The following is a 288,358-nucleotide window of genomic DNA, read 5'->3' as shown; positions in this document are numbered from 1 at the left end:
AAGTCACCCACAAAGCTTCTCCTTCCTCCCACAGAGTTACTGAGCTTCAAGCATTCACGCACGCTCAGCTAGATCACCCAAGCTCTAATACCAGTTGAGAGTGCTCTCAATGGAAGCAAGAACGGAAGAGGGAGAGAGAGAAACAGAGAGCCACACAAGTTTTGGTGGGTGCATAACCACCCTAATCTTCTTTTTCATTCATTTATATATGTGTTTGAGTATTGTACGTAACCTGGGTAAAGGCACAGTGACCTTTAACCCCCACATTTACGTGGCAATGTTTTCTTTCCATGTGGCAAAGAAACCAAGTCCCAAGTCTTATTATTCATGAGTGAATTCATCTCTAATTGCATAGCATACTCCTACTTGCTCTGATCCTCGTACATATCATAGCCTCCTTGTAGTAAGAAGGGTGCCTGCAATCAATAAGCATTACATAGTCTGCCCCTGGAACAAATCTCTTAGGCGGTCTAGACACTCTAGCTGATCTTCTCAAGGGCATTTCAGCTTGTTGTCCCACCTACATATCAGCCAAATTTGGCTCATCATTGCCACCAATAGATGATTCATCATCTGTCCTTGATTGTGTACCTATGGGAGTACTTGGGGGGCACCATTTCCTGCACATTTGGTGCATGGACGACTTGTTGTCTATCAACATATGTAGGTTGATTCACACCTGGAAAGTAATTCTTCTCATTTCCACATCCCTCATGGGTGTCTTATGCAACTTCTTCTCATTAAAGAACACATCATGGATTTGTATAATCTTCTTTGCTTCTAGATCCTAGAGATGATAGCCCATCTAAGTAGACTAGATATGAAGAGAATGTCATTGTCAACTATCATTAGTGATGACTGCATTGATCTCCTCGATCTTCACTTTTCCTTTGTCCTCCCTGGGACTCTCTTCCTTCTTATTTACACCCCAATTTGCATTCTTTTTCTTATCCTTTTGCTCCCTTTTCAGCTTGTAGCAATCCTTTTTCATGTGGAATTTCTTGCTACCATAGTGGAAACACTCAATGTTTTGAGTCTTGGATTTGCTACAAGACTTCCCTCTTTCTTGACACTTCCCCCTGAACTGTGGTTTGCCCCTTTGCACATTTAAGGCTGCATCCTACTTGTTGCCATCCATAGACTTCCGTCTAATCTCCTCAGCCAACAAGCTACCCACAACATCATTCTAAAGCTGGCTGAAAATAATATTGAATTAAATCAAGTGAAAAGCAATGGAGACCCCTTCCTTCATCTGCAGTTCAAACCACCTCTTCATGAGGTAACCTTTGTTAGAGGAAGTTTCCTTCTCATAAGTGGCACATAATTTCTTTTGTAAATCTTTCCTAGTCTGCTCATTTAATATTATGAAATAAACTGACTCTGTAAGATGAAGTCTAACAGTAGACTTTGCTAATACATCCAACTCATTCTGATCATCCTCACACATAGTTGCACGCTTAGCTGGCAATCCCTACCAAGGGTTTAATCTGCTTCTTTTGAATAAGCACATCCATTATCTTTTCTTTCTACAAAGAAAAGTTTGTCCCATTAGACTTTTTAATGCTGAAAATCTCCTTTTCTGACATGGAAGAGGATGCCATGATGCAAATAAAGAAAAATCCCAAATGCTAGTACCGATAAGAGTGAAATCATAGCAAACTCTAGGTGCACCCAAATGTTTATGCCAAAATGGTATCACCAAACCTCAAAGGCTCAAAGCATCAAAAGGCATCTAACTCATGTGCATTACTATGCACCCATATAAGCAAATTTGGCCCAAAAGAAAATGTCAACCTGCAATGATAAAACAATGGCAAACCCAATGCCAACAATAAGAGCCAAATTCCTCAAGCATAAACAATATCCAATGGCATAAGCATCAATAATGTCTTGTCCAAGAGAGCATAGCACTATCAGTGCATCAATGGCAATATGTCAAAGTTGTCCCTCAGCGTAAAATAGCATCTGTGTGCTAAATGTCCATCAATAAAGCATCCCACAAGGCAATCTAGGCATATCAATGCATCCAACAAGGATTGCAATGCATCCAAATGACCTATAAAGCATCCATTGCAACCTAATGCAAACCACAAATGAGTGCACATGGGTCAAACTGTAAGCAGAGTGATTTGCATAAGGTATATCCAAGAAACCATGGCCCCACGGCAATGGTCACTAGTGAAAATAGAGTTTGAGATGCCTTAAAACATGGGTGTCACTGCATAATCGAACTCAGTACAATAAAATCTGCAATATCTCTCTGCTATGAAAACTTCAAAGTCCCAGTCCATGAATGGAAAACGGGGAGTCAACACTTGCAATTGACCTGTAATAAAAAAATCAAAGGTTTGAACTGGATTTTTAAGAGAGAAATAGACGATTCGACATCTCACAGAGATGGAACTTATCCAAACTCCATGGAATCATGCAAGAGCTGATAGGTAGGGGTCTTTAGGCCTCCGAAATGCAATGGAACAAATGGTTTTAGAAACTGTGGTCCCAATCACCGGGTCTAACACACGGACCAAAAAACGTTTTTGCAAACAAATCTGTTTGTAAACACCACCAGAGTGTGAATGATGAGCAACACAAAAGTTTTAGGAATTCCTGAGTCCACTAAAATTAACAGATCTGTGATTCAAACTTGAGTTCCAACACACGGGTAGAAAAACGTTGAAGCAAAGACAGTGAGTCAGAAATCCAATGAAATGATTCCCAATTCAAGAATGAAGGGGTTTTCGAACTCCCAAAGTGCAATGGACACCAAAAGCAGGAAATTGTTGCCTCTACAGGTCATTCTCGACTCTCAGTTGTTGAAAGGAACTAGGGAATCATCAAAAAACGTTTTTCCCTCCAAAACCACCCGTAGGCTTAGCAAAAACCCACTCAGAGAACTTTCCAAAGGTTTCTGCAAGGTCTTTGCATACTAGGATGCAAGTAAAGTCACCCAATGGAGCTTCTCCTTCATCTCACAGAGCTATAGCAGTAGAGTTTGGGCTCTAGGCACACACCCGGGCTCAACTAACAGAAGCGAAATGGAAGAGGGTGAGAGAGAGGGTGAGCCAGAAGAGAGCCACACAAGTTTTGGTGGGTGCAGAACACCCTAATCTTCTATGTCATCCATATATATGTGTGTTTGAGTATTGTACATAATTGGGGTTAAGGTACACTGGCCTTTAAGCCCCACAAAGGGTCATGAAGAGGGTAATTGAAAATTATCCTCTTAAGATGCAAAGGGTCATCAATGCACATTTTGCATCATAGATGTGTGACAAATTGGCAAGGCCTTAGTGTGGCCACCCTTCACACGTGCTTTTCTTTGTAGTGTTCATGAAGGCATGTTGGTGAAGGCAACATCATAATGTATATTTTTGTAACATGTCATTTCCTAAGTCATAGATAAAGTAGTAGTGTTTGCCTAGTAAAGCTATCTAGGAGGAGAGAGTATTGACTATCCAGGAAATTCATGGTAGAAAGCTAAGTTATGAAACTCCACCCAATATGACAAAGAAAAGAAAAGGTCCTTGATGAAGGGCACTCAAAGTAAGATGATCTCCGAAAGTTAAAAAAGAGGCAAGATATAGAATAGATCCAGCAACCTGGAGCTCAAAATGTGAACTATGGCATGGCTAAATATTTGTTGAATATGAGTTAGGGTTGAGTACATTGCTAAATATGGTTGAATAGAGAGTAGGCTTAATACATTGATAAATATTCTAGAATAATGCATGGTGCTGCTGAATATTGTCAAATATATTTAGTATTATTGAATATTGTTTAATATAGAGTATCTTATGGAGAGAGCAACATGGAAGATGATGACTCACCTAAATCAATGACCGAGCACCCAAATCAAAGTGCACATGGGGGAGGCTTGTTGGGGGCGGGGGGGCGGGGGAGGGGGGGGGCAATAGTAGCATGGAGAAGGGGAAGAGTAGGTTACATGAGCATGGAGCAAAAAGTGGTACCAAATCATAGTACACACTTGGAGTGGAAAGCAACAAAATCATAAAGAACGAGGGAATGATGAGGAAAAGGACTTTAAAGAAGAGTTACAATTGGTACTATAGTTGGGATTTAGTATAAGGCATGAAATTTCAAAGGCTAGTATGGGGGATGCAAAGTTTTGGATAAAATTGGTGGTGATGGTTTTCCTCCTCGAACCATACACACCACCAAATTGGGCTTCTTGGTGGTCCCCACACAAGTCCTACGAGGCCTAACATCTTAGAAAAAACCAAATAGCATGCCAACAGGTTTGATGCTATGGATTATGAAATGTAGACAACTTTCAAATTCCCTATGGCCCCATTCATTGCAAGGAAGTGCATGGAAAAGAAAGCAATGCACAATTTGGATTTATTCAAAGGCCGATGTACATGTATTGATTGAAAATTAAATTCCATTTTAGGGTGAATTAATCACCAAAAATCAATATTTTAATACCACCATGCACAATTTGAGGTCTATTTTTTCAAATCTTTCTAGTTGCAAACAAAACTTAATAAAGTTATGGTGTGTCCTTGAATGTACACATGCGATTCAATTGCCATATTGCACACCACCTAAACCATGCGAAATGTTATTAATGGGTTGTTACTTTAGTAATGGAAAAGCACACATAATGGGCTATCTATTTTGTTAATGAGAAAGCTCAAGTAATTCAATTTTTGCTTGCATGTATATGAAGAACAAATTTTGCAATGGTTTAATGATCTTACAATGAAATTTTGGTCTCATATTCAAGTTTTGAATGTGTACATTAGTTGATACTGATAACTTGCTCGATCCATAACTTGTATTATGTAACAAAATTTGACAAGCTTCCTATGCAATAAACTCCTTGAAACTCACAAAAGATGGCTATACCCAATTATGCTTTGGCCCAAATATAACATCATTTAATTTAGACATTGTTAATGTGCATCTGTTAAGAGAGCATGTGATATGCAATAGTTTAAAAACCATTTTGGCCCAAATATAACATCATTCAATCTTAAAATTTTAATGGTGTGAAATACATTCAATTGTTAAATAGAACATAATAAAACATGTCGAGACCAAATCGCAAGCATAATCTAAGCCAACAAAAATGCGATATTTTCCCAAATCCATATGTTTGATCTTTATTTTCTAAGGAAATACATGTGGATTTAATGAGGGACTATAAGGTGTGATGCACTCAGAATAGAAAAGAATAGTGCAAAGTACACATCTTGGACAAGACCGTGCTTAATGGCACGTTACATTCGAAAGGGGACATACTTGATCACGATGGTACATTAGTAGTTATTGACAACAAAAACAAGTAAGCCATCTTGCCCTAAATTGTTGATAATTTAGTGTATGATTTGGAACCAGTTTGCACTTTAGTTTCACACATTACATGTTATTCATGTCATTGATGCCATAATAGCCATTATCATGCATCATTACACCCACCTATGAGTGCATGTATTGGTACATCGTTTACAACACATACAACGATATCTTGGTCATTTGGTATCAGATTTTAGTGGAGTCTTCACTGTCACATTCAGGACATCATATGCCACGCTTTAAATCTATTGTTGCTATGTTTGGCATATTTGGACAAAAGCATGACTGATGCAATAATTTTGACAGTTTGTGCAACATATTGGTCTACATTTTTTAGTTGTTTTCACCAGCCTCTTTTGTTCAGTGCAAAGAGCATTCTTTGACATGGGTGTCCTCTTACGTGTATTGAAAAGGGCGCACACAGAAGACAACTTCTCACTGTGTCCACATAACAGATCTTTATTTGCATCAATGGATGTGTCTCATGACACCCAATTCTCCTAGGACATACCCTTCCACCCTCGAGAGAGAGCAGTTAGCTTTGCTTATATATTTTTGCTTCAGGGATGCCTCATCTCCCCACCAAAATGAATGCACATTACCACCAATGTCGGTCCACCAACTCTGTCCGCACTTCCTCCATACTTGTTCTTTCACTGTAATTGCCTCAACCTTCTTCTCTTCCTCGTGCATATGAGCATCTGCATAGATGCTAGACATCAAAACATAAGCTGCAGCATCCTTTTCATCCAATTGCACTGCATGTTCAAATGCCAGTCTTCCAAGAGCCACATTACCCCACTTTCGACAAGCACCCAAGACCGCAAGCCACACCACAATATTAGGATGAAAAGGCATCTTCTTCACCAGTGCTAGTGCCTCCTCTAATCGGCCTGCACGGCTGAGGAGATCGATCATGCCAGCGTGGTGCTCAATATTTGGAATGATACCATAATCTTTGCTCATCGCCTCAAAGTACAGTTGGCCCTTATCCACTAGGCCCATGTGACTGCAAACAGTAAGCAAAATAGAGAATGTGACCCCATCTGGCTTCACCCGTTCTCCTCTCATTCTCTCAAGCATATGGAAAACAATTTCACTTTCCCCTAGCTGGGCGTATCCTGCCATTAGTGCAGTCCACGAGACCACACCTCGAATTGGCAGCTTGCCAAACACTTCCCATGCTTCTACAATTGCGGCACATTGGGCATACACATCCACCAAGGTGCTGCCAACAAAAGGATCTCTTTCCAGCCCATTTCTGGCAATTTCGGCATGTATTTCTCGGCCCTTGCTTATGGCTCCTATGCTGCCACAAGCTTTCAAGCTGCAAACAAATGTGGCAGCATCTGGAGAGAGACCCTCCAGTTGCATATGTTTGAAACAGTTTAATGCATCCTCAGCAAGCCCATGCTCAGCATATCCTGCCAGTAGTGCAGTCCACGAGACCTTGTTTCGAAGTGGCAGCTTGTCAAACGCTTCCCGTGCTTCTGCAAGCGAGCCACATTTCGCATACATATCCACCAAGGTATTGCTAGTAGCAAGGTCTCTTTCCAATCCGTTTTTGGCAATCTCGGCATGTATTTCTCGGCCCTTGTTTATGGCTCCTATGCTGCCACAAGCTTTTAGGCTGCAAACAAATGTAACAGCATTTGGAGAGAGACCCTCTAGTTGCATCTTTTCGAGACAGTTCAGTGCCTCCTCACCAAGTCCATGCTCGGCATAACCTGCCATTAGTGCGTTCCACGAGACCTCGTCTCGAACTGGTAGCTTGTCAAACACTTCCCGTGCTTCTGCAAGCGATCCACATTTCGCATACATATCCACCAAGGTGTTGCCAGCAAAAGGATTTCTTTCCAACCCCTTTTTGGCAATATCTGCATGTATTGCTCGGCCCTTGTCTATGGCTCCTATGCTTCCACAAGCTTTCAAGCTGCAAACAAATGTGACAGCATCTGGAGAGAGACCGTCCAGCTGCATCTGTTCCAGACAGTTCAGCACTTCCTCACCAAGCCCATGCTCGGCATATCCTGCCATTAGTGCATTCCATGAGACCTCGTTTCGAACTGGTAGCTTGCCAAATGCATCTTGTGCATCTGCAAGCAAGCCACATTTGGCATACAGATCCACCAAGGTGCTACCAATAAAAAGACCTTTTTCCAGCCCCTTTGTGGCAATCTCAGCATGTATTTCTCGTCCTCTTTCTGCATCTTTCAGCCTAGAACAGGCCTTCAGTACGGCCACAAAGGTATAATCATTAGGATGTACAGAGTCCTCTTGCATTTTCTGGTAGAGGTTGAGGGCGTGTTGTGATTGCCCACATTCAGTATAACCCAAAATGAGAGAAGTCCAAGAATATACATTTCGATAAATCAATTTGTTAAAAACCTGCTGAGCATCGTCCATGCTTCCAACTTGGACCAACATTGGGACAAGGTAGTTCCCGAGAGAGCCATGGTCTTCCAGCCCATTTTTTTTCAAGTAGGCATACAAGCGCTTGGTACTCGCTAGAGTTTTCAATGTTCTGCATTTATGCAATATGCATGTAAGATTTTGAACTGAAGGCAGCTGGGGCAGCTGTTCCATAGACACGAGTGCCTCCTCTAAGTCGAGCATTTCGGAGCGCTTGTTCTTGTGATTTAGATGCATTTACCTTCATGACGCCAACCATGCCATATTCCCCCACCAAGCCACTGTGGTGGGCCTGACCAGTGGATGCGTGGGTCTTTTCCTCGAGCCTGTCTTCACCCCAGCCTAGATTGTCCCAGCCGTCGATCCATAGTGACTCCCTGGTAATCTTATGTCTGAGTCTCGAGATATTGGGTTTGTCTCTTGTTAAGAGAGTGCCCACCTTTACCTGTGCGAATCATTCAGTTCGGACTACTTACTTTGCACTCACACCAACTGGAAGGGATCCGTGACGTATTTCTTCCATAAACACTACATTCCTGCGAAGCATGACAGTAACGAAAACCAAGTGCGGGGAAAAAAAACTAATCGGTAACGGTCTCCTTACCCGATTATATAACTAAATTACCCATGTAAGGCCGGTGGAAAAAAACATAGCTGCGACCGGTGCCACAAATGGCAGTGAATGAATATTCCTCCACCATTCAGAGAGTGAGGACTTGATTGCCCGGGGATCTTTCCCCTCTTCCTGTGTGTATGTATGTACTGATAATTGGAAACGGAAGGCATTCCAGGACAGATTCCGATCTCTTGGCCGAAATGCCTCATTCCGGCTTGTTCCTCCACGTGGAGGGCCAGAGCGACGTGGCATGGTATGCCGATGATATGGCAGACATAATCGCCACATGGTGCAATATGACAAGCGGCTTGCTCCACTTGGGGGCGTGGGACTCCAGGCTCTAGAGCAACTATTGAGCGGCGTGCTCGATTCTACAAGGCTTGGCCTCCAGGAGTCTTCACATCTTCACTCCGCGAGGGATTCCCTGGTTGTATAGTCTTCCCACATGGCTATTAGCCCCATTCCCAGAGATTCCCTAGGTAGTGAGCTGGGTTTCTTTGGAACAGGCCGGTTTTTCTTTCGGCCTTTTCTTGGTTTTTTCCATACTCAGCACCTTCGGGGCTACTGTTTTGTATGAAGTCTTTCAAGCATTAATAGAAGGTTCCTTTCTTTACCAAAAAAAAAAGATTTCGGCTAGAATTTGGGGGTGCATCAAATGGAGGCATTTAGGAGGGCTTGATTCCCATTACGAAAGGGATCGGGTCGCGCTGGGTGATTAAATCTCAGCCGAGCTCACACATCTACATGCTCAGAGCTTCTTGTGTCTTTCGTTGACCTCACCCATCTAGGGTCCCTCATCGAGGGGCACATTGCTTCGGTAGGCAAGTGCCCTACTGTCTGAGCTATCGCTGCACCTCAACTGGATATTGTTTATTTAGGGCGGTTTCACACCGCAGACAACTAAATTATGAAAATTGTATGTCCGCCCCTACAAACAACCTTATTAAGCGTCCGTCCGCCATTGGTTTCACAGGCCGACTCTCGTCATGCAAAGTTTTATTATAACCAATATATGCCCGATCGTCCATCTGGTACAGCTGACACCGGAGGGACCCGAGTTCAATTCTTGATTGGCTCAAATCTAGTAGACATACTCTTGGGCGGTCGCCTGAATTTTATCCTTAGCCTGTCTGTGACTAAGCATCCATGTCATTTTGTTTATCACGGTGGGTGGACGAGTGTGAAAGTCTCTTCTTTTTTATGCCACTTTCGATTGGAGCATGTGCATTCTTGGGCAGATGTGTGTGAAACGTACCTTACAACTTAGGCCAATTCACAAACGTTTGCACATCCTCTGATCAAGCTCAAAATTACCCGAGGTCAGCGGTCCCTTATCCCCAGTTGCACATAGCTAGGAGAACGGAGCCTACCCTGCAAAAGCTCATGATGTTGAATACTATAGGGACAAACAAAGGCATTTCCACAAGCTGAAATGTTTAGAACTCGACATTTGGGCATGGTTCGATTTACACAGTGGACATGTTTAGAATAATAATGATTTCCATTGGCCAAGTTCTAGGTATTGTGCCCACTATTTCACATGTCCACAGCTTGGGCGGCCTTTCTAAGGCATCCACAATTAAAGAAGGCCTATTAAATATTGCCATGTGGAATATTGCACCTTTTTCAACAAATGTTTGGATGAATTTGAATCTTGAACACTCAAAATGAGTAACTACCACTACTCATGACCTCCTTTCAAAGTGTTACCTTCTATGCCAACAAGTTATAGCAACTAAGAGCTTTGTACTATGAGATGATGGTTGGTCTAAAACCCCAAATATTGAGTAGTTGAATTCCATGGATTTGCATCGAGGACGACATACGACACGATGTGCCTTACCATTGAAGAACGGTTCAGCACGTTACCATGCTCATCCGAGATTTCATTAATGTTTTCATGTTTGCGCTAATGTGTCATAGTGTCAACCAAGAAAAATAATCAAAAAATCAGATAAATTTACCGTCGATACATTTCACATTATCGATGGTAATGAGATAAAAATTGATGATAATAGGATTCTACCCGTGGGCTATTCAATTGTTATCATCGATAATTGTATCAAGTTTCTTGCTGATAAAAGGCTTGCAAGAGCCACAAGCACTCTTTTTTTGGCAAGCTTATAATCCATATCTCTTTTCACCTAACATATTGGGGTAAGTTGGACCACAATTGTGTCGTGAGAGGACAATGGTGAGGGGGAGAGTGTTCATTGTGGTTGTGGAAAATTATAAGCCATATCTCCTGCACCTAGCATGTTAGGGTAAGGTCAAGCACAATTGAGTCATAGGGTGAGGGAGAGAGTGTTCATTGTGGTTGTGAAAGATTATAATCCATATCTCCTGCATCTAGTATGTTAGGCTAAGATGGACCAGAATTGAGTCATAGGGTAAGAGAGAAAGTGGTCATTGTGGTTGCAGAGGTGGTCGACTGTTCCAATATCTTGCATATTTAGTAAGGGTTTACTATAGCTGCAAGCCAATGAATGCGATGGGGATTTTGGGATGAGAGTGAGGTAATGAGATTGCCAAGAAGTTATTTTTGCTTTTTAATTGGATCTTAATCCTAGTGCAACTTGCATGCACCCTACTTAATATTTATGTGAGGTGCCAATAGTGATATGTGTCTAGGCTTCTAGGCTTTTTGTTGGAAAATCTAAAGTATGAAGATGAGAAATAGACATGTAGATATTGAAAGTTCACTAGAATAGGTTGGGTGAAGGATGGAAACATATAATCATCTTTGTGTAGTCCAACAAAACCGTATACAATGATGGTGAAAACTCATAGCACAAAGTGGGCACAAGATTCTACCTAACAAATAAGACATAAGAATGGATCATAACTACCCATTGGTCCACTGGAATAGGTTGGTGTGAAGGATGGAAACATATGATCATCTTTACATGCTCTGATTGTGCCTCTTGCAATGCATCTCTTTGATCCATGCACTTTTGCCTTAAGTGTGAATTCATGTTGTTCAAGCTTCTTAACTCTTTGTGTATAGCTATGATAGCGTTCTATGCCTCTTCATCTATAATTGCACTTTGCAAGCATTAGATCTTCTTAAAATGATCTTTGTTTTCATCATGAAGCTTCTCCACTTGCTTTCTCTCAGCTCCCACCAATGCAGGCTAAGAGAATTTCTTGTTTCACTACAAAAATTGTTTGAGGCTTCAAGGGTTTGTTGCTATATACCCATAATCCCTTTAAAAAGTGGAAAAACAACACCTTTGTGAATTACAAAGGCATGTCCCTGTGGTGAGGATCTTTGTCATGTACATCAATGTGTATGTAACATGCTCAAGCTTGGGTCTCTAGGTTTTGACAATGATTGGCTTCCATCTACCATGCTTCTCAATGGTCTATGAACCTAATGCCAAGGGTCTTTTCCTTATTTGTCTCCACCATGTGTCATATTATTTTGTTTGGCTTCCTGCTATACTAGATTGTGCTAGTGGCTAGATGAATAGCACCTTGTCCTTGGACACCAATTTCTTGATGACCTTCCAATGACTTTCCAATGCATTCTAGTAGGATATTGATGACCTTCCAAGTCCTTGATGAGATTCCAATGAATACCCTGAGGATTAACCAACTGTTGTAAGGTTTATTAGGGATAGGGTTTGGCAAACATTGTGGACATGCAAGATTTGATAACATGGATGAATTACAATATTATTCTTCTCTTCTTCTTGAGCCTCCTCTCATGTAAATAGTCTCATGTAAGTGGTCTCTTGCTTGCTCTTCTGGCTCCATTGTCATGGGGGACTTGTCTCCTTCTGACACTTGTGTGAAGGTAGGCATTGGTTGTTAGTGTATCTGTGGTCACAAAGTATAGATTATAGGCAAACTATTCAGCTACATGCATAAATTCAAGCACATGGAAAAATTTAATCTCAATACAAGAGCATGTAACATGTCACATTTCACAATCAAGAAAATCTCAATGCATGTCACATTTCAAACGATAAAAAGTAACATGATAATGCTACATGACATCATGCAACATGATGATGCCATGATGCATGATGATGCCACATGATGCAATATATGTAGCATGATATGATGCATGATGATGCTATATGATAGGATGAAACAACACGATGCCATATGCTGCAATACGATATGGTGCATGACAATGCTACATGACATGATGCAATAAGTTGATAGTCAATTAGACTCAAGAGGCTTTAAAATGAGACTCAAATTTTGATTTTATCACATCATTGTTACAAAATGTATGTACAAAGGATTTATCTTGTATTTAAAAGAATTTACTTGTACACTAAAACTTCCATAGCTAGTAAATGACATACTATCTTGCAAGCTTTTGTGCAAGGTTCATCTCTTTAAGGGGCTACATAGGCAACTCCCCACAACATCCCACCACCTTGAGTTCTCATGAGATGTCTTCAGATGTCAGTGCCTCCAATGGGTTTTCCACCATCATAGTATCACCATTGTGTAGTACAATGGACTTGATAAGTGAATCCTCAAGCATGTGAACATTGCCCTTGAAATATTTATGAGTATCAAAGAAAAATTGTGCCATTTTGCTAATAATTCAACCAATGGCAAACATATTGGATTGTGGATTGTGTCTTATAGTGTAAAATACCATAACTTTAGATCAAGCTAGTGTTCTTTAGGGTCTTGCTTGCACTTGAGAACCTTTAGGGTCTTTAGGTCTTGCTTACATTTGAGAATCTTCCTTGCCCAATTCTCATTAGTCATGTCCTATACCCAACTTAGTTTCTAGCTCCTTTGAATATCTTGTGCCATTCCCAAATTATGATTCCAACTTGACATCAAATGGTGCACATTGGCACAAATGAAAATTTGTTTCTCTATACCATGTTTCCAAATTCCTTTTTCCTCATCTCAAATCCTTCCTTCAATAGAGCATCAATATAACACCTGAAGGACCTTCATCAAACCACATTTCCAAATGCCTTTTTCCTCATCTCAACTCCTCCCTTTAGTAGAGCATCAATATAACACCTAAAGGACCTTCATCAAATAGCATGAGGAAAGGCTCCTACCATTGAAAGATGGTGTGATGGTCCAAATGGGATCCTCTTGGGTCACGCTAATAACCTAGATGAGGACAAGGTGTGCTAACTACATGGCTCCAACCATTAGTGCTTTTGGTCTACAAGTTTGATTATGCCCTTGTACAACTTGCTAGCATACCATTAATGTTATAATAGGCTAGGTTAGCCTATGAGAGACATGATGGATAGTCCCATATGTTCTATATCAAATCTTTTCACCAACATGGATCTATTTCTCTATGATGAATGTCACAGAAGTCACATTCCTTATGTGACTAGCTAATCGCTATAGCTTTTACGCTTCACCTCCCTATACCTTACCTTTTAAGGCAACATTTCCTCCTTCCTTATCTTGCTCATCTCACTCTTCTGACATCCCAAACATTAATGTTTAGTTCTCCTCCCAACTCTCAATCATGGGGTTCTTCTTATTAGACCATAGGACTCTACATTTATGCAAAACCCATATTATATCCCATGTTGCATCTCTGAGGCACTAACATCATTGGCAAATGATGGTCTTGCAACACATGATTCCCCAAGTCGCTAGCATAACTTTGACTTGACATCATATTGTAGGAAAATTATGCATGCATGAGTTTGAAAATTGCATGGATTGTTTCCATATGGCAACAAAAGTCTCTTTCAAGAGATTCCAAGCACCTGCATGTAAGGAGTAGTCCCATAATAGGGTGGGCTTAAAATAAGAGAGGAAAAGTACCTCTCAAGTCTAAATCATCTACAATGGCCCAAAGGGAATGCTAAATAAGTAAGGTGGTACAACTACCATCTATAATAGTACCATGATCACCAGTTCTAGGCTCATTACTATTCCTTACTGGTTTTACAAGCGGTACTTATGGCTTTTTTTGGAAGTAATGGCCCTTCTACTGGTAGTAATTGCACATTCACCATTGGTACCGATTTCACCACCAGTAGTTATGGTATTTTACCACTAGTAGTTATGGTTTTTGTTAGCAATACTGGCCCTTCTGTTGATGGTAAGTGCACATTTAGCAATAGCAAATTTATCATATATCAATGGTATTGTGCATACTACCAATGATACAGTACCAATTTCCAATTTTTAATACTAGGAAATTGTTTTCCGTACTATGCTCATCATTGTATGAAAATGATGTTCACAAACATAAACCATGCAAACAATGCATGTGATTACATGAATATGCAATCCTTGATGGTCATTCCATGCAAAGGAACCATTAATGTTAATAAAACAAGTCATAGGCATGGCTTTATCCACTTCATATCCCAACCAAATTTTATGCATTACTAACTTCAAAGGCCCTTTGTCACTTTTTTGCATAGTCAATAGGATTGATCATCATGCAAAATTGCAATGGTAGGACCTGGTGTCTCCTTCCATTTATAGTTTTCTTTTTCTATTATCAATTTCCTACTGGTAGGTTGGTCCAGGCAAAGAAGTTGATGTCGATTGTATGCAAATAAGAATGGTAGTATATGGGGCTTTTTAAATTAGGGGCTTGGTAAAAGACTCCTAAATTCCAGGTTTTCATCTTGTATGCATATAGATTTTAAATCCTTTTGAAATAATCTCTACCCAGTGGCATTAAGGTAGCCTTGTAGCTATCTAGTCATCCTAGGAGCTAATCTTGCCTCGATGTCTTCTACCTTCTAGAATCCATGGCAATAGCCTACTTAGTAATGTTAATCCCAAGTCTAACCCATATTTTATTCCAAAAATACTTTCCTTTGTATTAAAAGGATATACCTCTAAGAACGTTTGGACTTCATATTAAAGTGCTTTGTAACACTTCTCTTTAATACTCATTAATCTTAGATCATCTTAAAGAAAACTCAAGGAGACTATCAAGTGGTGAAAAAACATCATGTACATAAAGCATTACAAGGCTTAGGTTCATTTCTAATACCAAACCACATGATTTGTATATGTCCCAATGCTTGGGGTGAAAGTTACCTTTAATTAAGTATCATTGGAAATCGCCATTGGATTGTGCACAACATCTAAAAGTCAATATAGACCTTGACTAGTTAATGATACAAAATTTTGGTCAATAAATGGTATTAGAATCATTGACAAAGAAGCTCGAGACACTATGGAGAGGGATTTTCCCAAGTAGTAAAGCAGCACATTTGGGAATAGTGCCATTGTTGCAAGGCATAACTCCATGCAATATCTTTAGTTGTTGTAGAACGAGAACCTTCTTAACAAATCAGAGAGATATGAATTACAAGACTCGATCCATGAGGTGGTTGGAAGAAATGAATCTTTGGAAAGATCTATCTATTTCCATGTTAAATGGTCCTTGGAGAAAGTATGTAGGATAGATTGCCTTTTCTAGATAACCAAGTAGTGGTTCACTTTGCATGAGTGTGAAGGGATATGCAGTACATGTAAATTGCATGGGGGCAAGGGGGAAACACACAACTTACAGAAACTAGATATGATCTTGTTTGAAGTCTTGTTCAATGGCCAAATTGCCATGGGGCACATCAAATAGAGTAAGATAGGGCCATCTTACCCTAGGGTCACCATAGTGCCATGTTGCAATACAACCACATGGTAGATAAGCTTATCCATAGGCCATATGGTAGGCTTTCCATGTCATCAACTTATCCATATTATTACATCATCAATGGCCACATTTGTTCTAGACCTATAGCCAATACTCCAATCATCAACAAATGCCATGTCATCATCCATGTCAATAGTGACACGTTAGCAACCACTACATCAACATGCACAGTCAGTACACCACATTATCAGTGACTTGTCTCCATGCCATGTTAGCATGCAACTTCATCAATGCCACTTAAGCACAAATTACCACATAGGCACATTTCTCATTTATATAAGCATCATGTAAATACACAGAAATCCCTATGCTTAAGAAGGCTAACAACACTATGATCAATTCCAAGGAGGATAACATTAAAGAATGAATTCCAAACCTTGATCTCTTGTTTTCTTATACCAGATGATGAGGTCCAGAGGGCTAGAGATTTCTACCAGGTTGTGAGAAAGAAATTTGATATGGTTTTTCTTGAGAGACCTCCAATTGTAGCAAATGCTCTAGGGTGGTTGCATAAAAGCCAAGTCAAGGAAGGAAAACTTAAAGGCATAGAACTAATTTTTGGCAAATAGCTAATATGCCAACAGTTTGTTGATGATACAACCATTACACCTAGAAACATAGTTTAGAATGTTGAATGCACCATGAAACGTCTGGATATCTTTTGTAAGGCATCTGGTTCCAAGATTAATCACTCAAAGACTGGATATGCTACTCTCAAAGGGGGCCAACATGAAATTTTAAAAGAACTGGGATGCCATACTGTTTTCATACTGCTTGGGATTTCCATGGGATTTGACATATCTATGAAACAAAGATGGGATTGGTTTATGGAGAGATTTCAAATAAAGCGGATTTCAAGCCAATATTATTGGTAGAAGCTTGGTGCTCAACCATTGCATTTACTCTATCTCCATTTTCTACTTATCTTGTTGGTCCCCCTTTAAAGTTGATGCATTTGGTGGTTGTACTTGTGGATGTTAACACATCATCAGTCACACCTAAGTCAGGCACACCTACACACACCATGTGTTCACACACTCACAACCATAGACCTTAGGACCCTTGGTAAGATCCCACTACATCAATTTGTCCTTCATTCCCTCCCACAAATTGATGACCTCATCCCTTGGCAGTAGTACATGGGATGCTCCATGGCTTGCCCACCATCATGTGGCAAACACACATGGCCCCAACCTGTGACTCACTCCTAGGACTCTTGGTTTACAACTAGGAGATAGACAATGACTATGCATGGGAATACCCTTAGATCTAGCAAGGTAAAACATAAGACTAACAATCATTTGAGGGGGACATCCCAAGGCAAAGAACCCTTATTGAGCACACACACAAACAAAATCTACTTTGAAGATGTGGGGAAATTCCCCCCTTTGATGGCATATCTTGTCCTTGCACATCATACTATTGTATTTGCCACTCATTGTAGGCTATTATGGCCATCATGGTCACATGGCATCATGACTTTGTGACTTCTCTAGTTTGTGTTGTTGTGTTTGATGTTCGAAGCATGTTTATACTCTTGTTGTGTTGCACAATTTATGCATTGCTCTTGTCTATTGTTGCTTGCATTGTTGCATCGGTTTGAAATTGCTTGGTATGTCTGTGTCATTGCTTGCAATTTTTTGGTGGCATTGAGTTGTCTAGCTTGATTGTCGATTGTCTCTTGAACTTTTCTTGTTGTTCAAGTCTCAAGTGACTACTCCTTGGTGGACACTACTAGCTTTGCCACCTATCTCTAGCCCCTAATAGCCCATCAAATATGTTATCTATCTAGAGCTAATTAGTGTTACTAGTAGAACTAGAGCTAGAGCTAATTAGTGTTACTAGTAGAACTAGTGCTAGTTCTAGTGCCCGTGCTATTGAGAGTTCACGCTCAACATCATGTGATCATGTGTGGATAGCACCATCACGTGATCATATGTGCATAGCACTAACCTTATAGAGTGCTATAAAGGAAAGGGTTAGATCCCCTAACCCTAACCCTAAAAGGGTTTTTATGTATTCTATTTTTTCAACTAAATCTAGTGTGCAGTTAGTCATTTGTGGTGTGCTCTCGAGCTGTGCCCTCTCTCCTCATCTCCACTCTTCTCCTCTCCTCTCTTCATATTTTGTCATGGTATCAAAGCATGGTTTAGCCTTCTGTGGAGGCACCATCTTTGCGAGAGTGTGAGAAAGTGATTGAGAGATTAAGATCGAGTTTTCTCTTCCGTGAGAGAAAATTCCCGTTCATTTTGGAAGAAATTCCATCCATTTCCATTCATTGAAAGTTCATTTCATTCTAGTTGAGTGAGAGAGAGATTCCTTGTGAGTTCTCTTATCAAGAGAAATAGGGACAGTGTGAAAGACAGTATATAGAGTGTAAGAGGTAGTCTGTACATCAACTGAGGAAGAGAGTATAGTATTTGTGAGAGCTTCATTTGATCCCTCCATGTCCATCTTCAACACAACAAGCAGCTCCTCACTCGTTGCATAAGCTACCTCCAAGATAAGCTACAACGTCAACGGGGCTCCTTTTATCTACAACGTCAACTGAGCCTCACTGCGCATGCAACAGTCTTCAAGCTCCCACTCTCATCGCCAATGACCTCAAACTCTCCAAGCAACCTCTCCAAGCAGAGTCCCACTACAAGATGGCTCCTCACACTGATGACAGGTGATTCAGCTCCAACAACAATTCCTTCGAATAAGGCATGCCAGCAAATTTGCAGCCAGCTTCAACTTCAACCAATGCATCAACGAGTGCTAGACCTCCAACACTCATCGCCTCATAGTCGCCTCCTCACTGCAATAGATGACTTACCACACAAGGCAGCCCGTATCTACATCCAACAATGACCGGCTTCAGTGTAAGCACATTGCCAAAGCCCTCTCCAATGAAGCGCTCGCTCCTTCTGTAGCCGCTCCGTCAGCGGCTCCTATGCAACGTAGCTCCATCTGCAACCTAGTTCTTTCTCTCAGGTGATGCCAAGCTTCAGCAAATGGATACTAGCGACCCGCCTATGTTCTACAAAGAACAAGCCCACGCTCCGTCGATCTACATCGCCCAGCCACTTCTAAGGCTCCAAGCTCCAAAGAATCAGCACTCAATACTTCTTCTTCCATTCCAAACAAGACTGCAACAGGAGCTCCCTTTCCAGCATAGCGCCATCCGCCAAAGCCCGTGCGGCTAGTCCACCAATGTGCTTGGCCTCTCTCCAAGCCAGCAACTCACGTGCCAAGCATCTCCAAGTCCTCCGCCAATGACAGCCTCTACATGACAGAATTCTCAGAGACAAAGTGACAGAATCTTCGGAAGATTCTGATTCTCCTTAGAGCAACATGTGGCAAGAACCTTATCCCCGGGTGACCTCACACCCTTGGGCTTGGTCATGAAGATGCCACATCATCATCTTATCTGGTTAAGTTAACTCGGGTACCGTAACCCTGGTTAGAGAGTGGATAAGGTTGGTTAACTTAACCATAAGTCAAGTTTACCATGGGTCAATGAACCATGGTTAAGCTACCTTAACTCAATCCTTATCTACCTCCTCAGTAGTGCCACCTCAGCTGTCCAGTCAGCACTGACCTCTGCCGGCACACACAGTGCTTCACAGTCACTTCATGTGACCACTCCTACCACCTCAGCATAGGGCTTCATAGGCACACCTCTTGCTAGGCACAGTGCCACATCATCACTGCATGTGACACAGTGACACATCATCATTGAGCACCCTTTACACTCCTTTCGCCCCTCCACCTAGATCAAGTCATATCTCTTGATCCAGGAAGAATTTGAGGGCGCTCCAAAAAGGAATGTCGCTCGTTTTTTTGTGCTCTATGTGCTCGTCACATCATGCACACATTTTGATGCAAGTTACACTCACATTTGAGCCTTGCTGACAAAACCACTTCCTTCACCCACATTTGCCTCTACATCGATGCATCTGACCCAGCACTTAAAAAGAACAAAAGAAAAGGAATTATTTGCTATTCTATCATCGATCGATGGTTGGTTTAGATCTAGATCAGAGTAGACTAGATCGCCATAGAGGGGACGCTTTGAATTTCTCCAAGTTGCCAATCTAAGCCATGCCCGAAATTCCCGACTAGTACCTACTCGGAGTCAATCCATATGCTCACATACGGTTTCACATCATTACATTACCTGAAACCTTACGTTCATCAGTTCAGTGAGCAGACTTCAGAGTTTAGAGGCATTGCAGATTGATTCAGTGGGCAGAAAGCACTTGATTTCACACACACATGCCACCATTGTAAAGCCTATTTGGCTATCTCACGGCATCGTGCACATTATTTCAGCCTTGTAAAGCCAAGATCTTGGCTATTCTCGACATCATTGCCACAAGCCTTGTAATATAGATCAGATTTTATATACTACAGTTCTATCTTCACTGATGGTTTAGAGATTTTACTTGGCATATTTAGTGTATTTGCAGTTGATTCATACAAAGATTTTCAAGACACTTTTTTGAGTACATTTCTTGCACCATGTCGACTAGCAACCTCAATCTGGAGGCATCTGCTAAGTTAGACAACTTCAATTATGGTACATGGAAATACCGAATGGAGACCATTCTTGTGCTTCAAAACAAATGGGAGTATGTCGATGGGACTACACCTAGACCATTGGCTAATCCAGCTACCGGTAGCTCTACTCCATCTATTGTTACAACACCAGCAATAGAATCTACATTAGGATCTACATCTACACAAACAATTTCTACATCGGTAGCAGATCCTGCCATTGCCCGAGCTCAAGCAGAATGGGATAAGAAAGACAAGTATGCCTATCACTTGATCAAGTAGACTGTGCAAGATGTCATGCTAGGACAACTCAACACAGTCAAGACATCAAAAGAAGCATGGGATATGTTTGCAGCTCTCTAGAGTCCAAGAACACATCCAGGATTCTCACCTTGAGAAACGAGATCAACCAGAGTTTCTACAATAGCAGTGAAACCGTTCATGCTTATGTACTCTGTATTAAAGACTACAACAATCAACTTGTTGCAGTAAGAGAGACTATGAACCCCACAAAAATGGTTGAAGTCATTCTGAATGGACTAGGAGAGGGACACGAGAATCTAGTCCAGAGTATTGCCATCCAATGGCAAATTTCGACACTAGAAGAACTTCAGTCAGTCCTACTTGGTGAAGAACTCAGGACTTAGGCCATTCAAGCACGTAAAGGTCATTCTAATGATCAGGCATTCACAACTTCATATAGAAGCAGAGGCAAAGGCAAAAACAGAGGTAGATCATATTAGACTAGTGGTCATCGTCATCAGCAACAAAATCAAAGTCAGAATCAGCATCAGCATCAGCATCATCCTCAAAAAAATTAGAATCACCAAAGAGAAAATCATTCCAATCGAGGAAGATTTCAAGGATGAGGGAATGCATCCACCAATGTGTCAAACATTCAGTGCAACTACTGTCACAAGTTTGGACACTATGAAAGAGATTGCCACAAGAAGCAATATGACCAAGGCAATCAATCGAGGGAATTTTTGAGGTAGAGGAAATCATCGTGGTGGACATTCTAGTCATAGTCATATTGCAAATGAACATGGAAATATGTTTCTTGCAAGTGAGGAATTGCATCAGACTGATACAATGCACCTAGACACTGATTTCAATCCCAAAGAGGATTATAGTTATCAAGTCGATCAAGTGGAACAGGATCCTTGGTACATTGACAGCGGTGCATCATCTCATATGATAAATCATAAGGAATGGTTCACAGAGATGAAACCATTAGAAGGACAAAAAATGTCATCTACACAGCAGACAATACACCGAATCCAGTTCAAGGGACAGGTGTTATCCCTATGAACAATTTCACTGGTACAAAAGGATTAGTCAAAGATGTGCTCTATGTTTTGAAGCTCAGCATTAGGGAAAAAGGGAACTCATTTTGGGGCCCTGTAAGAAATTCACTATTTTTTGATTTATTTCTCTCCTAAAAGACCTCAAAAATAGTAAAATACGGAAACGTGGCTCAGATTTGTCAGTAAGGACTACAGAACTGTCAATTCAAAAAGGAATAAGATAATCTTTTGTCTGACTAACACGATTTTGTATTAAATATCCTCTTAGATTTTTTTTTGTTTACCAAAGATTCCGCATCTCTTTGGCCGACGTGTGCAGGTCTTTCATTAAGAGTCCATCACTGAACTTAGTGATTGCAAGTTTTCAAAATATTCACATGGATACTGCCACACTTCCATGATTCATGTTACAAAACGACTATGAGATTGAAAAACAAACTTCGCAACCTAAGGAGCACAAAAAATGGCCGATACTAGTGAGTCACTATCTGAGAAGAAGCGATTACACCATCTTCACATCGACTTGGAAGAACAATATGCTCCAGCACAAAAAAGACAAAAGGATACGGTGCTTAATGCTCAACAGCGGGAAAATATGAGAAGAGAAGGGCTTCAACATATTGACTTATGGTGCGACGGAAGCATATATCCAAAATGTCAAGTAAAAAACTCTACACCTCCATTTGTCAATCCCACCACATTACTGAGGTTTGCCGGCGATGGACAAAATGGACTTCTTGGTTATATTTCAGCGCAGTCTGCATTTGCGGAAACGTATAAAATGATGTACCTACAAGAAAAGGGGGCCAAGATGGAGGAGATAGCCATTCGTGCAAAATTGGAGCAGCAGTTGCAGAATGAAATCGAGGAGCATTCAAAGAGTAAAAAAGAATTGACAAGAGCAAGAAAGAAGAGAACCGTGCTTGGAGACAGACAACGTAGCAGGAAGATTAAAAACATTGCAAATTTGAAGGCTGGGACTGGTGGATGCAAGCGACGAATTCAGGAAGCAAGGTTAGATTGAAATTTATCATTTTGTATACTCAAAAAGGCTCTCTTCCAGACTATATCTATTTCGTTGATTGTCGCAAAATAAGAATGGAGGTGCTGAATAATATAGTCATATTGTGTTGTTATTATAGGAAATTATTGGAGCCTGCAAAAGAAAATATGGACCCGAACCTTCTTCCTGTTAAACAAATGTAAGGATTGCTTTCTTGCGGTGTAGCAAAAGGTTTGATTGAGGAAAAAAAATACAAAACAGTCAAACGCAATGTTGTAGAGGACTTTGTATCCAATAATCAAGTTGATGGCACTATAATCCAAGAGGCTCTTGATGTTAGTGGAGTTAGCAGGAAGGGATATAGTTCGATTTTCCATGCGATATCCTCAACTTTGAAAGATCAAAGGATTAAACGAGTTTTACTGCCAAATCCAGCAACCGTGTGGAGGATAAGAGGTCATTTGAATGAAAGTATAGATGAATTTATTGGGCAATATATCCATATTGAAGAAATATTTCATGGTGTTAAAGGAACCACTGTGTATGATCCTTGGAACAATATATTTTTAGATCTGCAACAACTTCAAAAAAGAATGGTCGAGTTTTATGGAATAACATTTGAGGAGTGCAAAGGCATTTTGAAATTTGTTATCAAACTGGATGAGTGTGAGGTTGTAAAGGAAAAGAAAATGGAAAGAGTTACTATTACATTGATGAATGGAGCGATTGATACATCATTGACTGAAGCGAGTTCGAAGTATTTTAGTGTGCAGTCAGAGAAACACATATGGTGGTTAGGCTCGTTCCAGGTATGATCATGGGTTGTTTTATACTTGATTTTGGTCATTGTTTTCAAATCTGATATAGTAATACTTTTGTTTTCTATAATCTCACAGGTGAAGACCGAAGACCATGAAACACTAGATTGGGTGTTTCATCACACGGAAATACCAACAATAATCAAAAGACAAGTGTAAACTAGCCATGGGAACCATCACAAAAATAATTATTGAGGGGGGTAGTCCACACCCTTGTAAATGAAAGAGAATTATCATAGAAAATTGGGACAAATTGTGCGTGGGGGATATTCCACAACCATAATGAGATGCAATGAGGGCATAGTCATCGCCATCATGAGCTAACTTAATTAAAAGAGTTAAATGGGGGGTACTCCACATTTTTCTTTCAAGGAACCAAAATTATTTTAAGAAAGTGAAAAAAACAATTTAGCTCAAAAGAAATAAGCCTTATGTAACTAAATAAGAAAACAGGTTAGACAAACAACTCGAAAAGGAAATCTTAGAATTTATTAAAATTACTAGTAATGCAATAAGACTTTACTCTTTGGCCTATTTAATGTTTTTTTCTTTTTATTTTGTAAGAAAATAAGAAACAAATCTTTGCATAGATCATTTCATGTTACAAAATTTCTATAAAGGAAATAAATTATTTACTTATTGTAAGTATTTAATGGACACATTAAAATATGAAAGAAAAAAGTGATATACTAAAACAAAAGTAAAAGAGCCTAGAGAAAAAATTAAAAGAAAAAGTACTATAAAGCAAAATTGGGGTACTACCATATAAGAGTGCCTATATATATGTAAAAGGAAGGCATCTAAGATCATTCTCAAAGCATCAAACATAAAACAAATGACTGAAAGAGACTAATCCACACAATTTCAATTGCTAAAAGACTAAAAGAGACTAATCCACACAATTTAAATTGCTAAAAGAGTGCAAATGAAGGAGTTTTTTTGTTTTTAAAGAAACTAAAAGAAAGAGGGGGACAGTCGAGACAACTAAGCAAAGGTAAGACAGTCAACCATAAGGTTGACTAGGCAAAAGGCAACAAACACAAAGGGAACACGTCTAGTACGTGGCATGCAGCTACGTATCAACGAGACAAAAATCGTGGAGCAAGGGAAGAGAACGGAGAAGCCGCCATGAATTGAGAAGCACAAATCCGATCAAAGGTAGGGCAGCCGAGTAGACAAGCCAAGCACAGACCAAGTAGAGGTCAAGAAGGAGGGCCACCGATAGTATAGACGCTAGGAAAGACCGCTAGAAAAGAAGCGGAGACACAGGGAAGAAAGTGTGACAGAGGTTGGCTAGTGTAAGGTGCGCCATGAGACAAAAAGCCGAAAAGAAATAAAAGAGGTAATCGCGACAAGAAAGAAGAGGGACGAACACGACAAGAGATCACAACAAGAGAGAAAATGTAAGACAAGTGGAGAGAAAGGGAAGAGCAAGAAGATAATGAGGGGAGCTAACAACTGCGGGCAATCAGTGAAGAGCACTAAGAGTAAAGGAGCGGCCAGTCTGCGGGCAAACGGTGAAGAGCACTAAGAGTAAAGGAGCATGCACTATCACGGAAGAGCTCCTGCTATCCCAGCAAATCAAAAGCGCAGTCGCCAAAGAAGACGTTGCAAACACTACGGCACGCCATACACTTTTTGGCAAAGTTTACTGTTAGTCTGTTATTTCAAAGCACATAATGCACAAGGCATCGATCAAGTTCGAAATGGAGCTGAATCTACTACTGATCCAGACTCCGCAAATCAAAAGTCAAGCTAGAAACTCATAAGCAATGAACTGAAACCGTTAAGAAAATTGAAGTTGCGAAATCACAAGGCAGTGTGCAAACCGAAAGTTGCAGAATAAAGGAGAACCACCTTTACATGCAAGTCCAGCCAATTCAAAGGGAACCAGGCGGATGATACACACGAGCCTCCCATAGGAAAATCTGAGGTCACGTAGTCACAGTTGCCGAAAATCGGTTTGCAAAGGTTGCCATGCAATGGAATAATAGTCGGAAGCAGGTGATCCAAGCAAGAGAGCAAGAAGATCCATTGGCAATCCGCGCAAGGAACACGCCATCACAATTCGTCGACAAGAAGGTGCAAGTGCCAAGCAAGGGCAACGAGCGAAGAAGAAGCCACTACGGGACATATGAGAAGGACTGAGTGTAGAGGGTGGCCAAGAGGATCGCTTGGTTGCTGGCACCCTCACCCTTGGTTGCATGTTCCAGACCTTACTTCAAATCCCTTAGCCTCTGCAAGCAAATAGCTAAGTAAGGAGAAGATAACATTGTGCAAGAGAGGTAGTGCATAACGCCATGCCTAGTAATGACGGGTCAGTAGTGGGGGTAGGTCGGAATGGATAGGGTTAGGGGCTTAGCACATGGGAAGAAATAGGATGGGAATGGGAAAAGGTGGTTCCAAGTGGTCCCATGCATATTTCTATCCTATTCCCATCCCACCATGTGCTAACAAAAAAAGAACTAGGGATGGGTTTAGGAGGAAGAGGACACATGGCATCATTTCATGTGTTTAAGAGGTGGGGACCTTGTGGGGACATGTCATCCTTCCATGTTTTTGAATCCCTAAAAAAGGGGAACCCATTCTGGCTCCCAGGCTCTAGAGGCCATGGTCCAGGATGGGAGAAAAAGTGGCTACTCCCATTTTAAATCCATCCTAGACCACTTGGTGTAGGATGGGAGTAATGATGACAAAAATATTCCCATCCTAAACCCATGCTAGCCCCATCCATGTGCTAAGGCCCTTAGGTGGCATGAGAAAAGGGTTATGTTAAGGGTTGGAGTTGCAAGGGGTTGGTTGATTTAACAAAGATAAAGGGGTTATTTGTGATTAAGTACATAGTAGCTTATTAAGTAGGAACATTTTAAATACTATATAAAAGGTTAAAGCATAAATGAGGGGAGGGATTGTTTTAATTATAATATAAAGGGTGAAAGCATAAAAAATCTTTCAATCCTAGTCGATGCTAGGGAAAGTGGTTAGGGAAATTAAGTAAGCCTATATGTAAAGGATTTAGGGGTTTAGGGGGGTCATGTAAAAACAAGAAAGCAAATTAATAAATATACAATAGAAAGTATTCCTAATTGTAAACCATTTAGAAGGCATCATTTAGAAGGTATGTAAGATGACGAGGTGGAGTATATTTATTACTAAGGGGTGTTATTTATATAAATAAATATACTACTAATAATTAGGAAGAGATGCTTTAATGTATAAATGTTCATTAAAGGGTCAGCGGGATTAGAGTAGAATCTAAATCATTACTATATATAAAAAGAGGGGGGGGGATATTTTATAGTGGAATCTAAGAGAGTGTGAAGAGTATAACCTTTGGTGTGGGGTATTTAAGCTTAACTCTCTGAACAATTAATGTGAAAGTGGGGATATATGTATGTGTATGTGTATGTGGGTGTGAAGGTATAGAAAATGTGTGTGTGTGTGTGTGTGTGTGTGCATGCACGTGCGTGCATGTGTGTGTGTGTGTGTGTGTGTGCACGTGTGTGTTTAGATTTTATAATCCCATCAGTAAATGAACCATACAATTAACTCAATCATTTGGATAATAATAAAAAGCTGCATATAATAAATGGATTGAAATTTTTAAACATAACTTTGACTTGAGTAACAGGATTGGTAATAGAATTTTTCTTTATATTGAGGTTGCAAATTTGAGCAAAGAAAAAGTACAAACGTGTCGAATCCATCAGGTAGTCTAAGCTTTGAGGTTAGGGTCCAGTTACCTGCCACCATCCAAGAAAAACTAGGAGTTAGAACATTATAGTCTCAATTGGGTAGATAGGTAATGCCTGTATTCCATGGCATGTTATTGCTTTACCTAGGAACATAGACAACCATCTAGATTCACAAGTAAATTTTTGAAAATACCATGCCATAAGTACAATTAGTGTCACAGATCTAGCATAAAAGGAATACATCCACGACTAAAGTGTGTGAGACAATAAGAGGGGTAGTCCTGACCCTTACAAGAAAATAATCAAATGAGGGGTAATCCACACCCTTAGGTTAGTCCATCTTAACATTTAAAATGGATGAAAAAACAAAGAGGAAAAAGAACTAAATGACTAAGTTTAAATCCAAATGGATGTGAGGGAGATAAAAGTGTTAGGTATAGTCAATTAAGAACTAAAAGAGAAATAATTTACATATACATTACCAAACTTATATGACAAAAGAAACTAATTAACTGATCATAACTTTCAAAAAAATTGAATGAACTCCTAAGAAGTAATAAGTTAACCAAAAAGGGGGTTAGATAAAGCTTTTTTTTTAAAATCAAGCAAATAAACAAATAGATTTAACTAGAAGTCAATGTTAACAAAAAAAGCGTTGATGCAATAAAACCAAAAGGAAGCAATTAAATTGTTTTAGTAAGAGATTACATAAAGAGTTAAAGCATGTACGTAACCTAAATAGAAAACTTTAAAAGAAATTAACTAGGAAATCATAAAGGAAAGTTTTTAAAGAGCACCTTAAAGGTTTTTTTTCAAATAAATAACTAAAAGCTTTATTATCTACATATATAAGCTTTAAAAAATGTGAACACTATATATATATCATATATATATCAAGAGGAACAACGATTTCATAAATAGGAGGAAAAGGTCTAAATCACTTTCTCTCTCTTTTTTAACACTTGGGGGTTAACATGCCATTAAAATTCAACACATTAGTAGAAATATAAAATAAGCTACAGCCATAGAACCATGTAGATATAGCAAGTTAAATAACATTATATATATATATATATATGTTACATGAGAAAATTTTTTGTTAAAGTTTCTATGAATGAGGAGCAATATTTCATGAACTTTCAAACATGTAAACCTTTGTAATATGGTAAAGACATAAATGGAAAAAAACATAATTGATTATGAAATAAGGAAAAGTCCGGAAACAACCAATGGATAATAAGCTAAAACAAGGCAGTCAACCATAAGGCTGACTAATACAAGGACTTTAAAAAGGTTAACTATTTTTTTAAAAACTTTATTTTGCACTAACAAAATGTGTTTTGCATGGACAGACTCACAAGAAAACCGTAAGCAAGAAAAGAGGTCTAATGAGAGCTTGCTTGTCCACTCTGCACACGGCTAGTAGAGCAGCAACGACTGTGACCCCAGCCACAACCACTTGTGAAGAAACAACAAGAAAATGCGCAAGAGAGACAGGGTGACTGGTAGAAACGTAAGTGCAAGTACGTTGCAAAGGACCGTAGCTAGAGCCGAGGAGAAAATGCAACTTTAAATCCCGTCCACGCTTGTATAGTTTCCGATTGAACAGAGATAGAGCGGGGAGGACAAGCTCCATTGAAGAGCTGGCCACACATACACACATTGCGTGGACAAGGTCGTGAGGCAACTGAGAAGCAATGAACTCTGTGAGTAAAAAAGGTCGTAAGCCAACTGAGAAGGACAATTGAGAAGGACGAGTAGTATTGCATCAGCGGAGAAGGACGAGTAGTATTGCCATGCAGTACCAAAACAAAAGAACCGACAACGTTGTGTTGGAGAGGAGAGAAGTTGTGGAGAAACGTGAGCGGCATCTGAGAAGTACCATGGGGGGTTCCGCTGAGGCGTGAGCAGGCAAAACTGCAACTCTTACTAAACAGCAGTGTTGCAAGGTCTTGGGTGGTCCTTAGCAATAGAGGCGAATAAGAAAAAAGGCTGGCGATCGAACAAAAAGGTTGGCGGAGCGTAGAGCTAGAGGTAGGTGATGAAGCAATAGCCAAAGAGAGTCTAGGACAAGAGGACGATCAGTGGTGGAAACGAGGAAGGTAGTCGAGCTGTGCGAAGTCAAGTGATGCTCAAGGGCAGGAAAGGAAGGTGCAAGGAAGCTTAAGGAGAAGAAGATAGGCGAATAGTCATAGTACAAGAAGACCCTTAAGCAAGAAAAAAACATAAGGGTTGGCAGTTTTTTGGTTGCGGGAGGTTGGGTTTATTTAGGAACTTTGAAAGCTTAATTTGGGAAAATTGATTGGGAGGTTAGGTTACGAGGACGTGGGTAAGGATGCAGGGTAAGTGTGTGTGTGTGTGGGAGTGTAAGGAGACACACACAACTAAGGGGGGGAGGGAGTTTGGCTACTATAGGAGTAGTCAGTTAATAGGGGGGAATGAGAAAAGTGGAGGGAAAAAGAAAGCAAATGGAGAAAATGATAAAGTGTGTGTGAGTTTAAAAACCAAAAAATAAAAATTGAAGGAAATGAAAAAGTTTAAAATTGCGTATGCATGGGGGAAAAAATCTATATCTTCAAAGAGAAAATTGTAATGGAGAATGGGGAAGTAAGGATGTGTATCAGTGTGTGTGTGGGGGGGGGAAGACAAGCTAGGGCAATTTGTTTGGGCAACATGAGTGTGCATTTATAAGATAAGGCCGGAAGTGAGTGTGTGTGTGTATGTGCACCTGCACATGTGTGTGTGCGTGCGTGCGTGTGTGTTTGTAAACATGGTATTCATTTGAAACCTTACACTATTTTATTTTCCGTTATTCATAAATGTGGTATAGTTGATTGATATTATTCTAGGGAACTAGCTCATTGTGTAAGTTTATCCACATTAGTTTGGTTATGCTAGATTGATTGAGTTACAACTTTTTATGTTAGAGTATGTTTTTCTTGATCAAGGTCCAAGTAACGTAAGTTTTTAAGTTGCAGATGGAATTAGTTGACGAGCATGTGATTTTTCTCCACATTTAAAAAAATTTATTGGCTTTGGAATCATGCTCATCATTAGATCACAAGCTATGGATTTTTTAAAGGAAGAGGAGCATAGCTCAACTAAAAGGAGTGAAGACAATGTTAAAAAAAAAAAAGAAAAGGAGTGTGGACAATGCAAATAGAAATAAAAGAAATGCATAAAATGCATAGGTTAAGAAACGAAATGCATAGGGGAAATAGGTTAAATAAAAGAAATGCGTAGGTTAGATATGCTAAATAAAAGAAATACATAGGTTAAGTATGTTAAATAAAAGATATGCACAGGCTAAATAAAATAAATATTTTAAATGAAAGAAAAGGATAGGCTAAATGCTTGATCGATATTACTTTAGTTGTGTGAGTGACTTTTCTCCACATTAAAAAAAAATGCCAGCTTTGGAATCATGCTCATTAGAGCATTAGATCACAAGCATAGGTTAGATAAAAGGAGAGCATAGATGGAAGAAAAGGGAAAAGGAGCGACATAGATTAAATAGGTGGAAGAAAAGGAGCGGCATAGATTAAATAGGTTAGATAGGTTATACCTAGGTTGAATAGGTTAGATAGATCAAGTTAAATTTTAAAAATAAATAAATGCAAAAGGTCAAAATAATGAAATGCACACGTAAAAATTTAAAGAACCCTAGTTACTCTACCTTCTTCTCCTTCGAGCTTTGCCCTACTATTGCATTCTTCTATGTTCCACCAATGGAGAATGGCAGTGGTGCCATTCTCTAAAACACCATTCTTCTAGTCCCATCTGATCAATGTATAGGGTAGATTATGGGGAGAAATTCAACTTTGAGTATGCCATTCTCCAACATTGTGTCAATCTCCATGTGAGTTTATGGAGATTATGGCCTTGGATTTCTTCTTAGACTCTCCTATGTAGTGATCATATGGCACAAGTGCGAATATACATGTGAGTTTGTGGAGATTGCCACTAGTGGAGAATGCCAATCTCATGTGGCAACATAGAAAATAGCACTGTGAACCCTGAACCTCCATGTAGATTGGCACTTGTGCCATTCTCCTCGTCCCAATATGATCATTGGAATGCCGCTACCCTATGATCATGTGATAACTACACATTGGTGGACTTGCAAGAAATGTGAAATCTATCTTTGAAATTCCATTCTCTCAGTGATATCTAATCAATATATAGGGCAAAATATAGCCAAAATGTGAAATTCAGCTTTTAAATGGCATTCTCCCACTGCTATAGTGGCACAAAATATATAAGGTAGATTATGGCAAGATACTCATCTTTCAGATGCCAATCTCCAAGTATAGAGTAAATTCATCTTTGAAATATATAGGGTAGATTAGGGAAACTCAACTTTCCTCCTATCTAGTGATCATAGTCTCCCCTGTGTAGTGATCATATGGCTTTGTGTCAATCTCCATGTGACTCTATGGAGAATGGCAGTGGTGCCAATCTCATACTAAGACCTCAAAAATGGCACTAAGAATCCTAAGCTCACATGTGCATTGGCACTTGTCATTATCCTACTGACAATAAAATCACAGGAATTCCAATCTACATGTGAGTGTGCAGATTGCCACCAATGGAGAATGGCAATGATGCCAATCTCATGCATGGACCTAGAAAATGGCACTGAGAACCCTAAACTCACATGTAGGTTGGAACCTAGTGCCATTTTCCTATGATCACTGGAATACCCCTCCTAGAATATTAGGGTAAACATTTCTTCCAGTGGAGAATGGCAGTGGTGCCAATCTCTTATTGGGCCCTAGAAAATGGCACCAAGAAGTCTAAACTCACATGTGCATTTCTATGTTCCACCAGTGGAGAATGGCAGTGGCTCCATTCTCTAAAACACCATTCTTCTAGTCCCATTTGATCAATGTATAGGGTAGATTATGGAAAGAAATTCAACTTTGAGTATGCCATTCTCCAACATTGTGTCAATCTCCATGTGAGTTTATGGAGATTGTGGCCTTGTATTTCTTCTTAGACTCTCCTATGTAGTGACCATATGGCACAACTGCCAATCTACATGTGAGTTTGTGGAGATTGCCACCAGTGGAGAATGCCAATCTCATGCTAGAACTTGGAAAATAGCAGTGTGAACCCTAAACTTAGATGTAGATTGGCACCTGTGCCATTCTCCTAGTGCCAATATGATCACCGGAATGCCATCACCCTATTGTCATGTGATCACTACACATTGGTGGACTTGCAAGAAATGTGAAATTTAGCTTTTAAATGCCATTCTCCCACTGCTATAGTGGCACAAAATGTATAGGGTAGATTATGGCAAGATACACACCTTTTAGATGCTAGTCTCCAGTATAGAGTAAATTCATCTTTGAAATATATAGAGTAGATTAGGGAATTTCAACTTTCCTCCTATGTAGTGATCATAGTCTCTCCTCTGTAGTGATCATATGGCTTTGTGTCAATCTCCATGTCACTTTGTGGAGAATGCCACCAATGGAGAATGGCAATGGTGCCAATCTCATACCAAGACCTGAAAAATGGCACTAAGAATCCTAAACTCACAAGTGCATTGGCACTTGTGCCATTATCCTACTAATAATAAAATCAGTGGAATGCCAACCTAATGTGAGTTTGTGTAGTTTGCCACCAGTGGAGAATGACAATGATGCCAATCTCATGCAGGGACCTAGAAAATGGCTCTGAGAAACCCAAACTCACATGTAGATTGGCACCTAGTGCGAGTCTCCTATGATCATTGGAATACCCCTCCTAGAATATTAGGGCAAACATTTCTACTAGTGGAGAATGGTAGTGGTGCCAATCTCTTATTGGGCCCTAGAAAATGGCACTAAGAATCCTAAATGAGAATGGCACTGAGAACCCTAAATGAAAATGGCACTTGTGCCATTCTCCTACTGCCAATATAATCATTGGAATGCCACTCCCGTGTATAGTCTGAATCTATGTACCCAAGCACATGCATCTCTCCTCTGCCAAAGTAGATGCACATCTCCTTGGTACCCTTCATGTACCTTATAATGCACTTAACTACCTCCCAATGCCTCTTTCCTAAATTAGCCATATACTGGGCTAACAACTCGCACTGCAAATGTAATGTCTAGTCTAGTAGCTATCATAGCATACATAAGACTCCCACCCACTGATGCATAAGGAGCCTTGGCCATCATGGCCCTCTCCTCATCTGATTTGGGACTATCTGCCTATTGGCCCAGTTTCACATATGGAGGAAATGGAGAACTTAATGTCTTCCCATGCTCCATATTGAAATGCTGCAACACTTTTGTAACATACTCCTTCTGTGAAATCCAAAGAAGATTTCTACCCCGGTCACACGTGATGCCCATACCAAGAATATGACTTGGAAGTCCCAAATCCTTCATGTCAAAGGCCTCATACAACTTGTACTTCAATGCATCTAGCTCATAAGTGTTCTTGCTAGCGAATAGCATATCATCCACATAAAGTGCCAGGAGTATCAAGATATTATCCTTAGCCCTTTTATTGTAGAGTCAGTGATCGATATCACTTTTTTTGAAACCTTGGGACCGAATGAAAACATCAATATCACTTCTCTAAGTGTTTGCTTAAGACCATAAAGACTCTTTTCCAACTTGCAAACCAAATGTTCTTTGCCCTTTCCTTCAAGCCTTCCAGCTATACCATGTAAATTTCCTCATGTTGATCCCCATGCAAGAAAGTTGTCTTGACATCTATCTACATAAGCTCCATATCCTCTACTACGACAAGTCCAAGTATGCATCTAAGTGTGGTCATCTTCACAACCAGAGAGAAGATCTCATCAAATCTTCTCTTGCTTGAACCCTTTAGCCAACCAAACATGACTTATACTTAGCCACATCATCACCTGTGACCTTCATCTTGTACACCCATTTACATGGCAATGCTTTCTTTCCCATGTGGCAAAGAAACCAAGTCCCAAGTCTTATTCTTCATGAGTGAACTCATCTCTGATTGCATAGCATACTCCCACTTGCACTGATCCTCATGCATCATAGCCTCTCTATAGCAAGAAGTCTCCCTGCAATCAATAAGCATCATATAGCCTACCCCTGGAATAAATCTATCAGGTGGTCTAGATATTCTAGTTGATCTTATCAAGGGAATTTCAGCCTTTTGTACCCAACCACATTTGGCTCATCATTTCCACCAATAGATGATCCGTCATCTACCCTTGATTGTGTACCTCTAGGAGTACTTGGTGGTAGTGGGCACCATTTCCTGCACATTCGGTGCATGGATAGCTTGTTGTCTATCAACATATGTAGGTGGATTCACATCCTGGAAAGTAATTCTTCTCATTTCCATATCCCTTATGGGTGTCTTATGCATCTTCTTCTCATTAAAGAACACATAATGGATTCATAAGATCTTCTTTGCTTATAGATCCCAGAGATGATAGCCCATCTCTCCACTTTCACCATAACCTAAAAAGATGCATTTCCTAGACTTAGGATCTAGCTTCTTGTGAAGCTCTTTTGGCACATGTGCATATGCCTGACACCCAAATATACGCAAATGAGAGTAAGAAGGTTTCTTGCCACTCCATGCCTCTTCAAGAATACCACCATCCAAACTCTTACTAGGTGATCTATTGATCACACGCACTGCATGAAGGGGCAAATTGATGTGTGTATGTGTGTGCCTATGGGCTTGGAGTCCTATGCAAGGAGTGTGTTAGTGTAGGTGTGCTAGAAGGTTCTAGTGACTCATCAGTTAGGTGTATCAGGTTGGTGTGATGAGTGAGTGATCGTAGGCGGTGACTGATTGAGATAATCATGGAGATGATTGTGGATCTGGGATCTACCTACATGGAGGTAGTTGCCTATATATGTAACCACTCTTGGAATAAAGCTTTACATTGTGTGCCTCATTGCTTCCTCATGTATTCACACGTGGTATCAGAGCTTGGTTAGAATCTGAGTGACTAGAATGAGATTCCAAGTAGATTCTATCTTCTTCCCAAATGCTTCCTTTCTCTGTGCCTTCTACCTTGAACTTGGGAAGCTTAGTTCTCTCCATCCGTGCAATGATTTGAGAAACCCCTTCAACCAGACCTTTCTCACTCCTGGGTGACCTATTTGATCTGTGGGATTGAAGAAATTCGTCGACATGTCTTGCCTCTCTATCTGTTCTGTGCCATTTTTGCAATGTTGCTTATCTTAGTCACTTACCTTGCAATTCCTTTGAGCCAAGCTTTCCTACAACTAGAGCTACCCTATGTAGAGATTTGGAGTAATTTGGTCTAGAGATGAGGGAGTACATAGCAAAAAACCAGTCGAGACTTTTGAGAAGATAGAGTTTCGTCAAGTGATGAAGATGTTGTTGCCCCAGGGGCTATAATGCACCATTTTAGCTGTGGTTTGTTCTGATCCTTCCTTGCATATAGATCTATGATTTTACAGCAAAATCCCCTAGCTTGGTGACACTTGAAGTGAGGTATCAAGCCTCCAAAGTTTCCATGTACTCTGCAAGCATTTCTAGTGTATTTTTTGGAATTTTTTGATGCTACACTAAATGCTTGAGGAGTAAACATTCAATTCAGAGATTATTCTTTGAAGTTTTAGTTCAAAGTGGGCCCTTTCAGTTCAAAGAATGTTCTTCCAAGTTCAGTTGGTGTTAATCTCTTGATAACGTGCCAACTTAAAGTTCTCAAAGCTCTTTAAATGTCAAGAAGACTATAAAGACAAAGTACAAGGTGAAGAAGACTCCAGTTAAGAGGTTGTGGGAGAAGCCAACTGGTTATGAATATGCCAAACAATTACGATTTTCAGAATTCTTATTTTGGAATTTGCATCTATGTGGTCAAGGTGAATTTTTTGTTCAGAAAGATTGAGCTTTTGTAAAGGGATTAGACACTGCCATTAATTTGGTAAGACCTTCCCAAAATGGCTTTCAAAATGAAAATAGATAAGTTCGAAGGAGAGGGGTCCCACACTTGGCAAACAAAATTGAAGTTTATTCTCATGAAAAAGGGAATATGGAAGGTGGCCATAATTGCTCTTAGTTTGAGTGATCCCTTTATTGATCACATTGATGGATATGAGACTGCTCGTACTGCATGGACTCATCTTGAGCATGTTTTTGGAGCACAGGGAAGATGCTCTAAGTTTAGCTTGCTTATCAAGTTCTTTGACTTCAAATTGGATAAAGGGGAGCCCATCTCTTCACATCTAAATTCAATGAAGAGCATTTTGACACAGTTATCTGGCATCAAGTTGAATCTTGATGAAGATATTGTAATTGCTATCTTACTTAGAAGTCTCACTAAAGAATATGGCACTATTGTAACCACATTCACTAATATTCTAGAGATAAGTCTGGTAGAAATTGAAGCATCACTCTTGGAAGAGGAGAGAAAGATCAAACAAAGAAGTGATTACAAAGAAGGGGCATATTTGGCCAAAAGCAACTTCAAGGGAAAGAGCAAAATGAAATGTAACTTTTGTGGCAAACTTGGATACGTTGAAAAGGAATGTTATGCCAAGAAGAGATGTTCAGCCAATCTTGTTGAGGAAGCAGAAGAAGAAGAACCTGAGAATATCAAAGCTTTCACTGCTTAAAACACCCAAGTCAATTCTGACAAGGGTGAGGATCCATATGTTTTCTAAGTTATGTGTGTGTGAGGTCAATCATGGTTCTCTGCCATAAATAGTCCATCCTTAAATGATTCTTAGTCTTTTGATATTTTTCCTTGTTGGACTCATTGGACTTTACATACATAGTCATTGTCTATCTCTCAGTTGTAAACTAAGAATCCTAAGAGTGAGTCACAGGTTGGGGCCATGTCTATTGCCACATGATGGGGTGGGCAAGCCATGGAGCATCCCATGTACTAGTACTAAGGGATGAGGTCATCAATTTGTGGGGGGGAATGAAGGGGCAAATTGATGTGTATATGTGTGTGCCTATGGGCTTGGAGTCCTATGCAAGGAGTGTATGAGTGCAGGTTTGCTAGAAGGTTCTAGTGACTCATCAGTTAGGTGTGTCAGGTTGGTGTGATGAGTGAGTGATCATAGGAGGTGACTGATTGAAATAATCATGGAGATGATTGTGGATCTAGGATCTACATACATGGAGGCAGTTGCCTATATATGTAGCCACTCTTGGAATAAAGCTTTACATTGTGGGCCTCATTACTTCCTCATGTATTCACACTGCAGTCTTTAATGCCTTATCCCAAAAGCCACCAGAAATACTTGCATTGAAAAGCATACATTGCTACCTTTACTAAATGGTGTGGTTCATTTATTCAACAACTGGATTTTGCTCTGAAGTATGAGGGGACATGAGCTCCCTCCTGATTCCCACATGTATCATAGAAATGGTGAATATCATGAGAGAGAGAGATACTCTCCACCATTGTCACAGTCTGTAGGAATTTAAGCATTCTATTTGACTGATTTTCAACCAAAGGCAGCCATTTTTGAAATACTTGGAACACATCACTCTTTTGAGCTATAGCATAAGCCCACACTTTCCTAGTAGCACCATCAATGAATGTCACATAGTACTAAGCCCTGCCTGATGACCATCTAGGCATGGGACCACTGCTGGCCAAAAAAGAAATCAAGACAAGAGGCTAGACACTAAGCATGGTGATGCTCAAGGGCCATAGAGGAAAGGAGAACGTGAGGGCAAAACGTTATCATGGGAGGGGAAAAGGGATTAGAAGGGGAGGGAATGAAGAGGGAGACTATGGCACAAGGGGAAAGGGAGAGGGGGAAGAGAAGCATGTACATGATGGGAGGAGGAATGTAAAGATGGAGACATCAAGGGAAGAGGGCCATGCTTTATTTGAAAGAAAGGGAAGGGGGAAATCAAAGTACTAGCTAGGTGGCTTTACAAGAATGAGTGTGTCTCATCAAAGAATAGCCCCCTCCTTTTATAGCCAAGAGAGGGGGTCTCTCCCAATAAATTCATCCTCACGCATGCATGGTGTGTGTGGAAGAGTCTCCCATGTGGGCTAGGCAGATACGCACTCTCAATTGTGTGCGACAACCCTTTGCCTCATTTTTCCACATAAATCAAGCCCCATACCTCAAGTCTATGATACTCCCTTGGTCTCTTCCCAATTTTATAATACATTCAAACCTCTAGGAGGACAAGTGGAGGGTTGGCACAAGGAATCTTGCCACCTCATCCTACTTTTCCAATTATTTAACTTGCACTCTTGGACCTTCTATACCTCCCCCACATGGGCCTATCCTATATGGAGGGAATAACCCAATATAATATCCATCTCCACCTATTTTATATTACTTCTCCCATGGACTTTGGGCCATATCTCACTAAATGCAAGCATGGGACCACCTAGATGGAGGGGTGGTACATGGAGGAACCATGCCACCTTACATTTTATAATATTACTACCATGGATTATGTACATCGCACCTTATGGGTCCTCTTACGTGGAAGGGTGGCACAAGGTCATGCCTTGCCACCTCAACCCTGGGCCCTATGCACACCATATTTTATTATACTATTGCCACACATACAAGCACACATACATATTTATGCCTTTTTCATTGGTCAAATTTATCCATAACAATTTCCCCCGCAAGCAGGGAATGCACAGCATTTCATGCCTGGGAAAAAAACACAAGGAAAAGCTTGAGATCCCTTTTGTTGAACACCTTCCTCTCATGACCAATTCTGTGACAAGTGTAGAAGAAAGCAATGATGTGTGGTATGTTGACTCAAATGCATCAAACCACATGACAGGTCATGCAGAATGGATGCAGGATGCAAGGAAAATGAAAAGACTAGGATTTGTGGAGACTGGTGATGATACTGCAGATCCTATTGTGCAGATTGGTAAAATTCCTTTGTCTATGCAGGATGGGAAAAAGAAATACCTGTCTGATGTATTTCATGTCCCGAATATCACCAAGAACCTGGTTTCTGTTGGTTAAATGGTTGAGCAGGGCTTGCAGGTCAGATTTAATCCTCATGGATGCTTTGTTGAGGATATGAAAAATAAAGGTCGCTTGATAGCAAAAGGAAAGAAGAAGGGCAGGATGTTTACATTGGATGCAGACATGCCTGAATTGAGTGTAGTAATGTTTGCACATGGGACTGGTGTAGTTGTAGATATTGATATCTGGCATAAACGCATTGGTCATGTTAATGTACAGTGACTTAAATCAATGCAAGCCCAAAATATTGTTGTAGGATTGCCTAAATTCAAGGTTGCAAAAATGCATAAGGTATGTGAAGCCTGTCAATTTGGAAAACAGGCAAGGAAACCATTTCCTAAACATGTTCAAGAGAGTAAGAAGCCATTGGAATTAATCCACTCTGATGTGTGGACTACGAAAGCTGCATCTATTGGAGGCTGTCATTATTTTGTCACTTTTATTAATGACTACAGCAGAAAAGTTTAGGTGTATTTTAAGAAAAAGAAAAGTGAAGTGTTTGGGCATTTCAAAGCTTTTAAAGCTATGGTTGAAAAAGAAACAGGCCTATAAATAAAATGCCTAAGGTTAGATGGAGGGGGAGAGTACCTCTCAAATGATTTTGCAAGGTTCTTGCAGGAGCATGGCATAAAGCAGCAATATTCATGCAGTCACACCCCACAGCAAAATGGACTTGCAGAAAGGAAAAAAAGGCATATTGGAGAGGTATCTCGGGCCATGCTAAATGAAAAAGACCTACTAGATTATTATTGGGCTGAAGTAGCTGCTACAACAGTTTACATAATGAATAGGACTCCCACTGTAGCAATACATGGCATGATGCTAGAGGAGATGTATACTGGTAGGAAATCAGATATTTCTCATTTGAAAATTTTTGGTCGCATTGCCTATGTTCATGTGCCAGATGAGTTGAGGTCCAAGTTGGATCCAAAAGATGAGAAGTGCATATTTATTGGTTATTCTCTGTAGCAGAAAGGGTATAGATGCTATAACCCTTCTACTCGTAAGTTTACAGTGAGCGGAGATGTTGTTTTTGATGAGATGAATAGCTGGTATAAACCAGTAAATGTGATTGATGATGTAGATGCACAAAATGATAATGCTACACAGAATTCACTGCAGCAATCACAAAATATTAGTGGACCTGTAGTGTCGTCTAACAATGGTTCACATACTTCACCATGGACAGGCAGATTGAGATCAGGAGAATCTCCTCAAAGCAATGCAGATAGTGGTATGCAAGTATCACGAAAAGGAAAAGAGAAGGTAGATCAGCCCATGTTTAATGTGAATGTAGGTCACTCTTATGTGGATGGTGAATCCAGTGGCTCTGAACAGAGCATTGATGATGAGTTGGGTATTCCTTCTATTGTTACACCTGGAGTAAGGAAGACTAGGGATGTTTTGAGAGCACCTGGAAGTGAGCCTATTTTGCGCAGGTCTACAAAGCTAGTTATCCTGTGGATAGGCTGAAATATGATGGATTTACAGCCATTCACTATGCCTATATGGTCAAAGTGATACAGGAACCAGAACCCACTTCTTTTGAGCAAGCCATGGGAAAAGAAAAATGGGAGAAAGCCATGGATGAAGAAATGGATGCCTTGGAAGCAAATGCTACATGGGAATTGGTGCCTTTGCCTAAAGACAAGAATGCAATTAGCTGTAAGTGGGTTTATAAGGTGAAGCACAATGCAGATGGTTCTGTGTATAGATACAAGGCAAGATTAGTTGTCAAGGGGTATGCACAGACATATGGCATTGATTATGAAAAAACATTCAGTCTGGTTGCAAGGGTGGCAACCGTAAGAGCAGTCATTGCTATGGCTGCATCAAAGGGATGGTCTTTACATCAGATGGATGTCAAGAATGCCTTCTTGCATGGTGATTTGCAAGAAGAGGTCTTTATGGAGTAGCCACCAGGTTATTTCATGCTGTTCATCCTGAGTTTGTTTGCAAGTTGAACAAAGCCTTGTATGGCTTGAAGCAAGCACCTAGAGCATGGTCTGACAAGATAGGACAGTATCTTGTCACTATTGGCTTTCAGATTTCCAAGGCAGATTTCTTACTTGGTGAGAAAAATAGAGAAAGGTATTATGTTGCATGTCATTTATGTTGATGATTTGATCATCACAGGTGATAGTGATGAAGATATCCTTCACGTGAAAATGCTATTGAAGCAAAAGTTTGAGTTGAAGGATTTGGGAAAGCTATGTTATTTCTTGGGCATTGAGGTGATTAGATCACCAAGTGGGATATGGCTCTTGTGTGCAGATGCATAGTAGGAAGTTTGATTTATATGACTATTACCAGGCCAGATTTGTTGAGCTATGCTGTTGGATTGGTAAGTTAGTTTATGCAGGCTCCAAGGAAACCGCATTTGGATGCAGCTAGATGCATACTCAGGTATGTGAAGTCCACATTGCAGTATGGACTATTGTATGAGATTGGGGTTCAGATACAGTTGCATGGATACACTGATGCTGATTGGACTGGTAGTATTTCTAATAAACGATCTACTAGTGGATATGTGTTCTCTTTTGGGAGTGTTGCAGTCACTTGGAGTAGCAAGTAACAACCTACAATTGCCTTGTCGAGCATAGAGGCTAAGTACAGGGGTGCAGCAATGGCTGCATGTGAGGTAGCTTTGTTGCATAAGCTACTTTATGATATGCATCGGTCTATAGATGGCCAGTTGTCATTTATTGTGACAACATGAGCAGTACACACTTGGCAAATAACCCAGTCTATCATGCTAGAACAAATCACATGGAGGTGCATTATCACTATGTGCAGGAGAAGATTTTACTAGGTCTTATTGATCTAGTTTATGTTAGCACAGAGGATCAGGTAGCTAACATATTCATGAAGGCATTGGGCACAGAGAAGCTGTGCAAGTTCAGAGACCTACTTAGTGTGCAAGAATTGGGATTGAGCTCAAGGGGGAGTGTTGAGATATCGAGCTCCACTCGTGATATGTCAGGGTGACCGTTGTGCATTTATGTCACCGACTTATTAGCTACAGATGCAGTTGGTATACCACCCATGAATAATAGTTGGATGATAGCTATCCTTATGTACTCTAGTTTATAGCTCAATTAGTATGCCACCTTAGTTAGCTGAGTTTGGTTTGAGACCCACATATAGGGTTCTTCTATTTCTTTGTACTAGAGTTCTTTTGGCTTTCACAACTAAGAAGAGGAAAATTGTTTTCAGCCTCCACCTTTGTGTGTATTCCCCCATTGTGTATGTGAGAAAGCCATAAGTGAGACTCCTTCCTTCTCTCCCACTATCTTTACACTAGTAACTGATCTGGAAGTCTCCATGAGATGCACTTGAGGAACATTTGGACACTCTGAGTGGTAGTGCCCCTTTGGATTGCAACTGTGACAAACCAACTGGGACTTATCATGTGGAGCAGGAGTAGCCTTACTTTTTAATTCCATCAATTCAATGCGGAGCTCATCAATAATCTTCACAATATCAAGAGTTGGAGGTAATAGGGGTAGGGGATACATATTGCAAAGGAGGGGGAGAAGATGGGGGAGGAAGAGGTTTTGTTAAGATGGATCCACAATGAAACACCTTGACTGTCGTTGCAAAAGGGAAAGGAGGAATGATGACTAAATCACTAGACATTCTATCAAACTTCACTGCAATTGCCTTTGCATGCTCCATGGTCTTCGGGTCCTCCCGCTTTAACTTGAGAAGAAACTCATCAGCTGAACCAGACACCATATGGGTCAACAAACCCCTCATTATCTAGATGCATAGCTACTAGGAAATCCAAGAGCCCAGCTGCTCAATCCACATATCGATGCGCTGTCTCTCCTTCTTCTTGCCTCAACCTCGCTATCATCATATGAACATTCTCGGGCTCCTCTTCTTTGCCAAAATACTTGACCAATGCTGTAGTCAAACAAGGCCAGCTTTCTTGAACTTCATCAGTTCGCCTCTCGTACCACACCTTGGCAAAATCATCGAAGAATGTGGGAAGAACCAACAAGCATCTATCTTCAGTAAGAAAGTTGAGAGAAACACAACAGCGCTTAAAGGCCACAAGATACTCACTTGGATTTTCTTCAACCCATCCACAGAACATAGGAATGTCTGCCATGCTTGGAAAATGGAAAAGAGAGAGGCAAAATGAGGCTTACCTATTGGCAAAGAATGGAAAGGGGAAGCTTGAACTAAAAATTAGGTGAAGATACATACACAAAGCACACATAGGCAGGGTAGGGTGTGATTGGTGTATTGTGAAATACTGTACGGGAAGAATCTTCAGCATAGAATAGCTCATAGACAATCTTGAAAGGACCAATCCTTATTGGTCCAGGCATGACATCACATCCATCTTTACAAGCGAGGGTTAGAGACACGGCATTGCATGAGGTTGTTCATCAAGGCAAACAAGAATGCCATGACAAATGTCAATAGTTGGAGAGCTTGCACATCACCATCAGCTTCTTCCAGTTCTTGTAATTACCATGCTATTTCTTCAAGGGGTGTGCGGTCTGGCATCCTTCTTTTGAGCAATGTCATTGAGGACCTTTGTGATGATCTTGTGAAGTCGATAAACTCGTATTAAATATGCCCAATACTTAGTTTCATGATGACCACAACTTTACATTCCTTACAAATGATCACCCTCATTCATGGCTTGCGGCTTTGTTGGGGCAGTGCTTCCACTCGCTTCATGCGTGATTGAAGTACAAGTTTAATGTGCTAAGAAATCAGCAATTAGATTTTGAGCTCGAGGGATATGCTAAATTTTTACCTCTTCAAATTGATTGCAAAGTTCCAATGCTTGTTGATGTCATGGAACCAAGCCTTTGCTCCACACCTTCCACCTTCCACTAACTTTTGTTCACGCACTAGTTGGGAATCTCCTTGCACCTCAAGTTGCTTGACGTGATGTTCTTGTGCCTTTTGTAGCCCAAAAATGAGTGCCGAGTACTCAGCTTGGTTGCAAGTACTTGCAGGTGCAGACTTGCTATAACAATACTCCTCACCACCTAGTGAAGTGAGCTTCACACCCATGCCAGCAGCCTTGGTCAAAGGTTTGTAAGCTCCATCAAATTGAAGGATCCAAGATGTCATCACACCAAGACTAAAATCCGGACATCCCAAGTTTCCCGGTAGTCCAAGATAGGTAGAAGGAGAGGGTGGGGAGAATTCAATACTTGAGCCAAACGTTTAGCACCAAATAAACTTGCAATCCTTTATTGATAGTTTATCTTTAGACCAAAAAGAATTACAACTTGAAGCTCAAAATGAGGCACAAAAGGTTGATTAGGTATAAATGGATTCCTTGGTTGAAACATTACCAACCATAGTCGAGCCCTAGAAGTCTTTTTAGTGAGATTGAGAATAAACCATTCAAGATGAGCCTATCCACAGGAATTAATAAGCAGATGCACCAAATCTCCCCCCAAGCTTGGGGAGCATCCCACCCTTTGAAGAAGGACACCCTATAATTACCTCCAAAGTAGCAAGTAGCTCGATCATCGCACAATGAGTAGGATTGAAATCAAAGTCCTGCCAGCGTATCACTAGTTCTTCACCTTGAATCATCTAGGGTGTATCATCCCACCTGTCATCTCCTTGAGCAATGCACTATACAATTTTTTGTTGAAGATCGACATGAAGATCAAGAAAGAGATCTCACCCATTGGTAGCCATAAGGCACGAAGGACTAGGCACGAAATCCTTAAACTTGTCGAGAAGTGACATAAATATCCACCCTCCTCGTGTGGCGTGTGTCCATGAAGTGACCTTGAAAAAGTTTAGAATCTATGATCTAGTAGGAGATATGAGTAGAGCACATGAAGTGAAGTACTTTTTCTTTTTACAGCATGTGAAAACTCCCCACGATTAGAGAGTTACAGCTCCCGAGATTTAAATATATAAGCAAAAATCATAACATTTTCATCACTTCTTATCTGCTAGCCCAATGATAAGTCTCCCTTTTGTGAAGGGGGAGATCTTGGGTTCAAATCCCACTCTTTAATAAAAAGAGAGGAGAGGAGAGGAGAAGGAGAAGAGAAAGAGAAAGAGAAGAACAAGAAGAGCAGAGGGGGGGGTGTAGGATCTGTTACAATTTTGCAAAAAAAAAAATCCATGACCAAAAAACGTAGGAGCCTAGAAAAGCATCGCGATCTATCCAGGATGCACGCAGGTGTACACGGTAGACACGTGAGTGCATGCACAAGAACTCACAGGGAGCATAGATGTTATAGTTCTATAGAGCAGAAGATTTGCCAACCAGAATACATGTAGCAACCATGAGCACAAAGCAGGCTGACTGGAAGTGCAGAAGCAGGGAGGTTTTGCAACCGTAGAGACAAGGAAGGCACATAGTTTGGAGGTGCAAAAGTAGAGAACTATGCACAGAAGAGGCCACAGAGCCGCACCTAGTCGTAGGAGTAGCAGATTTTACACCACTAGCCTTAGAGATTTCGATCCTAGTAGCCACACCATTTTTGTTAGCTGGAAAAGAAATCAGGAGAAGAGGCTAGACACTAAGCATGGCGATGCTCAAGGGCCATAGAGGAAAGGAGAATGTGAGGGCAAAACGTTATCATGGGAGGGGAAAAGAGATTAGAAGGGGAGGGAATGAAGAGGGAGACTATGGCACAAGGGGAAAGGGAGAGAAGGAAGAGAAGCATGTACATGATGGGAGGAGGAATGTAAAGATGGAAACATCAAGGGAAGAGGGCCATGCTTTGTTTGAAAGGAAGGGAAGGGGGAAATCAAAGTACTAGCTAGGTGGCTTTACAAGAATGAGTGTGTCTCATCAAGGAATAGCCCCCTCCTTTTATAGCCAAGAGAGGGGGTCTCTCCCAATAAATGCATCCTCCCACATGCACGGTGTGTGTGGAAGAGTCTCCCATGTGGGCTAGGCGGTTACGCACTCTCAATTGTGTGCGACAACCCTTTGCCTCATTTTTCCACATAAATCAAGCCCCATATCTCAAGTCTATGATACTCCCTTGGTCTCTTTCCAATTTTATAATACGTTCAAATCTCTAGGAGGATAAGTGGAGGGTTGGCACAAGGAATCTTGCCACCTCATCCTACTTTCCCATTATTTAACTTGCACTCTTGGACCTTCTATATCTCCCCCACATGGGCCTATCCTATATGGAAGGAATAATCTAATATAATATCCATCTCCACCTATTTTATATTACTTCTCCCATGGACTTTAGGCCATATCTCACTAAATGCAAGCATGGGACCGCCTAGGTTGAGGGGTGGCACATGGAGGAACCATGCCACCTTACATTTTATAATATTACTACCATGGATTATGTACATCACACCTTATGGGTCCTCTTATGTGGAAGGGTGGCACATGGTCATGCCCTGCCACCTCAACCCTGGGCCCTATGCACACCATATTTTATTATACTATTGCCACACATACAAGCACACATACATATTTATGCCTTTTTCATTGGTCAAATTTATTCATAACACCACATACATCTGAATGCACCCAATCAAGATTTTCAAACTCTTTATTTTCCCTTCTTTTATGGGCTGATTTAGTTTGTTTCCCATAGAGACAATGCTCACAAAATTCAAAGTAAAAAAAAATCAAATGCAGTACATAACCCAAATAGCATAAAAGTTTTATTCTATTCTAGCTCATGTGCCCCAAGCACTGGTAATGCCACAGAGAAGTACTTGGCTACTCGATTAGTTCAATAATATGATCAAGCACCCTTGATACATGTAAGGGATCTAATGTCCCACACTTGACACCCCTTGCCAAAACCAAGAAAATGTTAACCTCTAATAACAAAACAATGGAAAACCCAATGCCAATAAGAGCCAAATGCCTTAAGCATAAACACCATCGATGGTCATAAGGATCAATAATGTCTCATCCAAGAGAGCATAGAACTATCAATGCATCAATTGCAATGTGTCAAAGTTATCCCTCAGCATAGAATACCATCTGTGTGCTAAATGTCCATTAATAAAGCATCCCACAAGGACATTTTGGCCTATAGTGCATCCAACAAGGATCACAATGCATCCAAATGGCCTGTAAAGCATCCAATGCAACCCAATGCAAACCAAAAATGAGCAAACATGGCTCATACTACAACCAAAGTGATCTGCATAAGGTATGCCCCAAAAATCATGGCCCCATGGTAATGGCCGCTACTGAAAATAGGACCTGAGATGCCTCAAAACATGGGCATCACTACATAATCAAAGAAAATAGGACTTGAGATGCCTCAAAACATGGGCATCACTGCATAATTAGACTCAATAAAGGAAATCTATAAATATCTTTCTACTACTCCAAAATCCCAACCGATGAATGGAAAATGGGGAGTCAACCCTTCCAATGACCTGTAATCAAAAAATCAAAGGTTTGAACCTTTGAATGGATTTGTGATAGAGAAACAAACGGTTCAGCATCTCAAAGAGATGGAACTTCTCTAGATCTCCATGGGATCGTGCAAGAGCTAGCAGGTAGAGATTTTTGGCCTCTGGAATGCAATGGAGTAGATGGTTTTGAAAACTGTGGTCCCAATCACCTAGTCTAACACACAAACCAAAAAATATTTTTGCAAACAAAACTATTTGTAAATACCACTAGAGTGTGAATGATGAGTAGCACATAATTTTTAGACCTCCTAAGTTCATCGGAACTAATAGATCTGTGAATGGTTGCTTCAAACTCGAGTTCCAACACACTAGTAGAAAAACGTTGAAGCGAGACAATGAGTCAAAAATCCAATGAAATGATCCCAAATTCAAGAATGAAGGGTTTTCATACTCCCAAGTGGAATGGACACCAAAAGCAAGAAATGGTTTGCAAGTCATTATGGACTCTCGGTTAATCGAAAGGAATAGGGGAATCATTAAAAAATGTATTTTTTGCTCCAAAACTACTCAGAGAAGTTTCCAAAGGTTTCTACAAGATCTTTGCACACTAGGATGCAGGTAAAGTCACCCAACAGAGCTTTTTCTTCATCCCACAAAGCTGCAGCTAGTAGACTTTAGGCTCCAGGCATAGCTAGAGCATCGGCACTCTGATACGAGTTGAGAGAGCTTAACAATGGAAGTGGAATGGATGAGAGAGAGAGGGAGAGCCAGAAGAGAGAGCCACACAAGTTTTAGTGGGTTCAGAACACCCCAATCTTCTATATCATCCATATATATGTGTGTTTGAGTATTGTACATATTTGGGTTTAAGGCACAATGGTCTCTGACCCCACAAACGGACCTCTTTTCCTTTCTTCTTTGCCCTTCACCACTTCTTCCTTTTACATCCCCTTCATGATGCAGCTATTGCAAAGTTTCCTCCATTGTCTTTCTCACTCTCAGCCATTTGCATTGTTAAGCATATACTAGCGATTATACTTGCTATAAGCTCCCTTTCAGCTATAAGGTTTTGAGGAGGTGCCCGTAAGTTTCAAATTTTCCTACACATATTTTTCCAGTTTGGTTCCCTTTCATGCAAAATCCAAACATTTGCATACTATTGTCTTTTGCTTTGAGCCCTTTGTACATATAACTCAAGCTACTTCATCTACACAACATCGGGCATGGTCTACAATCTATTACATTTCCCTCTCACGTTCCATTCACATGACTATTCTTAGCATCTTGCTAGTCACATGTTGTTTGATGTCTTCTCCACATCATTTCTCCAGCTTTGCATCTTGCTGAAGCCCTTTGTTTCTTTCATCTTTATGTTTTCTTGAGTTCCACAGTGCCTTCTTACAACTTTGGAGCTTGGAGTGCATCCCCAAGGTGAAAAATAATGCCCACAGACTATGGTATCCCACGTAATGCTTTTGACCAGGCTATGCATTTCCAACTCTTGAAACTTGAGAGTGAACATAATCGTTCGACAAGTGAACTTGCAAAAGAGGAGACATGAATGGCAAACATAATCGTTCAACGAGTAGATCAAAAGAGACATGTTGGATTTGAAAAGTTGTAAAGGCTACGATGGAAGAGTATAGGTTCAAAAGCAGAGGAAGATTCAAGATGAGCAGTAAGTAGTAATTTCTAAGCCTATCATACATTGTCTTTCGCAAATATTACACAAACTATAATATATATTAGCGCTAGCATGAAATGCCCACAAGGGGACGTAAGTAGGTTTCCAAGGCCATGGATCTTGCATTATCGGTAAAAAGAAGGTGAAAAGTGGAGAGGAGCCATGGAAAACCTATGAACAGACATTCCCTTAGCTCTCACAACTCCATCCTTCAACTAGACTACACTGCTAAGTGGAAGCACTGGGGGGAAGAAGCTGATTGTTAAGAGTGAAGGATGTGAGAGGCTATTTGCAACAATGTTGATGAATTTATAATGCACAAGAGCTAGAGAGGAGGTTTTATGGGAGTTCAGCATGAGGTTGATTGCCATTGATAGGCTAGGTTATGGCCAAAGCGATCCGCATCCTTCTCAAACGTTTTGTTCAACTTGCAAGGACATTGAGGCTCTGGCCGATGTGCTTCATCTCGGTAAGAGGTTTTGGATGCATGGTGGATGCATCGCTATTTGATGGGTGGTGTCTTTTTTTGGGTAGCAGCCCGTTACATTCCAGACCGGATTGCAAGCATAGCTATGTGGTCTCCTCTTAGCAATCTATGGTGGAAGGTAAATTTCTCTGCTGGAACTTCTCAGGAATGCTTGATGTGGAAGCAACTTCATTGTCAAAATAAGTTTTTGATATCTGTGTGTCTATGAAATATGGTCTCCCATTGGTAATATTTCTTCCCTTTAGCCTAATTTCATTAATTCCTAAAGTAATACATGACATGGAAGTCTACCACTCGGTCTTCAATCTCGTTGAAGACTTCAATCTCGTTGAAGAGTGAAGTGATCTCTGAGGGTTTTGGCCAGTTCAACAGGATATTCCAAATGAGGAGCACAAAGCAATGCTCTCAAGCTACATCCAGTGACATTAGCGAGCTGATTAGGGAAGAGCCGATTAGTAACTAGGCTACAATGCTACACACTGTGGAAAACCTATTGACATTAGCGAGCCGATTAAGGTCAGTAGACAAGTTTCATGGGAGGGAAGTGACAACATTAGTGAGGGTCAAGCTGATGCTATTGGTGAGGTTTGTAAATAGAATTTCTACAAGGAATTTTGGATGTTTTTATGGTTGAATTAGGAAACCAATTACGAGGAATAAATTGTGAGTAAGTAATGCTCTATTTGTAACAATCGATTTTTTTTGTCTTTGCAACCTACAGTGATCTGCATCAAAAGCATGAAATTTGTACCAATTTTGCTATCCTATCGCTTGCACTAAAAAGTCAAGATGAAATGTGGATTCTAAGTTAGGAGAAAAAATAGCAACAAGAGGGGCTTTGTTGAGGAATGTGCAGCCAAGTATATGCTGGGGAGGGAAAGAGGGAGGGGCCGGCCAAGGCAACTGCTACATCACAAGGAGAGGAAGATAAAGGATGCAGGTAGCAAAGAAAAGATCCTGCTTAAGGATTTAAGGATGTAGTTGAAAGACATTGTAAATTTGCACCCTCCTCATCATTTCCTTTATTCGCCTCAGATTGTTGGTCTGATAGCCATTGTAGTAGCATATAAGGTATTGCTTACCAACTCACAACACTATCGCACTTGCTCCATGAGGTAGGACTTTTCATGGAGGAAGTGGTCTTGCAACTGCGTAGGCTCTAGCCTTTAACAATGGCATGGGCAGACAATTGCAAGCTCTTCTTTAAGACCACAAGTGACATTGGTAGTAGTAGTGCCATTAGTGAGCTATTCAAGTGAGGCAAGCAAGGTCATACCTAGCGATGCATTTGGCAGTGAGGTGTGGTATGGTTGAATTGTTATGGTTGCTAATAAATATCAATGTTGTTAAGATGAACATGAAGCTTCAGCCAGTTTCTCCTTACCAAGGTTGTGTTGATTGTGCTATGACCACCATACAAGCTTCCACTTTCATAGACAAGGCCCCTTAGCCATCATCCTCTTTCTCACAACTTACCTCTTCTCCAATGTCTCTCTCTCCTCTTGCTACTTCAGCTAGCTACTTCCTTATGCTACTATTTTTGCTTCCTCTTTTAGCTACTGCTATGGGGGATGGAGCTATGGTAGTGTAGTTGGAGCAATGGAGATCGTGGTGGAAAATGCAAGCTATAGGGGGAGGAGCTACATGTATTCTAATTGTGGGGTGTAATATTGAGCAATGGTGATGGAAAAAAAAAAATGTAGGAATTTGGAGATGGAGATGGGAATTGCAAAGGTAAAAAGAAAGAAGCAAGAGGGAGCTATGCCAAGGCAATTCTGGAAAGGTAAGAAGAAAAGAAGAAGAGAAGGAAGCTATGGTGATGCAAAAGCTTGCAATGAAAGAGATAATCCTTAATCACCTTTGAGAAAGAATTCATAACGATGAGGGTGAATAGGTACAGACATTCCTAAGATGAAGTAGGCCACAGATCCACATTGCAAGTTGCTCTAACTAGATTCTTGAAGAGAGAACTCAATTTGGATGCATGAACATCAAAGATTTAGTGAACTGCAATGAAACATATATAGAAAGAGCAGCAGTGTTTCTCTTATTCTAGCAAAAAATAGATGGTATAACATAAGAACATGGGGAGAAAGTATGTAATGCACAATTAGATCATAGTAGTATGTACACATAGAGTTGACACATGTAAGCATGTGCATGCATACATGTGCAAGCACACACATGTACATACATAAATACGCATACACACATATAGACACACATGCACAGATTGATGTCACCTGCACTCAAAATTACACATGCACATGCTCAAGTGGCTATATACACATGCATGCACACATGTGTATGTGTGTGCATATTTGGGCACATGTGGAGGTGTTTTTATCTACGAAAGCATATACATACATGTAGGTTGACTCTCTAGGCATGTGTGAGTGTCTCTATGTGTGTGTGTTTGTGTTTATGTCCGTCAGTAAACACACAAGATCTCCACAAGCTCCACACACATGTACATATAAATGCATACACATTCATAAGCATAGACTACATGCACACATAGATAGAGATGTACACACTCAAATATGCCCAAAGAATCAAAACACATGTAGATGTGTGTAGACACACCATGACCCATGTGTACAAATAGGCAAACACGTAGATGTACATGTGTATACACATAGGCATACACATGCACATGATCATACATACACTTGAGCATGTGCACACATCTATGATATACAAGCATATATATGTGTGTGCATACACACATATACAAATGCATATAGCCACAATGCACACACCCACGTGCATACACACACACACACACACACACACACACACACACACACAACATCATTGTTTGCTTGGGTGTAGCCATTTTTGGTAAGGTTTAGGGACTTTTTTGTATATGGGTATCTTTCATGACCCATAACTTATGCATTGCTCAATGGAATTCGAGAAACTTTGCCTTCAAGTTATAGTACAATTCCAAACTTGAACATGAGACCAACAAATTATGGAATAAGGATCTGGAACGAGACTGTCAAAGCATTACAAGTGCTATATTGCATGTGAAGCATGCATCCTGAATACTATAGAATATAGCAATTTATTCAAAAACATCAAAATTTTGTTACGCAACCAAGTAATCACTCTAAAGTACACACATAGGAGCTTCTCCTCAACCCAAGAACACACCTAAATGATATCATTATGCATGGGTTAATGGGCCTCCAATGTTGTGCTAAAGTGATGCATACCCATTTGAGGGCATGCTCCATAACTTTCTTTTGATTTGTTGAAAACCGAAAGGATTGAAATTTTGGAATCCAAACTATTGGAACTAGTGCATGGTGGTCTTAAAACATTGATAGTTGTTGGTATTGGTATCTAGATTCACCCTAAAATAGAAGAAGTTGAAAAAGTGCAATTTGTGCATGTGCAATTTATTCTACACATACATGCAACCAAGTAATCATTCTAAAGCACACTACGTGAGCTTCTCCTCAACCCATGGACACACCTAAATGATATCATTATGCATGGGTTAATGGGCCTCCAATGTTGTGCTAAAGTGATGCATACCCATTTGAGGGCACGCTCCATAACTTTCTTTTGATTTGTTGAAAACCAGAACGGATTGAAAATTTGGAATCCAAACTATTGGAACTAGTGCATGTGGTCTTAAAACATTGATAGTTGTTGGTATTGATATCTAGATTCACCCTAAAATAGAAAATTTTGAAAAAATGCAATTTGTGCATGTGCAAAGGTATTTTAATAAATCCAACACTATTTACAATTTTGAATTATTTCTTTTTCCATGCACTTGCTTGCTATATGGCTCATAAGCATGCCAAAGGTCATTGCATTTAATAATACACAGCATCAAACCCGATAGCATGCCCTTTGGCCTATTTGTGTTTTGAAGCATTTTAGGCCACATTGCACTTGTTTAGGATATCCAAGTCTAATGATGTGTATCGCTGGAGGGGGAAAAACCGATGGTTGAAATTTTGCTACTCCCATGAATTTTGAATTTTCATATGTCCGCCCATCAAATCTTGGAAGATTAAGTACTTGCAACCTATCCCTGCCCTGCAAATGCCATGCAACCCACACGCACCTTGACATGACCTTGCGTAGACTTTGGTTTGCCATTGTCTTCTTTCAAGTAAGTTGTCTTCTATTCTTTGCTTGCCTCACCAGCTAGCTTCTCTAGATCTATTCTGACTAATCGTGGCCATGGCATCAATGGCAACATGCAGCTCGCCATGGCTTGCGAGAGAAGCAAATAGAGGCTGTGAGACAGGAAATCTGAAAAGCCAGGTCAAGGCACAAGGAACAGAGTGCGTGTCGAGAAAAGCATTGGCACGGTATCGAATCGGCAATGGAAGACACTTTTGCAACTTTGCGAAGGGAGAAACAATGAGAAGAAAGAAGACTCCTTGCAGAGTAGCAGCAAGAAGCGGTTGCAAATGCACGCATTTGATCATTGCCATCAGAGTGAAGAACACGAACTGTGGTATCATGATTGGTGGGAGCATTCGAGGCAGCAACATCAGGCCATTTAGGTGATTACCAGTCTCGAGTCTTCACAAGCTTTAGCATGCATCCTAAAGTTCGTAGAGTAACAACCCTACCAACATCTCGTGAGATGCATGCCCAAGAGGTGATGCTCTCTAACCTGAGAAATGGCCTACAGAAAGTGAAAGGGATGCACAGCTTAGATCAACTAGCTGTAAAGAGGGCAACATTAGCTATGTTGGTGTCCCCAATCCGAGAAGTCTGTGGGCTTCATTAGAACATAAGAAAAGGAGAGACAGCCTAAGTGTGGAAGTCATTGCTATAGTGATGACATTTTGGCACGAAAATACGAGTTTCTCCAAATAGAAAGGACATCTGTAAGAAGCGGACGAGACACAAGGTGTTTGAGGAGCACATCATACACATGCTAGATACAATGTAGGTCATTAAACCAGCCCGGTGGTTGTTTGTGATTGAGCTTTGGGATAGTTTACTTGTTTCATTTCTTAAACTAGACTTGGACTAAATGTGATTGTCCTAAACCAACCCAGTGGTTGGAACATCATGCAACCGTAGTTAGGCTGGTTCGGCTCAATTGCCAGTTATGTGATTTTCTTGAACTAGCGTGGTTGAATAGACATTAGTTGTTGTCTAGCCCAGTGGCATGGTTGAGCATTTTGCAATATATTGTTATTTTACTAAACCAGCCCGATGGTTGGAACATCATGCAACAGTGGCTACTTCAGCTCAATCACTAGTTATGTGATTGTCCTGAACTAGCGTGGTTGAACATACATTAGTTATTGACCAGTCTGGTGGTTGAAATTATTGTGTTTCTTAGTACTTAAATTCGTCAAATTTAATTTCCTGCTATTCGAGTCATATACCACTGTTAAACTGTGGAACTCAGAAATGAAAAGCAATATATTGTTATTTTCTAATGGTGAAATTCAAAAATGAAAAGTATACTTGTTATTGTCTAATATGTGAAGTAGATCGTTAGGCTAAGCCATCCCGGTGGTCGAAACTATGATAGTGTCCTAAACTATCCCGATGGTTGAAATTGTGACTGTCCTAAACGTGTCCTAAACTAGCCCAGTGGTTGACTGTCCTAAACCATCCTGATGATTGAAATTGTGATTGTCCTAAACCAGTGCAGTGGTTGAAATTTGTTTTGCTTCATTATATACTTTAATTAGACAGTGTTTTTTATTCTTTTAGTAGTAGCAAAAAGGGGGATCATTGTTTTGTTGTTCCCGCATGTTGGGTCAACAAGCAGACAGAGTTGTATCTCAAGTTTGTGGATCAGAATCCGGGCATTTCAATTGCACAGAGGAGATTTGAGCATTGTAAGCCCTGTTTCATTAGGAAACTCAAAGGCATGAATGTTTATTGTTGCAAAACACACATAGACTTTGACTTGGCCCGATAAGCTATGAATGACTTGAGATTTTGTCGTGTTGGAGCATTGTTCCATGGGGATCAATGCCCATGCCTCCCCAATGAATGCACATTCTGTAGGATCCTTATCATGTGTTGCAAGGGAGGGCAGGTTTTGTAGCCTGAGTTCTCTGTGGGAGCCAGTGGTTTGGGAGAGCATGAGTGGCACAGGATTGAATGCGATAACTTATCCTACACTACTGCCATGCTATCCTTACACTACTGCCGTGCTATCCTAAAATTTGTTGCACAGTGCTATACTAAAATGGTGCCCAAGTTTAGACTGTTTATCGTTTCGTTAACCGTCAGATTTCATCCCATGCTTGCTTTTAGTATATCCCAACAACCACCATGCTAGTTTCCCATAATGAATGCATTCATCTTGTAATAATAGAAGCAAACCACCACGCTAGTGGCTGTTCATATTCTAATGCAACCAACCACCGCACTTACTTACACTAGTATCGTGCTATCCTTAAATTTGTTGCATAGTGCTAGTGCCCTTTAGACTGGTTATAGTTAACCGTCAGATTTTAACCACCGAGCTACTTCAAACATTTAAGTACTGAGATGGAAGCATGTTGATACAAAATCAGGTATTATGAGCACCATGAGAATATCCACAAGTTCAAGAGATTTTTATTATTTTAAAACACGACATTTTGCTTTTTCAAGGAAATTCTAGACTCCCAACTATCTTATCAACCTCTCTATAGCAAGAATCTCCCAGCTCTTGAGGCCAGTCTGCTACACAATGGTAGACCTCTTCACACACTCAGATTACACACTGCTTACTTGACTCTGCCAACTTATACACCCACAGTAACTCATCCTTTTGCTGGGGGTTCTCTCCATCCTGGTCTTTGCGGTCTATACATATTCGTGTCTCTATCATGTCCTGCCAAAAGAAACCTACATCATGAACTTGACAAGTACCTTAAAGGAGCAGGAACAACAATAGCCAAGGAAATTAATATTCACCATTTGTGCCAACTCCAAGTAATAAACCCACCACCAAAGCATGTCCTCCTTGCAACTATTTTACTTCTTCTTCTCCGGGTCTGTTTCTACGAGGATTTCATCCAACATCGTTTTTAGATAGAACAAAAGCATTCCAAAGTCTTTTGGGTATGCCATAGATTCATAGTAGGTGGATCAATGTACAGAGTTTGGATCGGTGTACAAAGTTTTAGGGCTAGATTTCATAATGGGTTCTTAGTTGTGTCTGCACTGCACTTAAATAGGGAGAGAGTTCATTGAGCCCCACCTTCTCATTCTTCAGTCTCATATTAGCCGTCTAATCTAAATCTTTCATCTCACATTAGTTGTCTAATCGAACTCTTTTGGCTCACATTAGTTGTCTAATCGAAATCTTTCGTCTCACATTAGTTCACTAATTGAAATCTCACATTAGTGATCTAATCACAATCTTTCATCTCACAGTACTTGTGAAATCGAAATCTTTTGTCTCATTATTGTCACCACACTGGCGTGGATCAAAGGACACTATCTAGTCACATAGTTCATTAAACACTGCCCAAGTAAACTCTAGAGAAGATTAACAATTCAATAGATTACACAGATTACATAGATTACAATCTCAAAGACTCCTTTACTTCAAATTACATCTCAAGGACTCCTTGTTGAGCTCCGTGATTATAGGCTCGACCCTCCTTGCTCCTTTCCATAATGGGGCCGGTTCCTTCCTGTAGGGGCCTGGCCCTTCCCTTCATGCCACTTCCTCTTTCCTTGATTTTGATCTTCCTGGTTGCAAGCTTGGCCCTTCTTGCGCCTTTCCTGAAGGGGGCTAGTTCCTCTCTTCAAGCTCCTTTTCCTCACAGTCAGGTTCGATCTTGGCCTTCTTCAATTTGAGCTCCTTGTCTTTAAGATCTTTTGCCCAAATGGCAAATTGAGCTGTATCATCTACTTTCTCGTCGTAGATAGCTATAGCAGGCACATTTGATCTATCCATGACCTAGGCAATGGCAAATTGCATTCTCTATAGCTAGATTTTGTATGCACAAACACTCTAAAGCAAAAAACGTGCATAGGGTGGTAGCCTGTAGGCCATCGGATACAGTAGTCATCTATGATGGGGGTATGGCAGACCATGTATTTCGAACCCTACTACATAGCAGGATAGGCATCCGATTTAGCTATTGCGACCGTCAATACCACAATCTTGCTCTGTACATGACGAAGTTGCTTCTTAATTCCTTCCTCCCTCATCGTAAGGCTACAGATGTTCTCCTTCATCTCCTCCACTTTTTGCTCTTTGTGCAACAACTTCATTTGAATCCCTCAGCATCTGTTGAACCTACATAAATTGCCGAAAAACATCTTCATGGGCGGTTTCCAAAACTTCCATTCTAGTTTGGAAATCTCGCAGGACGATGGACTGCTTTTCATAACTATTGAAAGCCACGGCAAGCTTGTGCAAGCCTCTATCATGATCTTCTTGCATGGTCTTGTGGCTTGCTCTTTGGACTTCCAACAGTGTTTCAAAAAAACAACCCTCATCGTGGTTGTTGCAAATTGCTCCACCGCGGTGGCTAGAACTTGCTCCACCATGGTGGCTGAAACTTGCTCCACTTTAGCTGCTCTCTACATCCTTCCTAGCCTAGGGAGTTGCCTCGTTGTCTTCTCCACCCCGGCTCTCTCTGCCCCATCCTTCTTGGCCTTGAAGCTCTCTCACAGTTCCTGCATCACCTTTTTGGTTTAAGCATTCTCCCTTTTCAGCTCCTCCATCATCTGGTCTTTTTCAATGTTCAATGCGTTCTGCATGTTGTAGAGTTGTTTGTAAAGAAACTCCTTTTTGGCTCTCTGATCTTCTAGGTCCTTTCGCATCTTTTCTAGCTCCTTGTCTGCCAGAGGCTTGAGTTTGCAGTCCAATTGCAAGGGAGAAAGAAATGGTAGAGAGGGATAGAAGATGAAGCAGTGAAGGAAATGGAATAATCGAGGCTTGAGATTGCAAGGGAGAACGAAACATTCGAGAGGGATAGAAGAGGATACGGTTAAGGTAATGGAATAGTGGTTGTAGCCCAACTACACTGTCAAGGTGAGAGCCACCGCAGTTGTTGTAGCCCTACTATTGTCAAGGTGAGAGCCATCACGGTGGTTGGCCCAAATTTTGAATAATTCAAGGCGGCAATACTAACTTGCATGGTAATGAATGATTAGAGGTGGTGGCATCTAAGATTTCTAGCCATGTCTGTGGTGGTGGCTAAGACGGCTGGCAGTTAATTACTAGCTACCACAGTGGCTCGCAATTATTCAGCTTCCAATTACCATCATTGGGCTTGCATGCATGATTACTATGAGTGTAGTAAATTATGGTAATGAGGGATTAGAGGTGATTTGGCTTCATGATTTACTTTTGTGGGAATTACTGCCCGATGGTGGTGGCTGCCATCAGCCACGTTTGTCGTGGCTATGATTCCACCATACAACCGCTCACCCACCACCGCGCTTTAGCATGCATGATCACTACGAGTGCAGTAAAAATTACCATTCACCAGGCTCGCATGCTCAGTAGAGAACTAGAGTGCATGGTAATGAGTGATTAGACATGGTAATGAGAATTACTGCTTGGTGGTGGTGGCTCTCATCAGCCACGTCTATCATAGCTATGATTCCACCATGCCACCACTCACCCACCACCGCACTTTAGCATGCATGATCACTACAAGTGCAGTAAAATTACCAGTCATCGGGCTCACATGCTCAGTAGAGAACTAGAGTGCATGGTAACGAGTGATTAAACATGGTAATGAGTGATTAGATATGGTATTGAGTGATTATTGCCTGGTGGTGGTGGCTCTCATCAACCATGTCTGTCATGGCTAAGATTCCATCGGGCTCGCAGTTAATTACCACCCACAGGAGTGGCACTACATGGCATCTTCTTCATGATTACCAGCCCGTCTAGGGGATTCCACCATGGTGGCCTGCAATTAATATGGATGGAATCTCGGGCTCCCAGCCACCGCAGTGGCTCGAACTTTATAATATATATAAGATTTGTGGCATTTGGCATTTTACTATGTTGCTCTGATCCCCGCCCATGCTCTGCTACTTTGCTCCACACCCCTCCTCTAGCTCTTTTTTGCCCCTGCTCTACTTTGCTCCATGCTCCTTCCTCCAATTCTCGTCACTACATCTACTCTCCTGCTCATCTGTTGCTCACCCACTCATCTTCGGCATGCCTGGTACCTTCTCCCTCAATGCTCTATGATCCCAATAATATCTGCCTTCTCATATAAGATGATTGTGTTGCACTCACCTAGGGTAGAAATGCTAGTACTAGTGGAGACCCTTCATTCCTACAAGTGATTCCCCACACATCTGAATGTCATCACCTTAGATTACATGCCCACAGAGGGACTCTTTATGGCTGTGCTGTATGGGTTCCCCCTCGATGTCGACGAAGGCCTCGATATTTTCAGAATAGAGTATTCACGACTTGTTATGGGGGCCGTAATCTGAGTCTTGGCAATGTGCATGGTCTTTGGCCTCTCCATCATATCCTCCTTTGGCTCCCTAAAAATTTTTAATGCAACAAGCTAGACTGGCAGAAAACTGAGTTGTACAAATTCCCTCTTGCTCAGATGAGGCCTTCAACAATGGCTAGATGTACTTTTATATTTATATTTGAATGGTTATGGCCACTACCTGTAATCTTTTGGCCTTTAAGGCTCTCAGCAATTGCCGAGTTTTTATAAATGTAAGATCCTTTATCCAATTTTTACTCGGTATAAGTTGATAATTTTTATATAACTTGTTATTAGACGTAGACGTAAATTGTCATCTCTTTTGCTCAATTTTCACTCGATAAATTGTACTTTTGCCCTCATTTATATTTATTGCAACAAGGACTAAAATACCATGAAAGAAGGACTACAATTTCCTTAGTTTATGACCAAAATAGCATTAAAATAACTCCAACGACCCCACGGTTGTGGTTGCATGGAGATACATCTAAAAAAATACAATTAAACTTTCAGAAAATGCAATTAACGATATGGCCCTTGAGGGGTCCCCTCTAGGAGCAAGGGCCATATCGACATGCATTATACAATATCCAAGATGCCACTAGACAGAAATGGCATGTCAATATGGCCCTTGCCCCTAAAGGGGACCCCTCAAGGGCCATATCATCAATTGCATTTTGCTTGGTTGTAGAACGGAATACATTTTCGTTGGTATGCAAATATATAACTCCAAGAACCAGCGCAGTGGATTTCATAGATCTCCTTCTATTTGCCAGCATGCTGGTTGTCATAGACCTCCTCCTATAATATGTAAAAATAGGTAACGGAGCTATAACTCCAAGAACTAGCGCGGTGGTCTCTCTAAGATAATCTTGAATTCTGGGCGATGACAGGTGGTCAGGCCAGAGATTGCACTGAGGCGATGCTCAGAATGATAGATTGTATCTTATTATTACGCCAAAAACTATTGTGGTGGTCTCTTCAAGCCAACCTATGATTTGCATGGACTACGGGCAAAGAAGCGGCAAAAGGTTGCATGATGACAGGTGGTCAGAGGCCAGAGACTACACTGAGGTGGTGTTCAAAATAATAGATTGCATCTAATTATTGCAGCAAGAACCAACGCGGTGGTCTCTCCAAGCCAACCTTCAATTTTAATAATCTGCATGGGTGCATGCCTAGTGACAGGTGGCAAAGCTGCAGAGCAAAAGGCTGCGCGGATCAGGTGGCGTAGGCCAGAGACTGTGCTGCACGAAGCAGTGCAGAGATGCCATGTGTCGAGCTATGCAGTGTTCTGAACAAATAGATTGCATCTCATTATTACGTCAGTGCACCTTCATGACGTCGAGAAAATTTTCGACGAGAGCGTGGGTCCACAAGTAATCAAAATCTTGATGTAACCCGTAGAGGTGAGTTTCTTCTATGCCAACCTTTCCTTTATAAATGTATATAGGTCTACTTCAAAACGCCGATACCCATGCTGATTCAAGAATGTACAAGGCCAAGACGTGATGCCATTGATCATGATGATTTGGGGAGGGAACAATCCTACCAGCAATGATGTCATTGATCATGAGGATGAGGTCTTGAGAAGAGGATGAGGATAGGAATCAAGGGAGGGGTTAGGCTCAATGTCACACTCTATGATGAAGGAAGGACATGAGGCCTGAGATTAGCCCAGAGTTATTATTGTTGCTCCTCCAAAGGAAGGATTAAGCGAGAGAATAGACCTGCCAACGATGCCATTGATCCTTCTGACAAGATATCATGGGGAGGAGAGGAGAGGGATTGAGAGAGGGGTTAGTAGGGTCAGGGTCAGTGTGTAGAGGGAGGAGATGAGGACTGAGATTGCCTCAAATTTGTTATTGTTATTGCTCCTCCTGCTACTGTAGGTGGCTACTTTATTATGATACTATTTCTTGTGCCTCTCCTTGCTATTGGTATGGGGGATGGAGCTATGGAAATGTAGTGGAAGTAATGGAGATTGTGGTCACAATTGCAAGCTATAGGGGGAGGAGCTACAGGGTTTCCAATTGTGGGGTGTGATATGGAGCAATGGAGATGGACATGGGAATTGCAAAGGTCCAAAGGCAAGCACAAGATGAGAATTATTTTCATTCATTCATTGGAGAGCAAACCTTACACCTTCAAGTATCTTGAAAGCATGTTGTAGATTAGCATGTGGATAGAGAGAGAGAGAGAGAGAGAGAGAGAGAGAGAGAGAGAGATCTGACGTGACACATGGCGCTCAAAGGGTGGTGTGATTTGGCATCTCTCATTGAGGGTTGGATGTACAGGGCTCTCTTTCACCTTACTGTGCTAGATCAGAGTGGAAAGGGTAAGCACAAGATGAACATTTTTTTTGTTGATTCATTGGAGAGAGTAAACCTTTCACCTTCAAGTGTCATGGAAGCATGGGGTATGTGATCCATTGCTGCCTCTTTTGTTCCATAGCATTTTGATGTGAGTAGAAAGTATGTCTACCATTCCTCAAGCTTAGAAAGGGTAGACAACACCACCTACCAATATATAATCATTTCTTCTCTATACCTCTATCTCTATACCCCTTAGTTTGTGAGGTTGCACTGAAAGGGCAACGCCAGTTTTTATGCGCATGCTTTGCCTCCAGTCAACACATCACACTAGCTGAACCATTGAGTAAACTGAGCATAGAGCCAATCCAAGCAATCACAGAAGCCAGGTGGTCACAACAATGGAGAGGGTCTGGAAATCAAAGACATTTTAAGTACCCACCTTGAGACCCAGAGAAGCGGGTCTCGAACTCGTCGTAGACGGGTCAAGCTACTCATGTTTATAAAAGGGCAATTACCTTCAAATCAAAAGATGTGGGTAAGAGTCAAGTCTTGACATTAGATAACTTACGGTCGCACTTTCTATGTACGAAAATGTTGCTACAGCACCGCATGATCTCTGTCAGAAAAATATCCCGAGAAGATGCGGTCAATGATGAGTTCGAGCAGTTCGTCAGGTTTCAAAGAGCAAGTCTGAATTGGAAATACCTTAGATTTTCACGTCGACGAGAGAATGGTACAAAAACAGACGACTTCAATACGATCGATGCCTGTCAATCATATTCGAGCGTCCCATTTTGGAGGTCACCTACTGATACCTTTAGACGGTCCCCGTATTAATTCTCCAGCATCGGTTAGCCTGCCAGAGTTCTGACCTTGGGAAAAGCTGCACATGAAAATCTGACATGGATGGACCCTAACACAAGAAGATTGCGTGAAGAAGCTGGAGGACACGATCCATGAAAACTATTCCTCATTTCCTTGGTGACAATCGGGAGCTTTGATCTTGCCCCGAGCCCTGCACCCCGATCCTTAACTTCAGATTCAGCAATGAAACGTCGACACAAGATCACCTACCTCCTGTGTCGGTACCGATGATATGAAAAGTTAGCAATTGCTGTTTGGCGGCGTTGCAATGCTGGCGTGCGCCAGAATTGATTCGCTGCAGCCTTCATCTGTTTGAGTTGGCGATACAGATATACGAATCACCGTCGCATTTTCTGTTTTGTAGCTTCATATCTTTACGGTAGGGGTCGAGACATTGAAAATTGGGCATCATGTGCGAAGCTGGCATGCAACGTCGTCCAACCCATAACATTTACTGCTTAGGGCCACGTCTATTGCATTGTCTGCGTATTAAAAAGAGCTGCTGCCCGGAGTATGATGAAGTCGCGGATGCATCATGGCTCGACAAAGCTCTCTCTCTCCTTTACTGGTGATATGCGCGTTTATTGTTGCGCAGGCAGCTGCGAGTACCGAGGAACACAAGATCTCCAGTGTATCCGTGGAGGGAATTGTGTTCTGCGACCAATGTCTGCAGCACAAGATCACGAGGAGCAGCAATTTGCTGAAAGGTATAGAAATGCGTTAAAGTACTGCTGTAGAAGCATGCAATTGTCAGTTCAATGTGGAATGCGGATGAAGTGTTTGCGTAGTGATGAGGCTAAGATGGTTTAAAGCGGTTGCCGCGTGCAGAGTGAGAGTAGTGTAGGCATTGTGGAGCAGGAATTGGTAGTGTAAACTATTGCAGTGTCTTAAATACGTTGGAATTGCATCTTGCGAACTGTAGATGAGATATCAAATGTAGCACAATTTCCCTTCATGGCAAGTCGAACAGATTATATGAACGTAGAAAGCGTAGCTGAAAGCACCCACAAAATTAGGGAGAAGACGCTCGAAATGCAGCGCAGGCATGGGGACGGCGGCGGCGGAATGATATTGCGAGGAGAGAAGTTGGACGAAACGTAGGATAGGAAGATTAACAGCAATGTTCGATATGTGAGCCAAATGTCGAGGTTCTGGGCAACAATGTAGAGTTTTACATGAACGGGTTCGATTTCTGGAGTTGGACTGACATTATTATTTTTGTGATTTGGCGGTTTTCAGGGGCTGAAGTGGCAATCGTGTGCGAAACGGCTGCAGGAGGCGAAAACCAGGTGGTGTTGGCCACAGTGACGGACGAGCGTGGTCATTTCCGGGCCGTTTTGCCCAATACGGTCTTCGACAACCGGGGCGCCATCAAATGCTCAGCCGAGCTGCGCTCCAGCCCCCGCCGCTCCTGCCAACTTCCCGCCGTTCCCCGCCGCTCCTCGCCGGATTTCTCCCCCCTCAAAACCGCCTCCTCCTCCTCCCTCGCGTACAGCGCTGGCTCCCTCAGCTTCCGCCCCAAAACCGCTGGCTTGTTCTGCGCCCAAGCCAGCTACTACAAATCCCCCGTCTTCGAACCGCCCATCTACAAACCGCCCGTCTACAAGCCCCCAACGGAAAAACCGCCCGTCTACAAGCCCCCCATGGAAAAACCGCCCGTCTACAAACCCCCCATGGAAAAACCGCCCGTTTACAAACCCCCTGTCTTCAAACCCCCTGTCTACAAGCCCCCCGTCGAAAAACCGCCCGTCTTTAAACCCCCTGTCTACAAGCCCCCCGTCGAAAAACCGCCCGTCTTTAAGCCCCCTGTCTTCAAACCGCCCGCTGAAAAACCGCCTGTCTATAAACCTCCTTACTCTGAACCCAAGTTCACGTTTCCCAAATTCAAGTTTCCCAAATTCCAACTTCCCAAGTTCAAATTTCCCTCATTTCCCTTTCCGAAAGACAAGTACCCAAAGTATAAGTACCCTCCCAAGCCTTGATTATAGTCCCATTACAACTATTATTTCATAATTTTGGAGTGCTTGTCAATGCTTTGAATACTTATTGCCACATCTAGTTTGATGAAAAACAAGAATTGTCACTACCATGTCTTTATAAAGAGATGTATATATTGTGTATGCAAAGCAATAAGGATTGCTTTATGTAGAAAAATGCATAGTAATTTTCCTCAATCAAATAAAGCTCTATGATTCTCTCTATGGAGCTATCATGAATTCTTCCATAATTTACACACTATACATGTCAAATTCTAATGTGTGACATTTTATTACTGCAATTTTCTTGATATGTTTAATGAGATTATAGTCTCAATTGACAATGCAAATGTAATTACTTATTACATGAAAAAAAAAGATTATAGAAAAAGAGAGAGAGTGGGATATATATATTTATACTAAGCTATGCTATACATAACCCATATATATAATTAAAATTTTATGCATAGTGCATTTAATAAGTAATAATAAAGCACTACTTAAGTATAGATGGAGATATCTTATGTTTGCTCCTGTTCCTCTCCCTAATGAAAGTCTAGGTTCACTGATTGATATGCGACTTCTTTCCATGCGGATGAATGGGATGAGTCAATTTTACGAGCAAAAACCTATGAGCAGGTTTATCCGAGCGTGTTTTTCAAGAGATTTTTAAAAATGTTTTTCTTTAGGAAACATGGTTTTTACACTTTTATTTTCACTGGAACTAGATCCCTTTATCATAAAAATATACAGACTAGTCACTCATTCATTTTTACACAACATAATTTTCTTATTTAGAGACATCCCTTTGTACCCCTGTTATTACCTTAAAAAAGTGTTGATTCCTTTAAGAAACATTCCTCATAATCACTCTCAATGTAATAATACTATGCATATATAATTACTTATTAACACATTTATATCATATGGCAATATCTTTTTAGTGTTTTTATAGCATGAAATTGTGAGACCAATGACTTACTACAGGCACCAATTCGCTATTTGTAGTGGCTAACTCTCTTCGATGCTTCCAATGCTTGCCACTTTATTTTTTCTTCTTAAGCTCCTCCTTGAGAACCTTCATACCTCCTAAACCACCATAGCTCATTCCTCCACTACTCATGCCATCTCCAACTACCGTGACTTCTTTTGATCCTCTTGATAAGAGGCACAAGTGGCCCTAAGCCTCTCATCCTCCTCAATTGTCATTCAAGCCTTGAGCTTTGCTACTATAGGATATTTCTTTGATGACGTTCTTACTTATGTGAACCTTCTTGCCATCTACAATTGGAGAAGTATCTTCATCATCATAAGTGTTCAAGAGTGCTTCATCATTCACTACTCTGAAATGTGCATCTCATGGTAGTTGCACAAATTTTTTTAGCTCGTTTCTACTCAAAAGTGCCTCATTGAGCATCTAGTTCACACATGGGGCTTTGGCAATCATTTCTTTAGGGGCACTGTCGAGTAGGAATATAAAACCATGGTAGGAATCTTGAGGGAGAGCTATAGATAGACAAGCTGGGGTGATGTAGATAGCTAGCAACAATAGTGGAACTTGACATAGTAATTTCACACATAACAATATTTGGTGGGTGTAATCTCCATTCTTTTGTCTTTTACATGCACAATTTTGTATTAGATCATTGAATGTATTACTGCATGATTGTGCAACATGGCATTCTAGACATGGAGCCCTTGCATATGCAAATTATGCTCCATGGGATGGCAGCTGGACATGGAGCCCTTGCATATGCAAATTATGCCCCATGGGATGGCCATAGAGGAAAAAATTTGGAGGGTAGCTGCATGATAAGGCTTTACTACCCTGTGGAGGATCTTAGTTCTAGTTTACCCCAAAAGGAGAAAATTTGGGTCCTCATCTTCTAAGCTAAAGACCCGCCCGCCCTTGTTTATTGTGTTGAAATAAGGAGAAGGAATTTTTCCTTTTTCCAAAAGAGAGCCATTCATCTTGCTATGTTGAGTCACTTTGTTGATATCATCTCTAGCTTTGCTTGCTTGATTTGCATGTAGTCTATCATTCAACTTGCTTGTTGTTGCTATGAGTCATTATTTATGTCATGTTTACCATCTGTACATGTGTTGTCACTTATAGCTAGTCTATTATTGCCCTTGTAGTGGTTTGCTTTATTGTTGTTGTATTCTATGTACTACTTGCTTGCTACTAGTGGTTGTAGCTATCACTATCTCTTCAGTGAGTGCATCCTTTGCCACTCTCATTGCTCTGTTGTTTGCTCATGTAATTGCTTTGAGCCTAAGGACTTTGCTTCTAAGCAACATTGAATATACTTGCTAGGTGTGTCAAGTTGAGCTATGCTTTTTTTTTTTGTGATTTTTTCCATTGTTTATAATCGTCGATAGCACCCTATTTCTTATCACATATCCCTGTTGTTGCTCTTATTGTCTATTTCTTTTGTGATTGACATGCTAGTAGATGCTACTTGTAGCCTTTGGTTAGCTTATTTGACTTTTCTTTTGTACTTTTCTTGAGCCATCTATGTGGAGTCACAGTTGATTTAGTTGTCCGTGTTATAGCCGGACCTATTACTTGCCTTGGCTAATTGCTATCATTCATAGAAAAAAGGTCGTCTTAAATTCAAAAATGAGTGTGACTCTATTGACTACTTGGAATGGCCTCAAATAGGATTCTAAGCAAAGCTAAAAAAGTGTAGCACATCCTTAATCTCTCATTGAACCTTATGAAATCTAAAAATGGACCCTATACAAGCTTTAATAATCTTCCATAAAGAAGAAGACAACTTAAACAATAATATCTTCAACTGTATAAAGATGAACGAAGATCATAAATGAAGTGGAAGAAGAGCTCTACAAGATGAGGTAAATAAAAATGAAGATACCTAAAGAAGGAGTTCCTATACTTTAACACAAGAAGGGGATTACACCTTGATAAGAGCAAGGGATTGCACTATCTCACAATGGACAGAGCATGAGTGGACATGACACCATGTTGGAGGATCAAGGGGAGAGTGTGGAGTGCACAAGGTAGCTAATTGTACACTATGTTGTATTGAACATAAAGATGAATATATACATGGATCACTTAGGGTTAGGGTTTGTCCCTGTGCCCTTATGGTATGGGTGCAATTTACACCATCTTTAACAAGTATCTTAGAGTGTTTTCCCAATAAGTAGACCATGAGTGGATGTGAGAACATGTTGAAGGATCGAGGGGAGATATTGGAGTGCACAAGATAACTAACCGTACACTATGTTGTATTGAACATAAAGATGCATATATACATGAACCACTTAGGATAAGAGTTAGGGTTAGAGTTTATCTCTATACCCTTATAATATGCTGAAATTTATATCATCCTTAACAAGTAGCTTAGAGTATTTTCCTGATAAGTAGGCCATTAGAGCTAAAAGGTCATGGGAATAGTGTATAGTGACTTTGCAGGGTATATTAATAATATGCCACCACTCAGTGTTAGCAAATTCTTTTGTCAAATCTATCCATGATTACACCAAAAAGTATTTGTTTCCTACATGGACAGTGAGCATAAAGCTTATAAGTCACATAGTCTTCCAACTCATAAAAAATTTTAGACCCATGGTGTGGTGCGGTAAGAAGGTAAAGCAATTATCTTTCCATCGTGGTTATGAAGAATTAGATGGAAAATAAAATAACTAGTTAACAATCATAGATGAAAAAATATAGATATCAATAGAATGTGGGATATTTAATGACATGCTACATACGTGAGCAAGAGTACTCAGTGGACTGGGGGATTATCCCCTAAGCAGCTTGCAATTTCTTAACCAAATAATGCATCTCATGGTCAACATGGCCAAGAAGCTACACCTTCTAAGTAAATGCTAAAGTGGGAAAAGAAGTTGGTGGATGAAGCAAAGAACATTATTAAGGACATAAATCTAGAAGACTACTAGAAATCCATAGGTGTTGTGTGGAACAAGTCAAAGAACCCATTAACTTCTCAGAGGTACTAGAATCAAAGAGATGAGTTTGTGCACTGGAAGACAAATATAATGGCATTATGAAAAATTAGGCTTGGGAGTCATTAGGGGAGAAATGGGGTCTCAAAAGGGCCTCGTAAGGAATGGATTATGCCTAATGAAAGGGCTATGGTAGGGTCCAAAGGAGTCCTAATTCCTCCTTACCTAGGTGGGTTAAGCCCACAAATGACCCCACCTCTTACACCCCTCTTACACCTAGGTGGGAGCCACCATATTCCAATTTTGAATTGCCTCCCTCCTCTCTCCTCCGTCCCTCCTCCTCCTCCTCCTCCTCCTCCTTCTCTTCCCTCCCCCCTCCCTCCTCCTCCACTCCTACTCCTCATCCCCCTCCCTCCTACTCCACATATGCTCACACTTGTTGCTAGTCCTCCCTCCTTCCCTCCTCTTCCATGCCTATTGATCCTTCCCCCTTCCCTCCTCCTTCATGCCTTTTGCTAGTCCTTCCCCCTCCATCCCTCCTCCTATTCATCTATTGGTCCTCCCTCCTCCATCCCTCCTCATAGTCACCTATTCCTCCTCCTCCTCCCTCCTGCATGCTACTCCTTCATGCTTTCTTCTCCACACCTACTCCTTCTGCATGCCTACTACTCCACTCCTTTACACTCCTTTACTCATGGTAGTCATTTGAGGATGTATCCTACAAGTATTAGGTTCACTTAGAGTTGGAGGCTCAATATGCAAGCACACGTATTTTCGGATTGAGGGGAGCTTGTAAATATGTGCTATACACTCTTCATTTTCAAAGAAAGAAGGATCTTGACCTTTGCGTAGAAGGAACCTTGTATCCTATACATCCTGCTACCAAAAGATCCCTCATTTTCATACAATGCATGAGCTTGTTTGGTTGTTGGCAATGGATATGTTGGGTTGCGTTGTTATTGCAATGGCTATGCAAGTAAGCAAGGTGCACAGGGCCCAAGCTAAACAACTAGCAATAGCACCATTGTTGCAATGCATAACTCTATAGAGGAGCTTCAAAGGAAAAACAAGGATCATCATGATAAATCCAATGCATTGGACTTGGAGAGACATGAATTAGACTTGGAGAGATAGGAATCGCAAGAATCGCTCTCTAAACTAGCTGAAACCAAAAAAGATTTGGAAAGATCTATATATAGATAAGTTCAATGCACGTGGAGAAGGAACAAGAGAAGGCAGAGAACGAGTGCAAAAGATGAAGGAAACACCTTTGGGATTCAAGGATAAGAAAAGACACTTACTATACATGGATGCATCGGCGCCCCCACTAGTGGTGCTAGAAAGAGGAGAATCTAGGTTGCAAACGGTTGGTTCTCGAGTGTTCCATGAAATTTTACTCTTTTATGCTACATTGTGTGTGCTAATTTTTTCTTGAATTCTTCTTTGGGAAGAATGGATGGGGATGATATTGACTATTCATATGCCCTAGCTAGTTTATTAAAGTCAAGCGATGTCATCAAGATACTAAAGGCCCAAGACACAAACACTTGCATGTGCAAGTTGTTGAAGAGGTGATGAAGGACTTTAAGAACATTGTAGATGAAAGGGGATGCTTGGATCTTGTGATGCTACTAGTCTAAGTCAATTTTCAAGTCTGCTCCTTTGGTACAGTATAATAAGTCTACAATGCCACTACCCACACCTTGGTCTATGAGGTATGCAAAGCGAGAAATAAACCAATGCGCAAGAGAAATGCTTGGAGGGAACCATTACGTAAGGGGCATGATGACTTAGAAGAGTCAAAAGAAATCTAGCTTGCAATCATTTTAGATGAATGCTTTGAACTTTCAACAACGTCTACTTGAATATTGAGAAATTGCAACAAGCAATGGTCAAATTCTATGGCATGAGAGAAGATGGTAAGGGGAAATCCATCACAGCATTGCACTTTACTTAGTTTCATTTACCATATCATGTTTATCCTAATTATTTCTCTCTTTTGTTATACAAAGTGCAATGGCAAGCTCATTTTGTTACCAAAATAGATGAAGCTCAGTTGGTCAAAGAACACAAGCTAGAGAGAGTGAGCATCCGCATTATGAATAAAGCCTTAGCCTTTGTTCAAGGGGGTAAGGAAGTTGAGCAAGGTTCCTCAGTTCAATCTGAGAAAGACATATGTTGGCTTGTAGCATTTGAGACTCCAAAAGAGTGCCATGAGACATTGAAGTGGGTTCTAGAGAGAAAGGAATACCATCAACTATTTAAAGATAAGAGGAAGGGAAAACATTGATAATGGATGGCTCTGGAACATTTTGGGTTGAATGGCATCTTGCTGGTGATTTGAAACCGTCAAGCACTTACATTATTGTGATATAGGGGCAAATGCAATGTCTACATGCCTTTATTGCATGTGTCCTCAACGAAAGTACAAGGCAAGATAACAATGGGACCATGGCATTCTCTCTTATAGCTAAATGCTAAACCCTAATCACGATAATAAGGATCCAAAGTGGGCTCCCATCTTGCCCATCTCACTAGAGAGAGCATATATGTACTTTACATGCATAACTGTGCATAGTTGATAAGATGTTATATTTGCAAGAAACCAACTCGAAGACCAGCCTTGGGGTAGCGAGGTCGATGGAGGACCTGCTCGGTGAGCTCCCTCCCTCTGCCTGCAATGGCCTGTAGGCTGCCCGCGGCTTGTGTGCTCCCCTGTTGCCTGCCCTACCCTCCTTGCCTCCGCCTCGCCCCTCCTCCCTCTTCGCTTTGCCCTACCTCCCCTGCTCCACCTCCGCCCACCTCTGCCCCCCGCTCTGCCCTCCCTCCCCTGCTCCTCCTCCCTCTCCACCTCTGCCATCTACCTCGCTCCACCTCCGCCCCCCCGCCCTGCTCTCTCCCCTGCTTCACCTCCGCCCCCCGCCCGCTGCCTTCCCTGCTGTGCCCCCCCTCCTCCCCCCTCCTTCCACCTCCTCACCTCCCCTCCTTGCCACCTCGCACCTCTCCCCGCCCTCTTGCCCTCTCGCCAGCGTGCCCCCCCTGCCATTCTGCCTCCTCCCACCTTTTTCTCCTCCTCTCCCACCTCTCCCATCTCCTTCCCTTTCTTCATTCCTCGCTCCTTCTCCTCCCGTTGCTCCCTCCTTCCTCCCCTGCCCTCTCCTTCTCTCTCCTTTGCCTCTCTGCTTCGTCCCCTTTTTCATTTGCCTCCTTGCAGTGGGAGCACTCATTTTTGCTACGGTGAAAGAAAATCTTGGTGGTGACCTTTGGTTTGGCCAGAGGGGCTCTATGGCAGCACCCTTGACTCCCACAGCCGTTAAGGTTCTTCTTTTCCTAGCTGACAAGCAACACGTATAGCAGGCAGTCTAGTCCCTCTAGGACAAGGCGCTTGTGGGTAGAATTATGGGCCTCACGCCTACACGGAGACAGGTGCGAGAGTGGATCTAGGCGAGCTTGACATTAGAGGGGCGACCACATCCAGGAGGTCACCATCTATGGACAAGGTGTTTTCCTCATCCAATTGAGCTCCCTTGACACCGCCTCAACACTTGAGTAGAGCCCCATTCTCCTTGGCCCGCACCTTGTCTACCTCTTAGTATCATGAGTTCACAGTGGAGGACATGGATACGACACACCATGTTCCATGGTTTTCAGTTACACTCCGCTTCCTAAGGCTCCCCAAGGAGTATCCAGCCATCCTCTCTTCCATTGGCCAGGCATTTGGCACAGTGCTCGAGTCCCCACCAAAGACGGCCGCCTCCATCCTAGCAGATGATGGAGTCTCTAGGATCAGACTGGTGGTGGAGAGCCTGGAGTCCCTCTCAGAGCTGATCCTTCTTGAGACCCTAGAAGGGGGCACACTTCACCAGAGGATGGAGATCTTTGAGCTACTAGGCCAGTGTCTTCGTTGCAGACAGATGGGTCACCTCGTCAGAGATTACCCTCGTGGCCACCCTCGTGCACCTCCCCCCCTTCCTCCATAGAGTAGGTAGAGTCAGCAGGCCCAAGTTCAGCACCCTCTCAGGCAAGAGTAGTAGGAGTCCCAGACCCATGGGTTACCCCCTTAGAAGGGAACTGGACATAGGTTAAAAAGAAAAAGAAACCAAGCAAGCAGGCGCGCAAACACCACAGATAGAGGGCCAACCGCAGGGACAGGGACAGGGTTTTGATCGAGAGGCCTCGAAAGGGAAATAGCAGGAGTCACCTCCCCTAGCAGTAGAGGCCACTGCCCATCCAATCGATCCTCCAGCATCAGAATTTCAGCCTCCACTCCCACCCTTGTAGCAGTAGAGAGCCCCAGGAGCTCCAAATGCGGCAATGGCAGAAGCCACAGACGCTAGCTTGATGAGGGCAGTGAAGGAGCCGATACAGAGCCTCGACAAGCCTGATCAATAGGGGGCCCATGGTCGCCGTTTTTTCTCCTCCTCCCCCTCCCCCCCCTCCCCCCGCCCCCTTCCCCTCCTCCTCTTCACTTCCCCCTCCCTCCCTAGGGTTCCCCTCACCCCCTCCCCCCCCCTCAGCCCCCCCTTCTAGGGTCACCCTCACTACTTGCCCCCCGCCCCCTGTCCCCCACTTCCCTACCTCTCACTCTCCCACTGTCCCCCTCTTTGCTTCAGTAGCAGCCTCTTCTGCTTCGACACCCCTACCATCAGGGAAGGGAATGACGATGCCCCCTTCTGCTTCCTCAGGGAGTAATCCTGAGGGACGAGGCTCATCTTCCCGGCCAGCAGCTCCCAACTTCTAGCCTGGGCGTCCCTTACCGCGGGACTTCTGGAGGTTAGGACCCTGAAACTATCTAGAGATTTCAGACGCATACCCTTTACCATTGGAGGTCACGCTCATGGTCCTTCAACCTCGAAAGGGGGGTTTGATCGGTGTAGTGGGATCTCAGACACACCTCATTTGGAGATTTCCGTTTGCCTCCACAAGTTTGGAGAAGTGGTCCCCAGAGGTGTTTGACATTATTTTGGGTAATCAGATTATGCTCATGATGGACAAGTGGATGGGACCATAGGGACTAGATCGTTGGTATGCCCATGGCGCGGAGGTGAACTTTCAGTTGAGCTTCACGCGCGAGGAGCTGGTGTGCAGTTTGGCGACACAAGGTATCAGATTGTTGATGGAGGCAAAGGTGGAGCAGGCACACTTATGGCCCCTCCAGACGTGTGCCAAGTTGCTCAGGGTGGAAGCCTCCATGATGAAGTGGGCACAGAAGATCGGTATTGAGCCCTGCAAAATCACACAAGGTAGTCTTTCTAGGACATGCACCCAATCACAAGAGAGCCTTGTTCCCGACTCCCCCATCCTCATGAGCTGGACCATAGTGAGCTGGAATGTACACGGGCTCCACGATCATGTTCGTAATTAGCCACAGTACCTGTTGCTCTGGTAGGAGTTGCTAAGGGCAATGATAGGGTGGGCAGTGAACATCCTTATGATTCAAGAGCACATGTTTTCAGCAGCAGACATCATACGACACCATCACCTTCTCCCAGGGAGAGGTCCAGAGGAGTGGTCTCCCGTAGTAGGACGTAGCAGAGGAGTCTGCATCTCAATCTCATAGACTTTGGGTCCAGAGGTCTATGATCAGGGTGAGCTCGGATGGGCAGTTTGGATGGGAGTTCGAATGAGAGAGATTGGATTCCTAAACGTGTATGCCCCAATGTGTAGACAACACCACCTGGCTTTTTGGAGGAGGTTGTCAGAGTGTCTTCTGGATGTTGATTCCTGCATTGTTGGAGGGGACTTCAACAACCTAGAGTTTGGGGAGGACAACTCCGCCTAGATGCATAGAGGAGTTTGATCGTCACCCCTTATGTGGCACCCAGAGGTCAGAGATCAGGAGGGACGTATGCTTGGGCAACGGACTCACATTGGTTGGGCACAATGGGACAGTGGTCCAGTAGGGTCTTTTGGTCACTGGAGCATGCTACCTATGGAGGTAGAGATGAGGCTTGACGCCCTCGCGCATTTGAGAGGGGTAGGGTAGGCAAGATTGACTTAGCCATTCTTGAGTCCTGGTGATAAGGACTTCACATCTGGAGAGACAGCAAATGGATGGGGTAGTTTTCCCATACTGGTATGCCCTTGAGGATTTTGATGGACCCCGGCTTCTTCCATGTAGGACCTAGAGGCCTACTGCAACCCCTCATTGGGAGTGACCCTAAGATGGATGGGAGTCTTGATAGGATACACTGGAAGATGGTCAGAGTGGTAGGAAAATTGGGGAAGGAGTGGCACATCGATCTTCCCAGTATCTCAGAGCAGGACACCTCTAGATGGCACCTTTGGCTATGGGAAAGTAGACCCGTGAGGGAGGTCCAGTGGGACCTCGAGGAGTGGTTCTAGCTCTCTAGGGGTGGCCTTGCTGAGATGATAGATGAGATGCCTTTCTTTTCCTACACCACACAGATTAGCAGAGACTTCAGATGGACTCGTCGAGATGGACCCCCTCAAGGGAGACCCAGAGAGTGCCCCGGGATCGCTCCAGGTTTTGGACATGGTTGTGGTCCAACCTGTGACCAAGGAAGATTTCTTACTTCTTCTAGCTTGTAGCCCATGGAGGCTTGCCCATCGGCCCGTGGTTGGAGTAGATGCGAGTGGCATTGCTGCTCAGATGGTGTCCTGGAGACTATCCCACATTGCCTATGGAGCTGTCATAGCGTAGTGAGGATCTGGATGAGAGCCCTCAGGATCATGACATGCATGTAAAGCCTTCATAGAGACCACTTGGGGGATGGTGGCTTGGTTGACAAAGGGAGGACACGCATTCCAGATTGATGAGATCTCCCCAACCTACCAGATACAAGGTCAGAGCATTCAGAGGATTGCACTCCACGTGGCAGCCCCCCCTTCCCCTAGGGAAGATAGTGTTTGGGAGGTGGTAGCTAGCATCACAACTTGGAACATTCGGGTGGCTCGTTGCAGTCTCGTGATGAGAGAGCACCCGGTTCCACCCTCGGCTTCCTTGGTTGCCATCTGGTAGGATATCATTTACACTCTATAGTCCGCTTGGGAGTGTGGGACTCCAGGCTCCAAGGAGACTATTGAGAGGCGTGCTCATTTCTGCAAGGCTTGCCCTGCAGGTGTTTTCTACATTTTCACTCCACAAAGGATTCGCTAGTTGTATAGTCCCCCCACTTGGCTATTAGCCCCAGTTCTCAAGATCCCTTAGGCAGTGAGCTGGGCTTCTTTGGAATAGGCCAGGTTTTTTTTTTAAGCCTTTTTTGGTTTTTTCATACTCAACACCTTCCAGGCTGTTGTCTTGTATGAAATATTTCAAGCATTAATAGAAGGTTCCTTTCTTTGAAAAAAAAAGATGTTATATTTGCATCTTGTTTATGCTTGGAATTTGATTTCATAAGAAGAATCCATACTTTGCATTGCAGAAGCTAAGAACTTCCTTTTAGATATGGGATTACATGGAGGGCATGTCAAACTTTATGAGGACAAGAAAATGTCTGGGGCAACACAGAATCTTCTTGCCAAAGTGTCCATGGGTGGAGAAAAGGCAAGGAGATTCTTATCCAATCAAAATCTTGAGAAAGAAAAACATACATTGTCACAAAATACCTTGGGTTGGGCTCCCCTAGTTGATTAGGATCAAGAATTTTGGAGGCTTCTTTATTTGAATTTCCTTCTAGAGAAGAAATATGAATGTCATCTCCCACAAAAGGAACCTATTGCCTATATTTTTTGTGATCCCTTCTTTCAGGAGGTCCTTCACTTCTAGCTCCCTAAACCCATCCTCTATAAGATTATCACAAAAATGGGCAAAGTGCCTTTACAAACTTGGGTTCATCTAGGAATAGATACTTGATGTAATCTATTGGAACCCATCTTTTGAAGACACATCAAGTTGATATGCAAAATTAGTCAAATTCTCTTGCATGTAGTTATGAGATCTATGAAGTCGTCCTTGACTTGCATATATGTGCCTAGGACATCTAAGGTCCTATCAAACAAAAAAAAAAACTATTCCTTGCAATCTGGAAGTGCAATGCATGAGATGAAATCATGGAACACATCTCTTGCTGAATCCATGGAAGATGTTCTCAAACATGAACTAAAGAAGTGAGATAGTTTTGACAGTGGGAATTTCTATGGCTCTCTAAAAGTAAAAGTTAGAATTGAATGTAAAAACGACTGTTACCTCTATATATATCAAAACCCTAAATCATAAATTCCCCAAAAAATTTGAGAAAAATTAAACATGAAAGCACAAGAAATAGACATCCAAATAAATTACACCTCATTTTAAATGTCCTGCATTTCTTGAACAACAACTAGGAAATGGCACAAAAAAATATGTTGTGGTAGTCAAACACATTGTTAACTATCTTCAAAGTTGCAAGAGGAATAAAATTGGCACTTTGCATGCACTCCTCTACACCTCAGTCGATCTTTTCACTATTTGAGGTAGACTTGAAGGAGTATGAGATGCCATCCTTCATGACCAATAGGCGTTCTTGCACATCCTTTAGAATCCATTGTGATGTGACAGACACATTCTTGACATCTCCCTAATCAATATCAATGGATAAATCTAACCCTGTATTGTCTTCATCGTTAGACTCAAAGGAAAGCCACCGGCCATTTGTTTTCTTCTAGAGCCTGTACTAAAAAGTTAAATACAACATTTGGCATGATATATGGTATCTAATAACCCATTGTCCTTACATGCATGACATTGAAACACATCACCCTTTTTTCACCTTACTTGGTTCCCCAATTCATCCCAAGTAAATCTTCAAGAGCATTTTCATCTACACGCTCGTAGCACCACATAGTTTTTGTTCTATGCATATGTATATTCTAAAAACAAGAACAAAAAATGCACAAAGGCATAACAAAGATAACTTTGCCCATTTGGATCCAAACTTGAATTTCATGGCCATGCTCACATCCTTTGCAATCTTGTCCTTGTACAATTGCAATGTCCTCGATTCCTGTCTAGAAGTTGTGGTGGTGCAATGCTTTGTAGATAACCATAGCCCTATCCTTAGCGGTATGTATGTTGCATTATACCCTTACACTTTCTTCTTTTGCAAGGAGGCCAACTTCTCCCTAGCATGTATTTACTTACCTAAATCCTCATGAATCATAGTGAACTTTCCTATGAATGACTCAACTAGTTCCTACTCCTTGAAGTTTGCAGGGATAACCTCTACCATGAATAAGAGCTCTTATAAACCAAACACAAAAAGGCTGATTTATGCTGTTGGGTAGTGGCGGGGGTGGCTACAGATTGGGACAAACTGTTTTGGAAGGGTTTCCTTAATTGGCTTTCCAACCAAAATCTCAACAGCCTTTTAAGCATCGCCCATTCATTGCTTTTATATTGGACCTACTATAATGTCCAAATGGACTCAGTATACTTATTGGTGAAAAAGGTACACAGATAAAAAGGCTTACAGTGTGATGGTATCCTAAATTGATTGAATAATGGAGGCAACCACATGTCTTTTCCCATGGTAGACCTATTGCACCTTCACAAGCCATCCTTTCTTCCCATACTTGAACTTCAAGATTTGGCCCCTCCACTATGTAAGATATCAGCTCTCTTAATCTTGGGAAGCTTATGTGGACCTTTGGCCAATACTTTCATGACTATCTAGTCATTCAAGCTGTAGATGTAAGGGATCCACTCATCTAATATATTTCTGGTGTTATGGAAAATACCAGAGGTCACAACATTGCATGGTCTTGTAGCCATTTCCTCACCATGCTTGCAAAGGTCACAATAATAGGAATGGGACTCCTACACATGGCAGTGTAGCTCAGAGGGAGAGAGCAACTCCAATGGAGACAGAGAAGAGGAGCGAGTGAGCGAGAGAGAGAGAGAGAGAGAGAGAGAGAGAGAGAGAGAGAGAGAGAGAGAGAGAGAGAGAGAGAGAGAGGGAGGGGGGGGGGAGTGGGTAGAAAAGAGAAGCTACTATAGCCAAAATGGAAGAGAGAGAGACAAAGGAGCTATTGTAGCCAAAATGAGCAGACAAGGAGGGGCTAAAGCAAGAGGTGGCAGAGGGCAGTTTGCAAGAGAGGGAAACCTCATATTCGAAAATTGGAGGGAGAAATAGGCTAGACTAGAACAGTGGACCAGAGAAATAGGGACAGACCACCTAGAGAGAGCGGGGGGGGAATCAAAACTCACCCAAAAGGGCCCACCTCTTGAATGCCTTTTGGGACTGATTTGGGGAAGGTGCACAGGGAAGGAGGGTCAAGCATGGGTTAAGGGGGGGGGGGGGAGGATGGTTTGGGTGGTCCTAGTGTAAGGGTAACAACCAATAGGGGCTCTTTGTAGGCCTATCCACACTCCATCTCAACATACCATTGCCCCACACCTTGGAGTGCTCTCATTGGTACACCTTAAATCCCCCCCCTTGAAATTAGGAAACAATAATTGGGGTCTTAATCCACATAAGGTAGATAAATTTCATTGGATGCACAATGCGTTTACCAAGTCAAGAATGATGTTGGGGGAAGTTAGACAACCAAAGGCAAGGTTGATGGCAGAAGGATATTCGTAGCACGAGAGTATTGATAATGAGGGTACTTTTGCACCACTCATAATGATGAAGAAAATCTACCTTATTATCTCTCTTTCATGCAATATTGAGTTATGGGTGCATCAAATGGATGTCATGTCTACACTAATAGAGAGTTGCAAGAGGAGGCATATATTTGATAGCCAAAAGGATTTGTGGAGAGGTTTTCTAAACATGTAGTTTGTGGATTGCAATAATAAAGTACTTTATTATCTCAAGCAAGCCCCACTGGCTTGGTACAACAAGATACAGCACCATTTGAAGAAGCAATAACATGTAATTCAACAAAGAATACTATGCCCTTATCAAAAGTAGAAATTGGACTTTAAGAAATTACTACAAGAGATAAATCCAAACTCAAATGAAGCTATTGTCAAGTACAAGTCTAGATTGATTGCTGATGGATATGCTCAAGAATATAGGAAGAATTATGAAGAGTTGCAAAAATTGCAAAGATGCCTATTATTAGAACCATTTTTCCATTGCTTCTCAATTTTATTGGTCTACCCATCAAATGCATTTTAAAAATGCACTTCTCAGTGGACACCTTTGTCAAAGGCATGAAAACGAGTTTACAACTTGTGAAAATTTATTTATCAACTAAAAAAGTACCACATTCTTGGAAGGAAGCAATTTACAATGATTTTCTTGCAATGGTATTTCAACCATTTGGTTCAAATCCTTCTTTACACATCAAGAAGACAAATAAGCCATTTTTCTTGTTGTGCTTTATGTTGATGGTTTGATCATCACTAGGTCCAATGGATAACTTATTTCATAAGGCAAATGTCATCCAAAAACCTTCTATATACATAAAGGAGACAAGATAATACATCATTTTGTTGTGTGGTATGTTGATGGTTTTTTGTTTTTGAGAAAAGAGTGTTTATATTATATATTGGTCAATCATGTCCAAAAATCTAATCTTAAAAGAAGTATTGCTTATCCAGGGTCTCACATCATGGTAAGTAGCAAAAAGAAAAGAGATCATTCTAAGTCTATAGTAGATGGTTCCTTTGAACTGGCATTCTTCATTGAATGACTTTAGGTGCTCCTGTTCATGATTGCGAATCTCAAAAAAGAATCGTTCCAGGTCACTGTCATAGATCCAGGAGGCCTACTATCCATTCAACAAAAAAATGTTCTACATTAGTAACATTCAAGTTAAGCTAATAATCATTCCTAGAAATCCAAATAAAACACAAGGCATGTGCTTGAACAAGTGCCCAGTGGGAGTGTTTGACTTTTGCTACATCCCCAAAAAGTATGGCTTTCCAATTCACTGGCTCTCCTAGTTGCATGTGCACCATTTTCCATACTTTTCTAGTGGACGGGCATGCCATGAATAGATGGAAGACATCTTCTTGTGACCATGGACAGTGTCGACATTTGTTGTCTCCTTTTCCAATCCTCAGTCCCCTTACGTTGGTCCAAACTGCTTTATGTATGATAAGCCAGAGCAGTGTTGACATCTTCTCGAGGATAGAATTTGACCAAATGTACAAAAATCTCCTCTTCGAGCACTAAGTGGATTCAGAGGTGTTCCATCTAGCATTCAGGATCGGGATCATGTCTCCTATATCCTCAAATGGAGTGGGCACAGGAAGCGAGGGGAAAGGATCCAAGTAAAGACCCTTGTTAGATAGTAAACAAACTCTGAGGAAGTCTTCGTTGCTTAGGATAGCGTTTTTGTGAATTGAAAAGGTCCAAATGGAGTCAAGGCGCATAAAAGAGCCTTTCTCGAAAAACTTGAGATGTGCTTTGATTGAGTCGAGAGCAATCCAAAGAGATTTCCACAAGAGCTTTCCTTTGTAGAACAGGGTTCTGGGCCAAAAATTGTAGATAAAATTGGGTATCTTTTCCACCCCTTGGATCTGACTGATGTACTTGAAGTCCCTTGCTAGAAACATCACCCAATCAAGATTAGGACTTAGGAGAACTTTGATTATCCATGTTGCAGCAAGCTTCGCCACCGCCTTCTTGATGTCCACTACTCCCAGGCCTCCTTCACTCTTAGGTCTAGGGAATAGAAGCTCCATCTAACTTTTGCAATCATGTTTGTGCCACCCCAAAGAAAGGATCTGCACTTGGAGTTCAATTTATCTAGCCCTACTTGACTTGGGTGCCGGCAAGATAAGTTAAAAATAGTAATAGGGTATAGGCAGTGATTAAGAACCATTCGTCTCCCAGCCAATTTGGCCTAAAATTCTCTCCATTTCTTGAGTTTGGAGCTGCATATGTTTAACACCCAATCCCACTGCTCCTTCATGGACATGTTGAAGCCCATGGGAATACCTAACAATCTGAAAACAATGCCTTTAGGAATCACCTGACATCTCAGGCGTTCTAGATCCTCTTGTAACCTTCCACTGAGTGTGCAGTATCATGTTTTGTTGTGGTTGATAAGAGAACCTGATGCTGTACAAACGGTCTCCAAACACTCCATCACTGCACGAATATCTCGAGGGGAGTTCCTAGGTGTGAGATTAGTGTCATCTGCAAATTACTGCATGACAAGCTACTTTTTAGAAGGCAGTTCAATTCCTTTGACCATGCCATCTCATGTTTTGTCGATGAGCAACCAGCCCAAAGCATCAACGATGATAGCAAATAGGAGGGGGGCAATGGGGTAGCCTTGTCTAATAGATCTCTTCAAAGGGAAGGGTGAATACATCTCACCCTTGATGCACACCTTTTGGCTAAGGCATTTGAAAGTAGAATTTTGATAGAAGAAATGAAATTTGGACCAAGTCCCATGTCTCTCATAGATTGGGTTAAGAATTCCCAATCAAGCCTGTCATAGGCTTTATCGAAATCTATTTTGTTAAAGAAAATATTTTGTCCCAACTCCCTAGCATGCTCACAGCCCTCCCAGATGTTGACAATAGCCTCCATGAGGTGCCTTCCTTTAATAAATCCCTTTTGTTTCTGCAAGATCCGTCTGTCCATCTTGTACTGAATCATGGCCAAATCTTTGGTGAAGATTTTATAGCTGTAGATAAGTATGGTAAGAGGTCTCTAATTTTTAATCACATCCTTCCTACCTTCTTTGGGAATCAGTTTGATGATACAACTATTCATATGTTCAGGAAGAGATAAAGTAGATAAACTTTCTTGCCAAACCTCAAGGACTCTAGGGCCAACCCAATCCCAAAAAGATTTGTGAAACTCAATAGGAAGATTGTATTCTCCTGGAGTTTTTCTATCCTTCATGACCAACACAGCTTCCCTGAGTCCCTTCAAAGAGAGAGAAGCCTCCAAACTCTGAAGATCTAGACCAGTGTGTGAGACTACTCCTTATCTTGCAACCTGGCATCTGTTTCTCGCCCATACCACGTCATCATTTGATTGCATAGTGCAACACAGCATGTTCTTAAAATGTTTGCAAATAAATTATTGTTTTTACTATCTGACTGTGCCCATCTTTTTTTACTGACTTCAAGAAAGGAAATTTCCTCAGCAGCACTTTTCTTGCGAATGAACTTGAAAGTTTCTTTGGTTGGTCTATCCAATTCGCCTGCCCACCATCTTCTAGTATACAGTCTAGCTAACAAGTATTTTATGTGTTCAAGTCTTGCTAGCTCATTCTTGACAAGGCGAAGCTCAATCTGTGCTTGAAGATCTCCGCTACATGCCTAGGCCTCCAATTCATCAAATCTCTCTTTGATAGTGTCTAGTCTCTTGTAGCAAACCTTATCTCTCAGTTTTTAAGCCTATTTTAAGACTTCCTGCGTTTCTAGCACATTCCTTAACCCAAAATCTGCAGCTATTTCATCAATGCATATTGGGGCAGAGTCCACAGCTCTCTGACTTTGCTTTGAATAGTTCCTAGCTTGAAAAGACTGGGGTCAGCCTTAAACCAGGACAAGGACCTACTTTCTGAGCCAAAGTCTCAAGTAAGTAGTAGGGGCTTGTGGTCAAAAATTGCAAGAGTAGCGGAAACAATAACTCTGGATTTGGAGGAGATTCTAAGAGAAGTAGGCTCTGTCCAGCCTTGCTTCTCTCCTTAGTTCTCTTATCTTCCTGTTAGACCATGTTAAGTCCCCTACACAATTAATGTCCACCAATTGTAGAGATTCTTTAATATCACTCCATGTTTGGATCTCAGAACCTCTAATCATAGTACCTTTTCCCAACCATCTATCTGATTTGCTTTCTACCATGTTAAAATCTCCAATCATCATCACCTCTTCATCATGGAGACTGGATAGGGACTGCCAAGTTTTACCTCTTTCTCGACATCTTGTGGGGGGCATACACTGACAATATAGAAAAATTGATTCCCCTGAGAAGACATTTCAAAGCGATCCATGTGTTAGACAAGTCAACCACCACATCTAGAATGCTCTGGGAGTAGTGAGACAATATTCCAATAGCACTCCCTCTTCTACCATCATCATGGGATGTGGTATACTAGGTTCTCCTCTTATCAATGCATCTTAGTCTTGTGACTAAAGCATCACCTGTAGTTTTAACCTCTTGTAGGGCTAGAAAAGTAGGGGAAAGCGAATTTTTTCTGAGTCAAGTGGCCAAAATACCTGCCCTGTTGGGATCAATGAGACCACATGTGTTTAGGGGTCAAGAAAGATACGGGTTTACTTACCATGTTTCTTCTACCCCTTTTTGGCCCTGGGGCTTGGGCTACTTGCATGAGCAGAAGGACCTTTAGCTATAGACATCCTTCTCTTACTATGGGCAGCGACTGTTGGTTTTCCTTTGACAACGATATCTTTATCTACTTGAGGTATAAGGGGCTGATATTCCACAGAGTCATCAAAATCCTCAGTCAACATATCATCACTCTTGTTGACTTCATCTTCAAAATCCTTGGCCCATTCCTCTCCCGGTTCGTGCTTGGGAATGAGTTGAAGGTTGGCTTTAGGAAGCAACTCTGACAAAGCCTCAATGCCATTTTTCATGGGGATATCAAGAGCAAGCTTGGATTCAAGCTGAGGGCTTTTGACTTCTTTCGATTTCATCGGACTACCTAGGCACTCAAGAACTTTCGGCTATTTGGGTACCCACTTCTCCTTAGGAACCTGAGGAGGTTCAGTGTTCGCCGCTTTGGGCTTGGTTTTCTTCAAAGGATAATTTTTTATAGTATGATCAGAAAGACCACACAGAAAGTAAGAGTTTTGCACGTTCTTATATAGAACTTATTGTTCCCTAATCACCCCACCCCTGTGATTGAGGATTACTATAGTTTCATGGAGATCTTCTATAAATATAGCTAGACGCACACCTGCGGGTTCCCCCTAAGATCGATGAACTACTCTCTTTCGACGCTTATCAGGAGCATGGTTAATTGGATGTCTTGCAATTGGTTGACATGTGGATTTTTGGGTTATTACTCCCATATACACATGTGAAAACTTCATGTGCCTTGCATAAAAAGAGTGATTGAAGACCCTCTTGAATATCCCAGAACTTTTGGGAGATGAGGAGGTATGCATGGCTAGGAGGCAGGGGATTGGTGGGACCCCTACACTCGATGCTCCTTGTGGCATTTGGTAGCATTTGGTACTCTGCGCCCATGTCTGTTCCAACAATTGTCAAGGCATCTTCACCACTCTTGAACTTTAGAGAAGGAAACCCCATGAAGTTTACCAAGGCTAGCAAACCCCATCAGTAATTTTTCTTCTTGTTCCCAGCCTTCTTGAGCTCAGTGTATATGTGATTTAACCCATGTGAGTATCTCCTACTCATCTTCAACAAGCTAATCACCATCTAAAATCCTATCTCCTTGATGCACAAGTAGTGTAGGAAGGGATTGGCCATATATGATCTCAAACGGTACTAGCTAGACCATTGAGTTATTATAAGCATTGATCTAGTGTAGGAAGGGATTGGCCATATACGATCTCAAATGGTGCTGTGGCTCTACCATTGAGTTATTATAAGCAAACTCTAATAGATTTCAATATCTCATGGACATAACTATGTAACAATTAGATAATAGCTTAAGTAGCTATCTCACTTTGTCCATCACTTACTGGGTGCTATGTAGTGGAAAGTTGCAAGTTCATTCCTAATTTTTTAAATTGATCTTACCAAAAAAGGATTTGGAACTTAGGGTCATTGTCTAATGTAATAGACATAGGTAATCCATGTAATCTAAAGATTTCCCTCATGAATAACTTAGGGATTCCTATAAGTAGTGATGTTCTCACTTTGTCCATTAGTCGTTTAGAGCTTTCTAAAAATGTCTTTGGAGCTTAGGGTCATTTGTGTGATGTAATAGAACTACATAATCCATGTAATCTAAAGATTTGCATAATGAATAACTTAGTAACTTTTATAGGAGTGGTTTTCTTCTTAAATGAAATTAAAAGTGATTAATTACTAAGTGTATCCACAATTGTGATAATTTTATCATTTTATGGCACTGCTTTGGTCACCTTAACACAAAATCCCTAGTAATATGTTTCCATCTTTCACCAAGTATAGGTAATGGTGGTTGAACTAGTCTAGGTGTCTTGATATTGTTGACAATACATGTTGGAGTCTATAAAATGATGTAGATCTTTGATTAGGGCTAGTTTCCTTTGCTAGCATATGTTTGAGCTAGATGAGCTTCTCTCTTAAGTTTTGTATGTCACTCTTTTGTTATGCATGGCATAAGTAACTTTGCTATTTTTTATCCTACTCTTGTTGTAGTTATTATCTAAGTGGTGCCATCTATTGTTGCCAAACATCTTGGAATTCATCCATTAGTTGTACTTGTTCTTGGAAACCTTGGTCTGAATTGAGTGGTGTGTCTATTCCTTTTTGTTCTATTTTTTGAATGTATCAAGAGTTGTCCTTTGAGGATTTTGATAAGAGAGTGCCTTTGATTGTCTTACATTTTTGTTCTCCTTTCTTGAATGTATCGAGAATTATCATTTTTGGGATTTTGACAAGAGAGGCTTTTGATTGTTGTATCTTTATATCTTTCCTTAGAGAATCCTCTGGTGGATGGGCAAGATGAAAATCTTCCATGGATGACATGCATATTTGAGGCTTATCACATAGGATACTTTCTACATGATTTCTATGTAGAAGAACTGTACTTGTGCTTGAATCCCACATCATAGTTTTCCCTGTTGGAGAGAAGAGTGTTAAACTTTTTGGCTATACATTGGATCACATCCTCTTTTTTGCATAACCTTTTGTTAGGTTCGATTTTGTGTTATCAACTGATTGTACATTCACTAGGAATTTTTAAGCACCTTTGTTATCTTATTTGTTTTTGCTTGCTACTTGACCTTCGATTGAGAACATGTAATTGATAGGTGACGGGTGATCTTCTTTGCGATTTAGTGCATTTGATGATTCTATAGGCTTTTTCCCTCCTTTTTCCTATGTGTGTCTGTGGATTCAAAATTGGTTGCACTTGTATCACCCTGGGGCTTGGAAGCCTACATTTCCAATTCTGCCTCATTCCTCAATCATCAATTGATTCTTCAGTCATCATTGCAACACCATAAATAGAGCAACACCATAAATCTCTATTATAGTCTTGCAACTATAACAATCCATTTGGTCTTGAGTTTCTTCATGTAATCCTTTGATAAAAAATAATTCATTGGTGCTTCATTAGTGATAGATATTAGATATCCTTTTGTGGTAGTACCTTTAAGTTTGATGAAATAATCGGTCATGGTATCTCAATTGTTTTGAACTACATTTGGAAATGTCTATTTTTAAATCCCTTTGTATAATATTTCATGATTGCCAAAATTTGCGAATGATACACTCTGGGTGAGATCCAACTTTACTCGATCGGTTATTATAAATTGCAATATAACATTACTGGACCGGTTATTGTTGTTGGATCATGGGCCATGAATTGTGTGTTTGCAAATCCACTTTGAGGTTCCAATCAAATATGTCTCCTATGAGAGTAGGTTTAAATACTCTCCTCCTACCTTAAGGTTTCTCTTGACCTTGTCTGATCAAACAAAGACATGAATTCTTTAGGATTTTCTCTACTTGAGAACATGGGAATGTATGCAAGTGGATCACTGTTCCATGCCAAGTTTCTGTAAGTAGATCCAAATACTCCATTGTATTACTAGTATTACATGTCTATGTATTGGAGGTTGTGATCTAAAATTTGATCCCATACCTATGGGTTCCATTGTGAGCTTTTACACTAGCCAGTTCTGTCTTGTGAGAGAGAGATGAGATATAAGGACTATATTTCCAAGGCTGGTTAATCTTTGATATCTAAAGTAATTATTTGTTAATTTTATTACAATGGATCATCAATATGGTAGAATTGTCAATTGAATGGATAATTAATCTACATAATATGTTTAAACTATTATTTGATGCCCACCAAATTATTTAAATTGAACTTAAAATGATGTTATGGTATTTATTGATGAGGATTCCATGATCTCATCGGATTTTAACATTGAAATTCTCTAATAAACTGCTCTCGCATTCCCTGGAGCTATGATGGTATCAGGAAGACAATGGGTAGGGAACGCCATCAATTAACTTCCTTAGAGAGTATCACTTGCTTGGACGTGTGCTCGGTCTCAAAGACGTGCTGAAATTGAGAGATGTTCTTCAAAATGAGTTCAAAATCTACAACTCTTGAATTATGGCTCTTACAAATTTTTCATCAAGATCCTCATCTATGGGACCCTTTTTGATGGGTCATCTAGTAGCTGAACTACCATGCTTTGAGGCCATATCGTGCTCAAAAATCAAAAAAGATCAAATCTGAATTGACGTCTAAGCTTGGATGAGCCAAAATAAGAGCGGGTCAGTAAGAGAATATAACTAGATTGAGTCACAGTAAAACTTGCTTGAATAACTTATAATGAATCAACACTTAGGGAAAAAATCTTGTAAATAACTTACTTTTTAGGGATAGCAAACAAGGCTAAACCAAATCGTCAAGATTCAAGGGTGTTGTGACCTTGAAATTCACAAATATAGGACAACAATCAAGGAGAACTTCCCCAGCTAAAGCTTGTTGGTTTGCAAGGGTTGCTTGCAAGCCAAGACACATGCCATTTGCACACGATGAGCACGCTGAGTTAGATCGCCATCAAATAGACACCTCTTCCAAGCATCTTGAAATTGAAAAACTCTCTTTCACGCTGAATATCCTATGACTCTTCCAAATGATCATGTCCTTTACTGAAAAAATGCCAATTTGTTAATGTAGTGTTTCCTTTAAGTAGTACTTTGACAAAATTACCCAAAATTTTCAAAATAACAGTAGAAATGTTTCCTTTGAATGGCTATGCCTATTGGTGAAGAATGCAAACAAAAATAATAAGCTATGATGATTTTTTCTTCATAAAGTGTCGAAACTTAGTGCAATGATTGGCATTTAAAATGTGTCCAAAATTAGGTCCAATGTACTCGAACTTTTAAGCGAAGCATGATCTTTTGGCATGTGAATTATTTGGGTGAGCATACACACACACACACACACACTTTTTCCAAGAGGACCATTTTCTTTAAAGAGCGGAGTGGTTCTCCCTATTAGACCAAACTTGGATTTATTCTGCTCTCTTACATGAGCTTGGTTTGGCTCTTTTAGGGTGTTTGTTCTCTCATGCCTTGCAACATGTATTTTTCCTATGAGCTTTGCTCTTATTATTTTCTCCCATACTTAATAGAATCCTTTTTTTGTGGAAACAAAAAAAGAACCTCATTGCAATCTAATTAGTCTAGCAAACTCAATTACCATGAAGATTTTAAATCAAATCCAACCATGTACCATCATAACTTGTGAGCAATACCACTAAGAGGCAAGAGGTTGAGCAAAGTCCTTTCCCGAATATAGATCAAGGGCTTCTTCTTTAGTCCATTGAGTATGGTACAAGGCGTGCTGCCTTATTAGATTGCTTAAAGTTCAAAAGAGACCAATTAGTCTTAGCTTTATCAACTGTAATAGTTGGTCTATAACTTCTTTTATTCATTATTAAGTTGCATAGAACTCCTCGTTACTCTTGAATGTGCAAATTCTCTCTCCTTCCAAATATACTTTTGTTACAATTTTTTTTATTTTTTTTGAACTTGTACCATAACAAATACAAAATATTTGCCATGTGTGGAATAAAGATTGTTGCATATTCATTTACTAAGTACATTCACAACGCTACATACAATAATATTTTGAATCCATAAATCAGCCTCCTTGTAAAGATAAATGATACATTCCTTTGATTTCTAGCTCTTTATTCAACTTTTCCATAATAGTACAAGTTACTAAGGAATGTTGGATATGTAGCTTTCAAGAACATGCATGGAGGATAACTAAGAATGTACTTTAACTTTCAAAAGCCTATAACTGTAAAAGATTTTCACTAACAGAACTTTCAAAGCATTGTTAGGATCATCGATACCATTAAAAACATGTTCTCTCTAATAAAATATTCAACTTCTTCACAACAATTAAGACTACTCTTAAGCAATGGTCATGAGAACTTCTTTGTCACCTCCACCTATAGTAGAAACATACACTATATATAAGAACTTGAATTAAGACATGCATAATGCTTATTAAAAGACATATTGCAAGTATCTTTGTAGGAGGAGGTAGTATCGGTTAGTAATTATCCACATGAAGGTGTTAAGTTATGTGGAAATGTCACCGCATTCTTTTATTGGAGAACAAAATTCTCCAACAATAGCTAAATATTTAAGCTATGAAAAAAATGGAGAGGAGCAATGAATCTAGTGATTAATAGGACATTTACATACCTTTGATGCCTTGCAATGTTCCAACGCGATCTCCAAAACTTGTCTTTCTTGAGAGAGCATATAGACTTCATGCATTAGCTTTGCTCTGTGTAGTTTCATTTTCAAAAGTAACTCTTAGAAGATAAAATATCCTCAAACCTGTGACTAATTTCTACTACTAAGAAAACAAACTCATTTGTCAACGTTATTAAAATGAACTTTAGGCCTGCACAAAAGCGGCTATATGTTGGATTTCAAACTCTCTCTTTTTCCCAACTAAAAGGAGGAATAAAAAGAGTTCGAAGTTCTTAACATTATCATTTTAAGCACACATTAAGACAATCCCCAATGCTCTCACAAAGTAATCATGAGAAAATAGCTTTAGTTTCATTGGTCACCCAAGTATGGTCTTGGTGGATGCATGTCATTCTAACCTCACTATATATAACCCTCACATTAGTAGAAATGGAAAGAACTTACTACTTTCTCACTTGCACAAGTACATATGGATCGCGTAAAATCTCAACTTAATCCAAAACTTGAGTTCCGCAGACTTTCATAGTAATGAGGGCCAAGGATTTGAAAATCCAACCAAGATTGATATGAAGAAATGACTATATTGACTACATGTGAGAATATTAAAATGGCAGCATTACGCACTATAATAATGTTCATTCCAGAGAACAGTTGCATGGCCACCTCCCTTGCTTACTTGCCATGACCCATTTCTCTCCCTTTTAGCACAGGATGGCCCCAAAGCACCAATCAAAGACTACAGCTAAGAAACTACTTGCCAAAAAACCCTACCAGGTCCTCCACCCTTCAATGGATAAAAGAGGCCTATGTAAACCTTACAATCTAAAAAGCATCTCAAGGCGTGAAGAGTTTTCAAGTGACGCTTTGGAAGGAATAGGGTGGATAGGGAGAGTTATTAGAGCTAAGGTAACTCTTTTTGCGTCCATGAACCTCTTCACCTGGTGCTACTTTTCTTAAGAGATGAAAGTCTTCTCTTTCGACAACCATATTTCTATCCCTAAAAATTAGTGCAATAGATTAAGGCCAGTAATTTCAAACTCTTCATACAAGAGAGTTTTTACCTTCCTTATCTTGCTACTCTGATTCCTGTCAGGGTTAGATCATCGATATAGAGAATCACATCATTCTCCTTTCCCCCTCTCAATGGAGGTAAAAGTTTATATACGACAAACTTCGAGAAGAGAACTCTATTAAAAGTAATTGTCAATGCATTGGTACCTTGCTAAGGGAGCCTATTTCAGCCCGTAGAGCACCTTACTTCTGCACACCATGGTTCTCTTGGTCTAAAACTTCCTTCTTGAAGTGTCCATTGAAGAAGACAAACTTCACATCCATCTGGTAGATGGGCTTCTTGTGGTGGGTATCTAGTGTTATCAACGTCCAAATTGTTTCCATCTGGGCCGCAAAGGTTTCATCTTAATCTAGACCTTCAGCCTATGAGTAAGCCTTGGTACTATTGTATTTGACAAGTGTACCATTTGATTTGCACTTGGCTTTGTAGATCCACTTGGCTCCAATCAACTTCCACTTTACTAGCCTTGGTACCTGGTCCCATATGCAGCTCTTTTCAATGGCAACCATCTCAGCTTCCATTGCTTTTTGCCACTCAAGTACATCCTTCACTTCCTCAAAGGTATTTGGCTCATGAATCATATTGATTTGAGCCATCGAGGCGTACTTCAACTCTGGGAGATTCCTAGTTCATTTGTACCCTTCTTTCTCGCTTCAAGGATATCAATCACCAACTTTGGCTCTTCTAGTTTTGAATCTGAGCTTTGGACTCGCTTCTGCTTCTTTTGCTTTGATCTAGGGCATTGCCTCTATTTCCTTTGCTTTGATTGGAGGCACCACTGGACTTGCTTCTGCTTATTTCACTTTGATCAAAGGCGCCGAATGTAATCTGTTCTCTTTGGCAAGAGTCTTCTTCTTTGTCGACTCTAGCTCGTTTGGTTCTGAAATTGAGCTTGCTAGACTTGCTTTTGCTTTTTTTGATTTGATCTAGGGCACTGCCGAGAGTATTGCAGATGCAAAGGCTATCTCCTTGTCGAGATAGGGCTCAATCTCTTGGAAGACCGTGTCCCTACTGACCATCACCTTCGTTGTTTCTTTGCCGTACAATCACTAGGCCTTAGACTAGTCACTGTAGCCAACGAACATGCATTTCTTGCTTCTTGCCTGCAATTTGCTTCTAGTATCTTTGTGGACATGCACCTGTGCATCAAAATCAAAAACTCTTAAATGTCTATTGATGGGGTTCTTACCTGAGTAAGCCTCCAGAGGTGTCTTCCCCACAACTACTTTAGTCATCATCCTTTTAAAGATGTGGAGATCCATATTGCCGGCCTCTGCCAAACCTACTCAGCCACCCCGTGTTACTCGAATGTTCATTCTGTCGTCAACTGCACTTTGATGTCATTCTTGTAGTAAGAATTGAATTCATCTAATGTGAATTCTCTCCTCGATCTTCTCTGAAAGTTTTGAATCTCTTTGTTAATCCTTTCGCCACATTTGCCTTCCCTTAAATTTCTCAAGGTACTGTGAATTGTTAGAAAGAATATATAGACACATCATTCTATTCAAATCATCTGCAAAGGTGAGAAAATATTCAAACCCCGAAAATGATCTTGTAGCCATGGGCCACACATATTTGAATGAACCACCTCCAATAACTTTGTGAACCGACTCGTGTCTTGCATCGGGAATGTGCCCAATGTTGCTTGCCTTCCGTGCAAGTTCTACAAACCTCTTGCTTGTTTACATTTGTGGAAGTCCATCCACCATGCCTGCCTTGCACATCTCCCCCAAAGCAATGTAGCTGATGTGCTCGAATCCCTCATGCCATATCTTGACATCCCAACATCCCCTTGTAGAATCATAGCACTGATTGTGTAGAGTCCTACTTTATCAACTCCTTGAGCGATCACTTTGCCAGTTATCCTAGATGTGATGACCACTTAGTCCTCATCAAAGATGACCCTCATCTTGTTCTTTGCAAGATTGCTGACAGAAAGAAGATTTTTACAAAGATCTGGGGCATATTAGACATTTGATAATACCTTGTCTTCACCCATGGTAGTTGTGAATGGGACGCTCCCAGTGCTTTTGATCAAGCAGCTCCAACTCTCCCACACAGGAACAAATGAACCAGCACTAGCTTTTTCTAGGTTCTTAAACCAATACTTCATCTTTGTCACGTGTTGAGGCTCCGCCATTGGCATACCAATCGTCTCCTCCATCACTACAAGTGATGAGCACCTCTCATTGATTTTAACCACGAAGAGTTCATGAAGACATTGGTGGCTCTCTTCGTTCAACTTACCAGCTTCTATCTTTTTCTGACCCACCTTCCTCTTTCACTAGACTTTGGCAGAGTGCTCTAGCTTCTCATAGGTGAAGCACTTCTTCTTTTTCCTCTTTGAATCCCCTAACTTGTCTTCCTTGGAGTCTCCACCATACTGTGGCTTGCCGTTGATATGCAGAAAACAGTATGGACAAAAGAAGCTAAGATAACACACATGCACCAACCTTTGATTCCAATAAACACAAACAATCACTTAGACACTTTCTTCTTCTTCACAAAATTCCATGTGATATACATACTCAGGAAGGTCCTCCTCATCAACTAGAGTTACCCCTGCCCATTCCTCTTCTTTCACCCACAAAGACCACTTGTACCCAAGAACCTCATTGAACAACACTTCAATCTGAAAACCCTCAAAATACACACCGAGTACTTCTAGGCCAAGCTCCAAAGATAAAATCATCATATACTTTCAGGTTTGTATAAGAGAAAACAAACTGCAGCAGGAACTCGAGGGATCAGCAGTAATGTGGGCTCCAGTTCAAGAGCACGTGCACTAGTATCCAAAGCAAGGATCCTTGACACAGGCACTGAGACAAATCCCCACAAAAAAAACTGACTGAACATAAACCACACAGACTCGGAGAGAACCAAAAGACTACACAACCCAAAATAGATAAACTTAGAACTTAACTTTCCCCCAAAACTCAGAAAACAGCCAGCCTCAGAATTCTATGAACCCACAACCAAAACTCCTAAGCTTCCATCAAGGACAACAGCACGCAACTCTCCCCAAAGCTGCAGTCAACGACTAAAGAGTGAAAGAGACTGGCATAACAGATCGCATCAACCATCTCTGCATTACAAATCCTCTTCCAGCGTTAAGTATTCTTCTCCTGCCCACAGAATACTTCACGTACCCAGCAGTCCTTCAGATGATTTAAACCAGCCCATACATCCTTTGTATCGGCTCACGTGCAAACAACGACCGTCCTGCCTGTGAGGTAACCTTGCTCAGCCAACTACAAACAGATCGCCATCTCTGGGAACCTCCAGCGCAAAGGTCTTCTCAGCATCACCAGGCATATGCTTGGCCAAATCCTTTCTACGGTCAACCTTGAAGCGAATGTGTACCCCGAATTATAGTCAGCCCATGCCTTCAGATTTCATGGAGCTCATGGACATCCGTCGCCCAACCTCTCCTTCAACCACACTAGAGTCCATTTGTGCCAAGCATGCAGTCGGAGATCCACCCCCCCATCACATACATATCCTTCACTCGAAGGGTGCTCCATCTTCCGCTTACGCACAACCTCTCTTCCTCTCTCCCCTCTTTCAGCGTATCATCCAGCCTTCTCCTCAAGGAGCCCTCCCAGTGCAGCGTAGATCCTTCCAGCAAGCATCCCCTCGATCCACTCCACCCGTCAGCCTCTTCTAGATCACGTAGCCACCTTGCATGCAATCCAGAAATGCCAATCTCCTCATCACGTAACACCTCACCATCCAGAAATCTTGAGAAGAGATTCAAGAAATCACGTTCACATGCACACCCTCCTTTCCAAATCAATTTGGCCACCTCAGCTTCATTCAGCCACCTCAACAATAACATTTTACCACTCTCAAAGATTTTCCCCCAAATTCATACACCAAGCATTAAATGCTCATTTTCCAAACCTTAGACGTTGATGCACACATGGTTCTAGTTAGGCATTCAATCACTTGCATGCCACTTCTAATCTCCTTAGATCAAACCAACTCGACTCATGGGAAGTTCACATGACTCAAGACAAAAGGAAAAACACTCATGACATTATAAACATGTGACACAGGACAACATTTCGGAGCACATGGTATCACATCACCACATATACAATGTTGGAAACCATGCTCTGGATAATCCTGGTGCTCCCACATTGCATTTCATCATATCCCACAATCCCTTGGAAAGACATTTACAATCTCAAAAGAATATTTACATCAGTACAAGGCCTTTTGATGAGAGTACCCATTGACTCAAAACCATCACCCACTAGCTATGTGCATACCTATGTGCCTATCCTCAAACATGCAACAAGTGAAAAAACTATTGACATTTTTTGGCATATCATATCAGCTCAACCCACTGGCTGCAAGCATTCATGCTTGACAGCTGAAGCAAAGAGAAACTGAACAGCATCAAGTATATCTTCTTCCGAAACTTCATTGACTGCATTCTTCTTCAATACTATCGGTCCACATGTTGATACTGGCATGATTCTCACAAAATACTTCTTCAGCCGCAAACCATTTACCCTGCTTTGATGTAATCTTCCATCTAAATCACATAGCTGATAAGATCCATTGTCATACTTCCTCACCACACAGTAGGGGCCTTCCCACTTGGTAATAAACTTTGTTTTAAATGGGCTGTCCAGCTTACTGTCATATCTCAAAACAAGATCTCCTTCATAAATCCTCTTATCCTTATACTTCAGAATTGCCCTCTTCACCTTGTGGAGTCGTGCTCTCTAGAGGATGTTCCGGCCACTCTCTTCAGGGCTGCTCATTCCTCGGTCGACTCTCTATGGGAGGTCTTAGCTAGCATTGCAGCATGGCACATTTGGAGAGCCAGATGCACTGAGGCTTTGGAGGGTTCTCAGGTTCACCCTTCTCAAATCTTGGCCAGTACTTGGACAGATACGGTATACACTCTGATGGCCAGTTGGGCGACCATGCAGGGATCATCTCGAGCAGCCTCCTCCAGGACAATTACCTTTCTCAGAGATTGGAGAGACTCTCCCTTCTTTGCTGAAACTTCTACAGGGTTGAGTTGGCATTTTCAGCCTCAGCCTTGGTTTCTTTCTACCTCATTCCTCTGAGGTGTTTTTTATTACATGCTTAGCATGGTGTATTTCCGCACAGAGCTTGCTCTAGCGGGTTTCTTTTTCTCAGCAAAGAAGGGAGAGTCTCTCCAATCTCTGAGAAAAGTAACTCTCCTGGAGGAGGCTGCTCGAGAAGATCCTTGCATGGTCGTGCAAATGGCCATCAGAGTGTGTATCGTATCTGTCCAAGTACTGGCCAAGATCTGAGAAGGGTGAACCTAAGAACTCTCCAAAGCCTCAGTGCATCTAGCTCTCCAAATGTGCCATGCTGCAATGCTAGCTAGGATCTCCCATGGAGAGTCGACCAAGCCCTGAAAAGAGTGGCCGGAACATGCTCTAGAGAGCACGACTCCACAAGGTGTCGTTGGATGTGAAGAGCCCAAGAGGAATCAAGTCTCTCAAAAAATACCTGAGGCCCTGAAAGAGTAAGCCAAGCCACTGATCCCTAGGTCATATAGAAAGATAGGCGAACAAAAGTGCTGAAAAGACTTGCGATCCCCTTCCATATGATTCTCGCCTGTCTGCAATCCCAAAGGCAGTGCAGTATTGTCTCCAGAGCAGAAAGGCAGCGAGGGCAAGAAGAGTCAGCTCCGAACGTGGACCTCCAATGGTTTACTGCTATCCCACCATGAATAGAAAGCCAAAAGAAGAGAGTGATTTTTCTATTCCGGTGGGATTTCCAGAGTCTTTGCCAAAAAAAATTTTGCAAGTCAGCAGGAATCTGAAAGTTCTCCCAATGATGAGCTCTAGTGGGCCTCCAACCCCTACAGCTGAGCTGGAATTTCCTGGTATTACTGACTGTGTAACGAAAGAAGGGGATGCCCTTCTCTTGGTGCCCTTCATCTATCCATTCCCATTCCCCAGGGTCCCACTGCAAAAGCTTAATTGGGACACCTCCATAGAGCCACAGCCTCCATGAGCCAAGGGCGAGGAGAAGCGGGTCAGAATCCAAGTACCACTGTGAAAGAGAGCCATGCTCCATGAAGCCCACTATCCTGACTGGCTGAAACGGTACCTCCAACAAGATATCGTATGTGGATCTGGACAGCCTGCCCCTCGAAGAAACATCAAATACTAAGGCATCCTCATGTGGGTCAAGAAAAGCAATCATTTGTAAAGGAATTCCCAATCTGGAAAATGCCCCCATCCAGGTGGAGCAAGTAATAGGCATGTCATCTGTGTCCACCCAATCCAAGGGCAAGGCTGCATCAATCTGTTGGACTCTCCCTACACTCCCTCTGAGATTAAGAACCATCTGGGCCTGTTGGTCTGCAGGAAGCTTCCTGAAGGCTTTCCATGCTCCCACTGTAGATGCAGGGCCCCTCTCCCATCTTGGCCACTGCATGTAAGGAGAAGCTCCAAGTGGTCTGCCAAGCTCATCCAAAATCATGTCATTCCACATGATAGGCTGCCTTTCAATCTCTTCACGGGTGGATGGGGGAATCCTGCGAAGAGTACTCCTGAAGCTGGCCCATGCTTTCAGGATAGCAACCATAAGAGGGGAAGAAGGAGACCTAAGGTGGGTTGTGGTGAAAACCCATCTAGTACTGTGTGTCCAATCCTCTCCTGAAGTGGGTGTGCGAGACTGTATGCATCTGATAAAAAAATCCTTTCAAGGCTCTTGCCCTGGCATAAGCCCTCTCACAACAAACTTGCAGAGTGAAGCTCTGCACTGTAGATCTGGGTCAATGATATTCAAACCCCCTTCTCTTGTAGGAAGAATCAAGGTCTCCCAAGCCACCCTGGCTGTAACATCAGTTGTGCCATCTAGACCACTCCATAAAAAGTTTCGTACAGGCCTCTTAAGCTGAGTGATACAATCCCTAGAGTGGCACCAACAAGAGCATACAAACCATGCTGTGGCTAGAAGAACCTGGTTAGCCACCACCACCCTGGAGACCAAGTCAAGTTTGGCTGAGCTCCAGAAAAGGAGCTTTCTTCTGATGCTTTCCAACACCGGAGCAAACTGTTGTGAAGGAGAGATGCCCACCCCAACCTCGCAGCCCACATATTTGACGGAGACACCCCTCTGTGCCCAAGTGAAGCCAATATCATTACCCCAATCCGGGGTGTCATCTTCGCAAATCCAAAAATCACTGGATTTATGCCAATTAATGTGTGCACCTGCTGCCGTGCAAAACAAATCTAAGGCTGTCCGGAAGGAAGTGAGTGTCCTAGGGGAGGCATCCAAAAAAACAGCCGTGTCATCTGCCAACTCACTATCCAGGAGCTCTTCTTCCCGGCAGATAGGAAGCCTCAGCCCATAAATATCAGCTTGAGATCTAATGTAGATACTCATAGCTTTTGCCACAAACAGAAAAAGAAACGGGGCAAGAGGACATCCCAGGCTGCCCTCTCCAAAGAATGAATTCCACCCTGTCTGCCTCCCTTTTTGTCTGAAGGCAACTCAACCATGTTGAAGTCGCTACCAATGATCCAAGAATCTGCAATGGGGGCCCAAGAGAGTAACTCGTTCCAAAAGGAGATCCGGTCCCCTCTGATGTTGGGAGCATAAAGATTGAGAAGACCAATCTTACGCCCTCCAATCAAAATAATGATCCATTGAGCTCTAAAAGGGGAGATAATACCATGACCAACAACCAAGGGGAGAATAGAAAGAGAGATCGAAATGCAAGTAACTCCCCTTGTGCCCATAGCAGGCGACCAGAAGGTATGTCCTGAAATGCTTGTGTTCCTGGATAAAAAGGATATCAATAGCACCTCCAGTGATACTTGGATGAAGCTGGTTCCGGATAAGCTGCCTACGGTGACGGTGTGGAACTCCGCCTAGGCCCTGTGTGTTCCAACTGACTATCCTCATCCACGGGAGGATGCTGGATGGAAAAGCTTACCCGACCTGGTAGAGGAGACGAGCTTCCCCTGGGCCGAAACACTCCTACTGAGGGCAGGAAAGTCAATAGGTGAAAGGATCCCCACACCTGCTGAAAGGGAGGCTCTGTCAGAAGGAATCCCAATGACCGGGACCCCTAAGGTGGAGGGCACAAACTCCTCATCATCCATAAAAGTCACCGAATTTGCCAGTGCAAAAAAGAATTCTTGATAAGCAAGTCTGGCCGAGGAGTGCGAAGGAGACCTGCACTCGTGGAAGATGGAGGAGGACCTGCTAGGCCTCTATCAGCAGAACTGGAACTGGGGGTTGAGGAGGTCTGTGGCTGGGGTGAAGAGGAATCAGGAGCCCTCATCTGCGTCTGCACTTTCTCGATTGTCCTGACTGAGGCAGGAACAGTTTGCGGGGAAGAAGTACCTGTAGCTCCCTCGTGGTCAGAAACCAAAGTGACTGGGGCTGGTGGATCTAAAGGCCCCTCCTGATGTGGAACTGTAGTGTCTTGGGCTGCAGCAACATCCACCTCTCGAGTCTGGAAGGCGTCTATCTGAACATGATCAAAAGTCTCCTCCTGAGGTAAGTGAGCCGTTCTGATGGCTCTCCTTCTTGGTATTGGGTGTGCTACGGGCATTGGGTGCCCTGCTACCCCTGGTGGTCCTAGGGTGCGCGAAGCAGGGCGCCCTGTTGCTCTTGGTGGTCCTGGAGTGTGTGGTACAGTGTGCTGGGGAGGTGCAGTCGTGGTAGTACATGAAGGAGCCACACCAGAAGACCTCTTGGGTCTTTTTCTCTTCCTTGGACAATCTCTGGCAAAGTGCCCAAGGGTCCTGTAAATCCTGCACTGGTCCTGTCTACCTGAAATCTCGACTCTCTATTGAAAGAGAGAGCCGTCTGGACGCTGAAGCATAATGTGGTCATCTGAGATGTTAGGGTCAGAGACAATGACCCTAACACGAGGCACCCCATCTGCACTGACTACCTCTGCCGAGAAAGAAGGCATGCCAGGAAGGGAGGGGATCTCAGTGACCACTCCGAATGTGGCTTCGATAGTGGCAAGCAGTCGATGGTATACCTGAGGAAGACCAGGAAATCTAATGAACAGTGATATGACCTGCCTGTCCTCCTCGACCGAATCGAAGCCCAAGGTGTAGGGTAAAAGAAAGATCCTCCTCAAACCCAAATCTAGGGGATTAGCTTTGAGAACAAGGGCTATGGACTCGTGGGAGTCGAAAACCACTTGGAAGAATCCACGTCCCAAAAGTTGAATATCCCTAAGGTGTGGGGCGAGGTCTCCTGGTAACGCCGCCAGCATCCAGTCTCTAGCCTGTATTCTGGAAGGGTGTGACCCAAAGATGCGGGCGAAAAGTGATGTGGAGCCCTCTAATTCCACGTATTTCTTGAGCTGCTGCAACTCGTCTTCTGAAAAAATGATGGTTCTCGCGGCCGGTGGAGGTGGACGGAGATTGGTTGAATGGGGATCCATTTGCCAATCGATGTGAAAAGGCCGATTCCAACACTGAAAAAGCTCTGTCCTTGAAACTACTGCCCAGGGCACCCTGAATGTGGGCGCAGGAAGAAGGAGAAAGAGAGGGGAAGGGAAGGAGAGGATAGATTGAAGGGGGAGACGGAGGTAGGCTGAGGGGGAGGCGTGGGGAGCTGAGTTAGGAAGGAAGGGGGCGGGGAGGGAGAGGGAGGAGATTTTTTTTTTTTTTTAAACTCTCTTTTTTGTTTTTTAAAATTTTTGGGGGGGGTCTCCTTGGGGGGGGGATAGGAGGGAGGGAAAGGGAGGGCGGGGGAGAGGAAGGAGGGGGAGGGGGAGAGGAAAGGAGGGCGGGTTAGGAGGGAGGGAAAGGGAGGGCGGGGGAGAGGAAAGGATGGGGGAGGGGGAGAGCAGCAGGGGGGGAGAGGGAGGGCGAGGGAGGGGGGCAGGGGAGGAGAAGGGGGCGGGGGGGCTGGCGGGGGAGAGGGAGGGCGGAGGAGAAGGGGGCAGCGGGGAGGGGGGCAGCGGGGGGGGGAGAGGGATGACGGGGGAGGGTACAGGGGAGGAGAAGGGGGGCGGGGGGGCTGACGGGTGGGAGAGAGGTAGGTCGGGGAGGGAGAGGTAGGGGCAGCAGGGAGGGAGAGGTAGGGGGCAGTAGGGGGAGGAGAGGGAGGGCGGGGAGGAGGAAGGGGAGAGGGAGGAGGGAGAGCGGGGCTGGCGAGAGGGGAGGGAGAAAGAAAGAAAGAAAGAAATTTTATTAAAGGTCCACGGAAGGCCATACATGGCCTATGGGACACAAAATCATCCGAAAGGAAAATACATCATCAACGATGCGCCAACTAGGTGGCCTCATCGTAATACCGCTAAGATGCCAAAAATGGATACAAAAATCCTAGATACAAAATGAAATGAAATAGAGTACCAAAATTGCCTAGATACAAAATGTAAAATATGAAATATGAGGAACATCGTCTTCCCTAAGGGGTCTGTGATCCAAAGAAATGATGGAAGTCATGGCCATCGACCATGCCTCCTGCCATGAGTGTGAAGATCTGGGCAAGTGTCAAATGGGCTGCTGGCGGTGCCAAGTCTCCATGGAGCAATCTCCTCCGAAAATCTGCCATCATCCTCCGTCGTCTAGAAATAAAGCGACAGGTACGGCCTCTGTGTAAGATCATCCTGCGGTGCTGCCGGATCATGTCATATGTACATCCTCGGGGTGGAACCATCGGTGCTCTCTGGCAAGATGGGCTATCTCTGTGCTCATGGTCCTGCGCCTCGTCCTGCTCCTCATGAATAACCAGGTCTCTGGCAGGGATGCGACGGTGCTCTCTGAGGAATCTCTCTCTGTATCTGGTGATCTCCCTGATGAACAACGCTAAGCAATACTGATCCTCATACTCCATAATCCGAGAGAGAGGTCCAAATCCGTGCCCAAATAAACAGTGAAATCTGCCACGGATCTCATAATATAAAGGGCATCTGCAAACAAAGTGCTTCTCAGTCTCCACCTCCCCCATAGTGCAACAAGGGCATATCCTAGTCTCTCGCCTGGGTCTATGTCCGGTAGCTGTACGACGCATCCTGCCGGCCTCAACGTCTAATCTGTGGGAAGATACCCTGAGCTAGCCCAAGGCAATCTTGAGTGAGTGCGACATATGAACGCCGATATATCCTGGGGATATGATGAAGCCATCCTCTGAAAACCTGAGAAAATGGTCACGATATGTGGCCATCTTCGTAGGAAGCTCCGTGGGATGAACCCAAGTGCGAAACGTGTGTAGCTGCAACAAATCTGCCCTGATAACCTGGCTGAGCTCATGTCGACTGAGAGGGAGGCGAGGGGCATCTATGCTGATAACCTGGCTGAGCTCATGTCGAGTGAGAGGAAGAGCAGCGAAGGGGGGAGAGGGGGGGCAGAGAGGGACAGGGAGAGGGAGAGGGAGAGGGGGCTGGCTGAGAGAGGGAGAGGGGGGGGCAGTAGCTCACGGGGAGGAGCAGCAACTCGTTCCTTTGGCCACAGACAAAGTCTCCTCCTGCGGATTTTTACCCCGACTTCTTCTAGAGAGGTGTAGATCTTGATCTCAGCTAGGAGGTTTTTTTTTTTTTTTTTAAGAAAGAAAAAAAAAAAGAAAAAGAAAAAACCAAAAAAAAAAAGAGAGAGAGAAAAAAGAAAAAAAAAAGAAGAAAAAAAAGAAAAAAAAAAGAGAGAGAGAGAGAAAAAAAAAAGAAAGGTTGTGCTATCTCTGGTTCATGGTGTTTGCTTTTGCATGTAGTGGTAGATGAAGAGTGGAAGCTTGTGATGCTTCCTAAACGAAGAAGATCTTCTTGAGTGTATCCATCATATGGAGTTTTGTGATGAAGATGATCTCAATTGAGTGGGTGTTTGTATTACCGGAGTGTGGGGCCGTTCCTGATCCGTCTATTCGATATCTCCATCTGTGGAAGACAGATTCGTACATTCCGTTGAGTTCTTAGTTGTGTGCTTCTACCTTCTCATATTTCCACCCATCAACGTACAAACTGTCCGTACAGTCTATACTCAGCAGCTTTCCTCTCCATGTACCATCCATACTCGCAGCTGCACCCCGATCCCCGAAAGCTTCCATACAGACGTACGGTCACCAGCCCGCAATCCTTTTCGACGCCTCCTCCCTCTGTGTGAAAATCCCGTCGCCTTTTCTTTTCCTTGGCCTTCTAAGGCCTTCCTTTCCAAAAGGTCCTGCATGGGCATACCCTCGTGGCAGCCCATGCCTTAAGTTGCCCCCTAGGACTTTCATTTGCCCCTAGGCCCCCTCTAGTGGGGCCCCTTTTTTAACACTGCACCAATGACCAACTTCAATCCTAAGGTTCTTTGGGGCCCTCTTGGCCCTAGACCTTTCATTTGCTCCCAAGGAACAATTGGTAGGGGTTCTAGCACATTAAGCAACCCTTGACCTCGCTCCTTGTTTTCCCAGGGTCTTGCCCACATGCAGGCCAACATGCATGGGCCAGAAGTGGCTAGGAGAGGAGGGGAGAGGGGGGGGCTGGGTAGGCAGATAGAGTAGAGGGGGGCGGGGGTAGACATAGAGGGAGAGGGTGCTAGGAAGGGTAGGCGGGGAGGGAAGGGGCGCTAGAGGGACAAGCGGAGAGGGTAGGGGGGCTGGGAGGAGAAGGCGGAGAGGGAGGGCTAGGGAGTGAGGGCGGAGAGGATAGGGGGTAGGCGGAGAGGGAGGGACGGCTAGGGCATTAGGGTGGAGAGGAGAAGGGGTAGGCAGAGAGGGTAGGGCGCTGAGAGAGTTGGTTGAGGGGGTACGGGAAGGAGAGGAGAGGGCTGGCTGAGGCGAGAGGAGAGGGAGGGCTGCAAGGGGGCTGTACGGCTGAGAGGGAGAGAAAGAAAGATCTATTAACGTCCGCAGAAAGCCTCACGGGCTTATGGGACAAAGTGCAAAACATAAATCCTTACATCATCTAGATAAACCAAAGAGGGTCGAGGAGTACATCATCTGGATAAACCAGAGAGGAGAGTTGAGGGAGGAGGGCCAAGAGAAGAGGGCAGCACAGGTCGGCAGGGAGGAGCAGCAGCCCTACTAGCAAGGTCTTGACTAGGAGGCCAGGAAAAATCCATTGCCCCAAGCTTAGCCTTAGATAGCACCACAAATTATTCTCCGCAGATCCTCTTCCAAGGCCACCCCTTCATTCGAGCAGCCCCCCTTCCCCTTCTCTCTTCAATCTTCCTTTGTCGATTGAGGGAAGGATGTGACTTCTTCTTTACCTTTTTTGAATGTAGGGATCTTATTAGGCCTGTTTCAAAGAAACTCTTTCTCTCCTTTGGCACATTACACTGAGGAAGAGTTCATGCCTTCTACATGTGGTGACACGGTTGTTGGTATTCCTCTTGATAAGGTGTCACCTTCCATAGGGGTGGAGGTTGTTTTCCTAGTGGATCCAAACCCCTCCCCTTTCTACACTACTCTAGGAGATCTTCTCAGGAGGAGTTGTTTCAGCCACCGCTAGGTCAAGTAAGGTATTCCATGCGCTAATGAGGATTTATTGCTAGAATATACAGGGCCCTGGTGGCGTACCACATCATCGTCGAAGGCAGCTAATTCATAATTAGCTTCATCCAAGTGTCATTGGGGGTTCTATTGATATTGTTTTTATCCAAGAATACAAGTTGGATGCCAGAGATCATTTGAAAGTTAGGTAAACTGCAATGTCATACCTTTTGGTCGTCGGATTTGGGCCCTAACTGTAGAGTCATGGATTGTTGGAGGAGACTTCAATGTGGTGGAGTTGCCTTCAGAAAAAAAGGGGGGGAGAGAAGGCAGCATTCATTCACTAGAGGGAGCAGCTTGGGATGCCTTTCCCTTTCCAGACCAATGGTAGAGATGCTTGGATAGATGATGCCTTTCACACTCTGCCACATTCACTCCTATTCTCTTGGTCGAACAAGAGGTTGCACATGCCCATCGATGCACGGACAGACACATTTTGTGTTGACGATTAGGCTGGACAGAGGTGGTTCAGTATGCATTGCACCAGGGGTTTCCGCCTCAGACATTTTTTGGTGGTTATGGTGATTAATGAGACTCACTTGAGATGTTGCCTCCCAGTATTAGCATTGTATGCACGGGAGCCCCTCACTGAGGATATGTTTCAGATTTGGGTGTCTCATTTGTAAATGGAGTAGGATCTCCTTTACTTATGGCAACAATTCTTTCTAGTATTAGTGATTTCTATCAGCTGAGATTCTCACACGGGAGATTGGCCTCAGATGGCCACTAGCACCCCTGAACAAGAAAGAGTGGAAAAGAGCCATGAACTCTTGAAATGAGGAGCGCCTTGCTGCAATAAGGGCTCATCAGTAGGTTTCGCTAGATTAGAGAGTAGAGTATGTCTTTCACGATAGAAAGTCATTTTGGATATCGATGGGGGGAAGAGTCAATAAGCCCTTTTCCCCTGTGCATGGCTTAAGACATGGTAGAGAAAGCATTTCTCAGCTTATTGACTCGGACGGGGTTCTTCAGTCTGATCTTGATGCCGTCTTACTCATAGCTACAGATGTCTTATGCATCCCTCCTCTCAATAAATCCAGACACACTTGTCAGATGTAGATTTTGGCAAGATATTCTAGCCTTGGTGAAACCAGATATGAGAGCTTCATTTACTGCACCTTTCACCAATCTGGAATTTAGGAATATGCAATTCTCGCCCTCCCCAGGGCAAGTGCCACCTGCGATTTTTATTGCTTTTTGGGGTATGATTGGGGTCCACATTACCTCAGCCTTGCAGGGTTATTTTGGACTCTTGTATTATGCCTAATTCATTTACAACGAGTCTCATTCATCTTATCCCAAAGAGGGTTGCAAAAAAATGAATTTCTCAATGGAGGCCAATTACTCTCTTGGGCATTTTTAATAAGATTTTGGCCAAAACAATTAGTCTGCACTTCGAGCCCATCCTTCCAGACCCCATCCATGATACACAGATAGGATTCGTTTATAGCTGAAGCATCTTTGATAATGTGGGAGGCTTCACATTAGCCTATGCAAAGTGGCCAAAGGCTTTCCATTCTACTCTTGGATTTCGAGACAGCCTACAACAGAATAGGTTGGGATTTTTGGAGGGTACTCTACGACGCTTTGAATTCTCAGATGCTTCGATTAGAGGGGTTTCTCCTTGTACAGCTCAGCCCACAGCCAAAGGAAACGCCTTTTAAACCTTACTTGTAGTATCAGACGGATCTTGAGTTACGTTGGGCTAGGGCATTGACAAGGATACGATAGCCATTCATCCCCTTCCCTCTCCATCCCTAGTTGTGGCAGCTTTTTCCTAATCCCCCACACGGTAAGCCACTTCACCAATCACCACGTCTATCTCCAATTTTGCCCCTCCCCCACACAGTGTTCCAATCCATCCCTCTGTGTCCAGCACTCCTTCCCTTCTTGAGCCCCCCTTCCAAAAGTCCCACGTGGACAAAGCTTTCCAAAATCTCAAGAAGCATTCCAATGTACCAATACAGTTTTGAAGAATTAAGAATGGAAATGTTCATATTATTCACAGACATTCACTGCAGGGAAAGAAGAATGTTCAACTATTTAATGCACTTTAGTGTTCATCCTAAAGCATCAAGGTAACACGTACAGATTCTTTAGAAGATGTTTGAGTATTAAATGCACTTCAGCATTTCATCCTAAAGCATAAAGGTAGCATGTACCGATTCTTCAGAAGATGATTGTAAGACATCAAGGCTACACCAAAAGCAGCCCAGACATGTAGAACTGTAGGCTTTATGACTTCAGTATAGCTCCTCCAGATTTTCTCTATCTCTAGAGTACTTGGGAACTTCCTTGCAAGCTCAGTTGAATCCTTTGCGATACCAAGAGTATGTTTTGGATTAGATGTCAAAACCATATCCTTCATGCTTTCCTCTGCAGTACTGAAAATCCAATGGCACTAACAGTTACTTCTAATGGATTATGGACAAAAGCCAAGTAAGAAATCTCCGCTGGCATAAAAATGAAAACGCCACCTATTTTTACACAGTCCTCTGAGTCTGAATCCAGTGGTTGTTCGATTGGTTCTAAAGAACATTGTCGCCTATTTATAAGAATTAATCTGGAAAGATGTCCTTGTCCTTCTTTCCAATTTGATGCAATGGAAGCTCCAAGAAGTCCAAGTATTTGCTTGCCTGGAGGATACCATTGCCAACCTAGCTGCTCCTCGTGTATCATTTTGTCAGCCTGTCAACTTCCCATCGATAATTTAAACAAGCAGGCATATGCATGCGATGTTTGTTTGTTTGTACTTTATTCCTACCTTACTCAATTCAAGCATCTTATATTTCTCACAGGACACACGAGCGACTGTTGTGCTTCAAGACACACGGATATGTATGCATGCATACACATGAATACTAGCAGACTGGAACGTTCTTGCAGCTGCATTCTATGTATGGATACACACATGTCATAATACTTGAATTGATGCATTGATGCTTTTCAAGGTCTAAGGATAGGGACCTTTGACAGGTCAGCACTGACTACTAATAGATCACATCTATCATGAATTGTGTTCCATTTCAGCTCAAGCTTGAGACTTGCAATGCTCTTTCAGATACACCTTACAGCTTCAGTGTGATGTCAGACTAAAGATTTCATTCTGTTTTACATTGTGACGTCTTACTCAAAGAGAAATTTTTGAGAAAAAAATCATAGTATCATTTTCTAGTAAGTGACCAAATGCTGGCAGGGGAGCAATGATACCATTTCTGTAGACTTTCTTACCTGAAGAAGCTTGCTAACAAGAACTGCAAGAGACTGGTGATGCATGAAGATGAATTCCCAGTGCTGTCTTTCTTGAGCTGCTTGTAGCTGGTGTTCCTTGCTTTGCAAATCTTGCAGTAGCCTTATGACCTTCTCATAATCACTTGTAAGCTTTCCATTCTGTGAAAAAAAACGCTTTTCATATTCTGCATGCCGCCCCTTAAGAGTACAAAGTGTATCACGCTGTTTGGTGAGCTTCCTCTTTTGTTGACCAGCAGTAACATAATTATCATGGTCTCTCTCAACAAGGACTCCATAGTTATAATCCAATTTCTCTGAGTTGAGTTGATAAGCTGCTTCCATGGATTCCAGATGTTGTTCCAGGGTTTGAATATCAGTTTCAAGCCTAATTTTCAGGAGATTGTAATCTTCAGCATCCTGTGTCCGAATTGTGTCCAACGACTTTGCATAATCCTCCATCTTCTTTGTCAGGCTTTCTTTTATCAAGTTCTCTGTCATCCGTACTTTCTTCATAGAAGCATCTATTTCAGCTTTGTTCCTAGCGGCATAAAATTGTTAATTCATGTAAGAAACATGACTAAAGTAGAAAGTAGCATCCATTTTTTAAGAAAACACAAAATTTCTTTTACAACATAAATATTCATGTCAAAGGGCACAAGCAATCCTTGTAGTGGTACAGCTATCAGACTACATGGACATTCCAGAGCCAGATCATATCCTTGATAGGGACAGGGGTGCCTCACGTCAGATATAACCAACCCTATTGGCTACTGATCTGATGCAAACAAATTCAGGTCGCAATATTTGACAGCAGTGGGAGCCGAATGGATGTCGCTGGCTGAGATGTCAGCTGTTGCCCTATAAGGCCCACTCCTAGTAGCCACAACACAAAGACAAACCAGTTGGACCCTTAGCATCAACTGCGACACACATATTATGGCCATTGACAATGTCAGTCACTCACCAGCTAACCTCAAGAATGATAGATCATCAGCTCATTGTCAAATCAAACGTATTATATGTTGTAAAACCTATTAACATTAAGTGCTCACTGTCATAAGGCCAGTTGCTTATAGGCCTGATCTTACACTCATACCTGAATCCCCATCTCACAGAAACAGGTAATTATAGTCCTTAGAATGGGGAGGAAGTGCAAAAAAGTAATTCCTGACCCATAAGACTATGCCAAGAGGAGAGTACTAATTTAAATGACCCTAGCACAACAACTATGGAAATCAAGAAAGTAGAACACATGGCTTCTGTACATCAAGCAATAATCAACAATTCAATGATCTCTGCAATGCCACCTCAAATCCAAACTCCAATTGACCTGAAAAGATGTCTCAGGAAAATCTGCACTGTCAATGGTGGCCTACTAAGCACCCCGACATTTGTCTCACTGTAGCTTCTCCTAGAGCCTACAATCTCTGATCAAATTTATGACAAATTATCTCTATCTTGTGGATGGTCTCCCTGCACTATACGCCTTCAACAAACACACCAAAATCGTCCAGCTAGCAATGCTAAAAATAATTTAACATAATGAGCCTTCTGCAGAAGGAATGATAGATCTAGTGAAACAGCCTTGTGATCACTGTCACTAAGGGACCGGCATTTGACATTGGGAGGCCATTGATAACAGACCATGTAGCCCTAGGATGAGTGCGAGCCAGAAACACCAACACTGACATAAAGGAAGTATCTCATCCTTTGTAGCTAGGTATCCACTGCTATAGCTGTTGGGTGACCTTGAAAACAAAACTCTCTTGGACAACCTACCAATGTAATAATGGTAGTGTCCTCTTAAACTCTTACTGGAAATACCCTGATTGATCCAAACGGCAAGATTTCATAGTCTGTACTATTGTTTCCGTTGGTGGTGTACTAGAACAAGTGAACTATCTAGCTCGGTGACTTGGCTGACAGTCAGCTCCACTATACAATATCGAATCTCGTTGAGAAAATTAAAGTAAATCAGGAATTGAGTACTTTGTAATTCAAATATTACCACTCTGGATCCACGCCACTTAGATACAAATCACCAAGCCAAATTCTATATCTAAGAAGGAGCAAAGATAGGGAGCAAGTCAAACATATCTATATCAAATATTGGCCTTATGCTTGGACAATCCCTCAAGAGAACAAAAGGCAAAAAAATTCAGCAGAGCACTCAACATTGGGATCCCAAGGATAAAATATAAAACTTTCCAATTACATTTGGTTCTGTTACAATAACAAACAATGGAGGAACATAAACAAAGTATTTCTTAGTTCGTTTGGAATAGAACATAGCACAACTCTAGGAAGCTGACAAAATAGCAATAGGTATCCACCAACCTTATCTTAATGTGGACCTACTTCACTCATGTGGTTGAGCTTGATTGAAATTAACAATAGTAGTTTATTCACTCTCACAAAAAAGACTCAAAATTCCTAGCCATGTTCAAACTTATGCACTGCATGAGCGCTCCAGATCCACAAGTTACTAGAGATACTATAATATACTACCCCTGAGTAGATCTTGATGAGTAGAAGCACTGCTGCTTTCCATGGGTTGCCTCTCATGGGCAATGTCTCATGGGAATCTATTAGTGGTCCAGGTGTATAACCCTGACTATCATGAGGCTGATGAGCATGCTCACTATCAATGTCAACATGAGGATATTCCATCCTCTGCACAAGCAATCCAGGTCCAAGTGTATCAGTATCTTCAGAGACCATGACTTTTCACCAAGATGTCAAAATGAAATGATGTAAAGATGAAAAATGTAGTTCGCAAGTGCTCTACAACTTTGCTTCAGACTGCAGGTTGAAATTCCATTTCTGTCGCAAGATATGGACGCTGCTCAGAAAACGGGTGCTTTCTGGGCAGGAGTGGCTGTAGCTAGGCGGCCATCAGGGCATTTGCTGCCGGCTACTTGCGGAGAGCTGAGCTCCAAATTCCGGCCAGCAAGTCGATGAAGATCACAGGCAGAAAGTCGATGAATATCGTGAAGGTCATCTCCTTCTCCTTCTCCAAGTCAAGGCAGCCAATGTCGGTGGAGAGAATCAATATCTCGGGCAACAGGAGCAGCTCCATGTCTTGATCTTCAAGTCTCCAATGCCGGTGGTGAGGATCTGGTAGAGGAGGAGAAGAGTTCAAGTCTCAAGTGGAAGAGAAGACCTTCCAAGGAGGAGGGAGAGTAGCCTTTCTAGCCTTCCTCACCTAAACTCTTGGAGGTGGCTGTGATACCACGTGAAGAGACATGGCATGGAGGAACGGAATGGAAAATGGAAAGGCAAAGAACTAAATGGAAAGCATAACTGAAATGAAAGAAAAAGAAATGAAAGGATGCAATAACCAATAGAGCTTACATGACCAAGAGAGCTCCAAGTGAGTTGATTGATTTGACATGAGAAAGTGCAATGCCTTTATAGGTTAGGTACTACTCTAGTACTCAATAAACACACACTAAAAAGACACTCTTTGACTCTGGTTTCAACAGAGGCTGCCATCATATCTTTCCCTACGACTCAACCCACACATGCCCCGATTGGAAAGATGCCTCAGAACCCCTGGTATGATGATGAATGTAAAGAGATGAGAGCTCACCTCATAGCGAGCAAGCCCTGGGATACCTAACCTCATCTGAGGCACATCTCATCTCACGTCGGCTGACACGACGTAAGAAGTGAACTTTTCTCACTTGCAGGATTGATGAGGTGGTCGGATCCTTTCAAGGGGGGGGGGGACTCGACTATCAGCTAGGGACTCCTATCAGGGGGAAACGAACCATTCCCATCACGCTCCTTATACGACATCCCAGATCAGATGCCACTAGATATGTCCTCTATGGCCAAACCCACTACTTGTCGCTTGTTCACTGCGCAGAACGTGAGGAATGCCCTCCTCCATCTACATAACCAGAGAGCCACACTAGAACACACTAGAACACACCAAACCTAACTCAACTTGGTTTCATATTCTAACACTGGCAACATTGGGTCGATGGAAAACGCATGCCCGCACAATGTGAGCCATGCTACCATCTGCCAAGTGAAGTCCCTTTGCATCCATTGAGTAGTGGCGAAGTCCCTTTGCATCCATTGAGTATTTGCCAATATCCGAAAAGCCGCAAACTAGATCCTCTGCACTATTGCACGACCCCACAGGCAGTGGGGGATCGTCTCCAGCGCACCCTCTACACAACAAATGCACCTGCCATCGACTCGCATCTGCTCTAGCCAAGGGCCGATGGGCAATCCTCCATGAGCCATCAACTAGAAAAAGTAGGAGATCTTCCGTGGTCTCAGGGTGGTCCAGAGGTGAGGCCAGAAACGTGAGATGACCTCCCTAGGGACATCTTGCTCTACCCAGTGTCTCTCCCTCAACGGGGTCCAAGCTGCCGCCTCTAGCTGAATCCGTCACCCGATGCACATCATGTAAGAGAAGAAAGGCACCTCCTCCACTCTGTTTGACTCTCCTACCCGCGCTGGCCAGAATCTAGATAGTGACCTCTTGGATGTGGCCCCCCTCTACTGCTAAACTCGCCTGTAACCAGTCATGGATCTGGCTCTTGGAAGGGGTGAGCCCTACTATCCGGCCCACTTCTGCTCTGTCCGTGAGGGATTGAATTGCTTTCTTGACCTGTTGCTTGTCCTAGGGAGAAGGAAGAACCTTGATGGCTGGGGGATTCAAAGGTGCATGTGAGCCCTTCTGGCCAAACAGAAGTCGCCACCAAGTTCTCTTTCTTCCAAGTGTCAACAATTAACCCAAAGCTTCAAAAAGAAAGAAAGGAAAAGGCCTCGCTTGAGCTGCAGATGGTTTGACCCTCAGGCTGAGAACTGAACTAAACTTGAGCCACATTCAAGCAGCCCGGGATGCCACTACTTCTCCAGGTTGCTCAAGAAGTGCAATTTGCTCATGTCTTTCTCCCAGGGGCCTCAGAAGGAGCCCACGAGACTCATCCCACGAGACTCATCCCAGCCCCATCACAGGTGGCTGGTGTGCCTAACTGTGGCTGCTCCAAGAAAAGGCAAAAAGGCAAGAAAACAAGGAAGAAAAACTCTCGCAGGGGGGGCGGAGGCTAGCACTGCAGAAAGAAAGGGAGGGGGAGAAGAAAAGAAAATTGCACGGAAGGGCATCGAAGAAAGCGTGCCAGAGGGAGGAGGAGGAAGAGCATGAATGTGCTTGGATTGTCCCATCATGCCCATTCGTAACCTCTGGTTTGATCGGATTGACATTGTTTCTTTTTCCAAGAGCCACTACGAGTCTTCGTCGTATACGTGCTATGCTCAGTGTTCTTTCATTAGCCGCAGCTATGTCCGTCGCTATCGCACCATTCTGACAACAAAGGCAAGGGTGGCATACAGATACTTAGAGAATCTAACAAGTTGAAAGGACTTCCAGTGTGGATTGTAGAAAACTTACAATGGCAAGGCACTAATCAAAGACTTCAAAGCAAAACCAATAGACCCTCAATCTATAACTGATGTATGATCTTTATTTGCTCTCCCTTTTTCTATTTTGATTTCTCAAATGTATTGGTGGAACCAGTTGTAATTAAAACTTTATGTGATTATCAACCTCTTGAGACATAATATAAAACTACTTTTTTTTTCCCAAAAAAAAAAAATAGCCTGCACGCAAGAGGGGGAGAGGATTAGGCAGGCGTGAAAAAGGCGCAGGGGAGGCGGAGTTGGAGCGAAGGTGGCAGAGAAGGCACGGGGAGGCAGAGTAGAGAAGAGACCCGGGGGGGAGGAGAGAGGTATGGGAGGCAAGAAGAGGCGCAGTGAATGGGGGGTGTGATGGCGTGTGGCAGGGGAGGCAAGCGAGGCGCAGCGGGGAGGGGGACAGAGTGACGTGGCGGGAGGCAAAGCGAAGCGCGGGAGGGGGCAGAATGCCGCGACAGGAGGGGGGGTGAAAGTGCACGACGGGGAGGAGAGGAGTAGGGCCGGGAGGGAGCAATGCAAGGAGCAACGAAGGAGAAGGGGAACGAGGAGCTGGGGAGCAGAGAGTAGCTTAGTAGATTGGGATCCCCTAGAGGGAACTCCTCATCAATTTTTTTTTTTTTTCAAGAAAGAGACTTCTATTAAGTAAGAGAAAAAACCCGCGAGAGCAAGCTCAAAGTGGAATACATCGTGAAATCATGAGGATAAATAAAACCCCCTCAGAGTGAGGTGGAAAACAACCAAGGCTGAGACTGAAAGTGCCACCTCAACCCTGTAGTAGTCTCAGAGAAGAAAGGAGAATCCTTCCATTCCCTGAAGAAAGAAGCCCTCCTAGTTGAGGCTGCACGGGAGTGTCCCTGCATACTCGTCCATACGGCCATCAAAGTATGTACGGTGTCTGTCCAGATAATAGCCAATGTGTGCGAGGGATGAACCTGAGTACCCTCCTGTGCATTTGGCTCTCCAGATATGCCAGGATGCTATGCTCGCTAGAATCTCCCAAGAAGTATCCACGGAGGCATGTACAACTGTAAAGGGAAGGTGTGGTACCACATCCAACGAACAGGACTCAATCTGATTACGTCGAACCGAAATGGCCCGAGAGGAGTCAAATCTCTCATAGAATACCTGAGGCCCTGTAAGAGAAAGCCAAGCCACTGAGCCCCATGTCATAAAGAATGGGGAGTGGGCAAAGTGACTGAAAATCCTGGCTACCCCCATCCAAATCATCCTCGCCTGTCTGCAATCCCATAAGCAATGCTGAATAGTCTCCGAAGCAGAGAGGCAACGAGCGCAAGTAGGGTCAGCTCCGAACCTGTATCTCCAAAGGTTCACTGCAATCCCACCATGGATAGATAGCCAAAAGAAGATAGTGATCTTTCTATTCCTGTAGGATTTCCAGAGTCTCCTCCAAAAGCACCTCTGCAGATCCGCAGTGATATCAAATGTCTCCCAATGAGGAGCTTTGGAAGGTCTCCAACCTCTACTACTGAGCTGAAATCTCATGGCATTACTGACCGTGTAACAAAAGAAGGGGATGCTCTTCTCTCAATGCCCTACGTCAATCCACTCCCACTCTCCGGGGTCCCACTGCAAATACATGATGGGAACTCCCCCATAGAGCCAAAGCCTCCAAGACCCGGTGAAGAGTAGCCGAGGGTCTAGGTCTAGGAACCACTCTGAATCTGATCCCTGCACCCAAAGACCTACAACCCTGATAGGCTGAAATGCAGACTCAAGCAAGATGTCCTCTGTGGACTTGAGCAATCTGCCACCATCCAGCATACTAAAAACTAAAGCATTCTCCTATGCATCTCAAAAGGCCAAAACCTAAAGCGGAACACCGCCTCTCGTAAAAGTACTTGCCCAAGTGGAGCAAGTGAGTAACATATCATCTATGTCTACCCAAACCTCCGGAAGGGCTACCTCAATCTGCAAGATCCTCCCTGCACTCCCTCTGAGATGTCCTGTCAACCTTGATTTGGTCTCCTCTGGAAGCCTGCGGAAAGCTTTCCAAGACCCCATAGATGATGCAGGTCCCCTCTCCCACTTGGACCATTGCATGTAGTGTGAGGTACCCAGTGGTCTGCCATGATCATCTAAAATATTGTCATTCCACATGATGGGTTGCCTATCAATCTCTTCATGAGAGGAAGGAGGAATCCTCCGAAGAGTGCTCCTGAAACTGGCCCAAGGTTTCATAATGGCAACCATGAGAGGGGACGAAGGTGATCTGAGGTGTGCTGTGGTGAAGATCCACCTAATACTGCTCATCCAGTCTCCTCCTGAAGAAGGTGTGCACCTCTGTATGCTGCTAATAAGAAAGTCCTTCCACGGTTCCTGCCCTGGCATAAGTCCCCGCACCACCATCTTGCATAGTAAAGCTCTGCACTGTAAATTTGGATCAATAATATTGAGACCCCCTTCCTGTGTAGGGAGGATGAGGGTCTCCCAAGCCACCCTGGCTAAGGCATCTGCTGCGCCATCAAGCTCACTCCAAAGAAAGTTTCTGCTCGGTCTCTTGAGCTGAATGATGCAGTCCCTAGAACGGCACTAGCATGAACAAACAACCAGGCCGTGGCCAACAGGACCTGGTTGACCACCACAACTCTAAAGGCAACATCCAGCTTCCTCCTGATGCTCTCCAACACGGGAGCAAACTGCTGAGTGGAAGAAATATCCAAGCCGACCTAGCAGCTACAATACCTAACAGGCACACCCCTCTGTACCCAAGTGAATCCTATGTCAAGTCCCCAAACTGGAGTTTCCTCATCACTAATCCAAAAGCCATTGGATTTGCGCCAATTTATCTGCGCCCCTGTCGCCAAGCAAAATAAATCCAATGCTGTCCTGAAAGAAGTGAGCGCCCGTGGAGTGGCATCCAAGTAAACTGCTGTGTCATCTGCCAACTCACTGTCAAGTAGCTCCTCTTCCCTTCTGATGGGAAGTCTCAGTCCAAAGATGTCAACTTGAGATCTAGCATAGATACTCATAGCTTCGGCCACGAACAAAAAAAGGAAAGGAGCAAGGGGGCATCCCTGACGGACTGATCTTGAAATCTGAAATCTCTCACCCCTTACCCCACCAATAAGTACCTAGCTGTGGGCTGATCTGTACAAAGAGGAAACACCTCTGATCCAAGCATCAGTAAAGCCAAAACGTAGAAGGGTGCCCGTCATAAGCTTTCTCAAAATCCAAAAGTAGAATGGCTAGATTCTGGCCACTCTGCATGGCCCACTCTGAAGCTTCCCAGAAAGAGAAAATGTTATAAAAAATGCTTCTGCCATGCACAAATCCCGTTTGAGTGTCATGAATAAGATCAAGGAGAAGGGGCTGTAATCGAAGGCTGATTGCCTTGGCCAGAATCTTGTAACAAGTCCCCGGAAGTGTGATAGGCCTCCACTGGGACACTAGATTTTTGTAACCTCCCTTCGCGATAAGGTGGATGAGACCCTCTGTAAGCGACCCAAGCATCTCGCCAGAGTCCCAAATGGCCTGCAGGGCTGAAGTAATGTAGTCTCCAATCATATCCCAAAATGGAATGAAAAAAGAAGGGGTGAGGCCATCCCAACCTGGGCACTTGCCCTTGTGAAGGGCTGAAAGTGCAATCCTAAACTTTGTGTTGGTGAAAGGTGCATCGAGCAAAACATGCATAACTGGATTCACAAACAAAGGGATGCTCTGCCAAATAGTTTGCCTAGCATCCTCTCTATCCTGTGTCTCAGGATCAGCAGTAAGAAGGATGGCATAAAAATCTGAAGCTATGCGTAAGACATCATCAGGCTCTTGTCTGTAAAACCCCATGTGAGTCAATAAGCTGGGATACACTCTATCTACTATGTCTAGGGCCAAGAGTAGAGAAAAAGTATTTATTGACTCTACCACCCATCTGAATCCAGAAGGACTCCCATGCATGAAAGGCATACTCTACTCTCTGATCAAGCAATATCTGGTGATGAGCCCTTGCTGCAGCAAGGCGCTCCTGAATCCAAGCATCCGAAGGCTGTGTCTGTTGTTCCCTCTGCAAAGCTGCAAACTGCTGGCGAACACCAATCTCACGTCTGAGAATATCTCGTCTCCTGGTACAAGCAACTGAGAGGTATAAGTCCCTAATACCAGAAAGGGCAGCAGCTACATGTGATGGATATGGCTGCCCACCCTGGACATGAGAAACCCATATCTGCAGGGCTGTCTTTGTAAGGTCCTCCTCTATGTACAAGGCATCTGGAATCCTGATGCTCGCAGACCAGCCTCTCAAGTAAGGCTCTGAGATAGCTAGCACAATAGGAAAGTGGTCTGAAGTGAAAACCCCAGCAGCAATGCATACTGATCCACCTCTGTCTAGTGCCCAATCATCTACATAGAATCTGTCAATGCGTGCATGAATAGGCATCTACTACCTCCTGTTTGACCAAGAAAATAGGAGGGACTGTGGCTGAATAAGAAAGGCATCGTCCAACCAAGTATCACTTCTGTGGCGGGACTGTGGATGAATAAGAAAGGCATCGTCCCATAGAAGTGAAAAAGGAAGCCATCCCAAGCTGCTCTCTCCAAAGAGTGAAGTCCTCCTTCTCTACCCCCTTTTTTGTCTGATGGTAACTCAACCATGTTAAAGTCACCTCCAATCACCCATGAATCCGCAATGGGGGCCCACGAGAGCAAAATCCTTCCACATAAGGACACGTTCCCCTCTAATGTTGGAGGCATACAGGTTAAGGAAACCAACCTTACACCCTCCAATCAAAAGAATAATCCACTGAGCTCTAGAGGGAATAATGACTCCATGTCCAACAACTAAGGGGAGAACCGACATCGAAACTGAAATAGAAGTGCCCCCCCTAGAGCCCAAGGCAGGCGACCAAAAAGTATGGCCAGAAAGCAACTTGCCTGGCTTGGCACAATCTCTAGAATCCAGTTTGTGCTCTTGTATAAATAAGATATCAATGGAACCCCCAGTAACACCTGGATGAAGCTGATCCCAGATCAGCTGTCTACGGCGGCGATGTGGGATGCCACCTAGGCCCTGTATGTTCCAACTAATAATCCTCATCGACGGGAGGATGTAGAGTGGAACACCTTACCTGACCTAGTGGGAGAAACAAACCCCTCAACAGGGGAAGACCACCTTCTCGAGAAGCGAGGAATGGAACCAATTGGCGGAAAATCAATAGGGGAAAGAGCCCTGCCACCTGAAGAAGAAGCCCTGTCAACAGGAAACCCAATCACTGGCTCACCAAAAGTAGAGGGCACAAACTCCTTCTCTGGGAAATTTGAATCATCTACCAGGGCTGAAAATGAGTTCCTATGAAGCAAGCCAGACACCGGAGTGCGAAGGATCCCTTCTGAGGGATGAGGATCAATAGTATAAACCATCCCCTTCCCCCTATCCAAGGGAGGAAGTGAGGACTGCTCTCGATCCTATGTTTGCCCAGCCGCGGAGACCTCTATTGCCTCAAGGAGAGTGTCTCGCACCGCTGGTTCTAGGAAAGAAGCTGCAACCGGGGAGGAGGTCGAAGCTTCGGTGTCTCGGACTGTGCGAGGTGAGACTAGAGGGACAGCTCGAGGTGAAGCAGAGTCCACTAGTGTACCCTCGTGAACTGAAGGAGGGATCTGCACACGAACCGGAACCCGAACTGAAACCCACTGGAATGCGTCACGTGCCCCTGAGGTAGGTGGAGGTCGAGGAGTAGGTGATGGACCTGTACCACCCCCCTGTCGAGGCCGAGGAGCAGGTGTTGGACCTGTACCACCACCATCCTGAGGAGGACCGCCATGCGGAGGTCGAGGAGCAGGTGCTGGACCTGTACCACCCCTCTGTCGAGGCCGAGGAGAAAGTGCTGGACCTGTACCACCCCCCTGTCGAGGCCGTGGGGCGGTAGCTGTACCAGAGGGCTTCTTGGGCCTTTTCTTCTTCCTGGGGCAATCCGTGGCAAAGTGTCCAATGGTCCTGCATATAATGCACTGGTCCTGTCTGTCTGAAATCTCTACTCTCTGGCGAAAAAAGGAACCATCCGGGCGCTGGATCATAACATGGTCCATCTTGAGGTTAGGATCCTTACAGAGGACCCTAACTCTAGGTACCCCATCAGCCTTGGTTGCCTCTGCTGCAGTCAATGGCAACCTAGGGAGGGGTGGGATCTCAGCAACCGCACCAAAATGCTCCCCAATAACAGAAAGAAGTCGATGGTAAACCTAGGGAAGCCCGGGAAATCTGATTCCTTATCTGCCGCCATTGGGTCGAAACCAATATCAAAGGCATCAAAGAAGATCTTCCTGTGTCCCAGGTGTAAAAACTCAGCTTTGAGCACAATGCTCGCAGCCTCTGGAGTGTCAAAAAGAACTTGGGAAAAACCTCGTCCCAGAAGACGAACATCTAACAATCGTGGAGTGAGGTCTGGGGGGAGAGCCGCAAGCATCCAGTCTCTGGCTTGGGATCTAGAGGGGTGAGACCCGAAGATGCATGCTAGCAACGTGGTAGAGCATTCAATCTCTACATCCTTCTTGAGCTGCTGCAACTCGTCTTTAGAAAAAGTAATAGTTTTCACGGCCGGTGGAGGTGGAGTAGGATTGGCTGACGGAATATCCATCGCCAATCGAGGTGAGGAGGCTGACTCTGACAATTTTGGGGGCTCCTTCCGCTCCAAAAACTGCTACGGGAGAATGAGGAAGGAAAAAGGCGGGGGTAGGGGGGTAGAGAACAGGGATAGGAGGTGAGGAGGGAGTGGGGGTAGGGAGCGAGGAGGGGAGGGGTAGAGGGGAGGGGCTGAGAGGCTGAAGGGGAAGGGGCGGGCTGAGAGGGAGGGAGTGCGCAGGCTAGGGACAGGAGAGGGAGAGGAAGGAGAGGCAGGGAGGTGGCAGGCTGAGAGGAGAGGGAGAGGAGAGGGAGGGAGGGGGCGGCGGCGCAGGCTGAGAAGGAGAGGAGAGGGAGATGAAGGAGAGGCAGGGAGGGGGTGGGCTGAGAGGCAGGGAGGGGGCGGGCTGAGAGGAAGGGAGGGGGTGGCCCAGGCTGAGAGGGAGAGGAGAGGGAGAGGAAGGGGAGGCAGGGAGGGGACCGGCTGAGAGGCAGGGAGGGGGCAGCGGCGCAGGCTGAGAGGGAGAGGAGAGGGAACAGGCTGAAGGGAAGGGGGCGGGCTGAGAGGGAGAGGAGGAGAAGGGAGGGAGGGGCTGAGGGAGGGGGAGGGGGATGGGGGCTGAGGGCAAGGGAGAGAGGGAGGGAGGGGCTGGGGCAGAGGGGGCAGCAAGGGAGCGGGAAGGAGCAGCAGCTCAATTGTTTCGGACAATTTGTCCCTCCTCATCATTTTGGATTCTCATATGCATGGATTAGAGTTGCAAAATATAACATATGTGGGGTGAACATCTCATGCATTTGACTGTGACGCCAGAGACTGTTGTCAAGTGAACCTGGGAATCTGGTGCGTCAAAGTACTCATGCAGGGAAGGCTACACCGTGTGAGGTTGTGTTGCCTCTTTGGGCTACTCAGTTGTGAGATGCTCCCTCAACACCAGTTGCCTAGCATTAATAAATAGCTCCCCTAGTCATTGGGATTGTGTATTTCCATTCCAATTGAGTTGTGTGAGAGATTGCTTCGTTGTCTTCTGGATACCTGCTTTGGTTACCTTTGCATACGCTCCTTCTACATGAGTGCGAATCTGTATTATTGATCCTGTTGGTGTCTCTTCTCATTTGGACGTTATAGCTGGTAATTGTAAAAGATGTCCCAAGTTTGGAAAAGGATGAAGGATGAATGAGAGCAAACCATTTTGAGAGAAGAAGCTTTGACTCCTCATCATTCGTATACACAATTTCCCTTACACTAAACTCTTTGAATTTGTTTTTATTGTCTTCACATTTGGCCAGAAACACCTATATTTTAGGACACGAGCTAGACTAGAGGCAAACATGGAAGATGCCAAGTGCCACTTCTTTAGGATCGATGTGACTGAGAATTGTTGTCCACAGGAAAGAACCCATCTATCTACTAAATGTGATGCATGAGAAGTCAATGCATAGGTATTCATTTTCTGGTAGCCGATCAATGGCGTCAAACTCCATGAGGTCCATCTAAGCAATGTATACTACTCAAAAAAGAGAAGCCAAACCTTATTGTAGATCACCTACCCCAGTAAACTCAAATTACGCAGCCTTCTAACCATATGGTATCTTGTAGTTAGGGATGCCCCTCCATAGCAAGCTGGCGAGCAGCTCTTAGGCCAACTGATGGAATCATGATAGCTATACTAAGAGTTGGACAAGTTGATGACAACGTGATAGCTAGATTAAAAGGTGGAGTCCCTGGTGACGAGGTTGAATGACACTCTTAAGAGTAATCTGCGCCCCTACATATGTAAAAATACCCATCAACCTTCACAAGATCCAAAATGCAAGTCTAGGTCAAGCTCATCATCATTATAAAATTCATCATTGGAATGAAGCCTTGAAATGGTCCAGATGCCCTTAGTAGCCTGGAAGACCTGGCTCCACACAAAGCTGATCCTGAAGTCGAAGCATGCCTTAGTTGGCATGCATCCCCTAGCTGCCTTGCACCTGATTGTGCATCCCTTGGGTGCCCTCATCCTGGCTGAAGTGCAGCCCTTGTGCTTAATGGATTCTCATATCACGTTAGACTGAGTTATGTGTTTTGAGACACTGAAAGAAATTGCTAGAAATTACTCACACATGTATGCTTAAGGATGCAAATGAATCGCTTCCATAATCTGCCTGGTTCAGTGGTTTTGTTTCCTAGCAATCCAATATAAGCCCCATTTACAGGGCCTTAGGTATTCTATGAGAGACTTGACTCCTCTCGGGCCATTTTCGATTCGACGTCATCAGGTTGAGTCCTGTTCTTTGGATGTAATACCATACCTTCCTTTTGCAGCTGTACATGCCTCTGTGGATACCTCTTGGGAGATTCTAGCGAGCATAGCAGTCCGGCATATCTGGAGAGCCAGATGCACTGAGGCATTGGAGGGAACTCATGTTCATCCCTCGCACACATTGGCTGGTATCTGGACAGACACCATACATACCTTGATGGCCGTATGGACAAGTATGTAGGGAGACTCCCATGCAGCCTCAGCTAGGAGGGCTCCTTTCTTCAGGGAATGGAAGGATTCTCCTTCTTCTCTGAGACTCCTACAGGGTTGAGGTGGCACCTTCAGCCTCAGCCTTGGTTGTTTTCCACCTCACTTTGAGGGGGTTTATTTAACCTCATGATTGATTTCATGATGTATTCTGCTTTGAGCTGCTCTCGTGGGTTTTTTCTCTTACTTAATAGAAGTCTCTTTCTTGGAAAAATTTAATATATATATATATATATATATATATAAGCCCCAGAGTGACTCATTGGGGTAGGATTTTCTTTAACAAGAGAAACATTCTAGCATGAGGGTCCACATTAAGCTGCACTCAGCCAAGCTCCTACCCGCTGCTAAGTGATACATATTAGGTGTAGGGCAGTCAGAGGATGCACGACAGCTAGGGGTCGCTTTGGCTTTGAGATCAGCTTGCGAAAAGGAGGCAAGTCTTGTAGGATACTAGAACACCTGGCCCATCTAGTAGGGCTTTTGTGCTCACTTCCAAAGACAATCTTTATAATGAACAAGAGCTTGATGCAGACTTGCATTTTGGATATATTCAAGCAATTAAAATTATGTCTTCTCAATAGCATGAAAACAAAAGTCAACAAGCTACATTCATATAAGGTCTAAGCATTACAAAATCTTTTGAATTGGACCTTTGTATGAATTCCATTTATGGATTACAGCCAAATTATCAGTATTTTCTAGTCAATATTTATCCTATAATTTCTTTATACTGACCTCAGCAGCAACTCTTGCCGTTGCGCTAGAAAATCATTCTCAATTGTGGATAACTCCTGAATATAAGCATTGTGCAAGTCTCTAACTTGCAAGCCCATACTAGCAACAAGTGTATCTACATCCTTTGCTTGTTGACGAAACATTTGATGATAGTCTTCATCAATTGCCTTTATCTCTCCTCGAATCAACTCAACAAGATTTTTTTTGGATCCTAGCATATCTTCACATGCCTATACAATTATAATCACATTTGAGATCATTTTCTTAACTACTGAAGATACAAAGTTTACCATTGCTAATATGCACCCAGCATGCTGACAGTGCTCAAATCAGCTAGAACCTCGACTACATATGAAGATTAATACAAAAAAAGAGGGCTTTTCAAAGATATTTTTTCACACAATCTCAAAGGCATTCTTTGCAAACGTCCACCTTGCACTGTTCAAAGATTTGTTGATTAAGCTCTTGAGGAGCTTTACAAGACAATAACTCCTTCCATTTTTTAGATATTTGCTCAAACGCTTCCTTGCAAGCAACAATTTCTTGTTCTCTTTCAGCTTCTAATTTCTGAGAAACAAAACAAAATATCTTGTGAGTCGTCATTTAGATCATCCAACAATTCTCTATGCTAAATGCAAAAAGTTACAAAAGAATCTAATCTAGAAAACTGTACACCAATGATGACACCATCAATGACAGAAACTAATTCAACTTCAAAACAAAAAAGGCCGTTCTTTTATGACTTTGAAATGTCCAACAAGGGATTTTTTCATTAATGCAATTCGTCATTTTATAATTTGTCTAGAAATTGCACATCATCCCTTTTCTCTATCTCAGAAACTATGGCAAGACCCAGGGCTGAAAATGGACTTCTACAAACGAGAAATCAATCAAATGGACAGGTATGAACTGCAGGACTATCTCGGGGGAGGGAGGACATATCATGGTACAAACGACATTTTATCTGTAAAGTAAGGACCAGAAAGCATGAACTCAAGGTGGAGAAGGGCAATTGGAAAAGACCCAGAAAACCCTTGTATGCAAGACTCTGTAAAATATGTCCCACAACAGAGATCGAAAATGAGGAATAGATGCTCTTCCATTGCCGAGCATACACACACATCAGGAGAAAACACAGCAGCAATGCAACCAGCCTGAGAACCCTCCTGGGGATGCTGGCCCAGCAACTAGGCGCCTACATAAAGGAAGCATAGGACAAATCCTATCATATCCCTTCTCTCAGCCTACCTCGTGTCTACTCAGAGGTGGTCGTCAGAGTCGAGGTGTCACTCTTGATATGAACCACTGGATATAGAGATCATAGAGGCCACACCCCCCACTCCAAGGAAGAGCCGAACCAACAAAAGGCAAAATGAGACATCTTCATATCCGCACCAGCATCGTATCTCATAGTTGATCACATCTCCCCAATGACATAGTTGACCACATCTCTTGCTCTCTCACAAGTTGTGAGTTTCGATTTTAAAGTTGTAGTTCTAGTACTTGAGCGAGCCATTTGTTGGAAATGGAAGAGAGATGAGAGAAGGGAGAAAAAGGAAGCTGAACTGAAATTGCAGCAGTAAGAATGAAGTACAAAGCTAGGGTAATTGGTTGGACCTCAGCCACCAGCAGTCGCCAAGAGTTACACCATGGTAACACCTTGTTCACACCTGGGTCATGCGTGGGCCACACCTTGTTCACACCTTGTTCATATCTTGGTCATGAAGCAGCATGTCAAGGATAGTTAGACCTTGGTCACACCTGGGTCACACCTTGTTCACATCTTGGTCACTCTGGAATGACCTGTCAAGGATGGATAGACCTTGGTCATAGTACTATCAGTACGAGACTGGAGTGGTACATGACTTGGACATGCCTGGAGGAGTAGAGGATTGGGCATGCCAAGCCTGGACCTACCTTGGCCAAAGCTGATCTGACATGTCAAGGATGGATAGACCTTGGTCACAGTACTATCAGTACGAGACTGGAGTGGTACATGACTTGGACATGCCTGGAGGAGTAGAGGATTGGGCATGCCAAGCCTGGACCTACCTTGGCCAAAGCCTGAAGTACAAAGCTAGGGTAGTTGGTCGGACCTCAGCCACAAGCAGTCACCAAGAGTTACACCATGGTAACACCTTCACACCAAGGTCATACGTGGGTCACACCTTGTTCATATCTTGGTCATGAAGCAGCATGTCAAGGATAGTTAGACCTTGGTCACACCTGGGTCACACCTTGTTCACATCCTGGTCACTCTGGAGTGACCTATCAAGGATGGATAGACCTTGGTCACAGTACTATCAGTACGAGACTGGAGTGGTACATGACTTGGACATGCCAAGAGGAGTAGAGGATTGGGCATGCCAAGCCTGGACCTACCTTGGCCAAAGCTGATCTTGTTATGCTCTAGCCGAGATAGCATGACCTCGGAAAGATCGGTGGGCATTTTCTCTTAGATGATCGACTTCTGTAATATTTTATGTGCGTAAATGAAATGGTCAAGAGAAGTAACTGCCAAGGTCCTAGGTGAGGGTGAAATGGCATTGACTAGGTGGTTCTGAGTGCTAAGGCCTAGGTGCACCTAAATGTGCAATAATGCCAAGGGGCAAATGGTTTTAATGTGCCCCAAGAGAGGGGTAAATGGTGCACCAAGTGGAAAGGCTAAAATGATGACATGTGGCAAGGAGAACCATCTAGGGAGTTGAGGGTCTCGTGGATATGCATGAGGAAAACAGGAAACATATTGAATTGAAAAACCTGCGATCTACGAGAGTAGGCTGGGAGGAAATAACAGATGCCATCGCCCGTGATCTGAGTGTGTGTTAGAGAATAGAGATTGTATCAATTGGTATCAGAGCTCAAGGCAAGGGAAGTGTGACGAGTTAGGTGACAGAAGGACAGAATTCTAGGGTGAATCCTAGTGAGTCTAGAGCACAGTCTACACAACAAATGTCACATCACACAGCACCTACTTTGATCAGTAGGATTTCGATATTAGAAGATGCTTTACAGCAGATTATGAACCAGTAGCTTCAAGTGAACGCTGGTCAGAATGAGATCAGGGAGATGGTGCAAGCCTTGTCGGCTAGACCGTCTAGAATTGATAAGGGAAAAGCTCCAGCAGAGCCAGAGCCCACTATACATTCATCAGAGCGCGCGAGGGTCAAAGTGCCTAATATCGCTAATTATAGACCGGAGAAGTACGCTGGTCGGATGACCGAGCACAGTTCTGATGTGATCAAGGTTTGGTTACACAAGTGGAAAGAAGCCTTCGCCATTTATGAAATCATATCTGATCTAAAGAAAATCCGTGAGGCCACTCACCTGTTTATTGAGGCAGCGGATAGATGGTGGATAAAGCAACAGAAGGATCAAGTTGCTCCTACCACCTGGGAAGGGTTTAAAGCTGAATTTAAGAAACACTTTCTCCCACCTGATGAAGAGTCTCGAGCTTGGGATGCTTATAGAAATCTTCGTCAGAGGAGTCTGTCGATGGCTGAGTACACTGACAAATTCAGGGAATGTGTCATGAAATTAACAGGCCCTCTCCCTATGTCGGTTCAGTTAAAAGACTATATCTATGGACTGAACGACAAGATCAAAATGGAAGTTCGGGCTAAATATGTGACTACATTAGATGAATCTATTGCAGTAGCCCTGAACTATGAGGATGCCAGAGGCAAATCCGGTGGATTTGTGCAGGCAGGGACTCAGTATGAGTACCCGAAAAAAGGGGGATTTCAGAGGAAATGGACTTCAAAGACAAGTGTCTCGCAGCCAAGTGGCCAAACCAAGCAGGTGAAGCCGGTTGAGGGACCAGTAAAAACAAGTACCACCATTGGGGTGAAAAGGAAAATAACTCCAATGGCAGCCCGGGCTTGGTCAAAGTCCTCGTTGACCCCTGAACAAAAAGAGAAAGCTAGAAAAGAAGGATTGTGCTTCGGCTGCCTTCAGCGACATCAGTGGAAAGATTATCCACTGAATGAAGACCGTCGCACGGCTAATAGTGGAAATGCAGGAGAGTCCCAAGACGGAACATATGCAGATACAATTGGCGGGACCTTCTCAGAGGTTAGTACCTTGTTTGTTACGTGTGTCTGTTGCTAAGCTAGTGACGAGTGCACCTGATAACATCCTATCTAAGCCCGCAGCAACGGGGTATACAGCCTTTAATGATACGGAGTTAATTAAAATGAAAGGGCAAGTGGCCAATCATGATGTCATTGTGTTGTTTGACTCGGTGTCAACTCACAATGTGATTAACTCCAAACTGGTGAAGAGGCTGAAATTAAAGACAAGTCCATCTGACTATGCGTATACAGTCAGGATGGTAGATGGAAGTTCAACTGAAGTATGGGACCAAAGGGTTACCCAATTGGAGCTTCGGATTCAGGACTATGCTGAGAAGCTTGATTTTGAAATGACCAAGCTTGCTCATGCAGATATAGCCCTGGGTATGGCGTGGCATTCTAGGAAGAATCCAGCCATTGATTGGAAAAAGCATGTATATCAATTCAAGATGAATGATGTGCTTTATGTCTTGCGAGGTGAGAAAGATATACCTCAGGGACCGTTGGTTTCCGTGATGGAAATCCGAAAAGCTCAAGTAGAGTTTTTATTCCTTTGCACAGCATCGGTAGAGCCGGTTGATGATTCTTCGGCTAGCACTGATGTTACGCAAAGTGGTGAGATGGCCAAGTTGGCTAATCTTATAACAGAGGAGTTCTCTGAATGTTTTAGGGATGAACTACCTTATGGGTTACCTCCAGAGCAGAAAGTTCAGCATAAGATTGAGCTGATCCCGGGGGCAGAACCTGTGAATAGACCTCCCTATAGAATGAGTTTTACTGAAGAGGTGGAGGTGCGTAGATAACTGGAAGAATACCTCAAGTTGGGGCAGATTCAACCAAGTTTCTCACCTTTTGCTTCGCCAGTGATATTAAAGAAGAAAAAGGATGATACGTTTCGCCTCTGTATAGATTACAGAGCATTGAATAATATCACTATTAAGCACAGGTATCCGATGGCTCGGATTGATGATTTGCTAGATGCATTACATGGAGCCGTGATTTTCAGCAAGATAGATCTTAAGTGTGGCTACCATCAGATCCGGATTAGAGCCGAGGATGTGCATAAAACCGCTTTCAGAAGCAGGTTTGGTCATTATGAGTTTTTGGTGATGCCCTTCGGACTTACCAATGCTCCAGCGACTTTCGTCATGCTTATGAACGATTTACTACGTCCGTATATCGGAAAGTTCGTAGTACATTTTATTGACGATATCCTGATATTCAGTAAAAGTAACTGAGCATCGTGAACACTTAAGAATAGTGTTCAGTACTTTGAGGAAAGCCAGTCTTTATGTAAATAAAACTGTGTATGGTTAGGCTTGAATATTTAGGGTTCACAATTACTCCACGAGGGGTAGAAATGGATCCGAAGAAAGTGGCTGCAATACTAATTTGGCCAATCCCTCAAAGTCTGGCCACGTTGCGATCATTCTTGGGATTTGTCCAATTTTATAGAAGGCATATCAAAGGATATTCCGGAATAATATCGCCATTGACTGATCTGACCTCAGATAAAGTACCTTTTATTTGGGGACAGAACCAACAAGAAAGTCTTAACACCATAAAACAAGCTGTGGTCACAGGACCGGTGTTAAAAATAGTTGATCCCCAGAAACCGTTGTTCCTAGAAACTGATGCAAGTGGTATTGCGGTAGGAGCAGTTCTCCTTCAAGAGGGAAGGCCAATAGCCTTTGAAAGCAAGAAGCTTTCTCCCTCTCAAAGGAATTGGCCAACTCATGAATTGGAGTTGTATGCTGTTATCCATGCTTTGAAAACATGGAGGCATTATTTGTATGGTTCAGAGTTTTATTTGAATGTGGATCATGATACTCTGAAACATTTTTATAAACAGCCTGACTTGAGGGGCCGCCAAGCTAGGTGGGCAGAGCTCATGCAGGAGTTTAATCTAACGATTCTGTACCGAAGAGGAAAAGACAATAAGGTTGCTGATGCATTGTCTCGCATTATGCACAACCTGAGTTTCACGGTATTAGAGAGTGCTCTAATGACCGAGATTAGAGAAACTCAAAAGGTAGACGAGTTTGTCCAGAGCTTATGGCCTAAGGCTCATGTGTTAAAACTCGGGGAAAATGAAAAGGATGACCTGGCATCCAGAAAATGCCAGACTTATGCAAGATATACCATAAGGGATGGTATGCTAGTTAGAAATGGCAAGGTTGTAGTACCTAGTCAGAATGATCTCAGGCAGAGAGTCATTCGACAATGCCATGATAGCCCGTGTGCGAGACATCCAGGAGTCGAGAAGACATATGATCTCGTGAAGCGAGATTTCTTTTGGCCAAAGATGAAAAAGCATATTCATGAATATGTAACACGGTGTTTTTCGTGTCAGGTAAGCAAGGCCGAGCGGGTGAAGCCACCCGGACTTTTACAGCCCTTGGAGATACCACTAAGTAAGTGGGAGAGCATTTCCATGGACTTTATTGTAGGGCTGCCTACGACACAAGGAGGGTATGATTCTATCCTTGTGGTGGTTGATCGTCTAACCAAGATGGCTCACTTCATTCCGACTAGAGAGTCTGTTAGTGCCCCGCAAGTGGCAAATTTGTTTATTAGACATATATTTCGTCTGCATGGATTGCCTAGATCCATAGTGTCAAACAGAGATGTCAGATTTACCGGTCATTTTTGGATAGCGGTATTCGAGACACTAAGGACTGAGTTGGGAATGAGTAGTGGGGATCATCCTGAGACGGATGGTCAGACGGAGAGAGTCAACCATACTTTAGAGGATATACTGAGGGCATATGTGTCATTGAGGCAACATACATGGGACAAGTGGTTGCCATTGTTGGAGTTTGCCTACAATGATAGAAAACATTCCTCTACCGGGTTCAGTCCGTTTGAGCTGAACTATGGTTATAGACCAGCCAATCCAACTATAGTTGGAGTACCTCAGAAAGTGCCTAGTGCCACGAACTTTATAGTTCAGATGCGGGAGATGCTCACACTTGCGAGAGCTAATATCCGCCAGGCTATGGATAGAGCCAAGGTGTATGCGGATGAAAACCGGTCTATAAGAGTATTTAAGGAAGGAGAAAAAGTTTTTCTCAGAGTTCCTTCGCACTCGAAGTCGTTGACTTCACGAGAGTGTGCTAAGTTATCACCTCGATACTATGGGCTGTGGTTAATTCTAAAGAGAATAGGCAGTGTAGCCTATAAATTAGAATTGCCACAGGGGTGTAAGGTGCACCCGGTTTTTCATGTTTCGCGCTTAAAAAAGTTTTTACATACAGGTGACTCACTAATCGAAGGTGTGGTTTTGTTTCAGGAGATAGAGGATATTGCAAGGCGAAAACCAACAAGAATCCTGGACCGAGGAACAATGCAAATACGAAATCGGAAGATACCCACGGTGTTGGTTGCATGGCATGGTCAGCCTCTATTGGAAGCTACCTGGGAATCCGTATACGAGTTACGGAGAGTGTTCCCAGATTTCATCATCGAGGACGCTGATGCTTGAAGAGGAAAGGAATGTTATGCTCTAGCCGAGATAGCATGACCTCGGAAAGATCGGTGGGCATTTTCTCTTAGATGACCGACTTTTGTAATATTTTATGTGCGTAAATGAAATGGTCAAGAGAAGTAACTGCCAAGGTCCTAGGTGAGGGTGAAATGGCATTGACTAGGTGGTTCTGAGTGCTCAGGCCTAGGTGCACCTAAATGTGCAATAATGCCAGGGGGCAAATGGTTTTAATGTGCCCCAAGAGAGGGGTAAATGGTGCACCAAGTGGAAAGGCTAAAATGATGACATGTGGCAAGGAGAACCATCTAGGGAGTTGAGGGTCTCGTGGATATGCATGAGGAAAACAGGAAACATATTGAATTGAAAAACCTGCGATCTACGAGAGTAGGCTGGGAGGAAATAACAGATGCCATCGCCCGTGATCTGAGTGTGTGTTAGAGAATAGAGATTGTATCAGATCTGCCCTCGGTCATCCACCCAGAGTGAAGTACTGGTGCACTAGACTATAGGAGTAAGAGAGCACAGGTGGTGCACATGGTGTTGCACATGGGAAGCAGTCTAGTAGTTAAGGAGCACAGGTGGTGCACCGCCCCTCGCCACCAACTAGTGTCAAGTGCACATGGAATAGACAGGAGTACACATGGAGTACTTTACTCATTGACTCGGAGGAGGTTGGGGAATTGCAAAAGCCATGAAGGGACGAAGCGGTAGAACAGCTAAGGAGACAGAATGACAACCAATAGGAAGTAGGGAAGGGGATTTCCAACGAGGAAGAGCCGATGAGGGGAAGGTGAAGAGCAAAGGAGAGGGGATAGGGGCATTCCAGCATAGGCGCATTCTGACTTGAGCATAGAGCGTGAGTAGGAGGGAGAGGCTAGAGTCAAGAGCTCGCCTAGTGTTATCTTCTTCGGGGTTGTATCAGTCCTCTAGTGTACCTCTCCTTGGTGCAAGAATCATTCCTCCTAATGAACTATGCTATGCTCTATCGCACATCGGTGACACCATCATCTCGGCGCGTTCCATTGTTGACACCATCATCCGGCACTCGCCCCACGCACCATCCGTGACACCATTGGCATGTCCTGCTTGCTCCTGACACCAGTGGTCCTAGGCCTCCGGTAATAGTTTCAAAAGTGGTAGGACCCCCCCCTCAAGCAATTTATGGCGATCACGGTGGGACCCTACTGGTGTTGAGTAGCACAAGTGAAGTGGTGTTCTAGGGTCCTAGAGAGAGAGGTCTTATGCCGAAGTAGTTCTGACACCTTTTTTTTTTTTTTTGCAAAAAGAGACTTCTATTAAGTATTAACGAAAAACCGTTAGAGCAAGCTCCATACGCGATACATCATGCAATGCACGAAAAGCTCAAGAGCCAAAAAGAAAGGATTGAGGCTGATAGTGCCATCTCAATCCGGTAGAAACCTCCGAGAAAAAGGGAGAACCTCTCCAAACTCGAAGAAATATAGTCCTTCTAGAAGAGGCTGCCCGTGAAGGGCCCTGCATGCTAGCCCATATGGCTATCAAAGTGTGAACTGTGTCAGACCAAATACTTGTGAACACCTGTAATGGGTGTATCTGGGTGCCATCCAAGGCCTCAGTACATCTGGCTCTCCAAATATGCCAAGAGGAAATGCTAGCCAAAATCTCCCAAGAGGTGTCCACTAAAACATGAGAAGCTCTAAAGGGAGTAAGTGGTACATCCTGTAGAGAGTAGGGCTCTATCACCTGCCGGCGGACCAAGAGTGCCCAAGAAGAAGGCTCACCCTCATAAAACACCTGGGGCCCGGTAAGAGATAACCATGCGACCGAGCCCCAAGTCATGAAGAAAGGGGAAGTGTGAAAGATGCTGAGTATCCGAGCAACCCCTTTCCAAACCATCCTCGCCTGACTGCAGTCCCAAAGGCAATGTCGCACTGACTCCTCTGCAGAATGGCATCGAGGACAAGTGGGATCAGCCCCAAATCGTGATCTCCACACCTTCACTGCAATCCCTCCATGAATAGAAAGCCAAAAGAAAAGAGTGATCTTTCTATTTCTGAGGGATTTCCAGAGTCTCCTCCAGAAATTTCTACGCAAGTCTGCGGTGATGAAGAAGCTTTCCCAATGGGGGGCTCTGGAGGGAATCCAACCCCTACTGTTCAGCTGAAACCTCTTGGCATTACCAACCGTGAAACGAAAGAAGGGAATCCCCTTCTCTCGGTGCCCATGATCCATCCATTCCCACTCTCCTGGGTCCCACTGCAAGCACCTGATAGGTGCACCTCCATATAACCACAACCTCCAGGATCCCAAGGCCAAGAGCAGAGGGTCAGGGTCTAAGTACCACTGCAAGCCCGCCGCTCCAAGGTCCACAAAACCAGCAATCCTGATAGGCTGAAAGGCAACCTCAAGAAGAATGCCATCCTTGGATGTAGAAAGTAAACCTCCATCCCCAACATCAAAGACCAGTGCGTCTTCCCCGAGACCTCGGAGAGCGATCACCTGTAAAGGAACTGATGTCCTCGAAAAAGCCCCTATCCAAGTGGTGGAAGTGATAGGCAGCTCAACTGTCCATTCCACCGGGATCGCTGCATCTATCTGCTAAATCCTGCGTGCTACTCCTCTGAGGTGACTCACAGACTGCAGTCTCTGATCCACAGGTAGCCTGATAAAAGATTTCCAAGTGCCCACTGTGTAGGCGGGGCCTCTCTCCCATTTAGACCACTGCATGTAATGGGAAGTGCCCAGTGGTCTGGCATGCTCGTCAAGAATACTATCATTCCAAATGATCGGCTGCCTATCAATCTCTTCGATGGTAAAAGGTGGAATCCTTCGAAGAGTGTTCCTGAAGCTCCCCCAAGCTTTCAGGATGGCAGTCATGAGAGGAGAGGCAGGAGATCTAAGAGGGGCTGATGTGAAGGTCGAGTTTGGCAGAGCTCCAGAAAAGGAGCTTTTTCCTTATACTTTCTAGTACTGGGGCAAACTACTGTGCTGGAGAGAGGTCCAATCCTATCTGGCATCCCAAATACCTGATAGGAACACCCCTCTGAATCCATGAAAAACCAATGTCAACTACCCAGCCTGGAGTGTCCTCATCATTGATCCAAAAGCCAAAGGATTTATGCCAGTTAATGTGTGCCCCTACAGCTGAGCAAAAGATATACAAGGCTGTCCGGAAAGAATCAAGTGATTGCAAGGAGACCTGAATAAAAATAGCAGTGTCATCAGCCAACTCATAGTCAAAAAGCTCTTGCTCCTGTCTCAAGGGCAGTCTCAGCCCAAAAAGCTCAGCCTGAGATCTAAGGAAGATACTCATAGCTTCTGCCACAAAAAGAAAGAGGAAGGGGGCTAAAGGGCATCCCTGACGAACTGATCTGGAAATCTGAAACCTGTCACCCCTTACCCCTCCAATCAAAACCTGGCTGTGGGCTGATCTGTAAAGGGAGGCCACCCCTCTGATCCAAGCATCTGAAAATCCAAACTGTAGAAGAGTGCCCTCAAGAAAACCCCAATCTACTCTGTCATAGGCTTTCTCGAAGTCCAAGAGTAAAACTGCTAGCCTCTGTCCACTCTGCATAGCCCACTCTATGGCTTCCGAAAAGGAAAAGATATTATAAAAAATGCTCCTGCCATGCACAAAGCCTGTCTGAGTATCATGGATGAGATCTGGAAGAAGGGGCTGTAGTCGGATGCTGATCGCCTTGGCAAGGATTTTGTAAAGAGTGCCCAAAAGAGTGATGGGTCTCCAATGGGATACAAAATTTCTGTTGCCACCTTTCGCGATAAGGTGAATGAGTCCCTCGGTCAGTAAGTCAGGCATCTCCCCCGAGTCCCAAATGCCCTGCAGGGCTGAAGTAATATGATCACCTATCATATCCCAAAAGGCTATAAAAAAACAGGGAGTAGGACCATCGAAACCAAGGCACTTGCCCTTATGAAGGGCAGAAAGAGCAGTCTTGAGCTCTGTGTAGGTAAAGCGTGCATCAAGTGAGCATAACATCTCTAGGGTGACCAACACAGGTAAACTCTGCCAAACTTCATCTCTAGCCACCTCTCTGGCCTGTGAGTTCGGATCTGCGGAAAGAAGGGAGGTATAAAAATTTGTCGCTAAGTGCATGACGGTCTCCGGATGGGACTGCAAAATGCCGTCAGAGTCAATAAGCTGCCTGACACTCTCTCTACTATGTCTGGGGCCAAGTGTAGAGAAAAAGTGTTTATTGACTCTCCCTCCCAACCCACTGGGCCCTGGAGGGGGTTATGGTACCGTGTCCAATGACTAGAGGGAGAACAGAGTCTGAAACGGAAATGCATGTACCTCCTCTGGTTCCCAAGGCAGGAAGCCAAAAAGTCTGGCCTGAGAGCAGCTTACCTGACTTGGAGCAATCTGATATCCAGTTTGTTTTCCTGAAGAAAAAGAATGTCTAGGGAACCACCTGAAACACCTGGATGGAGCTGATTCCTGATCAGCTGTTTGCGACGGCGATGAGGGATGCCGCCCAATCCCTGTATATTCTAACTGGCTATCCTCATCAGTGGGAGGAAGTGGGTTGGAATATCTTACCCGACCTAGTGGCGGGAACAGAAGCCTCTACCGGAGCAGACCTCCTACCATACACACGAGGTCCGAGGGGAGGAAAGTCCACAGGTGAGAGAGAGAAGGATCTCTCAATCGGGAAGCCGATAACTGGCTCTTCAAAAGTAGAGGGTACAAAGTCATCATCTGGGAGGCTAGAGAGGTCCTCCAAAGCGGAAAAAGAGTTCCGCTGAGCCAGAGTCTTGGAGAGGGGGTACGAAGGATTCCTACCGAAGCAGGAAGAGAATGTAGAACCCCTTTCCCTCTGTCCAAAGAGGGAGGCACCTGTACTGGATCCTGATCAAAAAGTGGTGCAGACGAGGTGCCAACAACCTGCGCTGCTAAGGAAGGTACAACCTGATCCAAGGGTGGAGTCGAACAAGGCTCCTGAACAGTAGTCTCCTCCTGAGGCTCCAAGGGGGTAGCCTCCAAAGAGGTGGAGTGAACTAGAGTAGAGGGCCTAGCCGCGACCGGAACCCACCGTGGGCCAGAGGTGGCGCGGGGTGCCAAAGATACTCGAGTAGCCCTAGGAGAGGGGGGACCCGTGTCTGAGGTCGTCTCTGTGGAGCGGTATGTCCTGCTCCAGCTCTCTGTCGTAAGCTAGTATGAGCTGGTTGCTTTGTGGGCCTCTTTTTCTTCTTTGAGCAATCTCTGGTGAAGTGCCTCGAGGATGTGCAAATCCTGCACTAGTCCTGCCGACCTGCAACCTCAAATCTCTAGCGGAAGAAAGACCCATCGGGTCGCTGTAGCATGATGTGGTCATCTAAAATATTGGGGTCCTGGACAATGACCCTAACCCTGGGAACCCCGTCCATCCTGACCACCTCAGCAGCCGAAGAGGGCTCGCCAGGGAGAGGGGGGATCTCTGCCACCACACCAAACCTCTTGCCAATAACTGAAAGAAGCCGGTGATAAACTAAGGGAAGACCAGGGAACCTAATGAAAACAGAAACTCCCTGCTTGTCCTCTTCAACTGGGTCAAATCCCAGTTGGAAAGGAAACAAGAAGATCCTCCTGTAGCCTAGAAGTAGAAACCCGGCCTGTAGCAGGTTTCTCGTGATGTCCGAGGAATCTAGGCACACTTAAAAGAAACCCCGTCCCAACAAACGAACATCCTTGAGGTGGGGGGCGAGGTCCTGAGGAAGCGCCGACAGCATCCAATCTCTAGCTTGTAACTTGGAGGGGTGTGAGCCATGAATGCGTGCGAAGAGAGTCATGGAACACTCATGTTCGAAATCCTTTTGCAACTGCTGTAGCTCGTCTTTTGAAAAAGTGATAGTTCTCGCGGCCGATGTGAGCGGAGACGGATTGACTGAATGGCAACCCATTCGTCAATCGAGGTGTGTTGGCCGATTCAAACACAAAAAAATAGAAACTCCGTCCGCTTTCCTGAATCCCAGGAGACCCCTATAGGAGAATAGGGGTAATCCAGAAGAAGGAGAGGGTGATGAAGAAGGGAGGAGAGAAGAGGAGGGAAAGATAGAGAAGAGGAGTGGAGGAGATGCGGAGAAGAGGAGTAGAGGAAAGGGGGAGGAGAGGGGAGGAGAGGCTGCTGCGGGGGGAAAACAGCAGCAGGAGCGGGGGGGGGGAGCAGCAGGCTGCAGCGGGGGGAGAGCAGCAATGGGTGCGGGAGGGGGGGGGAGCAGCAGGCTGCAGCGCAGGGCAGCAGCAGGGGGGGGGGAGGCTGCAGCGCAGGGGGGGGAGGCTGCAGCGCGGGGGAAAGGGCAGTGCGGGGGAGAGGGCAGGCAGTAGGGGCAGCGAGGAGGGAAGGGAGGGGGCAAGCAGCAGGGAGCGGGGAGAGAGGCAGCAGGGAGCGGGGAGAGGAGCAGCAGCAAGGAGCAAGAGGAGGAGCAGGGAGCGGGGCAGCAGCAGCAGCAGGGAGCGGGGAGAGCAGTGAGGAGGGGAACAGGAGGAGCGGGGAGCAGCAGCAATGCTTTGAATGATCAGTTCTGACACTTTTAAAGGAGCTAGTGAGAGAACTTGGAGGTACTTGAGGAGAGTGGAGAAAAGACTCCCAGCAAACCAAACCCAATAGAAGAAGCATTACATGTGACCACGAAGTCCTTAGGGCGAGTACAAAGTGAACCCATTGGAGCAGTAGCCAGAGCAAGTAACTTCATCGACACTCTCATTGACTTGGATGATTCCTGGTGGTACAGATCGGGACTCTAGACAAGAAGTACAAAGTGGAGAGTGGGTGAAAGAGAAAAGTATGAAGGATGAAGGCTCCTCAAGAACTCATCAAGGTCAAGATAGCCCCTCTCCTCTTGCAACGATGTCTTCATCAACAACCACTTCTGCGGGAGTGGTGACTACTTCTGCTCCCGACTTGACATCTACTAGTCAAGCTGCTATCTCATCTGTTATGCATAGGTCGAGGTTTCTAGCAAATCTCACTTCCACATCCATCCCAATTGGGGGTACTTTTGCTCCGGCCATGCCTTTACCTACTATGAATGTTTATCTCCCTTTCTTGTGAGGAAGAGGCTAATGTGATGAGGGGAACAATAGTAGATGAGGATGGACCAAGAGGAGAAGAAGTATGGGAGGGAGATGGTAGAAGACTAGGTACTGGGATGTGTCAATTTTACGAGCAAAAATCAATGAGCAGGTTTATCTGAACGTGTTTTTCAAGAGATTTGAAAAAGTGTATTTCTTTAGAAACAATGGTTTTTACACTTTTATTTTCACTAGAGCTAGATTCCTTTATAATAAAAATATACAGAATTGTCACTCATTCAATTTTACATAAAATAAAATATCTTATTCATAGACATCCTTTGTACCCCTGAGTATTCTACTGTTGTTTCGTTTTGTCATATTGTATTGTATGTAAGCTTGTGGTTCGAAGGACTACATTGAGAGAAACATCCCACATAATCACTCTCAATGTAATAATATTATACAGGTATAATTACTTATTAAACACATTTATATCAATATGACAAGAGCTTTCTAGTGTTTTAATAGCATACATAACAAGGTATTTATGGATATGTTTCTAAAGAAGTTTAAATTACTATAAATAAGTATTAAATTGGGCTTATATATCACTCTTATAAAATACATATAATATTAAATACTATATATACAAGAATTTTAAAAAAATAACCTCATAGATGTGCTCAAATGGGGGTTTTCGATCCATTTGAGTGGTTGAATGTCTATATTTGAACATTGGATGTGAAAGTTATGCCACTTTTAAAAGTGCTGTCCAAGGTGGTTTCGCCAGCAAAACTACCTTGGAAGACCTACTTCAAAGGGGTTTCGCTGGCAAAACTACCTCGATGGCTTGCTTCAATGAGGTTTCGCTAGAGAAACCCTTTCATGAGGCTAGATTGAGAGAGGGTTTTCAATGCCACCCCCTATTAAGTTGTAAGAAGGATCATAAGGGAATTTTCATAGAGAAGTCTACTCTGTTGGAATATGAAGCCAAAGTGAGTCAAAAATGAGTGTACTAGGTGTCTAGGGCGTGTTTTATAGTCTAGTGCGTCATATTGGGAGTTATCCAATATACATTATGGCTTTCTAGAGTCTAGTGTCACACTATATAGTGTTATACTTGTCTTGAGTCTTTTGATATCAGTCAACATCAAGCTATCTACATGTAAGTATTTTGGTTATCATTGCCTAGCACTTGTTCTTTCAATTTCCTTTCCATTTTGCTTTTCATTATGCTTTCCAGATTTCCATTCCGTTCCTAGCTAGCTACTAGATCTCTTCATATGGTATCAGAGCCATGTTCCTAGCCCTGCTCTCTCTTTCTCTTTCCCTTTCCCTTCTAAGAGGTTGAGGTGAGGAAGGCCAATGAAGCTACTCTAACTCCTTCTCCTTGGAAGGCTGCCCTCTTCTCTCCTTCCTTGAGCTCTCTTCTCCACGCCATGATCTGCCACCTCTCTTCTCCTTCCTTCAGCTACATCTTTCTGTGACCTGCGGACGATGTGACACTTTTATCCGGAGCTAGAAGCAGAGTCACAGCTCTATGTCTTCAGCAAAGTTGTAGAGAACCTTGAGTACTACAAATTTCGTTTTTACATCATTGCAATCCGAGTTTCCTGTGAAAAGTTACAGCCCTTGCAAGTGACGAAATTTGTTTCTGCGCGCGAATTTTGTTCTGAAGCTCAATGATTTGATAGCCCAAGCATGATGCAACCAGCTCAACATGGATCTATCCATCCTCTTCATCGTTGAACTCTGCTCCAGCCCGCCATTTGCTCCTTCTGCCCGACATTCTCTTGGAGCTGCTGCCCGCAAGTTCGTGCCCGCATTCTGCCCTGTTTGAGGGGAGGGGTTCCTATCCTTCCGGAGGTGTTACCGGAGGCCAAAGGCCACTGGCGTGAGAAGCATGAGTTTTGCAATGCTCTAATGCAATGGATCGTGCAGAGCGCACTGTGCAGTAGTGTGCGAGTGTCATATGCTATACTACAGTGAACGACGACGTACGAGTGCACTATGCTAAATGACAATCACCGGTGAACTCCACAACATAAGCAAAATAAGAAAATCCTACACTGGTGAACAATCCCCATATCCGGAAGAGACAAGAGAGATGAGAAAGTGACCGAGTTGGCCAATGTACATATTACTGGACGTGTCCCCAGGTCACAAGTCGCAAGTCACAAGAATACACAAGTCGCAAATCACCAGAATACACAGGTCTATCCCCATAGTAGACAAAGGGTACACACAAGTCTCTCCACATTCGCTCCTTGGCGAGCTCGTAGCTCTAGCCTCTATCTCTCCTCACTCTCCTCTCTTTCGCTCCTCTGCCGAATGCCGAATGCCTCCTTTTCTCTCTCCCTTCTCCTTCATCCTCATCCCCCGCCTTGGAGGGTCCCTTCTTCGCTCAAAATCTCCCCTCTTTCTTCCCATTGGTCATCCTCTTATCTCCTTAGCTGTTGAGGATAGCCGTTGCGCCGCTGGCTCTCTTGATGGCTTCGGCGACTTCCTGACTCCCTAACTCGCCAGCCTGATGGTATAAATTCTCCATGTGCAGGTGAGCTGGTTCACCGCACCTCTTGATGGCTTCGGCGACTTTCTGACTCCCTGACTCGCCAGCCCGATGGTGTAAATTCTCCATGTGCAGGTGAGCTGGTTCACCGCACCACTGCACCACTGTATCACTGAACCACTGTGTAATATAAATACTCCTGACTGCTCCATGTGCTAAGCTCACTCTCCATGTGCGCAGCTCTTGATGAGATCACTTTGGACACGGTACTCCTGGTTGACCTGTGTCGACCTGTGGTTGACCTGTGTCGACCTGTGGTTGACCTGTGTCGACCTGTGGTTAACATGTGTCGACCTGTGGTTGACAGCCTCGGACAGTACTCCTGGATGAACCCGTGTGATCGCGTGGCTAACTTGTGTTGACACATGGTCAACATGTGGTCAACAGATGTCGTCATGTGGTCAACGCCTGTCGACAGGTGGTCGTGTGATAAGGTAACAGTTTCCCCCGCCACTATCATTCACCGTCCCGGTGAATAGAAAGGTTGGACGAATCCGTCAAAGAAAAATAAAGATGAACTTACAAACCATGGATATGGTGATGGAGTGGGAAAAGGAAAGAGTACAGACCATGTGGTTGGCCGTGGGAGTAATCCAAGATTTGTATTAAGTGGAGATGTGAAAAATAAACTGCTGTATTACAAGGGGCAGCATGGAAAATTGCAGAAAAAACTGAGTACATCTTGAGGTAAAACACTGATATTTACAGTGAGGGCCAAACAGCTTGGCAAAATCTAACAGTGCAAAAAAAAAAAAAAAAAACCCAAACACCAACAGCCATGTATCAACTCTTCTATGAGATTACAGAGGGTGGTAAAGCTGCAACCTGTTCCTCTGCCTTCTCCTCTTCCGCCTTCGTATTTGGCTCTGTGGCTTTTTGCGCATCCCTTTGCTCTGGCTCAGTCATAGGTATCTGTGGATGGGGTGCTTCCTCCTCACACTCAAGCGTGTCCATCACATTTCTCAGATTTTCATACTTGTCTTTATATCGGTGGTATCGCCGGTAGTAATGATCCTTTTGCTCTTGCAAGGTGGACTGGGAAGTCTGGAGGGTGGCCAACTGCATCCGAAGAGCTGTGAATTCTTCCTCCATGGATGAACGCTTCTTTTCCAATTCAGCCACTCTGGATTCTGATTTTTCTTTGGCAATCTCAGAGGAAGACAAAGACTCTTTTAACTTGGTAATCTCCTGGTGAAATCTGGTCACCTCCGTGGCATGCTGGCTGTGCAAAGTTGCCAGAGCTGCAGCATGTTGGCTGCGTAAAGATGTCATTGCTGCTTCCCATTCCTGCCTGTGATTATGGAGGTGATCCTCAAGGGCAGCCTTCTGAATATTCCAAGCGATGTCACGCTCATGTATTGCTGAGTCCTTCTCTTTCTGCCACCTTTCCTCTTGTTGTCGAAGTGTCACGCTAGTGGCGCACTGCTGGGCTGCCTGAGCTCTCTCGAATTCTAACTTTAAATGTTGTTGTTGAGAGAGGAGCTTATGAGCATAACCTGTGGAATTGAAGACCGCTGTCCCAAGCTGCGTGAAGGTGTCATCCATGATACGCTGAGCAAGATGCAGGGACCTTTTCATCCACGCATACCTGTCGCTGTAATTCACCCTGTCCGCCAAATTAATGACGTCCCCCAATTCCTCAAACATGTCAGGAAGAGCTCCCTCTTCCTCGGTTGACAGGTTTCCTGTAGGTGCCAATTTGTCCAAGTGCACAAAACATGTCGGGGCCCTGGAGATCTTTTTGTTCTGTGCGAGGCAGTCCTGCAAGGGAATGGTAAAGATTTGAGTGAGATCCTCCTCTTCCCCACATACTGGTGAGCGTTTTTTGTGAAGGACAGATAGTAGTTGGCTGTAATCTTCATTCTGTTTTTCCACCAGGGAAATATTTGAAAGAGGTGGGCCCGATGAAGTAGCTATGTAAGCTGTGAACATATCATTCTCATGAAGGGGTGGGTAATCCACAGATTTGGGCAGAATCCCTCCCTCAAATACCTCCTCTGATGCTGAAGTGGCCGATGGAGCATCTCTGCAAGAGGGGCTCCCACTCCCGTCTCTAGTCCTGTCTCTGCCTGGGGAGGCCGAAATGTGAAGTACACCCTGGGATGACATCTCCTGAGAAAGCCCATGGGAGTGGGAGTCGGGTCCCACGCTAAGATTCAGGTCCAATACCTGGTCCAAAACATGGTCAGAGGTCGCCTGAACTGTGGTGATGACTGCATCGATGAAAGTGGTAGGGGGTGAAGACGAAACAGCTGCAGTCCTGCGTAACAATACACCTGTCGAGGAAGTTTCGGGTACAACAGTCGTCGTCACTGGTACAACAGGAGGTGTACCTGGTGCAATCCCTCCCATGGAAAGTCTGGAGATCGCTAGAGAAGCCTGGACAAGTGTGACTGATGGAGAGGCAAGTCCTGGCACGGGCACGACTGATGGAGATACAAGACATGTCACTGATGGTAACCCTGTGGCACCGGTAACAGAATATGCTGAAGAAGCTCCGGTGCAGACTTCCTGAGGTGGCGCTCGCCGAGGTGTCCTCCTGAGCGAAAGAGGAGAAGAGGCAGTCCCGGGGGAAGGAACACTGGAAGTGACAGTGAACGATGTGGAAGAGGGGGTGACAGGAGGGGAGAGAGATGTGGAAGGGAGGCGACCTGTGACAATGGGCAGAGGGTTGGCCTTCCACTGTGATGAAGTAAGAAGGTGAGGTGGGGCCCACAAGTACAGGTATATGTGCCCCGACGCTTGCGAACTGTGTTACGAAAGGCAGAGTAGAAGAGTGAGGTGAAATCATAGGGAGTGACCGAGAGGATGGAGTCTAAGGCAGAATGGATCGCCTTGGTGATGAAGAAGTGGCCTGGGGCAGAGTAGAAGTGTGTGAACAAATATCTCGCTAGAAGCGCCTCGCGGCTGTTTCCCTCGAGAACTTTCTTGCACTCATGTCCTCTGCGATGAGTTTTACAGGTAGACAAGAAGGACAGGAATGTGGGTGAGCCAGTGTGAGGTGGCAAAAAGGGAAGTGTGGGAAGACGGAGATATGTGGATACGAGACTAGGAGTGAACATGTGATGGAAATTCAAGAATCCGAATGTGTCTGTTGCAAAGTCATAAGACTGAATGAACGCAGTACACATTTGGACGTCCACCTGGGGAAGTGTGACATCATCAAACTCCACGAGAGACATGCGGGCTATCTCATCAGGTGACAAGATGCTAGACAGCTTGAGTGTGGGATCGAGGAAAGGTTTGAAAACCACCCGAATGATCGAGGAGGATGAAGCTGGGGGTGGAAGATCACAAGCCGTACTTTGTGGGGCCAAATCACTACCACCGTTACTGTGACCACTGTGCCCACTGGATGCCTTGGATGGTGTTTTGATTATACCTGTGGGGGGCAGATAGTCAGAGCCTCCATGATTTGAATCAGAGGAACTCGAAAAGGGGGATAGCTCCTCATCCGATATGATAGTGATCCTGTCAGAGGGAGGTGAATCTGCAACTGCTCGAGGTCGTTTCGAAGTGCTTTGTGGTGTAGACCCGGCACCCAGGTCATCAGTGGTGCGTTTGCCAAGTGATGCCATGGAAGATGGTCCCGATCCTGTCGTGTGGCCTGCTCGAGCCCGATGGAAGTCAACGAATAAAGTATCGCGGGGTAATCTGGGTTTGTACTTGTGGCGAGAGACACGGGTAGGCATGAACGATGGAGTCGTATGGAGAGGAAAAGAGTACGGAGGGGGTGTCGATGTCGAGGTCTGGAGAGGCAAGGAGGGAGGAGGAGGTGTTGATGTCGAGGTTAAGCCCGGAATCTGCTACGAGAGGATTCCTTAGCAGAGCCACCAGTGCAGGCCCATGCTTCGATGGAGAGGAAAAGAGTGAGGAAGGGGTGTCGGTGGAAAGGGAGAGTAAAAGGACGGATGTAGACTAGGGGGGAGGAGGGGGGCTGGAGCTAGGAGGGGAGGTGATGCAGAGGGTGTAGGGAGGAGAAGGGGGGAGAGTTGCTCCAGAGAGGGGGACGTAGGCAGAGAGAGGGGGCTGCGCAGGAGAGAGGGGGAGGGGCAGGGTGGTGGGTAAAGGGAGAGCGGGGAGGGGCTGTTGTGCAAGAGAGGGGGAGGGGACTGTTGCGCAGGAGAGGGGGAGAGGGGAAAGGTGGGGGGTAAAGGGGAAGAGGAGGGAAAGCCTGTTGCGCAGGAGAGGGGGAGGGGACTGTTGCGCAGGAGAGGGGGAGGAGGGGGCTGTAGCACAGGAGAGGGGGGAAAGGGGGCTGTAGCGCAGGAGAGGGAGAGGGGGCTGTAGTGCAGGAGAGGGGGAGGGGGCTGTAGCGCAGGAGAGGGGGAGGGGGCTGTAACGCAGGAGAGGGAGAGGGGGCTGTAGCGCAGGAGAGGGGGAGGGGGCTGTAGGGCAGGAGAGGGGGAGAGGGCTGTAGCGCAGGAGAGGGGGAGGGGGATATGGCGTAGGAGAGAGGAGAGGGGGCTGTAGTGCAGGAGAGGGGGAGGGGGCTGTAGGGCAGGAGAGGGGGAGAGGGCTGTAGCGCAGGAGAGGGGGAGGGGGATATGGCGTAGGAGAGAGGGAGGGGGATATGGCGTAGGAGAGAGGAGAGGGGACTGTAGTGCAGGAGAGGGGGAGGGGGCTGTAGGGCAGGAGAGGGGGAGAGGGCTGTAGCGCAGGAGAGGGGGAGGGGGATATGGCGTAGGAGAGAGGGAGGGGGATATGGCGTAGGAGAGAGGAGAGGGGACTGTAGTGCAGGAGAGGGGGAGGGGGCTGTAGGGCAGGAGAGGGGGAGAGGGCTGTAGCGCAGGAGAGGGGGAGGGGGATATGGCGTAGGAGAGAGGAGAGGGGACTGTAGTGCAGGAGAGGGGGAGGGGGCTGTAGGGCAGGAGAGGGGGAGAGGGCTGTAGCGCAGGAGAGGGGGAGGGGGATATGGCGTAGGAGAGAGGGAGGGGGATATGGCGTAGGAGAGAGGAGAGGGGACTGTAGTGCAGGAGAGGGGGAGGGGGCTGTAAGGCAGGAGAGGGGGAGAGGGCTGTAGCGCAGGAGAGGGGGAGGGATATATGGCGTAGGAGAGAGGGAGGGGGATATGGCGTAGGAGAGAGGAGAGGGGACTGTAGTGCAGGAGAGGGGGAGGGGGCTGTAGGGCAGGAGAGGGGGAGAGGGCTGTAGCGCAGGAGAGGGGGAGGGGGATATGGCGTAGGAGAGAGGAGAGGGGAAGGAAGGGGGGGTAAAGGGGGAGAGGGGTGTAGCGCAAGAGAGGGGGAGGGGGCTATGGCATAGGAGAGAGGAGAGGGGAAGGGAGGGGGGTAAAGGGGGAGAGGGGTGTAGCGCAGGAGAGGGGGGGAGACTATGGCGTAGGAGAGAGGAGAGGGGCAGGGAGGGGGGTTAAAGGGGGAGAGGGAGGCTATGGCGCAGAAGAGAAGAGGGGGGGAACCAGTGGTGGGTAAAGGGGGAGAGGGGGGGGCTGTGGCGTAGGAGAGAGGAGAGGGGAAGGGAGGGGGATAAAGGGGGAGAGGGGGGGGGCTGTGGCGTAGAAGAGGAGAGGGGAGGACAGGTGGTGGGTAAAGGGGGAGAGGGGGGGGGTTGTGGCGTAGGAGAGAGGAGAGGGGAAGGGAGGGGGGTAAAGGGGGAAAGGGGGGGGCTGTGGCATAGAAGAGGAAAGGGGGGAACAGGTGGTGGGTAAGGGGGAGAGGGGGGGGGGCTGTGGCATAGGAGAGAGGAGCAGGGAAGGGAGGGGGGTAAAGGGGGAGAGGGGGGGGCTGTGGTGTAGAAGAGGAGAGGGGGGGGACAGGTGGTGGGAAAAGGGGGAGAGGGGGGGGGGCTGTGGCGTAGGAGAGAGGAGCAGGGAAGGGAGGGGGGTAAAGGGGGAGAGGGGGGGGCTGTGGCGTAGAAGAGGAGAGGGGGGGGACAGGTGGTGGGAAAAGGGGGAGAGGGGGGGGGGCTGTGGCGTAGGAGAGAGGAGAGGGGAAGGGAGGGGGGTAAAGGGGGAGAGGGGGGGGTTGGTGTGCAGGAGAGGAGGCAGGGGGGGAGGGTGGTGGTAAAGGGGGGAGAGGGGGGGGCTGTTGTGCAGGAGAGGAGGAGGGGGGGGGAGAGTGGTGGGTAAAGGGGGAGAGGGGGGCTGGTGTGCAGGAGAGGAGGGGGGGACGGGTGGTGGTAAAGGGGGAAGAGGGGGGGGCTGTTGTGCAGCAGAGGAGGAGGGGGGGGAGAGTGGTGGTTAAAGGGGGAGAGGGGGGGCTGGTGTGCATGAGAGGAGGAGGGGGGGAAGGGTGGTGGTACAGGGGGAAGAGGGGGGGGCTGTTGTGCAGGAGAGGAGGAGGGGGGGGGAGAGTGGTGGGTAAGGGGGAAGAGGGGGGGGCTGTTGTGCAGGAGAGGAGGAGGGGGGGAAGGGTGGTGGTAAAGGGGGAAGAGGGGGGGGCTGTTGTGCAGGAGAGGAGGAGGGGGGGGAGAGTGGTGGTTAAAGGGGGAGAGGGGGGGCTGGTATGCAGGAGAGGAGGAGGGGGGGAAGGGTAGTGGTAAAGGGGGAAGAGGGGGGGGCTGTTGTGCAGAAGAGGAGGAGGGGGGGGGAGAGTGGTGGGTAAAGGGGGAGAGGGGGGCTGGTGTGCAGGAGAGGAGGAGGGGGGGAAGGGTGGTGGTAAAGGGCGAAGAGGGGGGGACTGTTGTGCAGGAGAGGAGGAGGGGGGGGGAGAGTGGTGGGTAAAGGGGGAGAGGGGGGGCTGTTCAAAGGGTGGAAAGAGAAGGTGTTTGTAAGAGAGAGGTAGGAGTTGGACAGAGGGTGGAAAGAGAAGGTGTTTGTAAGAGAGAGGTAGGGAGTTGGACAGAGGGAGGAAAGAGAAGGTTTTTGTAAGAGAGAGGTAGGAGTTGGACATAGGGTGGAAAGAGAAAGTTTTTGTAAGAGAGAGGTAGGAGTTGGACATAGGGTGGAAAGAGAAGGTTTTTGTAAGAGAGAGGTAGGAGTTGGAGAGAAGGTAGAAGGAGAAGGAGTTTGTAAAACAGGATGAAAGGGGGAGGCCGTAGTAAGAGAGAGAAAGTAACACAGAGTGAAAAAGGGAGGCCGCATTTTAAGGGTGGTCATTTAGAGAGAGATAGTGGCACGGGATGAAAAAAGGTGGTCACACTTAGAGAGAGAAACTGGCTCGGGGTGAAAAATGGAGGGCTTACTTAGAGAGAGAAAGTGACACTCGGGTGGAAAGAGAAGGACCCATTTAGAGAGAAAAATTGGCACCAAGGGGAGAGAGGAGGAGCCATGTAGAGAGAGAAAGTGGCACTAGGGTAGAGAGGAGGACCCTTGTAGAAAGAGAAAGTGGCCCTCACTCAGAGGGAGAAGATGTCACCAGGAAGGAGAAGGATTAGGAGGGTGTTTTCTCATTGATCATGGTACCTCTTGATGCGTGACCCATTCACCGGGGCACGTAGAAGTCTGCCTTCTAAAGTGGCCAAGTAGACTCCGCCACTTGGGATAAGCTTGGCAATGAGAAATGGACTTGTCCAACCACTCACAAACTTAGGTTTGTGTTTGAGAAACTTACTGGAATACAAGAGTACTAAATCTCCGACTTTGAAATTCCTTTTTCTGAGGTTCCGGTCATGCCAAGCTTTTTGTCGCTTCTGCCAAACTTCTTGAGCGAAAACTGCTTCACGTCGATGCTCTGCCAGTGCTTCCAAATCCCACAAGCGTTCCATTGTGCAGGCTTCAAGGTTGTCATTTTTGTCTGGAAGAATCCTGTGAGTGTCAAGATGAAATTCATAAGGCATAACGGCCTCCAGTCCATAGACCAGCTCGAAGGGTGAATACCCAGTACTCGCCTTGTAAGCCGTTCGATAGGCGAATAAAGCAGCTGGAAGTACGTCGTCCCAATCGGTTAGAGAATTTAGGCAAAGTTGATGCACGATCTCGCACATTGTGCGATTTGAGCTCTCAGCTAGACCATTGGCACGTGGGTAATAGGGAGATGAAAATTTGTGAACTATTTGAAGCAGGTGAACTAGTGCAACAATGGTGTCATTTAGGAAGTGAGACCCTCTATCACTTATCAACTCAACAGGACAACCAAACCGAGAGATGATCTGGTCATATAGAAATGTGGCTACTACCTGGGCTGTACAGTTCTTGACTGCCTTGGCTTCGACCCATTTGGTTCCATAGTCGGTGGCAAGCAAAGCCCTCGGCGTGTGGCAGGAGAGATGGGTCCAATGAAATCCAATCCCCAGCGATAGAAGGGAGGCACCGGAGTGAATGGTTTGAGAGGGAGGTACTCACGCCTCGTAGGCTTGGGGCCCGCTCGTTGACATGAATCACATCTGGTCACATGAACATGGCAGTCGCGGAAGAGCTTGGGCCACCAGAACCCTGCTCACATGATCTTACGAGCAGTAGCATCTGAGGCCATATGCCCTCCACCTATGCCAGCATGTGCCTCTTTAAGAATGGATTGTGTCTCATGTGGAAGCACACACCGTCTCAAGATCTGATCCTTCCCAAGCTTGTACAATTGACCTGCAATCAACTTAAAAGGAGCAGCTTGAAGGATCCGTTTGCGTTTCTCTGTTGGAGTTAATCCTGGAGGAAAGCCACCTGTAGACAAGAGGTGTACGATGTTGGCATACCATGGTGGGAAGCAGTCCACCGCAAATAGGCAATCATCAGGTAGTTCTGTTATTCCGAACAAGCCCGCATCGGGTAAGTCATCGGTGATACCACTGGCTGGTTCCCCGGAATGTAACCTAGACAAGTGGTCTGCAGGTTGATGCAGTCTCCCAGCCCTCATTACAATGTCGAATTCAAATTCTTGAAAGAGAAGAATCCATCTGCTTATCCGGCCACCAAGAGTAGGCTTATTCAATAAATACTTAAGAGTTTGATGATCAGTGATGATCACAAACTTGTTGCCCAAGAGGTAGTGACGATACTTGGTCATGGCATAAACCATGCCGAGGCCCTCCCTTTCTGTGGTACTGTAATTGCGTTCTGCTCCATTGAGTTGTCGACTCGCGAAGTAGATGGGCAAATCAATCTTAGTATCCTGGTTAGGTTGAGCCAGTATAGCACCTACTGCCCACCCACTAGCATCCACATGGACATGAAAAATTACATCCCAATCAGGCTGCCTGAGGATGGGGGCCTTCACGAGGCGATGCTTCAGATCATCAAAGGCTAGTTGTTGTGGGGTGGCCCAGACAAACGATCGGTCTTGATGTAGGAGTTCTGTCAGTGCAATAGCAATGTCGGCATAGAAACGTATGAACCTTCGGTAATATCCTACATGCCCTAAGAAGGACTTCACCTCTTTGGGTGTACGAGGGATGGGCAATGAGATGATCACCTCTACCTTTGCGGGACGCTTGATGTATTTTGGGGTCCTCTACCCTAGGTAGTCTCCTAAAATGAAATGTATTGAGTGTTTGGTTTTCATTGAGTCTAAAGGTCCTCTGCCTTGGATAGTCCTCCTAAAAAGATGTATTGGTTTTCCTATTTTTTTGGTGTGTGGCTTCCTAACATGTCCTGTTATGAAGCCAAGGGGGATGTACTGTGGGAGCTGTTTGTATTGGCTTTGATAGGTCTATTTGTTTATCAGGCCTAGCTTGAGAGTTCCAGGATGTTGGTGCATTGTCTCCTAGACCCTGAGTTGGTCATACATCCATGCATGATGAGCCTCTGAGCCATGCTAGATGAGATTTCTATGTTATGCTCACTAGCCTCTGAGCCATGCTCACTTGCCTCTGAGATTGTGTGGGAACCATGTCTAGTTCTAGACCAGCATGCACAATTCTGATGACCGTCACTGTCATGTTCTGTTCTTGCAGTAGTCTCTCACCTTGCCTTCATGGGGGGGTGTTGGAATATGAAGCCAGAGTAAGTCAAAAATGAGTGTACTAGGTGTCTAGGGGGTGTTTTATAGTCTAGTGAGTCCTAGACATGCCACGTGTCATATTGGGAATTATCCCATATACACTATGGCTTTCTAGAGTCTAGTGTCACACACTATAGTGTTGTACTTGTCTTGAGTCTTTTGATATTAGTCAACATCAAGCTATCGACATGTGATTATCATTGCCTAGCACTTGTTCTTTCATTTTCCTTTCCATTTTGCTTTCCTCCAGTGTGGTCAAGGGGCCAGGCGATATCGGTTCTCACAGTGGGATCAGAATCAGAGGGGAGTGTACGGCGATTGCACGTCCCTTCTTCTATATGTACAGTCACTGATCCCATCGTTGCCTCCTCCATCCATGATGGTTCTTCAACACCTGTGACATCCTTAGAGAACCAGCTCGTTCCACTTTCCCTGCCACTCGTGGAGTCTATGGAGGTACTATCCCCCTACAGTGTGCCACTGTCTCAAGCATCTTATGGATTTGATCTTACTTTGGCGTTGGGCCTCCAATCCCCTCTCAGTGTAGCGGTTTCTCCCTCATCGTGACAGCAGGCTCCTTCTCTCTCCCTGGTCAGTTCCTCACCTCCTATAGTTATTCCCCCTTGGCGACACCGGACAAGACCACTTGACGCAGCTGCACCTCGGCCAGGTCCCACTGTTTTTGTGGCTGCTTCCTTGCCCCTTCAAGCTGGTTGTCCTCCTCTCCAGGTGAACGATATGCTAGACCACTACATCGCAGCATCCTCGGTACAATCTTTCTCCATTGATGCACTGTGGCAGTCACAAACTCAAGATTATCACAAACTTCTTTGTGAGCTCAAGCGCACACACTCTCCCATGGATATGGAGGAGGAGGATATCGACCAGGTCGTGACAGTTCCGTTGTGCAACGCCTTACCAACATGATAGAGCGCAATGCCACTCTTGATACATCCCATCAATCCTTGTAGCAACAGCTTTCCTCTCTGCAAGATGAGCTCGCCCTTCTCCAATTGCACCATGATCACTACAGATCGGCATATCATCGATATAAGGGGAAGTATGAGATTTTACGGAATATCATGGAAACGATTGAGGAGCAGTAGGAAGATACACGATCGAGAGGATCTGTAGCTCCATGAGGCTCTCTTGGCATGAGACTTGATTTTCCCTCTGATAAAAAATCTCACACTTTTGTACATAGGAGTTTTTCATTTACTGTTCTCTTGATCTAGCAAGCATTTGCTCCTGGACACGGACGTAGTGGTCTTTTTTTTCCTTCATCGGAGATGTATGTGGTGATATGAGGGTCTTTTTTCTCGGTGATGTACATGGGGACTTATTGTTCTACATAGTAGATGTACCTATATAGCATAGTGTGCTCTTTTAATTTTCATCCATTGTAAGGCCATGAGCATACTCTACATACTCTTTTATTTCAGTTTCTCATTTCCGATGTAAGGCCACGAGCCATTGGGTTATTTTGTTTGGTGCTATGGGGCCACGAGCCCTTGTAATTTTTAAAGGTCACGCCCTTGTACTTCTGCTGTCCCATAGCCTTATACTCTCCTTCACTCATGGGACAGCCTTGTATTCTCCTTCACCCATTCACTGGGACGGTGAATGATAGTGGCGGGGGAATTGTTGTAGAAGCATTCAAGTTCAAGCCATTCCAACCATGTGACAACTATGTCACCATGTCGACCAGGTGACAACTATGTCGGTGAGCTGACAAGGTGACAACTATGTCACCACGTCGACATAGTGACAACTATGTTGGCGAGCTGACAAGGTGACACCTATGTCAACTGGAGATAACGATGGTCACTTGTGTACCACAGCAAGATCCCACGAGTCCACCTAAGCGATCATGTCCGAACTATGTGAATGGTGGTGCAGAGGAGCACCCAAAAGCTACACATGGAGAAGATAAGTGCACACCGACAGGAGTCAGAAAGGCTAAGCGGTGCACAGTGGACCATAGAGAGGTGCACATGGGGTAATTATATCACCAACTAGGAGGAGGCTGGCGAGTCAGGAAGTGGTTGAAGCCATGAATAATCCGAGAGGTGGAGCTGCTAAGAGAGATAGAGCCAAGGAGAAGGGATACGATTCTCAGCTGGAGAAGGGACCCTCCATGCAACAGAGGGGATGAAGGCCTGGGAGAAGGAGGGGACGGGGCATTCCAAGATTATAAGGGGAAACAAGAGAGTGACAAGGAGACTTGAGTCAAGAGCTCGCCAAGTGTATCATTGTGGTGTCCTTCTGGTGTACTTCTCTTCTGCTTTGAATACTGTGCTTCCCTCCATCTATGTTCGCAACTCTAGCTCCCTTCACCCCGTGTATTTCCCTCTTCATCCCCCTTTACTTGGTATAATGCACCTTGCATCATGTCGCTTGAGTTCTCTTGCCTTCACGTTGAAGGATGGCTCTTGTAACTTTGTTCTACTTGGCTTGCATCACCCTTGCACTCGTATCGCTCGCACCCTTGGTGATACCATTGTCCTCGTGCGTTCTGTCATTGTCACCATCATCCAACACTTGCATCACCATTGGCACTTCCCTACTTGCTCCTTGCACTAGTGGCCCTAGGCCTCTGGTAACACTTCCAGATGTGACAGATGCACAAAGCCTTTGGAGGATACTCAGGTTCATCCATCGCACACATTGGCTAGTATCTGGATAGACACCGTACATACTTTGATGGCCGTATGGACGGGTATGCAGGGAGACTCCCATGCAGCCTCAGCTAGGGCTTCTTTCTTTAGGGAATGGAAGGATTCTCCTTTCTTCTCTGAGACTACTACAGGGTTGAGATGGCACTTTCAGCCTCACCCTTGGTTATTTTCCACCTCACTCTGAGGGGGTTTTTTATTTATCCTCATGATTTCATGATGTATTCCGCTTTGAGCTTGCTCTCGCGGGTTTTTTCTCTTACTTAATAGAAGTCTCTTTCTTGAGAAAGTACTCACATGTAGACCAAAGAGCTTGTAGGCTTGATACTTGATTTATTTGACACTAGACAAGTACCACCCTTATATAGAACACACACACATATAAACACCAATGCATATGAGTAAATCCCAATGACATGGGCATCCATAGGACACACTAGACTAGAACTCACACTAGGACTCACCAGAACAAACCAAAACTGACTCATCTTGACTCCATTTCCTAACAGCCCAGCCTGTAGGAGCTACTTGGAGCTGGTTTCTAGTGATGAGGTGCCTCCAAACTTCCTCGAAATGCAACAACAGCCCACGAACTTGTTGAAAACGAGGTTTAGATCAGTCGCCCTAGCTGGAACAGCAGCTTAGAGTGTAGTTTTCACGACGAAGAGCTCCAAGACCAGCAACTTCATCTTCACCAATGGCGACAGCTCCAAGCTTCAAGAGGATAAGGGTGAGATTGGGAGATAGGAAGAGTGGGAAAAGGATAGGTCAGCTCTGACATCACATAAAGGAATGTAGTGGAGTAGGGAGAGGAGGTAGGGTAGGAAGGGAAGAGAGTTATGGAGGACGAAAGAAAAGGAAACAATTAGAAAGAGCATGAAAGTACTCACATGTAGACCAAAGTGCCTGTAGCCTTGATTAGATTGAATGATTTGACAAGTGACAAGTACAAGCCTTTACACGATAGGCACACATACTAGAGTGCACAAATGTATATGGGATGGCTCCCAATATGACACGTGGCACTCACATATAAGACCCTACTAGAACTCCTAGTAGAACACACTAAAACACACTCGACTTCATGTTCTAACAATGTGGTCAATACTTGGTCGACAAGGAGTGACTACTTGAGAGTGTCAAACCATCAAGGCAGATCACATGGCAAGATTTTTTTGGCACAGGTGTTCAAGCACTATGAGATGCCCAAGTCCATAGTAAGTGATCAAGATGAAAAAATGAATAGCTTGTCCTGGAGAGCATTATTTGAAAACATGGAAACAAAATTTGATTTCTCATCTTTTTTTCACCCCCAGTTAGATAGTTGAAGTGAGATTGCCAATGCTATGGGAGAAATACCTTCTGCTCATGGAATTTTCTTACAACAATACCACTCACATGTGCAAAGGGAAAGCCCTATTCGAAGTGATCGATGCATAAGTTGAGGATTAAGGATGAAATATTTTCACCTGATCAGTACATTCAAGGACTAGAAATAGCTTTTTCTTAGCTTTAGACACCAATAGAAAGATCTAGGGAAAGCATAAGAGAATGCAGATAAGAACAGAAGGGAAATCAATCTTCAAGGGGGAGATTGGGTACTTCTCAAGTTTGAGAAAGCACGGGTTAGGAAGATGAAGGGAAAATAAAAGGTGCATCCAAAGCTTTCAACTAGGTAGTATGGACCCTTCCAGGTCACTGAGCCAATCAACAAAGTCACATGTCGACTAGAGCCACTGAGCATTGGAGGATTCACAATGCCTTTCATGTGAGTCCCCTCAAGAAGTATCAAGGAACCAATCTAACAAAACCAGTTATGGAAGAGCCACCAGAGATGGAAGTGATATATGGGATCCTCCAACTAGAATAGATTATGTAGCACACAGAGAAGAAAGGGCTCAGAGGTAAGGATACCTGCAAGTACCTTGTCAAGCTCAAGAACTACTCGACAGTAACGTTTGTTGCATTGGTTAACGTGCATCGAGGGGATGCCCACAAGAAACTAGGAAGTCCAAGAAGTAGAATGCATGCATTCGGTAACCTCTAATACGTAAAACTGTGTTAATATTGCTTTATTTGTTGTAGGACGTTGGAAAGTGCAAAATGTCCCTTGTTTTAGGGGAAAACTATTCCAAGGTGGCTGACCAGCTTTAGGGAGGGGCCACATGAAGCAAATCACAAATTCCAGCTTTTTGGGCATCCTTGTGAAAAACGAAATTCAGCCAGCTTTTACTGGCTGAAAGTTTTTAGGGCTAACCCAAAAATAGCATGGCTTCCTCTATTCTATAAATTGTAAGCTCTTTTTATCAGAATTCGAGTTGTATATGTTCAGGAATCTTCTGATTGAGGTCATATTTTTGTCTACTTGGGTTTCAACAGGTCTTTCTGCTAGATATTTAAGATGTCACGTGGGCATTGACATTCCTCCCACACATCAATTTTGCTCTGGCCGGCTTTGGAGAGTACCATGATGAAACTCCTTTTCAAAGTTCAGCTAGGATGGATCCTGCCTCTCAGATGGTTGTTATCAACCAAGTGTTGTTGGCTACTACTTGGTTTGTTTTCTCTTCTTGGTGTCACTCAAGGGACTGCATTATGCAACTTAAGAGAGGTATCAAGAACTTTCTTTGGAGTAGATTTGATGGACCCACACATTTAGAGCTAGAGTGTCTTAGGGAACTCTGATTCTTCAACCATGGAGGAAGGGCTTAATATCATTTATCCAAATACTCATTGCAGAGCTTTGCTTTGCAAGGTTGTTGTCAAGGAAAACCTGCCAAGTCAGGCGCGATGTAGATTTTTTCCTACGATGCCTTGGGATACAAGGTGGTGAGCTACAAATCTCAAGATGCCTTACCTCTTAAGGCTTCTATTGAGCGCTCATTGGATCTGCAAATCTCAATATGCCTTACCTCTTAAGACTCTATTGTGAGAGCCTGGTGCAGCTTGGGGGTTCCTTTTAGAAGAATTCTCCCTGTTTTGCAAGATGAAATTGATAGGTGTCCTATCATGTAATGAGTATGTCTTGGATGACCTTGGTAGACCTCTAGGTGCTTCAGGTTAATGCATTGATTCAAAGAGAGGTCATGCCTCGTCTATGGGATCTTGGAAAGATTTCAACGACCTCTCTGAAGAACAAAGCACTCCTTTGGTTAATCATAGACTTATCATGTAGGTGGGGTTTTTCCTACACAAGTATTCCTTTCCAGGTCATTGCCCTCATGTGGGACAAAGCTGGGCAGTCCATGGTTCTCACACTGCTATGCAGGTGGCAGATTGGTTAGATCTTTCAACGAGGACATTGTTATGGATGCACATCTCGAGCCAGTCAGAGTAGTAGGCCATGTGGAGCCATGCTTCTATTCTATAAGGTGGTGCATTTGCCCCCATGGACCTCCAATGGTTCACTGCTATCCCACCATGAATAAAAAGCCAAAAGAAGAGAGTGATTTTTCTATTCCGGTGGGATTTCTAGAGCCTCTGCCAAAAAAATCTCTGCAAGTCAGTAGAAATTTGAAAGTTCTCCCAATGAGGAGCTCTGGTAGGCTTCCAACCCCTAGAGCTGAGCTGGAATTTCCTAGCATTACTGACCATGTAACGAAAGAAGGGGATGCCCTTCTCTCGGTGCCCTTCATCTATCCATTCCCATTCCCCAGGGTCCCACTGCAAAAACTTAATTGGGACACCTCCATAGAGCCACAGCCTCCATGAGCCAAGGGTGAGGAGAAGCGGGTCAGGATCCCAGTACCACTGTGAAAGAGAGCCATGCTCCATGAAGCCCACTATCCTGACTGGCTGAAACGGTACCTCCAACAAGATATCGTCTGCGGATCTGGACAACCTGTCCCCTGAAGAAACATCAAATACTAAGGCATCCTCATGTGGGTCAAGAAAAGCAATCACCTGTAAAGGAACTCCCAATCTAAAAAATGCCCCCATCCAGGTGGAGCAAGTAATAGGCATGTCATCTGTGTCACCCAATCCAAGGGCGACGCTGCATCAATCTGCTGGACTCTCCCTGCACTCCCTCTAAGATAAAGAACCATCTGGGCCTGTTGGTCTGCACGCAGCTTCCTGAAGGCTTTCCATGCTCCAACTGTAGATGCAGGACCCCTCTCCCATCTTGGCCACTGCATGTAAGGAGAAGCTCCAAGTGGTCTGCCAAGCTCATCCAAAATCCTATCATTCCACATGATAGGCTGACTTTCAATCTCTTCACGGGTGGATGGGGGAATCCCGTGAAGAGTACTCTGGAAGCTGGCCCATGCTTTCAGGATAGCAACCATAAGAGGGGAAGAGGGAGACCTAAGGTGGGCTGTGGTGAAAACCCATCTAGTACTGTGTGTCCAATCCTCTCCTGAAGTGGGCGTGCAAGACTGTATGCATCTGATTAAAAAATCCTTCCAAGGCTCTTGTCCTGGCATAAGCCCTCTCACAACCAACTTGCAGAGTAAAGCTCTGCACTGTAGATCTGGGTCAATGATATTCAAACCCCCTTCTCTTGTAGGAAGAATCAAGCTCTCCCAAGCCACCTTGGCTGTAACATCAGTTGTGCCATCTAGACCACTCCATAAGAAGTTTCGTACAGGCCTCTTAAGCTGAGTGATACAATCCCTAGAGTGGCACCAACAAGAGCATACAAACCATGCTGTGGTTAGAAGACCTGGTTAACCACCACCACCCTGGAGGCCAAGTCAAGTTTGGTTGAGCTCCAGAAAAGGAGCTTTCTTTTGATGCTTTCTAACACCGGAGCAAACAGTTGTGAGGGAGAGATGCCCACCCCAACCTGGCAACCCAAATATCTGACGGAGAAGCCCCTCTGTACCCAAGTGAAGCCAATATCATTACCCCAATTTCGGGTGTCATCCTCGCACATCCAAAAACCACTGGATTTATGCCAATTAATGTGTGCACCTGCAGCCGTGCAAAACAAATCCAAGGCTGTCCGGAAGGAAGTGAGTGTCCTAGGGGATACACTGCCAAATAACCTCTCTGGCATCATCAATGGCCTGTGTGCCTGGATCTGCAGTAAGAAGGGATGCAAAAAAATCTGAAGCTACACGCATGACAGCATTAGGATCTGACTGTAACACCATGTCTGAGTCAACAAGCTGCGAAACACTATCTCTACTATGTCTGGGCCCGTGAGTAGAGAAAAAGTGTTTGTTGACCCTGCCACCCATCTGAATCCAAAAGGATTCCTGTGCATGAAAGGCATACTCTGCTCTCTGATCCAACAATGTCTGCAAGTGAGCCCTTGCTGCAGCAAGGCACTCCTGAATCCAAGCATCTGTGGACCTCTTCTGCTCCTCCCTCTGAAGCGACGCTAACTGCTGGCGTATACCAATCTCACATCTGAGAATCTCACGTCTCCTAGAATCAGTGACTAAATGATAATAGTCACTAATTTCGGATAAGGCTGCAGCTACCTGAGATGGGTGGAGAGCTCCACCTTGTATGTGAGAAACCCAAATCTATAAAATATGCTCCGTGAGGCTCTCCTCTGCATAAAAAACATCCAGAATCCTGACACTGGCACAACGTCCTCTCCGATGAGGCTCAAGAATCTGCAACACCACTGGAAAATGATCTGAGGTGGAAACCCTAGTAGAAATGCATATAGATCCTCCTTTGTCAAGTGCCCAATCGTTTACATAAAATCTGTCAATCCGTGCATGAATGGCCATGTGTATTCTCCTGTTCGACCACGAGTACAGGAGTGACTGTGGCATAATATGAAAGGCATCATCCAACCAAGTGTCCGTGTCACTGAACTGAAAGAGGAAGGCATCCCAGGCTGCCCTCTCCAAAGAATGAATTCCACCCTGTCTACCTCCCTTTTTGTCTGAAGGCAACTCAACCATGGTGAAGTCGCCACCAATGATCCAAGAATCTACAATGGGCGCCCAAGATAGTAACTCTTTCCAAAAGGAGATCCGCTTCCCTCTGTTGTTGGGAGCATAAAGATTGAGAAGACCAATCTTACGCCCTCCAATCAAAATAATGATCCATTGAGCTCTAGAAGGGGAGATAATACCATGACCAGCAACCAAGGGGAGAATAGAAAGAGAGACCGAAATGCAAGTACCTCCCCTTGTGCCCATAGCAGGTGACCAGAAGGTATGTCCTGAAAGCAGTTTTCCGCACTTACAGCAATCACTGGCATCCAACTTGTGTTCTTGGATAAAAAGGATATCAATAACACCTTGAGTGATGCTTGGATGAAGCTGGTTCCGGATCAGCTGCCTATGGTGACGGTGTGGAACTCCACCTAGGCCCTGTATGTTCCAACTGACTATTCTCATCGACAGGAGGATGCCGGATGGAAAGCCTTACCCGACCTAGTAGAGGATACCAGCTTCCCCTAGGCTGAAACACTCCTGCTGAGGGCAGGAAACTCAACAGGTGAAAGGATCCCCACACCTGCTGAAAGGGAGGCCCTGTCAGAAGGAATCCCAATGATCGGAACCCCTAAGGTGGAGGGCACAAACTCCTCATCATCCATGAAAGTCCCCGAATCTGCCAGTGCCGAAAAAGAATTCCTGATAAGCAAGTTTGGTCGAGGAGTGCGAAGAAGACCTGCACTCGTGGAAGATGGAGGAGAAGGAGCTGCCAGGCCTCTATCACCAGAACTGGAGCTGGGGGTTGAGGAGGCCTGTGGCTGGGGTGATGAGGAATCAGGAGCCCTCATCTGCGCCTGCACTTTCTCGGTTGTCCGGACTGTGGCAGGAACAGTCTGCGGGGAAGAAGTACCTATAGTCCCCTCGTGGTCAGAAACCAAGGGGTCAGAGACCAAAGTGACTGGGGCTAGTGGATCTAAAGGCCCCTCTTGATGGGTAGTGTCTGGAGCTGCAGCAACATCCACCTCTCGAGTCTGGAAGGCGTCTGTCTGAACAGGATCAAAAGTCTCCTCCTGAGATAAGGGAGCTGCTCTGATAGCTCTCCATCGTGGTACTGGGTGTGCTACAGGCATTGGGTGCCCTGCTGCCCTAGGTGGTCTTAGGGTGCGCAAAGCAGGGCGCCCTGTTGCTCTTGGTGGTCCTGGAGTGTGTGGTACAGGGTGCTGGGGAGGTGCAGTCGTGGTAGAACGTGAAGGAGCCGCACTAGAAGACTTCTTGGGTCTTTTTCTCTTCCTTGGGCAGTCTCTAGCAAAGTGCCCAAGGGTCCTGCAAATCCTGCACTGGTCCTGTCTACGTGAAATCTCGACTCTCTGTCGAAAGAGAGAACCGTCTGAACGCTGAAGCATAATGTGGTCATCTGAGATGTTAGGGTCAGAGACAATGACCCTAACATAAGGCACCCCATCTGCACTGACTGCCTCTGCCAAGGAAGAAGGCATGCCAGGAAGGGAGGGGATCTCCGTGACCGCTCCGAATGTGGCTCCAATAGTGGCAAGCAGTTGACGGTAGACCTGAGAAAGACCAGGAAACCTAATGAGCAGTGATGTGACCTGCCTGTCCTCCTCAACCGGATCGAAGCCCAAGGTGTAGGGCAAAAGAAAGATCCTCCTCGAGCCCAAAGCCTGGGGATTAGCTTTGAGAACAAGGGCTATGGACTTGTGGGAGTCGAAAACCACTTGGAAGAATCCACATCCCAAAAGTCGAATATCCTTGAGGTGAGAGGCGAGGTCTCCTGGTAACGCCGCTAGCATCCAGTGTCTAGCCTGTGATCTAGAAGGGTGTGACCCAAAGATGCGGGCGAAAAGTGATGTGGAGCCCTCTAATTCCACATCTTTCTTGAGCTGCTGCAGCTCGTCTTCTAAAAAAATGATGGTTCTCGTGGCCGGTGGAGGTGGACGGAGATTGGCTAAATGGGGATCCATTCACCAATCGATGTGAAAAGGCCGATTCCAACACTAAAAAAGCCCTGTCCGTGAAACTACTGCCCAGGATGCCTTGAACGCGGGTGCAGGAAGAAGGAGAAAGAGAGGGTAGGAGAGAGGGGAAGGGAAGGCAAAGAGAGGGGCAGGAACAAGGAGAAAGAGAGGGGAGACGGAGGTAGGCTGAGGGGGAGGCGTGGGGAGCTGAGAAAGGTAGGAAGGGGGCGGGGAGGGAGGGGGAGGAGGTTTTTTTTTTTTTTTTAATAACTCTTTTTTTTTTCTTTTTTTTGGCGGGGGAGAGGGAGGGCGGAGGAGAAGGGGGCAGTGGGGAGGGGGAGAGCAGCGGGGGGGGAGAGGGAGGGCGAGGGGGGAGCGGGGGAGGAGAAGGGGACGGGGGGGGCTGGTGGGGGAGAGGGAGGGCGGAGAAGAAGGGGGCAGCGGGGAGGGGGGCAGCGGGGGAGGGGAGAGGAGAAAGGGGCAGCGGGGAGGGGGGCAGCGGGGGGGGAGGGCTGGCGAGGGAGAGGGATGACGGGGGAGGGGACGGGGGAGGAGAAGGGGGGCGGGGGGCTGACGGGTGGGGGAGAGGTTGGGCGGGGAGGGAGAGGTAGGGGGTAGCGGGGGGGGGAGAGGGAGGGCGGAGAGGAGGAAGGGGAGAGGGAGGGTGAGGGAGGAGGGAGAGGGGGCTGGCGAGAGGGGAGGGAGAGGAGGAGCAGCGAGGGGGGGAGAGGGGGGGGCAGCGAGGGAGAGGGAGAGGGAGAGGGAGAGGGGGCTGGCTGAGAGAGGGAGAGGGGAGGGCAGTAGCTCACGGGGAGGAGCAGCAGCTCAGAAACTCCAAGAACTGCAAATGTCAAAGGGCACTCTAGAAATTTTCCACATAGCATATCGCATCATGTACTTGACGTTTCTGGGATCTGCTTACATGTTCTTGCTCCTTGTAATTTCTCTTTCAGAAAATGTGAAAATATGGCAAATCTGGATACCTTTCAAGATCAGGACTAACATGTGGCACAGCCTAATGCAGACACTATTTGGCTCACATTTGTAACTCCACCTCCGCTACCTCTACTCCAACTTGGAAGCCAATCAGAGAAGGAATAACCCCCAAGAAATCCCTCGAAAACCTGCTCTGATACCAAGTGTCATGTGCCAGCAATGTGCATAGTATACGGTAGAGAATCATTTGGAGGAATCAGTAAACAGATCAGACATTAAAATATGGTAAAATATAGAAAATACAGCTACAAGGTGTAGCAAGGGCAGCAAACTCCAAGGTCGAGGAATGATGCAGTAATCCATCTAAAATGATAAAGCCTGAAGTTAGAGAGTGCTTGTAACTCACATAAGATGCAGCAATCCATCTAAAATGATAAGCCTGCAGCTAGAGTGCTCGTAACTCTCATGTGATGCAGTAATCCATCTAAAATGATGAAGCCTGAAGCTATAGTGCTTGGAACTCTCATGTGCGAAAGGCACATAAACCAAACAAAGCTACAACTAGATCTAGTGTAAGCCAGATCTAGCTAGAAGAAATTCCAAATGTGATATGAGGGCGAGTGTCCCCTTATATGGTGAAGCATCTCAACTCTTAGGGTCTAAGTGCAGGCATTTTTACATAAGCTCTTAACTAAAATTAAGAGGGTTCACCCATCTCAAGGACAAATGGACCTTTTAGCTTTAATTAAATCTTTACATTTAAAGACCCATTAGGAGATTCATGGGCTCTTATTATCTTAAACTTTGAGCACATGACAGTTAGTTATGGAGGGATGAATTCCTCTAGTGGGGTTGGTATGCTAGCTGCAATCATGTCTTCGGCAGTCATGGAATAGGGGTTAGAGACATTATGTCCACACCTTAGAGGAGATCAGTGATACCCTGAGAAGCCAATGGAATAGATGCATAGCAACTTCCCAAGACACTTAGAAACAAAGAATGGACGTTTCTCTAGGAGTGGGACAGCATAGCACCCTCTAACACTCTTGGCATAAAACAATGCAAATCAAGTACACTTGAAAATAGATTTAAAACTGCAAGTCCACAAAGCTGTTTTAGAGCTCTCCCCAAATTTTACTCAGCCCCAAATAACATTTTAATTTTCTCTTCAAAATTTACTCCAGTCCACAAAGCTGTTCTACCTTTCTCTTGAAAGTTCACTAAAGTCCACTAAGAAGTTTACTACCTTTCGCTTCAGATTTTCATTCGTAACATGTCGGCACTCTCGTTCATGAGATGCAGCTCTCAAAGATTTTCCAGCTGTGATCATTGCACTCTGCATATATTGCCCACACAAAAGTCTTGAATGAGAAAAGGTAGTTTTCTGTACAAGTCAAGAATACAATCATGACCTATTTTTTTCCTTCTCTAAGCAATTAAGAGATGAGTGATATCTATTATCATCATTCAGATTCCATATCTTGGACAGGACACATGTAAGCATAACCTTGAAGTAACAAAATGTTCATAGATGGGTCTCAAGGCAACCTTTTTCAGCATACTTTTTCTCATTCAGATAGAGACTATAACATTATATCAATACAAGAAAATAAATATTTCGATGTATCAGCATCAAAAGCAAAATACATACTTAAAACTATTTTCTATGTACATCCTCAGGTTGGTGACATCTCACTCATATGCAGCATGTTGATTGTCTATATTTAAAGAGGCACTTTAACAGCATCAATTATTTTGTGCTTTTTCGTCGCCTTTCAACCTCATCTTCTGAAAAACACTTGTGATTGCCAAACACGGAAAGGAATCTATACCATACTACAATGAACCTAAAGGAAGGCAAACCTATGGATGAAGATGGGAAGACTGCTTGAAGATCTAGACAGCTTTCTGCAGTCAAGAAGGGGTGAGTGGTAATGTACAGACATCAGCAGCAGCAGGATGATGGAAATATCTGAAATGCAATGTTTGGAAATAATGTGTCTAAAATGTCCATAATTGACCTTGGGACTCTCAACTCTGAGCTCCCAAGCTCTCTCGTGTGTCCACATCTCTCAGTGTGACAACAGTTGGTGTAGTTGCTCTGGCGACAACTATGAAAGATCTATCATGTGTATCACATAGACTTCTCCTGATAGTAGACATGTTTTTTATGAGTGAGTGCTCGTCTTCTTCCAAGAAGAAATTGAGTCACCCACCCCTCTCGTGGGGCGTAATGGTCCAAATACATTGTAATATCAAAGAGGGGTTAATAAGGCCCATGGTGTTTGTCTACATGTGGATTTGACATAAGATAATCACATATACAATGATGTTAAATGTCCAGTCTAGAATATATGTGTTAATTGCCCTCCCTCCCCAATACCTTGGTCCCTTTTAAAAGGCATGGGAGAGAGGCAGCTAGGTGGGGCATTTGCCCACATGGCTTGAGATGTGGCAGTGAGAGAGTGATGACCCTCACATGCCTTTGACAAATGATACCCTTCAGTGCCTTCATCACCTAAGAAAAATTAGACTGCTTGGTAGAGGCTTGTTTCAACAAGAATTTGATGTCTCCAAGGTTGTCACATCTGTCCTCTCTTTTAACCCTCTTCACATTGAGAGAGGGTTCAATGGTGTTAAAGTATCCCTATCAACTCCATCTCAATCTAGTACTCAAGAACCAAAAGTATTCTATCTCGACCCTTCAGTTTTCGAGCCTCCTGAAGTCTACATCAAGCTCATCAAGTACATCAAGGGGTAAATGGGATCTTAGGGAGCTCAATAACTCATCCAAAGGCTTCTACCCCCCCTCACTCTACCATGTTTGGCTCAAGTTTAGAGAGTGGTGCAAGACAAACAACCTCGTTCACCTACTACCCTACAATGCCTCCAGTTCTTGAGGTCCTTCTCCAGACAATCCTTGCAAAGGGCAAGGAGCCTCCCTTGAAGGAGGACACCGGAGTTAATGATGCTATGGCTAGCAATCCCCCTAATGATGTTAATGATGATTGTGAGGGCCCACTGAGGATCCGAGTGATGGTGACATTTTTATACCTCACACACCCTTGAAGTGATCCCATACACTCCAATTCCCTCTATATAGCTACTGAACTTGCCTTCACCAGCTGCTGCTCCTCCCCGTGAGCTACTGCCCCCCCCATTTCCCTCTCTCAGCCAGCCCCCTCTCCCTCTCCCTCTCCCTCACTGCCCCCCCTCTCCCCCCTTCACTGCTCCTCCTCTCCCTCCCCTCTCCCCAGCCCCCTCTCCCTCCTCCCTCACCCTCCCACTCCCCTTCCTCCTCCCCGCCCTCCCTCTCCCCCCCCCGCTGCCCCCTACCTCTCCCTCCCTGCTGCCCCTACCTCTCCCTCCCTGCCCTACCTCTCCCCCACCTGTCAGCCCCCCCGGCCCCCTTCTCCTCCCCCGCCCCCTCCCCCGTCATCCCTCTCCCCCCCCCCTGCTGCCCCCCTCCCTGCTGCCCCCTTCTCCTCCGCCCTCCCTCTCCTCCGCCAGCCCCCCCGCCCCCTTCTCCTCCCTCGCCCTCCCTCTCCGCCCCCCCCGCTGCTCTCCCCCTCCCCCATCCTTTCCTCTCCCCCGCCCTCCCTTTCCCTCCCTCCTCACCCGCCCTCCTTTCCTCTCCCCCTCCCCCTCCTTCCTCTCCCCTGCCCTCCCTTTCCCTCCCTCCTATCCCCCCCCCCCTAGGAGACCCCAAAAAAAAAAAAAGAGGAGTTATAAATAAACAAAAAAACCCTCATCCCTCTCCCTCCCCACCCCCTTCCTTCCTAACTCAGCTCCCCACGCCTCCCCCTCAGCCTACCTCCGTCTCCCCCTTCAGTATATCCTCTCCTTCCCTTCCCCTCTCTTTCTCCTTCTTCCTGCGCCCGCATTCAGGGCGTCCTCGGCAATAGTTTCACGGACGGAGGTTTTTCAGTGTTGGAATCGGCCTTTTCACATCGATTGGCGAATGGATCCCCATTCAGCCAATCTCTGTCCACTTCCACCGGCCGTGAGAACCGTCATTTTTTCAGAAGACGAGTTGCAGCAGCTCAAGAATGTGGAATTAGAGGGCTCCACATCACTTTTCGCCCGCATCTTTGGGTCACACCCTTCCAGAAGAGGCTAGAGACTGGATGCTGGCGACGTTACCAAAAGACCTCGCCCCACACCTCAGGGATATTCGACTTTTGGGACGTGGATGCCTTCGTGACTTCGCCTCCTCTACCAGTGCCCTGAGTGTGAGAATGTGGTCAAGTGTCGAATAATCCCTGCGAAATCCAGCCTGCCCTCTGGCTCTGAGTCCTGTCGTCTCGGCATGGTCATTTATACGGCTTTCCAAAACTGATGCATAGATCTTGGCCATAACGTGGCAATCATGATGGTCCTGTAATTCGACGGCTCCATAGGGTCCCCCGACTTGTGAATAGGAACTATGGTATTGCCTAACCAGGACTGTGGTAGGCCTGTACAAACAGACTCATTGAAGAGACGGGAGAGAACAAAATCTAAGGTATCAATCCCATGGATTACATACTCCGCTTGCAATCCATCATGATCCTTAGCTCTCCTGTTCTTCAATCGGTGGACTGCTGCACGGACACTCTCCGGTGTGAAGAGACTAGATGAAGCTGGCCTAGGGGAGTGGGATAAATCGATATCTGGCTGATCTGGAACATCGTATAGAGCTGAAGTATATGCAGACCAGACACGTGGATCTGTGAGGGGGCTCTGAGACTTCGAGCGGAGGAATTTTCTCCAGAATTCCTTGGAGTCACAGCTGAAAAGCAAGCATCTCAGCTCCTCCTCATTCCGGGCTAGAAATTGGCATTTCTTGCGCCTAACCAACCACTTGTAGTCTCTCTTGGTTTCGGCAAGGAGGGAGACTTCTCCTTGGTCTCAAGGTGAAGTTTCCTGCGGAGTTCCTTACACTCCTCGTCATACCAACCGTTGCAAGGAACAAGACCAACCGGTGGGGGACTAGACGAATGACATGTGGCAGGGAACGACATGTGAGCGGCAGAAACGAGTGAAGTATGTACAAGTTCCCACCGGTCCCGCGTGGATGGTAGAGCATCTAATAAATGAGGACGGAGTAGGCAACTGAGGTTCTGGCTATATACATCATCGAACTGGTGGTCGAAATGAACCTCATAGTAGGGTTGGCGGTCGTGATAACGAGGGGGAGGTGGGTTATGGGAGACATGAGTCAAAGTAAAGTGGATGAGTGCATGGTCGGCAGAGGGCATGAAGGGGCTAACAGTAAGGCTATGGATGGAAGGGACTAAAGTCGGGGGACCTATGATGTAGTCGATAATGCTAGTACCACGCCCAGAAGCAGAAGAGAATGTAGGCATGGAAGACTGTGGCCACCTGGACAAGCCGTTATAAATGACCATACTGTGCGAGGTGAGAGAGAGAGAGAGAGAGTATATGAAATGATTGTATTAAAGTCCTCTTGAGACCCTTTAGTATCTATGGGACTGGTGACCATTATTTTATTTTTTTTTTGCCGAAAAAACAGTGCTGATTATATTACTTCGAAAAAACAAGATACATGGGGTCAGTTTTGCAGCTGACGGGGCTGCGTTCACAAATCGGACGCAGCCCTAAGTGGAAACAAAAAGCTCTCTCTCACGGAGGGATCAGGTGGGTGTGAATAAACAGCCAGAGAGGCGGTGAATAGCGCCACTGAAGGCCCTGAGAAGTATGCTCGAAGAAGAGGCCCTGCGTATCCCAATCTCGAAGGAAACGTCTCCGCTTCTCCCGGCCAGCCCGGGAATCCCCCTGTATCTGGTCCCACTGGCCTCTGAGTGTGTGGATAATCTCACTCCAGATGTCGGCCATGACCTGGGCAGTCGAAAGAGAGGTACCACCGAGGATCTACGCGCAGCGCGAGGTCCAAATGTGCCATTAGACGATGCTATTAATAATCTCCCAGACTGGCTGCCTCTCCTGAGATCCTGTGTCCGCCTCTGCCAAGTGCTACGGGATGCCCTCAAGTGGCCCCCAAGTCCCCTGTGTGATAAGGAACATGGGGTCCTGCGGGCCTGCCTCGAACAACTGATGATAGCCAGGTGTGGTGCTGCACCAGCAGAACGCGCCCCAGGTGATCAAACCTAACTCCGGTGCTGCACGAGTAAGGATCCCGAAGGTCCACCTCCACACGTCCTGGGCGCGAGTGCAGCTCCACAGGTAGTGCTTTGGTGACTCCTCGTCCTCGTGACAAATCTGACAAAGTCCATCCTAACCAATCTGCCACAACCAGCTCCCCACTGGAAGACCCTTGTGGGCGAGTAGCCAAAGGAAGTAGGAAATCTTCCGCGGCCGCCAGCTCTCCCACAAGGCCTTCCAGAAGGCCTGCAAAAATAGCCTGGAGATACCCTGAGCATACCAACTGGGCCGCTGGGTGGGCGGGCTGTTATGCTCTAGCCGAGATAGCATGACCTCGGATAGATCGGTGGGCATTTTCTCTTAGATGGCCAACTTTTGTAATAATTAATGTGCGTAATTAAATGGTCAAGAGAAGTAACTGCCAAGGTCCAAGGTGAGGGCGTAATGGCATTGACTAGATAGTTCTAATAGGGCTAGGGCCTAGGTGCATCTAATATGTAAATTGCCAAGGGGCAATTGTTTTAAAAGGGAACTCCAAGAGAGGGGTGAAAAAGGATGCATCTAAGTAAGGGCCTAAAATGTGACATGTGGCCAGGAACTATCTAGGGAGATTGGGGTCTCAAGGATAAGGATGAGGAATAATCATGAAGAAATACGTAATGAGACGAATCCTATCTGAGAGTTTGGCTGGGTGGATAATCTAGTTGCCATCGCCCGTGACTGAACTAGAAGGAATGAATGATTACTTGGGTTTTAGGAACGGAGAAGAGGAGAGTGTTACACTTGGTATCAGAGCGCAGGAATTTAGAGAGGGTTCGAGGGACAGACGGAATTTATGCTGGCGCTACTCGTGGATTACGGAGGGAGACCTTCGACGAGGATGGTTCGTGACTGACGTCAGTAAGTGAGAGTCGACGGGCAGCGAAAATTTGATCGACGAAAAACGCGCAGCAAAGGGGTTTTCGTTGAGTTTGGGAAACAGGTACTGTAACAGGCTGAAAGGATCGCCCTCGCCGGAGATGCCATCGCCCATCTGCAGTGTTGGTCCTGAGGCTTAGCTCTTGCAAGGGAGAGGGGCGAGTTCCTTGAGCTCCAACTGGATATCGAGAAGTCTGAGCGTAGTGGAGCGCAGGTACGTAGGGGGTCTACGAATTGGCGATTTCGCAGCGTGGTGGTTTGCCGGTCAGTCGGGACTTTTCAAATGGTGGCTGGACCTAGAGGGTCGCCGTGACGACGGAGAGCAGCAGTTTGGAGCGATGGGAAATCAGAGACGTGATTGAGCGACGAACATAATCAGGCGCAGCGTCAGTTTACACCTGACGAAAAGCCCAGGGAGCAATTTTTCCGTTCGCTTCAGTTTATCGTTTTTCGCAGAGTGAAAATTAAAAAAAAAAAAAAACCAGAAAAAGGAGGCAGTATATATTTTCCTTTATATATATATATATATATATATATATATTTTTTTTTTTTTTTAAGGAAGAAGAAAAAAAAAAAAATCCCTTCCAACAAAATGGAACCAGAAGGGCAGAGTTCAAGGTGAATCCTAGTGAGTCTAGAGCTCAATCTACACAACAGATGTCACATCACGCAGCACCTACATTGATTGGTAGGATCTCAATATTAGAGGATGCTTTACAGCAGATTATGAACCAGCAGCTTCAGGTGAATGCTGGTCAAAATGAGATTAGGGAGATGGTGCAAGCCTTGTCGGCTAGACCGTCTAGGATTGACAAGGGCAAAGCTCCAGCAGAGCCAGAGCCCAGTGTACATTCCTTAGAGCGCGCTAGGGTCAAAGTGCCCAATATTGCTAATTATAGACCGGAGAAGTACGCTGGTCGAATGACCGAGCGCAGCTCTGATGTGATCGAGGTTTGGTTGCACAAGTGGGAAGAAGCCTTCGCCATTTGTGAGATTAAATCCGATCTAAAGAAAATCCGCGAGGCCACACACCTGTTTATTGAGGCAGCGGATAGATGGTGGATAAAGCAACAGAAGGATCAAGTTGCTCCAACCACCTGGGAAGGGTTCAAAGCTGAATTCAAGAAACACTTTCTCCCACCTGATGAAGAATCCCGAGCTTGGGATGCTTATAGAAATCTTCGTCAGAGGAGCTTGTCAGTGGCAGAGTACACTGACAAATTTAGGGAATGTGTTATGAAAATAACAGACCCTCTCCCTATGTCGGTTCAGTTAAAAGACTATATTTATGGACTGAACGACAAGATAAAAATGGAAGTTCGGGCTAAATATGTGACTACATTAGATGAATCTATAGCAGTAGCCCTGAACTATGAGGATGCCAGAGGTAGATCTGGTGGATTTGTGCAGGCAGGGACTCAGTATGAGCACCCGAGGAAAGGGGGATTTCAGAGGAAATGGGTTTCAAAGACAAGTGTCTCGCAGCCAAGTGGCCAAACCAAGCAGGTGAAGCCGGTTGAGGGACCAGCAAAAACAAGTACCACCGTTGGAGTGAAAAGGAAAATAACTCCAATGGCGGCCCGGGCTTGGTCAAAGTCCTCATTGACCCCTGAACAAAAAGAGAAAGCTAGGAAAGAAGGATTGTGCTTCGGCTGCCTTCAGCGACATCAGTGGAAGGATTGTCCACTGAACAAAGATCGTCGCACGGCTAATATGATAATATCTGAATGCGACGTAGAAATGCAGGAGAGTCCCAGTGCGGAACATATGCAGATGCAACTAGCGGGACCTTCTCAGAGGTTAGTACCTTGTTTGTTATGTGTATCTGTTGCTAAGTTAGTGACGAGTGCACCTGATAACATCCTATCTAAGCCCGCAGCAACGGGGTATACAGCCTTCAATGATACGGAGCTAATCAAAATGAAAGGGCAAGTGGCCAGTCATGATGTCATTGTGTTGTTTGACTCAGCGTCAACTCACAATGTGATTAACTCCAAGCTCGTGAAGAGGCTGAAATTAAAGACAAGTCCATCCGACTATGCGTACACAGTCAGGATGGCAGACGGAAGTTCAACTGAAGTATGGGACCAAAGGATTACCCAGTTGGAGCTTCGGATTCAGGACTATACTGAGAAGCTTGATTTTGAAATGACCAAGCTTGCTCATGCGGATATAGCCCTGGGAATGGCGTGGCATTCTAGTAAGAATCCAGCCATTGATTGGAAAAAGCACGTATATCAATTCAAGATGAATGATGTGCTTTATGTCTTGCGAGGTGAAAAAGATATACCTCAGGGACCGTTGGTTTCCGTGATGGAAATCAGGAAGGCTCAAGTAGAGTTTTTGTACCTTTGCACCGCATCGGTAGAGCCGGTGGATGAGTCTTCAGCTAGCACTGATGTTACGCAAAGTGGTGAGATGGCCAAGCTGGTTAATCTTATAACAGAGGAGTTCTCTGAATGCTTTAGGGATGAACTACCTTATGGGTTACCTCCAGAGCGGAAAGTTCAGCATAAGATTGAACTGATCCCGGGGGCAGAGCCTGTAAATAGACCTCCCTATAGAATGAGTTTTACTGAAGAAGCAGAGGTGCGTAGGCAACTGGAAGAATACCTCAAGCTGGGGCAGATTCAACCAAGTTTCTCACCTTTTGCTTCACCAGTGATATTAAAGAGGAAAAAGGATGATACGTTTCGTCTCTGTATAGATTACAGAGCATTGAATAATATCACTGTTAAGCACAGGTATCCGATGGCTCGGATTGATGATTTGCTAGATGCATTACATGGAGCCGTGATTTTCAGCAAGATAGATCTTAAGTGCGGCTATCATCAGATCCGGATTAGAGCCGAGGATGTGCATAAAACCGCTTTTAGAAGCAGGTTTGGTCATTATGAGTTTTTGGTAATGCCCTTTGGACTTACCAATGCTCCAGCGACCTTCGTCATGCTTATGAACGATTTACTACGTCCGTATATTGGAAAGTTCGTAGTACATTTCATTGACGATATCTTGATATTCAGTAAGAGTGTTACTGAGCATTGTGAACACTTAAGGATAGTGTTCAGTACTTTGAGGAAAGCCAGTCTTTACGTGAATAAAAAGAAAACTATACTGTGTATGGTTAGGCTTGAGTACTTAGGGTTCATAATTACTCCACAGGGGGTAGAAATGGATCCGAAGAAAGTGGCTGCGATACTAACTTGGCCAATCCCTCAGAGTCTGACCGCGCTGCGATCATTCTTGGGATTTGTCCAGTTTTATAGAAGGCATATCAAAGGATATTCCGAAATAGTATCGCCATTGACTGATCTGACCTCAGATAAAGTACCTTTTATTTGGGGACAGAATCAACAAGAAAGTTTTAACACCATAAAACAAGCTGTGGTCTCAGGACCGGTGTTAAAGATAGTTGATCCCCAGAAACCGTTGTTCCTAGAAACCGATGCAAGTGGCATTGCGGTAGGAGCAGTCCTCCTTCAAGAGGGAAGGCCAGTAGCCTTTGAAAGCAAGAAGCTTTCTCCCTCTCAAAGGAATTGGCCAACTCATGAATTGGAGTTGTATGCAGTTATCCATGCTTTGAAAACATGGAGGCATTATCTGTATGGTTCAGAGTTTTATGTGGATGTGGATCATGATACTCTGAAACATTTTTGTAAACAACCTGACTTGAGGGGCCGCCAAGCTAGGTGGGCAGAGCTCATGCAGGAGTTTAGTCTAACGATTCGGTACCGAAGAGGAAAAGACAATAAGGTGGCTGATGCGTTGTCTCGCATTATGCACAACCTGAGTTTCACGGTATTAGAGAGTGCTCTAATGACCGAGATCAGAGAAACTCAGAAGGTGGACGAGTTTGTCCAGAGCTTATGGCCTAAGGCTCATGTGTTAAAACCCGGGGAAAGTGAAAAGGATGACCTGGCATCCAGAAAAGGCCAAACTTATGCAAGATATACCATAAGGGATGGTATGCTAGTTAGAAATGGCAAGGTTGTAGTACCTGGTCAGAATGATCTCAGGCAGAGAGTCATTCGACAATGCCATGATAGCCCGTGTGCGGGACATCCAGGTGTCGAGAAGACATATGATCTCGTGAAGCGAGATTTCTTTTGGCCAAAGATGAAAAAGCATATTCATGAATATGTGACACGGTGTTTCTCGTGTCAGGTAAGTAAGGCCGAGCGGGTGAAGTCACCCGGACTTTTACAGCCCTTGGAAATACCACTAAGTAAGTGGGAGAGCATTTCCATGGACTTCATTGTAGGGTTACCTGCAACACAAGGTGGGTATAATTCTATCCTTGTGGTGGTTGATCGTCTAACCAAGATGGCTCACTTCATTCAGACTAGAGAGTCTATTAGTGCCCCGCAAGTAGCGGATTTATTTATTAGACATATATTTCGTCTGCATGGATTGCCTAAATCCATAGTGTCAGACAGAGATGTCAGGTTTACCGGTCACTTTTGGACAGCGGTATTCGAGACACTGAGGACTGAGTTAGGAATGAGTAGTGGGGATCATCCTGAGACGGATGGTCAGACGGAGAGAGTCAACCAGACTTTAGAGGATATGCTGAGAGCATATGTGTCATTGAGGCAACATACATGGGACAAGTGGTTACCATTGTTGGAGTTTGCCTACAATGATAGGAAACATTCATCTACTGGGTTCAGTCCGTTTGAACTGAACTATGGTTATCCAATCCGACTATAGTTGGAGTACCTCAGAAAGTGCCTAGTGCCGCGAACTTTGTAGTTCAGATGCGGGAGATGCTAGCACTTGCGAGAGCTAACATCCGCCAGGCTATGGATAGAGCCAAGGTGTATGCGGATGAAAATCGGTCTATAAGAGTATTTGAAGAAGGAGAAAAAGTTTTTCTCAGAATTCCTTCGCACTCGAAGTCGTTGACTTCAGGAGAGTGTGCTAAGTTATCACCTCGATACTGTGGGCCGTGGTTAATTCTGAAAAGAATAGGCAGTGTAGCCTATAAATTAGAATTGCCACAGGGGTGTAAGGTGCACCCGGTTTTTCATGTTTCACGCTTAAAGAAATTTTTGCATACAGGTGACTCACTAATCGAAGGTGTGGTTTTGTTTCAGGAGATAGAGGATACTACAAGACGCAAACCAACAAGGATCCTGGACCGAGGAACAATGCAAATACGAAATCGAAAGATACCCACGGTGTTGGTTGCATGGCATGGTCAGCCTCTATCGGAAGCTACTTGGGAATCCGTGTACCAGTTGCGGAGAGCATTCCCAGATTTCATCATCGAGGACGCTGATGCTTGAAGAGGGAAGGAATGTTATGCTCTAGCCGAGATAGCATGACCTCGGATAGATCGGTGGGCATTTTCTCTTAGATGGCCAACTTTTGTAATAATTAATGTGCGTAATTAAATGGTCAAGAGAAGTAACTGCCAAGGTCCAAGGTGAGGGCGTAATGGCATTGACTAGATAGTTCTAATAGGGCTAGGGCCTAGGTGCATCTAATATGTAAATTGCCAAGGGGCAATTGTTTTAAAAGGGAACTCCAAGAGAGGGGTGAAAAAGGATGCATCTAAGTAAGGGCCTAAAATGTGACATGTGGCCAGGAACTATCTAGGGAGATTGGGGTCTCAAGGATAAGGATGAGGAATGAAATACGTAATGAGACGAATCCTATCTGAGAGTTTGGCTGGGTGGATAATCTAGTTGCCATCGCCCGTGACTGAACTAGAAGGAATGAATGATTACTTGGGTTTTAGGAACGGAGAAGAGGAGAGTGTTACACGGGCGGGCGGCTTTGCATCCTCCCGAGAACTCTCCTGCCCAATGTCGTGCTGCAAGCGAAGAAAGGGGTCGGCCCCTGGCCTGCCACAACCTGTGGCCATCTCCACTCACCTGGGTCCCAATCAAGCTCTGACAGGGCCCGCCCCTCCCAAAGCCAGAGGTGCCATAACTGCAGCTGATCCTGCTCTATACTAGGATCGATCCGCCAAACCTTCCCCACGAGGCCTACGACACGAACCCTCTGCCATGAGAGAAGGGGATCGATGAGCACACCCTCTCTCCTGAGTCGGCCGTCCCCCAAAACCGCAAAGAAGGATACAGAGGTGTCGTCCAGCCGACCTGCAACCACCAGTGGGATGCCACGGGGGGGTGAATTGTCCAAGCCAACGAGCATCACCAGGCATGAGGATCTGAATCTCAGGTGGAACCAACCAACCGGCAGGAATCGCTCCGTCTATCTCTGTGCGTCTCGCCTGAGCTCCACGGACACCTCCAGCTGCGGCTGCTAGAGCAACGGTCTCCAAGTGTCTGTAAGTGTTCCTCCAAACTCGAAGGGACCGGGCTGGCCCCCGCATCCAGCCGTCCCACGGGATATGTGACCTCTCCCCCAGCTGAAGGCCCAAGGTATCTCTGACCTGATCGTTCCAGATGAGCGGCTGGCGGTCAATCTCCTCCTGACTGCTAGGAGGGGACTGAGACGGAGTCGCCTCCAAACCGTGAGAAGGCTATGAATGAGCGGGGAGCGGGGGTGAGTAAGCGGTGCAGAGGTGAAGATCCACCGAAGGAACGGTGGCCACTCTCCACCTCGGCGCGGGACGCAAGAACTGATCCCCTGTTGAAGTAACATCTTCCACGTTTGCCCCCCCGGGGTCAAACCGCGGATAACTAACTTGCCCAGTAGGGCCTGACTCTGAAGCTCAGGATCAATGACCCCCAAGCCACCCTCAGCCTGCAGAAGAATGACTGTCTGCCAGGCTACCCTGGCTATGGTATCTCTGAGACCATCCCCCCAGACCACAGGAAATTCTGGACCATCCTCCTGAGCTGTGCCACGCAGGATCTCGAGAAGCACCAACAAGAGGCTACATACCAGGCCGTGGCCAGGAGAACCTGGTTGACTACAAGAGCACGACTTGCAAGAGAGAGTTTAGCAGTGCTCCAGAAAGCCAGCTTCTGTCGTATGGAATCTAGCACCGAGAGAAACTACTGAGCTGGCGTGATGTCCAGGCCGACTTGAAAGCCGAGATATCTAGCAGTCTGCCCCCGCGGGATCCATCTGAATCCCAAAAACCTCCCCCACTGTGAGTATGCCCCAGGGTTTGTGAGAAAACCAACTGATTTGTTCCAGTTGATTTTCGCACCGACTGCCGAGCAAAAGACCTCTAAGGCCAGCCTCACCCTCTCCAGCATCATCTCATCATCCTGAACATACAGCACTGTGTCATCTGCATACTCCGAGTCCAGGAGCTCCGTGTCCTCCCTGATGGGAAGGCGAACACCCCGCATCCCTGTCGACCTCGCCCGAAGATAGTATGTCATCGCCTCGGCGAAGAAGAGAAACAGGTAAGGAGCGAGGGGGCAACCCTGACGCACTGATCTCTCCAATCGAAATCGCTCTCCCATCCTGTCGCCGATGATGACCCTGCTGGAAGCTGTCCTGTATAACGCTGAGATACCCTGAATCCATCCTACTAGGAATCCAAGTCTCTCCAAAGTACCCTCCAGGAAGGACCAGTCCACTCGATCGTAGGCCTTCTCAAAGTCGAGAAGTAGGATGGCTAAGTGCGACCCGCTGTGCTGAGCCCCACTCCGTCGCCTCTGAGAAGGTGAAGACATTATCCAGTTGACTGCGATCCTGGACAAAGCATGTCTGAGTGTCATGAATGAGGTCAGGAAGTAGTGGCCGAACTCTGGCGCTGATCATCTTGGCAAGGATTTTATAGGCAGTGATGAGGAGAGTGATCGGGCGCCACTGACGGATCTCCTGTCGATCTCCTCCCTTCGGGATGAGGCAAATCAATCCCGAAAAGAGGCTCTCTGGCATATGTCCGCTGCTGAAAATCCTCTGGAGGGCTGCTAGGAGGGGCTGATGGATCTGATCCCAGAAAGAGGTGAAGAAAGCGCGAGAAAGCCCATCCTCGCCAGGGCATTTCTGCCCATCGATGGCCATCAAGGCCTCCTGCATCTCGACAGTGGTGAACGGTGCCATCAATGTCGTCTGCATGCTGGGCTGAACAAGGGCTGGAATGTGCCTCCACACCTCCTCGCGGGAACGTCTAGTACGGGGGGCAAGCTGCTCCTGCTAGAAAAGAGTCCTGTAGAAATCGATAGCCAACCCCAAGACCTCTTCCTGGTCGGTAATGATGTGCCCCTCCGCTGTCCTAAGACTCCGGAGCTGGTCACCTGCTGCCCTCGGGCCATGCGTCCTAAAGAACTCTTTGCTCATCCGGTCGCCCTTCCGAGCCTAGTAGGAGAGGGAGGCGTGATAAGAAAACTCTAAGCGACGCTAGAGAGTCTCCTCAAGAAGGGCTCTGGCTCGAAGGGCATGGATCCGAAGCTCCTCCGGACCCGGAGCTGCCTGCTGGAGTCGTTGAATGGAGGCGAGGTCCCTACAAAGAGCTCTCTCTCTGCCCCACCACTCCTGGCGAACCTGAAGGGTTGCGAGCTGGCAAATCTGGCTGGACTCCTGCAGAGCCTGCGCCACCGACTCTACCAGATCCACGCACTCGCCCCAATCTCTGTCCCAAAGGCTACTGATACTACTGCGCACCTCCTCCCTAGAGAAGATGGAATCAGGAATCCTGCACGAATGGGGAGGAAGGGACTGAGCTGCCGAGTCTAGTGATAAGAGCATTGGCGCGTGGTCGGAGAGTGTCGCCCCTGGCACTACACCCACCTGACCACCTCTGCTGATGGCCCAATCACTGACATAAAATCTGTCCAGTCTCTCCAGGAGTCTGCCCCCTTCCCTGCGGAAGCCCCACGAGAAGTCCAAGCTCCCGCGCCATCGGCGGAAGGACAGGTCTCTCTAGCTGTCCCTACCTCCTATCGCGAAGAGAAAGGAGTCCCAAGCGGACTACTCTGCCTGAGCTATACATGTAAACTCTGGTCCTCTGCCCTGCTGGTCCTCCAAAGTCTCCAGATTGTTGAAGTCACCTCCAACAATCCACGAATCCATGTCTGGGAGAATCTCTGTGAGTGTCCTCCAGAAGGTGGCTCTGCATCGGAGGTCTGTGGGTGCATAGATGTTGAGGATTCCTATTTTGGAGCCCTCCAACTCTAGGCCAACCCAAAGTGCACGGCCTGGGATCAACGTACCATGGCCAAAAACTCCCTGGGCAAACGACTCGCAAACGGAAGTGCAGACACCGCCACTCCTCCCCTGTGCACCAATCGAGGGCTCCCAATAAGTGTGAGAGCGTCCAAGGAGGATCTTCCCGCAGCTACGGGTATGAGCCACTGAAAGCTTATGCTCCTGGAGCAGGAGTATATCCAAGCGACCAATCATTGCTGGTTGAAGTTCCTGTCTCAAGATGAGCTTCCTAGGACCACGGGTGCCCGAAGAATGAAACCCGTTCACGTTCCAGGAGACAATGTGTAAGCTCATGATGAGGACTGGTAGGCTGCGAACAACTGTCTGCTCGCGGCTAAGGTCGATGAAGAGGCTAGTATTTTGGAATGAAGGCGCTGGCGCTTTTGTGAGGGTTTGGAGGGGGAGGCGGGGTCATCCTGCCCGTTCTTTAAAACTTTTAGCAAAGGCGTGAGGCCTTTGGTGCCATGGACAAATGCTTTCTCGAGCCAACTCGAGATCTCTGAGGTAGTCATCCCGTAGAAGGCGCGAAGTTTCTGAGGAGTCCAGGCTCTGACATCCTGGGGGAGGGGCCACGACAGAGGGGGCCTGAGGATCACAATCAATCTGAAACGCTTGGCGGCGCATCGCCACCGTAGGCGCACGTCACCCTCGGACCACTGAGTCTCGAGAAGCTGTCCACCCGACGGGCCTATCCACGAGCAAATCTGAGTGTGCGTCTGCTCTCTGAGAGCCTCCCAGACCGAGTCGTCTGTCCAAATCTCGGTGCCGTCGCTGAGAAAAGTGAAAGCAAAGCTGGGGCCATCCCTCGGGGCCAAGTCTGCGATCTTCCCATCCGCCCCTTTACGGAGCAAGAAGATACTGATGTCGAGGCAAGCTGGGAAGGTCCCGAGGTCGGCCACATCCAAATAATCCCAGGGACCGGACCTGTAGAAGTCGCGAGGAAGCTCTCTCTCCTCGAGCTGAGGCCCGCCAGAGTCTGCAACTGAGGGGGCCGGGCTAGCAGACAAGGAAGACTGCTCCAGGGGTGGTGCAGTCTCGGGGTGCCCTGCCTGGGGTGGGGAAGGGGAAGGAGGCTGAGGGGTAGGCGACTCAGACTCCACGGAAGCGACTAGCAGGGGGGGCGGAGGAGGGGGAGTGGGGGCTGCACGCGGCTGAGGAACCACCGGTGAAGCTGACACTGCGGAAGAGCTGAGAGGGGCGGGGGAGTAGGGATGGGGCTGGGGTTGGGAATGGGGCTGAAGAGGAAGAGGAGGGGCCTGAAGAGGAAGAGGCAGGGGTTGATGCTGCGGGTCGGAAAAAGGGGACTGTGGCTGGGGTAGGGACTGGGGTTGAGTGGAAGGGAGCTGGGGATCGGAGGAGAGGGGGACCTGAGGCTGCGGAGGGCGGGCTACAGACGAAGAAGAAGCTCTCCCAGGACCCTGGGGCAGCTGCCTGTCAGGTCTCTGAGGCACTGTTGCAGGCTGGGTAACCTCTGCCTCCTTGCCTTTGTCAGAAGCCTTCTTATTCTTTCCTCTTTTTCTTCTGACCTCGGTCCAGCCGCCAGCCACCTCTGGACCGGACTCCGGCTGCCTCTGCTCCTCCTGACGTGGCTGCCCGGAGGGAGGGGGAGAGGGCTGCGGGGGGGGCGGGGGGGGCCGAGAGGAGCTGGAGAAGCGTGGACAAGTAGCAGCCAGGTGCCCAAAGCCGTGACACCTCAGGCACTGGCCTGGCTGTCCTGTGACTACCATGCTCTGAGTAATGCTGCCAGCATTTGTAAGGATCTCAATCACTGCAGGGAGGGACGCAGGGTCTGCCACAGCCACACGGACTCTCGGAGCTCCTGCCGCAGCAACCGCGTCGACGAAAGTGTTATGCATCACCCAGCCAAAGTGGGAACCCAGGTCCCTGACTATCGGCCGCAACTCAGCAGCAAGGCCTAGAAAAACTAGCGTCACTGGGTGGCGAGGTATGCGGAAACGAGCATCAAAGTCCGTTGCACTGAATCCTCGGTACCAAGGGACTATCATGATGATCTTTCCATCCACAGATGTGGGGGAACCAGCAATCAGGTTGCTCGTAGCTTTCGCAGTGGAGAGTTTAAGCCAGAAGATGCCCCTTCCCATAAGGGCCACCTCCTCGATGTGGCTGTCCTCTAGCATAAGAGTGGATTGAAGCCAATCCCTGATGGCTGGTCTGGAGGGAGAGTGTCCAATGACTCTGTAATAGACTGAAGTGAGGGAAAAGTCATTGGCAACCTGATGTACGCGAGACGACTGTTGCTCTGTCAAGATCACGCGGTAGGCTTCTGGAGAGGGAGGGTCCGGCTGGGCCTCCGGTTCCGGGCAGGGAGCTGCCATACCGCCAAGACAAACTGCGAGACCTCCGATGAGGAAGAGGATGCCACCAAAAAGGGGGGGGAGTTAGATGAGGGATGGAGCCTGGGTGTGACGGAGGAGGATAAGGCGAGGCGAGGCGAGGCAGGGCGGAAGAAGAGGAGGCGATGGCGGGGTGAGGCAAGGCGGCGGGTATAGGGCGGGGGGGCGAGGCGAGGGCGTGGCGAGGGCGAGGGCGGAGGGCGGAGGTCGAAGGCGAGGGCGGAGGGCGGAAGGTGGAGGGCGGAGGGCGGAGGTCGGAGGCGAGGGCGGAGGTCGAAGGCGAGGGCGAAGGGCAAGGGCGGCGGGCGGGGGCGAAGGGTGGAGGGCGGAGGCGAGGGCGTGGTGGCGAGGGGCGAGGGGCGCATGGGGAGGGGCGCAAGGCACGACGCGAGGGCGAGGGGCGCAAGGCGAGGGCGAGGGGCGAGGGCGAGGGCCAAGGGCGCGAGGCGAGGGCGTAAGGTGAGGCGGAGGAAGGTAGGGAGGTAGAGGCTATGGAGAGGGGGAGGAGGGCTCGCAGGAGCACTGGTGACCATTATTAGACTAAGTAGTGGTTAATTACATCTAGTGAAAGAAATCACTCTAAAGCTTTCTATGTTGTGAGTATTTGCTGGGCTAGTTTGTGTGCTAGCCCGAGGACTTTGCTGCAGTGCTCCAAGACTCATTTTAGGTATCTTCTAAGATTTTGGGCTTGCTGTTCCAGTAGATTTTTCAGGCTACCCGTGCTGCCATTATACTTTTCTCTGATGTGTGCATATGCTCGGCATTTCAAGAGCATGTGTGTTGCTCATCTTCTACTACCCCTGTAGGGCAGATTTTGCATATCCTTTCCTCTCTTGGGACCCATCTGCCCCTCTCAACCTCTTGATCATGTGGTCTTCAATTTGAAACCATAGAATGGCCCATAGTTTGATTTGTTAAACCTGGAGCCAAAAGCTTGAATGGTTGTTTGAATTAGAAGTTTAGTAACATCATAACATTCACTACATACTACATGATTATTATTAAAATCACCTTTATGGCTGCCAAATTATTGAGGCTGCTTGAGAGTTGAGTTGTATTAAAAACTGAATCATTGGTCTTTTTAGCAAGTCCCATCCCTCCTGCATGGCAGAAAACAAGTCATGGCAGAAAACAAGTTTAATCGCATTCACTTGACCATCTCTTTGTTTTGTCAAGCTGGATTTCAATTGGGTATGTGAGAACCTTTTCTTAAGTACATGTTTTGTGCTTGTATGTGCATGTGTGCACGCGGGCGTGCATGTGTATGTGTGTGTGTGTGACCCATCCCCTTTTGATGTATCTTATTCATCTTACAAACACAGAATAGATGACTGGTCTTAAAATCCCTGGGGCCGCATCTTTTTTAGCACAAGCATATGCTGATGATTCCTTCTTTATGCCACAGAATTCTCCCTGGGAAGCTCACATGCTTATGACCACTCTTTCATTGTATGGCTTGGCAGTGGGATTGCATGTCAATTTTGACAAATCTAAATTACTTCCCCTGAAACAATGTGATTGGCATTCCATTCTTTGGCCAAGTCAGGTGGTGCATTCCAAAGATGTAGTCAGGCATTTGGGATATCCCATAGGATGGCATATCACCGGGAAGCAGCGGCTAAAATGGATCTTCCAAAGACTTCAACATAAACTAGAATACTGGAAGATTTCTACTTGGCCTCTTCATGTCAGAATAGTACAGTCAATTGTAATGTCCTATGTCCAGTTCTATTTGTCTTTGCTGCATTGGTCCTCCAGGGATATCTCAGCCTTTATGTCTCAAGCTATGGAGATGTTATGGAGGACAAAAACTGCTATGAAAGCATTGAGACTGATGAAGATGGAAATGGTGTGCTCCCCTAGGATGCATGGTGGACTTAATGTCCTCAATATAAGATATCATGTGCTTGCAAGGAAGGCGACTATGCCACATACTTTTTTCCGCCAACAACAGCCATGGACTTGTATGCTAGCATCCATGTGTGTCAACATGAGGACTTGTGCTTATGGCTCATTGAGTTTGTCCCCGAGCAATTATCAGGAGCCCATTTGACCTTAGAAAGTACTTGTTTCCAGTCAAGTATCAGGGCAGTAGAGAAAGGACAGCCAGGTATCTTCCCTACAAATCTGCCAATGACAACCTCCCAATGATCAGTAGTCCAATGCCCTCCCTAAAGCAGATGTACTAGAGGGTTTCTTACTGTCCCATAGACCTTTTGGTCTCCAGTGGACGTTAATAGACTTTCTTTCTTTTTCTTTGAGTATCGTTATCTCTCTCCCTAGCCTACCCTCTCTCTCTCTCTCTCCCTCTCCACCATGCACCTTCAGATCTTTTGTGAGAAGGGAGGCATAATAATATGAAGCTATGTGCAGTTCGGCACCTGGATCTGTCTGCAAAATCTTGTCTTAGTCAATGAGCTCCAAAACACTCTCTCTACTACTACTACTACTACTTCTAGGGCCAAGAGTAGAAAAGAAGTGTTTATTGACTCCACTCCCCATCTGTGCCCAGAATGACTCCTGGGCATGAAAGATATACTCTGCTCTCCGATCAAGCAATATCTACAAATGAGCCCTTGCTGTAGTAAGGCACTCTTGAATCCAAGCATCAATCAGCCTTTTCTGCTCTTCTCTCTATAGGGCTGCCAACTACTGGCAAATACGTCCTGCTTTCTCTTGAGTAAGCATCTATCTGCACTATGATCATTTGTGACATCATGCTCTATGCACGAATGTTGGTATTTCACACACATTAGTGTAGTAGCTAGCAAAACTTACATGTATGTGACAGTTCTCTCATGCCCAACAACTACTTTCCAACCATATGACGACTATTTCAAAGATTTGAAGGATTTTGTCACATTATAAATAGTCTAAAATATTTAGACTTGTTCATGTATTACCAAACAAGGCATGTATGAAATCAGCAATTGATTTGCAATTTCCACACTCTAAATTATTGTCACATTACATTCTTGTAGTTGCATCGAAAGCAGCCTGAGACGTTTTCTGCCATGTTTGGATCACCAGAAGAGTTCCATAAAGACAGACATGAAAGATGTAAGATCTGCCTTAGTGAACATGATCAATGGCAAGTAAAATTGAATATATGCCACAAGGATGGACTGCACTATTCGAAGATGAATGTGCGAAGGCCAGGTTGCCAGTTTCCAATACTCGAGCTTTTTTCGAAGCTTAGCCAAGAAGCTTAGCCAAAACCCAAAGTGAGTTCCCACCCCAAAGGGTAACCAAGATGACGAACAAACTGAGTGGGTGAAATGATATCCCCGGGCCATAATAGACTATGCCAGTCTTTGGAATGCAAAGGGAGTAGCATAGACTTCTGAAAATTAACATGAAGACCAGCTGCCAAACCATAAACAGAGAGGGCCTGCATCAAGGCACCAAGATCATGGGGCGTATTCTTCAAGGTAAAGAAAGAATCACCAGCATAAGCTTGAGCAACCATGCTGCAATTAGCATCCAATTCCAAGCCATGAAGTGATCCTGTAGCCACAAGATGATCAATATATTGCAGCATAGGATGAGTAGCAATGGCATACAGTAAAGCACTGAGAGGGCATCCCTGGTAGACCGAACAACGAAGAGTCCACTCATTAGAGATATCCCCAGAAATAATGCAAGCTGCATTGCTATCTTTGTAAAGCCAGTAAATAACCTGCTGCATTTTTGGTCCAAACCCCAAAAGCTCGCATAGTTTGCGAGATGAAATCCCATTGAACTGTGTCAAAGGCTTTTGCAATATCTACCTTCAAGAGTAGAACATCCTGCTGTGTGTATTTGGCATATTCAATCCCAATATAAGCATTGGCAATGTTATCTATGATATGGCGATGTGGAACAAAGCCATATTGGGAGGGATGCAACCCATCATGCAAATAACCTTTAATCCGATCAACCACCATTTTGGCAATGATCTTGTAAATGACTGGCATGAGCGTGATTGGCCTCCAATCACCAAGTGAATCACATCGCTGCTTTTTTGGAATCAGCTTGGAAAGACCCTTTTTCCATGACACGGGCATCTGCTGATTTTGCCATGCTGTATTTACCATTTGCAACAAGGTGAATTTAAGAAGATCCCAGAATGCAAGAAAAAATTCAATAGTGAGACCATCCCATCCTAGAGATTTCCATCTGCCACAGGATCTCAGTGCATCAGAAAATTCCCTTTCAGTGAAGGGATGTTCAAGTTCCAAAGCCTGTGAGCATAAGACAGAATTGGATGAATATGCTGCAAAAGAAGTTGACGTGCAGACACGACCCAAGGAGAAAGAGTATCCAGATGCCCAAAATGAGTGGAGAAGTGTTGCACACATGCACACATAAATCAGCAAGCTCTGAACGAGATGTTGACCAAGAACCATGAGGCATCCGGATCCAACAGATATTGGCAGCCTGTCTTTTGTAGTGTAAACTCCTTAAAAATTGCTTGTAAGAGCAGCCTTTATCCAAAAATGTCCGTTGTCGGGATCGAGTTTCCCATTTAGCAAGCTTTTTGCGATCATTGGATTGAAGAGAGAATTGACCCTAACATAAGAGCATGCTTTCCTTTGAAGACAAAGGGCGAAGATGAGCAAGCTCAGTCAAACTCTGACAAGTAAATTTGGCATGCGCTACAGTCTCCCTTGTGGCTTGCATATAGGATTTGCCATAATCTTGAATAATTGCTTGCATCCGAGCAACAAAAGCCTACCAGGCATAATCCAAATCAATGCGTATCTGACGAGAGAAACACTGAATAGCATCAGAGACCAAGGCTTTAAAGTCAACATGCTCCATATAACTATTATTAATCAGCAAATGCCTTCGGCAAGGCAATCTGTCAATGGGAAATTCATGTAAGGAAAGCCTCAACCAAAGAGGAGCATGATCCGAATGTGTGAAAGCATGATCAACCCAAATTTGACAAGTAAAGGCATCACAATGCTGTGGATCATCAATCTGATACCATCTGTCCAAGCATGCCCGATAACAAGATTGAGCATTATGCTGAAAGGTATAACCCGGAAGCATGGGCTGTAATTCCTTCCGGAGATCAACCAGGCGCAATTGAAGCAAAAAATTAGACCATGCCTGTGTTTCAGAAGCCAACATATGAGTGTGGCTTGAGGTGTCGTCACCCGATTGAGGGGCATTATTAAAGTCACCACAAATGAAGGCATGTTGTGGCCATGGATAAGTATGCATGGCAGCCCAGATCAAAGCTCTATCACGAGAAGACTGGGGGGCATAAACCGATGCAAATTCAAAAATTTTCCCCTGAACAAGGCATTGAACAATAATCCATCTACTAGGCGATCATTGAGAGCCACCACAAGTTGAAGGTCGTGCATTACCACGAAAGCCACACCAGAAAAGGAGTGCTCTCCAGCATAGAAGATATCATAACCAGCAAAATGGCCTATTTGACCAGCATACATATGCTGATTATGCTCTTGCAAAGCAACTATATCAGGCTGCAATTGCTTGATATACATCCAGACCAGTTTCCATTTGCGATCATCACACATTCCATGTACATTGAGAGTAACACACTTCAGATGATCAAGCATATTTACAGTTATGGGACAGGTATGTACAGCAACTAACGGGCTGTCTATGTCTGCATTTCCACCTCAATGTCCGGGCCTCTGTCCTGAAATGAAGCATCAGCGTGAGGAGAGGACAAAAGTACAGCAACTTCTTCTTCACGAAACAAGGTCCGATTTGCAGTCACACTAGCGTAGGTCAAGCCAACACCAGAGTTTTCAGCAGGTGTTTTTCCATGAGAGGATGCACCACTCCAAGTCCGAGAAGGCAAAGGTCGCCTAGGGGAGATCACTTTGCGAGGAGTTTACCATCCATCAATCAAAAAATTTTCCCCCTTCCCCTGAGGTGGAGAGGACAAAGGCACAGGAAAAGAAGCATTACCATTTGAGACAGCCGGGGCTTTGTCTGTCTTGAACAGAGAAAAACTATTTGACCCCTTTGTTTTTTACCACAAAAGAGGCATTTGCATTCTTATTCAAAGGCTGAACCATTTCAGCTTGCACTGGCATCCGTGGAGCTCGGGAAGGGCATTGTGAAGCCATGTGCCCAAATTGCTTGCATTCAAAGCAAGCACCTGCAAACATCCCCACTTGAGCTTGTAAAAGGCACTCCCCATGGAAACGTTATTCAGAGTAACCAAATACGAAGCTGGAGTGGGATGATCCGTATCCCACAAAATGCAGAAGCGATTCGAATTTCCATTGGGTCGCGGTAGACATACCACCTTACCGAGGGAAGCTGCAATTTTAGGTAGAAGAGAAGACAAGCATTGAGGAAAATCCACAACTTCTACCCAAACAGGGCAACGATGCCGAATCAATGCCTCATAATCCCGGGTGGGAGACCAGGGTAGAACATGGACCATCTACTGGCCATAGAAGAGAGGAGAGTGCTGCAGCAAAACCTGATCGTGCTCCTCATCAGCCATGATGATCTCAAAAAAGCCCCTTGCTGCATAATGAACTTTTTTGACATAAGAATCATCGAGTCAACCAATTCCCAACATCTGCTGCAGCAGGCATTCGTCTTGGGAAGAAAATTATAATTGCATGCTTTGCATACTCCTTAACTGGATCAAATATATCATCCACTTCCACCATAATGCCAGTGGTGGAAAGTGGATCTTTCCAACCTTTACGGGTGTCTTCAAACCCTTCATGCATAACCTCATAAACAAGCTGAGCCTCAGCAAAGTCATGAAGGGAATCATCTGAATCCATCGCCTATTTTTGTTTCTTGTTGGAAACCGACTTGTCTTTGTGAAAGGTTTTCTCATAGGAATAATCCGCGATTCGAGTTAAGGAAAAGGCTTGGAAGTAGCAATGCTTTACAACGAGGAAAGCACAGTAGCTACAAAGCTGTACGGATTTTTCCTGGCTGTACGGACAAAATCGTACGGATTTTTGGAGAGCATCAGGAGGAAGCTTCTTTTTTGAAGCTCAACAAAGTTGGATCTTGCCTCTAGAGTTGTGGTGGTCAACCAGGTCCTCTTGGCCACGGCCTGGTTTGTTTGTTCATGCTGGTGCCGTTCTAGGAACTGCATCCTTTAGCTCAGAAGACCGATTAGAAACTTTCTTTGGAGTGGGCTTGATGGCACAGCAGATGCCTTAGCCAGGGTGGCTTGGGAGACCCTCATCCTCCCTACACAGAAAGGGGGTCTCAATATTATTGATCCAGATTTACACTGCAAAGCTTTACTGTGCAAGATGGTGGTGCGGGGACTTATGCCAGGGCAGGAACCGTGGAAGGACTTTCCTATTAGCAGCATACGGAGGTGCACACCTTCTTCAGGAGGAGACTGGATGAGCAGTGTTAGGTGGATCTTCACCACAGCACACCTCAGATCACCTTCGTCCCCTCTCATGGTTGCCATTCTGAAAGCTTGGGCCAGTTTCAGAAGCACTCTTCAGAGGATTCCTCCTTCCTCTCGGGAAGAGATTGATAGGAAACCCATCATGTGGAATGACAGTATTTTAGATGATCATGGTAGACCACTGGGTGCCTCGCTCTACATGCAGTGGTCCAAGTGGGAGAGGGGACCTGCATCATCTATGGGGTCTTGGAAAGCTTTCTACAGGCTTCCAGAGGAGACCAGATCAAGGTTGACAGGACATCTCAGAGGAAGTGCAGGGAGGATCTTGCAGATTGAGGCAGCCCTTCCAGAGGTTTGGGTAGACACAGATGATATGCCACTCACTTCCTCCACTTAAGGCGGTGTTCCGCTTCAGGTTTTGGCCTTTCGAGATGCACAGGAGGATGCTTTAGTTTTTAGTGTCCAGGATGGTGGCAGATTGCTCAGGTCCATAGAGGACATCTTGCTTGAGTCTGCTTTTCAGCCTATCAGGGTTGTAGGTCTTTTGGTGCAGGGATCACATTCAGAGTGGTTCCTAGACCAGACCTCCGGCTACTCTGCACCGGGTCTTGGAGACTCTGTCTCTATGGGGGAGTTGCCATCAGGTATTTGCAGTGGGACCCCGGAGAGTGGGAGTGGATTGACGCAGGGCATCGAGAGAAGAGCATCCCCTTCTTTCGTTACACGGTCAGTAATGCCAGAAGACATCAGCTCAGTAGTAGAGGTTGGAGACCTTCCAGAGTTCCTCATTGGAAGACATTTGATATCACTGCGGATCTGCAGAGGTGTTTCTGGAGGAGACTCTAGAAATCCCACAGGAATAGAAAGATCACTATCTTCTTTTGGCTTTCTATCCAGGGTGGGATTGCAGTGAACCTTTGGAGGTCCAAGTTTGGAGCCGACCCAACTTGCCCTCGCTGCTTCGGAGACTATTCAGCATTGCTTATGGGATTGCAGACAGCGAGGATGATTTGGATGGGGGTAGCCAGGATTTTCAGTCACTTTGCCCACTCCCCATTTTTTATGACATGGGGCTCAGTGGCTTGGCTTTCTCTTACAGGGCCTCAAGTATTCTATGAGAGATTTGACTCCTCTCAGGCCATTTCGGTTCGACGTCAACGAACTGAGTCCTGTTCGTTGGATGTGGTACCACACCTCCTTTTTATAGCTGTACATGCCTCTATGGATACTTCTTGGGAGATTCTAGCGAGCATAGCATCCTGGCATATCTGGAGAGCCAGATGCACAGAGGCTTTGGAGGGTACTCAGGTTCATCCCTCGCACACATTGGCTAGTATCTGGACAGACACCGTACATACTTTGATGACCGTATGGATGGGTATGCAGGGAGACTCCCGTGCAGCCTCAGCTAGGAGGGCTTCTTTCTTTTGGGAATGGAAGGATTCTCCTTTCTTCTCTGAGACTACTACAGGGTTGAGGTGGCACTTTCAGCCTCAGCCTTGGTTGTTTTCCATTTCACTCTGAGGGGGTTTTTTATTTATCCTCATGATTTCATGATGTATTCCGCTTTGAGCTTGCTCTCGCAGGTTTTTTCTCTTACTTAATAGAAGTCTCTTTCTTGGGAAAAAAAAAATCGTTCAGATTTTTGACAGTATGAAATTTATTTTTTTCTGACAAGCAAACTATACGGACTTCCCGACTGTACGGACAAAATCGTATGGATTTTTTTGACTGTACGGACAAAATCGTACGGATTTTTGACAGTACGATTTTTTTTTGCCTGATTTTCTGACAGAGCATACGGACACAAAACGGACGTCAAACGGAACCTCGAGGGTGTCAAACTGAGGGAGAAACAAGCAGCTGCAGCGTGGGAGCATGAGGGCTAGCACGGGATCTCTCTCTCTTACACACACACACATGCACGCAAATTACGCTGCTATACACTTTTTTTTTTACATGGGAAGAAATCTTTTATTGCAGTAGAATAATTGCATTCATAGTTACTTCAAAAACGAAGTAGCTACTACTCAACTAAAGATCTCAGTATAAGCTGTATACACATCCTGATCAGTCAAACGAGTCTGAAAGCAATCGTAGAATGATTGTTGCAGAGATTGTTTGAAAAAAAGAAAGGGTGAAAAGAGTGGATCACCAAAGACTCTATGATTTCTATCCATCCATAAAGTCCATAGGGACCAATAGCGCACCCATACAAAAAATAAATCAAAACCCTGTCTCTGTGGATGAAAGCCAAACAACCAGAAAAATCTGCCAAAAGTAACAGTAGGAAATCGCTGTCGAAGCCTCTGTCTGATGAGAGCAATGAGATCGAAAGTATTTGGACAGGACCAAAAGATGTGAAAAACTGATTCAGTAGAGTGCTGGCATCTGTGACAAACAGCTGAAGTAATATGTCTATGTGCGAGTAACTGTCCGGATGGAAAAATGCCAAGGAGAACTCGCCATAGGAAAAGCTGTTGTCGAAGAGGGACTTTGTAATGCCAAAGGAGACGCAGCCTTTTTCTCCACCATTTCATTGGACGATCCATATGCCAAACAGTGTTTGCTCTGTGGGAAATCCAAGGTGGAGGTAATAACACTTTATACAGTGATGACACTGTGATATGTGAGAGCTTCAAAGGACGGGCGTATAAGGAAGGAGAGCGTAAAATCCAATCCTCAAGCCGATTCTGAAGTCCCAAATGAGGTACCGGCAAGTACGGTTGGAGCATTTCTGAAATTTTATGCTATAAAGGACGATAATGAGCTCCCAAGCCGTATTTGTGAGCAGCCATAGAAAAAGATAACATTGTGCCATCATCCTGAAGTACATCTGCCACAGATGAAATGCCTTTGAAGGAGAGAAAATAAGAACGTCAGGGTTCTTGTATGGCCAAAGGAGGGTGGAATACTTTAGACCAAAAAATATTCTCTACCCTCAAAGAGTTTCCCGAGGGAGAGTCCCTGCCATGCCATTCCAAGTGGGATAGAATGTGTTTCCAATCAAGAAGCAGATGAGAGACAAAAGGGCAGCCTTTGATCTTGCCTTGGATAGAGCCAAATAAAAAATCCCACTGAGTAGGTTGCCAATTTCCAAAGGCAGATGTATGAAGATGTAACAAGATGAACACACACACACACACACACACACTCTTTTACAATTTTTTTTGTGGAACACACACACACTTTTTTTTAGTGAATAATTTTATTTCTGTGTGGGAAATCCCAGAAAGAGGTAAAAACCCACCAATAAGTACAAAGGAAAAATCTATAAGTAAACCCTCAGAGCAAAAGTCATGAGGTAGCCAAGTAAAAGTTACAAGATCAAACTGGAGGAGGATCAAGCACAACATCCTCCAGTTTCAGATTGTTGCTTTGTACAAATTGATGCAGTCAACTGCTGCAACTGCTGCACACTGCTAAGCTGCTCCTCTCTCCGTGAGCTTTGCTGCCCCCCCCCTCTCCCCTCTCAGCCAGCCCCTTCTCCCTCTCTCTCACCCTTGCTGCCCCCCTCTCCCTCCCCTCGCCAGTCCCTCTCCGTCTCTCCCTCTCTCCTCGCCAGCCCCCTCTCCCTCCTCCCTCACCCTCCTGCTCCCTTTCCTCCTCTCCGCCTTCCCTCTCCTTCACCCGCCAGGCCCCCCACCCCCCTCCTCCACCCTCGCCCCCTCCGTCCTCCTCCCCTGCTCACCCCCTCCCCCTCCGCCAGCCCCCTCTCCCTCCTCGCCAACCCCTCTCCCCCCTCCCTCACCCTCCCGCTCCCCTCCCTCCTCCCCGCCCTCCCTCTCCTCCACCCGCCAGCCCCCCCACCCCCCTCCTCCACCCCTGTCCCCTCCCTCCTTCTCCCCCGCCCACCCTCTCCCCCTCCGCCAGCCCCCTCTGCCTCCTTGCCATCCCCCTCTCCCTCCTCCCTCACCCTCCCGCTCCCCTTTCTCCCCGCCCTCCCTCTCCTCCACCCACCAGCCCCCCTGCCCCTATCCTCCACCCCCACCCCCTCCCTCCTTCTCCCCCGCCCTCCCTCTCCCCTTACCCTCCTTCCCTCTCCCACCCGCCCCCTCCCCCTGCGCCCCGCCCCCTCCTTTCCTCTTCCCCACCCTCCCTCTCCCTCCCAGCCAGCCTCCCCCCCCCCTCCCTTCCTAACCCACAGCTCCACTCCACCTCCCTCCGCCTCCTCTCCCCCGCCCCCCTCCTCCCCCCCCCCCCTGCTGCCTTCCTGCCTCCTCTCCTCCTCTTCCCCTCTCTCCTACCCTCTCCTGTTCTCCTTCCTCCAGCACCCGTGTTCCAGGGCATCCTAGGTAGCAGATTCATGCATGGAACTTTCACTGTTTGAATCGGACTTTTCACATCGATTGGCGAATAGATCCCCACTCAGCCAATCTACATCCACTTCCAATGGCCGCGAGAACCGTCATTTTTTCAGAAGACGAGCTGCAGCAGCTCAAGAAAGATGTGGAACTAGAGGGCTCCACATCACTTTTTGCCCGCATCTTTGGATCACACCCTTTCAAATTACAAAGACTGGATGCTGGCGGCGTTGCCAGGAGATCTCACCCCACACCTCAGAGATGTTCGACTTTTGGGACGTGGATTCTTCCAAGTGGTTTTCGACTCCCACGAGTCCACAGGCCTTGTTCTCAAAGCTAATCCTTTGGCTTTGGGTTCGAGGAGGATTTTTCTTTTGTCCTACACCTTGGGCTTCAATCCAGTCGAGGAGAACATTCAGGTCACATCACTGTTCATTAGATTTCTTGGTCTTCCTCAGGTCTACCATCGACTTCTTGCTACTATCGGAGCCACATTCGGAGTGGTCACAGAGATCCTCGACAGAGGCAGTCAGAGTGGATGGGGTGCCTCGAGTTAGGGTCATTGTCTCTGACCATAACATCTCAGATGACCACATCATGCTTCAACGCCCAAATGGTTCTCTCTTTCAACAGAGTCGAGATTACAGGTAGACAGGACCAGTGCAGGATTTGCAGGACCCTTGGGCGCTTTGCTAGAGATTTTGCCCAAGGAAGAGAAAAAGACCCAAGAGGTCTTTTGGTGCGGCTCCTTCACGTACTACCCCGACTGCACCTCCCCAGCGCGCTATAACACGCACTCCAAAACCACTAGGAGCAACGGGGCACCCTGTTTCGCGCACCCCAGGACCACTAGGGGCAGCAGGGCGCCCAAAGCCCGCAGCACACCTAGTACCACAATGGAGAGCAATTAGAGCAGCTCCCATACCACAGGAGGAGACCTTTGATCCGGTTCAGACAGACGCCATCCAGACTCCAATGATAGATGTTGCTGCAGCCCAGACACTACAGTTCCACATCAAGAGAGGCCTTTAGATACATCAGTACCAGCCTCAATCACTTTGGTTTCTGATCATGAGGGGGCTACCGATATTCTTCCCCACAGACTGTTCCTGCCACAGTCAGAACGACTGAGGGAATGCGTGCATAGATGAGGACTCCAGATTTCTCTTTAGCCCTGCCACAGGCCTCCTCAGCCCCCAGCTCCAGTTCTACTGATAGAGGCCTGGCAGGTCCTTCTCCTCCATCTTCCACGAGTGTAGGTCTTCTTCGCACTCCTCGGCTAGACTTGCTTCTTAGGAACTCTTTTTCGGCACTGGCAGACTCGGCCACTTTCACAATGACGAGGAGTTTGTGCCCTCCACCTTAGGGGTCCCAGTCATTGGGACTTCTTTTGATAGGGCGTCCCCCTCTGCAGGCGTGGGGATCCTTTCACCTGTTAAGTTTCCTACCCTCAGCAGGAGTGTTTCGGCCCAGGGGAAGCTGGTTTTCTCTACTAGGTCGGGTAAGCCTTTCCACCCAGCATCCTCTTGTCGATGAGGATAGTCAGCTGGAACATACAGGGCCTAGGCGGAGTTCCACACCATCGCCATAGGCAGTTGATCTAGAATCAGCCTCATCTAGGTGTCACTGGAGGTGCTATTGATATCCTTTTTATCTAGGAATACAAGTTGGATGCCAATGATTGCTCAAAGTTTGGCAAACTTCTTTCAGGACATACTTTCTGGTCGCTTGCTATAGGCACAAGGGGAAGTACTTGCATTTCAGTCTCTCCTTCTATTTGACCCTTCGTTGCTGGTCATGGTATTATCTCCCCCTCTAGAGCTCAATGGATCATTATTTTGATTGGAGGACGTAAGATTGGTCTTCTCAATCTATATGCCCCCAACAACAAAGGGGGGCGAGTCTCCTTTTGGAAGGAGTTACTATCTTGGGCCCCCATCGCAGTTTCTTGGATCATTGGTGGCGATTTCAACATGGTTGAGTTACCGTCAGACAAAAAGGGAGGCAGACAGGGTGGAATTTGTAGCGTCCCTTTAGAGGCAAGAGCAGAAGAGGCCCACAGATGCTTGGGTTCAGGAGCGCCTTTCTCCAGCAAGGGCTCATATATGGATATTGTTGGATCAGAGAGCAGAGTATGCCTTTTATGCACGGGAATCCTTTTGGATTTAGATGGGTGGCAGGGTCAACAAACACTTTTTCTCTACTCATGGACCCAGACATAGTAGAGATAGTGTCTCGCGGCTTGTTGACTCAGACAGGGTGTTACAGTCATAAATGCCGTCATGCGTGTAGCTTCAGATTTGTTTGCATCCCTCTTTACTGCAGATTCAAGCACTTAGGCCATAGATGATGCCAGAGAGGTTATTGGCAGTGTATCCCTGTATTGGTGAAGGATGAGATGTATGTTTCTCTTGATGCACCTTTCACCAATGCAGAATTCAAGACTGCATTACTTGCCCTTCACAAGGGCAAGTGCCCAAGTTCGGATGGACGTACCCCTTCTTTTTTTATTACCTTTTGGGGGCAAATTGGTGATCACATTACATCAACCCTGCAGGGCATGTGGGACTCTGGTGACATGCCTGACTCACTTACAAATGATCTCATTCATCTCATCCCAAAGGTGGGTAATATGAATCTAGTGTCACAATGAAGACCCATCACTCTATTGGGCACTTTTAAAAAAGTAAAAGTGATATATTCCATTCAAAACGAATCATACACCAGGTGGGAGAGAAAGTACTCTATCCCTAGCCTCAACAAGGTGGCAAAAAAGCCATGGTGGTGGTCTAAAATGCCACAACATCCCAAAAGGGGTCAAATGAAAAAATAATGAGCAGTCCCATGTCCTCATGAAGGATAAAAGTCTCCCACGAGCTGCCAAAGAGGTGCCTGTACACCGCTCCCACTAACTCCTGAGAGTGAAGATAATCTCCGCCTAAATGGAAGCAAGAATGTCAGCCTCCATGCATAAATGACCCCCAAGGACAAAAGAACATCGCGAACACCATATCCACCATAGGGTAATGCTAGAAATCACCTCCCAGGCTGAACCTGCAGGTGAAGTAGGCCTGGAATCCTGAGCTGGTACTGGTACCAAAAGTAAGTCCTGCGGCTCCATGATGCTAACATCTGTGGGACCCCGTCTCTGGCGACACTGCATGAAGAAACCGTGGTCTCCTGTCTCTGACTCATAGAGGGCAAAGGCTCCAGATCCTCTCCCCCAAAGGGCAGCACCCCATGTCATTAGAAAGAACTCGGATGTAACATATGAGAACAACCTAAAGATACCTATCCATACCACTCTAGAGCTGGGGCAGCTCCATAAACAATGCTTACTAGATTCCTCTGCAAGCTGACCTGCAAGCTGACAACGCATACACAAGGAGGGTCTACCCATCTGCTGAAGCCAAGTACCCACAGGTATACCCCTATGAATAGTGAGCCAAAGAAAGTAGGAGACTTTCCTGGCTCTACTGATGCCCCAAAAGTGAGTCCAGTAGCTCTGCAAGAGCTCTGCAGCAAGTCCCTATGCGTGCCAATGCTGTGAGGCAGATGGTAGGTGATGAGAGTCTCTCTGCTCAAGCATGTAACTTGCCCTCGTCGAGTACTAGAAAAAAGGAAGAAGACGAGCGCCTGCCACCGGAGCAGGCCACGCCCACTCACCTGGGTCCAAGTCGAGCTCCGCAAGAGGTCGCCCCTTAAAAATCCAAAGTCTCCACCTAGGATCCTTTGCAATGGTCAACCTAGACGGATCTGTGACCCATTCCTTACCCAAGCAGCCAATGACCCTGACTCTCTGCCAAAGGAGCTCCTGTCGATCCAGGGGCTGAGTGGGATACAATCTGTGAGAGGAATCCATCTCAAAATAAGTAAACGGTGCCGGTCCTAAACGAACTCCAATGCATAGCCCAGACTCACTAAAACAACTTGACCAAGTAGAGATGGGATGAACATAGTCTGGCTCTGTAAGCATATCGCTTCACCTCTGAGGAATAGCTCTCATGATCAGTAATCTAGTGGCAGTAATCTGTCCAAGTGGCCCGTGTCTATCTCTGATCACCTCCTCTGACATCTCCATGCCTCCCCTAAACCAATCTCCGACTGTCGCAACCCCCTGAGCATGCCATCTGGCCAAAGGAGTCCTAAGTTCTGTACCAAGGGAAGATCCCTGATACCGAACCAGGGGGTTATGATATAGTGGCTGTCGGGAAATTTCCTCTCTGGAGGAGGGAACTGCTCTGATGAGATGTTGTCGAAAATGATCCCATATCTGAATAAGCCTCTTCACTAGTGGTGAGGAAGGCTGAGAATGCTGGTCCATCAGAAAGATCCAACTGACTCTACCTGCCCACTGGCCTACTGCTCTGGGGGTGCACTGGTGAATCCCATGCAGTAGGAACTGCTTCCACGACTGATCTCCTGGAGTCAAACCTCTAGCAAGAAGTTTGACTAAAAGGGCTCTGCTCTGCATCTCAGATCAAGAACTCCAAGTCCTCCCTGCGAGGCGGGTAAAATGATAGTATCCTATGAAACCCTGGCCCTAGTGTCCTCAAAACCATCACCACCACTCCACAGGAAGTTCCGAAGCAATCTCCTCACCTGACGGATCCAGTCAACATGAAAGCACCAACATGACGCAACGTACCACAAAGTCGCTAGTAGAACCTGGTTGAGTACCAGCGCTCTTTCGGCCAAAGAAAGTCTAGCCGTACTCCAGTAGGCTAGCTTTCTCCTTCTCCGGATACTCTCAAGAAGTGGGGCAAACTGTTGCGTCGGGGACACCTCAATGCCAGCCTGGAAGCCTAGATATCTCGTGGAGGTGCCTCTGGGTATCCATACAAAGCCTCTGTCTCCTCCCCATGCTGGTGTATCATGCTGAGCTCCAGTCCAGATGCCTTTTGATTTGTTCCAATTGACAAGTCCCATGAGGCTAGGCAGAACTTGTCAATTGCATCCCCAGCAGTAGCAAGACTATATGCATCTCCTCTGACTGTCAGTGCCGTATCATCAGCAAACTCAGTGTCCAGAAGCTCCTACTCCTGCCAGATAGGTAGATGAAGGCCCAAAGTGCCATGATTGGTAGCCTGCATAAAGTATCCCATAGCCTCCGCTACGAAAAGGAAAAGGTAAGGTGCAAGCGGGCATCCCTGTCATACCGATCTGGATAGCTGAAAAGCCGGTCCTCTGCCTCCACAGACCACCATCCTGCTAGAAGAGTGAGAGTAAAGTGAGGAGACCCATAAAATCCATCTATCACTGAAGCCTAGCCTCCTCATAGTGCCCTCCAAGAAACCCCAGTCCACCTTGTCATAGGCCTTCTCAAAATCAAGAAGGAGAACTGCAATCTCCTGCTGACTCTCCTTTGCCCAGTGAGTGGCCTCCTAAAAAGTGAAGATCCAAGATACTCCTATCTTGGACAATCTTGTCTGAGTAGCTCTGATAATATCTGGCAGCATAGGCTTTAAACGAAGGGCCAAGGTCTTTGCTAGGATCTTATAGGCTGTCCCTAAAAGTGTAATGGGTCTCCAATTACGTAGGATTGTCTTGTCTCCCCCTTTCGGGATGAGACAAATCATACCTGTGCATAAAGCCTCTCCCAAAGATCTTGTATCAAAAGCCTCTAAAAAGGAAGAAAGTAGATGAGGTCCAATCGTATCCTAGAGAGCTCTAAAAAGAAGAGGCGACAGACTCCCCCGGGCATCTGTCTCTGGGCAGCTCATGTAACGCATCTGTGATCTCCATGAGTGATAGCGGGCTATCCAAAACATGACTCATCCTATCTGAGACCATCTGGGGGACATGACTCCAAATCTCATCTCTGGCTCTGATCATCTCCTCGGTGACTGGATCGGCAATGTAAAGAGTGGAATATAAATCAGAAGTGATCTCAACAAGACAATGAGGATCCGTTTGAAGATACCCGGCCTCATCCACAAGTCTGCGAAGGCTGTCCGAAGAGTATCTCTGACCCACTGCCCTGAAGAACTCTCTAGAGCATCTATCCCCCTTCTGGATCTAGAAGGTCTGCTAGGAGTAAAACCTGAACTGGGCTCTCCTGCCCTGAATTCCTCTAGTCTCTCCTGAGCCTCTGAAAGCTGCCCTCTGGTGAAAAGAGAATGAGGAAAGCTCTGAATCAATCTCTGAAGTCTGGATACCTCCGCTCTAGCGTTCCGATCTCTGATTCTGAGCTTTTCCTTCTCCTCTTTTGCCTCAACTGGCAGGCCATGCTGACTCTAGCCAAAGCCCCTTCTACCCACATCAACCAGCCCTAATCCTCAGGAGTGTCCTCTGTCAACCAAGCCTCTCTCAACTATTCCACGAACTCTATGTCCTAAAAAACAAAGTCCGGAACTCTCACAAAGCCTGTGCTCTCCAATCAAGAGGTAGGTAGAATCTGTAATAGAACTGGAGCATGGTCAGATAAAACATAACCCGGGCGGATCCCAATCTGTCCTCCTCTGGCTTGGCCCCAATGGCCAATATAAAACCTATCAAGCCTAGCCAAAGAGAGGGAGCCATGGCAAACCCCAGACCAAGAGAACTAAAGACTATCAGCCAAGTGACGAAAGTCGTCCAATCAAGCTGCATCATGAAGTCCAGCATGCAAAACAAAACTATCCCACTCCACTCTCTCCCTATCAGAAAGTCCACTCTCTGTCTGGCCCGACTTGTCTTCAGAGAATTCAACCATGTTGGAATCTCCTTCGACAATCCAGGTGTCTACCTGAGGAAGGGACTCTCTGAGTTGTCTCCAAAATGCACGTCTGCGGGCTGGATCCGTGGAAGCGTACACATTGAGAACACCAACTGCTGTGCTCTCAATCTGAAGAATAACATAGCAGGCCCTGCTCTCCACTAGTGTACCCTCTTGGGTGATCTCTGGGGCCCACTTGGTTGAAACTAAAATGCAGACTCCACCCCTCCTACCATCCGCTGGGCTCCAATAAGTCCGGCTCTTTCCTCTGAGTAAGGATCTGCATCTGTCAATCCTGTCCTGGGAGAGCTTATGCTCTTGAATAAGTACAATGTCTGGAGGGGACCCTGAGGAGATAAATCGAAGGGAGTCCCTAAGCAACTGCAATCTAGGAACTCCAGATCTATGACCATCTGCATCTGAAATTAATTTGCGGCCGTTCAATCCTCTCACATTCCAAGAAATGATGGACAGCCTAGACATCGGATGGAAGTGATGGGATGCCAGTGGCAGTGGCACAAATGACTCTCTCTAACGGCACTATCCAAAGTCGATCTCTAATCAAGATCCAAATCTGCCCCAACTCATGTAAAATGGCTCCATCCAATGGAATAATACTCTGTTGCAAACTGAGGAGCTGAAAGTCAAACCAACCGGCACTCCTGGGCAAATCGAAGTCTCCCTGAACCTCAAAGAACACAAACAGAAAGGCCCTGCCACCGAAGCCAGGTCGAAGAGTCCTAGGGCAAGAATGAATCTGTGAGCCGATAATACGGTGAACTGATGAGAACTGAGTCATGCTCAAAAGCTGTCTATCAATCTCGCTGTCAAGTAACTCAGCTGACCAGCTTTCGCTCCCCCGAGAACGAAAGCTGCCTGCGGAGAAACGAAGAATGTGCCCCTCTCTGGATAGAGTAACAGATCCCAAGTATTCCTCTACCTCCTCTGACTATCGAAAAAACACCGGGAGAAGTTCCAATCTAGTGAGGGAGTCTGTGGAGACCCCTCGAGCCAAAAAGGACCAAAACTCAACGGGCAGATCTTTGTCAACCATCCTGGGGTCAGGTCTAGGAGTCAGAAGAGCTGAAAAAGGCTGAACCATCCTAACTCTACACCTGGAATAGGTGAGAGGGAGAGGAAGAATCTGCGACGAGGTGCCTGTACGCAAGGGTGACTGAAAATCTCACTCAATCTCATCTGCTAGGATCTCCCAACCCTCACGCCTGTCTGGGTATTGAGCGAAATCTGTGACTGCACTCGCAAAAGATCTGGATAAGCCAGGAGTGAAAAGCTGCGAGGACGAGGCTGTACTGGGAGGGGTGTCTGAGAGGACGCTCCGCATAACAACAAAAGAAGGTACTGTGCCACAGGGAAGAGAGAGAGGTCTCGAGGGAACCTCATACAGGTGCATGAGATCCTGGGACGGGCTCTGGCTCTGACCTGTGTCATGAAATACCTCTCTCTCATTGGACTGCTGTGAAGAGGCATCCATCACCGTGTCCGCAGCCTGAGCAGCCTCCAGCTGGATAACTGTCTATATGAACCTCCGGGGTAGAAGTGTCAAGAGTCATCAAATCCTGAGCTACTGTCTCCTGCACAGTGTGAGGCCCTGCCTGCAGATGGTCCTCTGCATCTCCCCTTTCCGGGGTCTCCTGCACGTGTGTCTCAACTCCCTGAGCTACCATCTCCTGCACAGTGTCAAGACCTGCCTGCGGTTGGTTTTCCGTATCTCCCCTTTCCGGGGTCTCCTGCACGTGTGTCTCAACTCCCTGAGCTACCATCTCCTGCACAGTGTCAAGACCTGCCTACGGATGGTCCTCTGTATCTCCCCTTTCTGGGGTCTCCTGCACATGTGTCTGAACTCTCTGCCAACTGTGAGCTCGTACCTGGGGCTGCTCGTACTGCTGACTCTCCCTCTGTCTCCGTCTCCTCCGAGCTCTCCGTGCTGGAGGCATCTCCAAGTCCTCTGAGTTTAGTAGAGGCTCCCCCAAAAAAGTCTCCTCTCGCTCTGCTGAATGAGTCGAAGTAGGCTCAGAGACCCCTCGAGGCTGCACGTACTGCTGACTCTCCTCTGTCTCCGTCTCCTCCAAGCTCTCCTTGAAATCTGTTCCGCTAGAGGCACCTCCAAATCCTCTGAGTTCACTGGAGGCTCCCCCAAAGGAATCTCCTCTCGCTCTGCTGAATGAGTCGGAGCAGGCTCAGAGACCCCTGGAGGCTGAGCTGTAGGTTTTGGGTCACTCAGAGGATGAGATGTATCCGGAGTCTCTGATCAATGCCGACGACTGGGGCAATCCATAATAAAGTGACCTCTCTTCCGACAGAAAAGACACTGATCAGGAAGACCCTTGTACAAAACCCTCTGCTGCATCTGTACCCCATCTCCAGTGGAGTACGAAATCAAAGTAGGCAAAGGTCGAGGAGGGGGGAAATCTGAAATGAGTCCGACCCTCATAACACCTGTGCCAGTAAGTGACTGAGCATAGGAAAGTCTAGCACCTGAAGAGATGACTGTACCTGCCACACTAGCCATATGCTCCACAGCTCTGCGACAAGAGCTGACCTCATCAGGAAGTCCAGGGAAAAGGATCCAAAAGGATACCTGTCACGGTCCAGGAGAAGTAGAACTGAAGTGCTTCCGCCAAGGCCACAAATGGATGACTCTGCTCTGAAACTGAATCGGTGAGCTCATAAGTGCTCTTTGAGCCTGCTTTGCAGACTAAAGGCCGAAAGAAAAGTACCCTCCGCCAAGCAAACGGAAAACCGTAACTGAGACACCTAAAGAAGCCATGTTGGTGTACACCCAGTCACGTAACTGTTGGCCTCTACCGGGTAGAAAGCCAATGATGTGTGTCGAACGAAAACCCTCCTCTGCTACCTCAATCATCTGCACAATGTCGGGAGGAAAAGAAACTGTGACTTCAATCTCCTCAGGTTCAGCGACGGGAGTGGCATTAGCGTCCTCCATTGTCTCAACTTACGCTGTCCTAAAGGGAGGAGCTACCTCTGCTGAAAATACCCACCAAGAACTCGCAACCAACCACAAGTAAAACCCCAAAGAAACCTGTAAAAAGAATGCTTCGATCTTCAGCCTGCGTGAGAAGCAAACAGGTCGCTCAGTGCTGAAGCAGACAGCTCCACCAATGCGTGGAAACAGTCTAGGATCTCAGCTCCCCGAAACACGAGTCGAACAGTCCTGGAGAGGGCCCTGAAACTGCCTAACCTGAAGCAAGGGAGAGGGCCTAAAAGGTGGCCTGGCATGGCCAGGACAGCAGGCTGAAGATGGAGCACGACCAAGGCAGCAGGGCGCAGGGCCAAGAGGTCTACGCAGCCAAGGCAACAGGGCGCAAGGCTACCTGGGGCCTGCGTGCTGCCAGGGGCCTGCGCGGCCTAGCAGCTAGAGAGCGAGACGCTGCCAGGGGGCCTGCGCGGCCAAACTGATTGGGAGCGGGGCTGCCAGGGAGCCTGCGCGGCCAGGGAGGTAGGGAGCGGGGCTGCCTGGGGGGTCTACCCGACCAGTCTGCTAGGGAGCGGGGCTACCACGGGGGGGCCTGAGCGGCCAGGCGCTAGGGAACAAGGGCTGGGCGATGGCGATGGCGGGCAGCAGCAGCTAGGGAGCTCCTCCAACGATCTCCACAATTCCTAGCAGTTTTTCCTATTGGGGCACTTTTTACAAGATTCTGGCCAAATAGAGAGAAAGTAGGATCACCAAAGACTTTACAATTCCTATATGTCCATAAAGTCCATAGTGTCCAGTAGCCAATCCAAACGAGGGAGAGATGAAACTCCGGTCTGGATGGATTAAACCCAACTAGCCAAAAGAACCTCCCAAACGGAACAGATGGGAATCTCGCTCACAGGCGCTGTCGAAGCAGATCAAAAAACTCACAAGAGCACGGACAATGCCAAAACAAGTGAGGCACAGTCTCCGAAGAAGCAGAACATCTGTGGCAAAGTGCACGAGCAATGTGTCGATGAGCTAATAGCTATCCAAATGGAAACACTCCCAAAAGAACTGACCAAAAGAAAACCTATTGCCGAAGCGGTACTTTATAGGCTCAAAGTTGCTGTAATCTTTTCCTCCACCACTTGGCTGGGCGATGCATTCGCCAAACATAATCACCTCTCTCTGAAACCCAAGGTTGAAGCAAAAGGATTTTATACAATGCAGGTGCAGTAATCTGAGATAGCCTCAAAGGACGAGAAGAGAACCCTGGAGAACTCAAAGTCCAATCTTCCGGCAGGTCCTGGAGTTCCAAAGGAGAAATCGGAAGAAAAGGCGAAAGCATAGAAGTAATTTGTCGCCACAAAGGACGATAATGAGAGCCCAATCCATATGTAGTGGCTGCTAGAGAAAAAGGGGAGCACAGTACCAGCATCATCTATAACATCAGCAACCGAGGTGATGCCTTTAAACGAGACAAAGTAAGAACGCTGAGGTTCCTGTAAAGCCAAGGGAGGCTGAAAGACTTTCGACTTGTGAATGCTTTCAGCTCTCAAAGAATTCCCAAGCAAAGATTGCCGTCCATTCCATTCCAAATGAGAAAGAACATGCATCCAGTCAAGAAGCAAGCGGGAGACAAAAGGGCAACCAGGCAAAGTGCCATCAGTGCAGCCAAAAAAGAAATCCCAATGATGAAGTTGTCAATGACCAAACTCAAAAATACTGATATGAGTGACCAGAGTCCTAATCATAAGAGCCCAAGGCTCATCACCTTGCAGAAATTGCAGCAACATTTTCCCCTGTGGGCAAGAATATGCACATGAATTTCCGTGATGTTCAATCCACCATGCATCTTTGGAGAACAAATGTGATGCATCGAAAGCAGCTTGAGACTTTTTCTGCCATGTTTGGATAGCCAGAAGATTTCCATAAAGACAGACTTGAAAGATGTAAGATCTGCCTTAGTGAACTGGCAAGTAAAATTGAATATATGCCACAAGGATGGACTGCACTATTTGAAGACGAACGTGCAAAGTCCAGGTTGCTAGTTTCCAATACTCAAGCTTTTTCCAAAGCATAGCCAAAACCCAATCAGTTTGTTGTCGGCAAGTGAGTTCCCACCCCAAAGGTTAACCAACATGATGAACAAACTGAGTGGGTGGAATGATATCCCCGGGCCATAATAGACTATGCCAGTCTTTGGAATGCAAAGGGAGCAGCTTAGATTTCTGAAAATTAACATGAAGACCAGCTGCCAAACCATAAACAGAGAGGGCTTGCATCAAGGCACCAAGATCATGGGGCGTATTCTTCGGGGTAAAGAAAGAATCATCAGCATAAGCTTGAGCAACCATGCTGCGATTAACATCCAATTGCAAGGCATGAAGTGCTCCTATAGCCACAAGATGATCCAGCATAGGATGAGTAGCAATGGCATACAGTAAAGCACTGAGAGGGCATGCCTGGCGGACCGAACAACGAAGAGTCCACTCATCAGAGATATCCCCAGAAAGAATGCAAGCTGCATTGCTCTCTCTGTAAAGCTAGTAAATAACCTGCTGCATTTTTTGTCCAAACCCCAAAGCTCGCATAATTTGCGAGATGAAATCCCATTGAACTGTCTCAAAGGCTTTTGCAATATCTACCTGCAAGAGTAGAACATCCTGTTGCATGTAATTGGCATATTCAATCCCAATATAAGCATTAGCAATGTTATCTTTGATATAGCGACGTGCAACAAAGCCATATTTCGAGGGATGCAACCCATCATGCAGATAACCTTTAATCGGATCAACCACCATTTTGGCAATGATCTTGTAAATGACTGGCATGAGCGTGATTGGCCTCCAATCACCAAGTGAATCACATAGCTGCTTTTTTGGAATCTGCTTGAGAAGACCCTTTTTCCATGACACCGGCATTTGCTGATTTTGCCATGCTGTATTTACCATTTGCAGCAAGGTGAATTTAAGAAGATCCTAGAATGCAAGCAAAAATTCAACAGTGAGACCATCCCATCTTGGACATTTCCATTTGCCACAGGATCTTAGTGCATCACACAATTCCCTTTCAATGAAGGAATGTTCAATTTCCAAAGCCTGAGGATCAGACATAATTGGATGAAGATGCTGCAAAAGAAGCTGACGTGCAGACATGACCCGAGAGGAAAGAGTATCGACATGAATTTCCGAATGTGTGAAAGCATGATCAACGCAATTTTGACAAGTAAAGGCATCACAATGCTATGGATCAATCTGATACCATCTGTCCAAGCATGCCCGATAAGAAGATTGAGCATTATGCTGAAAGGTATAGCCTGGAAGCATGGGCTGTAATTCCTTCCAGAGATCAACCACCAGGCGCAATTGAAGCAAAAAATTAGACCATGCCTGTGTTTCAGAAGCCAACATATGAGTGTGGCTTGAGGTGTTGTGACCCGATTGAGAGGCATTATTAAAGTCACCACAAATGAAGGCATGTTGTGGCCATGGATAAGTATGCATGGTAGCCCAGATCAAAGCTCTATCGCGAGAAGATTGGGGGGCATAAACCGATGCAAATTCAAAAATTTTCCCTTGAACAAGGCATTGAACAATAATCCATCTACCATGGCGATCATTGAGAGCCACAACAGGTTGAAGGTCGTGCTTTACCAAAACAGCCACACCAGAAAAGGACTGCTCTCCAACATAGAAGATATCATAACCAGCAAAATGGCCTATTTGACCAACATATATATGCTGATTATGCTCTTGCAAAGCAACTATATCAGGCTGCAATTGCCTGATATACATCGAGAGCAGTTTCCATTTGCAACCATCACACATTCCATGTACATTGAAAGTAACACACTTCAGATGATCAAGCATTTTTACAGTTATGAGGCAGGTATGTACAGCAACCAACGGGCTGTCTACGTTTGAATTTCCACCTCAATGACCGGGCCTCTGCCCTGGAATGAAGCATCAACCTGAGGAGAGGACAAAGTGCAGCAACTTCTTCTTCAGAAAATAAGGTCCGATTTGCAGTCACACTAGCGCAGGTCAAGCCAACACCAGAGTTTTCAGCAGGTGTTTTTCCATGAGAGGATGCACCACTCCAAGTCCGAGGAGGCAAAGGTCGCCTGGGAGAGATCACTTTGCGAGGAGTTGGCCATCCATCAGTCAAAAAAATTTCCCCCCTCCCCTGAGGTGGAGAGGACAAAGACACAGGAAAAGAAGCATTACCATTTGAGACAACCGGGGCTTTGCCTTTGTCTTGAACATAGAGAAACTGTTTGACCCCTTTGTTTTTTACCACAAAAGAGGCATTTGCATTCTTATTCAAAGGCTGAACCATTTCAAGTTGCACTAGCATCCGTGGAGCTCGGGAAGGGCATTGTGAAGCCATGTGCCCAAATTGTTTGCATTCAAAGCAAGCACCTGCAAACAGCCCCCACTTAAGCTTGTAAAAGGCACTCCCCATGGAAACATTATTCAGAGTAACCGAATATGAAGCTGGAGTGGGATGATCCGTATCTCACAAAATGCAGAAGCGATTTGAATTTCCATTGGGTCGCGGTGGACATACCACCTTACCAAGGGAAGCTACAATTTTAGGTAGAAGAGAAGACAAGCATTGAGGAAAATCCACAACTTCTACCCAAACAGGGCAAGGATGCCGAATGAATGCCTGATAATCTCGAGTGGGAGACCAGGGAAAAACATGGACCATCTACTGGCCATAGAAGAGAGGAGAGTGCTCCAGCAAAACCTGACGGTGCTCCTCATCAGCCATGATGATCTCAAAAAAGCCCCTCACTGCATAATGAGCTTTTTTGACATAAGAACCACCCAGGGTTCGAGTCAACCAATTCCCAACATCTGCTGCAGCAGGCATCTGTCTTGGGAAGAAAATTATAATGGCATGCTTTGCATACTCCTTAACTGGATCAAATATATCATCCACTTCCACCATAATGCCTGTGGTGGGAAGTGGATCTTTCCAACCTTTGCGGGTGTCTTCAAACCCTTCATGCATAACCTCATAAACAAGCTGAGCCTCAGCAGAGCCATGAAGGGAATCATCTGAATCCATCACCTGTTTTTGTTTCTTGTTGGAAACCGACTTGTCTTTGTGAAAGGTTTTCTCATAGGAATAATCCGTCATTTGAATCTGGAAGGCTTGGAAGTAGCAAGGCAATACAAAGAGGAAAGCACAGCAGGTACAGCATTGAATCTGGAAGGCTTGGAAGTAGCAAGGCAATACAAAGAGGAAAGCACAGCAGGTACAGCAGCAGCAGCAAAAACTGTATGGACAGTCTGACAGTATGGACAGTACAGCCTAACACACAGTACTGACAACCTGAAAGTACGGCCTAGTAGAAAGTACGGACCTGACAGAAAGTACGGACAGTACAACCTGAACAGAAATATGGGCCTGACAGAAAGTACTGATAGAAAGTACGGGACAGAAGTATGGACAGAAAATACTGACAGAAGTACCTGACAGAAGTACGGGACAGAAAGTACTGACAGAAGTGCCTGACAGAAGTATGGACAGAAAATACCGACAGAAGTATGGACATAAGTACCTGACAGAAAGTACGACAAAAGTACCTGACAGAAAGTGCGGCATGACAGAAAGTACCTGACAGAAGTACCTGTAACCTGACAGAAAGTACGGGACAGAAAGTACCTGACAGGAAGTATGGGACAGAAAGTACCTGACAGAAAGTACAGGACAAAAAGTATCTGACAGAAAGTGCGACCTGACAGAAATTATCTGATAGAAGTGCGACCTAACAGAAAGTACGACCTGACAGAAGTACCTGTCAAAAAGTATGGACAACCTGACAGAAAGTACACACACTCACACACACACACACACCACATTTGCTAGCAGCAGCAACCACTATGGTTTCTCTCAAACTCACACCACACACACACACTTTTTTTTTGGGTGAAATCTTTGATTGATTATATTATATGAGTAGCAACCTCAAAATAAGGTGCTACAATTACTCATGATGCTACATTGTCAGTTTCAAATTCTATGTCCAATTGGTTTTTTGATAGTGCTGCTTCTAAGCACATTACATCCTGAAAAAATCTAGTTCAATCCTTGAGTGATGCACCTGAGGGGGGCATTGTCACGTGTGCAAACACTGCATCTCATCAGACTTGATGTAAGATCTGCCTTAGTGAACATGATCAATGGCAAGTAAAATTGAATATATGCCACAAGGATGGACTGCACTATTCGAAAACGAACGTGCAAAGGCCGGGTTGCCAGTTTCCAATACTCAAGCTTTTTCCGAAGCTTAGCCGAAACCCAACGAGTTTGTTGTCGGCAAGTGAGTTCCCACCCCAAAGGGTAACCAACATGACGAACAAAGTGAGTGGGTGGAATGATATCCCCGGGCCATAATAGACTATGCGAGTCTTTGGAATGCAAAGGGAGTAGCTTAGACTTCTGAAAATTAACATGAAGACCAGCTGCCAAACCATAAACAGAGAGGGCCTGCATCAAGGCACCAAGATCATGGGGCGTATTCTTCAGGGTAAAGAAAGAATCATCAGCATAAGCTTGAGCAGCCATGCTGCGATTAGCATCCAATTCCAAGCCATGAAGTGATCCTTTAGCCACAAGATGATCAATATATTGCAGCATAGGATGAGTAGCAATGGCATACAATAAAGCACTGAGAGGGCATCCTTGGCGGACCGAGCAACGAAGAGTCCACTCAACAGAGATATCCCGAGAAAGAATGCAAGCTGCATTGCTATCTCTATAAAGCCAGTAAATAACCTGCTGCATTTTTTGTCCAAACCCCAAAGCTCGCATAGTTTGCGAGATGAAATCCCATTGAACTGTGTCAAAGGCTTTTGCAATATCTACCTGCAAGAGTAGAACATCCTGTTGCGTGTATTTGGCATATTCAATCCCAATATAAGCATTGGCAATGTTATCTGTGATATGGCGACGTGGAACAAAGCCATATTGGGAGAGATGCAACCCATCATGCAAATAACCTTTAATCCAATCAACCACCATTTTGGCAATGATCTTGTAAATGACTGGCATGAGCGTGATTGGCCTCCAATCACCAAGTGAATCACATAGCTGACGTGCAAACACGACCTGAGGAGAAAGAGTATCCAGATGCCCAAAATGAGTGGAGAAGTGCTGCACACATAAATTAGCAAGCTCTGAACGAGATGTTGACCAAGAACCATCAGGCATCCAGATGCGACATACATATATACATGTATATATGTACATGTAGGCGCACACGCGCACAGACACACACACGCACACATATTTATTTATTTATTTTTGGTGAAAACTTTGAATGCTTTATATTGCAAGGTAGCTATCCCAAAACTAGGAAGCTGAAAAAGTACATCAAGAGAAAATCTCCGTGTAGGACAAATATACATCGTAGTCTATGTAGTGAGTTTGTAGGCAATCAAAGAGCGATTGCTGCAAAGCACGACGAAAGAAAACAGAAGTAGAAAAAATAGGATCACCAAAGACTCTGTGGTTTCTGTCTTTCTAAAGAGTCCAGAATGCCTAGTAGCGAACTCGGGTAAAGAACAACTCAAAATCCGGCCATCAAGGATTGATCCCAAAAAGCTAGAAAAGCTTTCCGAAAGAAGCCTGAGAAAATCTTAGTCGCAATCTTTATTGAAGGATGCCCAAGAAGTCCCGTGTCTCGCGGCAGTGCCAAAAAATATGAGACATAGACTCCCTCAGAACCAAACACTGATGACAAATAGCCAGCGCAGTACGTCTGCATTGATAAAAGCTGGCCATACGGAAAAACCCCCAACAAAACATGCCATAAAAAGACATGTTGTCTAAGAGGGACCTTGGAGTGCCAAATCGGTTCAATATTTTCTTCCACCATTTGACTGGATGATGCAAACACCAAATTTGATTAGCCCTACCTGACGCCCAAGATGGAAATAGCAAAACTTTATATAAAGATGACATTGTAATATGAGACAGGTTCAAAGGATGAATGGACGAGTGTGTTGAAAGAAGGTTGAAGCCTGTCTTGAAGTTCTAAAGGTGGTACTGGCTGAAAAGGCTAAAGCATCCCAGTAATGGCCTGCCATACAAGATGATAATGCTTTCCTAAACCATTTTTTTCAGCAGCCAAAGGAAAGGATAGAAGAGTGCCATCATTATGAATGACATCTGCCATAGAGGAGATCCCTTTTGAATTAAGAAAATATGAGCGTCTAGGCTCCTGCAAAGCCAACACTGGAGAAAAAACCCGTGACCAGTGATTACTCTCAGCTCTCCAAGAGTTACTTTGCAAAGAGTCACAGCCATGCCAAGCCAAATGTAAGAGAACATGTTTCCAATCCAAAAACATTCAAGAAACAACAGAGCAACCTTTGACCTTGCCTTCAATACTGCCCAACAGAAAATCCCATTGTGTAGGTTGCCAATAACCAAAAGTAGGAGTACTAATTTGAAGAAGCAAGAAGCGCATCATAGCAGCCCAAGGGTGATCACCATGTAGAAACTGTAGCATCATTTCCCCCTTATGAACCAGAATGTGCACATGAATATTGAGAATATTCAACCCCCCATTCAATTTTGGTGAACATAACTATTGTACTAGCAAGCGCAAACTTTTCTTGTCATGCTTTGAACGCTAGAAAATTTCCATGATGGTGGACATAAAGGATGTAATATCTCCTTTGGTAAAAAAGACTTGACTTCATAAGGCCCCAAAAATATTTCACTTGACCACACACTGGACACCCTTGCTCTAGAAGTCTGGTACAACCACATTGCATTTCATCATTTCCCAGAAGTCCCTGTAGAAGCTTCTACCATCTATACATCAGTGTAGAGTCCTTTTGGGAGTGTCCAGAACTCAATGCCACCACCAACTAGCTATATACATAGCTCTGCACTCACCCAGCAGCATGCAACAAGTGAAAAGCATTTTTTCCATTTTTTATCCACACATCTCTAGCAACCCCTTCTCTTCTGCTGTGACATTCATGTCCAGCAACTAAAGAAAAACATCAGCAAACCACCTGAATCAAAACAAAGCAAGATTGTACTCTATGCCTCTGCCCTTCTTTTCTGGATCAAAAGGATAACTTTGAACCCTCCACTGCCAAATATGCATAATCCACCATCCCCCTGGATCAAAAGGTATCAACAACACACCAAATTGATGTAGCCACCAGCTCCTTCCAAATATCCACATCCTCACTAAGCCTCCAGGATCCCATAGCTTATCCTGCCAAGACATCACATAACTCCACTGGCTATCAACCATCACACTTGTATCATGAGTCTTGCTCACCTGAGCCACATTTTTTGAGGTTACTACCTCACACATAGATCTCACGGGCACAACCAGCTCATAATCTGTGATTAGGGACTTCTTAACATATCTTATTGTCTCAACCTTTAAGTTGCAAAACTTAACCCATCACATGAATTATCAAGATCACCCAGGAGCAAACAAACATCCTTCCCACTTGAAGAATGCTCAAACTTATCAGCACACTCTTTCTTGTCATTGCCAACCACACATGCAAAATCCACAAGGGTATCCTTAAGTAAGGCATCTAGCTGATCATCAACCACACACTCACTCCCATCCTGTTCAACATGCATACTGGTGTTTACATTCTTTTTCGAAGAGATCAATGCTAACATATCATCCAGTGCATCATCAAGAACACAATTCAGCTCATCCTCTGAATCACCATCCTCTTGTAAACACTAAATCTTAACCTCATCGTACACATCACAGTCCACATGCACACAATCAACACTTACTGGTCCCACCCAAACTAAGTGTTTTAACTGCACGTCTTTTACTTTATCAGTACTAGCCACATCAGCTTCATCACTATCACACATAATTGAGCTCTCATCTTCACTGCTAGTTTCTCCTCTCTCTTCCTCACTTGCTGAACCTAAAACTTCAGTCTCTTCGGTATGCACAATCACAATGTCGACCACAAACTGATTGCATTCAGCCATCATAGGCACATCATCACATAACCCTGGAGCATGATCATCATCTACACACACAGACTTATCCTTAGCTGCCTTTAATGGGCTCTCAACATTTCTGCCATCTATGGCAGCAACCCCTTCTCTTGGGCTCTACTCTGCCACCTCACACAGAATTGGTTGAGCAACACCCTCCTCCATAGCAACTGACAAGCCTCCACTCATAAGTGTAATGATTTCCAGCTCCCCTACATCATCAACTCTATATGCATCCGGTTCCTTCAACAGTGAAGACAACTGACTCTCTTCCTCTGATGAGATGCTCTCTTCCTCTGTCTCACTCAAAAAATCTCTCTTCATCTGTGACTGTCTCCTCAGGTTCCTCTTCCAATTCCAGCCTACAGCTCATCACATAACCTGGTACTCTCCTTGCACCAGTTGAACTTCCTTCTCCTCCATCCATAGCCTCTCTCTTGTTATTTTGACCTCTGCTTCTTCCTACAGTCTCCATCCAATTTAGGCTGAATGTTTTCATCAGCCCCACAGCTTCATGCAAATCCTTTTTCAGGGAATCATCCTGCACAGGAACAGACATCAGGTCTCTCTCTGCATATGCCTTAATCATTTCTGGGCTTCTAATGAGATTCTTAGGCTCCTATTGCATACCAAGCTGCCTCAATCTCTTAACCTTCCATTCTTTCTCCTTGGCCACTCTGACTACATCCTCAAAACTATCAATATTCTTCAGCTCCACCTTCAAACGGAGGGTAGGATCAGCCACAAACCGATCTCTCTTTATCATTTGCGGGAGTACTTCAGGAATCAAAGCCTCACACCATAGACTCCACAGTCTACCAAACACTATCAGATACTGATCCACATCCTGACTTTCCTTTTGCTGAATTTTGCACAACTCCTTCCATACTTCATTCCCACTTCATTAGGGCTCCTGGATTGTGCAAACCGTGCAAGAAAAGCTGCTCTCACCACTGTATACTCCGGACTTTGCTGTTGAGGATGAGTAGTCCTAAAGGTAGCCACTTGAGTCTGCAACCATGCTTTTGCATCTCCCTGCAAGCAATAATTCATGATATGAAACAAAATCTCAGGGGTTGTCCTATCTTTCATACGTGCTGTAAATTCCATCTTTCCAGGAATCTCACTGCATTCTCATATGGCATCCCCCAAAACTCTGAAAAGTCCTCTGCCATCTCTCTCAGCTCTTCAACACTACAACTGACTGCACAACTTCACACTTGTAAATTGAAGTGCACAGTCCTCCATGGAGGCACCAAAACGTGGATGGACAAAAGCAGTAGAGCCCAATCCGCCTTCACAGCCACCCTCATCCACGTTTAAAACAACCGAGCAACACAATCGCAAGGTAAATGGCATTCATTCCACATCCTTGTCTCTACACACATCCGGACACAACTCACACTCTAGCCACATTTTCTCCGGAAGCCTAACAACCTCAAAAAGAAGGAGGAAGGGAATCTCCTCATTGACGAGCTGGCAGGAAGATGGAGGTGACAACTTGCAGGAGGATTCCGGAAGGAGTACGTGGGCACTCGAGAGCATGGACACATGAACAGGAGAGCTCAGGGGATTCTGGGTTTGCAGGGAGTGCTGGAGGTCGGTTGTTCTGTGAGCTCGCAGAGGAGCTCGGTGAGCGCAACCGTAGACTGGGAGGCTGCATGGTTTTGGAGGGAAGCCGAGAATGTACGAAGGAGGAGTCACTGGGGTGAGAGAGGGGCAGTCGTTGCCTTAGCTGGGAGCGGCTGGATTTGATGAGGAGGACGACTGTCCATACTAGAGCTTGGGAGACCTGGCTCGAGGGCTGTTGCTCTTACTGAGAAGATCTTAGAAGAGGATAGAGGGGAGTTTGGTTAAAAAGGCAAAACATGAGCTCGGAGGCGAGTGGACAACAAACCAAGACCAAAGTGCATGAGCTCGAGGAGGTTCTCGTAAGAGGGAAGACCAGGTAGTGGAGGAAGGAGCATTGTGAGCTCGCAGGAGGGCCACGTGAAGAAGAGACTCGTGAGCAAGGGAGGTCAATCGATGCTTTGTGGGAAGTTTAGTTGGAGAGGCATGTATGCAATAAGGAGCAAATGAGGTCGCAACTGCTGGTCAATGAAGAGGGGACTCCAAATGACAGTTGAACAAATATGAAAATCATCAATCTTCTGTGCATCCTGGTTCTTTTGTATGTTCCTGAGCTTGAGCTCAGTTGGTAGGGGCTTGTGTTGGGCTGTGTAGTAGCCACCTCATGCATGCCTTTTTATTAGAGACACATCATCACGTGAAATTCACCACTCTCCATTAAAAAATGCATATACCCTCCAAGGCACATTTTGGACCTTTTGGTCACTCAATTCTCACACATATCAGCATGCACCTTAAGACTTGTATGCACCCATGTACACGCTCATGAAGAGCCCCTTGGCATGGACATCAGAACATATCAAATTCTTGTAACATGCAAGACCATGTTGACTCAGGAAAATGTAAAAAAACCCTTCATGACTTGACTTCATAAGACCCCAAAAACATTTCACTTGACCACACACTGGACACCCTTGCTCTAGAAGTCTGGTACAACCACATTGCATTTCATCATTTCCCAGAAGTCCCTGTAGAAGCTTCTACCATCTGTACATCAGTGTAGAGTCCTTTTGGGAGTGTCCAGAACTCAATGCCACCACCAACTAGCTATATACATAGCTCTGCACTCACCCAGCAACATGCAACAAGTGAAAAATATTTTTTCATTTTTTATCCACACAATGTACGTACGGAAGGTACGGGAGAGACATAATGAAATGGAAATGAAATAGCAAGAGCAATGAACAAAATGAAGTACTCACATATAGACCAAAGAGCTTGTAGGCTTGATACTTGATTGATGTGATCAGTGACAAGTACACCTCTTATATAGAGCACACACACACATATGAGTACCAACGCATATGGGATAACTCCCAATGTGACACGTGGCATCCATAGGACACACCAGACTAAAACTCACACTAGGACTCACTAGAACAAACCAAAACTGACTCAACTTGACTCCATTTCCTAACAAGATCATGATACTCAGGCTAGAAATGATGCTAGACATATTATTTAGCAGACTATTCCCGTCTTAGTGAAACCGGCTATGCGAGTCTCTCTAGATGCACCTTCTACCAACGCAGAGTTAAGGACTGCCCTATTGGCCCTTCACAAGGGCAAGTGCCCAGGTTTAGATGGAATTTTTCATTGCTTATTGGGATATGATTGGGAATCACGTTACCTCAGATCTGCAAGGCATCGCTGTCCGGAAGCCAGCTTAGGTGGGCAGCCCTTTCTCAGCTTTGTTTGCAGGCTATGATGTACCTCTTTCACCTCCAGAAGATAGGCCCAAGGTAGGTCTTACTGCTGCTCCAGGTGATATTGAATGAGGCCAAATGCCTCCTCTTTTATAGGCCCAAGGGGCCCTGAAATGGACCGACCTGGTAGGGCCGACCCCTGTGGTCTGTTTGGGCCGACCAGTCTGCCCCCCCCCAAGTCTGTAAACCGACCTGGTTTGGGGGCTGTTCTACAGACCCGCCTGGCCACGTGGCAGCCCGCCATAGGCCCAGGCCTCTGCCCACCTGCTGGCCCTGTTCCAGCCTTGTTACAGGCTCCATACAAGGCCCAAGGGCCCTGCCATGCAGGCGCCTTTGGCCACTGCAGATCCTGCCCTCTGTCAGGCTTCCAGCAGCCCTGTTCTTCTTCAAATAATCCTCCATACAGCCCTGTACAATGGGGCCGTACCCTGCTGATTTCAGCATGCCCTTCACAGGGCCCTATTGCAGGCCGTATGCCTGCTCATTAGTTCCATCTTGTCAGGCCAGATCCCGGGCTTCATGCCCCCGCCATCTTTCCTGCACATGTAGCAGCCTAATCATGCCTTGGTCTACCTTCCCCATGCTCTCCTCATTTGGGGGCTTACAGATGGGGAAGTGACCATTCCAACACACTTCACCAAGAAAAGCTCTTCTATAACCACCACATTAGCTGCATTCTTTGACTCCTCTGAATCTGAGCTGGCCCCTTTCTTTTTCTGATCTGCCTTCTTTGTGCAATCCTTCGCAAAATGACCCAGCTAATCACAATGTAAGCACTTTTTCTTATGCTTCCTCTTCTTGTTAGTTTCTTCATTTGAAGGGTTTGCTCCATCATCAGACTTGTCCTTCTTGGGCTTGCCTTTGCCAAGCTTACCCTTTGCTCCCATCCTGAGCTATAAGGACTTTGTCATCGGATCCATCGTATTTCTTGCAATGGTACCAGCTCTGCAAATGTGAATGGTGCCACCCTCCGCCCTGCAATGATCACGGTCACGAAACTATTGTAGCTCCTCGGAAGCATGCCAAGCAATAGCCTAACCATCCTAATCGAATCCGTCCTTTGACCAACTGCCACCAGTTGTGAGTCTTCACCACCTTCATCTTGGTGATGTGATCTTATATCGAATCCCTCTCATCGATGCTCATGCCATAGAGCTCCATCTCAAGGTCTAAATCCTTGCTTCATTGTCCCGCTCGTACACGTCCCTCAAAGTGGTCTAGGCCTCGAAGGAAGAGTCCTCCTTTTGTATATGATGAAGTACTGCATTGGCTGTGGTGTACACAATAATGGCTAATGCCTCCGCATCAATCTACCAAGCTCTCACTAAAACAACATCCGCCCGTACAGTCACTACCGGTGCAGTTGTGGCTGGAGTCACTGTGGGTTTTGGCATCAACTCTCTTCCCGTCGTCGCAATCTCCCATGTCTCCCTCAACACTAAATGGCTTCGGATTTTCTCTCAGCACATGCCCTAGGTCTCCCTCCCCCATGCTCTCCTCATTTGGGGGCTTATAGATGGGGAGATGACCTTTCCAACAGAAGTATCGTGGGGGAAATAGCACACCGCAATGAAAATCGGCCGTGCATCTAGCTGAAATCGTATCGTGCATGCTCCTCTCTCTGTACTACCGCTATAAGCGGTCTCAGATCTGATTTGAAGAGAACTGCCACTCCTCTAGAGCCTCTAATCCCGCTGTCTCCCCTCATCACTCTCATGTGAGCCGACTCCCAAGTATATCTTGTCACTGTAGGCAAACCTCTCTCTGGGCTCTCATGCATCTAAGTATAGAAGATCAAGAATCTGTCAGTGTAAGTCTCTGCGAACCATCCTGGGTTGGACCAAAGAATGCCATTGCAATTCCACACTACCATTTTCAGTTTATTTTGTACTCTCATCTCATGATTCACAACATACATGTGTGCAAGCCAGTAAGTAGACAATCCTCCAACAGAGATATGGAACCAACAAAATATATTTCTGTCAAGGACACAATACAAAAGGAGTCCAAAGTCCACCAAATTGTGGTCCTCTGTGCTTACCAAAAGGTTTTGTCCTACTACCTCTGTGACACTTCTAGATCCCTAAGCCTACGTGCTCCTCGTAGAGCTTCTATAGCCTTTAGTCACTGTGCTTTGATCTTACACCTTGCTGCCTTTAATGTCAGCCTAGGTGTGCAGCCCTTTCCTGAGCTATGTCTGCAGTACTCAGCTCCTCTTGGTGGTAATGAAGGGGGGGGAAAGGGCTACTTTAGTGGCCCTTTAGGTGGGAAATGTGGAGGGACTCTATAAGTCTCCATCCACCACTCATTGTGTACTTTTTGATGTGATATCTAATCCTATCTACTCTCCCTCCTCCCTCCTACTTGCAGCCTACACGAGGACTTTAATCTCTCTCTCTCTCTCTCTCTCTCTCTCTCTCTCTTAGATTTTAATAAACATTCTTTCTTTCTTTTCTTTCTCCCTCCATCGATATACATGGGGCAGGCTTCGCACGAGTATCCACACATCATTGATCCCCATCACCTCATATGGGCACGCACTTATTGATATGGGGAGGATGCACGATCTGATCATATTGTCTCCCTCATGGAGGAGGGACCGGTATCCTTGCGGTGGGCTCACTTGTCTCCCCTATGGAGGAGAGACCAGCATATTTGACTATACCATGGGATCCCCTGCCTTCATCTCTTACATCACAGATTTCTCCATTCCCAAAGCTACCCCCTAGAGCTGATCATACCTACCTGTTCTTTAACTTATCCATTCCCCTACCTCAACAGTGCACATCACATCCCAGTTACAATGCTCTTCAGGAGATTCATTTTGACCATTTACTACCCTGCCTATGCTCCCCCGCCTCTCCCATATGATTGAGACCTTGACTACATCCTACGTCTACAGGACAAAGCTGCACTTATCACCCATTCCTTGCATGATTCTTTCTTGCATGCCACTAGATCCACCTGCCCACCACCCATTGGATCAGCCCCCTGCAATAGCTGGTACAATGATGTAAGGCCTTGCGCTGCCATTAGCTCAGATTCAAGACCAAGCATCATCTTTCAAGTGCAACAGACACTACATGGGAATATCGTTACCTCGTGCGTTGGAAGACGACAAACTTTATATATTAGAATGAGGAAGAACGACTAAACATTTGGTTTAGCAACAACTCCAAGGATTATTTGCGGAAGTTTCTTGAGTGGAGGTCAACATACCCTATCACCGACCCGATCATCTGGCACCCCTACGCCTGCATAATGTATGACATTCCTCACCGGACCTCCCATAACTACCATCCCCGCTTCCTGTGCACGCTTACTGCTGCGGTGATATCAAACATGCTACCCTCAAAGCTACATAATGGCCGAGCCAAAGATCATGAAGGGCTTTGTATGGAGTACATTGCACATGATATAAGCACACTAGCCCCGATCTTAGCAAAGCTATTCAATGAAGTGGTTTGCACTGGTTTTCTCCCGCACCTAGACCCTCAACACTATTATTCCAATTCACAAGGCAGGGCATCCCATGAGTTCAGAGAACTATATGACCATCATGATTCGACATGTCATGGCCAAGATTTATGCAACAGCACTTGGCACTCATGTTACCTGAGAGGTAGAGTGTGTGGAACATAGAGAGATGGGGTAGGCAGACTTCCAAGCAAATCATAGCACACTGGACCACCTCTTTACATCGCGGGCTGTCATTGAGGAGGCCCGAGCACGGAAGCAAAGGGTTTATTGTTGCTTTCTTGATTTCCGCAAAGCCTTCGACACGATATCACGAGCTTGACTTTTCATACGCCTACTTGATCTTGGGTACAGTCAGGACATTATTTAGGCAGTCCGAGCACTTTAGAGTGGGTATCAGGTAGAGTCAAGACTGTGACGAGGTGGACAAAGGAGATCATGAACACGATTGGAGTCAAACAAGGTTGTTCGTTGTCACTGACCTTGTTTGGCTTGTACATTGATGAGCTCGAGTCCATCATCATGACTCTAGGAGGTGCAGGTTCTTCTTTAGTTGGCTCCTTGATTCCGATCCTATTATATGCAGATGACGTGTTCCTACTCTCCTCTTCAACTGAGGGTCTCCAACGAAATTTAGATGCGCTCTAGTCTTTTTGCGATACACATGATTTGAAGGTTATGATCTTCAACACATCTCGGGCGGCCGCACACAAAGAGTAGCTTACCTTTGACCAAGATCCAGGAGAGATTGTTGCATCCTACACATACTTGGGTGTCCTCTTTTCAGGTCTGATTTTCACAATGCGACCAGCTATGCATGCTTGTTTGAGCAAGGGGCATGCTGCACTGGGTGGACTCAAGCGTCAATGCTTTCACTCACATTTTCATGATCCCAAAACCAAGTCTCTTTGTTTTGACTCATTGATCCACCCGGCAGGGATGTATGGTAATCCCTTTTGAGGGACAGACTTATCGGAGATAGATTGGTCCGCATAGAGAGACTTCAGGTTGTGCTTCTCGCTCTCATGATCCACAATAAACCATCAGTCCCACATCAGATCATAATTGTAAAGTTTGGGGCCACCCGTCTACAACTTGATACAGTCTTCCAAGTGATCACTTATCTTCATAGGATTAGGGACTTTGGTACCATGAAAACTAGACAACACAGATTGCCATGGCGAACCCTTACTTCATTGAGGCATTGGAGGCAGAGGGGGATTGGAGGAGCTGGTATGCTAGGGCATGTAGATGGCTCATAGGCCTGGGGCTATAGATTAACAAATTGCCACCGTTTCAGTATAGCCTTGAGGCTCCATCCATTCCGCTTACCTGTCAGGAGGTGAACCAAGTCACACAAAGGACCTCTCGCAACTCTACACATGCAGGACTTGGTTGGCACCTATTGAGCTTTTGGTGAAACTAAGCCTCTCCAGAGATCATTGCTTATGGATCTCAGAGGAGGGGTTCATCGAACCGCCAAGCTACACCGAGATTCATCTCCCACATGCACTGAGGATCTCGATCGGGTAATTTCAGGGATCTTAACATAGGCTATGAGTAGAGACAAGCCAAGAAGAGGGCATTCCACATGAGAGACAGATCTGCACTTTATGTGATATGCAGGAGACCGAGGTAGAGAATCACTATGTTTTTATATGCCTTGTATACTACGAGCCCATTTTAGTGGTCCTACCCTTAGGCTTTATTGTATCTAGTTTCTTTCAGTCTCATAGACCCTTTGGTCTTTCATAGACATTAATAAACTTTCTTTCTCTCTTTCTTTATCCCCTTCCCACATTTTTTGCCCCTCCTCCTTCATTCTCTCCCTTCCTCTCCTCAATCCCGCTTTCTCTAATATGTTTCCTACCCCTTTTCTAAATTGGTATTAGAGGTCCGCCAACCCTAGCACCTTTGTCTTCATATTTCCTCGCTCGGACTGTAACATGCCCAAGATCTAGTTGCCTTGCAGCCTGTCCACTCCAAGGAATCATCTCCACACCAATCACATCTGCCTCTCTGTTGATGCACATATAATCGTTGACTTGGGCAGCGGGTAGGTGCACAGAGCTGATGGAGATATGCCTGCAAGTTGTTCTGTCGTCACACACAAGAAATGCATGCCTTTTGAAGAATTGTGGAACCAAGGACTGAGGACGCTTTTGAAGAGGAAGACCACATAAGGAATTAGCCGCCTATCTACGTGAACACAGGGCAGAACAAATTCAACCGCTGCCTATCAAAAAGCATAGTTGCTCCTCTCTGCCTAAATCCCACGCCTAATGTGACGAACAGCCACGCGCCTAATCCGCCACCCCGACCTCCTATCCCAACAGTCCCAAATAGCCTCCTCTCCACAAATAGCGCCCCAATTATGCCCACGCCGCTTGCTCCACATTACACTGTGCTTCGCCGTGCCTCTTGTCGTCCATCACCGTCGTAGCTTGGCCCGTCGCCCACTATGGCTTAGTCTAAACAATTTGGCTCAATTAAGTCATAGGTTAGTTTTCAACTTGGGTTAGTTACAAGTTTGGTTCATGGATTAGGTTAGCATGGGTGTGGTTAGGTTTAGTGAGTTTGGGATTAGGTTAATGAGATACCCACAAGCAAGTACGGTCAGAGGAATTAGGTTTAGTGAGTTTGGGATTAGGTTTGTGTACCCACAAGCGAGTACGAACATAATGCAATAAAAAGAAGCAGCTCAATGAGATAGATAGAAGTGAAAGCTACAGTAATAGCACCTGATGCTGTGTGCAACATACAAGCAATGTCGATGTCAAAGCTTGATGAAGAGGCTTCAAAATGGAGCCCAAATGAGCCCAAACGGGGCTGTAGAAGGCCTTGAAAAGAGGTTGGGGAAAAAATACCTTGTTTTTTGGGGTGCCGAGGACGGGGAAAGGGGGGGGGGGGGGGGGGGGGGTCCCTAGGTCACCTAAGATTGTTAGGACACTATGTGATGAGGCTGCTTAACATGAGCATGTGCCTACCACAATAAGTGCAGCAACTGGTGATACGGAAGTTCCTACAACCACTGGTGGTACAGAAGTTCCTACAATTCAGCCCCTCAACTTGCACAAGCATAGTTCCTTGAAGCATTATCCTCCAAGATCCATGATACATATCTACAGTTGGGGCAGCAAATTAGTGAGCAAATCTCTCAGAGGATTGGCCAACAACAGGGCCAAGTTGCCCCACATGCATTATCTGACAAGGGCAAGCAGCCTATGCCCCAGCATGGGGATCAGTCGGACAGCCAAGATGCATTCTCTACACCACGTGGGGGTTTTATGGCAGATGCCCGATGCTCAGCAGGACTTCAGCCCTTTAGTCAGTCTCAGTTTGAGCAGCTTGCTCCCCAGTATGGGGATTATCGAGGTGTTAAGGACACATTCTCTGCAGCACCAACCCTGTTGTCGAACTTAAGGCCATCCTACAATATTAAAGCTCTCTGCACCCCTGCATATGGAGCAATCTATTTTGGGCTGACCCACTGGTGTGCATTGGATGAGTGTTCCTACGAGCAAAATTAGCCCTTTCACCACACCAGCCAGCATGCCTGGGTTCCCTGTGAGGCCACTTCCAGCCCCTGGTATCTTTGCTAGAGGTCTGTACAGTTCTTCCAAACCCAGCCGTACACAAGGCGCACCTGCTCCGTATTATTCCTTTAAGCTCCCGGGATGTTGTTATGTCTTCCAAAGTCCATATGCTGCTGCTGAATGCCCTGTATAGTCACACACTGACACATGGCAGTTTCGCACTGTCTCACACCTCCAGGAAGCTCCAGATCTGCCATGTAAGTCTCCTTTGTGCTGCCCACACGGCAGCCCATGTGCTACCCATGTGGCAGCCCCATGCTTTCATGTTTTGCTCTATGTATGCTGGCTCATCCCCCCCATGCTCTCCTCGTATGGGGCCTTGATGGGGAGGTGACCATGCGTATTCCAACAGGGCCCAGCTCCCTGGTCTGTAGAAAACCGACTAGTAGGTTCCCTTCTTGAGGCCCTTCCAGACCCTGCCTGGCCACGTGGCATCCAGCCACTAGCTCAAGCAGATCTGCCCCTGCCCTGACCTGTTCCAGGGCCTCCTTCAGGCCCACATGCCTCTCCAAACAGGTGCATTCTTGCTGCATCGGTTTCGCCTCATCCGGAGCCCTTGGAAACCCTTGCTCCAAGTCTGTACAACCTATGCAACAGTCCGTACTGCACCCACTTCAGATCCATAGTGTTCCAAGCTGGAATCTCTGTGCAATCCTGCTCCTGACTGCTCCGTACAGTCCTGCATTGACGCATGGCTGTTTCGCATTGTCTCAGGCCTTCAAGGAGCTCCAAATCTGCCAAGTATGAATCCCTTTGTGCTGCCCACATTGCAGCCCCCATCCGCGCTGCCCATGTGGAAGCCCCATGTGCCTTCTTGTGAATGCTTGAATGCTGCGTTGTCCACGTGGCAGCAACCTAATCCCTAAGTACACCTCCCCCATGCTCTCCTCATATGGGGGCTTACAGATGGGAAGGTGTTCTAGTAGGGTTACAAATAAAACTTTTTACAGGTGAAGCTAAAATTATTCGTGCATTTGTCTATACAAGAAATCACAAAATTTTGTTGGAATTTACGCAAGGATATCTCATCCTCTGAAGAGACCTTGGACCCCTAAACTTTCTTGTACTTCTACTTGAATACTAAAATTTGAGATTCCTTTCTATATGGCTTTTAGTAGGCATGAATCATTAAAGGAAGAAAGTCGAAACTTGGTGCCTTTTAAGAAAAGTTCGAGGGGTGAGCCTATCAGGTATTTGGGCTGCCAGGTCGGCTTGGATATTTCTACCACGCAGCAGTTTGCTCCCGTTTCAGAGAGCATCAGAAGGAAGCTTCTTTTTTGGAGCTCAGCCAAGCTAGATCTTGCCTCTAGAGTTGTGGTGGTCAACCAGGTCCTCTTGGCCACGGCCTGGTTTGTTTGTTCATGCTGGTGCCGTTCTAGGGACTGCATCATTCAACTCAGAAGACCGATCAGAAACTTTCTTTGGAGTGGGCTTGATGGCACAACACATGCCTTAGCTAGGGTGGCTTGGGAGACCCTCATCCTCCCTACACAGGAAGGGGGTCTCAATATTATTGATCCAGATTTACAGTGCAGAGCTTGACTTTGCAAGATGGTGGTGCGGGGACTTATGCCAGGGCAGGAACCGTGGAAGGACTTTCTTATCAGCAGCATATAGAGGTGCACACCTTCTTCAGGAGGAGACTGGATGAGCAGTGTTAGGTGGATCTTCACCACAGCACACCTCAGATCACCTTCGTCCCCTCTCATGGTTGCCATTCTGAAAGCTTGGGCCAGTTTCAGAAGCACTCTACGGAGGATTTCTCCTTCCTCTCGGGAAGAGATTGATAGGCAACCCATCATGTGGAATGACAGTATTTTAGATGATCATGGTAGACCACTGGGTGCCTCACTCTACATGCAGTGGTGCAGGTGGGAGAGGGGACCTGCATCTTCTATGGGGTCTTGGAAAGCTTTCCGCAGGCTTCCAGAGGAGACCAAATCAAGGTTGACAAGACATCTCAGAGGGAGTGCAGGGAGGATCTTGCAGATTGAGGCAGCCCTTCCAGAGGTTTGGGTAGACACAGATGATATGCCACTCACTTCCTCCACTTGGGCAGGTACTTTTTCGAGAGGCGGTGTTCCGCTTCAGGTTTTGGCCTTTCGAGATGCACAGGAGGATGCTTTGGTTTTTAGTGTCCACGATGGTGGCAGATTGCTCAGGTCCATTTGCAGATTTGCCCTTGTGAGGCAGAAGTTGTGTTTTTTGCAGTGACAGAATATTTTACAGTGTTCTATAATGGCGTCTGATGCTCTTTCACAGATTGTCACTGAAAAGCTTGACAAGAACAACTTCCAAGCATGGAAGTTTAGAATGACGAATTTCCTTAAGGGAAAAGGCTATTAGAAGTTCAATACTGGAGCTGAACAAGAATCAATTATTCCTAATGTTCCCAATCAACAAGAGTTGCAGGCATTTAAAGGATGGCATGAGAGAGCCAAGAAAGTTATGTACTGGCTGTCTATCAGTATTTTAGATTCTATGATTGTGCATATTCAGGATGCAAGCATGCCGAAGGAGGCATGGGATACTTTGACAAAAATGTATAGCACGAATACGTAAGCTAGGAAAATGCAGCTCAAGCAGGAGTTGCATAATGCGCAGAGAGAAAATATGAGCATCAATGACTACCACATGAAGGTGAAGAAGATTGCAGATGCACTTACTTCCATTGGGTCGCCAGTGGAAGATGATGATTTAGTTTCTGTGACCTTGAATGGTCTAGAAAAGTATTATGCACAATTCTGAACATCCATTGCCATCCGTGAAAAATTTTTTGATTTTGAGGAGTTGATTGCTCTTCTAATCTCTGAAGAGCAGAGAAATGGTGGTGCATCTTCTTCAGGAGGAACTTCAAAAGAAACTGTCTTCTACTCAAATGCTGACAGAGGTACAGGCAGAGGTAGAGCAGGCCAATCTGGAGGCCGTGGCAGAAATCAAAATATGCAACAAATTCAAGAAAACCAGTCCTATGGAGGAGGACGTGGTAACTTTAGAGGCAAGGGGAGCCAAAGAGGTCGTGGTGAATGACAGAGAGGCCAAAATGCAAACAGCAATGTTGAATGCTACTACTGTGGTAAAATGGGTCATATGGCTAAAGACTACTATAAAAAGCAGAATGACATCATGAATAGAAAACTGCAGCAAGGCAATTATGCATCCTCTAGTCGACAGGATGATGACAAAAATGAGCATTTGTTTATGGTGCAGCACATGACCAATTCTGTGACAAGTGCAGAAGAAAGTAATGATGTGTGGTATGTTGACTCAGGTGCATCAAACCACATGATAGGTCATGCAGAATGAATGCAAGATGCAAGGAAAATGGAAAGACCAGGATTTGTCGAGACTGGTGATGATACTGCATATTCTATTGTGCAGATTGGTAAAATTCCTTTGTCTATGCAGGATGGAAAAAAGAAATACCTGTCTGATGTATTTCATGTCCCGAATATCACCAAGAACCTGGTTTCTATTGGTCAAATGGTTGAGCAGGGCTTGCAGGTCAAATTTAACACTCATGGATGCTTTGTTGAGGATATGAAAAATAAAGATCGCTTGATAACAAAAGGAAAGAAGAAGGGAAGGATGTTTACGTTGGATGCAAACATGCCTGAATTGAGTGCAGCAATGTTTGCACATGGGACCAGTGTGGTTGCAGATATTGATATCTGGCATAAACGCATTGGTCATGTTAATGTACAACGACTTAAATTAATGCAGGCCCAAAATATTATTGCAGGATAGCCTAAGTTCAAGGTTGCAGAAATGCATAACGTATGTGAAGCCTGTCAATTTGAAAAACACGCAAGGAAACCATTTTCTAGACATGTTCAAGAGAGTAAGAGGCCATTGTAATTAATCCACTCTGATGTGTGGACTACTAAAGCTGCATCTATTGGAGCCTGTCATTATTTTGTTACTTTTATTGATGACTACAGCAGAAAAGTTTGGGTGTATTTTATGAAAAAGAAAAGTGAAGTGTCTGGGCATTTCAAAGCTTTTAAAGCTATGGTTGAAAAAGAAACAGGCCTGCAAATAAAATGCCTAAGGTCAAATGGAGGGGGAGAGTACCTCTCAAATGAGTTTGCAAGATTCCTGCAAGAGCATGACATAAAGCAGCAATATTCATGCAGTCATACCCCACAGCAAAATGGACTTACAGAAAGGAAAAACAGGCATATTGCAGAGGTGTCTCGTGCCATGCTCAACGAAAAAGACCTGCCAGATTATTATTGGGCTAAAGCAGTTGCTACAGCAGTCTACATAATGAACAAGACTTTCATTGCACCAATACATGGCATGACGCCAGAGAAGAGGTATACTGGTAGGAAATCAGATATTTCTCATTTAAAAGTTTTTTGTTGCATTACCTATGTTCATGTGCCAGATGAGTTGAGATCCAAGTTGGATCCAAGAGCTGAGAAGTGCATCTTTATTGATTATTATCTGCAGCAAAAAGGGTATAGATGCTATAACCCTTCTACTCGTAAGTTTATAGTGAGCAGTAGTGAGCAGAGATGCTGTTTTTTATGAGATGAGCAGTTGGTAAATGTGATGGATGATGTAGATGCACAAAATGGTAATGCTGCACAGAATTCACAGCAGCAATCACAAAATATTAGTGGATCTATAGTGTCCTCTAGCAGTGGTTCACATACTTCGCCATGGGCATGCAGATTAAGATCAAGAGAATCTCCTCAAAGCAATGCAGATAGTGGTATGCAAGTATCACGAAAGGGAAAAGAGAAAGTAGATCAGCCCATGGTTAATGTAAATGCAGGTCACTCTTATGTGGATGGTAAATCCAGTGGCTCAGAACAGAGCCTTGATGATGAGTTGGGTATTCCTTCTGTTGTTACACCTGGAGTAAGGAAGACAAGGGATGTTTTGAGAGCACCTGACAGTGAGTCTATTTTGCGCAGGTCTACTAGAGTTAAGTATCCCGTGGATAGGCTGAAATATAATGGATTTATAGTCATTCACTATGCCTATATGGTCAAAGTGATACAAGAACCAGAACCCACTTCTTTTGAGCAAGCCATGGGAAAAGAAAAATGGGAGAAAGCCATGGATGAAAAAATTGATGCCTTAGAAGCAAATGCTACATGGGAATTTGTGCCTTTGCCTAAAGACAAGAATGCAATTGGCTGCAAGTGGGTTTATAAGGTGAAGCACAATGTAGATGGTTTTGTGAACAGATACAAGGCAAGATTAGTTATCAAGGGGTATGCACAGACATATGGCATTGATTATGAAGAAACATTCAGTCCGGTGGTTGCAAGGATGGCAACCGTAAGAGCAGTCATTGCTATGGCTGCATCAAAGGGATGGTCTTTACATCAGATGGATATAAAGAATGCTTTCTTGCATGGTGATTTGCAAGAAGAGGTCTATATGGAGCAGCCACCAGGTTATGTGCATGTTATTCATCTTGAGTTTGTTTGCAGGTTGAAGAAAGCCTTGTATGGCTTGAAGCGAGCACCCAGAGCATGGTCTGACAAGATAGGACAGTATCTTGTCACTATTGGCTTTCAAATTTCCAAGGCAGATTTCTCACTTTATGTGAGAAAAACAGAGAAAGGCATTATGATGCTTGTCATTTATGTTGATGATTTGATCATCACAAGTGATAGTGATGAAAATATCCTTCATGTGAAAATGCTATTGAAGCAGAAGTTTGAGATGAAGGATTTGGGAGAGCTACGTTACTTCTTGGGCATTGAGGTGATTAGATCCACAAGTGGGATATGGCTCTTGCAGAGGCAGTATGAATTGGACATGTTGTCCAAATATGGGATGACAGGCTGAGATGGTAGCTGACATATTCACGAAGGTATTGGGCGCAGAGAAGCTGCGCAAGTTCAAAGACTTGCTTAGAGTGCAGGAATTGGGATTGAGCTCGAGAGGGAGTGTTGAGATATTGAGATCCACTCGTGATATGCCAGGATGACCGTTGTGCATTTATGTCACCGACTTGTTAGCTACAGATGCGGTTGGTACACCGCCCATGAATAATAGCTGGATGATAGCTATCTTTATGTACTCTAGTTAGTGGCTCAGTTAGTATGCCACCTTAGTTAGATGAGTTTGGTTTTGAGACCCACATATAGGGTTCACCTATTCCTTTTGTACTAAGAGAGAGTTCTTTTGGCTTTTACAACTAAGAAGAAGGAAACTGTTTTCAGCCTCCACCTTTGTGTGTATTCCCCCATTGTGTATGTGAGAAAGCTGCAAGTGAAACTCCTTACTTCTCTCCCACTCTCTTCACAGTTCCTAGCCCTGCTTTCCCTTTCCCTTCCAAGAGGTTGAGGTGAGGGAGGCGAATGAAGCTACTCTCCCTCCTCCTTGGAAGGCTGCCCTCTTCGCTCCTTCCTTGAGCTCTCTTCTCCTCCTACCCAAGCCTCATCAACGTGAGCTGAATGCTGCCCATCTATGACACATTGTTGGTCACCATCAAATCTGCACTGCCATCTTCTTCAAGCTGAGTGGAGCTAGAGCTGAAGCTGCTGCGGATTTCGCTGCACCATCTGCCCTGCCTAGCTATTCGTGATTGCTGGGCCTCTCTCTACAGCATGGATTTGCTGCGCACTGCCCACACTGCTGCTTCCCTCTGCCCGCTGCCTTCTACTACCCACGCTGCTGCTTCCCTCAACCCGCTACCTTCTACTGCCCACGCTGCTGCTTCCCTCTGCCCGCTACCTTCTACTGCTGCTTCCCTCAGCCCGCTACCTTCTATTGCCCGTGCTGTTGCTCTTCCCTAGCAATTGCCTTTGCCTCCTGTGCATCCTCCTCTCCTTTGTGCATTTCTCTCTATAGCTAGATGAGCAGCTCGCTGTCTGCCATCTACAGCAGCACTACAGCCCTCTCTAGCCCGCCATCTACAGCAACACTTTGGTGAAACAGTTCACTATGAGATCCTCTGAGATGCTGGCCAACGATTGAAGCTGCTCAACGAATGACGTGATTAACTGAGGTGATTTGTTATACTCTGCCTGCTATTCCTGCTCTTTTCCAGCCATGGATTCTTCCAAATTGACTACCATTTCATTCGAGAAGTTTTCACCCTAAATCCATTAAAAAGACACAAAGAACATTGTTCTTGTAGTTACCTATGTGAGATGATTTAATCATTACATGTTCAAATGAGCAACTTGTTGCAGCAAAATTTTCCTTAAAAGATCTGGAACAACCCATTATTTTATAGGCATACGAATATGAAGAGATGAAAATTAAATTATGCTTACATGGTAAAGTACATCCCAAAAGTGATAAAGTAATTTTGCTTGCATAACACTCTCAAAACCAAGGAACAAAAGCTAAAGTCTTGGCCTTACAAAATATACATCACATGAAGTTTTATACTAGCTAAATAATACCTTTGTGTCGGGGGCAAATGAGCTTTTCCTCTATTAGGTTTGCAATGCAATGTAATTAAATTGGAGCCACTAAGGTCAACACCTCTCTATCTCTTATTAAGGATAAATGCACAATTTATTATTAGCTAAACAAGTGGTGCTTGTGCAAATATTCTAAAAGATTTCACATCTTTGCAACCCATTATACTCTGCTTTAAAAACAACCACCATTTACAATCTATCGATTCAAATCTTCTCTTACACAAATAAAGGGAAACCTTATGGAGCAAACCTCTCATTATCTGTGACTGACGCCCAATGATACTAGGGGTGTTCAGCCCTAAATTGCGATTGGTTGATTCTACCTTTCCATCTTGAAGAAGAAGATTGCTCCTACCATACATTGTGAATACTCAGTCCAAAGAAGCTTGCATGGAAAACTAGTAAGACAAACAGTAGGTGTAAAACAAGGTGAGACAATTTAAATCTTTCATTAAACATGTAGAAATCCATTGTAAAACAAGATGAGAAAAAATCAGCAATTTTCCAAACAAGCTTGCATTAAGAATACAAAATTTGCTACTTTTGGGGAGCCAGTGGTTGGGTTTCCTATTGACAGGGCTTCTTCTTACGGTGCCAGGATTCTTTCCCCTGTTGATTTTCCACCACTTGGTTCCATCCCTCCCCCCTCGAGTAGGAGGTCTTCCCCTGTTGAGGGGTTTGTTTCCGCCACTAGGTCGGGTAAGATGTTCCGCTCTACATCCTCCCGTCGATGAGGATTATCAGTTGGAACATACAGGGCCTAGGTGGCGTCCCACATCGCCGCCGTAGACAGCTGATCCGGGATCAGCTTCATCCAGGTGTTACTGGGGGTTCCATTGATATATTATTTATTCAAGAGCACAAGCTGGATTCTAGAGATTGTGCCAAGTCAGGCAAGTTGCTTTCTGGCCATACTTTTTGGTCGCCTGCCTTGGGCACCACGGGGGGCACTTCTATTTCAGTTTCGCAGTCGGTTCTCCCCTTAGTTGTTGGGCATGGAGTCATTATCCCCTCTAGAGCTCAGTGGATTATTCTTTTGATTGGAGGGCGTAAGGTTGGCTTCCTTAACCTATATGCCTCCAACATTAGAGGGGAACGTGTCCTTATGTGGAAGACTTTGCTCTCCTGGGCCCCCATTGTGGATTCATGGGTGATTGGAGGTGACTTTAACATGGTCGAGTTACCGTCAGACAAAAAAGGGGGTAGAGAAGGCGGACTTCACTCTTTGGAGAGAGCAGCTTGGGATGCCTTCCTTTTCCATTTCTGTGGCAGAGATACTTGGTGTGATGATGCCTTTCTTATTCAGCCACAGTCCCTCCTGTTCTCTTGGTCGAACAGGAGGCAACAGATGCCTATTCATGCACGCATTGACAGATTCATGTAGATGACTGGGCACTAGACAGAGGTCGATCGGTATGCATTGCTGCGGGGGTTTCCACTTCAGACCACTTCCCTGTTGTGCTGGCTATCTCAGAGCCTCACTTGAGAGGCCGGTCTGCCAGCATCAGGATTCTAGATGCCTTTTACACAGAGGAGGACCTTACAGAGGCAGCCCTGCAGATATGGTTTGCTCATGTCCAGGGTGGGCAGCCATATCCATCACATGTAGCCGCTGCCCTTTCTGGTATTAGCGACTTCTACTGCTCAGTTGCTTGTACCAGGAGACCAGATATTCTCAGACGTGAGATTGGTGTTCGCCAGCAGTTGGCAGCTTTGCAGAGGGAAGAGCAGAAACGGCCCTCAGATGCTTGGATTTAGGAGCGCCTTGCTGCAGCAAGGGCTCATCTGCAGTTATTGCTTGATCAGAGAGCAGAGTATGCCTTTCATGCACGGGAGTCCTTCTGGATTCAGATGGGTGGTAGAGTCAATAAACACTTTTTCTCTACTCTTGGCCCTAGACATAGTAGAGAGAGTGTATCCCAGCTTATTGACTCACATGGGGTTTTACAGACAGAGCCTGATGACGTCTTACGCATAGCTTCAGATTTCTATGCCACCCTTCTTACTGCTGATCCTGAGACACACGATAGAGAGGATGCTAGACAGGCTATTTGGTAGAGTATCCCTGTGTTGGTGAATCCGGATATGCATGTTCTACTCGACGCACCTTTCACCAACACAGAGTTCAGGACTGCACTTTCAGCCCTTCACAAGGGCAAGTGCCCAGGTTCAGATGGCCTCACCCCGTCTTTTTTCATTGCATTTTGGGATATGATTGGAGACTATATTACTTCAGCCATGCAGGCCATTTGGGACTCTAGCGAGATGCCTGGGTCGCTTACAGAGGGTCTCATCCACCTTATCCCAAAAGGAGGTAGCAGAAATTTAGTGTCCCAGTGGAGGCCTATCACACTTCTGGGGACTTGTTACAAGATTCTAGCCAAGGCTATCAGCCTCCGATTGCAGCCACTTCTCCCTGATCTTATTCATGACACTCAGACGGGATTTGTGCATGGCAGAAGTATTTTTGATAACATTTTTTCTTTCTGGGAAGCTTCAGAGTGGGCCATGCAGAGTGGCCAGAATCTTGCCATTGGATTTTGAAAAAGCTTATGACAGAGTAGATTGGGGTTTTTTGGAGGGCACCGTTCTACGCTTTGGATTTACTGATGTTTGGATCAGAGGTGTTTCCTCTTTGTACAGATCAGCCCATAGCCAGGTACTTATTGGTGGGGTAAGGGGTGAGAGATTTCAGATTTCGAGATCAGTCCGTCAGGGAGGCCCCCTTGCTCCTTTCCTTTTTTTGTTCGTGGCCGAAGCTATGAGTATCTATGTTAGATCTCAAGCTGACATCTTTGGGCTGAGACTTCCCATCAGAAGGGAAGAGGAGCTACTTGACAGTGAGTTGGCTGATGACACAACAATTTATTTGGATGCCTCTCCACAGACGCTCACTTCTTTCTTTTTTTTTTTTTGCCGAAAAAATAGTGCTAATTATATTACTTCGAGAGCAAGATACAAAGGTCAGCTTGTAGCTGACGGGCTGCGTTCACAAATCGGACACAGCCCTAAAAGGTACAAAAATAAATCACCTCTCACGGAGGGATAAGGCGAGTGTGAATGAACAGCCATCGGGGTGGTGAGTAGCGCCACCGAAGGCCCTGCGAAGTCTGCTCGAAGAAGAGGCCCTGTGTGTCCCAAGCCCGGAGGAAGCATCTCCGCTTCTCCCGGCCGGCCCGGGAATCTCCCTGAATCTGGTCCCACTGGCCTCTGAGGGTATGAATAATCTCGCTCCAAATATCCGTCATGATCTGGGTAGTCCATAAGGAGGTGCCGCCGAGGATCTGCGCGCAACGCGAGGTCCAAATGTGCCACCCTGCGATGCTGCTAATAATCTACCAAACTGGCTGCCTCTCCTGAACTCCTGTATCAGCCTCTGCTAGGTGCTGCGGGATACCCTCGAGCGGACCCCACGTCCCCTGTGTGATAAGGAAAGTGGGGTCCTGCTGGCATGCCTCGAATAAGTGATGGAGACCAGGTGCGGTGCTGCACCAACAGAACGCGTCCCAAGTGATCAAACCTAGCTCCGGTGCTGCGCGAGTAAGAATCCCGAAAGTCCACCTTCACACTTCCTGGGCGCGAGTACAGCTCCACAGGCAGTGTTTTGGTGACTCCTCATCCTCATGGCAGATCTGACAGCATCCGTCCTAGCCTATCTGCCGCAACCAGCTCCCCACTGGAAGACCTTTGTGGGCAAGAAGCCACAGGAAGTAGGAGATCTTCCGCGGCCGCCAGCTCTCCCACAAGGCCTTCTACTGCAAAAAGAACCTGGAAATACCCTGTGCATACCAGCTGGGCCGCTGGGTGGGGGGGCGGCTCTGCATCCTCCCAAGAACTCGCCTACCCAGAGTCGTGCTATAGGCAAAGAAGGAGGTCGGTCCCTGTCCAGTCACAATCTCTGGCCAACTCCACTCTCCTGGGTCCCAATCAAGCTCTGACAAGGCCCGCCCCTCCCAGAGCCAGAGTCGCCAAAGCTGCATCTGATCCTGCTCAATGCTAGGATCGGTACGCCAAACCTTTCCCAAAAGGCCTACGACCCGAACCCTCTGCCATGGGAGTAGGGGGTCGATGAGTGCATCCTCTCTCCTGAGTCGTCCATCCCCCATAATCGCGAAGAAGGAAATAGAGGAGTCGTCCATACGTCCTGCGACCACCAGTGGGATGCCACGGGGGGTGAACTGTCCCAGCCAACGGTTGTCACCCGGCATGAGGATCTGAGGCTCAGGTGGAACCAACCAATCAGCTGGGATCGCGCCGTCGATCTCCGTGCGTCTCGCCTGGGCTCCCCATGCACCTCCAGCTGCGTCTGCGAGATCAGCCGTCTCCAGATGTCTGTACGTGTCTCTCCAAACTCGAAGGGACCGGGCTGGCCCCCTCATCCAGCCATCCCACCTGATATGTGATCTCTCCCCCAACTGAAGGCCCTCGGCATCTCTGACCTGACCGTTCCAGATAAGCGGCTGGCGATTGATCTCCTGACAGCTAGGAGGGGACTGAATGAGACTGAGGCGGAGCCGCCTCCAAACCATGAGGAGGCTACGAACGAGTGGGGAACGGGGCTGAGTGAGCGGGGCGGAAGTGAAGATCCACCTGAGGGATGGTAGCCACTCTCCACCTCGGCGCAGGACACAAGAACCGACCCCCTGCTGAAGTAGCATCTTCCACGTCTGCCCCCCCGGGGTCAAACCGCGGATGACTAGCTTGCCTAACAAGGCCTGACTCTGAAGCTCTGGATCGATGACCCCCAGGCCACCCTCAGCCTGTGGAAGAATGACTGTCTGCCAAGCTACCCTGGCTCTGGTATCTCTGAGGGCATCCTCCCCGGACCAAAGGAAGTTCCGAACCAACCTCCTGAGCTGTGCCACGTTGGATCTCGAGAAACACCAACAGGAAGCCACATACCAAGCCGTGGCTAGGAGGACCTGGTTGACTACCAGGGCACGACCTGCAAGGGAAAGCTTAGCAGTGCTCCAGAAAGCCAGCTTCCGTCGGATGGAATCTAGCACCGGAAGAAACTGCTGAACTGGCGTGATGTCCAGGCCAACCTGAAAACCAAGGTATCTAGCTGTCTGTCCCCGTGGGATCCACCTGAAACCCAAAAACCTCCCCCACTGAGAACACGCCCCGGGGTCTGTGAGAAAACCAACTGATTTATTCCAGTTGATTTTCGCACCCGCAACCGAGCAGAAGACCTCCAGGGCCATCCTCACCCTCTCCAGCATCATCTCATCGTCCTGGACATACAGGGCTGTGTCATCCGCGTACTCCGAGTCCAAGAGCTCCGTGTCCTCCCAGAGTGGAAGGCGAGCACCCCTGATCCCTGTAGACCTCGCCCGAAGGTAGTAAGTCATAGCCTCGACGAAGAAGAGAAACAGGTAAGGAGCAAGGAGGCAGCCCTGACGCACTGATCTCTCCAAGCTAAAACGCTCACCCATCCTGCCTCCAATGATGACTCTGCTAGAAGCTGTCCTGTACAAAGCTGAAATACCCTGAATCCAACCTACTGGAAAACCTAGCCGCTCCAGAGTCCCCTCCAGAAAGGACCAGTCCACTCGATCGTAGGCCTTCTCAAAATCGAGAAGTAGGATGGCAAGGTGTGATCCGCTGTGCTGAGCCCACTCCGCCGCCTCTGAAAAGGTGAAGACATTATCCAGGATACTGCGATCCTGGACAAAGCCTGTCTGAGTGTCATGGATGAGGTCTGGGAGTAGAGGCCGAACTCTGGCGTTGATCATCTTGGCGAGGATTTTGTAGGCAGTAGTAAGGAGAGTGATCAGGCGCCACTGACGGATCTCCTGTCTATCTCCTCCCTTCGAGATGAGGCAAATCAGTCCCGAGGAAAGGCTCTCTGGCATATAACCGCTGCTGAAAATCCTCTGAAGAGCTGCTAGGAGGGGCTGATGGATCTGGTCCCAGAAGGAGGTGAAGAATGCTCGGGATAGCCCATCCTCACCTGGGCATTTCTGTCCATCGATGGCCATCAAGGCCTCCAGCATCTCATCCGTGGTGAACGGTGCCAACAACGTCGCCTGCATGCTAGGCTGGACCAGGGATGGAGTGTGCCTCCACACCTCCTCACGGGCACGTCGAGTACGAGGGGCAAGCGGCTCCTGCTGGAAAAGGGTCCTGTAGAAGTCAGTGGCCAACCCCAAGACCTCTCCCGGATCCGTAACGATGTGTCCCTCCGCAGTCCTGAGACTCCGAAGCTGATCACCTGCAGCTCTCTGGCCATGCGTCCTGAAGAACTCCCTGCACATCCGGTCACCCTTCCGGGCCCAAAAGGAGAGAGAGGCGTGATAGGAAAACTCTGAGCGATGCTGGAGTGTCTCCTCAAGAAGGGCTCTGGCTCGAAGGGCCTGGATCCGAAGCTCCTCCGAGCCCGGGGATGCCTGCTGGAGTCGCTAAATGGAGGCGAGGTCCCTCCGAAGAGCTCTCTCTCTGCCCCACCAATCCTGTCGAACCTGTAGGGCTGCAAGCTGGCAGATCTGGCTGGACTCCTGCAAAGCCTGCGCCACCGAACCAACCAGATCCACGCACTCGCCCGTCTCTGTCCCAAAGACTGCAAATACTGCTGTGCACGTCCTCCCTCGAGAAAATGGAGTCGGGAATCCGGCATGAGCGGGGGGGAAGGGCCTGAGCCGCCGAGTCTAATGATAAGAGCACAGGCGCATGGTCGGAAAGTGTCGTCCCTGGAACTATACCCGCCTGACCGCCTCTGCCGATGGCCCAATCACTAACATAAAATCTATCCAGCCTCTCTAGGAGTCTACCTCCTTCCCTGCGGAAGCCCCACGAGAAGTACAAACTCCCGTGCCAACGTCGGAAGGACGGGTCTCGCCAACTGTCCCTTCCTCCTGTCGCAAAGATAAAAGAGTCCCAAGCCGACTGCTCTACCTGAGACATACCTGTAAACTCCGGTCCTCTGCCCAGCTGGTCCTCCAAGGTCTCCAGATTGTTGAAGTCACCTTCAACAATCCAGGAATCCATGTCTGGGAGAATCCCTGTAAGTGTCCTCCAGAAGGTGGCTCTACAACGGAGATCTGTGGGAGCATAAATGTTGAGGACTCCAACTTTGGAGCCCTCCAGATCCAGGCCTACCCACAGGGCACGGCCTGGTATCAGCGTGCCATGACCGAAAACTCCCTGAGCTAGCTGCTCGCCCACGGAGGTACAGACACCGCCACTCCTCCCCAGTGCGCCGATCGAGGGCTCCCAATAAGTATGAGCGTCCAGGGAGAATCTTCCCGCATCTACGGGAGTGAGCCGCAGAAAGCTTGTGCTCCTGGAGCAGAAGTACATCCAAACGACCAATCACTGCTGGCTGAAGTTCCTGTCTCAAAATGAGCTTCCTAGGACCACGGGTGCCAGAAGAGTGAAACCCGTTCACGTTTCAGGATACGAGGTGTAGGCTCATGGTGAGGACTGGGAGGCTGCGAACAACTGTCTGCTCGCGGTCGAAGTCGAAGAAGAAGCTGACATTTCCGACTAGAGGCGCTGATGCTTATGGGAAGGTTTGGAGGGGGAAGCGGGGTCGTCTTGCCCGTCCTTCAACACCTTCAGCAAAGGCGAGAGACCTTTGGTACCATGAATGAAAGCTTTCTCGAGCCAGCTCGAGATCTCTGAGGTGGACATACCGTAGAAGGCACGGAGTTTCTGAGGAATCCAGGCTCTAACATCTTGGGGGAGGGGCCAAGACAGGGGGGGCCTGAGGATCACAATCAGTCTGAAGCGTTTGGCGGCGCACGTCACCCTCGGACCACTGAGTCTCGAGAAGCTGCCCACCGGACGGGCCTAGGAGCAAACCTGAGCATGTGTCTGCTCTCTGAGAGCCTCCCAGACCGAGTCGTCTGTCCAGGTCTCGGTGCCGTCGCTAAGGAACGTGAAAGCAAAGCTAGGGCCATCCCTGGGGGCCAAGGCGGCTATCTTCCCATCCGCCCCTTTGCGGAGCAGGAAGATACTGATGTCGAGGTAAGCAGGGAAAGTCTCGAGGTCGGCCACATCCAAGTAGTCCCAGGGGCTGGATCTGTAAAAGTCGTGGGGGAGCTCTCTCTCCTGAAGCTGAGGCCCGTCAGAGTCTGCCACTGAGGGGCTAGCGGACAGAGAAGCCTGCTCTGGTGATGGTGTAGACTCAGGGTGTCCTGCCAGCGGAGGGGGAGGGGGAGGAGGCTGGGAAATAGGCAACTCAGACTCCTCAAGGGCGACTAGCGGAGGAGGAGGAGGAGGGGGAGCGGGGGCTGCCCTCGGCTGAGGAACCGTCAGTGCAGCTAGCTCTGCGGGAGAGCTGAAAGAGGCGAGGGGGGGGGAGGGGAGGGGATGCATCTGGAACTGGGGCTGAGGAGGAGGGGGAGAAGACTGAGGAGGACGAGGAGGGGGCTGAAAGCTGTGGGTCGGGAGATATGGGGTGCAGATGGGGGATGGACTGGGGCTGAATGGGGAGAGGCTAGGGAGAGGAGGAGAGGGGGACCTGAGGCTGTGGAGGGCGGGCTACCGTCGAAGAAGATGCTCTCCCTGGTCCCTGGGGCGGCTGCCTGTCGGGTCTCTGAGGTGCAGCTGCAGAGGTTGGGTAACCTCTGCCTCTTTGCCTTTATCAGAAATCTTCTTGTTCTTTCCTCTTTTCCTTCTAACCTCAGTCCAGCTGCCAGCTAACTCTGGTCCGAGCTCCAGCTGCCTCTGCTCCTCCTGGCGTGGCTGCCCGAAGGGGGGGGCGGGGGCGGAGAGGGGGGGCGGGGGAGGCCGAGAAGAGCTGGCGAAGCGTGGACAAACAGCCGCTAGGTGCCCAAAGCCGTGACACCTCAGACACTGTCCTGGCTGTCCGGTGACTACCATGCTCTGGGTGATGCTGTCGGCATCTGTCACGATCTCGATCACTGCCGGGAGAGTCGCAGGATCCGCCATAGCCACACGGACTCGGGGGGCTCCTGCCGTAGTCATCGCATCGGCGAAAGTATCGTGCATAACCCAGCCAAAGTGGGAGCCCAGGTCCCTGACAATCGGCCGCAGCTCAGCAGCAAGACCTGGAAAAACTAGCGTCACTGGATGGCGAGGTATACAAAACCGAGCATCAAAATCTGCTGCGCTGAATCCACGGTACCACGAGACTATCATGATAATCTTTCCATCCACTGACGTGGGGGAGCCAGCAACAGGTTGCTCGCAGCTTTCGCAGTGGAGAGTTTGAGCCAGAAGATGCCCCTTCCCATAAGGGCCACCTCCTCAATATGGCCGTCCTCTAGCATGAGAGTGGACTGGAGCCAGTCCCTGATGGCTGATCTGGAGGGGGAATGTCCAATGACTCTGCCATAAACAGAGGTAAGGGCAAAGTCATTGGCAACCTCCTGAACCCGAGATGATTGTTGCTCTGTCAGGATGACGCGGTAGGCATCTGGAGAGGGAGGGTCCGTCTGGGCCTCTGGTTCCGGGCAGGGAGCCGCCATACCGCCAAGACACACTGCGAGGCTTCCGATGAGGAAGAGGCTGCCACCCAAAAAAGGAGGGGTAGAAGCGGGAGGGTGGAGCCTGGGTGTGGCGGGAGGATGGAGAGCGGAGGGTGGAGGAAGCGGGATGGGAGGGCAGGAAGCGGGGGTGGCGCGGGGTGGAGGAGTGGGGGTGGGGAGCGGGTGAGGTGGGGAGGCGGGAATGGAAGCGGGGGCGGGGGAGAGGCGGAGTGGGGCGAGAGGACGGGCGGGGGGTGGGGGGAAGGGGTGGGACGGAGGGGTGGGGTGGAGCGAAGGGGCGGGGGGGGCGGGGGCGGAGGGCGAGAGGGGGAGGCAGGGGTGGAGCGGAGGGGCGGAGAGGCGAGAGGGGGCGGGGGCGGAAGGCGAGGGGTGAGAAGGCAGAACGGGAGGCGAGGGGTGAGCGGAGTGGTAGCGGGGTGGGGTGCGGTGGAGCGGAATGGCAAGGGGAGAGGGGACGGAGCGGGGAGGGGTGAGCGAAGCGAGGGGGGGCGGAGCGAGGCGGGGGTGAGGCGGGGTGTGAGCGTGAGGGTGGAGGGGCTGCGGTGAGGGGAGGGGTGAGACGGGGTTGCGAGGGGGGTGAGCGGAGGTGCGAGGGAGGGTGAGGGCGGAGGTGAGGCGGGGATGGCGAGGTGAGGCGCGGCGGCAGCGGCGGGCGGGAGGGTCGAGGCGAGGAGGAGGGCTAGGGGAGGTAGAAGTACGGCGGGGGAGGGGGAAGCTCGCAGGAACTTTTGCGGGCTCTGGTTTAAAACTTAGGGGACCTACTCTCAAACTGCCTCTCTGTATTGCTATTGGTATTGCCTGACGCTCACTTCTTTAAGGACAGCATTGGATTTATTTTGCTTGGCGGCAGGGGCGCATATAAATTGGCATAAATCCAATGGCTTTTGGATCAGTGATGAGGACACTCCAGTTTGGGGGCTTGACATAGGGTTCACTTGGGTTCAGAGGGGTGTGCCTATCAGGTATTTGGGCTGCCAGGTCGGCTTGGGTATTTCTACCACGCAGCAGTTTGCTCCCGTTTTGGAGAGCATCAGAAGGAAGCTTCTCTTTTGGAGCTCAGCCAAGCTGGATCTTGCCTCTAGAGTTGTGGTGGTCAACCATGTCCTCTTGGCCACAGCCTGGTTTGTATGTTCATGTTGGTGCCGTTCTAGGGACTGCATCATTTAGCTCAGAAGACCGATCGGGAACTTTCTCTGGAGTGGGCTTGATGGCACAGCAGATGCCTTAGCCACGGTGGCTTGGGAGACCCTCATCCTCCCTACATAGGATGGGGGTCTCAATATTATTGATCCAGATTTACAGTGCAGAGCTTTACTTTGCAAGTTGATGGTGCGAGGACTTATGCCAAGACAGGAACCGTGGAAGGACTTTCTTATCAGCAGCATATAGAGGTGCACACCTTCTTCAGGAGGAGACTGGATGAGCAGTGTTAGATGGATCTTCACCACAGCACACCTCAGGTCACCTTCGTCCCCTCTCATGGTTGCCATTCTGAAAGCTTGGGCCAGTTTCAGAAGCACTCTTCGGAGGATTCCTCCTTCCTCCCGGGAAGAGATTGATAGGCAACCCATCATGTGGAATGACAGTATTTTAGATGATCTTGGCAGGCCACTGGGTGCCTCACTCTACATGCAGTGGGCCAGGTGGGAGAGAAGACCTGCTTCTTCTTTGGGGTCTTGGAAAGCTTTCCGTAGGCTTCCAGAGGAAACCAAATCAAGGTTGACAGGACATCTCAGAGGGAGTGCAGGGAGGATCTTGCAGATTGAGGCAGCCCTTCCAGAGGTTTGGATAGACACAGATGATATGCCACTCACTTCCTCCACTTGGGCAGGTACTTTCTCGAGAGGCGGGGTTCCGCTTCAGGTCTTAGCTTTCCGAGATGCACAGGAGGATGCTTTGGTTTTTAGTGTCCAGGATGGTGGCAGATTGCTCAGGTCCACAGAGGACATCTTGCTTGAGTCTGCTTTTCAACCTATCAGGGTTGTAGGTCTTTTGATGCAGGGATCAGATTCAGAGTGGTTCTTAGACCCTGACCCCCCGCTACTCTCCACCGGGTCTTGGAGGCTTTGGCTCTATGGGGGAGTTCCCATCAGGTATTTACAGTGGGACCCCGGAGAGTGGGAGTGGATTGACGCAGGGCATCGAGAGAAGAGCATCCCCTTCTTTCGTTACATGGTCAGTAATGCCAGGAGATTTCAGCTCAGTAGTAGAGGTTGGAGACCCTCCAGAGTTCCTCATTGGGAGACTTTTGGTATTACTGCGGATCAGCAGAGGTGCTTCTGGAGGAGGCTCTGGAAATCCCACAGGAATAGAAAGATCACTATCTTCTTTTGGCTTTCTATCCATGGAGGGATTGCAGTGAACCTTTGGAGGTCCAGATTCGGAGCCGACCCTACTTGCCCTCGATGCCTTTCTGCTTCGGAGTCTATTCAGCATTGCTTATGGGATTGCAGACAGGCGAGATTGATTTGGATGGGGATAGCCAGGATTTTCAGTCACTTTGCCCATTCCCCACTTTTTATGACTTGGGGCTCGGTGGCTTGGCTTTCTCTTACAGGACCTCAGGTTTTCTATGAGGGAGTTGACTCCTCTTGGGCCATTTCGGTTCGACATCATCGGATTGAGTCCTGTTCGTTGGATGTGGTACCACACCGTCCTTTTACAGCTGTACATGCCTCTGTGGATACTTCTTGGGAGATTCTAGCGAGCATAGCAGCCTGGCATATCTGGAGAGCGAGATGCACAGAGGCTATGGAGGGTACTCAGGTTCATCCCTCGCACACATTGGCTAGTATCTGGACAGACATCGTACACACTCTGATGGCCGTATGGACGGGTATGCAGGGGGACTCCCGTGCAGCCTTAGCTAGGAGGGCTTCTTTCTTCAGGAATGGAAGGATTCTCCTTTCTTCTCTGAAACTACTACAGGGTTGAGATGGCACTTTCAGCCTCAGCCTTGGCTTTTTTCCACCTCACTCTGAGGGGTTTTTTATTTATCCTCATGATTTCATGATGTATTCCGCTTTGAGCTTGCTCTCATGGGTTTTTGTTCTTACTTAATAGAAGTCTTTTTCATGGAAAAAAAAAAGAATACAAAATTCAACATACATCAAGTAAAAAGATGTCGGGGCATTAAAACTTACACCAACCATATTATCATGTTCCTAACAAAACAAGAATTTCCTGACTTTGGTTGTAAGCACTTGGAGAAATTCTGCATTTTTTGAACTTAAGCAGCATTCATCTATTAGAGTCTTTTCCTTTTTTGGGCAAACAAATTTTTTTGTATTAAGCTTTAACAGCTACATATATATTATCATGGTACCATCTGCTATCATAACAGTCCCAAAAGATACTTCACGTTAACAAAACAATTGCAATACAACTGAAACTGAGGACATAATGTTGTCTTAAGAATGTCGGTAGGCTATTGTGAGAAATGCAGCGGTGCGGAGCGATGATGGAGAGAAAACAGCAAACACTCACAAGAGAAAACCAAAGAACAAGAGAGACTGCACAGGATCTCGGGAAAAACCTCCTCAACTGCTGGAAAAAAACCCTCCACTGGTGGCTGCACAAGTGTGCACTGAAATGAGAAACAAGGGAGGGAGGGGGCCCTATTTATAGGGTGTTACAATAGAAACACTCCTAACCACATGACAACAGGCGTTGACCACATGACGACAAGTGTTGACCACATGTTGACCATGTATCAACACAAGTCAACCACACGACACGAGGAGTTGACCACATGGGTTCATCTAGGAGTACTATCTGAGGCAACCATGCATCGAAACATGTCAACCACAGGTCAACCAGGAGTATCATGCCCAAGGCGATCTCATGGAGAGCTGCGCACATGGAGAGTGAGCTTAGCACATGGAGCAGTCAGAAGTATTTACAGTTACACAGTGGTTCAATGGTTTAGTGGTGCGGTGATCCAGCTCACCTGCACATGGAGAATTTACACCATCCTGCTTACAAGAGGCTGGCGGGAGTCAGGAAGTCACCGTAGCCATCAAGAGAGCCAACGGCACAACGGCTATCCTCAACAGCTAAGGAGATAAGAAGATGACCAATAGGAAGAAAGGGGGAGATTCTCAACGAAGAAGGGACCCTCCAAGGCGGGGATGAGAATGAAGGCGAAGGGGGAAGAGGAGGTATTGGGCATTCAGCAAGCATTCGACACTGGAGCCGAAGAAACGAGAGTGTGAGGCGAGATAGAGGCTGGAGCTACGAGCTCACCAAGGAGAGAGTGTGGAGAGACTTGTGTGTACCCTCTGTCTACTATGGGGATAGACTGTGTGTTCTTGTGACTTGCGACTTGTGACCTGGAGACACTGGTCCAGTGATATGTACTTTGGCCATCTTGGTCACTTTCTCATTCTTCTTGTCTCTTTCCGGATATGGGGATTGATCACTAGTGTATGACGGATTTTCTTATTCTCCTTATGCTGTGGAGTTCTCAAGTGATTGTCATTTAGCATAGTGCACTCGTACGTCATCGTTCACTGCAGTATAGCATACGGCACTCGCACACCACTGCATGGTGCACTCTGTGCGATCCATTGCATTAGAGCATTGCAACACTCATGCTTCTCATGCCAGTGGCCTTTGGCCTCCGGTAACACCTCCGGAAGGATAGGAACCCCACCCCTTAGACAGTTTATGGCAATCACGGTGGGACGCTGCTGGTGTTGAGTAGCACAAGTGAAGTGGTGATCCAGGGTCCTAGAGAGAGGTCTTATGCCGAGTAGTTCTGAAACATTTTTTTCATGAAAAAGACTTCTATTAAGTAAGAACAAAAACCCGCGAGAGCAAGCTCAAAGCGGAATACATCATGAAATCATGAGGATAATAAAAAACCCCCTCAGAGTGAGGTGGAAAGAAACCAAGGCTGAGGCTGAAAGTGCCATCTCAACCCTGTAGTAGATTCAGAGAAGAAAGGAGAATGCTTCCATTCCCTGAAGAAAGAAGCCCTCCTAGCTGAGGCTGCACGGGAGTCCCCCTGCATACCCGTCCATACGGCCATCAGAGTGTGTACGATGTCTGTCCAGATACTAGCCAATGTGTGCGAGGGATGAACCTGAGTACCCTCCATAGCCTCTGTGCATCTGGATCTCCAGATATGCCAGGCTGCTATGCTCGCTATAATCTCCCAAGAAGTATCCACAGAGGCATGTACAGCTGTAAAAGGACGGTGTGGAACCACATCCAACGAGCAGAGCTCAACCCGATGACGTCGAACCGAAATGGCCCGGGAGGAGTCAAGTCCCTCATAGAAAACCTGAGGTCCTGTAAGAAAAAGCCAAGCCACCGAGCCCCAAGTCATAAAGAGTGGGGAATGGGCAAAGTGACTGAAGATCCTGGCAATCCCCATCCAAATCAATCTCGCCTGTCTGCAATCCCATAAGCAATGCTGAATAGACTCCGAAGCAGAAAGGCAACGAGGGCAAGTAGGGTCGGCTCCGAATCTGGACCTCCAAAGGTTCACTGCAATCCCTCCATGAATAGAAAGCCAAAAGAAGATAGTGATCTTTCTATTCCTGTGGGATTTCCAGAGCCTCCTCCAGAAGTACCTCTGCTGATCCGCAGTAATACCAAAAGTCTCCCAATGAGAAACTCTGGAGGGTCTCCAGCCTCTACTACTGAGCTGAAATCTCCTGGCATTACTGACCGTGTAACGAAAGAAGGGGATGGTCTTCTCTCGATGCCCCGCGTCAATCCACTCCCACTCTCCAGGGTCCCACTGTAAATACCTGATGGGAACTCCTCCATAGAGCCAAAGTCTCCAAGACCCGGTGGAGAGTAACTGGGGGTCAGGGTCTAAGAACCACTCTGAATCTGATCCCTGCATCAAAAGGCCTACGACCCTGATAGGCTGAAAAGCAGACTCAAGCAATATATCATCTGTAGATCTGAGCAATCTGCCACCATCCTGGACACTGAAAACCAAAGCATCCTCCTGTGCACCTCGGAAGGCTAAGACCTGAAGTGGAACCCCGCCTCTCGAGAAAGTACCTGCCCAAGTGGAGGTAGTGAGAGGCATATCAACTGTGTCTATCCAAGCCTCTGGAAGGGCTGACTCAATCTGCAAGATCCTCCCTGCACTCCCTCTGAGATGTCCTGTCAACCTTGACTTGGTTTCCTCTGGAAGCCTACGGAAGGCTTTCCAAGATCCCAAAGAAGAAGCAGGTCCCCTCTCCCACCTAGCCCACTGCATGTAGAGTGAGGCACCCAGTGGTCTGCCACGATCATCTAAAATACTGTCGTTCCACATGATGGGCTGCCTATCAATCTCTTCCCGGGAGGAAGGAGGAATCCTCCAAAGAGAGCTTCTGAAACTAGCCCAAGCTTTCAGAATGGCAACCATGAGAGGGGATGAAGGTGATCTGAGGTGTGTTGAGGTGAAAATCCATCTAACACTGCTCATCCAGTCTCCTCCTGAGGAAGGTGTGCACCTCTGTATGCTGCTGATAAGAAAGTCCTTCCACGGTTCCTATCCTGGCATAAGTCCTCGCACCACTAACTTGCAAAGTAAGGCTCTGCACTGTAAATCTGGATCAATAATATTGAGACCCCCATCCTGTGTAGGGAGGATGAGGGTCTCCCAAGCCACTCTGGCTAAGGCATCTGCTGTGCCATCAAGCCCACTCCAGAGAAAGTTCCTGATCGGTCTTCTGAGCTGAATGATGCAGTCCCTAGAACGGCACCAACATGAACAAATAAACCAGGCCGTGGCCAAGAGGACCTGGTTGACCACCACAACTCTAGAGGCAAGATCCAGCTTGGCTGAGCTCCAAAAGAGAAGCTTCCTTCTGATGCTCTCCAACACGGGAGCAAACTGCTGCGTGGTAGAAATACCCAAGCCGACCTGGCAGCCCAAATACCTGATAGGCACACCCCTCTGAACCCAAGTGAACCCTATGTCAAGTCCCCAAACTGGAGTGTCCTCATCACTGATCCAAAAGCCATTGGATTTATGCCAATTTATCTGCGCCCCTGCCGCCAAGCAAAATAAATCCAATGCTGTCCTGAAAGAAGTCAATGTCTGTGGAGAGGCATCCAAATAAATCGCTGTGTCATCAGCCAACTCACTGTCAAGCAGCTCCTCTTCTCTTCTGATAGGAAGTCTCAGCCCAAAGATGTCAGCTTGAGATCTAACATAGATGCTCATAGCTTCGGCCACGAATAAAAAAAGGAAAGGAGCAAGGGGGCATCCCTGACGGACTGATCTCGAAATCTGAAATCTCTCACCCCTTACCCCACCAATAAGTACCTGGCTATGGGCTGATCTGTACAAAGAGGAAACACCTCTGATCCAAACATCAGTGAATCCAAAGCGTAGAAGGGTGCCCTCCAAAAAACTCCAATCTACTCTGTCATAAGCTTTTTCAAAATCCAACAGTAGAATGGCAAGATTCTGGCCACTCTGCATGGCCCACTCTGAAGCTTCCCAGAAAGAAAAAATGTTATCAAAAATACTTCTGCCATGCACAAATCCCGTCTGAGTGTCGTGGATAAGATCAGGGAGAAGTGGCTGCAATCGGAGGCTGATAGCCTTGGCCAGAATCTTGTAACAAGTCCCCAGAAGTGTGATAGGCCTCCACTGGGACAATAAATTTCTGCTACCTCCTTTTGGGATAAGGTGGATGAGGCCCTCTGTAAGCGATTCAGGCATCTCGCCAGAGTCCCAAATGGCCTGCATGGCTGAAGTAATATAGTCTCCAATCATATCCCAAAATGCAATGAAAAAAGACGGGGTGAGGCCATCTAAACCTGGGCACTTGCCCTTGTGAAGGGCTGAAAGTGCAGTCCTGAGCTCTGTGTTGGTGAAAGGTGCGTCAAGTAGAACATGCATATCCGGATTCACCAACACTGGGATACTCTGCCAAATAGCCTGTCTAGCATCCTCTATATCGTGTGTCTCAGGATCAGCAGTAAGGAGGGTGGCATAGAAATCTGAAGCTATGCGTAAGACGTCATCTGGCTCTGTCTGTAAAACCCCATGTGAGTCAATAAGCTGAGATACACTCTCTCTACTATGTCTAGGGCCAAGAGTAGAGAAGAAGTGTTTATTGACTCTACCACCCATCTGAATCCAGAAGGACTCCCGTGCATGAAAGGCATACTCTGCTCTCTGATCAAGCAATAACTGCAGATGAGCCCTCGCTGCAGCAAGGCGCTCCTGAATCCAAGCATCTGAAGGCCGTTTCTGCTCTTCCCTCTGCAAAGCTGCTAACTGCTGGCGAACACCAATCTCACGTCTGAGAATATCTCGTCTCCTGGTAGAAGCAACTGAGCAGTAAAAGTCGCTAATACCAGAGAGGGCAGCAACTAAATGTGAAGGATGTGGCTGCCCTCCCTGGACATGAGCAAACCATATCCGTAGGGCTGCCTCTGTAAGGTCCTCCTCTGTGTAAAAGGCATCTGGAATCCTGATGCTGGCAGATCGGCCTCTCAAGTGAGGCTCTGAGATAGCCAGAACAACAGGGAAATGGTCTGAGGTGGAAACCCCCGCAGCAATGCATACCGATCCACCTCTGTCTAGTGCCCAGTCATCTACATAAAATCTGTCAATGCGTGCATGAATAGGCATCTGTTGCCTCCTGTTCGACCAAGAGAACAGGAGGGACTGTGGCTGAATAAGAAAGGCATCATCACACCAAGTATCTCTGCCACAGAAATGGAAAAGGAAGGCATCCCAAGCTGCTCTCTCCAAAGAGTGAAGTCCGCCTTCTCTACCCCCTTTTTGGTCTGAAGGTAACTCGACCATGTTAAAGTCACCTCCAATCACCCAAGAATCCACAATGGGGGCCCAGGAGAGCAAAGTCTTCCACATAAGGACACGTTCCCATCTAATGTTGGAGGCATATAGGTTGAGGAAGCCAACCTTACGCCCTCCAATCAAAAGAATAATCCACTGAGCTCTAGAGGGGATAATGACTCCGTGCCCAACAACTAAGGGGAGAACCGACTGCAAAACTGAAATAGAAGTGCCTCCCCTAGTGCCCAATGCAGGCGACCAAAAAGTATGTCCTGAAAGCAACTTGCCTGACTTGGCACAATCTCTATAATCCAGCTTGTGCTCTTGAATAAATAATATATCAATGGGACCCCCAGTAACACCTGGATGAAGCTGATCCCGGATCAGATGTCTACGGCGGCGATGTGGGACGCCACCTAGGCCCTGTATGTTCCAACTGATAATCCTCATCGACGGGAGGATGTAGAGTGGAACACCTTACCCGACCTAGTGGCGGAAACAAACCCCTCAATAGGGGAAGACCTCCTGGAAGGAGGGAAGGAACCCAGTGGAGGAAAGTCAATAGGGGAAAGAATCCTGGCACCTGAAGAAGAAGCCCTGTCAATAGGAAATCCAACCACTGGCTCCCCAAAAGTAGCGGGCACAAACTCCTCCTCTGGGAAATCTGAACTCTCTGCCAAGGCTGAAAACGAGTTCCTGTGGAGCAATCCAGACACCGGAGTACGAAGGATCCCTTGTGAGGGAAGAGGATCAACAGTGTAAGCTATCCCCTTCCCCCTGTCCAAGGGAGGGAGTGAGGAAGGCTCTCTACCCGGTGTCTGCCCAGCCGCGGAAATCTCTCCGTCCTCAAGAGGAACATCTGGCAGTGCTGGATCTAAGAAAGAAGCTGCAACTGGGGAGGAGGTCGAAGCTTCAGCGTCTCGGACTGTGCAAGGTGAGACAGGAAGGACAGCTCGAGGTGAAGCAGAGTCTACTAAGGTACCCTCGTGAACTGAAGGAGGGACCTGCACACGTACTGGAACCCACTGTAAAGCGTCGCGTGTGCCTGAGGGAGGTGGGGGTCGAGGAGCAGGTGAAGGACCTGTACCACCCCCCTGACGAGGCCGAGGAATAGGTACTGGACCTGTACCACCACCTGACTGAGCAGGACCGCCACGTGAAGAACGAGGAGCAGGAGCTGGACCTGTACCACCCCTCTGTCGAGGTCGAGGGGCAAGTGCCGGGTCTAATCCCCCCTGTCCCCCCTGTCGATGCCCTGAGGCGGTAGCTGTACCAGAGGGCTTCTTAGGCCTTTTCTTCTTCTTGGGACAATCCCTGGCAAAGTGTCCCGAGGTCCTGCAAATCCTGCACTGGTCCTGCCTGCCTGAAATCTCCACTCTCTGGCGAAAAAAGGAACCATCCGGGCGCTGTATCATGACGTGGTCCATCTCGAGGTTAGGATCCTTGCAAAGGACCCTAACTCTAGGAACCCCATCAGCCTTGGTTGCCTCTGCTGCAGTCAATGGCAACCCAGGGAGGGGTGGGATCTCAGCAACTGCGCCAAAATGCTCCCCAATAACAGAAAGAAGTCGATGGTAAACCTGGGGAAGCCCGGGGAACCTGATGAAGAGCGAGAAGAATTTCTTATCTACCTCAACTGGGTCGAAACCAAGGTGAAAGGCTTCAAAGACGATCTTCCTGTGTCCCAGGTGTAAAAACTCGGCCTTGAGCACAGTGCTCGCAGCCTCTGGAGTGTCAAAAACAACCTGGAAAAAACCTCGTCCCAGAAGGCGAACATCTACCAATCGAGGAGCGAGGTCTAGGGGGAGAGCCGCAAGCATCCAGTCTCTGGCTTGGGATCTGGAAGGGTGAGACCCGAAGATGCGTGCTAGCAAAGTGGTAGAGCACTCAATCTCTACATCCTTCTTGAGCTGCTGCAACTCGTCTTTAGAGAAAGTGATAGTTTTCGCGGCCGGTGGAGATGGAGTAGGATTGGCTGACGGGGAATCCATCGCCAATCAAGGTGAGGAGGCCGACTCGAACAGAAAAAAAAAGCTCCTTCCGTTCCAAAAAAGCTGCGAGGGGCAAGGGAGGGGAAAGGAGGCTAGGAGGAAGCAGGGGGGAAGGGGAGGGAAGGAGGAGAGGGGCTGGGGCTGAGAGGGGAGAGGGGCAAGCTGAGAGGGAGGGAGGGGAAAGGAGAGGAGAAGAAAGGGAGGAGTGAGAGGAAGAGAGGGGGCGGGAGAGCAAGCAGGGAGGGGGCGGGACAGCAGGGGAGGGGGCGGGACAGCAAGGGGGAGGGGGCGGAGGCAGGGAGAGGGAGCGGAGCAGCAGGGGGGAAGGGGCGGAGGCAGGGGGGAGAGGGGGAGCAGCAGGGGGGGAGGGGCGGAGGCAGGGAGAGGGGGCGGAGCAGCAGGGGGGAGGGGACGGAGGCAGGGAGAGGGGGCGGAGCAGCAGGGGGGAGGGGACGGAGGCAGGGAGAGGGGGCGGGACAGCAGGGGGGAGGGGGCGGAAGCAGGGAGCAGAGGGAGGGAGCGAGGGACAGGCAGGGGGAGGGGGCGGAGCAGCAGGGGGGGAGGGGGGGGAGCAGCAGGGAGGGGCTAGGGACAGGCTGAGGGGGGAGAGAGACGGGCTGAGGGAGGGGGAGCAGCAGGGGAACGGGGAGGAGCAGCAGCTCAGTTCAGTGCTTCATACTCTTTCGTTCTGAAACATTTGAAGGAGCTAGTGAGAGAACTAGGAGGTACTTGAGGAGAATGGAGAAAAAACTGCTAGCAGACCAAACTCGGTACAAGAAGCATTACGTGCGACGTAAGTTAGCGAAGTCCTCAACTTCAGCACAAAGTGAGCCCATTGGAGTAGTAGCCAAAGCAAGTAACTTCATCGACACTCTCATTGACTTGGATCAATGGGAACCCTGGTGGTCAGATCCGAACTCCGGAGAAGAAGAAGTGCAAAGCGGAGAACTAGGTGAAAGAAGAGGGTACTAAGGACGAGGGCTCCTCAGGGACTCATCAAGGTCGAGGCAGCCCCTCTCTTCCTCTTGCAACGATGTCTTCATCAACCACCTCTTCTACTGGAGTGGTGACTCTATCTGCTTCTGCCTCGACCTCTGCTGGACATAGCTCCAGGCTACTAGCTAATCTTTCCTCTACATCTATCCCACTTGGGGGTACTTTTGCTCTGGCCATGCCTTTACTTGCCATGATGGTTTCATCTCCCTTTCCATCCACACCGGTGCTGCCTTTTCCACCACCTCCTTCCTTCCCTACTGCCTACTCAACCATGACTTCAACTCCGTCCCTCTCCTTTCCAAATGCTCTCCCATCCTCTTTAACCCCCACATCTTCTATGTTCTCACCCTTTCCCTCTGCAAGACTGAGACCCTCCACATATGCTCCTCTGGAGCACCGACACTCATTACAGCCCCATCGGGACTCCCGAAGAGAAACCACGGGAGACAATGACTCAGAGTTCAAACGTACATCCGCATCCTCGTCTAAGCTTCGACCCTCAGCTAGAGGCTATGAGGATGAGGTTGCAGAAGGCCAATAATAGCGTCCACCACTACTCCCTATTGGAAGATCTTATGAGTTTCAAGCCCAACCTCACTCTACAACAACTGTGTCTATTGTCTTCCCAAATCAAGCATCAGACCATCACATTTCTTAACCGCCTCCCAAGAGGTCGACAGAAGGGATCTACTTCGAGTGAGCCAATACCAGAGACATTACCAACTCAGCATGGGTCTACACAAAACCACTTCTCTGCCTATGCTGCCCTCACTTGTGAACAAAGTCCCAAGCTCACCATGGAGATCCATGGAGTGGAGCTGATGGACGACTTCCTTGATGGTGGGGCGGCTGTGAACATTATGCCGAAAGGTACACTCCAAAAACTGGGGTTGAAGTTGACAAGTGATGTTCACTTTCAAGTACACATGGCTGATCAATGTAGAGTAAAACCAATGGGTGCAGTCAAAGGTGTTCACATGAAGATTGGAGGAGTAACTTTTCTCTCCAATTTTGTTGTCCCTGATATGACAGAAAATGAACAGACTTACCCTCTACTTCTTGGTAGACCATGGTTGCGTTCCACAAAGGCCATTCAAGATTGGTCAACTAATGAAGTTCGATTGCCCCTGGGATCCACATCCCTCGAAATAGATATGGTCACAGGATAGGCAAGGCACATACCAATAGAACTGGGAGAGGAGGATTTTGAAGAACAAGCTGGAGCCGAAGAGGAGCATTGGGCTTGTGGGGATTGGCACATGGGTGGTGACCAAGATATCAATGAGGAGACAACCCTGGAAGGATTCGAAAGTTTGACCCACTTGTTGGATTGGGCTGATCAAGAAGACGAGGAAGCTGTCATTTTGGATTGGATGGGAGCCCTGGGCTCCTTAGCCGTCAACATGGTGGAACTATGCCAACAAGAAGATCCCGAAGAACACCTACTTGCAGTATCAAAAATCCACCCAGAACCACATGCACAGGGTCTAGCTGAACTAGTTTACGAAACGATGCCCTTTGGACGTTGCAATAGTCCATACATGTATAAGAGAATGGTCACTAGGGGTACTACAGTGGACACAACTGATCGTACTGAGGACAATGATGGTACTGCAGTGAACATTGAGGATTATCCAGTGGCAGTGGCCGACATGGAGGACATTGGTCAAAATGATGTTGATAGTAGTCTAGGATACAATGATGGATCTACTGTATATGAGGCCGGTATTGCCCAACCCACCAATGGTACTCCAGAGTACAATGATGATACTACGGTGTACAACCATGGTAGTGCTGAGTGCAATGATGGTCATACAAAAGACAGTAACACTAATGAAGAAGAAACTGATGGTGATAATGATTTAGAAGAAAGTGATATAGACATTGCTGAACTTAAGGAGAATCACAACCAACAACTTGATGTCTTGGGGGGACCCAGGGTGCATACAGGATACAGAGATAAGGACATGGCTGATCTCACTTTGCTCGACCTTTTCTTATCAGAAGCCGACCACCCCTCAGTTCAAGACCTTCCAGAAACCACTTATGAGGTGGAAGGCTTACCTTACCGGGGCATGCTGAAACAGCCACCGAGGTGTCGAAGGCATACAATCTGCAACATCTACTAATTCTACATCTCAGTCAGTGCCCGAGAACCCCCCACTTACTTACCCCCCATCTTGGTTGAGAGAAGTGGAGGGGGACTTTCCCCTTGAAGATACTCCAGCACATATAGGACTGAGAATGGGTGAACCAAGTACCTCAACATCCCAATGCATTGCCTCTGTTGATAAGGCACGGAACTAGTGGTATCTCAACATTGGGACTGAGGACCACAACCCCAGCATTTGAAGTTAGCCACTTGGGTCTGGTAACATGACTATCTTCTAGCTGCAGTCATTGACCTCTTTAAAGAATTTGTGGATGTTTTTGCCTGGTCCTACAAGGATCTGAAGGGGGTGCCTGCTGATTTCATGAAGCATCGCATCAACTTATATCCGGATGCAAACCCTCTGATTAAAGATCCATACCGCATGAATCCCAACTATGGCAAGGCAGTCCAAACAAATATACAAAAAATGGAGCAAGAAGGATTAATCTACCTAGTGGATTACTCTAATTGGGTCAGCGGAATTGTCATTGTACCCAAAAGAGAGACCGGCAAACTTAGAATATGTGTTGACTATCGGAGTTTGAATGCTGCAACACAACGTGATAGGTTCCCCCTTTCCTTCATAGAGAGAGTGTTGGAGACAGTGGCAGGACATGCTTTAGACTCATTCATGGATGGATATAGCGGGTACAACCAAGTCCGAGTGAAAGAACACGATCAGCCCAAGACTACCTTTGTCACTCAATGGGGAACATATGCCTACCAAATGATGCCCTTTGGATTATGTAATGCCCCGGCAACATTTCAACGACTTGTAACCAAACTCTTTCAGGAGAATATCGGCAAGTTTCTTGAGGTATTAGATGACTTCTCTATTTTTAATGGTAAATCACCCTCCCATCTTGATCCGGCCATACAAAATGATCATCTACATAAGTTGAGATGGGTCTTTGATAAGTGTAGAGAAGTGCGCTTGTGTTTGAACCCTGACAAATGTTTCTTTCTCGCACTCCGAGGTGTTCTCCTTGGTTATATTGTTTCTGCTGAGGGCATGACTACGGACCCGCAAAGGTAGAGGTGATCATCTCATTGCCTATCCCTCGTACACCCAAAGAGGTGGAAGTCCTTCTTAGGGCATGTAGGATATTACCAAAGGTTCATACGTTTCTATGTGGACGTTGCTGTTGCACTGACAGAACTCCTACATCAAGACAGATCTTTTGTTTGGGCGACCCCGCAACAACTAGCCTTTGATGATTTGAAGCATTGCCTCATGAAGGCCCCCATCCTCAGGCAGCCCGATTGGGATGTAATTTTTCATGTCCATGTGGATGCTAGTGGGTGGGCAGTAGGTGCTATACTGGCTCAACCTAACCAGGATACCAAGATTGATTTGCCTATCTACTTCGCCAGTCGACAACTCAATGGAGCAGAACGCAATTATAATACCACAAAAAGGGAGGGCCTCGGCATGGTTTATGCCATGACCAAGTATCGTCACTACCTCTTGGGCAACAAGTTTGTGATCATCACTGATCATCAAGCTCTTAAGTATTTATTGAATAAGCCTACTCTTGGTGGCCGGTTAAGCAAATGGATTCTTCTTTTTCAAGAATTTGAATTCGACATTGTGGTAAGGGCTGGGAAACTGCATCAACCTGCAGACCACTTGTCTAGGTTACATTCCGGAGAACCAGCCAATGGTATCACCAATGAATTACCCGATGCGGGCTTGTTCGGGGTGACGGCACTATCTGATGAATGCCTGTTTGTGGTGGACTACTTCCCACCATGGTATGCCAACATAGTACACCTCTTGTCTACAGGTGGCTTTCCTCCCGGTCTGACTCCAATAGAGAAACGCAAGCAGATCCTTCAAGCTGCTCCTTTTAAGTTGATTGCAGGTAAATTGTACAAGCTTGGGAAGGACCATATCTTGAGACGGTGTGTGCTTCCCCAACGAGACATAATCCATTCTTGAAGAGGCACACGCTGGCATGCGTGGAGGGCATATGGCCTCAGATGCTATTGCTCGGAAGATCATGCATGCGGGGGGTTTTGGTGGCCCAAGCTCTTCCGCGACTGCCATGCTCATGTGACCAGATGTGATTCATGTCAACGAGCAGGCCCCAAGCCTACAAGGCGCGAGTACCTCCCTCTCAACCATTCACTCCGGTGCCCCCCTTCTATCACTGGGGATTGGATTTCATTGGACCCATCTCTCCTGCCACACGCCGAGGGAACAAGTATGCTTTGCTTGCCACCAACTATGGAACCAAATGGGTCGAAGCCAAGCCAGTCAAGAACTGTACATCGCACGTAGTAGCCACATTTCTATATGACCAGATCATCTCTCGGTTTGGCTACCCTGTTGAGCTGATGAGTGATAGAGGGTCTCACTTCCTAAATGACACCATTGCTGCACTGGTTCACTTGCTACAAATAGTTCACAAATTTTCATCTCCCTATTACCCACGTGCCAATGGTCTAGCTGAGAGCTCAAATCGCACAATGTGTGGGATCATGCATCGTCTTTGCCTAAGTTCTTTAGCCGATTGGGATGACATACTTCTAGCAGCTTTATTCGCGTATCGAACTGCTTACAAGGCAAGTACTGGGTATTCACCCTTCGAGCTAGTTTATGGACTGAAGGCCGTCATGCCTTATGAATTTCATCTTGACACCCACAGGGTTCTTCCGGACAAAAATGACAACTTTGAAGCCTGCACAATGAAACGCTTGTGGGATTTGGACTAGCAAAGCATCAACATGAAGCAATTTTCACTCAAGAAGTGTGGCAGAAACGACAGAAAGCCTGGCATAACCAAAACCTCAAAAAAAGAAATTTCAAAGTTAGTGATTTAGTACTCTTGTATTCGAGTAAGTTTCTTAAACACAAACCTAAGTTTGTAAGTCGTTGGACAGGCCCATTTTTCATTGCCAAGCTTATCCCAAGTGGAGGAGTCTACTTGGCCACTTTGGAAGGCAGAGTCCTATCTGCACCAGTGAATGGGTCACGCATCAAGAGGTACCATGATCAATGAGGAAGCACCCTCCTAGTCCTTCTATATACACTCTTGCCTTCTCCTTCCCTGGTGACATCTTCTCCCTCTGAGTGCCACTTTCTCTCTCAACATAGGTCCTTCTCTTTCCACCCGAGTGTCACTTTCTCTCTCTAAGAGAGGCCACCCTCTAGATGCGACCTCCTTTTTCACTCTGTGTCACTTTCTCTCTCTAAGTACGACCTTCTCCATTCATCCTGTGTCACTTTTTCTAACTACGGCCTCCCTTTTCATCGTGTTACAAATCCCTTCTCTTTCCATCCCTCTGTCCAACCCCCTACCTCTCTTACAAACACCTTCTCTTTCCACTCTCTGTCCAACCCCTACCTCTCTCTTATAAAATCCTTCTCTTTCCACCCTATGTCCATCCCTTACCTCTCTCTTACAAAACCCCTCTTTCTGCCCTATGTCCAACCCCCACCTCTCTCTTACAAACACCTTCCCTTTCCACCCTCTGTCCAACCCCCTACCTCTCTCTTACAAACACCTTCCCTTTCCACCCTCTGTCCAACCTCCTACTTTTCTCTTACAAAACACCTTCTCTTTCCACCCTCTGTCCAACCCCCTACCTCTCTCTTACAAACACCTTCTCTTTCCACCCTCTGTGCAACCCCCACCTCTCTCTTACAAAATCCGTCCCTTTCCACCCTATGTCCATCCCCTACCTCTCTCTTACAAAACCCTTCTCTTTTTACCCTATGTCCAACCCCTACCTCTCTCTTATAAACTTCTTCTCTTTCCACTCTCTGTCCACCTCTACCTCTCTCTTACAAAACCCTTCTCTTTCCACCCTATGTCCAACCCCTACCTCTCTCTTACAAAACCCTTCCCTTTCCACCCTATGTCCAACCTCCCACCTCTCTCTTACAAACCCCTTCTCTTTCCACCCTTTGTCCAATCCCTACCTCTCTCTTACAAAATCCTTCTCTTTTCGCCTTATGTCCAACCCCCTACCTCTCTCTTACAAACTCCTTCACTTTCCACCCTCTGTCTAACCCCTACCTCTCTCCTACAAAACCCTTCTTTTTCCACCCTCTGTCCAACCCTTATCTCTCTCTTACAAAACCCTTCTCTTTCCAACCCCTACCTCTCTCTTACAAAACCGTTCTCTTTCCACTCTGTCTAAACCTCCATCTCTCTCTTACAAACCCCTTCTCTTTCCACCCTCTGTCCAACCCCTATCTCTCTTACAAAACCCTTCCCTTTTCACTCTCTGTCCACCTCTACCTCTCTTACAAACCCCTCTCCTTTCCACCCTCTGTCCAACCCCTACCTCTCTCCTACAAAACCCTTCTTTTTTCACCCTCTGTCCAACCCCTATCTCTCTCTTACAAAACCCTTCTCTTTCCAACCCCTACCTCTCTCTTACAAAACCAATCTCTTTCCACCCTATGTCTAAACCCCCATCTCTCTCTTACAAACCCCTTCTCTTTCCACCCTCTGTCTAACCCCTATCTCTCTCTTACAAAACCCTTCTCTTTTCACTCTCTGTCCACCTCTACCTCTCTTCCAAAACCCTTTCCTTTCCACTCTTTGTCCACCTCTATCTCTCTCTTACAAAATCCTTCCCTTTCCACCCTATGTCCAACCCCCTATCTCTCTCTTATAAACTCCTCTTTCCACTCTCTGTCCACCTCTATCTCTCTTACAAAACCGTTCTCTTTCCACCCTCTGTCCAACTCCTACCTCTCTCTTACAAAACCCTTCCCTTTCCACCCTCTGTCCAACCCCTATCTCCCTCTTATAAAACCCTTCCCTTTTCACTCTCTATCCACCTCTACCTCTCTCTTACAAAACCCATCCCTTTCCACCCTATGTCCAACCCCCACCTCTCTTATAAACACCTTCTCTTTCCACCCTCTATCCAACCCTCCACCTCTCTCTTATAAATTCCTTCTCTTTTCACCCTATGTCCAATCCCCACCTCTCTCTTACAAACACCTTCTCTTCCCACCCTCTGTCCAACCCCCACCCCTCCCTTACAAACACCTTCTCTTCCCACCCTCTATCCAACCCCCACCCCTCCCTTACAAACACCTTCTCTTTCCACCCTCTGTCCAACCTCTGCCTCTCTTATAAAATTCTTCTCTTTCCACCCTATGTCCAACCCCCCATCTCTCTCTTACAAAATCCTTCTCTTTCCACCTTATGTCCATCTCTACCTCTCTCTTACAAAATCCTTCTCTTTCCACCCTATGTTCACCTCCACCTCTTTCTTATAAAATCCTTCTCTTTCTACCCTATGTCCACCTCCACGTCTCTCTTACAAAATTATTGTCTTTCCACCCTATGTCCACCTCTACCTCTCTTACAAAATCCTTCTCTTTCCACCCTATGTCCACCTCTACCTCTCTCTTACAAAATCCTTCTCTTTCCACCCTCTGTCTAACTCCCACCTCTCTTACAAACACCTTCTCTTTCCACCCTCTGTCCAACCCCCCACCTCTCTCTCTTACAAAATCCTTCTCTTTCCACCCTATGTCCAACTCCCCACCTCTCTCTTACAAACCCCTTCTCTTTCCACCCTCTGTCCAACCTCTACCTCTCTCTTATAAAACCCTTCTCTTTCCACCCTCTATCCAACCCCCCACCTCTCTCTTACAAAATCCTTCTCTTTCTACCCTATGTCCATCTCTACCTCTCTCTTATAAAATTCTTCTCTTTCCACCCTATGTCCAACCCCCCACCTCTCTCTTACAAAATCCTTCTCTTTCCACCCTATGTCCATCTCTACCTCTCTCTTACAAAATCCTTCTCTTTCCACCCTATGTCCAATCCCCCACCTCTCTTACAAACCCTTCTCTTTCCACCCTTTGTCTAACCCCTACCTCTCTCTTACAAAACCCTTCTCTTTCCACCCTATGTCCAACCCCTACCCCTCTCTTACAAAACCCTTCTCTTTCCACCCTCTGTCCAACCCCTACCTCTCTCTTACAAACAACTTCTCTTTCCACCCTCTGTCCACCCCTACCTCCCTCTTACAAACTCATTCTCTTTCCACCCTCGAACACTTCTACCTCTCTCTTAGAAACACCTTCTCTCCTCTCTCTCCACCCTATGTCACTCCCCCACCTCTCTCCTACGAATACTTTCTCTCTCTACCCTTAGTCACACTCATCTCTTTCTCTTACCAAAACCTACTCTTTCCATCTTCCATCATTCCAGTGATGCACTTCCAACCTCTTTTTAGCACTTAGCTAAATTTGGCGAATGTGCTAAATTTGGCAAATATGGTAAATTTGGCGAATATGCTAAATTTGGCGGATATGCTATTTCTGGTGGATAAGGTTAAGTTTGGTGGATTTACTTTTTGGCTCTCTCTCCCCTCCATCGGTTCTCTCCACCCCCTTACACATCACACTTAAAAGTGCTATTTTGGCAGCCAACTATCCTCCTCCCAACTCTCCCCTCCTTAGCGGCCAAGCTTCCTTCCTCCCTCATCAGCTCTCCCCTCCTTGGCAGCCAACTTTCTCCCTCTCCACGCAGCTCCCTCTCCTCAACACAGCCCCCCCCTCCTCCCTCTCCCTCTACCCGCCACCCTCCCTCTCCCCCCCCTCTCCTGCGCAATACCTGCCACCCTCCCCCTCCCCCCTCTCATGCGCAACACCCCCCCCTCCATCTCCCTCTACCCGCCACCCTTCCCCTCCCCCCTTTTCCTGCGCAACACCCCCCTCCCTCTCCCTCTACCCGCCCCCTCCACCCTCCCTACCCTCTACGCCCCCCTCTTCCCCCCCCTCCCCCCTCTCTTGCGCAACCCCCTCTCCCTCCCCTTCCCCCTCTCCAGCGCAACCCTCCCCCCTCTCCCTATGGCACGACTGTCGGACACATGAAACGTCTCTAAAAGCTCCTGAGTATAACATTTTTGCGACACAAAGTTACCCTCTGGTCCCTGTGAAATCTCCACACCTAGGAAGAAGTGTAGCAGACCAAGATCTGTCACCTCAAAGGCCTAAGAGAGAGCTGCCTTAATCTCGTCAATATGGGCGGTATGAATTCCTCTAATGAACAGATCATCGACATACAGGATGATGAGGGAAAGAAGTCTTCCTTGACGGTAAATGTACAGGTTGGGATCAGCCTGGGATCGGCGGAAATGCTTGTGAACAAAGAACTCATCAATCTTCTGATTCCAAGCTCGATGGAGCTCGAGGAGCTCGCTAAAGTCCATACAAAGCTTTTCGGAGCCTGTAAACCATTCCTTCAGTCTTGGAAAACCCAGGCGGTTGCTCCACATAGATCTCTTCCTTCCAATCACCATTGAGAAATGCAGATTTAACATCCATTTGATAGATGGGCCACTGCTCATGAGCTGCAACTACTAGGATTGTACGAAGAGCGGCCATCCTGGCGATAGGAGCAAACGTGTCATCATAATCAATCCCAAGGTGCTGAGAGTATCCTTTGGCCACAAGGCGAGATTTGTGCTTATCCACAGTGCCATCCGAGGAATACTTGGTCTTGTAGACATCCTTGCGTCGAGCCTCGTCCAAGAGACGCACGGCACCCCTTGACGGGCGCCAGTGTCCCATCACCGACTATGCACCAGCCAGGGTGACATGACATACAGAGGATTCCGCTTTGCTCCAGTCCTTTTCTTTTCATTGTTACATCCAGATGTATTTGATTATGTACGATCAGACTTAGGATTCAGCACGGGTGATGATGCTCGTTTCAGTAGCTCCACCCTTACTGTGATTTGTATCATGTTTTCTTTCAGTCTCATAGACCCATCGGTCTTCTGAAGACTCTAATAAAATTTCTTTCTTTCTTGGGTTGATTGCGATTCCTGCTTTGGAAATGATGTGGCCTAGTAGAACACCCCTTCGGACTGCAAAAGCACATTTCATTGGATTCAGACTGAGTCGAGACTCCCGGCATATGATGAAACACACTCCGAGGTGTTCCAGATGATCTTCCTTTTTCCCAAAGACACTGAAATTTTCCAAGAATACCCTCATAAATGTTGTCAGATACAGAGCAAAAACTTTTTGTATCCACCCTTAGAATGTAGGCGGTGCATTTTTCAATCCGAAATTCGTCACATTACTGGCAAAGACCTTGATGGTTGAGCTATCACCAATACAAACATCACCGCCGGAGATCACAAAATCCTTCAGCCCAGCTATAGAAGGACTCATATTGCGAGATGCCCCACTATCAATGATCTAGGTCCAGGCGGAGAGACCCCCTCTCCAACAGAGGATGCAAGAGAATCAAGCATTTCAATATGCACAAAAGCAGGAGTGATACGTTCCCTCTTCAATATATCCATTCCATTTGCCTAAGTCTACGATGAATCACGATACAAGCACACAAATTATCCTCCCAGCCTTATCTCGATGTTCGCAAGCTCTCACGAAATCTCTACACATGTGAATAGCTCCTGCTTGCAAAATCCACCAAGCCCCAATTCCCTAGATGGATCTAGTATGCCACATGTCCTCATTTTAGGGTACCTCCTAAATGCACCATATACCCCTCTCTTGGGATATTCATTATTTCACATGTCCCTAGGCACATTACACATTCAATGCATTTAAGACCCATTGCCTTAGACCCATCTAGTCCATGTCCTGTCACCCTCATCAAGGACCTTGACATTAACCCATTTGACCATTTACATGAAGCCTAATAAATATAATACAAACATTGATCCTTTAAAGGAAAATGTCGAGTGACGCTTTCGAGGTCATGTTACCTCAACTTGGGCATAACATTCCTTCCCTCTTCAAGCATCAGTGTCCTCGATGATAAAGTCTGGGAACACTCTCCGTAACTGGTATACGGATTTCCAGGTTGCTTCTAATAGAGGTAAACCATGCCATGCAACCAACACCGTGGGTATCTTCTTGGGTACTTGCATTGTTCCTCGGTCTAGGATTCTTGTTGGTTTGCGTCCTGCATTATTCTCTATCTCTTGAAATAAAACAACACCCTCGATTATAAAACAACACCCTCGGTCTAGGATTCTTGTTGGTTTGCATCTTGCATTATCCTCTATCTCTTGAAATAAAACAACACCCTCGATTCTTGTTGGTTTATGTCATGCATAACATTCCTTCCCTCTTCAAGCATCAGCGTCCTCGATGATAAAGTCTGGGAACACTCTCCGTAACTGGTATACGGATTCCCAGGTTGCTTCTAATAGAGGTAAACCATGCCATGCAACCAATACCGTGGGTATCTTCTTGGGTACTTGCATTGTTCCTCAGTCTAGGATTCTTGTTGGTTTGCGTCTTGCATTATCCTCTATCTCTTGAAATAAAACAACACCCTCGATTAGTAAGCCACCTATATGCAAAAATTTCTTTAAACAAGAAACATGAAACACTGGGTGCCCCTTCTGGTAATTCTAATTTATAGGCCACCTTGCCTATTAACCACGGCCCACAATATCATGGTGATAACTTAGCACACTCTCCTACAGTCAAAGACTTAGAGTGCAAAGGAACTTTGAGAAAAACTTTTTCTCCTTCCTTAAATTCTCTAACAGATCTGTTTTCATCCGCATACGCCTTAGCTCTATCCATAGCTTGGCGGATGTTAGTTTTTGCAAGTGCTAGCATCTCCCGCATCTAAACCACAAAGTTTGCGGCACTAGGCACTTTCTGAGATACTCCAACTATAGTTGTGGTCTATAACCATAGTTTAGCTCAAACGGACTGAACCCTGTAGAAGAATGTTTTCTATCATTGTAGGCAAATTCTAACAATGGCAACCATTTGTCCCACGCATGTTGCCTCAATGAAACATATGCTCTAAGCATATCCTTTAAATGACTTGAGGAGTACAGTTCAAGAAAATGAATGATCGGAACCTTGCATCAACACACGGTCCCAAATCTAGGCCAGATTCACCGCCATCTGCTGATCCAGAATGCGCAAACTTTCATCAAGAGGATCTAGCCTTGCGACACCTACCAGAATGAAGGACACCTACCAAAATGAAGGCTGCCAAGTCATAAGACTGCAATACTGACTCCATCATAACACGCCACACACCATAATTGTTCCCGTCCAGTTGTCGATCAACAGGGAACGTGGGTAGAACAGGAATCTTCACCTTGTTTTCTGCCAATTCTTGTAGAGAAGCCATAGAATAAAGGTGAGAGAAACGGAGAAAATTTGGGAGATAGGAAGAGCAATGAAAGGCTGAATAATATGAGGGAAAAGAATGCTTCCTTCAACCTCTGAACGTCTGGCCTTCACACAAACTACCCCTTCGATCTGGAAACACCCTTCAAAGCATATCGATAGCAGCCCATATCTTCCACTACGAATAGCTTCCCAAGCTTGCTGAATCTTCCACTACGAATAGCTTCCCAAGCTTGCTGAATCTCCTTTCCACAGCTCAGGTCTTTTAGCCAGCCTTAGGCTCTGATACCATGTGAGAAATGCAGCAGTGTGGAGCGATGATGGAGAGAAAATAGCAAACAATCACTAGAGAGAACCAAAGAACAAGAGAGACTGCACAGGATCTCGGGAAAAACCTCATCAACTGCTGGAGAAAAACCCTCCACTGGTGGCTGCACAAGTGTGCACTGAGATGAGAAACAAGAGAGGGACGGGGCCCTATTTATAGTCACCCCCTGCCCCAACCAACCGATTGAGGGGGGGGAGTAGGTAGCCGACTAGAGGGGCCGACCCAGCTTGTGCAGACCGACCAGCAGGTCGGCTATGGGGCCAGCAGCTCCTGGGCGGCCAAATGGCCCGCAATCCAGGGCGCCTACCAGGTGCACACATGCGGCCTGGTGAGAGCCCCCAAGGCAGGCTGTACGCACCCCTTGTGTGCCTCTAGCAGGCCCGGAACAGACCTGCAGACCCCCACAGATGACGGCCCCTCCGTCACCTCGAAACAGGGGCAGACAGCCATGCCCAGGGCCCCGGAACACGTAGACATCCATGGTGAACCCCCTCTGCCTCTCTGGGGCGGGCGAAACCACAATCAAGGCCCTCACTCTCCCTCACATGGGCGGGCACACCCACAACCAAGGCCTTCACTCAAGGAGACAGGAGATGAACTCTAACAGCTTTCTCATGCCCACAATGTCCATCAGCATCATATGAATCTCATGGTCCGGCCGCGAACAAGTCTGCAGGCAGCCCATCTCGAGCTGCTTAGCAGCTTGTTTGTGGACTGTTTTTGCCCTTGCCTCTGGCACCCTGTGTCTGCCAGCTCCCACTGGCTGTCAGCCCTCAAGCGGGCAGTAGCAAGACCTTACACATGCCTCGCCTTGCAGCCCTCCCACATGGGGTCCGGACAGCCCCTAGCACTGCCTCGTCAGGGCTCCCTGGCCGCTGTGCTGCCTCTGACACCTTCCTTGCACCCACCCTTTCTCTCTGCTGCCTGCCTCTCACCTTTTCGCCAGCCCTTGGGCTGGCTTATTGGTCCTTCTGGGCTGCAAGCAGGCCCTTTTTAGTTGCTCCTGCATCACAAGCATTTAGCTCGGGGGCTCCTTCTCCCTCATCGTCTACCGCTCTTTTTCCCTACCCTTTTCTATGCCTCCCCTAAAAACCCCTCATCTGACCAAATTAGAGCAGTCATCTCTTGTATGTCAGTTAGGGAGAGAGGGCTTCTATGTGGGTGTGCCGACCCAGAGAGAGGTGTAGCGTTTTCATTCTTCTCAGTGTATTTTTGTAAATTAGGAGGGGTTCTAGCCAGGGCGCGTTGACAGGGTTAGACGCTGAGTCACAAGGCCTGGTTTAGGCTGGGATAGGCATGGTTAGTGAACACAGTTTGGGGCTAGCACAAGTCAGTTATGGGCTGGTTTGGGACCCTGATCAGGGTCGAATTAACCAACCAGAGCAGGTCGGTTAGGTTGGCCAAGTCAACAGACCTGGTCGGCCACATCAGCAGCCCCGTGCTCCTATATAGGGGCCATTTTTCCTTGGTCTTTGTACAATTCTTGGGCAGTCTTGTGCATCGTCTCCAGCAGTTCCTGGACAATTGTGTGTGCAATTTCCAGCCATGCAACTGTGACCAGACTGAGGTGCAATTTCTTCCTCAGTTGGGAGTGTTCCCAGGGACAGTACCAGCTTGTAGGCGCAGTGCAGCCTACTCCACGTGAGTTTGGAGGTGCAGTGCTGCCTCAGTCTGCAGTCCACCAGTGGTGTAGTTCTGTGCTGGGGTTGTGATCATTCTTGGAGGTTTTCTCAACAGTACGTGCAGAGTTTTTCCTGCATACTCGTGTAGTTTGGGGCCAGTTATGGGCTGGTTTGGGACCCTGACAGGGTCCCAAACCAGTACCAGCTTGTAGGCACAGTGCAGCCTACTCCACGTGAGTTTGGAGATGCAGTGCTGCCTCAGTCTGCAGTCCACCAGTGGTGTAGTTCTGTGCTGGGGTTGTGATCATTCTTTGGAGGTTTTCTCAACAGTACGTGCAGAGTTTTTCCTGCATACTCCTGTAGTTTGGGGCCAGTTATGGGCTGGTTTGGGACCCTGACAAGGGTCGGGTTAACCGACCAGACCAAGTCGGTTGGGTCAGCCAGGCCAGCAGACCTAGTCGACCACATACACAACCCCCTGCCCCTATAAATAGGGTTATCTTGCCTGGTCTTTGTACAGTTCTTGGGCAGTCACTTGTCCAGTCTGTGTGCATAGTTTCCAGCCTCGCAATTATGACCAGACTGAGGTGCAGCTCCTTACCTCAGTTTAGTGTTTCCAGGCGCAGTTTTAGCCTGGAGTCGTACCAGTTTGTAGGAGTAGTTCAACCTACTCCACGTGAGTTTGGAGGTGCATTCCTGCCTCAGTTTGTAGTCCACCAGTGGTACAGTTTTGCCCTGGACATTGTTGCAAATCTTCCATGACACTGATAAGGGACCGGACAACTATTCTTTAACGTGATAATTAGAGTGCCATTTCTTAGACAAAGGATCTAGTTTTACATTCATGATCCAAGCAAATTATGCTTCACTATCATTAATTCGTGAGCTAGTGATTGACAAGAAATAGACAGATATCTTCATTAAAGTAGTAGCTTGACCTCAAAGCAGCTATTGTGTCAAGGTATAGATATGGGTATATGTACAAGAGAGAGATGATGAGTGTAGCAACTACATAGCTACATGGATTGTGTATTAACAATCCCATAATCAGAGAGGTATAGTTGTAGAAGGTAGCAACAGAGGCATTTACATAGATAGGCTGTTGGTATCAAATCACCGTTGATCACCCTAATGCAATGAGGAAGATGTACATGATATTGTTGTTCTCTAATGCAATATTGTGCCTCTGCTTCTTGTTTCTAGCTTTACTTCTTTCTGAGGAGGAGGAGAGATGGCAAAAGTTTATACAATTTGAGATTTCTAGCATAGGAGCCATCTCATTGTTTCCAACTACGTTCTAATATCCCTTTGCGACTGATGAAAGATAATAGCTTCTACAATTCGGGATTCGATAATCTACGGCGTAGGAGCCATGGTTCAAACTAGGCCAATTGTGCTGCCTTCTGTCTCTTGGGTTAACTTGATCATGGGGGTTTCAACTATGCGTTGTTCCTCCTCCTCCGACCATTTCAGAGGAACTAAGCTTTTTTGATCATTTTTTGGAGGTTTTCTCAGCTGTACATGCAGGGTTTTTCCTGCATACTCATGTACAGTCTATTCTCTCTCTAGCTGCAGTTTACTGTCTCTCTCTATGAGCAAACTCTCTATCTCTGCTCGTATATTCTGCTGCATACGAGCTTCAAGCTGACTTAGAAATATCCCGCCCTTTATCGCATTGTGCATAGATGAAACCATTGCCCGTGTCTTGATGGTGTGGCGACTGCACATGTTGTTGACATTAGAGGCCGAGTTCGTGTAAATTCCAATCCAAGAGAGCATGAGGAAGTTGCTGCTGATTTTTGAAGGCGTGGACAGCATGGGAAGAAGGTGAACCACTGACGAAGATGTTTTGAAGGCGTGGACAGTTTGGGAAGAAGGTGTCTTGCTATAGAGGGTGTGCAAGCGTCAGTGAAGAAGCCTCTTCTTCTTTGTTCCCAGCCAACCTCCCTTCTCTTCTTCTGTTTTTGCAAAGAACCCTCCCTTCTCTTCTTCCCCACCCACCCTGCCGTCTCTTTTTTCCCACCCCCCTCCCTTTCACCAGAGCAAGCTCCAACCCCGCCCCTCCCCCCCCCGCCCCCTCCGAGATGGCCAGTTTGAGAGAGATGGTTGAGAAGCGAGTGAAGATCCCTGTTTTCCTACATTCCTGATAGACCATCAGTTGGGCAGAAATGACTATGGAGTGTGGAGAGCGATGATAGAGTCAGTGTTGCAATCATACGATCTGGCTGATTTTATATTTGTTAGAGTTAATAGGTGGATTTGGAGGAAGAGAATATTGGCATCCTTGAGCGGAAGGAGTGGGAGACTTTGGCCCAATCGTGGGATCGGATCAATGCCCGGGTTCATTAATTCATAGTCCTCAATTGTACCCCTTTGGTGATCAACCATGTGAAGCACTTCACACTAGCCAGAAGTGTTTGGGAGCATTTGGTGTCTCTCTACAACAGGGTCTCCCCAATGAAGTGCGTCTCCTTGGAAGTCTAAGAAACAAGATGTATTTAATGGGGCAAATGAGTATTTAGTAAATTTTCTATAGAATGAATAGATCCTAGTGTCACAGTTGGAAATGATTATTGTGGTCTCGTAGGCAATTATAAAGCAGGGTAGGAGACATCACTTACATGTTGGAAGCCTGAGAAGAACTGAGGCTGGTTGTCATTTCATTCATCTTAGCACAAACACTTAGAAGCACATCTTGTCTTCACTGAAGTCTTTCTCCTCCTGCGAATCTCTATCATATTAAAAATGCCACACTATTTGAGATCTTCATTCTTTAGTCCATGAAAAAGGGCAAGCTATTGAAACTTAGAGAGCAATTGATGATTACACACAGAGATGCACTATAGAATAATCAAAAAGCATACCTTGTAATAGCAAGAATGCTTACACACAAAGATACTCTAAAGAAAAATCAGAAAGCACACCTTGTAATAAAAAGGGATGTACATAATGCTACCATGATCAAAATTACAAACATAGCACAATCATTGGGTCAATTATGCAGGGGTCTTCCAGGGTTGCTTCTGCCAGGGCTATCTTCCTCAAGGAGTGGAGGGACTGTTCAGAGGTTACTACAGGTTTGAGGTTGCACTTTCAACCTCAGGCCTGGATCTTTACCAGGCTTTTTTGTTAAGTAGGACTTGACCTTCAGGTTTTTCTGATGCTATACATGGTGTGCTTGTTCCTTGAGCACTTTTCTCTTGGACATTTTCATTCATAATAGAAGCCCTCTTCGTGAAAAAGAAAACACTACATAGCTGCTGTGTTTTGCTACACTGTCTGTCTGCACAACTGTATGAAAGGTCGTAATACACAGCTGATACTAAATGACACTCAAAAGAACCCGAGCCCATCACTCAACCTTCGAAATTCAGGATAGCCTTATTCTTTTCAAGCTCTCTCTCTCTCTCTCTCTCTCTCACGCAAGCACACTAGGGTTCCAGGACAATCATCGGGCTGGGACCCCCCGAAGGTCTTTATTCATTCAGAAAATTCTTGAGTACAAAGTTCAGCTCACGGGCTGCTTGCTTCCAAAAACATACGTGAATCATTTTTTTTACAAAGAGCTCCAAGCTCAAACTCTCTTGGCAACATGCCACCTGTCTCAAATCTAAACTATCTCTAGTTACATGCCTCAAAGGGTAAAACTCTAGGGTCTTCGTAGCCCTTGGTCACATGGACTTTCCTGGCTACCCACTGGGCTCCATAGCGCTTGGGCCTCTCTTAGAACCTGCAACCATTAATTAAAGCGCAGTCAATCCACAAAAAATAATATATGTGGAACCCAAGATGAACTTGTATCCCATGCAGGAAATATGATTGGCAACATTTTATTCATATATGCTTGTAGAAACAGGGATTGCTAAAATCAACCCAGACCCCAAGTGCATTGGTCGTGTATGTATATGTACATCACTAGGAATTGCCTTTTAAGTCTGACTCATCCCCCTAAGCCAAGCACATTAATTGCAGCTCGTATGTCCATATAGATGCACATCAGCAGGCAGTACCTTCCGCTGTTACCTAAAGTGTAAGGTGCTACAGAATTATGTTTGACTTGCCCCCTGAGCCAAGAGCCTGGTTGTGGACGTGTATGATCTTTGTATAGATGTACATCAGCAGGCAGCACCTTCTGAACCCCCTAAGTCTGCTACACAGAATGATATAGGTAAACAACTTTTTTGGGGAAAAAGTGGGAAATTTTTATTTGAAGGAGAATTTTCCAACATTGAGTAATTGAAACTGAAATAATGGAGATGTCAGGCAAACATTTGAAATAATACCTCTATGTCTAGGATTCTAGACCACTCCCCTCATCCCCACACATTACCCTTCATGCCCTTCCCCAACTAATCATGCACCCCATGCCCGCACACTCAAATTTTGATTCTTGCATTCCCACCCCGACATTTACTTGCATTCTCCCTACTCTACTCCACCCCATTTAAGAACTCTAATTTTGACAATGTCCTTTTCCTCTCCTCCTCCTTTAAAAACCTGAGTGTGCCATATTTCCCAACGCAACATGTACTTAAGAGCTTGTAGGCACGTGGCTCTATGTGAGATGGCCTTTGAGCTCAAATTTGGTCCTAGTAATTTGTTGAGCATTTTATTAACTAGTTGTTGATAGAAGTCTTTAGGCAGGCAGCAGCCGGATAAATTCAAAAGCTGCGCCCTCGTTCACATGTGTCATGCTCTTTTTTTCTAAGTAACTCTATAAAATAAGTTGCTGGTCCAAAGTAAGACCATGCTTATGCTTTGTTCCTCGGACTTTTTAATTCAAGTTCCTATTGTATCTCGCTTCGCGTCCTGCTTGCTCACGAGGCTTGCCTCCTTGCAAGAGTCCCCTATTTTCCTCAGTCACGCTGGAGAGCAAAAACCTTTTGTAGAGAAGCTAACTCAGACATTCCTACTGCAAGCATGTGTGGACATGTATGCTGAAGCCGCAAGGTTCACCACATGATCTGCCAAGTCGTCCGCAGTCAGTGCTCTCCACAGACTATGTGCGAAAGAAATGACCTATGCTTTTCGTAGACGATCGGTCTTCCAAGAAGCAGGTTTTACCCTTGTTTTATAAGCTTGATTGCAAATGAGATCGATGGCACGACAAATGGAAGTCACTTGCCCTGAAAATTGTGCCGATGCAATAAAGAGGCTCACAAACTACAATGGTCTGCTTCTCAAAGAGCTACGAGGAAGTTGGAATACCGGTAGCTTATCTTGTGCACGGTTTGCAAAGTAATTTCTCCTAAAGTTTTTCATACATGCAAGGTCTATAGGAAATGACGACTCTCCCTGAGAAGAGACCCTTCCTCCTGGTTTTTGATTCGGGCGCGTTTGCAGCACAAGAGGTTTGTATGTGCGGACTCGGCAAAACCTCCTTCTAGAGGGTGTATTAAAATTCGTTTGCAAACCGCACACACAATATGCTGCCGGTATTCCAACTTGCTCCTACCTCTGACAGTCAGACCATTTGGAATTTATTATGGTCCATGGCTGGCTGATCTCTGAGGCTTCGTATTCGAAGCATGAGTGGAACGTTCATCCGAGTGTCTAGGTTGTCAACAACGTCCGAGATGGGCTGATTGGAATCGACATTGTCTAACTTTCACTGCTTTCGAGCTAATTTCAGGCCCCTAGCGATTCTCTACCTATCTCCCCAGATAGTCATGTGCATGCGCTACCTGCGAGCATGGGCGGCAGCAAAAGGATTTATCCGTTTCCGTACTCAGATCCAGGCACTCCAGGTGCCCTTACGCGCACTCTTGGTTTTGTCTTTCACTGTTCATTGCGAGGAATAGTCGTGCGCGGTATTCATCGTCTACCTCTCTGCGCAGGCCAAAACAGATCGATGGATCCTACGAGAGACATTTCCTCATACGGTTACGGGAGCGTGGCTTGGAAAGAGAGGGTGGAAAGCGGGAAATCGAAACAGGAGATGTTGCAAATGACGACGACCGAAGGTAAATAGCGGAAGTAAAGGCGGAAACTCAGATGATAACGTACCGGATGACTCGGACTTGCTGGTTCTTTGGGATTTTGAGCATTTATCGGCTTTAATGTTTCCCTTCAAAAGAACGCATTTCAATAAAGCAAACTTCTTCCTCAAAATTTTAGATGAAGCGTACACCCAATGCCCCCCGTTCATATCGTTGTTGCAAGTATAGTCAATCTTTAGGGATGCAGATCTTATCTAATCGATGCCAAGTACCAACAGCACATGATCGTTGTTGCAAGTATAGTCAATCTTTAGGGATGAAGATCTCATCTAATCGATGCCAAGTAGCGTCTCAATCTTATCGTTAGGAGTTTATAGAATACCTTAAGAGCTATGATTGTCCATCATGCTATTGTAGCTCCCATTTGCAACCATGTTGCATAATTGCTATGTCGTAATTGATGAAACATTGTGTTAGAAAATGTAAGTTTAAATCTCGAATTATTCATGCCATATAGCTTTTTTTATAAATAACAATCGATTCACACAAATAATATGAGTACATAGTATTAGGAATAAATTTATGTTTTATTTTGCATACATAATATTAAAAACACCATTAATATAAATTTAAGAAAATAAAATACAAGGATGAACAAGATGAATTTCATTCATGTGGCTTGTCCACAGAGAAGAAGAAGAGGGGAGAGAGAGAGAGAGAGAGAGACAGAGAGAGAGAGAGACAGAGAGAGACAGAGAGGGAGGGGTGGGGAAAGAGGGCATGCCAAAGAAGACGGAGTCACTGAATGCATGCATTGAAAGCCTCTTATAACAACCTATAAACAATTCAATGGAACATACGTGGACCAATCACCTTAAAATAAAAAGAAACGTCTTAAAAAATACGTATTTTTCCTTTCTCATCACACATCTTCACTAAGGCATAAACAATTCAATAGAGCATACGTGGACCAATTACCTTAAAATAAAAAGAAATTTCTTTAAAAATACCTATTTTTCCTTTCTTATCGCACATCTTCACTCAGGCCTTCTGATGGGCAGACCAAAAAGATTACTGAGTCACCATAAGTGCTCTATGTGCCACTAAAACCTCATGAGTCGACATAAGCACTCTATGTGCCACTAAAATCTCTGACCATCTATTTCAAATCCCCTATGAGGCTCTCACATAAAGGCACCTCTCGAAAAATCAAAGCATTGCAGGTTCTCCAAATATACTACAAATATATTGCTCGTCTAGTGGTGAGGAGCTAGCTTCAAAAAGCGCAATTGTGTTGCAATCACTTAAATACAATCTTTCCAGTGAAAACTAGTTATGGGGGGGGGGGGGGATAGGAACTTCACAGAGACAGATGATGATTGGTCTCATTCTTCTAGAGCTTTATCTCGCTTCGATTTGGAAGTCTAGAGCTAGACCCCTCTGGTCTTAGTGGGGGTACGCATGGTACAACAGAAGGAAAGGTGAGGATTTCAAGGTAGGTAGACTCGATAGAATGTACTCTTCGAGTGAGGGTTGGTAGATGAGCTCACCCATGAAGGGGCAATACATGATGACCCATCTATTTCTAATCATATGGTCCTTCAGCATTTTGTGTGTGACTGGTATGTATCCTTTGTAAGAGATTACCAAAGATATGGTGTTGTAGGCATAAAGTCAATCCTATGGTTGACCAGTAGTACTTGGGTACTATATATACCAAGTACTTGTATTGTTTCATTTGAACATTTCTATTGGAATTCTCTTATGTGTGCATTTTTGCTCACTTGTGTTTACAACCTGTCTTCACTTTGTTCCTACATTTGGTATCAGAGTGCTTTCGCCCCTAGAGCCCATTCCCGCACTTGCTTCTAGACACCCGCAAGGTTGGTGCTCTAGTGCATGTTCCTGGTTCTCACATTCAGCTCTCCAGCTTTTGCTTGAGGTAGCTCCAACAATCCAGCGGCTATTTTTTGACCTTTTGAGGTTCAATTTCGATGTTTTTCGAAATTTTGGAGTTGCTTGCATACAAACAAATTTGTCTCGCAACATTTCAGGTGGAAAAAAAATTTGCTTTTTTCTCGTACAGTTGTATGGACGTCCGTACAGTTCATACGGATCTGTTCGTGCAGTTGTGCGATAGTGCCGCAAGTTCGTACAACTTGTCAAAACCGGATTTCGAGCCCGTACGACTTGTTAGAAGGCGATCTGACCAATTTTCGGCTATTTTTCAATGTTTTTGCTCAGATCTGGACTCTTTTTAGCTCTAGCCTCTCTCGGGTATATTCCAGCAGCTCCAGGCTCTTCTCTACACGTGTGTTGTGTTCAAAAGTACTCTCGATAGCTTCATTTAGTTCCAAACAGCTCACTTCAGCTCCTTTGTCATCTCCGGCTTGCCCACACAGTCAATGGACTGTTTTGCAGGTGGTTAGGGCCAAGTTGCACTTCCAGTAAGTGTTTTGAGCTATGTATTTTGCTTTGGGACTATTTTTGCAGCCCATACCCTTGCATTCTCAGGTGCATTTGCAAATACTCTGCATTGTTGGGTGCATTTGCAGTTACTTTATAGTTGTGGATGCTTTTGAGCTCCGTTGGATGCATTTGAGCACTCGTGCGTGTGCTTTTTCAAATTTGGGTTGTACATTTTCAGTTTGGGATTACACTTCAGATTGCAGCAGAGTGCAGTGATTGGTTGATGCCATTTTTGCAGTGATTGCATTGTGCAATCATTGGGATTTCAGAGCAGCCAGTCGTACTTTGCATTTATAGCCAATATTAGTTTGGGATTTGCAAGCACATTTGCAGCCAGCTACACTTTTGGGACTTGCAGTTCTTTTTGTAGCAGGTACATTTGCAACTTGTGGGTGTCCCATTTTGCATCATGTCGACTCTTTCAAACAATTTTGGCAATTTGTCCGAGGGTGACAAGCTGGATGGACCAAACTATGCCTTGTAGGGCTTGTGGGATATTGTTAGTGGGGATGAGCTGAGGCCAGCAGGCTCATCTACATCTAGCACAGCTTCTTCAGGTCAGACTACAGGTAGACAACAGACTACTACAGCCCCTCCTACTAGTCCGATAGCATCGATAGAGGAGTAGAAGAAGTTTGACCATCGCAGCGACCAAGCGATGTTTTTGATTGCCACAAATGTAAAGAGGCACATTATGACGACTATCAAGTCGTGCAAGGATGCAAAGGTAGCATGGGAAAGATTGGCAAACATGTATCATGTTAAGAATGAGGCAAGGGCCATTGCCTTGACAAATCAGCTCAAGGATCTCGAGATGCAGGAAGGCCAGACCATCACTGATCATATTGCCAGGATCACTTGATTACGTGATCAGCTCGCAAGTATTGACAAGGAAATAAAAGACAAGAAGCTCGTCTCTATTACTCTCAATAGCTTAGCGCCCTCATATGGCACATTCGTCACTTCATTGACCATTGTTCTCAAGGTAGCCCCACTCTCATTCGATGAGTTAGTTGGGCTTTTGTTGCAAGAAGAGGAGAGATGCTCCAATTTTGCCAAAGCCTCTCGTCAGGGTGAGCAAGCACTTGCCATGGGTGAAAAGGACAAATTTCAAAAAAATTTTAAGCCCAAACACAGCCATACAACTCAACCCAAGGAGGGGAATGCAAGCAGTTCAAGCAAAAATTAAAAAAAAGGGAAAATGCAATTATTGCAAGAAGCCAAGGCATTACATCGCAGAGTGTCAGAAAAGAATTGCCAATGAAAAGAAGAGGCAAAGGGAAAACTCTAGCAGTAATTTTGTTGTTCCCACTGAAACTCGTGCTTCAGATGCACATGGTGAAGCTCATCTTACCCAAGGTGATAGAGATTTTGTGTTTGCTGCATTTAATGAGAAGATGGATGCCAGGGGGGATTTGAATGCTGAAAATCAATCAGGGGATACTTCCCTTGTTGCAATTGATACATGGTATATCGACAATGGTGCTACTAAGCACATGACTCCTCACCAGGAGTGGTTTGAGAGCATCACACCTATTCATGGTAGACAAGTTACATATGCCAATGATGATTCTCAAGACATCATCGGAGTTGGGCACATTCCTATTCAGCTTGATAATGGGAAAGTTAAGTATATCTAAGATGTTTGGTATGTTCCACATTTGAGGCAAAATCTGATTTCAATTTCAAACATTGCCCATGATCAACATATGTTGGTCGAATTTCAGGATAACCAATGTAGGATCAAGGATCCAAAGAAAGGGCATGAGGTTGTAGCAATAGGCACATATGACAGATGCTTATACAAGCTTGATGCTCAGTCTTATGATCAAAAGGTATTAGCTATAGCAAACACTTCCAAGGCTGATTTATGGCATGTCAGGTTTGGGCATGTTCATCACAGGGCATTGTCCTACTTGTACAACAACAATATGACTCATGGAATGCAAAAATTACAGCAACCAGCAAATGAAGTGTGTGAGGGGTGTGCACTTGGCAAATTGCATCGCTTGCCATTCAATAAACAAGGCAAGAATTGGATCAAGGCAACCAGAGTGTTGTAGATAGTGCACAGTGATGTATGTGGCCCCATGACTATTCCCATGCATAGAGGAGCAAGGTACTTTGTGACCTTTATAGATGACTTCTCCAGGTTCACATGGCTTTTTCTCATGAAGAAAAAATCTGAGGTGTTGTATTGGTTTTAGAAGTTCAAAGCTATGGCTGAACCAAACCAATTCTAGAATTGGAACACTGAACTTAGACAGAGGGGAAGAGTCAATGTCACATGCACTCCAAGGATTTTTGAAGCAACATGGGATTAAACATCACTTGACATGCCCTTACATGCCACAATAGAATCCACTCCTTGAAAGGAAGAATCGTACTCTCATGGAAATGACGAGATGCATGCTGAAATTCAAGAGAGTCTCAAAGGCTTTTTGGGGAGAACTAGTTGTGATAGCCACTTATATTCAGAACAGATGCCCTACCAAAGCTTTGGTTAATGTGACTCCATTTGAGGCTTTGTATGGCTTTAAGCCAAAGGTTAGTCGTTTCAAAATTTTTGGCTCAGTGGCATATGCTTTGGTTCCAAATGCACATCGGACAAAGCTTGATGACAAGAGTGTCAAATGCATTTTCGTGGGGTATAGCATTGAAAGCAAGGGATTTAGGCTTTATAATCCGCTACCAGGAAGGTAATAATCAGCAGAGATGGTCTCTTTGCTGAGAATGAGTGCATGCAGCCCGCTAGTGTAGACTTGCCACCATACGATGACACCTCTTTGGACATCATCCAGTTTGAGGATGATGAGATGGAGTCTCCTGATGCTTCCCCTTCTATTCTCATAGTTCAGATGGCTTGCCACATGTTGAGGATGGCTCTCCCTCAAATGTTTCAGATTTGCAGCCAATTAATGAGAATAGACAGCCTCATGTTTGGGGGCATCATCAACGTTGTGAGGCCACTAAAGATGTTAATGCAGCTCTGAGTGGTACAGCAGAGAAATCTATTCCACGTTGGCAAGGTTGACCATTCAAGATGCTAAGGATCAGCCTACTTTGGGGAAAACCAGGGCCAGCAGCACTTAGAAAAATAAAAAAAAGGTCAATTTTGCTTTGATGACTTCAGTGATGGAAGCTGAAAATGAGCCTCAGAGGTTCAAGGATGCTCAGCATAATCCAGCATGGCAGAAAGCTATGGAAGTTGAGATTAAATCCATTGAGAAGAATGCCACATGGGACTTGGTTGATGCGCCCATTGGGAAAAATGTGGTTGGCACGAAATGGATTTATAAGGTGAAATACCATTCAAATGGCACAGTTGAGAAATACAAAGCCCATTTGGTTGCCAAGGGGTATGCACAAGAGGAGGGGATAGATTATGAGGAGACATTTGCTCCAGTGGCCAAGATGACCACCATTCATTTCGTCATCTCTCTTGCTGTGTTTTATGGTTGGTTAGTGTACCAGATGGATGTCAAGACCGCTTTCCTCAATGGAGATCTTAAAGAAGAGGTCTATGTACATCAGTCCCAAGGTTTTGAGGTGAAGGGACAATAGCATAAGGTATGCAAGCTCAGGAAGTCTCTATATGGGCTGTGAAGCAAGCACCTTGTGCGTGGTATCAGAAGATACATCAATTTTTGCTGTCCCAGGGCTTCGTAAACACTCAACAGAGCCAAATCTGTATGTCCTGTAGCAAAAATTAGAATTGGTCATGTTGGTACTATATGTGGATGACATCATACTCATAGTGATTTGCAGCAGCAAAGTATAGCAGTGTAGTTTGCTTTATGTCACAACTTTGACATGACAGATTTGGGCCTATTGCACTATTGTCTTAGCATTGAGTTTTGGCAGACCCATGATGGGATTTCTATGTCACAAACAAAGTATTCAAAGGGGTTGTTGCAGAAATTTAAAATGGAGAACTATAAGCCTGTGGCTACTCCATTGGAAAAGGGACTCAAGCTGAGTAAGCATGATACTGCTGAAAAGTTTGATGGCACTTTGTATAGGCAGTTGGTTGGCAGTTTGATATATCTATGCTCCACATAGCTTGATATTGCCTATGCCACAGGGCTTTTGAGCCAGTTCATGCATTGTCCCACGATCACACATTGGAATGTAGCAAAGGTTCTCAGATATGTCCATGGCACTCTCTCTCTTGGATTACATTATGCTTCAGATTGTGATGTAAAGGTGAGTGGTTTCACCGACTCAGATCGGTCAGGGGACATTGACGATAGATGGTCCACTACTGGCTATTGCTTCTCATTGGGTTCAGCCTGTATCTCATGGCTCAGTAAGCAGCAAGAGCGAGTCTCTCTTTCCTCCAGTGAAGCAGAGTACAAAGCTGTAAATTCAGCCCATTACGGAGTTAATGTGGTTGAGGAAGCTTTTGCATGACTTGCATCATGCACAGGATGGCGAAGCAAACTCTATCTTCTGTGATAGCTAGAGTTGCATTGCCATAACCAACAATCCTATCTTTCATGCCGAATGAAACACATTGAAAATCATTATCATTATGTATGGGATTGTATTTCTGATGGCTTCATTGATCTCATTTATTGTCCATCTGAGGACAATGTGGCGGATATCTTCACCAAAGCCCTATCAATAGATCTTTTCTTACGACATCGACATGGCTTGGAGATCAGAGACATTCTCACAATGTCAAGGGGGTTGTGAAGTGATTCACAATGACATTGTTTTTCATGTACTCCCATAGGTTGCATATCCATCTGGATAAATTTGTGTAACCATGGTAATTTAGGTACTGCAAGGTACACCTAAGATGTTTCCAAGGTACTTTCAGCCATATCTTTGAGGCGGGATTTGTAAGAGATTACAAAGATATGGTGTTGTAGGCATAAAGTCAACCCTATGGTTGACCAGTAGTACTTGGGTACTATATATACCAAGTACTTGTATTGTTTCATTTAAATATTTCTATCGGAGCTTTCTTGTGTGTGCACTCTTGCTCACTTGTGTTCACAACTTGTCTCCACTTTGTTCCTACATCCTTCAGGTTCAACAATAAATTTCTTTCCTCTATAACTTTTTGTAGGCGCATCAAAGCCACTTGGATTCGGGTTAGGAATCAATATGATGATCCTTGTTCACGTTGGGATTCTGCTATTAGGGTAGTTCTTAATGAAGCTAAGGCTTGGACTAAGCGAATTCGCGACTTTAATGAAAAAAGGATGATGTGGTGGTAGTCAAAGAATCATTGAGGCTTGCCTTAAAAACTTCTCCTGAGGATCAGGTTTTGGCTACCTTGATTTCAGAATTGGACCAGGTACTACAATCTCAAGAGCTTGAGGAGGCTAATTGTACAAGGCCATACAATAGGCAGACCTAGTTAGAATTAAGGGATTGCCCTATGAAATTTTTTATTCAGGTCATCAAAAGAAAGAGGCAGTAGGAAACAATTGACAGAGTACTCAGGCTAGATGGACAAGTTGAAATGCAATTTTGGCACATGGCCGATATCTTCAATTGAGTGGACTATTGGGTGCTCTCATGCAGGACTCTGACTGGCATGAGGCCCTAGTTGAGGTTATAAATTTTCTCAATTCTTGGGTTTCTGAATCATAGAGAAAAATGCTTGCTTCTGAATTTACTAGGGAGGAGCTTTGGGATGCCTTGAACAAAATCAAGAAGGATAGAATTCCAGGGTCTGATGGCCTCACAGCTGAGTTTTATAGATGCTTTTGGGATGTGCTAGGCAATGATTTAGTGAAGATGGCCAATTCATCTTTCAAGAGAGGTACTCTTTCACAAGATGTCAATATTGGGTTAATCAATCTTTTCCCAAAAAGGCAGAATAGGTTATAGGTGGGTAATTGGAGACTCGTCTCCATGTTAAGTACATGGTATAAGATTATGGTGAAAGCTCTAGCTCTTAGAATTTGAAAAATTTATAGGCAGGTGGTGGATAGAGCGGATTTGTAAAGGGATGGAATAATTTTGATAAGATTCTTAATATATCAACTGCTCAAGATTATGCATGTGTCTCTAGCCAAAAGTGTATTATATTTGGGTTTGATTTAGATAAGGCTTACTACTGGATCAGATGGGATTTCATCTTGGCTATCTTGGCAAAATTGGGGTTTGGTGATCCTTTTATTAGAATGATCAATACGTTGTTTGGAAATGCATATGTTGCTCTTTGCATTAATAGGGGTATGCATAGTTCTATTGCCCCATTGTTGTTTGCTATTAGTATGATTCCTCTCATTAATCAATTGAAGAAGGTTGTGGATGCTGGAATTTTGGAGGGTGTTCTTGTCCCCAATGGTTGCCAGGTTACTTCACAGATGTTTGTTGATGACCTCATGATTTTCTGCAAGGAGAATGTTACATGTGTGGATGCCTTGAAGAACATTATTTCATGCTTTTGTAGAGCCTAGGGTTCCCTTTAGAGTTGGCAAAAATCCTTTGCTATCAGAACATGTAATGATCCCTTATTGGATTGGTCTAGTTCTATTCCAATCCAGTGGATTCCTTGTGGGGCAGTCATCCATTACTTGGGTGCTCCATCAGGGCTCGAGATCTCTAAGAGGAGACGTTTTTTTGCATGGGTCAGGGAACACTTTATGGCCAAGTTGAAATTCTGGTATGCTATCAGTTTTCACTTAATGTCAAGGAAACACCTTTTCTACATCAAGTTATGAGGCTCATTCCAGAGGAATGGCCTTCTAATTGTATCCTAGCAAAATGTTTGACAATTGAACATTAGTTTTTGGGTAAAATATAGCTGAAGAAAATTTCTGCCAAGTCCATCTATAAGAGCTTGATGAGGGATCACCCTTTAGCTCTGTTGAACTTAACAAGAGATGGAGTTTGCATAGATCCCAAGGATGGTGGAGGAGGTGGCTTAAAGGTATTTGGTAGGGGTGTGTTATTGGGAAGTTTGGTTTCATTTTATGGAATATGATCCATAAACAGGTCCCGCTTAGAGTCACTCTTGCTAAAAAAATTCAAGTGAATCCATGTTTCCCTCTCTGTGGCAGAGCTATGGAATACTTACAACACTTGATGAGGCGTTGCCCGACTTCTAGACAGGTTTGGTTCAAGATGAGTTGGCCATCAAAGATTCAGGTTTGATGTCCCATTGTCCTATTGGGAATAATTGGAGATTAATTGACTTGGCCATGAAAGGTTCAGCCTTGATGTCCCATCAAAGATTCAGGTTTGATGTCCCATTTCTATGGGGAATAATTGGAGATTAATTCTACTTGGAGATGCCTCAAATAACTCATTGATTGTTAAAGCATGCTGGCCCTATCTTCAGAGTGTTGTCTGCCATGCGATCTGGGTAGTGAGAAATCAAGCAATTTTTGGGGACTCTTCAAATGTGGGTAATAGAGAATCTCTAATCGTTGGTGTGGAAAAAGCTCTTATTATAGATGCATCCAAGATGGTAGCCAACCATGATGGTGTCATTGGCCAGAGTCTAGCTAATGTGGTTGTAGTTTTGAGGGTGTAAGTTTTTACCTTCTAGGTGTATATTCCTGCTTTCCTAGCATTACCCTTGGGCTTTGCCCCGTGGTTGGCCACCTTTTTGTATAGGTCTTCTCAGGGACAGACCCCCCTGTTTAATTTAAGCTCGCTTTTTATTTTTATTTTTTCTTTAAAGATAGTTTATTCTTTCGTATTTTGCTTCATCCCATGCCATGTTAAGGTGTTGACACATTAGTGCACCTTGGGCACCACCCGTGGATTGTGGACAAGACAGGGAAGATCGCCCACTAATGTCTAGCCCATGGCCTAGATGCATTCAATGCCCCATGGGCAGGCGTGGGTAGCTCTAATCTGTAAAACACTTACTTTGAGGTTTGGACATACAATTAATTGGTAGTTTTCAAATGGCTTCCCTAATAAGAAGAGAATCTATAGAGTGGTATGTTCTTGCTATCAATGCAACACACAAGGTGATATGTGTCAAGTAAAGTGCACACCTTTATCGCAACTATCTTAGGGGAAGAGGTTGCAGTGTGAACAAAGAAAGTTTGATGGGTGAATAAAAGTGATATCATTGCAATGTGAAAACAAATACATTCATCAAGCATAATTCTTAGCCCAGACATCTTATGGTTTAGCCAAAAACATCATTGAGGTCCTTACTGTTGAGATATCGAGCTCCACTCGTGATATGCCAGGGTGATCGTTGTGCATTTATGTCACCGACTTGTTAGCTGCAGATGCGGTTGGTACACCGCCCATGAATAATAGCTGGATGACAGCTATCCTTATGTACTCTAGTTCGTGGCTCAGTTAGTATGCCACCTTAGCTAGCTGAGTTTAGTTTTAGACCAACATATAGAGTTCTTTTGGCTTTCACAACTAAGAAGAGGAAAATTGTTTTCAGCCTCCACCTTTGTGTGTATTCCCCCATTGTGTATGTGAGAAAGCCGCAAGTGAGACTCCTTCCTTCTCTCCCACTATCTTCACATGGTATTAGAGCCTGGTTCATGGTAAGGAGCTCAAGAAAGCAAACCAAGTTTGCGGTGTCCTGGTAAGAGGACCAGTGTTGCTTTCCTTTTTCGAGTTTGGGAGCAAATCTCTGCAGGTAGCACAGCCGAAAAGTGCAAGAGTCATTGTCTCACATTGAGACGCCCTTCGTGGTGTGGTAAGAGAGCAGTATATGCTGCGGGTAAGGGCAAAGCCCTTGGTGAGTTTATTTTTCTGATTCGAGGTCATTTCGGGGCCCGTTTTGGAGGTGGAAGTTCTTTGCAAGCACTGATAAAAAGGCCCTGTTTTTGCAGTGCGACATTGCTCTGCATGTCAGTGAAAAGTTGCCACAGAAATTACATCGTATGCCTGTGCGCAGAGATATTGGGAGTTAGAGAATCATCCTTATTGCCTGTTGATGCAAAATCGTCACTAGGAAGTGACTGTGTGGTCAAATACCACTTTCGTCAGTTTTGCAGATTTGCCCTTGTGAGGTAGAAGCTGTGTTTTTTGCAGTGATAGAATATTTTGCAGTGTTCTGTAATGGCGTCTAATTCTCTTTCACAAATTGTCATTGAAAAGCTTGACAAGAATAACTTCCAAGCATGGAAGTTTAGAATGACGAATTTCCTTATGGGAAAAGGCTATTGGGAGTTCATTACAGGAAATGAAGAAGAACCGGTTCTTCCTAATGTTCCCAATCAATAGGAAATGCAGGCATTTAAAGGATGGCATGAGAGAGCTAGAAAAGTTATGTACTGGCTGTCTATCAGTATTTCAGATTCTATGATTGTGCATATTTAGGATGCAAGTACACCAAAGGAGGCATGGGATACTTTGGCAAAAATGTACAGCACAAATACGCAAGCCAGGAAAATGCAGCTCAAGCAGGAGTTGCACAATGTGCAGAGAGAAAATATGAGCATCAATGACTACCACATGAAGGTGAAGAAAATTGTAGATGCACTTGCTTCCATTAGGTCGCTAGTGGAAGATGATGATTTAGTTTCTGACCTTGAATGGTCTAGGAAAGGATTATGCACAGTTCCGGACATCCATTGCTCTCCGTGAAAAATTTCCTGATTTTGAGGAGTTGTTTGCTCTTCTAATTTTTGAAGAGCAGAGAAATGGTGGTGCATCTTCTTCAGGAGGAACTTCAAAAGAAACTGTCTTCTACTCAAATGCTAGAAGAGGTAGAGGTAGAGGTAGAGGTAGAGCAGGCCGATCTGGAGGGCATGATAGAAATCAGAATATGCAGCAAACTCAAGAAAACCAGTCCTATGGAGGAGGACGTGGTAACTCTAGAGGCAGGGGGAGCCAAAGAGGTCGTGGTGGATGGCAAAGAGGCCAAAATGCAAACAGCAATGTTGAATGCTACTATTGTGGTAAAATGGGTCATATGGCTAAAGACTGCTACAAAAAGCAGAATGACATTATGAATGGAAAATTGCAGCAAGGCAATTATGCATCCTTTAGTAGACAGAGTGATGACATAAATGAGCATTTATTTATGGTGCAGCACATGACCAATTCTGTGACAAGTGCAGAAGAAAGCAATGATGTGTGGTATGTTGAGTCGGGTGTGTCAAACCACATAACAGGTCATGTAGAATGGATGCAGGATGCAAGGAAAATGGAAAGACCAGGATTTGTGGGGACTGGTGATGATACTGCACATCCTATTGTGCAAATTGGTAAAATTCCTTTGTCTATGCAGGATGGGAAAAAGAAATACCTGTCTGATGTATTTCATGTCCCAAATATCACCAAGAACCTGGTTTCTGTTGGTCAAATGGTTGAGCAGGGATTACAGGTCAGATTTAATCCTCATGGATGCTTTGTTGAGGATATGAAAAATAACGTTGCTTGATAGCAAAAGGAAGAAGGGCAGGATGTTTACGTTGGATGTGGACATGCTTGAATTGAGTGCAGCGATGTTTGCACATGGAACCGGTGTAGTTGAATTTATTGATATCTGGCATAAACACATTGGTCATGTTAATGTACAGTGACTTAAATCAATGCAGGCCCAAAATATTATTGCAGGATTGCCCAAATTCAAGGTTGCAGAAATGCATAAGGTATGTGAAGCCTATCAATTTGGAAAAAAGGCAAGGAAACCATTTCCTAGACATGTTCAAGAGAGTAAGAAGCCATTGGAATTAATCCAGTCTGATGTGTGGACTACTAAAGCTACATCTATTGGAGGCTGTCATTACTTTGTCACTTTTATTGATGACGACAGCAGAAAAGTTTGGGTGTATTTTATGAAAAAGAAAAGTGAAGTGTTTGGGCATTTCAAAGCTTTTAAAGCTATGGTTAAAAAAGAAACAGGCCTACAAATAAAATGCCTAAGGTCAGATGGAGGGGGAGAGTACCTCTCAAATGAGTTTGCAAGGTTCCTGCAGGAGCATGGCATAAAGCAGCAATATTCATGCAGTCATACCCCACGGCAAAATGGACTTGCAGAAAGGAAAAACAGGCATATTGGAGAAGTATCTTGGGCCATGCTAAGTGAAAAAGATCTACCAGATTATTATTGGGTTGAAGTAGTTGCTACAGCAGTTTACATAATGAATAGGACTCCCACTGCAGCAATACATGGCATGACGCTAGAGGAGATGTATACTGGTAGGAAACCAGATATTTCTCATTTGAAAATTTTTGGTTGCATTGCCTATGTTCATGTGCAAGATGAGTTGAGGTCCATGTTGGATCCAAAAGCTAAGAAGTGGATCTTTATTGGTTATTCTCTACAGCAGAAAGGGTATAGATGCTATAACCCTTCTACTCGTAAATTTACAGTGAGCAGAGATGTTGTTTTTGATGAGATGAGCATCTGGTATAAACCAATAAATGTGATTGATGATGTAGATGCACAAAATGGTAATGCTGCACAGAATTCACAGCAACAATCACAAAATATTAATGGATCTGCAGTGTCCTCTAGCAGTGGTTCACATACTTTGCCATGGACAGGCAGAATAAGATCAGGAGAATCTCCTCAAAGTAATGTAGATAGTGGTATGCAGGTATCACAAAAAGGAAAAGAGAAGGTAGATCAGCCCATGTTTGATGTGAATGCAGGTCATTCTTATGTGGATGGTGAATCCAGTGGCTCAGAACAGAGCATTGATGATGAGTTGGATATTCCTTCTGTTGTTACACCTGGAGTAAGGAAGACCAGGGATGTTTTGATAGCACTTGGAAGTGAGCCTATTTTGCGTAGGTCTACCAGAGCTAGGTATCCTGTGGATAGGTTGAAATATGATGGATTTACAACCATTCACTATGCCTATATGGTCAAAGTAATACAGGAACCAGAACCCACTTCTTTTGAGCAAGCCATGGGAAAAGAAAAATGGGAGGAAGCCATGGATGAAGAAATGGATGCCTTGGAAGAAATGCTACATGGGAATTGGTGCCTTTGCCTAAAGACAAGAATGGATGTATGGCACCCAAAAAATCAATTTTCAAATGGTTTTTGTGCAACACTTGTTGTGAGCGGATTGAAGTACTTAATTTGCTGTAAGTGGGTTTATAAGGTGAAGCACAATGCAGATGGTTCTGTGAACAGATACAAGGCAAGATTAGTTGTCAAGGGGTATGCACAGACATATGGCATTGATTATGAAGAAACATTCAGTCCGATTGCAAGGATGGCAATTGTAAGAGCAGTCATTGCTATGGCTGCATCAAAGGGATGGTCTTTACATCAGATGGATGTAAAGAATGCCTTCTTGCATGGTGATTTGCAAGAAGAGGTCTTTATGGAGCAGCCACCAGGTTATGTTCATGCTGTTCATCCTGAGTTTGTTTGCACGTTGAAGAAAGCCTTGTATGGCTTGAAGCAAGCACCTAGAGCATGGTCTGACAAGATAGGACAGTATCTTGTCACTATTGGCTTTCAGATTTCCAAGGCAGATTTCTCACTTTATGTGAGAAAAACACAGAAAGGTATTATGCTGCTTGTCATTTATGTTGATGATTTGATCATCACAGGTGATAGTGATGAAGATATCCTTCATGTGAAAATGCTATTGAAGCAGAAGTTTGAGATGAAGGATTTGGGAGAGCTACGTTATTTCTTGGGCATTGAGGTGATTAGATCACCAAGTGGGATACGGCTCTTGCAGAGGCAGTATGGATTGGACATGCTATCCAAATATGGGATGACAGGCTGTAAGCCTATTTCAGTTCCTTTGGAGCGGAATGTGAAGCTGAGCGCAGATGCAGGTGACCTTCAGGAAGACCCTACTATGTATAGACGCATAGTAGGAAGTTTGATTTATATGACTATTACCAGGCCAGATTTGAGCTATGTTGTTGGATTGGTAAGTCAGTTTATGCAGGCTCCAAGAAAACCGCATTTGGATGTGGCTAGATGCATACTTAGGTATGTGAAGTCCACATTGCAGTATGGACTATTTTATGAGGCTGGGGTTTTGATACAGTTGCATGGATACACTGATGCTGATTGGGGCTGGTAGTATTTCTGATAGACGATCTACCAGTGGATATGTGTTCTCTTTTGGGAGTGCTACAGTCACTTGGAGCAGCAAGAAACAGCCTACAGTTGCCTTGTCGAGCACAGAGGCTGAGTATAGGGGTGGAGCAATGGCTACATGTGAGGTAGCTTGGTTGCATAAGCTACTTTATGATATGCATCAGTATACAGATGGGCCAGTTGTCATTTATTGTGACAACATGAGCAGTATACACTTGGCAAATAACCCAATCTATCATGCTAGAACAAAGCACATTGAGGTGCATTATCACTATGTGTGGGAGAAGGTTTTACTAGGTCTTATTGATCTAGTTTATGTCAGCACAGAGGATCGGGTAGCTGACATATTCACGAAGGCATTGGGCATAGAGAAGCTGCACAAGTTCAGAGACCTGCTTGGTGTGCAGGAATGGGGATTGAGCTCGAGGGGGAGTGTTGAGATATCGAGCTCCACTCGTGATATGCCAGGGTGACCGTTGTGCATTTATGTCACCGACTTGTTAGCTGTAGATGCGATTGGTACACCGCCCATGAATAATAGCTGGATGATAGCTATCCTTATGTACTCTAGTTCGTGGCTCAGTTAGTATGCTGCCTTAGTTAGCTGAGTTTGGTTTTAGACCAACATATAGAGTTCTTTTGGCTTTCACAACTAAGAAGAGGAAAACTGTTTTCAGCCTCCACCTTTGTGTGTATTCCCCCATTGTGTATGTGAGAAAGCCACAAGTGAGACTCCTTCCTTCTCTCCCACTATCTTCACACTTACGTCATGGAGGGAAAAAAAGAGGGAAATAAGGATGGCTATTTTGGATGTTTTGAAAATGCCAACTTTGAGTGAATTAAACAATCCCCAACCACCAAAAAACTCTGAGCTTGATTGGAGGATGTGCAGACGCTTGTGAATCAGGCGGAAGTTATATTGAACATTACGACTTAGGTCGATTGATTAAATTTTTAGGTGGGGCCTTCTACTAAGATTAATTGATCAAGTTTTCAAGGGGGAGAGAACTAATTAATTGGGTTTTAATTAACAGTTGACTCTACCATATTCCAAATCCAATTAGTCTTTCAATCTTTTTCTTTTATTACATTATATCTCTAGCACATAATAGCATTGGTTTCAAAATGACTTTAAAAATATATCATAATAGCATTGTTTAAAAAATGAATTAATCGTTACAAAAAGCCATATGAGCTTATGATTGTCTATTCAAATTCAATGGCTTTAACTGATTGCATTAGATTTCAAATTTAATAAGGGAATTAGGAGGCTAAGAATTGCATATTTCATTGCAACCGACATATCATGAGCTTTAAATATCCAAAGAGGCCTTTTAGTTGAGTTTTCTTATGTTGCCATATTTTTGTTTCAATCTTAGCTTGTATAATCCATTTTGACTCATGCACCAAGTTTCATGTATTTTTGGGTTTAGGGGTGCTGCTGCCCCCAACCCCCCCCAAGGGGGATCTGATGCACGTCCTCGCCCCCCCTTGGAATCCCCCGACAAAGTCTTAGGGGAGGTGTTGCCCCCCCTACCCCCCTTTCATGGAATGGGTATAAGCACACCTGATCCAAAGCATAGCCCAAAAACAACCTCTGAAAAAAGGATCAGACTCCATGTACAACAATCTCTCACTTGGAGATTGATCATAGTAACTCCATGTTACTACACTCAATGAAATCCTTTGGATCTGGCTATCTCTCATGTTGTTTCTCATTCTTGAAGACCAATTGAAATTGAGCAAGAGCTCAACTTCTACCACCTTAGTCAACATGTCTGTAGGATTATGGCTAGTGTGTATCTTTCCTAGCTTCAACTGTTTATCCTCCAAAACAAATCGAATGAAATGATACCTGACCTATATATGTTTCATTCTTGAATGGAAGGCTGAATTCTTTGCAAGATGAGTAGCACTATGGCTATCACTATACAAACTATAATTTTCTTGCTTCTTCCCAAGTTCCTACATGGACCATAAACCTTTGCA

At 45.7% G+C, this 288,358-nt stretch overlaps 3 protein-coding genes across 3 annotated transcripts; 1 reads left to right on the top strand and 2 right to left on the bottom strand.

Annotated features, from left to right (window-relative positions):
• Positions 1-5,380: 5,380 nt before the first annotated feature.
• On the bottom strand, positions 5,381-8,507 carry LOC147903646 (pentatricopeptide repeat-containing protein At1g15510, chloroplastic-like). Its single transcript, XM_087372645.1, has 2 exons — positions 8,336-8,507; positions 5,381-8,176 (listed from the first exon to the last, which is right to left on the bottom strand). The coding sequence occupies exon 2, from the start codon at positions 7,966-7,968 to the stop codon at positions 5,788-5,790; it is 2,181 nt and encodes a 726-aa protein (XP_087228771.1). The 5' UTR covers positions 7,969-8,176; positions 8,336-8,507; the 3' UTR covers positions 5,381-5,787.
• Positions 8,508-63,942: 55,435 nt separating this feature from the next.
• LOC147903645 (uncharacterized) lies at positions 63,943-65,449 on the top strand. Its single transcript, XM_087373068.1, has 2 exons — positions 63,943-64,114; positions 64,647-65,449. The coding sequence occupies exons 1-2, from the start codon at positions 63,943-63,945 to the stop codon at positions 65,387-65,389; spliced, it is 915 nt and encodes a 304-aa protein (XP_087229194.1). The 3' UTR covers positions 65,390-65,449.
• A 24,838-nt stretch (positions 65,450-90,287) lies between these two features.
• Positions 90,288-271,068, bottom strand: LOC147903644 (dynein regulatory complex protein 1-like). Its single transcript, XM_087372207.1, has 12 exons — positions 270,995-271,068; positions 267,610-267,709; positions 229,811-229,911; positions 181,442-181,530; positions 163,219-163,308; positions 124,025-124,159; positions 123,593-123,822; positions 108,341-108,878; positions 107,587-107,797; positions 107,272-107,485; positions 90,574-90,658; positions 90,288-90,314 (listed from the first exon to the last, which is right to left on the bottom strand). Exons 2-12 carry the CDS (start codon positions 267,654-267,656, stop codon positions 90,288-90,290), a joined length of 1,767 nt encoding a protein of 588 aa, XP_087228333.1. The 5' UTR covers positions 267,657-267,709; positions 270,995-271,068.
• Between the last annotated feature and the right edge of the window lie 17,290 nt (positions 271,069-288,358).

This window comes from Dipteris shenzhenensis, chromosome 3 (assembly GCF_047967505.1).
Source record: "Dipteris shenzhenensis isolate YYH24624 ecotype China chromosome 3, Dip_SZ_1.0, whole genome shotgun sequence".
In the NCBI taxonomy this organism is placed as follows: Eukaryota; Viridiplantae; Streptophyta; class Polypodiopsida; order Gleicheniales; family Dipteridaceae; genus Dipteris; species Dipteris shenzhenensis.
Note: the sequence above shows the minus strand (reverse complement) of the source record. Positions and strands in the feature narration are given on the sequence as shown.

Excerpts from the sequence above, each read along its gene's own strand:
- LOC147903646 (XM_087372645.1), bottom strand. The coding sequence starts at position 7,968 with ATGCATCTAAATCACAAGAACAAGCGCTCCGAAATGCTCGACTTAGAG.
- LOC147903645 (XM_087373068.1), top strand. The coding sequence starts at position 63,943 with ATGGCTCGACAAAGCTCTCTCTCTCCTTTACTGGTGATATGCGCGTTT. Across the intron at positions 64,115-64,646 it reads GAGCAGCAATTTGCTGAAAG|GGGCTGAAGTGGCAATCGTG; the intron begins GTATAGAAATGC and ends GGCGGTTTTCAG.
- LOC147903644 (XM_087372207.1), bottom strand. The coding sequence starts at position 267,656 with ATGAATGAAATGACAACCAGCCTCAGTTCTTCTCAGGCTTCCAACAT. Across the intron at positions 229,912-267,609 it reads TCTTCTCAGGCTTCCAACAT|GAGCAATCTTCTTCTTCAAG; the intron begins GTAAGTGATGTC and ends AATGTATGGTAG. Across the intron at positions 181,531-229,810 it reads TCAGTCACAGATAATGAGAG|GAGGGATGGGACTTGCTAAA; the intron begins GTTTGCTCCATA and ends TCTGCCATGCAG.